The 227,556-nt window shown below is 35.2% G+C and overlaps 1 protein-coding gene and 1 long non-coding RNA gene across 8 annotated transcripts; one reads left to right on the top strand and one right to left on the bottom strand.

The window, feature by feature from the left end:
* Positions 1-62,821: 62,821 nt before the first annotated feature.
* Positions 62,822-146,042, bottom strand: TANK (TRAF family member associated NFKB activator). Of its 7 annotated transcripts, none has more exons than XM_081261720.1 (8): positions 145,908-146,042; positions 110,465-110,612; positions 91,967-92,075; positions 91,075-91,208; positions 73,673-73,749; positions 73,044-73,159; positions 67,354-67,934; positions 62,822-63,648 (listed from the first exon to the last, which is right to left on the bottom strand). In XM_081261720.1, the coding sequence occupies exons 2-8, from the start codon at positions 110,561-110,563 to the stop codon at positions 63,472-63,474; spliced, it is 1,293 nt and encodes a 430-aa protein (XP_081117846.1). In that variant the 5' UTR covers positions 110,564-110,612; positions 145,908-146,042; the 3' UTR covers positions 62,822-63,471. The 7 variants fall into 7 exon arrangements, with proteins under 7 accessions (XP_081117846.1, XP_081117845.1, XP_081117848.1 ...); XM_081261719.1 differs by lacking the exon at positions 145,908-146,042 and adding an exon at positions 133,339-133,496; XM_081261722.1 differs by lacking the exon at positions 145,908-146,042 and adding an exon at positions 133,339-133,496 and having other exon boundaries at positions 91,075-91,193.
* Positions 144,698-183,530, top strand: LOC308630912. Its single transcript, XR_014018071.1, has 7 exons — positions 144,698-145,061; positions 145,919-146,281; positions 147,779-147,862; positions 175,661-175,822; positions 179,230-179,361; positions 180,225-180,313; positions 183,202-183,530. It is a non-coding gene; the product is annotated as an uncharacterized lncRNA (long non-coding RNA).
* The last annotated feature ends 44,026 nt before the right edge of the window (positions 183,531-227,556 follow it).

The following is a 227,556-nucleotide window of genomic DNA, read 5'->3' as shown; positions in this document are numbered from 1 at the left end:
CCCTGGGTTCAATCTTCAGCACCACAGAAAAATTAAAGATATTGTGTCCAACTACAACTAAATATATAAATATATATATATACACACATTAAAGAATATTACCCATAAAGAAGAATGAAATTATGGCATTTGCAGGTAAATGGATGGAACTGGAGACTCATGCTAAGTGAAATAAGTCAATACCAAAAATCAAAAGCCAAATGTTTTATCTGATATGTGGATGCTAACACATAATGGGGGAGGAGGAACAATAGAAGTTCACTGGGTTAGACAAAAGAGAATGAAGGGAAGGGCAAGGGGATGGGAATAGGAAAGAGTAGAATGAACTTACCTATGTTCATATATGCATACACAACCAGTGTAACTCCACATCATGTACAACCATAGAGTGGGAAATTATACTCCACATATGTATAATGTGTTAAAATACTTCCTTGTGTATCTAAAAAGAACAAACTAAAAAACACACTGTACTGTGTGTCATGAGAACTATAATACCAAAAAATAATGATAACGACAGCTCATGTATAAAGGCAAAAAAAAGCTCATGTATAAAAACAAATTTTAAAAATTTAAAAGAATATAGGGCTGGGAATGTGGCTCAAGCGGTAGCGCGCTCGCCTGGCATGCGTGCGTCCTGGGGTTCGATCCTCAGCACCACATACAAACAAAGATGTTGTGTCCGCCGATAACTAAAAAATAAATACTAAAATTCTCTCTCTCTCTCACACACTCTCTTAAAAAAAGAATCAATAAATGGAATGGATTCAAATTAAAAAGCTTCTTCTCAGCAAAAGAAACAATAATGTGAAGAGAGAGCCTACAGATTGAGAGAAAATCTTTTTGCCACATGCACCTCCGATAAAGCATCAATCTCTGGGATATATAAATTCAAAAAAACTCCCAAATAATCCAATCAATAAAAGGGTCAACAAACTGAACAGACACTTCTCAGAAGATGGAATACAATCAGTCAACAAATATATGAAAAAATGTTTAACATCTCTAGCAATTAGAGAAATGCAAATTAAAACTATTCTAAGAGTTCATCTCACTCCAGTCAGAATGGCAGCTATTAAGAATACAAACAACAATAAGTGTTAGTGAGGATGTGGAGAAAAAGGCACACTCATACATTGCTGGTGAGAATGCAAATTGGTGCAACCAATCTGGAAAGCAGTATGGAGATTTCTTAGAAAACTGGGAATGGAACCACCATTTGACCCAGCTATTCCACTTGTTGGTTTATACCCAAAGGACTTAAAAACAGCATACTACAGTGAAGCAGCCACATCAATGTTTACAGAAGCTCAATTCACAATAGATAAATTGTGGCACCAAACTAGATGCCCTTCAGTAGATGAATGGATAAAGAAGCTGTGGTATATATACCCAATGGAATATTACTCAGCATTAAAAGAGAATAAAACTATGACATTTGCAGGTAAATGGATGAAGTTGGAGAATATCATGCTAAGTGAAACAAGCCAATCCCACAAAACCAAAGGCCGAATGTTTTCTCTAACATGTGGATGCTAATTTACAATAAGATGGGGGCACTAGGGAAGAACAGTATTACCTTAGATTAGATAGAGAGAAGTGATGGGAGGGCAGGGGAAGGGATGTGGGGATAGGAAAGATAGTAGAATGAAACAGACATCATTACTTTATGTATACATGTGACTATATAGCCAATATGATTCTGCAACATGTACACTCAAAAAATGAAATTATATCCCATCTATGTATGTTATATCAATGTGCATAAATGCATTCTACTGTCATGTATAACTAAAACAAATTTAAAAAAAATTTTTTTATAAATTTTTTTTAAAGAGAGAGTGAGAGAGGGAGAGAAAGAGAGAGAGAGAATTTTAATATTTATTTTTTAGTTATTGGCGGACACAACATCTTTGTTTGTATGTGGTGCTGAGAATCGAACCTGGGCCGCACGCATGCCAGGCCAGCGCGCTACCGCTCGAGCCACATCCCCAGCCCCTAAAAAAATTTTTTTAAAGACAAAGGAATTTAAATGATCCACTAGAAAATATGTACTTAAAACAAAAGTCAGCACTACTGAAGAAATGGAGGGAGGGGGTTATATATGTATGACATAAAGAAAACAAAGGCCAGGCGCAGTGGCACATGCCTGGAATCCCAGCGGCTTGGCAGGCTGAGACAGGAGGATCGTGGGTTCAAAGCCACGTTCAGCAAAAGCAGGTGCTAAGCATCTCAGTGAGAACCTGTCTACATAAAGTACAAAATAGGGCTGGGGATATGGCTCAGTGATTGAGTGCCCCTGAGTTCAATCCCCAGTACCCCAAAAAAGAAAAGAAAACAAAGACTTGCCCTTGGGGTGAAGTCTAACTTTTTTTTACCTTCTTTCCACAGCTGCCATGCCCTTTGGGATCTGCTCCTCCCTGCTATGTCTTTCCCTCATTTCTGTCCACCATTTTTCCTTGCTCTCTCTACTTCCATGATATTCAACTAAGTATATTTCTTTCCCTCTGCTTAGGGCACTCTGATACTCACTTTCCTTTTTCCTACTAATCTTTCACTTAGCTAAGTCCTTTTTTCTTCAAGTCTCCAAAAAGTTGCCAGGCTTGCTTTTCATACCCTCTCCAAGCTCCCTGTGGTATTTTCTTTTGTAAAATTCCTCATATTTGTACTGGGATGCCCCATGAAAACAAGTTCATTTCTGTCTAGTTCACTGCCGTCTCATTAGCAGTACCTGACTCAAGTGTGTGTGTTGGAGGGCAGGGTGGGGTCTCAGTATATATTTGTTCATTAAACTTGTTGGATAAATTATAAGAGATGTTAAAGGACTTTCTATTTAAAATCTGCTGCCTTTCGGGTCATAAATGTGTATTAAAAACAAAGACTTACTGGAATTTGGAAAGAAGGAAAGAAAAAAATAGCAAATTGGCAAATAAAAATGTTCTACCTTATCTGTAACTACATTAACTGTAAATGGAGGCCTGGGGTTGTAGCTCAGTGGTAGAGTACTTGCCTAGCACATCCTTAGCACCACATACGAATAAGTAAAAGAAAAGTCCATTGACAACTTAAAAAATATTTTTTTTAAAAAAAGAAATGTAAATGAAATAAACATTCCAATTATAAGGCAGAGATTAGCAGAGTGGAAATTAAAATGGCATATAAAAATATGTATTTAATGTAACAAAAAACAGGCTGAGGTTGTGGCTCAGTGGTAGAATATCCACCTGGCATGCACAAGGCCTTGAGTTCAATCCCCAGAACCACGTATGCACCAAAAAATATCAAAATAATAATAATGTTAATGGAACAAACCCCAATAGGAATGAAAGAATAGATGAACATAAGACTGTAGCATAAAGAAGACAACAGCTAAATGGCGAATGTAACCACATTAAATATAAATGAGATAAATACTCCCATTATAAGGCAGAGATAGGCAGAATGGACTAGAAAAAAAAAGATCCAACTATATTCTGCCCACAAGAGACAAAAATGTAGACTCAAAGACACAAATAGTTTGAAATTAAACAGATAGAAAAATATACACATCAGGAAAACAACTACTTTAGAAATTGTTCTCGCATTTTTCCAAATAACCTTTAAAATATAGTTACTATTTGACCTGGCAATTATATTTTAAATATTTACCAAAAATTAAAATGTATGTCTATATCAATAATAGAAATTAGTAGTTTATAGTAACTTTATTGATAAAAGCCCCAGACTAAAAACAATCCAAATGGTTTTGAACTGTTGAATGGTTAAAATGTTGTATATCTTCAATATGCAATCTTACTCAACAATAAAAAGGAAACTTGCTATACATGCAACAACATTGATGAATTTCAAAAATATCATGCAGAGAAAACAAAGTGAGATACAAGAGTACATAGTATAAAATATCACTTTGATGAAACTCTAAACAAATCAAATATATATAGTGACAGTGCCTCAGATGATGTCTTGGTGGTTCATAGTAGAGTTATATGGGAGAATTGACAGCACAGGGGCATTGTTCTGGAGTCAAATGTATGTGCTGCCTGCTGCTAGGAGTGATCACAAATTTGGGACACACAGGTTGGTAAAAGGAATCAGTTTTATTCAAAGCTGACCGTGAGGAAGATGGGACTTTTTGCCTCACATCACTCTTAGGAGCTCAAGGTGAAAAGGACTTTTATTGGAGAAAAAGGATGTTCAGTAAGACAGGTGGCAGGAAATCTATACCCAGGGCCTTCCTCTCTAGAATAACTTGTCTCCTTTCCTTTCACTTGAAAACATCACAAAGGACTTTAGCTACCTGGGGCTAACACCTGCATTTTTTCTTTTCAGATGGTCACTTTACTTTCTGCAAATTAATTCATATACTTTGCATTAGTTGATGATATGACAGATGCTACTTACCATAGAGCTTTCAGGATGAGGAGGTACTTGCCTCTATTCTAGCCACTCAGAAGACGGAGGCAGGAGGATCTCCGGGAGATCAGCCTGGGCAATTTAGTGAGACCCTGTCTCATAATAAAATTTTAAAAGGGCTGAGGATACGAAGTACTTACCAACCATGCATGTGGTCTGCCAATGTCTTGGCTGGGCACAGAATCACGAGCCACCACACAGCTTTGTAGATTCAAACAGCAATCTTTATTCCCGAACTCACACCGGCCTCTACACACGTTCTGGGGAAATCCAAGTTCTGCTGCCACCCAATTCACCTACTCCACGAGGCTTTCTTCCCAAAATACTCTCTGAATCTCACGAGAACTCAAAGGGAGCTCAGGTAGCAGGAACGCCCCATTTCCAGCAGCAATAATCCTCAACATCGAACTTCCCTAAAACCCAAGGTCTTAAACTGGGAACGCCCTTAACCCAAGGAGCGGGATACTTACTCAAACTGCAGGATACACCCTAATCCTGGATCCACCCTGGTCATTGAGCAGGGTCACCTTTCTCAAACACACATGCAAGGTCACAGCAAATTTCCAAGGCAAGTCCATTTAACATGGGGTACGCTGGCAAGGAAATATCGATGCGTCATTCCTACTTGGCAATGGCCCTCAGCAGTGGTCTTGTGATCAATCCACAATACTGCAAAAAAGAAAAAGAGAACTAAGGAAAATGGGGGGGGGGGGCATTATGGAGGCCTCTCTGTAGAATTTAGAATATGGGGCAAAAGGGATGGGTCATTAAAAGATTAGAGATAGGAGGTAAAAGCAATTGTGCTAAGCTTCCAGGAGCTTTTCTCTGCAGCAGGCTAGAGATACCCATCCTCCCACTAGGAATCAAACTTGGAGCTCTTCTCATTCTAGGCAAGCACTCAACATATCACCAGACATTTTGAATTTTGAGACAGGGTCTTGCTAAAAATTGTTGAGGCTGGCCTCAAGTTTGTGAGAAACAAACTGGCATGAGAGAAATTTTTGAGTTGTTATAAATATCTTTGTATTTATTAATATCTTTATTGTTTTACAGTGTATTTATTGTGGTAATGGTTTGTCAAAATTCAACAAACTACATGCTAAAAATGGTTGCCTTTTATTGTAATTTATAGCTCTATAAAGTTGATTAGAAAGAAGAAAAACTCCTAGAATTTATTAATTCCCCCTTTCCTTCAGCCATACTTTAGCAGTTAAGTCATGTTTTTTGTGCCTTAATCTTCAAATCTCTCCCCTGTTCTTGCTCTCATCTCTAATACTCACACTGTACCTGTCATTTGGGGAGAAGAGGTCAGTCAATAACACTTGTTACCTTCTAGGGGTCTTGGGTTTGTTATCTCCATTCAGCAAGGAATTGAAGAATAAGGAGAGAGATAGTGGAGAAAAGAGATTTATTACAAGTGAAAGCAACAGACTTCTCCAAAGAGAAGGAGCACCAAAGCCTGGAGTCCATTAGACAAGTTTTGGGTTGTTCTTTTGATGGTGTCTGGAATTCCACCTTTTCTTATCTTCTCTCATTTTCACATTCTCCTCTTTATTGTTCATTGATATTCTCCATGTTCATGCATCTATTTTATTTTTTATATTGGACCCCTCACTTAGGTGCAAAAATATGGAAGTATCTATCATGTCTGAATCCCCCACTTATGTAAATGAGCACTTTCATAAACCAGGAAGTTGACCTCATTGGAGGACATTCAAGCTCCTTTGGTCTGGACCTGCCTCTGACTTCCTCACTTGCCATCTTGCCCTAGCTTCCTACACTCTACTATATCTCCCTCACACTCATGTAATTCTATTCTGTAATCCCATTCTATTATTCATGATTTACTTATCTGCTTTCTCATCTAAACTTTAAACTTCTTAAAAGCCAAGAGCATGGGTTGGTCATAATGGATGCTAAAAATTAATGTTGAATATTGGAGATACTTTTGTATTTTGCTTACAAAGAGTTCTTTAAAAGATGAAGAATATTTTACCACCAGATATGGCTCCTCTTGAAATAATCAGTTCTCTAAAAACAAACAACAAAATGTATGGAATTTTATATGGCTGTGTATTTGACGTGAATATTACTGATAATGCTTAAAGCATTAATTGTTTTATTAGTTACAAAGTATTTTTAAGAGAACTATAATATAGAGAATTGTGAAATCTTTAATATATTTCCTAAAATCACAAATTGTCAAAAGGTCACATTATTAAATGTGTGATGTACACTGTGCTTGAGAAAAACTTGCCTGCTCATTTGTTGTTTTCTGAACCTGGCAGGTTTATTAAAGGAATGAATGAATCTGGCTAGTAACATTAAAACCACATACATGTTCAAAACCTTAAAATGCATCAATTTTATTACCAAAATGTCTTCCTATTATAAGAAGTTTTAAGGATAACTCCTTTAACATACAAAGTATGACTATATATCTAATAAATTATAAGGTAAATTTTTAGTTATCCAGCTTTATAATTGTGAATATCAAAAAAGGACAATTGCCATTTGAATTTTTAAGAAATGTTTGTAAAGAATTTCAGAAATACATTGTTTTCTGTTCAAAATTCAAAATTGGTTATAATTGTTAAACCTAATTATAGTTTTTGATTTATGCAGTTTTTGAGTATTATAAATATAGATCCAGCATAAGAGAAAGAAAAAAATAGGAAAATATTTACATTTTAAAGTACAGTGAATTAATTTAATGTATAAAGCCAATAGAATAATGGTTACTTCTGCCAGATGGTATTTTACATTTTGATAAAAAGATATATTCTTAATCATATATGTCAAGGAAAAGCGACCATATGTTGTTAAACACTTCCAATTTGTCATTTAATTTAAAAGGCACTACTGATTTTGCCACATTTTTTTTTTGGTGATGTGATATAAGTATCCTTGATGTTAGTAAAATTTCAAGTATTTTCCTTAGTTCTTTTTATCTATTTGAGCAAATAATTTAGTGAAGAATTTCCTTAGCATCTGCAAAGAAATGACTCCATAAAGAGGAGTATACATTCAAGTATATATTCAAGTTATGACTGGGTAAGAAGCATAACCCTCTGTTTTCAAGGATACTGTAGAACTTAATCTATTGTATTCTAGTAAACAGAATATACAGAGTAACAATGATTACATTTTTATTTGCCTTAAATTCAGAAACCCATTATAGTTTTAAGATTGAGAGAGAGTGAGAGAAAGAGAGATAATTTATATTAAAAAATACTTTTCACTTTACAAAAAGTTTTTAGTAAAAGAAGACTCAGAAAACCTTGTTTAATCTATAACGAAAAAATGAAACTGATACTAAATAATTATTAAAACAAAGGTTATATGTGCCTTTGTTTCCTCTGCTTTTTTGAAAAGGTAATTTGCTAAGCATTCTTATTCTGCACTCCTCCACTTATTTCTCTTCTCACTCTACAGGGCTCCAGGGATGATTTCTTTCTGGCCCGATTAGAGTCTGAATTACCATCTACATGACGAAGCCTTGCACATTTCTATTTTCTGTGCATATCTCTTTTCCAGGCCTTTTCAGTTTTGTAGACCTATATCATTTTATAATCCATTCTCCAGTTGATGGACATTTGGGTTTGTTCCAAGTTTTCCTGTTACGAACAATACTTCTATGAATATTCTAGGTGTCCCCTGATGTATCTGACCAAGAGATTCTCAATCATATATGCCTAGAAGCAAAATTGCTGCATTTTAATACATGTAAATTTTACTATATAATAACAAATTGATTCCAATATAATATTCAAAATGTTTCCTTGCTATATATTCTAACAATCAAGTGCTGTTGGACTGCTAATTTTTGCCAATCTAATGGGAATAGAATGATACATTATGTTGCTTTGATTTACAAGTTCTTTATTACTAATGGGGTTGTGCACTTTTCATATGTTTGTTGGACATTCATATTTTTCTTTTTAATGTGCCAATTCATGACTCTTGCAGATTAGATGTGGTGTCCCGCTAAAGGTCACATGTAAGGCAATGCATGAAAGTTCAGAGGACAAATGATTGGGTTGTGAGAGTCTTAACCAATCAGTGAATTAATCACCTGATAGTAATTAACTGATTGGTAACTAAAATGGTAGGGTGTGGCTGGAGGAGGTGGGAATTGGGGCATGACTTTGGGAATATATTTGTTTCTGGCAAGTGGAGTCTCTCTCTGCTTCCTAATCAACATGTGAGTTGTTTCCCTTTGCCACACTCTTCCGCCATGATATTCAGCCCCAACTGGAGCCCCAAGAAATAATGCTGGACTTCTATGGACTGAGATCTCTGAAACTGTGACTCCTTAAATAAACCTTTCTTCCTCCATAGTTGTGCTGGTTGGGTCTTTTAGTCACAGAAGCAAAAAAGCTGACTAAAACAATGACTTTAGTATATTTTTTTCCTATGGAATTATTTGTCCTTTTTTGCATAGTTTCAAAGTCTTTATTTTTCACAACAAAGAAGATACATGACATGGGAAAAGTCATATAACTAAATAGTTTAATAGCAAAAATATAGTAGAGTCAAAATTAATAGTAACCAGTGATATTTGTGTGCGTGATAAAACAAACAATGTCATTAACTTCTGTATTATAATTTTATTTTTCTAAAGTGATAAAAAGTAAAAGGTCACATTTCAGTGACAATTAAGATTGTATTCTGGTTGGGCACATGGTGCACACCTGTAATCTCTACAACGTGATGGACTGAGACAAGGAGGATCACAAATTTGAGGCCAATCTGTACAATTTAGCCAGAATATTTTAGACAGCTGTTTTCTGTTGTGATCAAAAGACTTGACAAAAACAGAGGATGAAAAACTTATCTGGGGGCTCACAGTTTTTGAGGTCTCAGTCCATAGATGGCTACATTCATTGCTCTGTGCCTAAGGTGAGGCAGAACTTCATGGCAGAGGAAAGCAGCTCAGGACGTGACAATCAGGAAACAGAGTGTGTGTTCTGCTCATAGGGAACATATACACCCCAAAGGCAAACCCACAATGACCCGCCTCCTCTAGTCACACACTACCTATCTATAGTAACCGCCCAGTTAATCCCTAATAGATTGGAAAGTTAATGCACTGATAAGGATAAAGCTCTCAGGCTGGGGATGTGGCTCAAGCGGTAGTGTGCGTGCAGCCTGGGTTCGATCCTCAGCACCACATACAAACAAACATGTTGTGTCCGCCAAAAACTAAAAATAAATATTAAAAATTCTCTCTCTCTCTCTCTCTCTCTCTCTCTCTCTCTCTCTCTCTTTAAAAAAAAGGATAAAGCTCTCATAACTGGATCATTTCACATCTAAACTTTCTGCATTATCTCACACATGAGCTTTTTAGGAACACTTCATTTCTAAACCATAACATACTCAAAAATTTAAAAATAAGATAAAAAGGGCTAAGAATGTAATTCAGTGGTAGAAGAACTCTGGTTCAATCCCCAGTATTGCAAAATAGTAGTAGTAGTTGTACTAGTAGTGGTACCGGAATGTTATTTCAGGGAGGCTACACCTATGGTAAACTTGAGAAGTCACAGGTCCATATATTATATTTGCAAATAATAAAGAAAATCTATGAACAACAGTTCTGGAAACTTGAGTTTTTACAGTGAAGAAATGTGTAATGTAAAAAAGACATAGATGAATTTGATATTTCTACTCATTCTGATCTATCTACTACTCACTGTCTGAAGTAAGAGGCAAAAGTAAAATATGAAATTAATTGAAGGGAGTCTACATTAGAGTAGAGGAGAAGGATCAGGGAGAGGGAGGAAAGAAGGATTAGGGAGAGTACTGGGGAATGAAATTGAGCAAATTATGTTATATGCATGTATGAATATGTCACAATTAATCTCTCTTTTATGTGTAGTTATAATGCACCAATAGAAATATTTTTAAATAAAGCAAAATACAATGTATTTCTCATTGTTTGTTGTGAGTACCACAGATGGTACAAAAATAATTTTAGATGGTTCAAGGACACTTTTTTATATTAATAGAGATATATTTATCTTGATGTATAATAGAAAAATATATAAAGAACATATCCAATCTGTGATTTCACAGCCATTGTTGCTAGAGACAATGCTTAGTGACTTTTAAAAACTTCTATTTTAAAGTAGATAACACAAGTGTTATGTAGATAGGAAAAAATTATGATAATGATACATAAATGATGAAAATTTGGGAAACACTATACAATGGCTTTGATAGTAGATAGACCTGGGTTCATAAATTGACTCTATTACTTCCTATTTATGTGAATTTGGCTGAATTATTTACTTTCCTTGGCTGTACTCATTAGTATATCAGTTGTTTTTAGCAAAGACCAATGAATAGTGGCTACTAAACATGTTACAATATTTCTTTCTCCTGTGAAAGCTTAAACTTCAGTGGTGAGAATTAGGGTGGCACTGCTCCATGGGGTCATCAAGGAGTCTAGGGTCCTTCTACCTTCTACCACCATCATCTTCTCACACTATAGTATGTGGAAAGAGGAAATATTAAAAGCAAGAGCTAGAACTTGGACATATCACTTCTGTTTGCATTCTAATGGCTTACTGCAAAAGAGACTATCATCTGTAGTGGGCACTCAAGACACTGGACATAAAGCAACAAAGAACAAAGAGTCAGGAGAGATGGAAAACAAATGAAGACAGCTTGATAGTTCCTCTAGTTGTCCCAGTTTACTGTGTGGGGAAAGTTTCCTGGCCTCAGCACAGAAGAAGGGGAACTCACAAAGAGCCTAAACAGAGGTCTACCTGAGTTGAAGAGACAGAGGTTGGGCTGGGGAAGGCAAGGAGGCAGGGTAGAGTATGCAGGACAGTTTACAGAGAGGAGAAAGATGCACAGGGAGAACAGAGAGTGAATCAGAAGGGAGGTTCCCTTGAGGTTGGGGTTTTGGCTCAGTGGTAGAGCACTCACCTTGCATGTGTGAGGTACTGGGTTTGATCCTTAGTACCACAAAAGGTATCATGCCCATCTGTAACTAAAATAATAATAATAATAATAATAATAATAATAATAAGGAGGAGGAGGAGGAAGAGGAGGAGGAGGAAGAAGAAGAAGAAGAAGAGGAGGAGGAGGAGGAGAAGGAGGAGGAGGAAGAGGAGGAGGAGGAGGAGGAGGAGGAGGAGGAGGAGGAGGAGGAGGAGGAGGAGGAGGAGGAGGAGAGGCTCCCTAGTATATTTAGTTGAGTGGTACATGGACGTGGCTGGAGAAAGAATCATGTGAAAGGATTAGAGGGAACAGCAGCGGAGGAATAATGCCTGTTCCTGTAGCTACACTTCAGAAAAACTAGTAATGAATTAGTACTAATCAATCAGTTAGAGCTCCAACAAGGATGCTTCAGGAGTGGGGAATGATTAGCCCTAGACTAAACACAAGCTTCTTAAAAAGCTTAAAAGCAAGACCTTTTATGAATCAAACTATAAATCAATTTGATTTTATGAATTAAAATGAATCAAACTGTTTTCAAGTGACTGAACCAGATTCAATATTAAGATATCAATTCCTCCAAGCTGATTCATATGGAAATTTACATGGAAATGTAAAGGACTTAGAATAACCAAAATGTTCTAAAAATAACAAAATTGAAGGATTTATACTACCTGACTCCAAAACTCATAAAACAATGATCCAGACTATGGTATTTGACAGTTCTAGAACCAAATCCCAGTTTCATTTCTTACTTTTCTCAGGCAAATCATTTAATCTCTTTGTTCTTCAGTTTTATTATCTTTAAAATCAAAATAATAATGTTAACAATCTCACAAGGTCATGTGACTCAGTGAAATAACATGTATGAAACATTCAATACAGTACTATACCATGTGCCGACTTTTATTATGTACTAGAAACAGGCTCTGTAGAATATGGACTGTGTCTGTCTTCATTATCATCATATTCTTAGGACCTTAAAAGGAAATTTGGGTTCAACTATCTTAAGCAAAGAGCTAACAATAGAACAGTTACATATATAGTTAAGGAACTTAAGCTATTATCTAAAAATTCAACAGAACCATTTTTCATCTTTATTTTATTTATTTATTTATATGTGGTGCTGAGGATTGAACCTAGTGCCTTGCATGCCCTAGGCGAGTGCTCTACCACTGAGCCTCAGCCCCAGCCCAACAGAATCATTTTTCAAATAATGGAAACGAATTCGGAGAACTGCGGTCTGAATCCCAGGTCATTGTTTTCTAAGATAGCACATTTCTTCTTTTATTTTCATATACTTCTGCCTTGGCTTTGGAATACTTTACATGTTCATTTGTGGAGGATTTAAAAATCAGTTTATAAAAAGCACTTTGCATAGGATAGTATTGGAATTAAGCATATTCAGCTTGGAAACTGTCAGAAAAAAAGCATAATGTGACAAGCAGAACTTGTCTAACAATTTAAAATTTGCTCCTAATAACCCAAATTTCAAAGGATAGATGGTGTTAATTTTGAGGCAATGTTCAAGTTTCAGAATAGAAAAGTCATGGGATATACAGATATACCGATATAATGTGAGAAATGCTATTTTTAAAATATTTAACATAATATTGGGTCATTTTGAATAGAATTTTGTTCATAAGAATTTCAAATTAAATTGTCTGTTGATTACTATTTCACAATCTCTCTAGAATCAACTCCTTTCACTTTGTAGTGAGATTGGACCCTGCTTATCATATTTCAAAACCCAACACAAATACTCACAAACAAATCCTTAAAACCATTAAAAAATTATCTAGTCCCTTTTTACTGGTATTACAAAGTGTTGGGTCAATTTTAAAACCTTTCTACTGTCGGTAAGTTTTGTTTGTTTTTACTTGAAAATATTCATGTTCCAGTTTTGAGCTAATTTTGCCATATATATGTCCAATTTCAACTGTTTTTAACAATGGATTTAAAACTGGCATCTAATATAATTCTTCCAGTGTAGTCAGGAGGAAAATGATTGATGATCCATAGCAATAGATTGATTCTATGTACACAGGCGATAATAAGTAATAAATTTAATTTTAATATTTTTTTAAAAATCTAATTTTGCTAGGTAAGCCCCATGATATTGTCTCTGCTCCGTCCAAAGTTAGTCGTATCTGTATAATTTTCTACTTCTGGAATTTTTCATGGCCACATTCAATGTATGTAATGTATTTCTCTCCTATTACATCTACCTACAATTATGAAGCTCACTAGTATATCTATCCATGTTTTTTATTTGCATACTTACCAAAAACCACCATTCTTTTTCTAATAAGCATGTGCAGGGAGGGATATAATCTCTTCCTATTTTTGGCCTTTGACTAGGCCCCTTTTAGAATCTTTTATCTAACTTTTATCTTCATATTTTAAGAAAAAGCAACAATAATTGTTTTAATAATAGAACACATGAATAAAGATGAGAATGATTTTTTTTACTAACCTAGAAAATAAAACTAGAAAATAATTCAAGGCAATTCTAAGTTGTTCTCCCCAAGACCCTGAATATACTCTATCCCATAGAGGATGAAGAATGATAATTTTGAATAGTTTATTAATTATAAATACAGACTTATATTAACTGTAAAGGTAGAATAAAGTACTTCAGCTCTTAACTGTTTTGAAATAAGTAAGATGAATGGGTTGGGGATAGCTAATTTTTGGAGTGATAGTATCTTATCTCTCACTTATGAAGTAGGGAATTTGTAGGTGAAAAAAGCTAAAGTACTTTCCCTAAAATTGTTAGGATACAGAATAGCCAAAATAAAGAAGAGAGAAGATCTAACAGCCCAGTATCTCTGGACTATGACCTTTCTTGAATGTACATAAGTGATCATTTGAAGACACAATTTATGTGTAGTCCTGCTTAAAGCAATTGACTATATCAAATATCTATTGAAGGATCCAATGAATTGACTTTAATTCTTTAATTCCAGGATTCAAACAAGTATGATATCACTTTTTTTTCAATATGCAGAATACTGTTTACATAAAATTTTACTCTCTTAAGAGGTGGAGTATGAACTATTTTTCTTAATTTCACAAAATCTTCAAACTGACACTTTGTTCCTATTTTAAGAGTGAAAATATTAGTGACTCATTGGTTAGGACTTAAAGTTTCTAATCCTTTTATAAAAAAAACTTGATCCACTTAAAAGCATGTGGATTAAATCAAAATGTGTTAAGTATCAGAAAATGTTGCTCCAGTTAAACTTCAAAAGCTTTCTTAGCCTCTAATGAGGTAGTTTAAACAAAATCATCTTTGCTGGAAGATATTAATTAGATCTATAAAGAGTCCTATTATTAGAGTCTAACTGTTCTTATAATGAACTTATTTGATTTGAAGACTTGTTCACTATAAACCTAATCTTTATATTAGTTTTCTTAGTATTTTGTAATTTCTTTGTGCAATTATTGTGGACATAATAAATCAGGAAATAACCTTAGCACTTTAAAATGTTAGTATAATAGGTGAATTTCTTAACAATTTGGGTGAAATGAGCTTACTCCTAGAAAAGAGTTAATATGTGTTCACAAAACGACAAAAATTCTTTACAGATAGGTGGTCACTTTAAAAGATACCTTCATTGTTCAATGAAAAAGACTGAATGTCATAATTCTGAGAGTACATATCACTTGATTAAGAATTAAATAAAGGTAAATTACTTTTTCTTAGATAACTTTTTATTTTACATTTTCAGAAAAAATGGGTTATTAATGCTTAACAAGAGGAGTTAAGGTATTATTAGTTATTCTAACTAAAACATTTGAAAATAATGTTAACACAATACAACATCAAATCATATATATATATGATTTGAATATATACATATACATATATATTTATATATTTATTTTGGGGGGTGTGTGGTGGGTACCAGGGATTGAACTCAGGAGCACTCAGCCACTGAGCCACATCCCCAGCCCTATTTTGTATTTTATTTAGAGACAGGATCTCACTGAGTTGCTTAGTGCCTCGATTTTTGCTGAGGCTGGCTTTGAACTCACGATCCTCCTGTGTCAGCTTCCTGAGCCATGGAATGACAGGTGTGTGCCACTGTACCCAGCTATATATTATTTTATATATGTGAATTTTTTCATGAAATAACTTTATGAGACTAAAATACAAAAAGGCTTTCTGGAGTTGTAATACTAACCATGAGATCTATGCTATGGGATTTCTCCAAGGGAGACATTTAATAACATGCTTTAGAAATTAGGATGAAGCTAATGCATTATGATAAATTTCACCTACGTAAAATGTTTCTAATGAATTTGTAATTGTTTAGAGGCATTTAAAAATAACTTTCAAAGAAACATTGTATGTTTCTCTGAAATATCTTTTCAGTTTTTTAACCTGTACATATTTCAACTCTATAGAGCTATAATATGTAATTAAATAATCAATAATGAGACACATGCAAAATATTTAAAAATCAGTCAAAACTACTAAGATCCAAGGGCTGATGATGTGGCTTAGTGGTAGAGCTGTTGCCTAGTATATGTGGGGTGGTAAGGTTTTGGGGTTCCATCCCCAGTTCTGCAGGGGGAAAAATATGGTGAAAATCACTTAGAACTTAGAAAGTGGAAAAAAAATCAATAGGATATTCACTTAGTTACTACAAGAAAGAGTGGACTATGGCTAGTCTAGAGTTGCATTTAATCTTAACAAAGGGATGAAAAAAGAAAAAAATAGCACAAAAGGTCTGAATCTCCTCATGCTATTGAATATTTTACTTTAAGTTATTTAACTGCTCTGGGCTTTGGTGGGCAGGAATACAAAATGGTTTTCCACTTCTTCCTCTTCTCATCCTCTCCCTATTTTCATCTAACAATGAAACATTTTGTCAAAAGGAATCTTACGTAGGGCACCCATATATAAAGCAGATAGATATAGAGCTACTTTGCTGAAGTGGATAATTGGGAAAATCTGGAGCCCACTGCTAATATGTTTATGCTTTTTTTTCCCCTTTTTCTTTTTCTGTGTAAAAGTTTCAAAAAACACTTAATGGCTTTATGTTTGCTTCTGGGTCGTATATATTCAGAAGATAATTTTCCAGCATGCTATAATTTGAATATTGAATGCCCCCAAAGTCTGATGTGTTAGAAATAGATTTCATCCATAGGGACCAGAGCAGGGTTATTGGGAGGTGATGAAACCTATAAGAGAGGACCAACTGGGAGATATTAAGGTTAATTGTAGGTGTGCCCTTGAGGGGATTCTGGGACACCAGCCTCTTTCTCTCTCCTCCTTTACTTCCTGGCCATGAGGTAAGCAATTTTACTTTTCCATGATATACTAGCTTTCTACAAAATATGTAGAAAAACAACTTAAAGGAGAGAATTTTTATTTTAACTCACAGTTTCAGAGATTTTAGTCCCTGAGCACCTAGTCCCATCACTTTGGGCCTGAGGTGAGGCCAAACATCATGGTGGGGAGTGTGTGGTAGAACAAAACTGCACCTGGAAAACAGAAGGTGGGGTTGGGGAGGGAGAAGAGGCGAGGTACAAAATATATCCATCAAAGACACACTTCCAGTGACTTATTTCTTCCAACTAGGCCCTACTTCCTAATCTTTCCATTACCTCCAAATAGTGCATCAGCTGGGGATTAAGCCTTCAACACATGAGGGACATTCCAGATGCAAACTATAATACATGTACTCCTTATGATGTGCTGACTTGCTACAGGCCCAAAGCAATAGAGCCAAGTGGTCATGGGCTGGACCCTCCAAAACTGTAAGCCAAAATAAACCTTTTCTCTTTATAAGGTGATTATCTCAGGTATTTGTTACAGTAATGGAAAACTGACTCACAATATAAATTTTTTAAAAATATTCATCTTTTCCTTCTTCAAAGACTTTTATATCCAAACCCTTTATTTGAATTTTATTTTGGTGTAAGAAATTAAGTAAGGGATCCAAATGCATATTTGTAAAGATCATTACTTAGTTATCCCTGTATTTATTAGGTAATTTGTCTTTATTCTACTGATTTAAAATGTCACCTTCCCCGTGTAATAAATTTTCACATATCAAATCTATTCCTAGTTTCTGGTACTTGAGTTTTAGGATTGCATCTCTTTCTTCCCATTCTACTATTCAACAATGACCAAGAAGGACATAGTCCTGCTTCTTATTTTGTTTCATTTTTTTTAATTGTGAAGACTTTCAGTTCTGTACACTAATTGTTTGTTTTGTGTTTACCTTTGCATGCCACATTTACCAGTCTTTGTTGCAAACTGTAAACAAATATTGTCGTATATTGCATTTACAATAAAATAAAACACATATAAAATATTGATTAATGATTAAATCATAAATTCTGGACCCAGAATAAGGTTGTTTCTTTTCAGTAGTGTTATTTGAGGATTAAATGACTTAATATTTGTAAAGTACCTAGCACTGTGTCTTAGTTCATTTTCTGTTGCTATAGCAAAATACCTGAGACTGGGAATTTAAAAGAACAGAGGTTTGCCAGGTATGGTGGCACACACCTGTAATCCCAGGAGCTTAGGAGGCTGAGACAGGAGTATTGTGAGTTCAAAAGACACAGCAAAAGTGAGGCACTAAGAAACTCAGTGAAAAACTCAGTGCAACTGAGTGAGACCCTTTCTCTAAATAAAATACAAAATAGGGCTGGGGATGTGGCTCAGTGGGCAAGTGACCCTGAGTTCAATTCCTGGTAACCCCTCCCCAACAAAAGAGGTTTAGTTGGCTCCAGTCCTGGAGGCTGTAAAGTCCAGGAATATCTGGTGAGTGTTTTTTGTTGCATCATAACATGGCAGAGGGCATCATATGGTAAGACAGAAGTGCCAGATAGTGCCAAATTATAAAATAACACAGCTACAAACACAATAACCCATGAATCCATTAATCTATCAATGGATGAAGGGATTACCTCCCCAAAGTCCCACTTCTTAACTCTGCTGCACTGGTGAACAAGTTTCTAGCAAATGAAATTCGAGGGACACATTAAAACTTTGCAGCCTTTTAATCTCTTTTTATATTTTCCATGTTTTAATCCCTCTGTGATGGATTCTAGCTAATTTTATCATACCTATCTTTCAGTTCTCTTAATTCCTTCTTCAGATTCTAATCTTTCATATGTGTTAGTTTCCTTTCTTCATGGTGTCTGGCACCATTCCAGCTATGTAAATTCAGACTACATAACTATGCATGATTCACGAGGGGTAGCAATTCAGATTCCCAGCTTTAAGTCATGGTTTCAGTTTTTGTTCCTCTCTTTTAGAAGGGACCAGGTCCAAATCTCTGGTTTCCATTAGGGAGTTAGAGCTCTTTTTCTATCCTATATTACCCATATTTTTGTCTGATTATTCCCCTCAATCACATTGGCATCTATACTAGTTTCCTATTGCTGCTGTAATAGATTACCACAAATATAGTGGCTCAAAACAACACACATATATTCTCTTACTATTCTGGAGTTTTAAAGCCCAAAGTGAGTTCAACAGGATGAAATCAAGGTGTCTGGATGCTTCAGGAGAGAATCTGTTTCTTAACCCTTCTAGTTTCTAGAGGTGGCCAGCATTCACTGGGTCATAGTTACATAACTCCAGTCTGCTGCTTTCTCATATCACCTTCTCTTTCTGACCTCCTGCCTCTCTTATAAGTAGAATCCCTATGATTATACCAAATCCACCCAAATAATCTAGGATGTTATCCTCAGCTCAGGAACCTGAATTTAATCATGTCTAGAAAGTCCCTTTTGCCATGAAAAGTAATATAAACATATATTGTTGGAACTAGGACATGGATATCTTTAGGAGGCCATTATTTAACCTTATAGGCTTACTGTTTTGGCTGTGAATTCCCTATTTATTTCAAGGACCTCTGGATTTTTTTTTCCCCTGAAGCATAGTTTTGTGTTCAAAAATATTTTTCTTGCATTAGAAATTTCTATGGATTTATATAATAAAAGGGGGAAGGGTCAAAGCATAAAGAGATTTTTTATTAACTACAATATCAAGCTGTTGAAATAGGGATATTATAAGCAACTATAATAAATAGCTACAAGCCAGGTGTGGTGGCATGCAACTGTAGTCCTTGCTACTCATGAGGCTGAGACAGGGGGATCAACTGAATTCAGAAGTTCAAGGTCAGCCTGGGCAGCATAGATTGACCCCATCTTAAAAAAAAGTTATAATCTTATTATCATTTTTAAATACAAGGGTTTCAAATACTTCAGGCTTGTGAAAAGTAAAAAATAAACTTTTTTACATATATATAATTGATGTAAATATTATTTTGTAAATGTATAAAATGAAATGACCTTGTATGAGTTAAATAACTAAGATGCTGCACTTGTTTATTACCACAACATAAACTCAGCCTTTCATGTGTAGTCTTTCCTGCTTAAGATAGCTGCCTTTTCTATAATCTTCTTGCTAGAACTCTGTCTAGGAGTCTTATATCAGAGTTAGAATTGCAGCAGGAAACACACAGTATCATTAAAAAAAAAAGTTTACTGAGGACTTCATGAAGAGACATTATCAAGTTTAAGGCAGCTCAGCAAGGGATAGGGAAGCATTTAGTGCCAACAGGAAGCCATTATTACCCCTAGGTTTGAAGAAGCAAGAGGAAGTAGTTGCTACCAGAATCTGAGATGGGATGCCATCTAATAAGTGATATGGCCTAATTGGAATTAATTCAGACATTTAAAATCTGATATTGTTGTGGAGGGAGCCAAGGAAATGAATATTCTAATTTCTTTCCTTTTCCTCCAACTAGCCAAACCCAACTGGAAGCCAGAAGTCAAGGAAAACTAGTCACAGGAGCCCTTAGAGGCCAGCCTCCCAGGGCAGAAAGCAGAGTGGAGAGTGTGAGAAGTAGCTGTGGAGGGTAGGAAAAGATACAGATTATCAACATGTCTATGTTCTGCTGAAGACAAATGAGAATCTAATACTTTTTTACAGGACTTATTATAGTTTATGATTATTAGGAGTCAAGTTAGAAAATATTTATCTAGAGATAATATTTTTTTTATTTTAATTTTTTTTTAAAGAGAGAGTGAGAGAGGAGAGAGAGAGAGAGAGAGAGAGAGAGAATTTTTAATATTTATTTTTTAGTTCTCGGCGGACACAACATCTTTGTTGGTATGTGGTGCTGAGGATCGAACCTGGGGCGCACGCATGCCAGGCGAGCGCGCCACCGCTTGAGCCACATCCCCAGCCCTATTTTAATTTTTTGAAGGTACAGCCATATGCAGGTAGATGAAGAATTTTAGGGTGATATATACATATCATTTAATATAGAGATTTAAGTTTAGAAAGAAATGAATGGGGAGAAGAAAATGCTACAAATATATACCAAACACTGTGGGTGTCTAGGAAAAAAAAAAGTTATTTTAGGAAATCTTTGAGTTTCCTTAAAGTTTTCTGATCACATATGGACAGGAAGTACTTGACCCTCTAAGTTTTTTTTTCTTGTTTAGAATCATAAATCACTGTACATTGTAGATTGAGTCAGTTTAATGACAAAATAAGGTGGAAAACCAACTACTTTTCTTATGTACTTTTTTGTTTTTTGAGAAAACACTGTGGTTTTCTGTTGTCTATCATATAAAATAAATCTTTAAGTAATAAATCTTTATGTAAGAGATGATTTCTTACATAACCCTAATGCCATTCTCATGTTATTTTTTCTTTACTCTCCACCTTGGTTTCTGCATCAATATTGCATGTTAATTTCGATTTTATGCTCCTGGCTTATATGCCTTTTTGCTCTCTCTTTGTCATTTTATATCTGTCATTCTCTTTTAGATCTTGCTAAAAATATCTTAAATCCTTCTCTTGTCTGATCATATTGCATCTAAAATGTTTCCTTTCAGTACTTTGGTTTACTTTTTACTATTTACTAGCTTTGCTTATCTAGATTAATGAAAGGGCCAAAGAGTTAAAGGAACCAAAAATTATCGATTCCTACCACAGCCAGGCATTGCTATTTATGGTTTTGTTAGAAGACAAACAGATGAAGATGGTGGGAACACAAGGTTAAGAGAACAATTCTATAAAATGGCCCTTACAAGCTTTCTTTTCCAAAAAGCAATCTACCTGAAGCCCTGCCTGGCCTAATGGACAGGATATGTCACATTTCTCAGCCAACTATCTATTATCTGTGGAGAAATACAGGCCTGAGATAATGTTGATAGAAGGGAACCCAGATCCTGAAACTCAGGGAGATAAGGTTAATTCCTCATAGCAATAAAATCCGTAAGAATGTATGGTTAACAATCTAATTAGAGGGGCTGGGGTTGTGGCTCTGAGGTAGAGCACTTGCCTGGCATGTGGGAGGCATTGGGTTCGATCCTTGGCACCACATAAAAATAAATAAATAAAATAAAGGTACTGTGTCCATTTACAAATAAAAAAAAAATTACGGAAAAAAATTCAATTAGAACTCGTCAGCACGGACCAGGGTGACCTAAAGTTGCCATGGCAGTGGATACTTAAAAGTCTGATGTCATCTTGCTGTCAGTCAAAAAAGAAGTGGATCTTGGTGGGACTTTCTAGAAACTTCCTTGGGATTCCCAGTAAAACTGGAGTGCAGGAGTGGCATGTTGTCCCTTTCCTCTCTGATACGACCCACTTTCTCCCTTGAGAGTGTCCCCTTTCCCTTTTTCTATCCTTTCAATAAATTCCTGCCTATCGCTTTGAGAGACATGTCTGAAATCTTTCTGACTTGATAGCAAGAATTGGGATTTGAAGGATGGGTCTTCACACTGCCTCAGCTGCTCAGAAGGCCCCAGCTCTGTAACAGTTTCACCTAATTGACATTATTAATTCTTTTTAAAAAAATATTTTTTTAGTTGTAGTTGGACACAATACCTTTATTTTATTTATTTTTATGTGGTACTGAGGATAGAACCCAGTGCCTGGCATGTGGCTAGGTGAGTGCTCTATATTGCTGAGCCACAATCCTAGCCCCCTGTATCATCTCTATTTATGCTAACAGTACCTTCATCATCTTCAACTATTTTCTCACTTTGTGATCTTCATTGATCTCTACATTTTTAAATGTAAGCAAACAATTTTCAGTTTAATATGTGCAGTTTAAAATAGACATTTTTTTAACAAAGCTTTGAGCAAAATCTCTAGATTTAACCAGTTCCTTATTGTCTTAATGCAAATAACAAAACAATTACCCCCAACTATTACCTTTTGCCACTAGAGGGTGCCTATGTCTAAGTAACACAATCTATTCTTTAAGTTAAACCATTTGGGAAAACTGTTGTCTTCCTTTGAGGTAAATCCAAGGAACTTTTCATGATATGACACATATCTCTTAAGAATGAATTAACTATTAATTACTAAAGAATTTTTTTCATTATAAACAGTGTGTTAAAATCATACTATTACAGGCTATACATATCTCTTGCTTCTTAAACCAGGGAACATAAACCTGTTTCCTGAGCCCAATAAGGTGGTATGGGCCTACAGTCCCAGCTACTCAGGAGGCTGAGATAGGAGGATTGCTTGAGCCCATGAGTAAGAGACCAGTCTTGGTACCATAGACTGACCCTGTCTCAAAAGAAAAAAGAAAAATAATGTTTCCTGATGATTAATAATAATCAACATAAAAATGAATTACCTTACTACACAAGTACATATAGATTATTTTAATGTTTGATCCTACCTTAAATAGCTCCTATTCAGGTGTGGTGACCACTTCTGTAATCTCAGCTACTTGTGAGGCTGAGGCAGGAAGATCACAAGTTTGAGGCTGGCCTGTGCAACTTAGAAAGGTCCTGTCTCAAAATAAAAATTTAAAAGCACTGGGGATATAGTTCAGTATATCTGCAAGGCTCTGGGTTGGATTACCCAGTACCACCAAAAAAACAAAAACAAAAACAAAAAAACTCCAGATAGCTGTACTTTCTGAACCCCTTCTTTACAGTATTTTAGTAATATAGTATTTGGGTCTTGTTTTTTAATAAGCATTCATCTTTTTTCCAGACATTACTTCTTAAAAATAATTTCTACTAGCAAATGTTCCCCAATTACTGTTTTGAAATATTGCTTCTTTAATATTGTATGATCAAATAGTATAAATAAATAAATAATGTTATTAGGATTAGGCCTAATACAAGTCCTGTTGCTGAATTGTATAATCTTTTGTATTTTTTTAATGTTCAAAACATTTATTTATGAAACCAGGTAAGGTTGACTTATGTAATTTTAGCAAATAAAGTATTGCCATATATAGTGCACTTCTGTCTAGAAAAAAAGCTTATTTGCAACTTAAGTAACAAAGTTTTTTTTAATTAAATGTAGATTTTAGAAATACATTCATTATGTAATACTACCATAATAAAAATAGATTTTCCTAGAATTTCTTAAGTACCCAGTAAAATTAAGAGGTGAACTTTAATTTTTCAATCATATTCAGAAATTCTAATGTGTTTACTTGCTTGTTGAGTCTTTGCCAGCCTGATCTTTTCAGCTTTGATGATTAACTTCTCAGTGCCTCTTTTCTTTCCCCAAGGCTGATTAAGTTTGGCCTGTCTATCTACCAAAATCTTTTGCCAATACCTCTGTTCATGATCACCAGCAGTGCTTTTTTAAAAAAATTTCAATATATGCATTCATTACTGCTTAAGCATCCTCAGGAGTTTTAAATCTGACATAGAATTCTGTATCTCCTTCTAGTAAATCAACATAAACAACTTGTGAGATTACAGCCAAAGTGTCCCGAACTTGTTTCCTGCCAGGTAGAGGTTCTGTGCTAGTGATCTTCACAATCATTCCACTCATAAACTGTGGTCCTGGATCATTAACCTTCTCCTGAGGGTGATTCTCTTGACTGTGGGCTTTTTCGTTTCTCATTCCAGAGTTATTAGGAAATCCTCTGCCTGTCTGCATTCCTGATTCTGATTTTATTTGGGATATAGTGTATATAGTGTTTTGTTTTGTTTCAAAGAAGCCATGCTGGCTTTTTGTAGTGCTAAATATTTTTTTTTAAATCCATCCATTTGCTCTTTTTTTTTAATTGATTGTTCAAAACATTACAGAGCTCATGATATATCATCTTTCATACATTTGACTCAATTGGGTTTTGAACTCCCATTTTTACCCCAAATACAGATTGCAGAATCACATCTGTTACACACTCACATTTTTACATAATGGCATATTAGTGACTGTTGTATTCTGCTACCATTCCTATCCCCTACTATTCCCCCTCCCCTCCCCTCCCCTCCCATCTTCCCTTTCTACCTCCTCTGCTGTTGTTCAATTCTCTCCCCCCTTTTTTCCCTCCTCCTTGCCCCTCACAACCTCTTATAATTTTGTGTATCATTGAAGGTCTCCTACCATTTCCATATGCTTTCCCTTCTCTCTCCCTTTCTCTCCCCCCATTCGTCTTTGTTTACTGTTAGTCTTTTCCTCTTGCTATTCCTTCCTGTTCTGTTCTTAGTTGCTCTCTTTATATCAAAGAAGACATTTGGCATTTGTTTTTTAGGGCTTGGCTAGCTTCACTTAGCATAATCTGCTCTAATGCCATCCATTTCCCTGCAAATTCTATGATTTTGTTATTTCTTAGTGCTGCATAATACTCCATTGTGTATAGATGCCACATTTTTTTATCCAATCATCTATTGAAGGGCATCTAGGTTGGTTCCACAGTCTAGCTATTGTGAATTGTGCCGCTATAATCATTGATGTGGCCGTATCCCTATAGTGCGCTCTTTTAAGGTCCTCAGGGAATAGTCCGAGAAGGGTGATAGCTGGGTCAAATGGTAGATTCATTCCCAGCTTTCCCAGGAATCTCCATACTGCTTTCCAAATTGGCCGCACCAATTTGCAGTCCCACCAGCAGTGTACAAGTGTACCCTTTTCCCCACATCCTCACCAACACTTATTGTTGTTTGACTTCATAATGGCTGCCAATCTTACTGGAGTGAGATGGTATCTTAGGGTCATCCATTTGCTCTTGAATCAAGAGGAATTTCTGAGAAGAAAAAACACCCTCTCTTTTATATGTTTTAATGGCATGTTTCTAGTACCTTATGACATCTGTTTTGAGTACTGAAATGTTTTGATTATTGAAATTTTTTTAAAGTAATATATTTTAACATACTTATTTTACTTGTAATTCATAACTTATTTCTAGAGCATTCAAAAATTAAATGCTATGTACTGCATTAAATTTTAAAACATTCTTTTCCTTTTAATTTTATCAGTAATGATATTATTGATCCCATTAAGATGACTTTGGGAAGAGGACGCCTGAAGATTTCTGAGGGGAAAAAAAAAGATGACTCTGGGTCTGAGAACATAGTTTATATAAATAATTTATTTCAAAAAAATTTTAAACTTTTTATTGGTCCTGGGAATTTAACTCAGGGGCAATTACTGAGGCACATCCCCGGCCCTACTTTGTATTTTATTTAGAGACAGGGTCTCACTGAGTTGCTTAGCACCTTGTTTTTGCTGAGGCTGGTTTTGAGCGGGGATCCTTCTAAGCCACTGGGATTATAGATGTGTACTATCACGCCTGGCTAAACTTTGCAGAAGTAGTCCATATGACTCCTAAAGAATGATTTCGTTTCTAAAATGGAAATACTTGAAGAAATTTGTGACAAGCATTAATATTAAACAATAAAGTCATTCTCCACTTTAAGTATGCTTAAAAATCAAGAAGAGTTTTATTATACGTTTACAGACTCCAGGGTTCCACTTCTAGAGATAGCATTTCAATTAGTGTGTGTGTGTGTGTGTGTGTGTGTGTGAGTTTGTGTTTTTTTTTTCTTCAGTACTGGAGATTGAACCCAGGGTTTGCACATGCTGGGCAAGTGTTCTACCTCTGAGCTGTATCTCTAGCCTCTTTATTTTTTTATTTTTATTTTTTTTAGACAAGATTTTTTAAAGTTGTCCAGAGTTGTCTCAAATTTGCCATCCTCCTGCCTATGCCCCCTGGGTAGCTGGAATAATGAGGGGCACCAAGATGCATGGCTCAGAAGTCTGTATTTTAAATAAACATCCCCGTAGATTTTACCTCTGCTTCTTAGTGCTGAAACAAAAGAAGAAATTCTCCCTTAAATAAATATAAGTTTAGTGCTTTATTTTGAATTCTAAGTTAAGGAGTGTTATACAATAATTTATAAGAGAGAATATAGTTTTCACATGAAAGACTCTTCCAAAGTAAAAAATACTGGAAATTACACTGAATACTTATTTTCTCAATCACTCTTACATGGATATGTTTCTTCATAGTCCAAGTCACATCTGAAGACGGGAAACTAAAGTCAATTCATATTATTATTTATTAGTGACTTTCTAATATACATTTATTAAAATTAAGGTAGCTATCCCAGACTTTTTTTTTTTAAAGAGAGAGTGAGAGAGGAGAGAGAGGAAAGAGAGAATTTTTAATATTTATTTTTTAGTTCTCGGCGGATACAACATCCCTGTTGGTATGTGGTGCTGAGGCTCGAACCCGGGCCGCACGCATGCAAGGCGAGCGCGCTACCGCTTGAGCCACATCCCCAGCCCTCCCAGACTTTTTTTTAACACTGATCCTTACTTTTTAAAAATGCTAACTCTTTCTAAAAATCAACTTTTGCCCTACATACCTTGTAGTAACACTTTTCCATGCCTTTTAAGTGACCCTGTTTTGAGCAGTGTTAACACTTCAGAAAAATCTCCAGATATGTGTCACGTATCTTTTGGTCTACTTTAATAATGAAAAAGAGTCTCCTTGTTATCTTCACTTGCTCAACCAGTGTACATTTTTGCCCCTGTGTTTATACAGTGCCTTCATTACTGGTTTTTATTTGTCTAGTCTTTTGGGCCATAAAACTAGAGTTTATTATCCTCCAGGTGATGAATTTTCTTATTTACAAATTAATTGCAGATCATGTGTGGGCAGCATGATTGCTGATCCTGCCTAACGAATACATTTAGTGTTTAATTTTTTTTCTGTTGCTATTTTCTAATTTGAAGTGGGTAGACCAAAACCAATTAATTCTATTCCAGTTTTTCAGTACTTTGCTGCATGCTTCTTCTGTCACTACAGATGCTTATGACTCTTAATGTATGGCTTTAAATAACATCGATATTAGAGATTTGCTGATATTAAATTACATGCTCCTGATAACTGCATCTTTCAGGTAAACCAGAGCTGCTAATTACTTACTTTAAAAAATTTTAGGCCACATATTCAAAATTTGAATTAATTTATCTTCAACAAAACTGTTTATAATCAAATTTCTTTAATAACAATCATAGAAATGGAAATCTTTAAGAATATTTGAAAACATAGCTCAAAGACTATACCTAAGTGAATACAGTTTTACGAGAGAAAACATTTTGCTATGTTTTGGGTTTTGGTATAGACATGAAATTAGGAAATAGGTGTGGGATATTTTAGATGTAGAAGTTAGTAGTTTTTCCTACTTCTCAGTATCTAGTCAATCAAGAGGTATGAATGAACTAGAAAAGGAACTTGTATCTGTAAACACAAGTATTTATTCCAAAATTTCTAGTAATATTTATAGTTTCTGACTAAGCTTTATCATTAGAGCAAGTAAGGGTGAATAAATGAACAAGTAAATAGTTTTGCAAATTTACATCGACATATCCAAATCCCTAACACCACAAGAATCTAGCATACAATAGAAGCACCATCAGTTTTCTTTTATTTTAAAAAACTGTGAATTGGGTATATGTCATAAGGTTAGGCAACTGACACTACAGCAACCCAGACCTTAACATAATAATGATAACCAGGTACAAAAAAACTACATGACATGAAATAGCACTAGACACTTGAAACAAAAAGAAAAGTGAGATGATGGATATGGATTTAAATATAATAGTCTGTAAGTAGACATTGTATTTCTAGCACTATGCTACGTGTGCTTATATAGGTTATTTCCTTAAATCCTCAATAATGTGCATATTTTGAAAATGAATAAGTAATAATTTATTCCTGGCTTATTAGTTTTCCTCTTCCCAAACATATATGCTACAGCAGTAATGGGATTGTTATGACAAGGGTCATTAATGCTTAAGGCTATATAAGTACCTGAAGAAATTCAAACATTTGGTACTTGAACAAGTGAATTCAGAATTCATCTGACTCTGAGATTCTATAAATTGATGTAATGGTGCTCTGTCTTACATAATGAAGGGGTGTAAACATCATGCAACCAGGACACAAACCCAGTAGTACAGTATGAGTACAAGACAGAAACTACATCCTTGATGCTTATGATAGACTACATCCATGGTAACCTGCCCTGGGGAATTTGTAGTGAATTATGAACATAAAATTGTTTGTCCTTAATCCTCTGTAGCACCGTAAAATAATCACCTAATACCTAAAACATGAAAAAGAAGAGAACCACTCCCCCAATTTTTTAAATAGTCAATACTTTCACCTACAGAATGAGCAGAGGTTAGAACATTCTAATTCTGTTTCTCTGTAGGACACCAAAAATAGAAGCAGCTCGCATTGAAATAGTCCTGTGACTAAGCCTAGCCTCACTGTTCCATGTTTCTAACCGCATGCTCTTCAAGGTTGGAGTTTTTTTAGAAAGCTATTAAAAAGTGGGAAAGTAGGCCCAAAAGTATGACTTAGAGTTTACTTTTAAAAATTCAACTACTTAAAATTCATTAGTATTTAAGGCACTGTTATTTTCACTTCTTTTTACTTTATTCTTTTTCATTTTTATAGTCACACAGATAAGTTATATGTTCATGTTCATGGACTTTTGAAAAAATAACAACCTAGGGAAAAAAAAGTTGAAAGTTGGACTTTAAAAATCAGAAAAAAAATAGGAAGGTGGGAATAAAGCATATTTAACATATTTTATCTTCTGGTAATATTGTCTTTTGGCTACTTTACATGATAATTTGTGTTTGAATGGACTCTTGTGGCAAACATTCCTAAATATTTGCTTCCAGGAATTGGGAAGAATGCTTTATATTTTCAGATGTTTGCATTGGTATTATACTTGCCCCCCAATCCCAAGTTCTTAAAGTCAGTCCCTAATTTCTCATTCAAATTAATCTTAACACTTTTTAGTTTGATAAAATATTTATTTATTTATTTATTTATTTATTTATTTTAAAGAGAGATTGAGAGAGGAGAGAGAGAGAATTTTTTTTTTTAATATTTATTTTTTAGTTCTCGGCGGACACAACATCTTTGTTGGTATGTGGTGCTGAGGATCGAACCCGGGCCGCACGCATGCCAGGCGAGCGCGCTACCGCTTGAGCCACATCCCCAGCCCCTTGATAAAATATTTATAAGGTCAAACTGATCATTTAGCCATTCACATTGTTGTACAGTCATCACCACCCACACATCACTTAAACTTTTCATCTTTTTTTTTTTTTTTTTAACCTAAGGGTTAGAGATGTAGAGTTGGAGCATTGCTGCAGTTTTCATGACTTCCATTTTACTTTTCTTAGTGGATTTCTACAAGATAAACTTTCCAAAGAACTTCTAACCTAAAAGGCTATGCTTATCTTTATTTAGTACTAACAGATACTAATAGGATGAGGTAGCTAAAGAAAGCAGATGAACCAATGCAAATTACAAGGAGTTCTAAGGATATGTGCAGGGTCGTAGGGGTTTTGAATCATCTACAAAACTTCAATCATATCTGTGAAATGAAGAACTTTTAAAAAATCTCTAAAACTAAAAGATAAAACTTAAAACTGAATTCCTATAGCCTAGACATTTTTCTCCAACAGATGAAATATAGCTCATAAGATATGAATTTCTATTGGGGATAAACCTTGTGAAAATTTCAATTCTTTGTACATTAATTATTTGTATATCTGATATTGAATCTCCAAAAGAGCTTTACATGGTTGTTCTTAAAATATAAGCGTAAGATAAGGCCAAACTTACTCTTACAGGAGATCTATTCATTCCTTAATTTATTTTTCAATTGAGCCTGAACATGGCTTAGGTGAAAATAAGATGATCTGGATCTGTCATTATTGATATATATATATATATATATATATATATATATATATATATATATATATATATATATATGATTCCTTTATTATAATTTGTGAAATGTGTCCAGGCTGTCTTGGTGAGAGATCTCATATGGGGAGAGATATGATACAAGATGGCAAATGTCAGGGAAGTTGTACAGTTTCATGAAGTGGTCAAGTACAATATGTTTTAAACAAACAAGGCCTATTCAAAGGCAAGGTGCTAGAGTATAGCATTTTAGTGCAAATTATTTGATATCTTAAAAGCTATTTCCCGTTATTTCTTTTCAGTCTAAAGTGACTGACAACACTTTTTGAATCACTTGCTTCTATTTGAGTGGCATTTCATTAAAACATCCCAAGCTAAGATTTCTCTTATTCCTTTATTAAATCTGCAGTCTACATCAAAACTGTCTATGACCATGAGTTGTTTGTACTTATGTCTTTACATTAACTACTTTTCAACTGTATTGAGAAAATCACTTTTGTTTTTCAATTACTTATTTGATTCTAAAAGAAACAGTTGTCAGAAATAAGTTTACAGTAGTGAATGGTTGCTTCCATAGGTGCAAAATCAATTTGTAACTTTTATTTAAGAAAAGAGATCTGCCAAACTACTCACTGTTCCTTTAGCTACTGATTTTTAGTAGCAATGGTATACCTAATTCTAAAGGGAAATTTCTGTTTTAAGAAACAAGACAATGTGCAAGGTGCAGTGGGGCACCCTTTAATATAGCTACCCAGGAAGCTAAGGCAAAAAAGTTCAAGGCCAGCCTGGGCAACTTATCAAGACACTGTCTCAACATAAAAAATAAAAAATAAAAAATGGATAGGGAAGTGTTCAGTAATAGAGCACTTCTGAGTTCAATCCTCAGTATTGCAAGAAAAAAAAAAAAAAGACAATGTATTAACCTCCAAGCATTATCATGTTCTTCACCACTTCCTTCTTTATGTGTCTTAACTTTTCCCCTGAAATAATATGGTTTTATACACAACCTACAAATAAATTTATTTTGGAATCAAACTTCACAGTGGAGAGGCCAATGATTAAATTTACTTAATGTTAACATGGAGTAATGACAATCACTACAGAGGAAATGAATGGACCAACTATGCAACTAGATGCCATGCTAAAACAAAGCTTCTAATTTTAGATTTTTTACCCTTTACCCATTACAATCCTCTGGAGTTTAACTTTTGCACTTTAAAATCAATGACCGAAATAGCATAAGAGCCATAGGTAGATATGTTGTCTGATAGGGTTATGTTGGCACTAATCTTCATTTTGGGTAAAAGAATCATTGCTAATTGGCAAATAATCTTAAAAGACGATATAAGGTGTTTAGGTTCTTGCTTAAACACATCAAATATTGCAATGAATTTGCAACGTGGATGGTTTTGATACAAATAATAACTGGAGAAGTACAGTGCTTAAGGGTACTTAGGAAATCATTTAAAACTACCAAAGGCAGAGTACTAACGACCTGCATTTGAAAACAAAACTGTTGCGTTGAAGTGTAGCCAAACAAGCAAAAACACATGGTTCCGTGGGACCCCGTCAAATGCATAAGTTATTTTGGGTCTACCTGAGGAGGGACAAAGACGAGAGAAGCCATTTAAGAGCAGTTCTGCTTTCTGCCTCTTTTGTTCTTGCCAGGGTGCCCATTTTTAAAGTATTCAAACAAAGAACCACAAACCGCCAGTCACACCATAATACCAGCTTGTGTTTACATTTTCAGCTCTCCGGATCGTGATCCTATTCAGTGCACACAGAGCGAGTGCTCGTGTACACGCGCCCGTCCGCCATCAGGAGGACTGCAACTGTAAACACAAGCTGGTATTTTGGTGTGATCACGCTAATATGGCGGTTTGTGGGGTCAAGAGGTGGAAGGTGAAGTATGGATCCAGAATTTCCTTGCTTTTGTCAGTTTAAGTCAGGCTGCTTACTCAGTAGCTGCTTTTCAAACTTGAACACTAGCTATTTTAAAGAAAGGAAGACCTATCTTAAATAATTCGTGGGGCTACACTACAGAACTGTCTTCCCTGGAAGGTAGAGAAAGCTCCTGTCCTCAAAACCTAAAAAATTAGACCATGAAGGTCATGTAACAGCCAAGTTCAGAGCATAGCCATGAGTTGGCCACAGTCAAAAGTGTTGGGCAAAATAACCCAACTTCTTTATAGAACTTCTCAAAGGAAAACCACTTTGGTGGCTTGGCTGGTTACTAACAGTCCATTTAATCAAGAAAATTGAGAAAAGGGCTGGGGATGTGGCTCAAGCGGTAGCGCGCTCGCATGCGTGCGGCCCGGTTCGATCCTCAGCACCACATACCAACAAAGATGTTGTGTCCGCGGAAAACTAAAAAATAAATATTAAAAAAATTAAAAAAAGAAAATTGAGAAAAAAAAATCCTAAAAACTTAATTGTCCATCATACTCTGAAGAGAAATGACTAACATATAGATGGAACCGAATACTTTTCCCACTTGCTATTGAAAAAAAAAATCTTTGTTATTTAATTGTAGGTAGGTAATACATCCTAAAACAAAGTTGTGCTAGATAGCACCTTCAAGATTATTTGAACTTTGAAGTGCTATGGAAGTATCTTCAGTAGACACAGTATCAAAATGGTGTCCCAACTTACTTCACCAAAGACAGGAAGTGAATAATTTGGAGGAGATTTATTAGAGCTCAATTGCTATAAAAACAAAAGATAACAAATAAGCAAAATTAGTTTCAGTCTCTCATTTTCTCTTATGATACATACAGGTAAATATGACCCTTTTACTCTGTTAATTTTTTAAAAGTATAACATTTCCAAAGTCATCAAAGAAGGCTAAGTGTAGGCTTCAAGAAACCAGGTACATTTATCTTGCTCTTATGTCCTTTGAGTGAAGGTGACATGAGCATTGGTTATGCTTCTAGTAATTTAGAATTCCATTCCTGCTGACAGCACAGACATATCCTTCAGTGTGCATTGCTCATGTTTGTGTGAAAAATTGTCCTAAAGTATAAGCCAGTTATCAAACTGCATACAAAAGTGGAAAACAGACATTTTCTTTATATATGAACTTATTTCTATTCAGTTAGGATAAAAAAATGCTCAAAGAAAAATATTTCTCTTCAGGTGAACATGCTATAATAGAGAGTCTATTATATATATATATATATTACATACTATACATGTATTTATTTAGTTGTTTCTTAGAGACCGTACATTCTTATGACAACATTGCAGTTTCTGGAAATGAAAAGTTCAGGTAGTCCTTTGGTTCATTGCGATCTTAAAGGTTTCTACAAGCATGGCATTTTTAGCCAATTACATTTCCTTCAGAAGCCATCTCTAATTAATACAGAACAATTGATCACTTCCTCCCTTTCATGAAAATATGTTCATATGTAATATGTATAATAGATGCTCACAAATATCTATATTATTAGCAGACCTACAAGTAAATATCTAGAATAACTAAATAATCCATATTATTTTATTTTAAGTGAAGTCATTTTAAGATCATCTTACCTGTCCTATAAGACCATCAATTATTTAAAAATTTGAATTACATTTAAACTCACCTACAAGTATCACTTATTCTGTTGGTGCTCAGTAAAGGTGGTAGTACTGACTGGGTGGAGTGAGCAGTGCCTGTAATCCCAGTTGCTTGGGAGACGGGAGGCAGAATGATTACAAGTTCAAGGCCTCAGCATTTTAGCAAGACCCTATTTCAAAATAAAAATTTTAAAAGGATTGAGCAAATGGTCAATGCTAGAACACTGACGTAATATGCATGAAGCCCTGGGCTCAAATCCCAGTACCAGGAAGAAAAAAATAAAAATAAAATAAAATAAAAGGCTATACTGATTAAACACGGAGGTAAGAAAACAGAATGTAAGAGAGCCATGTCCTGAAAGACTTGTTAGGACCTAAGTAGGATTTTTCACATTTTGTATATCATTTGTATTTTTTATTCCTTGGTCTGCAACAATGTCACCATTTTCCGTTGACTTTAGAAATACAACTCTTAGAAGTAAAAGAGAGTTGCAGTTAAAGAATGAAGAAATAACTTGAATGATTAAAAACACAAAAAAGTTCACAATTCTCAGTGCATTTTTCCTGCTTTAAAGTTTTTGTCTGCCTGTTTTTTCCCTTGGAATGCTTTTATAGAAAAATATATGAAAGAAGCTTTATTTTCTGCTTCATTTAGTTAAAAAATTTCCTTGGTGGAAAAATAGGTGGCTATTTTTTGAGTTATTAGAGCAAAAGGGAGTGACTATTATAAGCTGGAACTATCAGTGATTCCATCTTATTAGCAAAATACCTTTTCATTCACAAAGTAGAAGTAAGTTTTAGAAAATGATTATTTGTTTATTATTTAGTTCTTCCACAGACCGTAGAGGCTGAATGGGCTAGGTGGTTCATGAATTTTCTTCTTAACAGTGTATGTTAGAAGTCAGCTTAAAATGAACTTAAATGGGGCCCTTCAATCATAATGAAAATAAATAAATAATGAAACAAACCTTTTCTCTTTTCAAGAAATAACTCTGTTAAGTGTAGCTTGGGCTTCAAAGAAAATAATGGCAGATTTGGCTGAGATATTCAGAATTTTTAAAAAGTAGAGATCAAAACCTGTACCTAAAAATATGTTGAGAATTTACTTGGTTACAAAGAACCAAGTAAATTCAAGCATTTGTAACTTTTAAAATACTTACTTTCTTTGGAGGGCAATTTCTCACTATGTATCAGCATTTCTCATTATTTGAAATATTTCTCACAATAAAATACATATGAGAAATAATTTTATAGCTAAGTTTTAGGTTATATACAAATATATAGAAAAGTAGAGGGTAAGAAATAAGAAATAAATTATGCCTTGTGTAGTTCTTATAATTTAAATGCAAATACATTGATAAGACTTAACTTCAGCAAAAAATAATATCTTGTATGAGGTCTGCAATTAACAAATTGAAAACAGGACTGAGAATATAGTATATATGAGGCCCCGGGTTCCATCCCCAGCACCATAAAGGAGAAAAAAGATAGAGCATATGTTTGTATTCATCAGTGTCTAGTGACATTCAAATAATGTAAGATATACTTTAAAAGTAATATTAATCCAGTCATATATTATTCAATATAAAAAATGCTAATATGGAATGTATTTACTAACTGAAACATTTGAATGCCATTCTATTTTTACCCTTTTGGCTGAAGTGGTCAACTATATCCACCTTTAACCTTAGTAAAAGGAACTGGCACTCCAGGTTCTTCTCAATAGTTTTTCTTTTTTCTTTATTTCTGTCTTTTTCCTCTCCCTCTTCTTTCTCCTTCCTTCCTATTTCCTCCTCCTGCCCCTCATTCCCCTTCTCCTTCTTCTTTTACAATAATATCCATTGGGATAAACAGAAAGTTGCTCTCTTGCTCCTGGACAGAGAGAAGGAAATAATCTGAATGATACATATCTCAGTATATCTTTCTTTACTTTATTTTTTCTGTTTTTAAGAGACTTTTGTTTGCTTTTCATTGCTTTATAGTGGAAATAATGTGTAAAGGGAGAAATAGGAATAGCACAATAAAATAGATATAGTGAATGATTGTAAATATCCTGTGTTTTGCTTTAAAAATTGTCAGGAAAATTTTTTCTCTGTGTAAGACAGTATTGTGGTAAAAATCAGATTTATTTAATTATTAAATATATAAATACATGCTTGTTGTTAAAAATTAAAACAATATCCCAAATTTTTTAGAGTAAAAAGTGAAAGCTCTTTCCCCATCTTAAAAAAAGACATTACTTTATCATCAACGTACCTGCTATGTCTCAGAGGTAAATAGGACTAAAAGTTTGTTGGTTTTTGATGATTGAATTCTAGTGTACCCCCCAAATTCATAATGTTTAAAAGGTGGATCCTTTTGGGAATTGAGTAAATCACAAGGGCTCTCTCCTCATGGATGGGGTTAGGACCCTGAAAATGTTATTGAAGAGAGCCCCTTGACTCCCTTGGCCTTGAGAGGACATAGCAAGAATGCATCACGATGGAAACTTACAGTGAGTTCTGACCAGACCCTGAGGCTTTGGCACCTTGATTTTGGACCTCTCAGTTTCCACAACTGTGAGAAATAAATTTCTACTGTTTTTAAGTTGCCGAGATTAAAGTGTTTTATTATAGCAGCCTAAGACAGTTAGAGACCAGACTGATATTGTTTATCATTTCAGAATTTATACTTAATGCATTTATAACACATAACTTGTTTTAAGGGTTTATCTTAAACTCTCAACAACACATCTTGAAGGTCTTTCCAGGTTTGTATATAAAGATCTAATTCTTGGGGCTGAGGCTGTAGCTCAGTGGTAAAGTGCTTGCCTTGCATGTGTGAGGCACTGGGTTCAATCCTCAGCACCACATAAAAATAAATAAAGATACTCTATGTTCATCTACAGCTAAATAAATATTTTTTTAAAAAGAGATCTAATTCTTTCTTTCAAAACTGCTGCATAGTGTTCCAAAGTACAGAAGTAGCTTAATTTATTTAACTACCTGCTCTGGTGGCTCTTTCAGTTTAGTTTAGTTTAGTTTTTTTGTACTGGAGATTGAACCCAGGGACATTTTACCACTGAGCTACATCCCCAGTCTTTTTTTTTTTTTTTTTTTTTTTTTTTTTTTGAGAAAGGGTCTTGGTAAATTGCCTAGGCTAGACTCAACTTGTAATCCTCCTGCCTCAGTCTCCCAAGTCACTGGGGTTATAGACATGCACCACATTACCTGGATGTCCACTATTTTCTATTGAAAAAAATAATGCAACAAGTAGCCCTATACACATATACCTTTGCACATGTGTTTGAATATTTTATAAGGTAGGTTCAAAAAAACTGGAATTACTGGGTCAAATGCATGTGTATTAAATTTTTTGAATACCACCAAATTGCTAAATACAGTGAATGAAAATGCCAGCTAAATACTTTCAAAGCTTTTAAAACAGCAATGATATGTAGAATTTCAAAGAAACAAAGGGCCAGGTTTGATACAGTTGTGTTACATTGTCAGTTCAAGTGTCTGACGAGTATTGAGTGTTGCCATGCCTCCAGTGCTATTTAGGTGGGACAGTAAATTACAGGAAGAGTAAACACTATTTTCATCCTTAAGATCTTTGTCACTTCTCACAGTGGAGTCTGATCATATCATTTTTTATTTGTTTTAGAAAAAAGAGTAAATGCTTGCATAAGTGATAAAATAATATAAAACTAAATTGGTTTTTGAAATAGAAGACATCCTACATTATTTCCACATTGTTCATCTGCATGACCAGTGGTTCTATGGCCTGGCCAAGAAAGCTAGTTGTCATTTTTGGTTACACTCTCCTCTAAATGAGTTGCTCTGACACTCACTGTGAAGGTGGGTTTGTCCCAAGGCTAGCCTCCTGAGGACATCAGAAATCTAGTGGGCAAAAAGGCTCTGGTCACTGTTGAATAAGATGACACTATGATGAAATTAGTAGAAATCATGGCCAAAAATTTCAAGTTGTCAAGTGTTATACTCTGAATTCTCAAATAAATAAATAAAAATCATGGATAAACAGGTTGATCTCTCTTGCTCCAATGGGAAGAACACTTCAATGGATATTCAAAATGAACACAGTAATTGACACAATTTGACAGCCTATTACTCTTGCCATGAAGTTTGTTTTATTTGTTTTGGTACTAGGGATTGAACCTAGGGGTGCTTAACCACTGAGCAATATCCCCAGTCTTTTTTATTTTTTATTTTGAGACAGGGTCTTACTAGGTTGCTAAGTTCCTGAGGTGGCCTTGAACTTGCTATCCTCCTGCCTCAGCCTCCTGAGTCACTGGGATTATAGGTGTGACAACCACACCTTACTGAAGTTATTAATGGTTGAAGTAACATAATAAAAAAGTATAGAAACTATTGGAAGGCTTTCAAACAGTGAAAAACACTTAATCAAGTAAAGATGAATAAAAAAAGAAGGAACAGGCCTTTACTTGGGTCAAAATAAAATCAGAATGAATAATATCAGTGCTTTAGAAAGGATATTTTTTATATTTGGGACAAGATTAATTGTCCATTATAATCCTCAAATGTACGCTTTCTTACACAAAACTTACACAGTGGTTTGTGGGTTGTGAATAAGCTAGTTTTGGTGAGCTTTTCATATATATACATGCATTTCACAAAATCATAGACAGATAATTAAACAAAAACAAGACCTCTTCATTCTTGCTTTCTACCCAAACACATTTCTTATTATTTTCCCAAAATTAATTGACAAGTTTATGTTATATTTTTTAAAAATTGACATTTATTTTCTCTTAATTCTTCTCCCCTGCCCCCAATACATACAGATACACAAGAAATAGTGCCTCAGATGACTGAAAGGAAAGGGTGCCTCAGTTCCTCCCAATTGTCCCTTTCTTTTTTCTTTTTTTAATTACGGACTCCTTTGTAAATTCACTGAAGATCTCCTTTTCAAAATCCAGTTTTTTAGAACTACTAATATTTAAAAGAGCATTTTAGTTTCAAGTTTTGAGTCTTTGGGGGACAATTTAAAATATATGATTATAAAATTAGGCCTCAAAATCATGCTTAAAAATAACCCCCAATTTTTGTTACAATAAAAAAAAAATGTTGGGCTGGGGATGTGGCTCAAGTGGTAGCGCGCTCGCCTGGCATGCGTGCGGCCCGGGTTCGATCCTCAGCACTACATACCAACAAAGATGTTGTGCCCGCCGAAAACTAAAAAAAATACAGATTAAAAAATTCATTCTCTCTCTCTCTCTCTCTCTCTCTCTCTCTCTCTCTTTAAAAAAAAATGTTGGCTGGGCATGGTGGTGCATGCCTATAACCCCAGCTACTGGGCAAGTTGAGGCAAGGGGATCACAATTTGCCAGGCTCTGTCTCAAAATAAACATAAAAAGGACTTGGTATATAACTGAGTGATAGAATGCTGAATTCAAAAACCAGTACCACAAATACACACACACACACACACACACGCACACACAACACACAAACACACAAAAAATAATTTGAATAATTTGAGAAACATTTGTTGGATGCATTTGAATAATAGCCCCAAATGATCCATAGTCAATCACTGACCAAATGTGTTCCTAATATACCTTTTGTCATTTGTTAAAAAACAATTAGAGAACTGGGATTATGGCTAGTGGTATAGCACTTGCCTAGCATGTGTGAGGCATAGGTTCGATTCTCAGCACCATAAACAAAAATAAGTAAAATAAAGATATCATGTCTATCTACAACTAAAAGTATTTTTTAAAAAAGAAATTAGAGGGGCTAGGGTTGTAGCTCAGTTGGCAGAGTGTTTGCCTAGCATGTGTGAGGCACTGGGTTCGATCCTTAGCACCACATAAAAATAAATGAAATAAAGGTATTATGTCTGTCTACAACTAAAAAAACATTAAAAAAAGAAATTAGAGTTAAACAACTGTGTAATTTTATTTCATATGCAAAAACATATTCACATGTCATCATGTATTGCTATGATGATACATAATAAATACATCAGTTAAATTGTTAATGAATATTGCAGATTAAAATATTAGGGAACATATCTTGAGGTAAAAATCATAGGTTCACGGTATTAGTTTGTCTGGCTGTCTCTGACCTTCAAATGACAGTTTTAACCAGACCAATAATTATCTATTCTCTTATTTATAAAAGAGAATATTTTTCTTTTCAAAAATAGAAGTTTTAAAATCTTTCTTGAAATTTATCTGTAGCATTTCCTTGGCCCTACCAACAATCAATGTTTCTGTAGAGTATCGTAATTGTCTGTATTAATAATAAGTTTTTCTTCTTGCTTAGAATAGAAAACCACATTTCAGCATCTTTTCTCTGGAAAAAAAAAAGATTCATCACCATACCTTATCTTTTGTTGTTGTTGTTGTTGTGCTGATGGTAAACCCAGAGCCTAGCGCATGGTAAGCACATGCTCTACCACCATGCTACACCCCACAGCCTAGCACTTCAGCTTTTTAAAGTGGAATAATGCCAATTCCCTTAGCTTGCTTCAAAGACCTAAATTAGATCTTTTTATCTACGTTTCTATTCTTTGAATGCTCATCAGTTTCTCTACATTCTTAAAAAATGTGGTCCATAGCAGGAAATATTTTTCAAGTGGAAACATAAATAATACATGATACAAAGGAGAAATTGTTCCTTGCCTAGTTAACATTATTTGTTTTCACCAACATTGTTGCCAAAAATGAACTTGATATACCTAATCTTCCAGACATTATAGCTTTGTGCTATAGTACATTGTAGAGTGTCAGTTGTTTCCCTTCATGATCACATGACCAATTGGGAGCTTCCTCTCACTGCTGCTGTCTAGCATTTGTGGGAGACCATCACACCACTAGCCTGGGAAAAGATCAAAATTCAAAATTGAAGGAGCTGAATATGTAAAGTTAAAAAAATCATAAGTCAAACCATTGTAAGTCAAGGGCCAGCTATATTTCATTGAGTATTTATGAATGTTGATTGCATTTACTTCTTATGAGCATATATATAAACTATATACATATATGTATATATATACTATATATATAATATATATGACCATTGTTTTCATTTAAATTTTAGTTTATTTTCTTCAGAATATTAACTACCCCAATTAATTTCATATAATTTGCAAATTGAGACAGTATAGATTTGGCTTTTTTGAATACACAGAAAATATGTTGATTTTATGGGTTCCAAGAGTCATCTTTCCACCTTTTGTGGAAAGGCTTTGGAACAATTTGCATAGCAGTCTAAAAAGTATGACCAAGAAGATCTTTTCCTCAGATTATTAAAGAGAAAAACAAATGTATTTATTTTGTATCAAATGTCACCTAGAGAAAAAAAATGGTAGAGAATAGTCAGAAAAGTTCTTTATTATTATTTTATGGTGCCATCCTAGAAATCAAACCTAGGACCCCATGCATGTGAGGCAAATGCTGTACCACTGAACATTTTCCCACCCCTTTTAAAATTTATTTTAGGACAGGGTTTTACTAAGTTGCCCAGGTTGACCTGAAACTTGTGTTCCTTTTGCCTCATCTTCACTAGTAAGTGGGATTACAAGCATGAGCCACTATGGCTGCTTTAGGAAAGTCTGTTAAAAGAAAGAGTGATAGGTATAGGAGTTAATCTGCCTTTAAGACATATTAATATGTCTTGCAAAGATAATTTAAGTGGTATACTGTTAGGAAGCAGATAAGCAGTTATTGAATTACTAAATGCTGGGTGCAATGTTTTTGACACTTGCCATCTATATTACTGAATCTTCAGAATTATCCCATTTTTACACTGAGAAAGCTGAGATTTAGAAATCTAGTTCAGTATGGTAGGTAGTATTATTTGTTTATAGTTCTTCAGTCTAAGTTGGTACAATACCTTCCCTGTGGAGGCAACAGACTTTCCAGCCTCATTCACATAGGGTTGTCCTTGTGATCTTTCTCACTCCAATGCAATGTGGATGGCAAAGAGAATGTGCTGAGTTGAGGTCTAAGAACTGTGCAGAGTCTCAGTCAGCCCTCATGTACTTCTGCCATCCATCAGGAAAAGACCATGTTCTAGGGAGCGGTCAGCTTTAAAAAAGGGACACATGGAACAATCATAAACCTGACTTGAGCTCATTGTGTTCAGGAGAACGCTCCAGTGTAACCACTACCAGATCAGAATAAATAATTGTTGTAAACCATTTGAGATTTGGGAGTGGTTGTTTTGCAGCGCTATTGCAGCAAAACCTGAACAATATCACAGAATTAGATGGTTAATAAAAGTCAAGGAAGAGGATATAAAATTTGGAACAATATTATATCTAGGAATTTGGTAGAGAAAATAAGGATTGCTCAAAAATGGTGTGGGGACCATTTATGTATGATGTGTCAAAAATGCATTCAACAAATTTTAAAAAAATTTGTTTTTAAAAATGGTGGGGGATATTAAATAACTACTGGGGAAAATATAATTAAGTTTTTATACCTTAAAAAATAACTTTAGAGGCTCGGGCTGTAGCTCAGTGGAAGAGTGTTTACCTAGCATGTGTGAGTTTCAATCTGTAGCACTGCATAAAAATAAACAAAATAAAATCATGCTGTCTATCTACAACTACGAAAAAATGGTTAAGCTCCCCTGGGTCAATCCCCAGTATGAAAAAATAAATAAAAATAAAAATACCACCAATGATTACAATTCTGGCAAAAGGGAAGGTATAAAATTGTATAGTTTCCTTTTTATAAATGTATGATATAAATATTAATAAAATTAATTCTTAAATAATAAACTGAACTCCATTTATGGTCATTTTTTTTACTTTAAAATAATAAGTAAAATTTATGTTTTTGATCTTCATATAAGAAAATACCTTTCAAAAATAATATTAATTTTTTTACAATGAGAATATATTTACAGTCAGAAATAATAACAATAAAACATTTTCTTATTTGAAAAGATACATGCAAGCAATATCTTCTGCAAATATGAGAAAAACTCTATAGGACTCAAAATAGGTCATATCTATTGTTTCTTCCTTGTCTAGGTTCTCATAAATTATTCATAGATTCTATCTATACTAATAATTATTTTTGTTCATTATTCCTTTGCATTCCTTTTCAGAAAATGACAGGAATTATATTCTGCAGTCATTTGTATTATAGAATATTCCTCATAAAAACTATTTTTTAGGCCATGTTTACATGATTCAAAAAAGTTCACATAGATAAAAACAGTTACATTGACTAACCTTAACAGTAGTTCTACATAAACCAGAAATTTTAATGTGAACTTGAAATGCCAATTACTTTAGGATTTTTTGTAAGGTTAAAGTCCAGAAAATTGCCTGGGTTTGTGGCTCAGTGGTAGAGCGATTGCCTAGCATGCATGAGGCACTGGGTTTGATCCCTGGCACCGCATAAAAATAAAAACAAATAAAATAAAGGTATTGTGTCCTTCTACAACTAAAAAATATATATTTTATATACAAATACACAAACATATATATTATATATATATATATATTTATATTTATATATATTTTTAAAGTACAGAAAATTGCCAGGTGTGATGTTGTACACCTGTAATTCCAGTTACTCTATAGACTGAGTCAGGAGAAGTTTGAGGTCAGCCTAGACTACTTAGTGAGACACTGTCTCAAAATAAATAATAAAAATAGTTGAGAGTATAGTTCAGTGGTAGAGGACATGCCCAGCATGTGTGAAGCTGTGGGTTCAATTCCGAGTCTTTCCACGCCCCCCCTCAAAAAAAAAGGAAAACAAGAAAATTAATGCCCGGAAAGTTGCTTTCAACTTCTTAGGAAAAAAAAAAATAGAAAATAGTCTTCAATGAGACTAGTTAACTTTACAAAAAAAGCAATTATGTAATATGTATATATATATATATATATGCTTATATTTCAGTGTATTAAATTATATAGATACAGGTATATAAAATTTGATATAAAGCAAGGGACTATAGAACTTGTATAGAGACTCATAGGAAGACAATTCCAAAACTTTACTGAGGTACACAAAAAGTTTTGAGACATATTCCTGTAGGGGTAAATGATAATATTAAAAGGATGTCCCAATTCATTTGTAAATATAAGGAATAGCTGCTTTGAATTTCCATTGATTTTTGTGTGTGGTGCTTGGGATGCCCAGAGTGTGGCACTTATTTACATATATTAGGAGATCTGAGCAACATCCTTAGCCTCTTTCCAATTAATTTCTAAATTAGTGATGACATTAAATTTTTTAAATTGTGAAAATAAATCAGGCTCCTTATGAAAAATTCAGGCCATGAAGTTTACCTCTCTAGAGGTAAATCAAGTCAGCTTAAAGCTATGGTAAAATACACATAAAATGAAATTTACCATTTTAAACCATTTCTAAGTGTACAGTACAGTGTATTAAGTACCTTTGCATTGTTGTACAACTGTCACCACCATTCATCTCCAAAACATTTTCCATTTTGCAAAACTTTAAACTCAGCACTCTTTTACCCCAGCTCTGGCAACCACCATTTCACTTTCTGGCTCAATGAATTTGACTACTCCAAGTACCTCAAATGAGTGGAATCATATAGTATTTGACCTTTTGTGTGTTATTTGTTTTTAAAATATATTTTTGGAAAGATTTTTTTTAAAGAATTTTCCTTTCTAAAATTGTAATAATAATGCTTGTTCCTGGTAGAAAACCCAAAGAGCATAAAAAGACCCTTTAAAAGTTGCTCTTGCTGGGCTGGGGTTGTGGCTCAGTTGACAGCGCTTGCCTCGAATATGTGAGGCACTGAGTTGGATCCTCAGCACCACATAAAAATAAATAAACAAAATAAAGATATTGTGCCCAAGTATAACTAAAAATTTTTTTATAAAAAAGTTGCTCTTGCTTATAATCTCCATGCCTTCATACCAAAAGTAATCATTGTTAATACATTTTTGGCCTTTTTCCCCCCAGAAATTTTGCATGTATCTCTGAGGCACATACATGCACATGGGTATGCACACACTCTGCTTTTTGTGACTTTTTTAATCTGTAAGAGAAATAATATTATACATACTGTTCTTCACTTAATATATCTTGGGCATTTTTCCATAGTAAAACATATGTTCTCAAGTTAATCTTTTTAATTTAATGAAGTAATTCTGAACTGTATGAAAGAACAGTCAAGAATAACAAAGAAATTTTTGAAAAAAACTGCTGAAGGTATAAGAGTATATAATTACAATATTGTGCTAAAGGTGGAAGAATAGAGAAATCAGTGAAGCAGAAATTAATCTCAAGAGTGGATCCTAGAACATGAAAGTTTTCATCTGGATTCAGGAGTCTTTAAATCAGTAAGAAAAAATATGTAATTCAATGAAGATGCATGGATAATTGCTTAATGATGGAAAAAAATCATAGATCCAAATAAATGGCAGATTTATTAAAACATTAAATGTATAAAACAAAAACAAAAAAGCAGTCATCAAATATGTAGGAGAAAATATATCAGTGAATATTTATATGAATTTTTGAGAGGAAAGTCCTTTAAGTGTACAAGCAAAGGTAGAAATTTTAATGAAAACACTTGAGAAACTGATGATTTAAAAAAATGCTCTCTCTAATAAGCAGATGCTAACACACAATAAGGGGGATGGAGGGAAGATTAGAAGTTCATTGGATTTAGATGAATGAGGGGAAGGGAAGATGGATGGGAATAGGAAGGACAGTAGAATGAATCAAACACAATTTTTCCTATGGTTATATATGAATATACAACCAGTGTTAACTTGGTTACCACATCTTGTATAACTATCTAAGAATGGGAAATTATACTCCATGTATATATAATATATCAAAATACACTCTACTGTCATGTATATCTAAAAGAACAAATAAAAAATGATAATAAGAAAAAGATAGTAAATTATAATAAAGATTACACTGGAAAAATATTTGTATAGTACAGTGTTACTATCCTTATTATATGAAAAACTTTTACAAGTTAATTAAAAAATACAAACAACCCAATAGAAAAAAGTGGATGATATATAGGAATAAGCAAGCTAAAAAGCAATAGCACAAATGGGAAATAAACATTAAATATTTAAAGTTTTCGAATAAGAAAAAGTAACAAAAAGTAAAAGAATAACTTTTAATACATCAAATTGGAGAAGATTAAAAGCCTGGTAACACTGAGTGTTGGTGAAGATAAATGGACTTTCTCATTCATTTCCATTTTTAGAAGATACATTGGTTTTTGTACCAAAACTTGTGAGAAGTTTTTGACCTTGAAGTTCTCCTTTTAGAAATTTATCTAGAAGAGATAATTATAGATGTATGCAAATATGTGTCTGCAGAAATGCTCATCATAACATTCTAATGCAGAAAAATTAGAAAACACCAAAAAATAGGATCAGAGAATTCATTAAATAGGTAAACTATGGAGCATCTATATTATAAAATAATATACAGTTGTTCAAAATAACTTTGTTCTAAAATATTTAATGACATGGGAAAATATGTTATACTTTAAGTGACGATGAGTAATGTTGCAATTCTAATTATTTTATGATGTACTAATATATAGAAAAGTGTAGTAATGGACTGGGGGATGTAGGTCAGTGAAGAAAAAAAGAAAATGTGTTATCAGAGTATATGCTCTAAAAGATTAACAGTGGTAGTTGTGCATGGTCCCACGTGCCTGTAATCCAAGCTACTTGGAAGGCTGAGATAGGAGGATTACTTTTTTGAGGCTTGACTGTCTCTCAAAATAGAAAACAAAATGGAGGATGTAGCTTAGTAGTAAAGGAATACTAGGATCTAGCTCTAGTATTAGGTGGTGGTGGGGGGGTTTGATTGACGTAGCTATTATAGGATTATGGGTGACTTTTGTTTTATTATAACTGTTTTTATTATTTTTTAAATTTTAACTAGTACATAAAAATTATACATATTTATGGGGTGCCATGTGATGTTTTGATATATTTTATTAGTTATTTCCATAATTTCCACAAGAACATGTATTACTTTTGTAATTAGAAATAATATTATAAAATTAAAATATTTTAAAATGTTTATGATACAGACATTGATATTTATATTTTTACTCAAGTGATTGGTTGCTTTCCATTATTTGGCAAAGTCCCAGGAAAACTTCTAAACATTTTATTTAAAAAATTAATCAAAATAATCATTAGACTAAAATTATATGTTGATTTCGCAAAAATAGCAATTTCTATTAGATAAAGTCACAAAGCTAAACTGTGTGATATTTTCATTTTAAAAATGAGACAAATTTTTTTCATTAAAAATTTAATTATCGGGCTGGGGTTATGGCTCAGTGGTAGAGCACTTGCCTAGCATGTGTGAGGCATTGGGTTCAATTGTCAGCACCACATAAAAATAAATAAATAATAAATAAATGTCCATCAACGACTAGATTTTTTTTTTAAAGTTTAATTATCATTATATGTCTTTAAGTAAGGATTAAGTGAACTCCTTCCACTAAATTATAGTAGGTTATCTAACTTCATTTCCTAAGTAATAGGAACACAAAGAAGTATAATTTTGCAATTTAATATTCAGCAACATATCTTTTTTTAAGATAAAAATCTAAATCTTTGTGGGCTGGGTTTGTAGCTCAGTTTTGTTTGAGGCACTGGGTTTGATCCTCAGCAACACATAAAAATAAAGGTATTTAATAAAATCTAAATCTTTGTCCACATTATTACCCTAAAGATAGGGAATAAGCCATATCATAAAATATGGCAAATAATTTTCTAGGAAAAGTCTTCATTTTGTATTTCTAGAAATGCTGTCTTGATTTGGTGTTAAGACATATGCATATCATATGTAAAAAAAATTCTGAAGATAAAAATAAAATTAATGTAAACTTAATGAAATATTGAAATTGTTAAGTGCAAAACAACTCGTTAAAACTACCCCCTTTTATTTATATATCTCATTCATTTCCAATTTATAATAGCAAAATGATTTTTGTACAATTTTCAAATGATTAATAGAAAGTTTTATTTGTAAACTCTTAAATAACAAGTATTGTACATAATCTTCTCTTTGGAATCTGATTTTAGGCACAACTAACAATCTCTATGACATGTAAATAGAGATAAATTCCAAACAGCTGAAATGAGAAGTGTAACTCATTTCTTTAACCAAGGCACATAACACACCAATGCAGTCTCCATCTCACACCAGGTGCTGTTCCCAAAGGAGAAAACACTGCCCTCCAGTGGTCTTTGATGAGGAAATGAAAATAGTTTCAGGTACCATGATTGTGGCATTTATATGAAACATGGTGTATTTATCTAGTCTTGTTTCTGGCTATATTCTCAAGCTGAAACGTATGTCTACAACTGAGCATACGGACAAAATTTCCAAAACTAATTCTAATATGTATGTAGTTACTTCAGTTAGACAGAAATCTTAACTAGGAGAATTGATTCTGACTTTTTGACCCTAAAAACTGACCACTTATTTGGACTATCACAATTGGATTATGCTAGCCCACTATAGTTTCGCACTTCCCAGATAAGGAAGAAGAGATTTCATCTCTATGTTTCCCTTGTTGGCCAATTTTTTAGCTAAAAGACATTTAAAATTGTACAGCAGGCAGAACCCCAGGGGACTGAACAGTGTTCCAACATCCTTAAAGACTTCCCATCACTTGAAAAACCAAATTCTTCCTCCTGTTTCTTAAACTAACCAAAGTAGGCAAAAGCAATTTAAAAAAGTCTTTGTGTCTAGCATTGGAACTTTCTCATATTTCACACCATTATATAAATGTCACTCTAACCTATATGTATCACAAATGCTACGCTAAATTAGGGCCAAATTTGCAACCTAGTTTAACTGGGTTTCCTCTTTTTGCAAATGCAGTTTTTGTGTCTGCATTTAGCAATGCATACAAAACTGTCCGTGTAGCTAACTGCTTCGAATTGCTAAATTTGAGGATGGATGTGTAGATCGCCGTCTTTATGCATGTGCCAAAGCAATGCTGTTACTAGTCATATAAAAACTTCCTAATCAAATGGACCTTGACTATGTTGCTAAATTCTTGGACCATTTCATTGGCTCTTTTAGATTTAGTAAAGGAAAAGTGGAATTTTAAGAGGGGAAAGAGATAGTGTTCAAAACTCCTCTATTCCTTTATTTTTCAGTCTCCAGAGTAGAACTGCATTGCATAAGACCATGGACTTTGGAGTTCCACTGCTCTAGAGGCTCATCCATTTCTAACTGTATGGCTTAAACTTAGCACCATTTTCTTGAACACAAAGTTGAAAATAGTAATGTTGGTCTCATAGGTGGTTATCACAATCAAACAAGGGAATGTTTGTGAAGGGTCTAACACAGAGAAAAGACTTAACCAAAAAATTATTTTTATTCTCTCACTCTCATTTCTTAAACTTTTAATCCAATGGCCATAAAATTTCCTGTAGGCATGATTTCCTAAAATTAACCTTCATTTATCATATTGAATAATGGCTCCTCATGTACTTTGTGCTAAAAGAAAATATTTTAACATCTTATCACTCATATATAGCACCTTTAAGTAAGAATCAAGTTTTTCTTTTTTCCACTCACATAGAAGATAGAATCTTTTATATATTCACCTGTATTCACAAGGCACTTCTAAATTTTTAAATGACAAACATAAAAATTGTTATCATTACAAAGGTAGTGTAGGAACTAGACATATTTGGATATACATGGTGAATTATAAAGTTTCTGGACTTGAGAGTACACAGTATACAGTTTCACTCACATCTGTTCTGGTTAACACAACTTAGCAAATGTATATTGCAGAAAGAAACATTGCTTTCTTTAATTCACTATTCTTTGATTTGGCTTTCTCTTTTTTTTTTTTTTTGGAATGTGTGTGATGGGGGGATGTGGGTGTGTGGTGTTGGGGATCAAACCCAGGGCCTCACAAGTTAAATAAGTACTTTCCCACTGAGCTACATCACCAACCCCTCACTATCCTTCCAGAGACCTTCAATCATGGAAATATGACTCACAAACACATTTTTAAAAGACACATCCTCTTCTCACTAGCTGTGGTAATGAGTTTTTACTAAGCCATGATCCCATTTCTTCATCTCCTCCCTGTGTATATCCATGGCATTATAAAGCATGTTTTTTTTTTTTCCCTAGATCAGTTCATTGAGTATTGTCTTCACTGACCATGACTTCTCAACAATAATATGATTACAATATTTTATGCCAGACAACACAGAATCTTTGATTACTCAAAATAATCCTTACAATGCTGAGTCAAACTGTTCACGATTTAAAACAGTAACATAGATTGATGAGAATGCAACAATGATTTGATGGATAAATTTTTATCAAACTTAGAAAATTTTACATGAAAAATTTAAAGTAACATTTAAAGATAAAAAAGTACATCCAATTAGACACTGCAATAGTGAACACATGCTACATTGAAGCCTGTGTAAAGGCATTATCTATGTATCAATAAATGCAAAGAAGGCTGTGGGTATAGCTCAGTGGCAGAGCCCATGCTTAGCATGTGTGAAGCTCTGGGTTCAATCCCAGCCTCCCTCCCTCTGCTATAGCTAATCTAAATTAATGTCAAAATTTGACAATTAAACATATGAATTTATGATAAACATTCTGAATTTTAAAAATGCATCATATTTGTAACAGGACCAAAATAATCTAAAGTCAGAACACTTTTTTCTGGGTATAATTATATTATTATAATTCTCTACCTTGACAGATGACAATTTTAGAATACTTTAAATACAATTTCTACTATATGCACTAAAATAAAATGTAACAGATAGACAACTCACCATAGTATAAGTAACACATTCAAATTTAGTAATTTATTTTCCAGGTGGAAACCAGGCTTCTTGGAAGACTTCAGACTATGCCAAATGGTCTGATTTCACCATAGAGGTAGGCACTAGATGACTAAATTTACTTCTGTGTAATTTTTGTTAACTACATTTTACATGCAAATGTCTATACAACCATGTTAATGAAGTTATAGAGAAAGAAAGTTGGCATTCCCATTTTTCTGTTTTATTCAAAAGCAACTTTTCAATTGACTTGCTCTATCTTTTAAAACCATTCTTCGTTTAATCATAAGAAAATGGAAAAAGTCTAACAATGCATTCAAGTTGTATTACAAATCAAGAAAAATAATTCTTTTGAATAAAATTTAGACTTGACATTTTTCTTTCCATACTTTTATAGTATTGAGGACACAGAATGCTTCTATTGGAATTAGACCAAAAAAGATTTTTTTTGTTAATCATAAATATTTTGAAAATTGCAAACTACTGATCCAGAGTTGTTTATTTAGAGAAATTTGTTTCCATCTTATGAAGGGTCTCAAAATTTTCTGCACTCAAATTTAATTGGCTGCTTAATTGACCAGTTATCCAAAAATATTTTTTTTCCAAGGAATATAAACAAATATATTTGAATTCTATATGGGTGTATTTCCTATAAAACTGTCGATATCTAAGATTCAAAGTCAATATTGGCAATAAGATGTACAGCATCCTTTTAATTGGAACATTAATGGTCAAAAACTTAGCTTATAAGACAGGTGTCCCTAAGGTATAAGAAAAAGAATGTTTTTTTTTTTTTTTTTTTTTTAATAGCAGGTGTGGATACAATCTCACCCTGTAACACCCAGAAGAATAAGGAAAAATAAAACCTCCTCCACCCTCACATATTAGAGAGAAGATCCTGACCCAATTCCAAACTCCTACAACTTGGAGATGTCTGTAAAATCCTCAATACCAAGGTTTCAGAAACCTGCCACATCATAGGAACAGGGAGACCTTCAATCATGGAAATATGACTATTAAGATTTCACAGATAATCTGAAACATTTACTAGTCACCCCACCCCTATGTTAGAAGAAGGAAAAGGGAGTGAGAGAGGAAGACTCAAATCACTGGGGAAAGCCTCCTGTGAGCACTCCAGGTCCTTCTTGGTACTTAGGTGGTTGACGTATTCCTAGTCACAAGTACTGTTATGTCAGAGAAAACAATGTAGTGTGTGTGTGTGTGTGTGTGTGTGTGTGTGTGTGTGTATGTGTGTGTGAGAAGGGGGGGTTGGGGTGGAGTAGGGGACCAAGATGTTAAGAAATTTAACAAATTCATATGATTTTTTTTTTAAAAAAATTTGAGAGTGTTATGTTTATACATGCTGGGCAACACAAACCATAAACCTTGCTGCATTTCTGCAAACTGCTTCGTGAAACATACAAATGGCATTCCTGTCAATGGGAGGAAAAGACAGACAGAAATCAAGACAGAGACAAGCAGCATCCCAGGATGTAGAGTTTGTTCCCATTGCAAGCTGTAGTGGAAGGAGATGATGACACCCAGAACAAAATGTCTTTTTCACGAGGACGCGGAAGCTTTTGCTTTGTGGTCTCTGTGTACAGAAAGAATGATGGATGAAAATGACTTAATTTCCTCCTTTTCTCTAATCAAAATATAAGGTCTTTTTGGTGATTTTAAAATTACTTCTTATAGAGCCCATTGTTGTGTTCCATGAAACAGACAAAACTCAGCAAGACAACAAAGACCTGATCTACACAAGAGAAGGTAATAAAGAGCAAGTCCTCTCCAGAGGGTAATTAATCCTTAGTCATTCATCTTAAAAGTCCCAGTTACAGTGAAGGTTAATGTTCAGGTAGCTTCTTTCTATTTTCTTTAAAAATTTTTTAAACATTTTTTTCAGAATGTTATACTATTAATTGCCAATTTGCATATGTGTGCAGCTGCTGTTTTGGCTCTGAACTCAATCCGATAAGCTTGCTGGAGGTATCGCAGAGCACTTGGCAGCTTTCCTATTTGAAAAGAAAGCCTCTCCCCACCACAGAACAGCTGATCGTCTATCAGCGATAGACCCTGATGGCGTGAATTACAATTACACTACTTTTCACACTAAATCTGGGTGATAGCTACTTGGAAAGAAGTTTCATCATTTTTTACCACAAACTGGAAAAAGAATTACATGGTCATGCTGTGCTTTTAAAGGCAGTTTGGTTCACTTTTGTCTATTTAACACCTAATTCCAAGAAGTCCATAGGCATCCAGAGATCTGAATGGCGCGTAATGAATTCACTGTTTAGATTGAAGATTTTTAAAATCTACCTCAAATTACATTTATTAACAAGGCGACCAGGAAGTGTTAAAGTTGTTAGACGCTTCATTTATTAAATAATTTGTGGGTATTTTCAGTTGTCATATCTAGAGTCATGGGGTTTACTTATTTTTTTTAATTAGCAATCCAAAACAATGCTACTGCAATTTAACAATTCATCACATAATCTTGGGCTCTTCAGTTCAGCTGTTAATGTTAGATAATTCAGATTGTTATTTTGATCTGTTTATAAATGATTTAGGTTGCATTGTGCTGTGAAGAGCACAGCAGCAGCCCAAGCAGATCTTCCTCATCTTTCTTGCATTGCCAAGGACAGCTGAGGGGCCTTCCAGAGAATGTATTTGGGAAGTTAAGTTTAGCAAGTGATAGTAGCAGGGGACACTCATGATAACTGGATTTATTTTCATCTATTAGCTTACTTCGTTATTAATTTCCATTTCCTGTCAGTTTGGAAAATTGAGTGAGGGCCTCTTTACCAAAGTCTATTTTATTAGAATGTGATACCTCTTTAATTTTCTGGGATTTTAGAAATTACTGTCTTTCCTCTTCAAGAATCAGCCAACATCAGAAAATGTAAGACTCCTAAACATTCTCTTTCTTCTCAATCTTCCCTCATCTCTTCTCCCTCCCATCTGGACATTCAAATCCATTTGGTAAAAAAAAATAATAATAATGATAGAATAAGTTAAACCCACCTCAAGCAGCAGAAGTGGAACACACTAATCCTGACGTAGTTAACCTAAGAGAAAAATAGATTTTGTTTTCCTTTTTTTAGTCACTAGCTTTATTAGATTTCTCACTCTCACAGATTATCCGAAGACTACCCATTGATTGATCGCCCGTAGAGCTGCATTTGGTGTAAAGAAAAAACTCACAGCTTTATTGGCTCCCAGGAGACAAAACAAACAGAACAAGATATTCATATTAATGCAAACAATGCAACAAATGAGGGGAAGAATCGCCGGGCTCAAGTGAGGCCCAGGCGGCCACAGCAGGGCCGGGAAAGGCCTGGGCGCCTCCAGCCCCTGAGCTGAGGTTTCCTGCCTCCTCCGACCCTGGAGCCAGGAACCATAGGTGCTCTGGGTCTTTGGCTGGCCATGCAGGCCCCAAAGGCCCAGACGCACCTCCTCTGCCTCGCAGGCCTTGCAGGGCAGCAGGGCAGACAGAAGAGAGGGGAGGAAGCCTTCAGTCCTGGACCTCAGGGAAAGGCCTGCAGTGGCCCTCCACTGTGCACTGCAGAACAGAACGGAAAGGAACTTAAGTGTCCTTCTTGCCTTCTCCATTCCCTTTCCATAGGCCTCTAGGGGCCCCATTCCCCAATCTCAGTTCCACTGACCACTGGATCAGAGGAGAGAGGCAAGAATTCTAAGGTGTACCTGCAAACCTACCTGAGGCAGCATGGAAGCAGAGGCCAGAAAGATGCCAGGAAATCTGGAAGCGTTGTGATACTCATTCTCTCTTATTTAAAAGCTCCATCATGCAGGAGACGATGTAAAAACACAATTACACACAACATCAAACTTTACATGAACAAAAGTGTGAGGAGTGGTATGGACAGCAAATGCTGAGAGATACTTAAGAGGTCCTGAGACATTGCCTGTGGAATGAGAAAGGAAGAACAGTTTTCAGCCAGAAAAAAAAAAAAAAAAAAGATATTAGTTCCACACCTAACTATTTCCCAACCCCCAAACTAGGGAAGAATCTGTTAAGAACTCGATTTCATATCTTTACAGTCAATGTGATGTTAAAAATAGGGCTGCCAAATATTGCATGGGGCATATTTGTACTAAAAAAATTATTTGTTGTTTATCTGAATTTCAAATTAACCCGGCATCCTGTGTTTTTATTAGCTAAATCTCTGATTCTAACTTAAGAATACTTTTTTTGAAGAAATTATGTAAGAAAAAAGACTCATTCAGTACATTTTTATGCCTTAAAAAAGAAAACGAGTTTCCTCCATAGCATATTTCCCCAAGCACATTATGCGGTGGAAGAGGAAGAAATGAGTGACGCTACTTGGAAATGTCCTCATCTTTAGCAGGAAGTACAGCGTCATTGGTGCCTCTTCTTAAAGAAATGAACCAGGATTCATTCCCTAAGTTTAGCTCACTAGGTCTCACCTATGGAAGGGTTCCCTTTTCTCCCCTTCCTGGCCAGTAGAGGGTATCATACTTAGCATGTCTGCAAGCAGTTATCATGGTACCCATGTATCATTGCTAAATCTTTAGAGCCACTTTACTGGTTAGTCTTTAGTTTATTCTGAAAGAAAGTCAGAACTTAAAAACATTAAAGATGGAAGGGTCAAGAAAAATCTGCTTTGAAAGTCATCAAAGTTTTTAAGCCAGAAACAAATCTCATTCAAAGTCTCCAAGATTCTAAAAGAAAAGGTTGACAAGATGCCAATGGTAAAACCTCAAGAAAAAAGCAGTACAAAATTGAGGACATTTCAAGTGTGTGTGTCTCTTTGTGTATTGAAGTTTGTGTGTGTGTAGGGGAAAAGGGGAACTCACAAAGTTGCTTTTTATGCAAGAAGCCTGCTGATTGTATTTCATCCCCAATCCCAGTTAGAGAGATTTTTCAAGCAAGCTTTATCACTCTTCTGGATACTGTGAATTTCTAGTAAGATAGTCTGCCTTTATATATATATATATATATATATATATATATATATATATATATATATATATATATAGCTGTTGATGGACCTTTATATTTTAATCATTTATGTATATGCAATGCTGAGAATCCAACCCAGTGCCTCACACATGCAAGGCAAGCACTCTACCACTGAGCCATAACCCCAGCCCCAAGATAGTCTGCCTTTTATACACACACACACACACACACACACATACACACACATATACTTTTTTATACTTAAAAATATTTTTTTTCAATTGTAGTTGGACATAATATCTATCTAGCTTTTTATTTATTTATTTTTATGTGGTGCTGAGGATCAAATCCAGGGCCTCGCATGTGCTAGGCAAGTGCTCTACCACTGAGCCACAACCCCAGCCCAACAGGCTGCCTTTTAAGCCAATTGCCTGAAGAGTACAAATGCACCCATACAGGATGCCCCTTTATCACTGACACTTAGTGTTGTTTAATAACTGCAAATGGAGAAATTATTTGTCTTAATGAGAGCAGTTTCAGAGTTGAATCACCAACATGGAAGGAAGATAATCTAAGGCTAATACCTCTTCCTGAGCTGCAAGGCCACCTCAGATAGGGGAAGGCCAATTCTGGAACCAAATGCAATGTTTAGTTTGGTTTAGAGAATTTTTTTTTTTTAAATCAAGATCAATAGTTTTAGAAAATACATATGTTTACTTTCAGTCTATACTGGTTTGAGTTTTTTCTTTAACAAATGCTAACCTTCAGTTTAAAATCTGAACTATCAAAAAGTTAGCATTATGGTTTGGAGGATTAGGGTGCTGTGTAACTACTTTAGAGGTACAAATTCTTTTTATCTTCTCTTTTATCTTATTTTGTGTCTCCATCTACAAATATATATACCAATACTTGCTATCCCTTTATCTGAGCAGGCCTGAGAAAAGGTCAACACTCAATGATTAAGGTGGTTCTTCCTCCCAAAAGATATGCCCCAGGACCCTTGTAAGGGTGGTGATAAACTGGCAATTGCTGAATAGTAAATCCCACTGAATTGTCAAGTAAGGTCAGACTCCCTATTTACTCTGTGATTTAGTATAATGTTTTCTTTGTGTTAATAGACTTTGGATTTGATTTAAGTTTCTGACAAAGTCAGGGGGAAAGTTGACAGTTTTGGAGTTGAGGGATCATAGAAGAAACAGTAGATTGAAGGTCATGGGAGTCTGAGTTGAATTCCAACCATTTGAGTAGGTTTGAGAGACTCATTCCTTCTCTTTTTCTTTAGTTTTTATTTTGTCCTCACAAAAATAAAATTGTATTAAGGCATCTTGGAGACTTTGGGTTTTTTTTGTTTGTTTGTTTTATAAAAAAAACAACAACTATTTTTTGATTTAATTAATAAGTGGTAACCCATCTTTTATACTCTTGTTCCAAAGAATATCAGCAAGACAGTTTTTGAATGTATTCATGATAAAGTCCTAAATAGCAAAGGGCACATGGGCACATTTCAAGTTATCCAGGCATCCTATAATTCAAGGGAACCTTCAAACCTTGGTTAAAAATGGAGGGATTTTTTGATCAGATGCAGATTCTCTGGAGAGATGTGATGAATAGCCCTGTACAAAGGACAGGTGGTAACATGTTTAAGAATTTACTTCAGTCCTATTTGAGGATTTTTGGCCTCAGAGAGAAGATTGCAATAAAATGAAAGCTAAAGTACAAAGCATCATTATTTAAAATATTCTAGCACTTGCACACTAAGTGTAGTAATTCATCCATGAGGAGCTCTGATGCTGGAGGAAGTTGGCAATACAGTTGTAGCTGATTCTAGAAATGATCTCAGAAACTTGCTTCTTTATACTTGATCAGCGATATGAGGTGATGTTCCTTTTGATTTGAGGCTCTTCTTGAACTGTAAGCTCCAACAATCTTTCGCTAAACAGACTTCATTCACATTCTGAATCTGGTTTTTGTCTCACACATATTAAATTTTACAAAACAGAAAGAAACAATAGAGCTTATTAGGAAAAACTTGTTTTGAATAGCAAATTAAGCATAATGGAATAGGAACATGTTTTAGCACAGTAGCCCCCTCCCCTTTCTTTTTTACCAATTGAACATTTACATCTTTTTCAGTACTGTGATTTTCCCCTTAAGTCTTAAGCTGGCACCACACACTTTCAACAAATAAGACTTACATCATTTGTATCTACTGAGAGAAATCATTGTAATTCTGTGGATTCCAAATGCACAGCCTTCTGAAAGAGTTTTAGGCAGTCACCCCTAAAGTGCATTAATCAAATCATTGTGGTGTACTAAGAATCCAAAGAACTACCTAATTTCAATGATTGTATATCAACTGTCAGTTCTGAGTGGTTTCAAATTAAGCTCTATTCTCTGAGATTAGAAACCTGTAAATTCAGAGGTACACCTGACTTACATGGTTTGTTATTAAGAGATATGCCCCAGGTGGAGGCATCTTCCAAGCCAATATATTTTCTTTATAACTGGTGTCAAATTGATGTATATATTAAAAAATCTTGGAAAATGATCTCAAAAAGGAAGTAACAGCCCAATGAGCCATATGTTCAGGGAACCTAACAGGTTTCCATTGGGACCAAATTTCACTTCACCTTTTTGTCCTTATGTGCAAATAAAAACTTATCTGTAAATATACCATTAAAACAGCCAGGCAAATTTGCGAGGTCTACAGACAGAGAAGAAATTACATTGAGCCCATAAAAACCAAGTTGTGGGAAGCTGAAGTATTTTATTAGGTATTATAAATATACAACACAAGATTGAGTTGAAGTAAATTTATTTGAGCTCCTTAGGTTCACAGTTTCAGATACATTGCTTCAGTAGAACTGGTTGATGAAGAAAAGATTGATGAATAGTTAATAAATTGCTTAATTTTGATGTTCATGGGGCACCTGAATCTCAAATTTATATTAATACACATAAAGTTAATTTTTCCTGCTGTTAGGTTGCTATTTTAACAGATTCAGACACTAGGGAATTTTCCAAGTGCCAGCTAATACTCAAGCACAGGATTCCCTCTGTGCACTTGTGTAGTTTTTCATATGAATAGGACCAGTGATGTCAATATAAAAATGCCAAAATGCACTCATCATTTTTATTTTATATTTGTATACTTTTATTTTGAAATATTACCAGTAGAGGGGCAGAGAGAATACTATAAATGAAACCTTTGTGTATGTATGACTGAGCTTTATCAAACCTTCACATTTGATTTTAAAAAAATGAGCAATTATGTGTGTAAAATTATGCAAAGGTAAAAGTCAGCAGAAAATAAAATTATACTACATAGATTATCTTTCAGCCACTTTCAATTTCCATCTATGGTTAGAGGGAAGGAGGTTTTATGATGTAAATTTCTGCACCTGGTTTGCTAAATAGCACTGAGCACATTAGAAGAAACTATACTCTCATTTGGTCCAAATCGAAACCCTTCTGTAATCCACTCAAGTCCTAAGAACATCAATGTTTTTAAATATCTAAATTTGTAATAGTAAAAATATTGTAATGGTAGAAATAAAAATGTATTTTAAATTCAACTATCAGCCTTTACGCTAAAAAATGTAGAGGAAGTTGTATGAAAACCGAGGTCCTGGGCTGGCCTGCCTCAACAGGTTTGTAAAATCTTTTTCAGCGTGGACTCAGATTTTGGAGGATTCTTTGTCAAGGGACAGCCATGGTGCTTCCGTTGTGACCATTTTTCTGCCGGACAGGGAATGGTGCTGTCTGAAATGTCTCGTCCCAATCGCCCCACGGTGTATGCGGCAAGGGGTAGGTTGGCCCGCTTCTCTAAAGGCTTTTCTCTCAACAGCGACAATCATAGATGTATCTCTGAAGGTTCAGAGGGCCCCTTAATCTAGTCTTGGGGTCAAGAGGTCAGGCCTTTGGAAGCACAACAAATGCTAAGACCCTTTCTGTGCTTATTGAACGGGATGCTTCTGGTTCTGGTGGGGAAGACAGGGTAGCAACAGGGAGATTTTGCTGGTGGATGATCACGCAGACTCGCAGGAGGCCAGAGGGGCCTGGCAACTCCAGGCGGGCAAGGAGCTGCAAGAAGCCTTTTGGGTGGCGGCCCCATTAGGGCAGGGCCAGGTTGTGTAGTCGGTCCAGGGGTCTTTCTGGCTCCGACTTCTTCTCACCACTGGCTGTCCTGCGGCCTTCCTGAATTTGCTTGGGTGCCCACTCACTGCCCAATGCGTTCGATCCCCTGAGCAGAAAATGAGTAGGCGCAAGAACGCAGGATCCTTGGCCATTTCTCTAAGGCGTGGAACCCAGGACGCGAGCCCCGGTCAACAGGCCCGAGAAGCTCTCGGGGAGTGGGCGCTAGGCGCAGTCCGGGCCCTAGGGTGCACTGCCTGGCTGCACTCAGCAGGGCCAGCAGAGTGCCGCAGGGGGCCGTTCCGGGGCTCCCGGCCCGCGAGGCACGCGGTGGTGATGGCCAAGTTCCACTCGCCAGCGGCGGGAAGGACGCGCGGGAAAGCGAGGGAGCAGGAAGCGGGTGGCGGCGGCGGCGGGCCCGCTGGAAAGGAGGGAGCGCCGCAGGCGGGAGGAGGGGGCGCGGAGGAGGGAGGCCGGGAGGAAGGAGGGAGTGCGGCAGGCAGGCGGAGGGAGGGCTGATTAGCATGCAGCAGCGCTCGCGCGCCCGGCTCCATTGTTTTAACACCTCCCCTCTCCTCCGCGCCAATCTGTCACCGTTCAGCAGGCGAACGCTGCTGCCTCAAATGCTGCTCTTCTCAAATGAGACGGATAATTAGTTGCCCCGCACGAATGCCGCACTCTTCTCACCCCTGATTGCTATCACCTTCTTGCTCCTGGCAGTTTTGACACCTCGTAATCAGCCTGCTGCTTTTCTCTTTTCTTCCCGACTTCTGCTTCCCTACCCCCCTTTCCTTCGTAGTTGATTTATTTATTTATTACTATTATTTTAAATGCAATCCCGGTGCCTATTTGGACGAGTCCTCTGCGGACTTAACCTTCCGCGTGTACGCGTGTGCCTATATATGTATATGTAAACTAGGGTGTACGTGCGTGAGTCGGACGCGGGCTGGCAGTTTTGCGGGAAATACTGCTTCCACGCGGAGAGAATTTTGTCCTAAAGATATTTTTGGGAAGGGAGGAGCTGGGGAGAGGGACGGGAGGGAAGAGTTGGGGAGACCTCAATTAATGCTTTAAAGATCTCTTAGAAATTAACAAACTGGGGAGTCTCGGAATCTGCTGTCAGAAGCGTGTTTCCCCCTCTCTCCTCTAACAAGCACTGACAGTCTAATTACTGTAGCTACAAGCAGCTGTCGAGGCAGCAGCCCGGGAGAGAAGGCGCCACAGGCTGAGCGCACCCGACCGGCCCCGAACCCAGCCGAACCAGCCGAACCCGGCCCGACTCCGAGAGGGTGGAGAAAAGGGCAAGGCCTGGCACCCGACAGCCCCGGAGAGCCCAAGGCGGGCCTGAGAGCCAGCGGACTCGCTTATTGTTTCATATTTATGAAGTCTTTACCTTGAAGGTTAAAAGATGTGAAGAAGAAAGGAGGGGACTTGGGGGGAGTGGGAAGAAAATCTTCTAAGCTTCCAGCCACCCCTTTTCTACCTCCTTGAGTTCCCCCCACCTCCCGTGTTGGTAAAATAACCACGCAACCCGGGGCTGAGGGGGCGGGGTGAGCCAGGCTGGAGTGTAAGAAAGCAGATGTCCCCGCTGGCAGAAGCCTCAGCCTCCGGGGAAAGCTGCACCAGGGGGGCCCTCCCGAGGACATTCACCTCCCACTTCTCAGGCATCCCGCTCACAACTGCCTCGCCTCGGCGGGGGTGGTTTTTTCAGACTCAGCGTTTTGCGTGTGCAGCTTTTTTACCTGGGAGCTGTTCTTACCCGGCCACGCTTAGCAGATGCCAAGAGGCAGCCCCTGCACGACTCAGTAATAAGAGACAGAGGGAGAAACCTGGTCGGTACCCACTCCACCTCTTGAGCTGAGACCAGTACCACCTCTGCAGAGCTGGACAGGAGACTCCTCTTCTTTGGCCCAAAAGGGCCTCTGCCTCATAAGTTGGAGCTTAGGGTACTGCTGGAACCCCAAAGAAAACACAGTCCCCGGCTCTTACTAAAAGTAGTGGATGTGGGGGAAAGGATGGACAGGAGAAGAGGGGTCAGTGACTTTGAGTCTCAGTTCTGGGCCAGTTTTTATTTTATTTTAATTTTTGGTTATCGGTAAGCTAGTAGATTTCAACTATGTGAGGGGAAATCATCCTTTCTAGAAAGGAGGTAAAAAGGATCCCCTTTTCCTGAGATAGGTTCAGTGGTATATTCTGGCTGGTACACACTGGGAAGTTTTTAGTTTTAATTTTTTTTTGTGTGTGGGAGGAGTGAGAGGGGAGGCTGGGTGGGCGGGAGGAAGGGGGAAGGGAAGAGGCTTGGATAATTGTCTAGGCATTTCCATTCAGTCCCAGTGGCAAGGAAAGAGATGTACATGCCTCAGAACCCTTCACAGTGAATACCTAATAATCGCCATGTCACCTTGGTGAGGAAGATGTCAATGTGATGTGCTTGACACCCCGAGAAGTCGAGGCACCACTCTCATTCTTCCACAAGTTAAGGCTCTTCACAGTAGCACAGGGGCCTGCTCAAATCCCCCCATTCCAAACCCTCCAGTTTAAAACATTTGCTTCAGGAAGGCTTAAATTTCTATTTGAGAGCTGCAAATCAATGTTTGCTTCATAAAATGGAAGCTATGCCTCATATATTTTTAAAAACCAGGGGAAAAGATAAATCCCCAATGCAAGAATCATAGGGAAGAAAAAGGAAAGGAAGCCTTATTTTAAACAATTTTGCAGAATTCTGAATTTGGTATCCGTTCTTTCAAATGTCTTCCAGTGGCCATCAATCAGGCTGCTAACAATGAATAACAATTTTCTCAACAAGAATGTTAACGTTTCTAATCTAAATTAATCTAAGTTAATAAATATGGATAGTCCTCACAGGCTTTTATATTTGCTCCTATTAAAAGCAAATGTTACTTTAGAAAGTTCAGTTTGAAAAATGATTTTAAAATTCAAAGTGATGTACCATTGTAATACATGCCATTGTATCCGGCCATCGCCCTTCTATCAGGCTAATAAAGAGAAAACAGGATTTTTATAAACTTCCCACAAATATGACTTATTTATTTATTTACCTCAGGAACAAAGAACACTTTAATGATCATAACATAAGTAACTCTTTTAATATTTAATTCATTTTATCATACACATCATACACAGCAAAAATTAAAAACCACATATGTTATTAGAAATAATCTAAAGTGTTTAAATAATTATCACTGGGCATCGAATTTCTTGGATTTAGTATTAGATTTTTATTTTGTCTGCTATCCTCTTACAGATTTACTTAAAAGAAATTACTTGTAGTATAAATAATGTAATATTTTAAATGAAAACAAAACAAAATCCCCTAAGATTTACAACATTTTCAAACTCAATAGCTCTCACTAGAAATCCAAGCAATAAGCTTAGATATTTGATACAACATAAATTATGATTTTACAACTCTGTTAGCCACATCACTTTGAACTGTGGTAATAATACTGTAAACATGAATACAATGAATTGGTTTTTTTACAAGATGATCTTTTAAAAGATAATAAAAGTTACAAAATAAGTTTAGAAAAAAATTCAAATACCTGTGATATTAGATTTTTCTATAAATGATTCTGAATTTAATTTACAATCAAGTATTTGTAGTATTAATAACCCCAAATCATCACACAACTTGACATATCTGTTTTTAAGTGTGCCTTAAGTCTCCCCATTAAAGTGTGAATTAAGATGCCGGAGGAAATCCCCCCTGGATGTAATGGATGGTGGGAAAACTGCTTGACAGAATTCACATACTCGGGGTATATGCAGTTCTGAGTCTGAGCCACTTAGTACCACTAAGTCAATGTCTTGATTAGGAAAGGGCTTCCAAAGGGGCTGCAGGAAACAAACAAAAACATCTTCTGTTACTTGTACTCAAAATCAACTTACATTGAATTTCAAATTTAAGTATTTGAATGATTATGTATGAGATTATAAACAAAATTCCCTAATATGAAAGCATATTACCTTTCCATGGAGTTAGCACGAGGACATGACTCAATTCTTTTTCATAAAGGACATAACCAAACTCTGATTAAAAATCACTTGGGCTGGGGGTGTAGCTCTATGATAGAGTGGGCTCCATCCCCAGTACCACGAAAAACAAAACAAACAAACAAACAAACAAACAAAAAGAACTGGGAACACACTTCCAAATTTTATCTTATTTAAAAACACTGCAACTGTAGCACGAGCAATTTTTAATACTCAATTACGTCAACAGCAGTAGTTTAGGAATAAGTCAATATTTAATAGGACATTTTAATTAAATTCTATTGTATTTTATAACAGAAATCTTGAGTAATAGGGCTTTTATTAACACATGGCACACTGCACATGTGATTACACTGCTTAATCCAAAGCAATGTAAATTTCCCTACTTTGATAAGCAAATACTTAATATATACATACATACATATATATACATACATATATATATGAGAAACAGCATTTTGATTTTTAAAAAGAAAATTTTTCTTTTTAACTACTAAGCAGATTCTATGGGTTCAGTATTTTGGGAAAAACTTAAATATTTGAATTAATATTCAACAAAATCTACCATCAGATACATTCTTTCTTCTTATTTTGCTTCTGTTAGTTAATAGTTTGGTTTTATTCTTTCTGAATAAAGTGAAACTTGTCAACATTTGTCCAGTTAAAGAATTATGGAAAAAATATAATTTAATAGAACAACCTCTATTACAACTACCAGCAAATAAATGCCTTTCAAAAACTACATTTATCTTAAAAAAAAAATTCTAGAAAGAGGAGATATAGCATTTAGCTTAATAGTAGGTGCCTTCAGGTGTTGACGGAAAAATTTCTTACTATCCTTAACTGTATAGATTATTTTAAAAAAATCTTTCTTACCTTGACATACATAAATTACCTGGACATAGCTAAATTCTGGTATTTTGAGGAGAATCATCCCATGAAGCCAATTTAAAAAGAATCCTTTATGCTCCTATTACTAATATGTTTGTAAAGGAACACAGCATAGTCTAGCATCTGACAGTTTTCATTCCCTTAACTTCCTTCATTTCAGTTAAACAATCATTTATTACATAAATAGTATATTACTAATTGAAAAAAAGCATGGCCTGTTTTCTTATAAACATCTTACTGGACAGGTATACACTCTGTGTAAATACATAAAATATGTCTATGCAGCAAGATTCAGTATAAACGGCTTATAATAACATGGACTTAATTCTTTTCATAAGAAATATAGTAATATTTAAAATGGAGATTATGTAAAATTTGGGGCAAAATAATTTTTTTTAGAAAAATATTTTCTATGAAAAAAATTGTCATGAGTATATAAACAAAAATTTAGTTGAGCTAATTACGAAACAAATTTTCCTATCTGCATTTTAAACAAAAAAGGTTTAATGAAAAATTGATATGGCTACAGATAGAAGATTTAAAAAATTTAACCTAGAAGTAATTTAGTTTCCAAATTTGATAAGCCAATCTTCCACTGCCAATTTATCTTCAAAAATCCTTCTCCAGTAGGATCTATAGTAGGAACTATCTAATAGTTCAGATTTAGTCTCTTCATAGAGTTTAGTTAGGAGCCCAATCACTGACTCAACAAAAGTTAGAAATATCACATGGAACAAAAATAAGCTGATTGTTTTTAAATCTTTGCTATGATAACTGCATGTATAAAATAGGTGTTTAGTAGTACTGATTGATATAAAGTAAAAACTTGTAATATGTAACCAAAATCACTTCTATTACTATGAACAACTCAAGAATTTTTAAAAAATATTTTTATTAGTTGTTGATGAAATTTTTAAATTATTTATTTGTATGTGGTGCTGAGAATTGAACACAGTGCCTAACACATGCTAAGCAAGTGCTCTACCACTGAGCCACAATTCCAGCCCCACAACCCAAGAATTTTGTATTCATCATATGAACTTTATTTTTAAAAAAATTTTGATGGACCTTTATTTTTATTTATTTATATGCGGTGCTGAGAATCAAACCTAGTGCCTCTCACACACACACACACACACGAGGCAAGTGCTCTACCACTGAGCTACAACTCCAGCCCTGAACTTTATTAATACTAATAAAATACTAAAATGTTTTTAAAACCCATTTTAAGAACTATTCTTTCAATCTGAAACTGTAACATGGCCTTCAAATCATACTATTTTTTTTTGCTTTTTCTGCTAAAATATCAATTGTCTAACCTTATGCCCCATGTCTTGTGATAGCTCAACACCAATTCTCCTGCATTTTTTAAGTTGAATACTTTTCCATCAAGTTGTAATCACATACCAGCTGTTTCCCTTGCTGCAGTATAGACAGCAAATGTACAATACAGGGTGCCATCTACTGAAACATGCATGCACAGACTAACTAGTCAAAGAACAGGCAAGAGAGATAAAGGAGAAAAAAGTAACAAGCATTAGAACTGATATAGTTCACAGCTCTGCAGGAATTCTACTTGCAATAAATGAAATTGTTTAATTTGTTTCATTTAGTAACAACTATAACTGAGACTGATGTGAAATAAGGTACAATGTAGAACATAGGTGAGTTTAAAATTAAGGCTTGTCAGCAATGCCTAGTTTTTCCGTTACTAAAATACACTACTGCTTAACTACTGCCTTCTTTGCATGTTGATGAAAAAGTCTATAACCTATAGGAGTACTTAAAGCCAAAGGATATTTAATCAAGTGTTTAAAAGAATTAAATATCTCAAAGCAGAGACCATCAAACAAATGTTTGCAAGTTATATAGATATTTATGTCAATCTGTATTTTTATAAGCTTCTGTTTACTGTAACAATTATGTATTTTTAATTTGCCCTCAGGCATTATAACTTTTTTTTTTTAAACAAATAGAATCATTCTGTGGTAGAATCTGAACCTACAAGGGAGAGTAAAAGTGGACTGGTAGGCTATAAGTAGTCTTCAAGCTTGTTGGAAACATTAAATATTTGACTAAAACATATGCAGACACTATTTAAAAAATGTATTAGGTGGCGATATTAGTGTCAGATTAGCAACCAAAACAAGCATTAAACCTTACAGATCTATGTACTGTAAAACTGAGAATAGGAAGTATTAAATGACAATTTATTTTGATAAATAGGAATATATTATGCAATAATTTACTTATAGATAACTGTATTCCTATGAAGATTCAGTATGATATATACAAACTTTTTAATAGATAAACACCATTTATTTCACATTATGAAATTTAATGATGAATTCTGTTAGTACAAGTAAACAAGCTTTGAATAAGAGACTAAGAAACTGGTACCATACTAGATATGGATAAGGCTTACATGCATTTTAAAATCTGTCATAAATTTTATGATAGAGCTTTAGCATATTCATCTTTTAAAATTTCGTGTCCTTTACCACAGGACTTGCATGTTTTACTGAAAGCTTTTTAACTTTGGCTAATTATTAATTTCAAAAGGATGTCCGATAATCTAAAAGAGAGGCATATCTGTGCACGTGTGGCAAAATGTGTGTTCACACATAATAAAATATGTTAATGCAAAACAGTTACCTGCTGTGGTCCTCGGATAGCTTTTCCTGGGGAATCCAGTGAGGAAAAAGGTGCATCTGTTGGGTCCTGAAGTGGGAATGTTTTTACATATAACGCATTTTGGTCTCCAGGAGGAAAGCATGGAGCTCTATCCAGAGTTGTCCTGATACAAGTGTTCACAAGATTTGAGGGTTTTGTTATGTCAGTTGTTTTAAGGTTTTGTATAGCTGAAGCTATGGGGTCAATTCCCTGAATTTCAAACAGAGTTTCTTCTGTCTTAAGAAAGTTTCCTGTGTTGTTTCTGAGCTCCATATTAAATTTGTCCTGGCACACTGCCTCGGATGTGCTAGGACCAAAGATGTTGGGTCTCTCTGGAGTGCTATGCAAAAAAGTAGAGTCACTGTCCGTAGGTGGAAACTTGACATTGAATTTAGAAAGTGATTCAAAAGAGGTGTCTTCCTCATCCTGGCCCAGTCCTCTTGGTGTGACAGATGTGATGCATGGTGCACCTCTATTTATATCATCTTTAGCCTGAGGCTTAAACAGCGCTTCTTGTTTATCTGTTTTATCCGTACACTGTATAGGCACAGAGCACTGTGTTTCTGGGGGGGGGGGGGAGAACACAAAAAGGAAACATTTACATTCAAATCATTCTTAAAAATTTGTTCAATCAGCTTTGAACTTATAAGTATTATTTTTTCTTTTGGTTATTATGGCAACTGAAAACAACTGGGGTTTTTACATTGCTACCATCTTGCATAGGAATATTATTGGCCTGCAGCAGGTGAAGTAGAACAAGCTTATTAGTAACAGTTTAACTACTTTGTCTTTTCCTAGGTCTTTTGCTGTGAGCTTTGCATTTTTGTTCACAGTTGCACTGCTCCACACTTAAAAAAACATTTGCTTATAGCGCATACATTTAAACATTTTGTCAATATCGGAAACCGCAACTGTGAGCTTGCTTAGACAACTAAGTTGTTAAAAGGGAAAATACTTACTAGGTATATATATGTAAATTAAGTCATTTATTATTTACTACATGAATTAGATGATTTATTCCCCCCAATATCACTGTGTAACTAAGTATCTCATTAATCAGTTTAGCCTTTGTCTACTCTGAATAATCCTGCTCTCAATAATATGAGGGAGCAGTGATGGAGGCTGGGAAGAAGGAAGAGGATGGAGGCAAAAGATGCAATTTGGGGATGCATGTAAAGAAAACCGCATGTGAATGTATGACTTTCTCATACAAAAAAGGGGAAAGGGGTTGTGGATATCACGTAGGCACCAGGGCTGACGTAGTTCTAAATAAAACCCTAGTTATTCAACAAATTCAGCTATATAGGACATAGTCAAAAACTAGAAAGAAAGAACTTCTGAGGAGTCAGAGCTTCAAGTCCATAGATAAATGAATTAAGTTCTATTCTCACTTTAGATTTATTCAAATGAGCTTGATGTTTCTTTAGCTCATAGCTGGTTTGAAACAGCAAATTAAAAGGGGGTATGAGTTGTTAAAGCAGGGAAGAAATCAATAAGAGCTGGAAGCATGGGAGGCAAGAAAAACAAAAATGCAGATGTAAGATCTCAGAAACCACTACTAATAACATAAGATCAAAAAGAGTTATATTTTGCAATACAAAAAGAAAAAAAAGATCAAAGCATTTCCCATGTTAATGATACTCAGATACTAGAAAAAGTTAACTTATGCTCCACAATATCATTTTAAGAGGGCAGTGAGTTTGGTAATGTAAGTATTCTTATTCAGTGGATAAATAGTAAAAATTAAAAAAAATTAGCATCATAAAAAGATTGTTACCAGTGAAGTTGTACATCACTGAGTACAGTCACAGTGATGTGGGTTTAAGTGAATAGGGTGCACTGAGCACCTTGCATGGTTTCTATCCATGTTTGTAGCCATCTAACAAATGTCAGTTCCTTTGTATTCCTCTGACTTTTGTAGTTTCATGACACCTCTCTATCCTTTGCTAAAGCACATTCTGACACAGGATATCTTGTCTTTGGATATGATATGCAACCAACTTCTTTAGTCATCCAGTCATATACCTACTACTTCTCTTTCGTCCACACCATCGCCTCTTACTAGATTATTACAACCTTTGAGATGCTTCCATGCTTCTAAAGTCGTCTCATATTCAATTTTTTCTCTATATTGCAACTTTCCCTTCTATCCTCTTTCTAAAAATAATTTTTCTAAAGTTCAAATCTGGTCATTTTATCTTTCTAATAAAACTCCCCAAACCCTTAGTCCTTAGAAAAGCATTTATAATTGTTCAAAACTGGCCCCTTGGTCACCTTTTCCATCCTTACTTTTCACCATACACATTTTACTTCATACTCCACATGTAATGAACTTTGTGCAGTTTTCCAAAATAATCATACTCTTGTCTCTGGACCTCACATGCTGTGCAAATTGCCTGATTTGTCCTGTCTTTTCCCATTCTCTTTTCCCAACTCTTAATTTGCTCTTCATATCTTAGCCTAGACATTAGTTTCTCTGGATGGTTCTCCCATGACTCTTAGGTGCCCTGAGGACTGAACACTGTGTGTTATATTTCTATGGATGCCTCTCTTTCTCCCATTACAGTAGATTTTCTGAGGTCCTAAATTATGTTCTGTTTCTCACTTTCCTGTCCAGTATCCTGCCCTGTGCCTGGCACACAGTATGCCCTCAATAAATGAATTCTGAATGAATCTGTATTCTTTTCTTCACAGAGTCTAGAATAATAACCTACTTTACTACATACTCTGTGACTAAGAGTACTATAATTGAAAACAAGCTCAATTGCTTAGTTGGATTTCTCTGACTCCAAGGTTCTTGAACAGTCCATTAACTCTCAAGTAGTCATTTTTCCTGACAGTAGACTTGAGGGTGGCAAGAAATTCTAGGAAACAATAATCAAATTCTGTAACACCTGAGAAGGAGGAAAGACTTATTAAATGATCTTCACAAGATCAGGGTGAATGCTTTAGAATCTGCTGTTGCTGCTAATGGCAACAACTATTAACGTTAATCGCCCTTTCATGTGCCGTGCACTGTTGTAATTGTTATATGTGTCTTAATTCATTTAGTACTCAGAATAATCTCAAGGTAGGCACTATTATTATCCCCAATTCATGTGTGAACAAACTGGGAGATGGAAAGGTTAATTCCAAGGCTACACAGCTAGTGAGTGGTATATCTGGCACTGGAACCCAAGCAGTCTTAAACTCGAGTCTGTACTCACTCGGAACCATTATGCTAAATTGAACATGTTGGTTTCTATATATAGAGAGGAGTCCTCAAATTGACAGAAAAGTGCTTGGAATTACTTTCCTTGCAGTTGACCTATCCCCCTTGCAAAGAAAACATGGAGAAATCAAACAGCTGTAATAAAGCTGATATTTTCTTTTAGCACAGCTAGCTGCTATACAACTTCAGCCACATTAAAATAATTTGAGTTAATCTGCTCATGTGATGAGAGTAAATATCTATTGAAAGGAGATTTAAACCCAGGATTCCTAAGGCTACTAGAAATCTGAGCTTAGAAAACTTAAAAGTCAAATAAGCTGCATGAAAATACTTGTCATCCTGACACCATACAGAGAACCATGTTGAGGTGAGCAAATAGTTTTTCTATTTTGTCTGTTTCAGGGAAGGAAAAGCAAGCAAGATGCAAAAAATTTCCAAATTCTGAGTACAGCTACTCATTAGATTACTTCTCAGTCTAATTACCATTAATACTGACAAAAAAAATTTACCCGATTGTAATCCCTAATCCTATATATTCTTCTTTCCTAATTGCCAATGAAATAGGATCCTCCCTTTGGATCAAACACAATTTTTCCTTAAGACATATTTGCTAAACATACATTTCTATCTTTATCCTTTCTCAAGACTATTGCCATATGTGGGTGAATAGAAAAAAATAAAGTAATAAACAGGAGATGTACAATTCTATTAACTCATCATTTTAAAACAAATAAATATTCAGTTCTTTTAAAGTAAAAATCAAATTTTAACAAAAAATAACATAGGGACAATATTGTTAAATATACTGTTTTCCAGATTTATTATACAAATCATTTTTGAAATACTTCCTCTATATTTTCATTCAAAGTAGAATACATATTTGAAAACTCTAAATAGGTATCTTTAATTCCTATTTCTTTCTTCCCATTTGATCTACTACTGTTAGGGCAAAATATTTGATGTTTTGGTTTCTATTTGGACCAAACAAAATGTCAGTGAATTTTCTAGCATAAAATATCTAAAATATTTCAAGAATAATGTTGTATTTATTATTTGTGACACAGTTATATAAAGCATAAGAATAATGCTAGGAAGCAGTTTTAGTAGGAAAGAAATTGAAGTTAAACACCCAGTGTTCTAGTTGACAGATACATACTCAGATTTAGACCTGTGCAATTTAAAAATGGTCAAAGTATTAAGCCATTGATAATGGGGTATGTTCTCTGTGTAGCAAAGAATATATCACCATTGCAATGTTTTGATAAGATGTTGATGTTCACAAAGCATATTTATGAATTCTAGGTACTACATCTCCATGTAGCTAGCATATTTTAAATAAAAATATTTACTTCAGACACAATATCTTTAGTCTGTCCAAAGATCAATTTCTCATGAAAATGTCAAAAATTAAGATGAAGAAATTGAGCTCTTTTGGGGGATGTAGGGGTAAGAAAGGGGAAGAAACAAATTATGCCTATTTATAGAGACTGTTTTGTTTCTTCCTCACTACGCTGTATAGCTTTTCTGAAAACAAAATGTAGTAGTTGCAGAAAGCAAAATTTGACTGTAATATGATTTTTAAACAGCTTAGATGTTAGAGCTATAAATGTGATCTTTAATTAAAGGGGTGCTAGTCAGTATTGCTGCAGTATCATTCAGAGTGAAAACTGTAAATCACATCACTTGGGAATTATCTGCAGAATAACTCACAAGGGTAAAAGAGAATTTATCATTACAAATGATCAGTTTACTTTCCTTTTGTTTACAGAAGTGCTTGTTATCAGACTCAATCTCTGGTATTTTGCTGTTAATACTTAACTAAACCAGTCTGGGACTTTAGGGAAGGGCAGAACTTTTAAATAACACACAGCAACACATATGTAAAATAGATATTCCTTTTAAGTTGTATTTAATACTAAGTTTATTTTTTGTGCCTCCAATAGAAATGGCCCTTAGGAAATGTGCATACTACATTTTCATTCTTGAACCAAATTATCAGAAACTATCCATAGAGTTCAATGTAATTTTAGGTAGAAGTTAAAAACAAACCTGATGCTATCATTTTACTTAGCTCATATGTGGTAGTGTTTCTTCAAGGCTGCTTACTAACATATGAGTTAAACTGCAATATGACCTCTAAATAGCAACCAAAAACTTTGAGAGGCATATTTTATACTTATTTTGTATTTTTTTAAGATGGGATTTCTAATCAAGCCGACTAGTAATTGGGTCATTCAATTCAGTCTATATATATCATGTATAATGAAGATAGAGAGGAAAAAAAGCCAATAATTACAGCACATAATACATTACAGAACTTAATACAGCACAAAATTCAAGTATAAGTGGGTGTGGGGTAAGATGGAGATCCTAGCACTTAAGAAGCCATTCACAAATATTTCACATTCAAATGAATTCAACCAACATAATCAAAATGACTGAAAGTTAAATCAAACCTTACCAGTTGCAATGTCTGGTATGTTAAGTTTGCTTAAGTGGTCTTTTTGTGCTTTTGCTAGAATGCAAATTCTATGGAATTCTTCTTTGAGATCCCAGAAAGTCTTCTCTATATTACCCCTAAAAACAAATCAATATTTTAAAATGTAAACTAACTCCAAATATTTTTAATCATAATAAAATTTACATACCACTATTTTATGTACCACTAAATTAAAGAAATGTTTGGCTTATTCACACATTAACTTCAATGTACAGACTTTTTTTCTCTGTAAACATCATAAATAGAATTATGAAATATTCCTCACTTTGATAAGGTTCACAATAGGATTCATCCATATAAAATAATGTGACCACAATACATGGTTTATTGATATAGTAGAACTTTAGAAAATTCAACTTTTACTTCTAGCTCTGCTATTAACTGTATGACTTATTTAGGTCATTTTAACGTGTAGGAGCCTTGGTTGGTTTCTTCCAGTTCTAAAAGAGAGTTGTTTTCTTACAACTGCTAAAATTAATTATATATATATATATATATATATATATATATATATATATATATATATATAAGTACTGCATATTTCAAAATTTGTAATTTTTAAGAGCTGGCAAAAAAGGATGAAGAACTACCTTTCATGGAATGAAGGAATGCCAAGACTCCTTGGTGAAGTTTCTTTTCTAGGAGAAGAAACCTCTTGTCTTCTCACCTTAAAGATACAAAAAATGATCATACTTTAAATTGCTTCCAAACTCAAACGAGATTTGGTTAACAGAAAACACAAAGGAACATTTATTTATCTTCTCCATTGAAAAACAAATTGAGGGAGTGTACATATATACACAAAATATATAATAGCTTATGATGTCCAACAGAATTTTTTCTTTAAATGAGATAAAGGAGAAAGGAAAATAAAAATAAAAAGTTTAAAGCATGAAGCATTTTGGTAATTTAATAGTAATTCTTCAATTATTATCTTCAGTACTGGCAATTCAAGGAATTTCACAAATTCAATTATTGATAAAATTGCTACTGTGATACCAAGCACCTCATATGACTAGAAATTGAGTGAAAACTTTGTGTTAACTCCTTTTGATAATACTAATAATGGCCTATATGTATTAATGTCTTTGTTTTTGTAGGTTCTTTGCTAAGGAATGCAGCTGTAATAAGAGGAAGAAAAAATAAAACCAAGCTACAGCTACTTATTATTTAACAAGCATTTTTAAGGTTTATAAAGATCATGTAATTATACATTTAAGCTGCTTCAATACAAGTTCTTGCCTTTCACTCCCACCCTGTGGCTTACACTGGTATTACAATTGTTTTGATCTTGGAAAAAGTCAACACTAAAGAACATGTTGTAATACTTTATATTCTATGGTTCCGATTTTTAAAAAGTCTTTAAATATATGTAGAAATCTTTGTGTACTTTCTGAAGCTACAAACTAACAAATTCTGAGATTTGAAGAATGGCTATTATATAATCATAATTCAGCCCAAACTATATAATTCAAATTCAAATCCAAACCAGAGGACATATGTTTGGTGACTTTTGATCTTCTTCAATTAAGGTCACTGTCACTATTAGTAAAATGACAATTTTTACTTAATTGTTTTATCACCTGAGTATCTCCCCTTTTAATTTTGCTTTTCAAAAGATTGCTTTGAATATCTTAGGAGTCTTACTTGTCCTCTAAGATGACAAAGACTTGATTTCAGTTTGTTTTTCTTAAAATTAACATGTTCTCCAGTATATATATTGCTCTCGTTTCCTAGCTTTTTCCTAAATGAATACCCTACACCATAGTATTATTTTGCAGTAGCGTAGAATTAGTAAAATAAAATGTTGGCAATCTAAACAATTTGATTTTATATATTATATCATACTCTGAGTATGCTGCATACTCTGTCTAGCAAACATTTAGGCCACGCCTTCTGAACTAAAACTGTTTTACTGAGCTTTTTAAAAAGTAGTCAGAAGACATTTTCACAATCACAGTTTGTTTTTAAAAGTGGCAGACAAGGTTATTCTTTGGCATTAAGTACAATTACAACACTTAACAGATTTTAGTATGAACAGGAAGAGAGGTAACATTTTAAAGCTAGCCAATCACTTAGGACACTACGACAAAACAACTTTTAGATAGATTATATTATTAAAACCACATCAAAAAGTCAGAGCAGATATAAAGAGAATAAAATTATTTGGCAATTAATATGTTAAATAATAATGAAGTGTTTATATTAAATGAAATGGCTTCCTTTGAAAAATTACTATTAAAAATTCTTAATATGTTATTTTATTAGGACCTAGAAAGAACCAAAAAGAATTACTTTGTAATTTTAGCCTAAAACTGAAGATGTATTACAGAAATTGGTAAAGTTGATATCTTAGTTTCCAATTCTGATTTTGACAGAAACTAGGAATGACTGCTTCTGAATGGTTAAAGAATCATTAAAATCTAGTGGAGATGAAGATAGATGAAAGAAAAGGCTGGAAAAGAATAATAAACTTTTGTTTGGCTTAGTAAATTAACTGGTGCCAATTTACTTCTGTGATGTTTGGATTTGATAACTAGTGTGTGTGAATTTGTTGTAAAAAGATGCCCTGGGTGTTCAGGCAGAGGGTAAAGGGAAGACTCACTTAGGGATTTCTATGAAGTATCTAAATTTAGTTTCTTTCTTTCTTTCTTTTTGGTACTGAGGAGTGAATCCTGGGGTACTTAGCCACTGAGTTACATCTCCAACCTGTTTTTGTATTTTATTTAGAGACAGGGTCTCACTGAGTTACTTAAGGAAAGGCTCTGAGTCTGGCTTTGAACTTTCAATCCTCCTGCCTTGGCCTCCTGAGCCACGAAGGTAAAGAACATAGCTCTTGAACAACAGCAGGGGAGGTAGAGAGGGAAGATGGGAGGGGAAGGGAGGGGAGGGGGGATAGTAGGGGATAGGAAAGGTAGCAGAATACAACAGTCACTAATATGGCATTATGTAAAAATGTGAATATGTAACAGATGTGATTCTGCAATCTGTATTTGGGGTGAAAATGGGAGTTCAAAACACAATTTGAGTCAAATGTATGAAAGATGATATATCATGAGCTATGTAATGCTTTAAATAATCAATAAAAAAAAGAACATAGCTCTACTTACTATTATTTTTATTCTGTTACTTAAGAAAAGCATTACTGGTTATACTAAGCAATATCTACACCTTCTATCATTCATACTAAATTAATCTGCTCATGTATGTCAAATGAAAAATCAGAGTGGCATCCAATAAAAACATTTCAAAAAGGGACTTCTTAACATGCTAATTGGGAAAAAAACAAAACCAAAACCAAACCAAAAAAAAAAAAAAAAAAAAAAAAAAAAAAAGGCGAGCAGTTTCCTGACAGATGTTTTGAAGTAGGGTTTATTTAGCATGGGTATAGCATATTGATGTTATTTTCCACTGCAGCAGTCTTACACAACTTTCTGAAGACAATAATTTATTTTTCAGGGCTGGGGCTGTAGCTCAGTGGCAGAGTTCTTGTCTTACACATATGAGGCACTGGGTTCAATCGTCAGCACCACATAAAAATAAACAAATAAAATAAAGGCATGCTGTCCATCTATCACTACAAAAAATTATTTTTCAAAGGATTTAGGACTGATAAAAGTCAATGGCAACTTGAATACTTTTCTTAGAAATTCAGACTTTCTTTTTGATGCTATTACCTTACTTAATGAAGATTCCTCTGTTTGGTGAGCATCTCAGAGTAAGTAAACAATAGAAAAAGATATTTAAATTTTTTTTCTATTCTCAAATATTATCTGAGTGGATCCTGTACTTCAGGAAGATGAGGTTATTTTAACTTCAAATAAGAATGCAAGAGAATTTTTGAATATTATTTTAGATTTTAAGCACTACATCATTCAACAAATGAATTTATTTTAAGATACTAAAACTTAAAATACTTAACATCATAAGCTGTTCCAACTACCAGTTTGGAAATGTGAATCTTGTAGAATGAATGCTGAAATGAGTTTTACATGTCAAATACACATCCAGTATGGCACTGGAAAAGTCATTCAACTAAATCCATTAAGATAAACCCATCTGAAACAGTTGGAGGATGTTGTGAAATGTTTCCTTAAATTTCCTCTTATGTGAATTGAGAGAATTTTGACTTAGTGTAAATCAATTTAAACTTCAACTTTAGGTATTATAAAAATATATATTGTTTAATATGAAATAATATTTAAAAAGGAGAAAAATGAGTAGCTAATATTTTGCTAGTCTAAAACCAGATTTACTTACTTATTATTTTGCTGTGCTGGGCATCGAATCCAAGGCCTCATGCATACTACACAAACTCTCTACTACTGAGTTATGTTTTTAAAAAATATCCTTATTTATTTACTTTTATGTGGTACTGAGGATTGAATCTAGGACCTTATACATGCTAGGCAAGTGCTCTACTGCTGAGCCACAACCCAGGCCCTGAGTTATTGTTTTTATTTTGAGACAGGATCTCACTAAGTTGCCCAGGCTGGCCTTAAACTTTTGATCCTGTTGCCTCAGCCTTCTGAGTATCTCTGATTATAGTTGTGTGTAACCATACAGGCTCAAGTTTGTTTATTTATTTACTTGGTACTGGGGATTGAATCCAGGGGTGCTTTACCACTAAGCTATATCCTCAGTTCCCCTGCCCTCCCCCCTTTTTTAAATTTTATTTTGAGACAGGATCTCACTAAGTTGCCCAGCCTTGCCTCAAAAACTTGCAATCTCCCTGCATCAGCCTTCCAAGTTGTTAGGATTATAGGTGTGTGCCACTGCATACAACTACAGGTTTATTCTTAATGAAAAGACAATGGAAAATGAGCTAGGGATGTGGCTCAGAGGAAGACCACTTGCTAGCATGTGCAAAGCCCTGGGTTTGATCCCCGACACTACAAGGAAAAAAATGTTTTGGGTTACCTTCCAGGATTTGGTATACAGCAACTTCTCAAAAAAAGAAATGTATATTTTCCCTTACAGTTATCTTTGTTATAGCTGCTACTAAAAATGAAAGTAAAATTATATAGACTTATGGAACTTTTAAAAAACTATTTGACTAAACTCTTTAACATAATGCACATTTTCTCATATATAAAGAACTTTACCTTGAAGAGACTATAGTTATTTATTTTTACATTGCTGGGGATTGAATCCAAGGCTTTGTGCCTGGTAGGCAAGCACTATGTCACTGAGCTACTTTCCCTTCCCTAAAAGGCTAATTTTAAATAAAGAAGTGAAGTTCTTGATGGCATATATTTGATCTATAGCAATGCCTATCACTTTATTCCAGAGCTCATATCAAAGACTCCCTCTTAACTTTAGTTGGGAGCCTTAAATGCAAAGAAATATTTACTTTTTGGTGGTTCAGGCAACTAAGCATAGTCAATTTTTGTTTAGTTTCTGGATGATGCTCAACAGAATTATGCTCTTAAAACAGAAAAGTGAATTATGCTCTTACTTTGAATAATGTAAACCAAGAAATACACCAAGGTAATAAAAGGATGGATTGATAAAGGAAATATAAACTGTGAACACCTATGATATAAATAACTAGTTTGATAGAATTTACTACAGAAAAGTTAAAATAAATAGTGAAAAAATAAACTGGAAGTAAGGACTCACTTATCATCTAGATTTTTGAAACTTAAGAATGAAATGTTAAAGGACAGACTGAGGTTGAAAATTTCCTTACCAGTTATATATACATATACACTGAGGTAAAAATGGATGATGAAGTCAAACATTGGATTTGGCTAAATTAAGGAGAAGGAGAAAAGGAAAAGATTCAGGTGTAAAACAGAACTAGAAAAACATTTTGAAAGGAAATTTAATAAGAATAAGTATAAAAGCATAGTAAAATAAGTTTGAAGACAAAAGATAAAAAATACAAAGAAACTGTATTTAATCTATAGGAATTCATGGACATACAAAATCTTTGGTTCTCACACCCTCCTTAACATTCCTGAAAACCTAGCAAAGCAAGAGGAACAAAATCCTCTTCTGCATGGAACAAAATCTGTTCTGCATGACACAGTGTGCTAGGCAAACCCACTGCCAGTGTGGGAACAACTCCAGGGCAAAATGGGATTCATCCCAGAGTTCTGAAGGAAGTGGCAAAAAAATAAACAATATAAAAATAAAATTAAACACCCTAATTACTTCCAAGTTTTTTTTACAGAGTTCTGATTTAATATAACCCCCCCATCTCTACCAATTCTATGATACAACATGCTTTTTAAGAAAGGTAAAATCTTTTACCAGTGCTATCTCAATTATTATAATTTCAATTCTGACATTAATTTGAAATAAGATTAATACTTTTGAAATTATGTTTTTTAAGTCTTTTACTTTATATTAAGTACCATCTATATATTTCTTTTTGAATTTATTTTTGTAAGAGGTAGATATTAATTGTGGGGATGCCTTTCAATAGAAATTGCGTAAGTTAAGACCAACTTAAGTAAGGCTTTTCATACTCCTTTCTTTGTTTCCCTAAACACTATGCTTAAACAGAGCTGAGTTGGGAAAATCTTTTTCTTTAACCAAAAAGATTTTTTTAAAAAATTAGAGCATTACAGTTATGCATAATGTTTGGGTTTGTTCTGACAAAATCATACACTCAAGGAATTTAATTTCAACCTCCATTACCCCTAGTTTTCCACCCCTCCACCCTGCCCTTATTCTTTCCTCTATTCTACTAATCTTCCTTTCACTCATTTATTTTTTTCTGACTGGTACTTCCTACATATGCATAATGGTGAAATCCCCTTTGTCAAATTTATACATGTATATAACATGATTTTGTTACAATCATTTCATATTTTCCCTCTTTCCTATTCTTCTACCTTCCCTCCCATTCTTTATCTTCTACTCATCTTCCCTATAAATTTATGAAAGTGCATCCCAACACCTGCTTTCCCTTATTTTGCTTTAGCTTCCACATGAGAGAAAACATCAACCCTTGATTTTCTGAATCTGGCTTATTTCACTTAGTATGATATTCCATCCATTAACTCGCAAATGCCATTATTTCATTCTTGTTTATGAATAAGTAAAACTCCATTGTGTATATACACTACAAATGCCATTATTTCATTCTTGTTTATGAATAAGTAAAACTCCATTGTGTTTAAACACTACATTTTCTTAATCTATTCATCTATTGCTGGGTATCTGGGCTGACTTCATAATTTGGCTCTTGTGAACTGTGCTTCTATGAACACTGAAGCAACTAATATCACTACAGTATGATGATTTTAGTTCTTTTGGATAAATAGCAAGGAATGGGACACCTGGGTCATATGATGGTTCCATTCTTAGTTTTTTGAGGAATCTCCATACTGCTTTCCAGAGTTAAGTACAAATTTAAAGTTGTTACCATTACCATGATGAACAGAAGATATCTTCTTGAAAATAGCTATTAATTAATCTGCATGCATTTTTTAACTTAGTCCACATAACCTCACATATTAAATACTTAATGATGATTTTAAAGTTTGCTTACAAACTTAGCTTGCTTTGGAGAGATCAAATAATTTGTCTGAATTCTAGCACATAGAGTAGTTGTGACTGGAAGTTGTGCCTTTTTGCCTGTGTTTAATTACTCAGCCATAATCCTTGGCCTTGGCTGCTAGAGAAACTAAATGTTACAGTTAGTTATCCAGCATAAAAAGGGAAACAAAGAATGGTAACATTTACATATCGTACCAAGTCAAACTAGCTCTAGGATTCTAAGACTGGCCTGTCACACACAAAAAAGCACAAGAACGGGGTATCTTACTGTTAATTCTACTCTTAATTCAACTATTTGCTAATAAAGAACTGAACTTAAAAGTAGTAGCTGATAAAGTTCTTTCCTGATACTTTGAATTTCAGAATCATCTCAGGATTGGTATTTGTTCTCTTGTAAATGGGTCACATTTTCTGGGCTCTTCATATATTGAGTAATTTTGGACCATATCTTAAACATAGTAATTATTATGTTACATGGTACTGAAAGTGTTGGCATGTTTGTTTTTACAATAAAAAAAATTGGTTAGCTGACTCCAAACTCACTTCCATGGAGAGCAGCAGCTCAGATCAGACGGTTAACCTTAACTACAAACTGCTTTCAGTTAGTCCTGTTAGCTTTGGGAGAGCCAGAGATTTGGAATGAGTTTAAACAGAATTTAGGGTTCTCTTTCTCTAGGGTTCCTTCACTTTCTAGCAACCATGGTTATTCTGGTTTTATTCTCCTTCCTGGTTCTTCTAGCAAGAAATACAGTGGGCTTTCTGCTGAAATTTAAGCTACTGCCATGCCTCCACTGCAACTATGACCACTATCAGGACAAAATTCTGGAAAACTGGAAATTCATTTTTAGCCAATTACTTGATTCACATTTTTTATTCTCCTCCAAAATATGTCAAGTTTGGTTTCCAAAGTCTTCAGGTGGTTGATTTCTTGCAAGTTGTTTGATTTATAAATGTTATAATGGAAGTTTAACTATTAAATTGTTTTTTATTCGTCCATTCTTCTGAGATTTCACCATAAAAATCTAATATTTTTTTTAAAGCTCTCATTCTGCATAATTTGGAATTTAATTTGTAAGCATTTTATATGTCCAACCAGCTTCTCCTTGAAGCTATTTTTGGTTCCCAGAATTATATGATATTTCTTACGTTTTGGTATTTTCATTGGTCCCTCTTGTTCCTAAGGTTATAAGGAATAAGTCTCGAAAAGTCTCTGAAAAGTCTCTAAGGTTCAGAACTGGGTACACTGCTCTTTCCCTCTTCTACCTTTCTTTAGTTATATGATCTATTCTCATATCAACTCTACTAAACAGGCCCAATCTCTCTCTTATTAGCCATTCTAAAGTTTCAATCTGTCCAATACATCATGTTCACTTCTTCTGGTGTCTGTTGTAGAAGTGTGTGTGTGTGTGTGTGTGTGTGTGTGTGTGAGAGAGAGAGAGAGAGAGAGAGAGAGAGAGAGAGAGAGAGAGAGAATAAGGACTGAACCAGGGCCTTGTACATCCTAGGCATGTGTTTTACCACTAAGCTATATCCCTGGCTGAGGAACACCAAGTTTTAAGACACATATAACCACATTACCACCTGTTCCTCAAATCTGGTTTACACTTCCAGTTTCTACTTTTAATGTCAGGCCATTTTTCCTTGCATTAAAACGAAAACAGAAACAAAACGAAACAACAAAAATAATAATGCAGGGCAGGAGAAATCCCAAAAAACAGATTAGGTTCTTGGAAAAGTAAAATTCAAAACAAAACTGAGGGTCTCACCAACTTTATCTTCATTTCAAAAGGAATGGACATTTATTAAAAAGTAGAAAGGAGTTTTAGATTCATTTTTATATAAAAGATGTCATTTTATCCTTATAGCAATATAAGAAACAAGAGCCAGGGGCAGGAATGAGGATTCTCAGGCTGTAGCACAGAAAAAGAGGATGGAGGAGAAAATATTCAATTAGCAGCAATAAGAAGGAAAACAAGGAGATCTCCTATGGCCTCTTGTCCATTCAGCGCAGTAATATTGTCCAGATGCTCTTAATAAGAGATACAGACAAGTCAGTGGCCCCTCTGGTATTATTAAGATGAAATGTAGAGGGAAATGTGTTGTCCTTAATGCTAAATAGTGAAGAGCAATTAGGGGGAGAAGGAACAGTGGACAAATATATCAGATATGGAATTACTTAGATGAAACTGAGTTGGAAGGCAAAAATCTTAGTGCTATCGATAAACACAGCAGAAGAAAGAAAACAGATACCCATCTCAGATTTATGGTGTTTCCAAAGGGACTGATCAGGGAAGAAGAAAAAAAAAATCACAGGTTAATGACAGGGAATAGGTGGAAACTACTTTACAACAGTTTTATTATGACTCTAGAATACAGAAGGATGACTGTCAAAGGAAAAATCTTCCAGGGAAAAAGTCAACTTTCATAATGTAACAATTAGGGTTTTTTTTTTTTTTTTTTTTTTTTTTTTTTTGTGGTGCTGGGGATTGAACCCAGGGCTTTATGCATGCAAAGCGAGCACTCTATCAACTGAACTATATTGCCAGCCCAACAATTAGGTTTAAGCAAGGAAGAAAGTTCAGAAAGTGAAACACATTAGGTACAACTGAAAAATTAGATGAGTCTTCTTTTCTCCTACTCTCAAATTCTAGTAACGTCTTTGTAGGGATTACAAATCCAGTAAGAGGACATTAAAATACAACACTGGGAAAAGTGTTAGCTAGAGATCCTGTGATTAAATAAAGACAAGTGGCTCTCTTACTGCTGATTTCAGATTCTACATATAATTCTTTTGCTTTAAAAAATTACCAGAGAGCATAGAATGCAGCATTTCACAGGTCTATAGTTTTGTAAAACATATTAGGCAATGTACCAGGTGGATACCTATTTCCTCTTGTTTTTTTTTTTTTTTTTGGTAGGTGATTCTGAGAGTCAAACCCAGGGCTTTATGCATACTAAGTAGGTGCTCTACCACTAAGCTCTATCTCCAGCCTCCACATTGTCTTTTAACAGATTAGAGTCAAAATTCAGTTTGTTCTGGATTTAATATAATAGATACAAATAAGTTACTAAGTTAAAGTATCATAATTTAAAGTATAAATGTATAAAACAACAAATTATCCAATAAATGTGAAATGGACTGATAAGTAAGCGTTACAATCTTCTGCATACATAAAGGTCCTGAGAAGATGCTAGGGTATTTTTAGCACATTGTTTTTTTCAGTAGGATGTAAGTAATATCTTACTGAGAAAAAGGCAACATGATTTTTCTAAGAGGAAATTATAGTTATACCAGTGGTTCTCAAAATATAGTCCATGATCCCTGGGAGTCTCAAGATTATTTCAAGGGATCCATGATGGGAAAAGGATATCTGAGATGGGTTTAGTGTCTCTGCACATTTTTGCTTCACATATTAATAATATAAGGTTATGACTAATCTTTACCTGTACATTTCTCAGGGTTGTGCTTGCAGAGAGCAAACTTGAAAGATGAGATAATATCACCCTTGGACAAAGAATAAGCTTGTTTAGTGCTAGCTATAACATAAAGGGTTCCTCTATTACATTGTAACCTACTGCATCTGCAGCATCTCTCTGGGTCCATATGTGTTATCCCAAGGTGTGAGCAATGCAAATATGATGTTCTTCTGCTTGTTGTGCTGTAACTAATAAAGTCTTTTTTCTCTGATCCAATCTGTTTTCATTCAGGATCCATAAAAGAATAACCGATAACTTACTAGTTTTTAAGTAGGGTGAAATGAGGTTAACTACTTTCTTAATACTATTAAAATGCAATTTGCATTTGTTTTTACTAAACTGGTGTTTACAATTCATTTACATGGCAAAAACAATGGTGTATAAAACTGATGATGCCAGAGTGCTACCAAGGCCATGATACCCAACTGTATTCACTGTGTTCTTTAATGCCACAAACTCAGTAAAAAAGAATAAACAATCAGAAAAGGCTGGTATCACCTAAGACTGTTCTTAATAATGCAGTAAAAATTACTTCTATTGAATTTTTGATCTCAAGTTAGCAAAACTTTTAAATATTTGGTGTGAGGAAACAGGAAGGATGCACAAAAAAAAATGCTGCTGCATACTGAAGTACAATGGTTGTCTTGGGGAAGAGAACTTGTGCAACTCTTTGAGTTGCAAGCTGAACTAGTCACTTTTTTAATAGAATGCCATTTTCACTTGAAAGAATGACTGACATGCAGACTATGGTTATTCAGACATTTTCCGAAAAGAAAATGAAGTTAGCCTGTCACTTTAAGGAAAACAAGTGACAAGATTTGCTGCCAATGATAAAATTTGAGCTTTCAAGTGAAAATTAAAATTTTGGAAAACTTGTACCTGTCACAGTAAGCTTGACAGCTGCCCAATACTTGAAGACTTTTCGGATGAGATCATTGATGATGTTACATGTGATTTTTAAATATTATACAACGAACTAAGTCAACATTTGGGAGATCTGTAATCTGTACAACTCACTAAACCAGTATGTCCCAAATGACCAGTTTATAATGTTGTAAAAGAAATTCAAAGTATAAGGAAGATCAATGGTTTTTAATGTAGCGGAGACGTTCATTGACATGGTTTTAGATACCAGGCTGCAGTTAACATTTAAGAAACTACTACTGTGGCTGAGGCTGTAGCTCAGTGGCAGAGTACTTGCCTGCCACGTGTGAGGCAGTGGGTTTAATCCTTAGCACCACATAAAAATGAAACAAATAAAATAAAGGCATTCTGTCCATCAACAACTATAAAAAATAAAAAATAAAAAAAAGAAACTACTTCTTATCAAGTTTTGGTGTAGTACCAAAGGAAAATATCCATAATTGCTAAAAAAGCTTCCCCTTTCCAAAAACATCATTTATGTGAGGCTGCATTTTTGTCATGTAATTCAATATCAACAAAAAATCACAACAGACTACATGCAGAAGCATTTTACAGCACTGGAAAAATAAATATATTCAAATCCAATTTTGAGAACTTTTAGGATGACAGATTACGACACAACAAGAGAAAACAGGTTGGGGAAGCTTTCCTTACCTACTGAGTTTGAGAGAACAGCTTTTCATCCCTTGGTGGAGAGAAATCAGAGCTGGATAGAATATACCAACTTTTTTTTGTGGACTTTGAAAAAGTTAAAAAAAAAAAAAAAGAAGAAGAAGAAAAAAGAAGGGAATTGTGAGAAAGGGTTTAACAGGAGGAAATAAGGGGAAAATAACCAGTCACATCAGACACATTTAAATTTGCTTATAAGTCAGGGAAAAGAATTAAAAAAGTGACTTGATACTTCTCATTTTCTTCTCTTCCCCAGAATTACTTCCAGTATTATAATAAAGCAAAAACCCTAAAATTATGTACTGTATTAAAAAACAGAGACCTATAGAAGGAAAGGGTTAAAGTCAATGAATAATACAATATAAAAACAAAATTTCTCCAAGAGAAATTGCAATGTAAATATTAAAATGCTTTGGTATCAATATTTTTTTTTCATCTTTAGTATGTCACTTTAGCAAAAACTTTAGAGACTTTACCCAAGTCAGTGGTAAAACACTTGCCTAGCTAGGCAAAATCTTGGGTTCAATCTCCAGCACTGCCAAAAAAGAAAAGAAAAAAAAAAAGCAAAACAACCTAACTTCTGATCTTTAGTAAGTGAGCAACTGGATGAAGATAATTTTTCTCTTCTAATTATATTCTACCAGAGAGTCTAAAAAAAAAAAAACTAGTCTCCAAAGAGATGAATAATATACACATATAAGTGTTATATGTAAAAAGGGTAAATTTGATCCAGTTTCTAGAAACAAAACTAGGGAAAATGGGACATTTGCTTTGACTGAGATGCCAAGGATCCTGAGGTACAACTTACAAAAACACATTTTTCTCTAGTTCTCTATAAACCTCAGTTTAGGATAGGTTTTTCTGTCTAATACATAATGAAAAGAAAAAAATTGAACATTAAAGAAATGTAGGGACTAAAAAAAAAAAGTTGAGTAATGAACCTAAGCTGTCAAATTATTTCAAGTTCCTCCTTTAGAAAAGGTACATACAATACTATGTGTTAAGATGATATAAATCAGATTTAACTTTCTTATGGAAATCACTTGGTTGTTAGATATCCTGTATAAGGCCTAATTTTAAACTTTTGTTCAAATGTCGAAAAACATATTTATCATATACTTGTATACTATATTCTATTTTAAAGCTTTTACAATGTATATAAAACCTGGTATCTGGACAATATGCACCAACTTAAACAAATAGTTTGTCTTGCAACAGAAAAAAATGTCTAGTGTTGAGTTGTGCTGAGAGAAACAATGGGGGCCCAAAACTCAGATGGATATCCCTAAGTGGGAGTTGTCCCAGGAGTCCAGAGGATATGAAATATGAGCAATACAAGGATGAGGATACCATCTGAGACTCAAATCTGTGAAACTAGAATTTTATAAAACACAAAAGGCTAGGAAGCAGAAAAGTATTCAAGGTCACATTGCTTAATAAAACAGCATATGTAACTGGAGGAACATACTAGGTAAATGCCTAGGAAACCATGATTATGTTGTTTAAAAATGGTTATGTATGTGTAAATGAAACATTAAAAACCTTCAGTTTTATCTTTTTTTTAAGGTTATTAGTTGTTGATGGACATCTACTTATTTATTTATTTATATGTGGTGCTGAGTGCCTCACATATGCTAGGGAAGCATTCTACCACTGAGCTTGGTTTATACAATGTTATCCAAAGTGATGTGGAATAATTCTGGTTCTTATCTAGAGATTATCCTTTTTCCATAAAAATCTTATAGAAAATTTGAGCTTATGTATATATCCTTATACACTAACCAAGATAGTTAAAGGAGAACTTTTCTTCTTTTCCCTAAACTAAGATTCAAATCTCTGCTGAAGCCTACTGTCAATTCATTGGGATAAGAGTTATTTTCCCTACATGAACTCAATTTTTAGCCACTAGGAATTTTAATTTTTAAATTAATGTCCTCCATATGTTTTATCAGTGCCATAAAATTAAAATTTTATTTTCATTAGCTTTAATTACATGATATAATTAAGTTATAGCATTAAATTATATAAGGCTAAATTTCCTATCATATTGTTTTATAATGCTTCCTAATTACTTTGGGTCTCTAAATCTTCAATTTGCATGTTGTTACTCTTTTTTTTTTTTTCTTTTAACATTGCTGCCAATGACTAGCAAGGCTGGGACAATGTAAGTTCAATAAATACTTCTTCTCCAAGTGACTGACAAGTGAATTTTTAGACATGAGCTTTCTCAAACATGTCAGAGTGTCTATATTTACTTGCAATTGCCAGGTACAGCACATCATATTTCCTTAATGTAAATACTGAACAGCTCCCTAACGACCTCATTTTTTTTTTAACTAAACCTACAAAATTCTGTTTCTCAAAGCTACCTAATTCACTGATCTAATCACAATGTAGCTATATCAGAATTTGCAAACCATTTATTTAACTGGCATCTTTTAGTAAAAACTGTACTCATCCTATTTTCTTAACATATTTTTTAGTTGTTGATGGACCTTTATTTTCTTTATTTTATATGCAGTGCTGAGAATTGAACCCAGTGCTTCACACATGCTAGGCTAGTGCTCTACCACTGAGCCACAACCCTAGCCCATGTATTCATTCTATTTTTAAGCTTTTGAGAAACTCAGATGAAAAACCAAATACAAATATAAAGAATAAATTAGAAATATATATATACACACACACACACACACACACACACACACACACACACACACTTCTTATACACACACACATATATGCATTTATAATCAGAAATAAAGCACAAAATCAGCTATTTGGAACTAGAACACATAATCTCTTTAAATAGTTAAATATTTGAATAATACTATGTTTACTTCATGTTTTGGATTTTAGAATCTGGAATACTTTTATAACATTCAGTAATGTCAGTTTTGCTTATGAAATGAAGACTTTGGGGCTGGGACTGTGGCTCAGTGGTAGAGTTCTCGCCTAGCATGTGTGAGTCACTGGGTTCGAGCCTCAGCACCACATAAAGATAAACAAATAAAGGTATTGTCTATCTACAACTAAAAAATAAAGATAATAGTAAAAAAAAAAAAAGACTTTATGGAAGAGATGGGGACAGCATTTCTTTGTTCTCCAGTGGTTGGTAGTGTCAGATATATAACCAGAATTCAGAATTTCTGAATGAAGAAAAACAGTTTACCAATATCACCAAATTCTTTTGTGTTCTTATTATTGCTCCCTAAATATTTTCTTACATCTAAATACTGTAGAATTCTGTATAATTTCCTATAAAAAGTCAGAAAGATGAGTACAAAAGATTTCTGTCAAACCCTTGGACACCTAAGACAGTATTTAGTTCATCAACTGAAATACCTACAAGGAGCAAACATAAAAATCTCATTTCTGAGATCATAAAAATGATGTAGTATATTAAAAAATAAACTAAAAATAATAATCTATATTTAAAGAACAAATTTATTAAAATAATTAACTGCTATCATGTAAACAGGTTACTATTTTTGACAATAGTGTCCTGCAAACAAAACATAAATAATGCTTGTCAAGAAGAAGTGTGAGCTGGGTGCAGAGAATTACATGCCTGTAATCCGAGCAACTCGAGAGGCTGAGGCAGATTTCGAGTTCAAAGCCAGCCTTAGCAAAAGCCATTCAGTGACACTCTGTCTCAGAATAAAATACAAAATAGGGCTGGGGATGTGGCTCAGTGGTCGAATGCCCCTGAGTTCAATCCCTGCTATCTGCTCCCCCAAAGAAGAATAAGTGTATGCATTTTATTTCTTATCTGCAAATATTTTCAATTTTTGTTTGTTTTGTTTTTTGCTTTGATTGAACCCAGGGATACTTTACCACTGAGTTACATTCCCACCCCTTTTTAGAATCTGTAACAACATGAAACAGTTTCTTGGTTCTTTTAGCACTGCTCAGCTATTCTTCTTTGGAAAGTTTATATTCATAATGGAATTTTAAAAATTGTTCTTAAGATGATAGGCTATGATACTTGTTTCCTTTCAAATGAATGATAGAATTTTTTTAAAATATTTTTTTAGCTGTAGACAGATACAATATCTTTTATTTATTTTTTTATATGGTGCTAAGGATCAAACCCAGGGCCCCATGCATGCAAGGCAAGCGCTCTACCACTGAGCTACAACCCCTGTTCCAAATGATAGAATTTTATTTATTTTTATTTTTTGGTAATATTGGGGACTGAACTCAGGGTCTCACACATGATAGGCAGGTGCTCTGCTAGTGAGCTACGTCTCCAGCCTTCATGACAGAATTCAGAAAGCTGAATTCACTTTATGTGTATTTTTTTCTTGCTGGGGATGAATCCATGGTCTAGCACGCACTTTACCACTTAAATCCCAGTTCCTAAATTTACTACAAAATTCTGCCAAATGCCTTTACCTCTCATTAACATTTATCAGATGGTGAGTTAAACAGCAGCCCTCTCCTCTACCTTACCACTTAATCTTTGGCACCCTCTTCTATGTAACTGACAATCTATAATGCCTATAATGCTTTTAAAATATATTTATAAAACATTAATACTCTTCTCACCCTGGCGCATTTAGTAACTCACGTCTAATAAACAGAATAAAGAAGTGAAAGATACTATAGAGAATTTCTCATTCTAAAATTTTTATTTATTGAAAATGATGTCAAAATTGGATTTCTCAGATTTGATGTTAAATAATAACTAAGATAGTCTTAGTTGTGGAATCAGTAACTGAAAAGCCCTGACAAATAAATAAAATCTCTTGCTTTATTTAGAAGGAAAGATATAAACATCAGTTTATTTTAATTTTCTAAACTGCTTCTAAAGATACACTTTTCTGCTCTTAATGGATGTTTAGCTTGTTTCTAACCAATTATATGTAGCAAGATAATCTTTGCATATATGTCCATGCAGATATAAGTATTTCTGTATTGCTTCAATGACAAAAACTTATGCTTATACTTGTTAGGTGAAGTGTTTTGTATTGTTTCTTAAACTGAGCACTGAAATTAAAGAAAAAGTAGAAAGTAATTTTCAAACTTAGTATCATCTGTATTTTACTATCTACCTTATTTTAAACTTTTAGAACTTTGTTAAATGCCTGTGAAAAGAAAAATAAAATATTAGAAAATATGAAATGTAAGCCTTTAATCTACTTGAAAATAGCTCTTCTATTTAGGAATATATCTGTCATATGTTTGTATATATTGAACTTCTGTTGAAATTCCAATGGTGGATCACCTCAGGAAAATAAAATGAGGAAGATATATTGTATATCAGCATTTAAAGGCTGCTTTTTTACAGAAGCAATGTTAGGGTTGAAAAGAATCTTGTCTACTTTTTACCTACATCCTGCCCACCCTAACCCTAATAATATACTGACTAAATAATTTGGGAAGTCTGTGGAACCTAATTTCTCACCTTTGACTGCTTTTCTCTTGGTATTCCAGATTTCACTTTATCAAGTGGCTGATCAAAGGTCAAATTATTCTTTCTTGTTTCACCATCTTCAAGCAGGGGAACATAGTCATAACTGTTATCTGCAAGATAAAAACCTTTTGAACATCAGTAGAAAACTCTTATTTTTGATATCACTTGAAAAAGTAAAAATAATACCCCCCCAAATTTTTAAAATAGATTTTAAGCTTTAAGTTTTGAAAATTATTTAGATAACAGTTACCTTGAAAAGTTGCCCATTTAGTTTTTTTCTTTCCTACTAAATACAAAAAACCCTTACTCTTTCAAGGTCAGCAGTAAAACATGTTAAAATTCAGAAAGCTAGAAATATGCTTTCTATATTATTCTCTTACTAACAAAGATCATATTTTCTTGTTTAAGAAAATTTATCATATTTTTTATAATTTGTCATATTGTTGTAATTTATCATATTTTCTTGTTTAAGACAATTATTTATATAACTACTCCACGCTTATTGCAGGCAAATTAGAAAATGTGGGCATGTCATAAAGAATAAAAAATAAAAGTTACCCACAAGTTTTATCACCTGTGGATTATTTTCTTATGAGATATCCTTAGGATCTTTGAACTCAGTTTTAGTTCAAAAGGCATAGATATTTAAAAACACTTCTGCTATTACTGGCAGAATATCTTCATGGAAGTTTTATCAACCTAGTCTTATCATACAGTATAATGTGAGAATCCATTTCCTCAAATTCTGCAAGTGTTCATTTAAATAATCATAATGTATAGCTGTGCTACACTTATTATATCACAACTATTGAGAGACAATGGAAAAGTAAAATTCAACTTTCACCTTTCTTTTCTCTAAGAGGTTCAAAAACTACAAACATACCTCGACTGGAATTCACAAGAAGTAACTGTGATTTTAGCTTGTCAATAATAGTTTGTTGAAGTGACAGCTGTTCCTGTTGCTCACGTATTCTCTGCTCATAGTTCTCAGTCTGCTGACATGAAAACCAGTTAGCCTGATACTTACTGACAGACATGAACATACATTTACTGTCTACTAGGAGTTGCCCATATTGCATTTCTCAGGTACTAAGAAAATTTAATTACAATTGGCTCCAGGAATGTATTTGTAATTGTTACAAACATCAATGATTTAAGATACTTAAAACACATAAAATTTTAAAAAATCATCTTATTTGAAGAGATTTCAGTCAAGATTTGATGTTACAGTCTTTTGGTATTTCAGTTACAATAAAAACTCTAATAGTAATTTGAATTTAATCCTTTAAAAAGCATGGATGATAAGACAGATGTTATATTAAAGTGAGTCTTTAAAAATACACAATAACTTACAAAGATTAAAATGTCAGGTCTTTCAAATAAATACTTCTGAATTTGTTTTTAGAATATAAAAACACAAAAGAAGTGCTATATAAGTATACTGGTCAGAAACTTCTAAGTTGTAGTAATTCAACAACATGGCTAATGATCACTGTATATTTTAAGTACCATAATTTCCCTTATCTTTTTTTTAACATTTCTTTGGTTGTTGATACAAACAATACCTTTGTTTTATTTTTATTTATTTTTATGTGGTGCTAAGGATCAAACTCAGTGCCTTATACGTGCCAGGCAAGCACTCAACCACTAAGCCACAACCCCAGCCCCTCCCTTATCTTTTAATCTATCCATTTCACTATTTTATTGCAATAGCTATGAAAATTAAGCAATGAAAAAAGACACAAGTGTATATTAAGAAAACACATGTTGTAAACCTTCAAGAGAATTTGAAAATGTTGCATTACAATTACCAAATTAGTAGTTATAAAAACACATTAGCAAAACATGATAGAGGATCCTTACCAATTTCTATTATTGGAGAAACAAATAAATGATTAAATTGCAAATTCCTTGAAATATGAAAGGGGTCCTAATAAACTTAAAGAGTCCTTCTTTAAGTTTATTAAGTTTATATACTAAATATTTTTTTTTAATTTTTAACTTATTTTAATTAGTTATACATGACAGTAGAATGCATTTATGCACTTTGATATACATAGATGGAATATAATTCCTCATTTTTCTGAGTGTACATGTTGCAGAATCATATTGGTCATGTAGTCACATATATTCATAAAGTAATAATGTCTGTTCATTTTACTATCCTTCCTATCCCCACATCTCCTCCTATACTAAATACTTGATTTTAAAATGACTCAATCAAAATTCACAACTAGTGAAGCTCTATTATTTTCTTTTTTAATATTTATTTTTTAGTTTTAGGTGGACACAATATCTTTATTTTACATTTATGTGGTGCTGAGGATCGAGCCCAGTTACTTGTGCATGCTAGGTAAACACTCTACCACTGAGCCACAAACCCAGCCCCAAGAAATTCTATTATTTTCAGAGACCAATAAATCTGAAGTATAAATTATATAGCTGTTCCTAGATTCTCAAATACAGATTAATTCAAGAAATTAAAACAAAATAACCACATTTACCAAAATAGAAGGTGAACTTTTATAAGGATTATACTTCAAAAATGAATAACTGACAGAGTAATCTGAGTGAAGTCTTATGTTGACATTCCCCATAGAACTCTGCAAAGCACGTAAAACACATGCTTACTGGGGGAAAATGAGATAAAGAATTCAAATATATTTTATCATCATGAACAAAAGAATGAGTCTTCTAAGTATACATGGACCACATGTTCAATGACTGAGAGTCTCAGAATAGATCCTTAGGTGCTCAAGTCTAATCTAGGGCCAATCTACTCAGGATAAAGCATCTTATTCTTAAATAAATTCATATTCAGGCTGCTAGAAACACAGCTAGGGTAGATTGGCTGAAAGGATTCAAACATCTACATCAAATTCTTAATACCTTAAAACTATCTAGACTACAACAGAGTAATCAGCATACATGTTAATCTTTTGTGCCTCCATGCATTTTGAACTTTCTCCAAAGAACTCAAAAAAGTTCTTCATAAACATCCATTACCTGTTTTTAACTATATTTGAATAAGCCTTCTATTGTGCAGAGATTAAGTTACCTACACAAAAAACAGCCCATAACAAATGTCTAAGTTATTTAAGTCTCAGTCATTCTTACCTACTATGGGTTTTTCTCCACTTTAATGAAGAACCCAAATGATCATATAGTTTCTCTTGTAATCTACTCAGAAAGCTTCTGCCAGTCAATTTTCATCATCTACTCTGACTTAAAAACATACTTTATGACATCTGCATGTAAAATTACAATAGGTGAATAATCCTGAAAATGTATTTAGTATATCCTGGAAAAAATAATAGATCAACAGTAATTTCAAGTTGAAGACTTGAACTATTTCTTAAGTCCCTTGATTACGTATTATAAAGCTCAAATAAATTCTGTAATAATTAAAAAAATCTATCTGGAAGTTGCTAGCAGGGGAAAGAGAATAGCAATGATCTATATTCTCCACTGTACTTTTCATATACTTCCTTATAGAAGTTATAGTCTGTGTCTGATTTCCCTCTAGATTCTATAAATTCTTCATGGGCACAGTCTATTTCTTCCTGATGTCTCCAGAAGATCACAGAATGCCTGGCATATATTGAGATGCTTACCAAAATATTAATTGAATACACTTAATTAAATTGTTAATAAAATAGAAGAGAAAAAGATATGCCTTCAGATATGAACTGAAGGAATGGAGGGAGAAATGGCTTTGCCTATGTTTCAAGGAGGAAAAAGGAAAAACAGAAACAAGGTCAGTAGGTGAATAAGACAAAGAGAATTTTAAGTTTGAAGAGTGTGGATGTAAAAGACAATGTTTGAAGGCTTTTATGGGGGTGCAGGAGAAGAAAGCTTATATTGTTAGGAAGTAATTTGAGGAGAGAAAATATATATTCAGAAAAGCATATAAAGATTTTGACCACAGACAGGCTATGAAGAGTCTGGAAATAACTATTATATTAAATTGGGGAGGGGGAACCAATAGAATTCAGTTTATTTGCTAGGTTTAGAAACTAAATGAAACGAGTTTTATCTTATTTTTATTAAATTATTTTGTTTACTGAACAAATCTGATTAAACATATAACCTAAAAAATCCTTAAAAGTCAAATAATTGTTGCGTGGTCACAGTATTTTTAAAAAACAATACAATTACAAAGCAAGCGCATTCCAGTACTATCAAAGACCCCACAAAACAGAAAAATCACTAACAACCACATTGAAAATGTACAACAGCAATGTCTTGTCAACACTTCTGTACAGAGCACAGACATGACAGCTAAAACAGACAGAAGAGAAGATGCTTTTGACAGCCAGTGTGTGTGAATGATTCTTTGAGTCAGATGGCAGCAACAAGTTACCAACTAGGAGATCTGCATGACAACTAACCATCCATCTGTATCAAACACCATCTGGCCAAGATGACTCTGGCTTCTGTGTACTTGACACTCCTTCTAATTCCAAAGACTAGCAAAACAAGTGGTCTACCAGCATCTACAGAGCTAAACAGGTACTCAGGTACTTGTGTCATAAGATACATTGTATTCTTTTTTAGTTTTTTTGAAAGCAAAATTTAAAAGAATTGTGATCAAATGAGGTATACACCTTAAATTTATTAAAAATGGTTGTCCATTTACACTCTAGACTATCACAAATAAAGCAAAAAGTTTATCTTAAGAATTGCCTTTTTACCAAGACAAAATTTTAATCCTTCCTCTTCAAAACTAAGGCAACATATTTCCTGTAATTTTGGACATACAGCTGTTCAAGTTTTCATGAGTTTCATAAATATTAAAATAGAGTTCTATAAATTGAATTTTTTCCTGATCCTGACATTGAATGTTCTCATTTTTCATATATTATAAAGTGCTCATTTCCTAAATAGGGAAAAAAGTTCAAGTGTCCTTCAGTCATCTGTAATACCCTAAATAGATCAAATATTATTTATTTTTATTCTTAAGAACTAATTCCAATAGTCTGAAAAATACCATGGATTTCTTCTAATGATTTACTAAAGAATTTAATAAATGATGAATGGATTAAAAAATAGTCTCAATTTAAAAACCTTTTGAACTCGGGGCTGGGGATGTGGCTCAAGCGGTAGTGTGCTCACCTGGCATGCGTGAGGCCCGGGTTCGATCCTCAGCACCACATACAAAGATGTTGTATCCGCCGATAACTAAAAAATAAATATTAAAATTCTCTCTCTCTCTCTCTCTCTCTCTCTCTCTCTCTCTCACTCTCTCTTAAAAAAAAATAAAAATAAAGTTAAGTTTAAAAAAAAAAAAAAAAACCTTTCGAACTGCTCCAAGATTAACAAAGAGAATGAAAGGTTCCTTGAAGGATCTGCTTGGCTACAAATGCTCTCAATAGGGAGCTCCACAATTCATAAGGAAGATAATAAATTATTCCCAATAAAGAAACTAATAATCTTACTTTAGATAAAACTAATAATTTAGATGCATTCTAGTCAAACATTGGTAAGCTAATCATCAACTTCAATTTTAAGTTTTAAAAAAAGTATGAGATCAGATAGCCTGTCTTACATATCTCCTTCTTCAACCATTCTCTGCCTAATAGGTTATAAGTCCTGCACACCCCTGCCCTTCAGATCAAGACTATTATATAGAGATCTGTAATTTGACAGATATCAGATTTGATTATTTACTATTATGTGATAATGCCACCATCAATTTCTCAGCATGCCAAGTAATAAACAATGTCCAACTATTTTCATTCTATGATTCTGTTTTGGTCTTGATTTATTTGCCTCTTTGAACCTTTGACTTTTTTATCTTTGAAACGAAAATAATATTTATCTGAAGGATTAAAGGAGATGACATATAAAATATCTGTTACACATTTAGCTTTTTGCAAATGTTTGTTCCTTTCCTTTAATAATGAGTCAAGTACATAGTGTTACTACTGGGTCAATGTTTAAAAGAGCTGTGAGGTTTGGGCCACTTCTGAGAGCTCCTGAAAGGACAATGTCTACTGGAGTTATGGGGGCAGAGTCTAAACTGTTAAAGCTACAAGTGTGCAACTCCACCCTGGGAGAACCAAAGGTATGAGACTCCAAACTGAGAGAGCTGTATCCAGCAAAGCCTGTGTGTGGCCCAGAGCCTTGAGGGCCGCCCAGACCCACTTCAGTGTGTACAGAAGACAGGACACGGATTTGAGATTATTCTCAAGCCTCGAGATTCAATATTAGCCCTTCTGGGTTTTAGATTTGGTCAGAACCTGTTGTCCCTTTCTGCTTTCCTGCTATTTCCTTTTAGAATGGGAATGTCTGTGCTATGCCTGTTCTACACTGTATTTTGGAAGTACATCCCTTGTTTAATTTCACAAGCTTATAGCTAGAAAGGAATACGCTGCAGGAGAAATTGTACCTTGTTGCACCAATAACTGATTTAGATGCTATTTAGATGAGACTTTAGACCTAGATTTTAAAATTTATACTGGAATGAGTTAAGACTTTTGGGACAGAATGAATATACACCATATATAAATATACCATGTATTTTTTTTTTTGAGAAAGACATGAATTTTGGGGGCCAGGGGCAGAATGCCATGGTTTGAATTTGTGTACCCTGCAAAATTCATGTTGAAACCTAATTCCCATTGTGATGATATTAAGAGGTGGGGCCTTTTAAGAGGTGATAAGGTCTTGAAGGCTCCTCCCTGATGAATGGGATTAGGATTTTAAGGAGAACTATTTGCATGAGGTTCAGTCCTTTTTACCCTTCTATCAGGACACAGTGTTCAAACCCTTTAAATATAGTAGGTGCTCAATACATTTTTGAATAAATGTCATAATGTAAATATTTTTTAATAACAAATACTCTTGGATATATATATTATACTGACAACCCAAATTTCTGGAAATAAAAATATGGAAAAACATACAATTATTTAAATTCTGATGGATAAAAAGTGAATTCAGCTAAGTAGGGTAAAAGAAAAAAGACTTTAATCAGAAAGCACCTTTAACTACTACCAGTACCTTCAATAGAGAATAGAAAAGAATAAAAAAAAAAAGGGGGGGAGATCTTGTAAAAACAAGATCAGTAAAGTAGAAGCAGGGGACCAAGGGAGAAAGGAGAATTGGAGAATGAAGTTAACCAAATTATGCTATGTGCATATATGAACATTGCATAATTTATTCCTATTTTACATATAAATATAATGCATCAATTAAAAATATAGAGAAGAAAGATCAAAAGAGTAGAGGAAATGATTCAGGGGGACAGAAGAAGGGAGGGAAAGATGAAGTTCTGGGAACTGATAAGAAGAAAACTATGTTATATACATTTATAAAATATGTAAAAATGAACCCGACTAATATGTATAACCATAATGCACTGATAAATAAATTTAAAAACAATAAAATGCTTTATCACCACCAACACTTTACACAGCACATATTTTGTTGGAACAAATAAAGAAAAAAATGAAGGATGATAGACAATAATGAGAAAGTGAAAAAAAATTTTTTTAAATGTGGTACCCACAATAGGTATTTTGTGCCTTTATGCAATCCTTTACAACATGTTTTAAAGCTTTTAGGGTTAACATAACCCTTCAGGGTAAGAATTTATACTTCTGGTGGCTCAATAAAAGTTGTTGAATAAAGCAGTCTGACAACAAAGCAGTCCTTATTGCTTTATATTTACTGTCAGAATAACAATAAATATTAGAGAAGGTTAATGATAAAAAGAGCATAGCCAAATTTAGTCTTATTTAAAACCTTCACCTCAGCCTCACTGGTTGGTCAATAAGGCTGCTTGTTCAGCAAATTGAATGGTTTTAAGTATTATGCCTTTATTACAGGTACAAATAAAAAGCAACTTATAGCACAGGACCTGAACTACTCTAGAATTAAGAAGATTATTTCTTTTCTACATAAAAATGCCATTTTTTCTCCTTTAATCAAGACTGGATAAGAACTGACAAATTTCACATTTCTTTTCAACAAAGAGAATTATACTTTCTGATTACATAATGCAAAGGATCTTGGGACAGCAGGAGAGGTCAGCAGCAGGAGGTTTTCTATAACCTAATCATTCATGACTTATAAATGGCCATCTGTCTTTTAGTTTTTATTTTTGCACTAGGGATTGAACCCAGAGGTGCTTAACTACCAAGTACAACCCCAGCATTTTTAATTTTCATTTTGAGACATGGTCTTCCTAAGTTGCTTAGGGTCTTGTTGAGTTGTTGAAGCTGGCTTTGAACTTGTGATCCTCCTGCCTCAGCCCTACCCCAAGCTGCTGGGATTACAGGTGAGCACTACTGTGCCTGGCTAATTAATGGCCATTAGTTTAAAAAATTTAATTAGTTTAATAAAATAATATTTGTATTATTTTATTAATGATTCTTCTGGAAAAACAGTCAAAAAAGCAACAGAAGTTATTGTTTTTGTTAAATATATTTGATTTCTCTCACAGAACAGTGAATGAGTGGTATGAGTAATAAAAATGATTCTATATCATTATGGATTCTTGAGATGTTTGAAACTCCCAGGAAACTTAGCCTAGTTAGCCAAAAGATGTGGCAAGGATTGCTGATTATTTCTCATATTCACTTTCTTTCAGCAATACAGAGTTTTAGCTGGGTACCTGTACAGTCAGGTAGAGGATAGATTCACCAGCCTTCCTCATTACTAGGTGTGATCATGTGACTAAATTCTGACTAATAGGATGTGAATGGATGTGATCTGTACAAAAACTGGACATCAGAAAGCTGCTTTTAGCTTTTTCTCTCACCTTTCTCACTGGAAGGGAAGTGGTAACAATAGAGCAGCTACTATAATTTCAGAGAGGAAAACCATATTTTAAAGATAGTAGAGTTGTTTTATTAGCCCTGTTCTACTCATTTTGAACTGTTACATGAGAGAGAAGTTAATTTTTCTATTATTTCAGCATTGTATTTATTGGACCCTTTGAAACAGCAACTTATTCTGTACGAAAGTTAATTCCAAGGTCAAGCCAACTCTACCATCCTATACTCCATACCCTATATAATAATCTTTTATTCTGTAAACATATTAAAAGCTGTCTAAGTCAGGGCCTACTTAGATTGCAATATTACTTTACTTTGGGATAGACAGAAGACCTCTTAGTGTAGGTAAAAATGAATGCTTACACACTGCAAGAAATAGAATAAGCAACTGGATGTGTTGATGTATGCCCATAATCCCAACTACTCAGGAGGTTGAGGCGGGCCAATCGCTTGAGCCCAGGAGTTTGAGACTAGCTTAGGCAACATAGAAACAATAATAAACAAAAACAAAAACTAACAGAATAAACAGTATTAGACTATGAGTTTTTTATTCCCTACCCCCCAGTGCTGGGAATCAAAGCCAGTTCCTCACGTATGCTAGACAAATGTTCTACTATTGAATTACACTCCCAGCCCTTGATCTATTTTTGAAAAATTATGACTCAAAAAGATATATACCAAATTGCTAAGAATGATTAATCTTGGGGAGTGAGAGAGCAATATTACTTCATATTCTGTACATCTTAAATTATCTACTTTTTGGAATAAGTATCATTAAAGCCAACATGAAATTAAAGCAAACAATATCATAACAATCTCTTATCGGCCTTATTTATTTTTACCTCTCATATCATTTTGAGTGCTTCTGCTTGACAGAATGCTCTTGAATGGATATATTGTACTAACTCAAAGAGGAGACTTAAAAGTTGGTGAGTTTGTAATAGATAGATGACAGATGAAAAGCAATAAAACACAGCTAGTAATAGGAACCAGACCAATGATTTAGTCTATTTTTATAATAGTTTTTTAAAAAACTGTGACATAACATAAAATTTAGCATTTTTACCATTTTTAATTATACACTTCTATGACAGTGAATACAGCTGTATTGTTGTGAGACCATCATCACCATCTATCTCCAGAACTTTTTTTTTTAATCTTTCCTAATTGAAATTCTGTGCCAATTAAACATCAATTCTTCATTCCTCTTTCCCCCTCAGCCCCGGCAACCACCCTTTTACTCTATCTTTATGAATCAGACTACTCCAGATACCTCACATAAGTGGAATAATGGAATATTTGTCCTTTTGTTATTGGCTTATTTCACTTGGCATAGTATCTTTAAGGTTTCATATTGTAGCATATGTAAGTATTTCCTTCCATTTTAAAACAGAATACTATTCTGTTGATGTACATACCATGTTTTGTTTATCCATCCACTCACTGATGAACAGCTAAATAGCTTCTACTTTTTGCCTATTGCGTTGCAATGAACATGGGTGTATAAATATTTGTGTAAGTCCATAATTTCACTTCCCCGCCCATTACTGGTGATGGAACCCAGGGTCTTGTGCCTACTGAGGTATATACCAAGTCTTCTGTTTACACTTTTTTTTGGGGTCATCTACTCAAGAATGAAACTGGGGGACTGTATTTTCTAAAGAATTGCCTCTCCATTTTCCACAGTGGCTATACCATTTTACATTCCCACTAGCAATGCACAGGGATTCCTATTGTTCTACCTCCTTGCCAACACCTTTGTTCTGTTTCTGCATAACAGTCATACCAATAGGTAAGGTGGTATCTCATTAATCTACTTTATTCTTTAGTTGTCTCTGCTTTTGGTACCATATCAAAAAAATCAATGCCAATCCAGTATCATGAGAGTTTCTCCCTATGATTTATTCTAAGAATTTTATTGTTACAGCTCTTACATTTAGTTCTTTTAACTGTTTTGAGTAAATTTTTGTAAAATGAAGAAAGGCAGTAATTACTCCAACAACATGGGATTTCTTTTTATAGATTGGCATCTCCTTTAATTTTTTTTTAAACAATGTTATATAGTTTTCAGTATACAAGTCTGCCACCTATTTGGTTAAGGTTATTCTTAAGCTTTTATTTTTTATGCTATTATAAATGTAATTTTTTCTTTTCTGATTGTTTATTGCTAATGTACTAAATTTTTCCATATTGATTTTGTATCCTGCAACTTTTCTGAATTTATTACAATATTTAATGTGTGTGTATATCTCTGTGTGTGTGCATGTGTGTGTGTGTGTGCATGTGTGTGTATGTTGACTCTTTAAGATTTTCAACAGGTAATTATGTAAACAAATTTATTTATGCTCTGGCTAGGAATTCCAGTACTAGGCTGAATAAGAAGTAATGCAAATACATATCCTTATCTCATTCCCAATCTTAGATGAAAGCTTTTTAGTCCTTCATACTGAAATATGACGTTAGAGTTTTTCTTATATAGCTTTTATTATGTGGAAGTCATTTTCTTCTATTCCTACTTTATGTTTTTAATCATTAAAGAGTGTTAAATTTTATCAAATGCTCTCTTAATCAATTGAGATGACAATGTCATTTTTTTTCTTTAATGCTGTTAATGTGGCATAGTGCACCGACTAATTTTGGATGTCCAATCATCTTAGCATTGTAGGAATCAATCCTACATGGTCTTGGTGGCTAATCTTTTCAACATGCCATGAATTTGGCATTCTAGTAATTTGTTGAGGATTTTTGCATCAATATTATTTTAATAAGCTTTTTGACTGCTGTGACCAAGAAGCCTGAAAAGAACATCATGGAGGAAAAGTTTATTTGGGGTTCATGGTTTCAGAAGTTCAATCTATATATGGATAACTCCATTGCTGTGGGCCCAAGGTGAGGCAGAACATTAAGGCGGAAGGATCTGGTAGAGGAGAAAAGCAGCTCAGGGCCAGGCAACAAGGAAGCAGAAAGGAAAAAAAAAAGAGTTCTGTTCACCAGGGATAAAAAATATACCTCAAAAGCACACTCCCTACTTCCTCCATACATACCCTACCTGCCTACAGTTACTGCTGAGTTACCTTTATCCATGGATCAAAGCACTAATTAGATTTAGGCTCTCATAAACCAATCATTTCACCTCTGCACTTTCCTGCACTGTCTCACAGATGAGCTTTTGGGAGATACCACATATTTAAACCATAACAAATATTATCTCAGTTTGCTTTGTAAATTATCTGGTCTTAAATATTCTATTACATAACAGTTACATTATAAAATAAATTTTAACAATGAGTTTTAGAATGGACAAATATTCAAATCATGGCAAATATTAACAGGGGATATTAGTCTGAGGTGTTTTATTCTTGTAGTGTCTTTGGGCTTTGTCAGGACTTTTATAACCACATTATTGCTCAATTTAGGAGATTTTCAGTCATTATTTCTTCAAATAACTTCTGTGATTCTATCTCTCCTTTTTCTCCTTCCAAGACTCCTAAAATGTGTATATTGGTACACTTGATGGTGCCTCAAAAGTTCCATAGACTTTTCTTTATTCTTTTTCTTCTCAGATTCCATAATTTCAAATAATTTGCTTTCAATTTCATTGCTTCTTTATTTTACCTGTTTGAATCTGCTACTGAACCCATTTAGTGAAACTTTCAATTCAGTTACTGTAATTTTCAGCTCCAGAATTTTAGTTTTTTTAAAATTAGTTTTTATCTCATTGTTGATGTTCTCATTTTTTATCATTGCTTTCCTTTAGTTCTTTGTTTATGCATTCCTTTAAATTTTTAAGTATATTTCATACAGTTGTTTTGAGGCCTTTGTTCAGTAAGTCTAATATGTTTTTCTTGAGGTACTCTGGAAATTTACTCTGAATCTGTGAATGGCTGTTTTCCTGTTTTGTTGTATTTCTTGTTATCTTTCTATGGAAAACTGAGCATTTAGAAAAAGAGCTAACTCTTCTAGCATAGTCTTTGCAATCTGATGTGAAAGGCCTTCATTAACTAGCAGGCCCCTGTCCCTTGAGGTCAGCTCAGAATGAAGGTTTAAGGTCTTCTCAGGCCCTTTCTAGCATGGTCCTATCTGGACCTAAGGTCCTATATCTGGACCTTCTTTTTAACTTCTGATTGTCTGTGGCTTCTTATAAATGCATTAAATTTCCCCCAAATCCTACCCCAGCTTTGTCTTGAGATCTTATATATTCCATGGTAATCCTTTATTCTCCTGTAATTGTTTACCCCCATGTGTTTGCAGGCCTGAATTACTTCTTCAGTTTTCTTGAAAACTGATGTCCAGCCTGAGATCCAAACTATGACACCATTCATGGCTCTTGAGTTCAAGCAAGGCAGAAAATAGTCCTTTAGGCAGCCCACAGACAAACTAGAACATGCAAAAAGTTCTGTTATGCTTCTTCTTTTCTCAGGAAGAGAACTAGGAACTGAACCATTTTCTCCCAACTACACCTTGCTATGCTGAGATGTTGGGGCAAGGACAAGAAAAAATGCCATTTTGATGGTAGATGACCTCATCTTATACTTCATAGAAAATCCCTCTAATTTTCTGCCACTACCTCTACAAACTTATATTCATTTGTGATTATTTTTTAATCTTGTTCCTTCCAGTCCTGAGAAAAAAAGGTGTTTGCTTTCTGCTTATGGTCAATTTCTTGATGGTGCCTCAAAAGTTCCACAGGCTTTTATTTTTTACTTTCCTTTATTCTTTTTCTTCTCAGATTCCATAATTTCAAATGATTTGCTTTCAATTTCATTGCTTCTTCTCTTTTCTGAATTTCTAGAGGTCAACTGACTACCTCCTTTTCTTCCTCTTACTGATCCTCTCTTCTGTCCTACCAATATTTGAGCACCTACATGCTAGGTACTGGGGACATAACAGTGAATGAGACATGGACTCAGGCCTTATAGGAGTTTACTTTCTTATTCAGAAGACAAACAGATTTAAATAGATATAATGTCAAAGTAATATATGCTCTGAAGGAAAATAAGCAAGCAGGGTTAGAAGACAGAGAGTAACAGAGGCTGCTCTTGCATTTAAAAAAATGATTAGGAAAAGCTTCTTTGAAGAGGTAGTATCTGAGGAGCAACATGAAAGCAATAATGGGGAAACCAAGGAAATATCCAAAGGATATCCAAACCACTCCAGAAAAATGGTTTGGCAATCACAAAGGCCCTGAAGCAGGAATGTATCTGAATAATAGCAAGAAATTAATGTGTGGAAAACTGTGAAAAGCATAGAGAAAAAGACAAAGTGTTGGTCAAGGGTCAAATTATACTCTTCCCTGGTTACCCATAGAAGGGATTTTGAATTTTATTTCATGGAAAAAATGCAAAAGTTCGAGTAGGAGACTGATAACATTCAAACAATCTTTTCTAAGAATCACTCTGGCCGTGTGTGGTGACTTGCATCTGTAATTCCAGCTACTTGAGAGGCCTAGGTAGGAAGATCTCAAGTTTGAGCCCAGCCTGGGCAACTTAGAGAGACACTTGTCTCAAAATAAAATACAAAAAGGGATGGTGATATAGCTCAGTGATACAGCACCCCTGGGTTCAATTGCCAGTAGTGAAGGAAAAAAAAAAAATCACTCTGGCTGTTGTGTAGGGAATTGACTATAGAAAGGCATCAATTATTTTTTCTCCTCTTCTACTTTCAAACTTTCTCTTCTGTCTACTGTATTGTTCTCCAACATCATTTCACTCAACTCAAAAGAAAGAAAAAAACCAAAAATCCTATTTGTCAACTTATTTCTCTTCTTCACAGTCAAGCCTTTTGACTATATAGTTTATAGTGCATTTAGTCCTTCATTTCCTAATTCTTCTCAGCCCTACTGCAATGTGCCTTCCATGCTCCACTTAACTGTTTTCATAAATGTCAATAATCTCAATTCAGCCAAATGAAACATATGCTTATCAGGCATCATCTAACTAGATCTCTTAGCTATCTGTTACTGTGAACTACCGCATTCTTCTTGAAATTCTTTTCTAATGGCTTCTATGGTATCACTCTTTGTTAATTTGTTTCCTTCCTTTTAGTGTTTTTTGTTAATCTCCTTAATGGTTCCCCCTTCTAAATGTCTATTTCTAAAAATATTGATGTTCTCTAGGCTTTCTTCCTATGTCTCTCAACTGCTTAATGTTCTGAATCTCTAGATTCAGAAAGCCAACTGGTTTGCCTTCTTTCCTTCCTTTTATCCTCCTCCATTTCTGTCCTTCAAATATACCTTCAACCTATATACTCTAAATGGGAAATGTTATTCACATTTAAAGCTACAAAAACCCTCATTTATTTATTACTGCAACTATTATCTCCAACTCAAAACTCTTTCTAGGCTTCCAGATCCATGTTTAAACAATCTATTTTCATCTGTATGACCCACAGGTAATGAAATTTATTAACTAAAATCTAATTATACACAGTCTTATTTCCCCATCCCTAAATCTACACCTCCTTCTATACTCTTGATTTCCGTCATCAGCACCACTTTTAATCTGGTTATTGATTTTAGATTCCTAGGTATCATTCCAGAGTCTATGCCTTCACCCTCAGAAATGGCCTACATTCAGGTGCCACCTACTTTCCAATGTATCGCCTAAAGAAATTTTAGATCTCTTCCCCAATTCATCCCTAAAATGCTTAATTAGTTTAGGTCCTTATTTTGATGGACTGAAATGATTGTCTTTCATTTTTTTTTCAAACCAAAGTATAATATGTAATACATATACTTAATAGTAGTAATTGTATATTAAGATTTAATTTTGTATAAATACAATTATTAGAGTGCTTAAAGTGCAACTGATGGTTGCCACATAGTTTTATATTCCTTACTCCTGGAACAATGCTTAGAATAAAATATGTTAATGTTGAGCTGAATTCAACATTGTTCTGTATCCTACCTATCTCTATCTCACTAATAAAGACTTTTCTAAGGAACATATTAATCTTTAAGTAATGTTTCATTGAATAGGATACAGTATAAACTAGTTAGCTATGCTCCTTATGATCAGGCCATAATCTATCCTTGTAGCTTTTTTGCTTGCAATGACCATCATTCATTTTGAAGCGAGAGTACCACCTGTGGTACATGCAAGGCACCACACAAATTGCTCATCCAACTTGTAGGACCCTTCTATCTTAGTTTACTAAACTTAATCTTAGTCCAAATATTAACTCACATGGAGCTTATGACCTGATTTACAAAGATGAATTAGGTGCTTCTTCTCTATGCTCATATATTATCCTGCACTGATCTTTACTGTTATACTTTCACTTCAGTAATTACTACTGATCATCTTTTTATCCTTTATTATATAATAAAATATCTATTTTATTCATCCCTTATTTGAACTTTTAAAAGTTCCTTAAGGGCATCAATGTTTGTTTTAGTATTTTCTTTCTTTCTTTCTTTCTTTTTTTTTAAGAGAGAGAGAGAGAGAGAATTTTTAATATTTATTCATTTTTTTTAGTTTTCGGCAGACACAACATCTTTGTTTGTATGTGGTGCTGAGGATCGAACCCAGGCCGGACGCATGCCAGGCGAGCACGCTACCGCTTGAGCCACATCCCCAACCCTGTTTTAGTATTTTCAAAACTCCATCAAAGTCCCACTACATAGTAGGCACTCAATAATTGTTCCCTCCATTGTTCCCTCCCTCCTTCCTTTCTCTTTTTTTTGGGGACTATACCTAAGACCACTACCTTGACTTTACTATAAAAGAACAGACAGCATACTTTTTTCCTTCATTCACTATTGAGTACATGACAAACATCAATTTAAAATTTTTACCCTTTTTCTTTATTTGGGATATATGCTTAATGTGTAAACCTTCTTTCATGGTATGATAAGGGATTAAATTACTAGCTGCTTACCACACTGGCCAGTACAAGAAAAGTAGGAGTTAACCTACCAATATCTCAATGTTCTACTTTCCTAATCCTACATTTCTAAAACTTTTCTAGGACACATGTAGAATTGCTTCTTAACCCAAATGTAAAACAGAACAATAAAGGCTGTTTTTTGTTGTTGTTGTTATTGCTGTTGTTTTTTGCTTATTTTTTTTTACAAGTGAATATTCCTTATACTTGTGGAAAGAATCAGAAATCCAAATTCTAAACTTAATTGCAATAATTTTCAGAAGACTCATCATATCATCCCCCTCTTTCTACTATCCACCTCTAATGAAGACCGATAGTGGGCTGGGGTTATGACTCAGTGGTAGAATGAGTGCTTGCCTATCATGTGTTAGGCAATGGGTCTGATTCTTAGCATCACATATGAATAAATGAATAAAATAAAGTCCATCAACAACTAAAAATTACCTATATATAAAAAAGAACTGATAGTCCATAAGTCCACTTATTAATATAATGTGTATTCTTTAGTAAACCAAGAGGAGGATCACAAAGAAAAATGATGGTTTATGAGGAATGCAAGGACATATAATATAAGCATTTACCAGTATATTATCAACTAGAAAGGAGAAAGGGAACTGTGTAGTTCTATGCTGTATTTATGAGACAAGTAAGAATTAGTGTATTTCTTAGACTTCAAAATGTTATAGGCTAGTAAAAATCATTCTTTCTTCTTATTCTATATTTATTCATTTTTTAAAAAATATTTTTTTAGATGTTGAGGAACCTTTATTTTATTCATTTTTTAATATGTGGTGCTGAGAATTGAACCCAGTGCCTCACACATGCTAGGCAAGCGCTCTACCACTAAGCCACAACCCCTGCCCCATCTTCTTCTTTTTTTAAATGAGTGAACCAATTTAAGAGTCCCTACTTTCAACAGCCAGTGCATGCACAGTTTAACATGGTAGGCCTGAGGTTGTCCTCTACCCTCTTTTTGCAGAACTGGGGATTTTTGCAGAGCACAGGACTTTGCAAGTGCTCTTCCACTAAGCTACTTCTTGCACCCTTTTTATTTTGAGAGAGGGTCTTGCTAAATTGCCTAGATTGGCCTGAAACTTGTAATCTTCCTGTCTCAGCTTCCTGAGTGGCTGGGATTACTATCATGCTCAGCTTCAGGATGTTATCTTCAAAAAGGTGTATTTTGTAAGGTTGACCCTTGAATGGCATTGAGAACTTGAATTTTGAAAACATTTCCTAAGCGATAAGACTGACTATCGTGCCAGCGTAGTTCAATGTACGATGAAATTTGTGGTGAACACATACTTTTCTTTTGAATTTTGGATTTTTGCTGATACAGGGTATCTATGTGACTAGCCCTCAATTAAAAAACAAAACCTCTGAACTCTGAATCTCAAATGGAGTTTCTTATGCTTTACAAACATAAAACAATCTGTAAAGCTGGAGGGAAAGTACATAGAAAGACTGACATGACTTCCTTTAGACTCCTCCTGATGTCTTTTTCCATGAATGATCTGGAGATGTATCTTTACCATGTCACTGTAGTAGATCTTAAGCTATGAGTATGACTGGACGCTGTGTACTGTGAGTTCTTCTAGTGAATTACAAAATGTGTGAATGGAACTGGGGACTTCTGAAATACAACTAAGTAATGATACTAAACAAGGAAACAATCCTCCCATTATCATTTCATAAGTGTATGTTAATAAAATTCTGATCTTTAATAAAACAGAAACATGGAACATAACGTCAGATTAGAGAACAGAATTTTAAGTGGAATACATTTAGCATTACAAAAAGTTCATTACATTATTCTTATTTTTCTCATTTTGCTACTGATTGGTGAAAACCTCATGATAGATCAGTGACATACATGTGCTTAGGATCTACTAGCTTAAATAATTTTTGTCTTCCAAATTTCTTTATTTTGATGCTGAAAGTACTAAACAGAAATGCTATGTGTACAGCAATAATTTAAAGCTTGAAACTTTTAATAAAACAGGAAAGATTTCACTGAAATAGTCTATTTGAACTGTCATAAAGAATGGAAGATTTTTTTTATAAATGACTAACAAATTAAGTTCCAGTATATTTTAAGATTTTCAATCTTCCTGTCATCCAAATAACAAGGTAAAAGAAAAAATCAAAAAACAAAACTAGCTGAGAGACGGTGATACTTTTAACTTCCAATCTGTCATAAAATTGTTTTTACATTTATTTACTCTTATACAAAAATAAGCACTGATATTTAAAAATTATATATGGAAACCATTTTTTTCTCTTTCCTAAACACAATCATCTTAATACAAACCCATCAAATCAACTCATATCACAGCTCACAATAACTTTTTTTGATGTTTATTTTTTAAAGTTTTTTTTAAATATTTATTTTTTAGTTGTAGTTAGACACAATAACTTTATTTTATTTATTTTTATGTGGTGCTGAGGATTGAACCCAGGGTCTCACATGTGATAGGCAAGTGCTCTACTGCTGAGCCACAACCCCAGCCACCACAATAATTTTTTAAAAAGGTAACAAAAAAATCTCAAATTAATGTCATCAATTAATATATCCCTATGTTTCAGTAATTATAGTTTTCCAGTTTCTAACAATATAATATTTTTTCAGGTGCAAAAGACTCTCAAATTTCATTTACTGGGATTAACAACTTTCTCAAAACCAGAACCAAACAACTTTCAAAATCAGAACCACACACCTTTTGCTGCAGTTCCTTTAATGCAGAATCTCTATCCATGCATGCCTGTCGGAAGGCTTCATATGCTTTATTGAGCTGTTCGCCAATGTTTTTATCCATTCCCTCTTGTCCTGTAGCATCACTATAAAGGATGGAATAAATGGCAAGTCTGGAAAATAATTGGGATAATTTAGATAGTTATTAAGTTACACAAATATCATTATAGAAATGTATCTTAAAAGACAAGTCTTTCTTAGTTTAACATAAACCAAATGCTATAAAGGTTTATAAAAAATGAAAGTTTCATCTAAAATCCTGACCAGAAATATAAAATCTTTTTAAGTTTTAAATATTATTTATTAATGTTGCAGTTTATAAAGTGAGGTTCTAGTTCATAAAAATGCTACTTTGAGAATTATAATCTACAAATGTAATATGTAAATATGTAGAGATATAAGGGACATTTTTAAAATTAATATTTTACTATAGAAATGTACAACAGGATAAGCAGTGCAGGAAGGGATTTCTTTTCACTAAATGGACAGTTACTCCCACTTACAAGGTGAATTCTTGCTACACTGAAATTAGAGCAAAATTAAATAGATAATAAATGTTTGTGGATGGAGTTCACACTGTTGTTATCACAGAGCAATTAAAATGTGTGAAAATGCTCTTATTTTAGCACAAAATCTAGGAGAGCTGCTGTTGAATTGTACATTAAAAAATAAAAATCACATCTCTTTTGTCCTACCCCCATTACCTATTAGTTTTCCAACTTCCCTGCTGTTTCTGAACACAGGTAATTTGCTCAAAGGAGGTAATTTGGTTTTATCATTTCAGTTTGCATAATATCTCTAACCACATTCCTTGGCTCTGCGTAGAGAGTTATCTACTGACTGATTCTTCCTGTCCAGCCATAAAAACCACAACACAGGACTTTTGTCTTAACCATCTAAAAGCCACAGAATAGACAAAAGTACTCTACTGGTTATGGAGGGTAGCAAATTATTTTGCCCTTTGGGAAATATTTTATACTCAAGTCTCTAATCTGTCACAACATTTTTCATTTCATATGTGGGCACACATATTTTAAAAAATTTTAGTATTTTCATTTGAGATATAATTCAGATAAAATAAAACCCACTATTTTCAAGCAAGCACTTCAGTACTTTTTAATATATTTACTATGTTGTACAATTATCACCATTATCTAATTTCAGAATTTTCATCACCTCCAGAAGAAACTCTGAACCTATTAAAATTTGTACCAATTCTCCTCCTCTCCTCCCATCTCCTAGCAACTACTAATCTGTTTTTGTCTCTATGGATTTGCCTGTTTTTGACATTTCATATAAATGGAATCATATACTACATGGCCTTTATATATGGCTTCTTTCACATAAGATATTATTTCTGAGGTTCATTCATATCGTAGCATTAACAGTATTCATTCCTTTATGTGGCTGAATAATATTCCATTGTATGGATATACAACATTTTGTTTATCCATTCCTCAGTTGATGGACATTTGAGTTGCTTTTTCTTTTTGGCTATTATAAAGTTACTATGAACATTTGTGTACACATTTTTGTGTGAACATATGTTTTCAATTCTCTCAGATATATGCCTAGGAGTAGAACTACTGGGTCAGATGGTAATTCTATGTTTAACTTTTTGAGGGACTGCCAAACTGTTTCCATAGTAGCTATACCATTTTACATATCCATTAGTGATGCACAACAGTTCCAATTTCTCCACATCCTCGCCAACATTTCTTATAGTCCATTTTAAAAATCATAGCTGTCCTAGTGGGTGTGAGTGAAATGGTACCAAATTGTGGTTTTGATTTACATTTCCCTAATGACTAATGATGTCAGCATCTTTCTATGTGCTAGTTGGTCATTTATGTATCTTTGAGAAATGTCTATTCAAATCTTGTACCCATTTTTTAAACCAAGTTGTCTTTTTATTGTTAAGGAGTAAGAGTTCTTTATATCTTCTAGAAACTAGGTTCTTATTTGATATAACTTACAAGTATTTTCTCCCATTTTATAGATGTATTATTTTCACTTTTTTTTCTATCCTTTTCTTTCTTTTTCTTTTTCTTTCTTTCCTTTTTTTTTTTTTTTTTTTTTTTTTTTTTTTGTGGTGCTGGGGATCAAATAATTCAAATTCAGGGCCTCACAGGTTAGGCAAGTGATCCTCCTGACCTATACCTCCAGTCCTCTTTCATTTCTTTTAAATATTCAAATGTGTTCATGGGATGGTTTCCCATTTGATTCAGGGTGCTTTTAGAGCTGCATCCTGCTGAAGAAACATCCTTCTGCAAGCCCCGTTTCTCCTCTGTAGGTTGGCAGAAGAGAGTGGAACAACCAACACACAAAACTACCATTTGTGCTTGGCTAAAGACTGATGATTTTATAGCATCCTGGGCATTTCAGACCTGAGGCAGGAATTGGGGCTTGGCAACAGGTATTTCCTCTCGTCTTCTTCTAGAGCAGAAAAAAAGGAGTTCGTTTGTAAAGAGAGGCATGTTCTCATGGGGAGTTCTTCACTGTTGGACAAAGCTCTTTTAACGTTTTTGATACTATTCTTTAACATACATTTTAAATTTTGAGGAAGTCCAATTTACCTATATTTTTCTTTGGTTGCTTATACTCTTTTGCTGCCATTTCTAAGGAACTGTTGCTTAACCCAAGGTCATGCAGACTTTCACATAAGTTTCCTTTAAGAGTTTTATAATCTTAGTATTTATATTAGGTCTTAGTTCCACATTGAATTAATTTTTCATATGAATGAAGTAGGGTCCAGATTCATTCCTTTGAATGAGACTATCCAGGTGATCTGGCACCCTTTGTTGAAAGGGTTATTTTTTTCTCCTCTGAAAGGTCTTGGCACTCTTGTCAAAACCTGACTGACCATAAATCAAAAACTTTTTTCTCTTTGTTTTTTATGCTAGAAGTTGAACCTAGGCCCCTGCATATGCAAAGTACATGGTCTACCATTGAACTACAAACTCAGCTCCTACAATGCTGTTTTAAAGACTGGCTACAAGTAACATTTCAATCATAGCAAAGTCTTTCATTTTAAGATACTAAATGTGCATCTAACTTGTCTACCAGGCTTAATGAAAAAAAAATAATTTCAAGTAATAGGTATCACTGTGTCATGACTTTCTGAAGAAGTGAAGGAATAATAATTCTTTAGTCGTTCCACTGGGAAGATGGTTCCCACAGCTACCTCTGATAAATGAAAAAGACAAAATCCTGTTAAGATAATTAACATGGCTAGAAATTCTGCTTAGCCAAAGAGTCGATGGAAACATAAGCAATTACCAGTAATACAAAGTGTCACTTTGAGTACTTTATTTACTTTCTCATTTTTTAAAAAAAGGTATTTAAGGTAATTTACACAAAATATAAGAGGTTAAAAATAAGTACGCAAGGCGGGAAAGAAAACTGAACTACAGGTAGTAACAGGGACTGAAATATACCAAAATACGCTAATATAAAAATTAGAGGTTTGAAGTGGCTAGATTATCTATCATCTTAAAAAGCTATATATGTCATGGCAAAAGATCTATAAACCATACCTGGGTTTTAAAATCTGTGATGAATTAAAGATTGGGACTCCATCTAATTTCATACTTTATTCTATTACTAACTGACCCTTAGTTAAGGTTCACTAAATCTTCTGTGACCCAAGTTTCTTTCTCTCCAGTACAAAAAAAAGATGTTTGGACTTGATTTTTAAGGAATTTCCTTGTTATACAGTTCTTCAGTCTGTGAGTTAAAAATGCATGTCTGTTCCATCAAGAAGGTGCATTCTTTTTAAAAATGTAAATGCTGCATTAAATATAGCCGCATCATATGCAAGCAAATCATGTGGAATCTTCACTTCAGGTCCTTGAATTAGATCACACAAATGTCACTAAGAGGAGCTGCTGAGTAAATTCCACATGGATGCATACTATTTCCTGAAATAAGAATGTATACTGAGGAAATAAAGTTTCAGTTGATACAAATAAATACATGATAAATTTAATTTCTATTTCACAATTGAAAAAAAAAAGGTGTTAGATCAATGATACTGACCAGAAAAAAAGGAGACTCTGGGACCTAGCTAATTAAATTGGCCAAATTTCAAATATTAACACCCTGATCTTTAAAGCCACTTGTTCATTTATTTTTTAAAAACATTTGTTAGTGTAGAATTAATTTCAAAATCAAAGCAATTACATTTCAATTACATTTTGGTATTTTTCTGCAAAATCTGCCTGGCTCCAGGGCAAAATTTTTATTGATAATATAAATGCTCAAATCCAAATCTCATGGCTAGTCTCTTTCCCCAACCCCAGGAAGCTGAAGCTAGAGAAATCTCTTGGAAATACTCTACTTAGTGTTTTACTTCATTTCTTGGTTTGGTTTGGTTTCCTTTTTTACTACATGGGAAAAGATTAAGACACTCTTGACATTCCAGAAGGTAGCTGGGTTAGCTGAATGTACCTCCCACTCCAGCCCCCAGGCCCACCCTCTGCAATTCTCCTGAAGCTTGGATACTCATTCACCCACTCATCTTTTCCCCTCTAGCAAGTTACTTCTTTTCCCACCCAAAGACCAGGTGGTTTGAGCAAGAAAGCAGAACAGAGGGCATCAGATTCCCATTCCAGCTTCCCAGCTAAAGTGAGTGCCTGCTCAGGGACAAGAACCAAGAAAACCCCTAGCAACAAGCCACTTCCTTTAAGAATGGGAACAAAAAGCAGAGTAGAAAGAGTTGAAAAACTTGCAGTTTGGCCTGAAAAGGAGTACATTAGAAACTGAGGCCAGAAAAGTGCAGCTGTTGAAGAGATCAGTGCCATTAAAGAAAAACCACATACTTGCACAGAAGCAATGAAAAAGATGACTTGAAGGCACCTCAGGAATCACCAAGACCTCACTCACTGAAGGTTCAGGGGTATAAAAAAGTATAAACTCGTTTGAAAGACTCTGAAGATAGCACAGGGTACCCTACTCCCACAGGGCTATGTAAGAAATTGTTTCCCTAGGATTTAGTGCTCAGCTTCTAAGGCACTCAAAGGTCACTGCAGCTGTGGTCCAAATGGTCCTGGTTACTGCTCCTATTGGTAGCAGATCTTGGTGTTATCCACATTGTGCTGGTTGAGCAGGAATGAAAAAATGCTGGGGTTAGGGAGTCATGGAGGTTTCTACTGAGATTTCAAAGGAAGGCCTGTAAGGACAGACAATGTATATAGCAGGGCCAGAATCCATGTGGGCAGCCTTTGGGAGGGTGACATGTGAAGCTGTGAAAGTGAAACTGAAGCTGCAATGGAGATCCCAAGAAGTTGGAGATGCCAGGAACAATTGCCAAGGAAAGTGGCAGGCAGCAAACAGATCTAGCCCAAGAAAGAGGCCACGTGGCTGGCAACCAAGAAGGCTGTAGGGCCCTCTGGGTCCCACATCTCATTACCACATGCTCCAGATGTCAAATGTAGATGCACAGAACATAACGTTTGCCTTGCTAGGTTTCTATCTTATTTTGGTCCCATTCCTTCTATGACTATTCTTTCCTTTTAGAAAGGGACTATTTACTCTGTGCCATTTTATATTGGGTGTATATAACTGCTTTTGATTTTTACAGGGGCTCATAGCTAAGTGCTTTCCTGCAGTCTTGCAGAAGACTTTGGACTTGGACTTTTGAGCAAAGCTGGACTGTTAAGAACTGTGAGTTCCTGGATATGGACTGAAAGCATTCTGCATTGTGAGATGGGTATAAGCCCACAAAAGGAGCTAAACTTTTGGTAGGTAGAATGAAAAAAGTAAAGGCTTTAAATTCAGATCCTAGATCTGTAATTTTCTAGCCACTTATTTAACTTCACTGAGCATTAGTTTTCATATCAGTCATCTCATAGTCTGCAGAGTTTAAATGAACCAGGTATGAAGAATATGGTATTTGTTCCACAATATTCATTTTCCTTGTTTTTTTCTTTTTTAATTATTATTATTATTTTTTAATTTGGCAGTGCTAGAGATTGAACCCAGGGTCTTGCTCATGTGGTCAGTGCTCTACCGCTGAGCTACATCCCCAGTCCTCCCTTCTGCTCTTTATGTACAAGTACTGATTATTTTTAGCTGGTATAGTCATGTGGCTATATTCTGAAACTGGCAAATGAATGTAACTTCCAAAACAAGCTTTCCCTTTCACCTTTTTAATCTCTCAGCTGGATGGAATTTTGTAGTGGTAAGTCACCCGTATTACCCTGGTGAGGGCAACATTTCAGGGATGATGAAACTGGGTTCTTGAATTTTATGGAGCTGCCTGATCAACTCTGGACATCTTATAGTTTGAATTGATATATAAAACAAAACAAAACTAAACCCCAACAAGGTCTTTCTTTTAGAAACCCATGAAAAGTGGTGTTCTAAAAGAGGAGAAGGTCTGTATTCTGGCTGATTCACTGCTGAACACATAGTAGCACTGCTTTTCTCCCGGGGTGTTATGCTTTGAATGTGAGGTGTCCCCGCAATGCTCATGTGTGAGACAACGCAAGAAGGGTTGGAGGAGAAATGATTGGATTATAGCCTTAACGAAATCAGTTAATTAATCCCCCGATGGGATTAACTGAATGGTAGCTGGAGGCAAGTGAGGTGTAGCTGAAGGAAGTGGTTCATTGGAGACATGGCTATGGGATATATATTTTGTATCTGCAAAGGGGAGATCTCTCTCTCTCTCTCTCTCTGCTTTCTGATCATCATATGAGCCGGTTCCCTCCGCCACACTCTTCTGCCATAATGTTTTGCCTCACCTTGAGCCCTGAGGAATGGAGCCTGCTGTCTATAGATTGAGACTCTTGAAACCATAAGCGCCTAGATACTTTTCCTATAAGCCCCTAGATACTTTTCCTCTATAGTTGTGCTGGTCAGGTCATCTTGTCACAGCAGCGAAAAAGCTGACTAAAACACTGTGAAAGAGACAAATAGTCACGGTCTTTTCCCTAATTAATCAAATAGGTGGGAATGTTATCTAATGCTCTGGTCTGTTAACCTTTATACACTGCTAAATAAGGAAATAAGGAAAAATAAGTCTTGTCAGGGTGTTTGTGGGATTTCTCTTCTACACTACCAACCTTATGACAAAAAAGTCATGTTAACTAGTGAGTTCTCAAGAGTAGAAGTGTCTGTATTTATCTTCTAGTCTTGACCAGAAAAGTATAAAAAAAAAAATTCAGTAATCTTAGAAAAGTCCCCCAAAACACACACACACAAAATAAGAGCTGTCACAGGCTGCAAGAGATTAATAAAAGGCAAGGCTGTTTTTGAAACAGTAGTTAAAGTCTTATAAGTTAGCAGATTAGCTGCCTCTCCAGTGTTCCTGAGTCATTTACTGTATCAAAAACAATATCATGAAGGAACAGAATCTGAGAGAGTTCGTCTATAAAAAGAAAGTGACATATCAGTAGACAGAGGTTCTTTTTGCAAAAAGGCCTATTTTCTCTTGAAAGCACAATTTTAAATTACTGGGCAGTCAAGAATATTACCACTGATAAAGAGGAACAAGCAAAAGCCTCATAATTATAAAGCTGGGTGTACTCCTTGCTCTTGACCACTGGCACAGCTCTTCATATCTCTGCTTTTAATTTCCCTGAGGACTCCTAGAGGCTGTTGGACAAATGTTTGCAAGTCACAACTTGTTTTATTAGAAGTAATTGTGAAAACTCCAATGGACAATAAATAAGGCTGCAGAGATTTCAAGATCTCTACTTCTAGTCATTCCCAAGATGTTTAGGATGTGACTTTAAAGGCATAATGTTATTTTAAAACTAGATCTAATATTTTAATACTGTGCAATCTACTCTCTCACTGTCTTAAATATTCCTGAAATAAGGAACCCAGAATCCCTGGTAGCCTAACAAGCAACCTTTTAAATATTCACCTGTGCCAGAAATACCCAACTTTCCACTCTTTGTAGGGCCATGCCAGTTTTTCTTAAACTTGAAGACTCAAATCTAGTAAATCCAAACATTTGCTATGTCATCCTGTGGGGACACAAGAGTTGATAAAAACATTTGATATGCTGATTTATTCCCTTTGTCTCTGGAAAAAAAATCTACAATCGTGTTATAAAATAAATACTCAAAACTTAATTTTTAGCTAGACTACATTTTGTGCATTGATTTCTCTGAAACAACTTACAAATTAGAGTCTAATTTAAAAAGCCTAGCCAACCAAAAGTAAAATCAGGTGCATGCAGAATACATGTCCAGTTTAGACAAGCTATGGGTGAAAATGAACAAGTCATTTACTCTTTCTGTGGACTCTAGTTCATCAACTCCAGTTTAGAATTTGGGGGGTAGAATCGTGCTACAGGATATTGGTTCCCAACTGGTCAATACATTGGAATCACCTGGGTTGCACAACTATATTTAAAAAATAGATCAGCAAACCCTGTCTCAGACTTCTTGGATAAAAATTTTGAGTGTGGAGACATCCAAGACATTTAAAATCACTGCCAAAGGTTGGGGAGGGTGCAGTCATAGTTGGGAAAGTTCTGTAATACTATACAAACATGTACCAATAAAGAAAAATAGAGTTTCATAAAATGGCTTTTTTTATAGTGGTTTGTTTTTTTAATTGTTCCAGAAGACCAGGATAGAATATGGAAATAAAAACAGCAGTTGCTAAGGTAGACCTTCTCTCTTTTCGGTACTTTGGCAGGGGGCCCAGGACAACAGCACTTTATTAATTTTGTTTCCATTAAATTCCCATAGTCATCAGTGTATATATATATTTTTTTTTACTAATAATGATAGTCTAGTGGAAGAATTTGAGTGTGACCATAGCCCTTCTCCTACCAAGCAGCAATGATGTTTTCCTTATCAATAATTAATCATCCCAATTTCATTTAAATTCTCAAACTAATACAGAACTGAGAGAAGATATAGATCCCAATGGCATGCCCTCAATCCAAAGAGGCACAAAGCCACTGACCAGAACAATTTAAATCTTCTGTTTCAATAGCAAGTATCCTAAAAATGAAGAGAATGGTTCCCTATTTCCTCATGAGGAACAGGAGAGGAATGGTAGAAAGTGATGCCTAATTGCCAGGTGTTTTACATAAGCCCCCTCATATTTAATCTTCCCTCTACAGGAGCATAAGTGGTCTTTCTTTTACAGATGAGGAAACAGCACTTCAAAGGGTAAATAAGTTGACTAAGGTCCCCGAATTAGAAAATGCAAGAACCAGATAAATCCAGATCCCTCTGATGTGAAATCACAATCTTGATTAGATCTTGCCCCTAGTTTTTTTTATAATTTGTTCTAAGTAGTTATACATGACAGTAGAATGCACTCTGACACATCTTACACAAACAGAATAAAACTTCTCATTCTTCTGATTGTACATAATGTAGAATTACACCGATCCTATAACCATATATGCTCATAGGACCTAATTTAGTTTTTATTTTTATCAAACCTATAAGTAGCTGTTTATATATATTTAGTACTGGGGATTGGACCCAGGGCTCTCAACCACTGAGCCACATCCCCAGCCCTACTTTGTATTTTATTTAGAGACAGGGTCTCACTGAGTTGCTCAGGGCCTAGCCCTTGCTAAGGCTGCCTCAGCAACTCTCGATCCTTCTGCCTCAGCCTTCAGAGGTGCTGGGATTATAGGCGTGCACTGCACTTGGCTAAATAGCTGTATCTTAATGAGACAAATAGCTCTATAAGACTTAAGAAAAACAATAGTCCTGTTTTTCCTTCCCCATTTCCTGCTGCACCTTAGCAAAAACTTCTTTTGGCTGATTCTTTTTGGAATTTATCTGTGTATCTCTAAATAATACGTAGCATTTCCACTACTGATTTTTCAGTTTTACTTGTCTTTTTACCATGCAAAATAAGAATTCAGTTGTCTCTAAACACCCGCTCCTTCCACTCTCCTTATTCTCCTAATAGCTATTTATCCTATTTTAATTAGATTAACATCCAGCTTTTACTGTACTTGCTTATTACTATGCATTGCTTAAGTCTATGGCTGCTTTTCCTTTCCTGAAAACTGGCCCCTACCAAATTTTTTATTTGCTTTACTTCCAATTATCAGTAATATAACTTCTCAGTATATTAAGACATTTCTGATATTCTATCAGTTTCGTCTTCTTTGATGAATCTCTCCTTGAATTTTCTGTTAAATCTAGATTGGTTGCTCTCTAAGTCTGATGGAAAGCCCTCTAATCTTGGGACTTACTTTCATTTTGTATTTGGGAATTTCCTTTGCCCATCTCTCCCTCTAATCAAATCCCTCATTTTTAGTATCCTAATTCTTCTCGTATTACATTTTCATTTGATGGCCCAAATCTTCAGCAGCTTCCTAAGACAGAGTGTTAGGGAAGTAAAAAATTTTGAAACTTTGCATTAACTGAAAATATCTTTACCTTCAGACCTGACAATGTGACCAGAGAAAGAGTTCTAGGTTGGAAGTAATTTTTCCTCAGAATTTTGAAGGCTTTGCTATGCTGTCTTCTAGCTTCCATTTGTTTGTTTTTGGTGAAGCCCAGACCCATTTTGATTCCTGATATTGCACTTCACCTATCTTTCCCCCTTTAGAAACTAGTGGGCTCCTATCCACTTCCTGTCTTTGTCCAGTATATTCTGAAATTTACATCCACTGCAATGGGTGTTTGATGGGCCCTTTTCAATATGAAAACTCATCCTTCATATCTTGGAAATTTTCTTGAAAAACACACACACACACAAAGTACTTCCTTATTTTTGCATCTCTTTTCAGTACTCCTATTATGTGGATACTAAATCATCTGATCTGGTACTCTTAACTCTCCCAATCTTTCCTACTTTTTAAAAAGAACTTCTCTCCTTATTTCATAAACACAGTGTCTTAAGTTCTGTTCCTTCTGAGTCAGTATTATTCTGCCAAATGACAGTCAACCAATCCTAGATAAGGAAAGTAATAATCAAGGATAAACACTGCTTTAGGAGCTCTACCAAATCTGGGGGTATAGGAGCCAAACAATGTTCCACCTCTAATAGTGCATTTCAACCAGAACAGCTGAACTTTGATCAGTTACATGTATTGGGAGCCCAAGTTTGAAGAAAATCACAGGCTTTAAAGAAAGGTTTCTACCATCTCTACCCCAGTATGATTTGTAATTCTTTAAGAAAGTCTATTTTTTTTCTGTGGGCTGAGAGATCCTGTGGGTGATTTGGAAGGTGGGAAAGGCCCCTCTCCTGGGTTTTCCCCACTGCTAAGCCTATTCTACTTCTGGGTCAATGTGTTCTGCTAGGGTTCACACTTGTGGTGAGAGGTCAACACAAATCTAAAGTAGTTTCAGGATGGGGAAAGGAAATCAACTTGAATAACTGCTACCCTCTCCACTCTGTCTCAGAAAAGGCATCAGCCTTTCCCAACCTCTTGGGGTATGAATAATAAGAAAAAGTCACATTCTGTACCAGAAAAATTGGCACGTTAGCAAAGGAAGAGATGAATAAAGGAGAAACATTTTTTCTTAACTATATGTCTGCCTTCTCACTTGCCAAAATCATCAGGAGCAAAAAGCAGAGAATCAGTCAATAACATATACAATATATACATATACAATACATCCTCTACATTGGATGGTAAGACAGACCTTTAAAGACCCTTGAAAATATAAGTGTGTTTTCCTTACTTGAAGAAAGAAAATGGAAGAGAACTGTCACCTCTAACATGTATTTATTATCATTTCCCACTTTAAGAGAGTTATATACCATGATTCCTCAAACAACACTTTACCTTTCTATTTCTACTTTCCAGGCTATACACTTTGGTTATGAATAGACCCATAGCCCACTGTACTAAACAATATTCCAATTAGGCAGCTGCTATAATAAAATACTTAATTATCATAAATCTGGCAGTGTCACAATTTTGTGTGTGTGTGTGTGGGGGGGTGATACCAAGGATTGAACCCAAGGGTCAAACATAACCCCTGAGTCATATCCCTGACCCTTTTTATTTCTTATTTTGAGACAGGGCCTCACTAAGTTACTGAGGCTGGCCTTGAACTTGTGATCCTCCTACCTCAGCCTCCTAAACTGCTAGGATTACAGGCATGAGCCACTATGTCCAGCCTGTGTTTTATATTTTTTCATAAGCTGGTTGGCTAAATTTATCAGGATAAACAAGATAAGACAATTCCACTGATCAAATGCAACACTACTGAACTGTATACTATATACCCAGTCAAGGTTTTCTATTTTTCTGAATGTTAGAACTTGGTGAAACTTTTTATTCTATCTCCCAAGAGATAAATGATTTCAGCATCAAAGACCTCACCCATGAGTCTTAACTTTGCTGTTTCCATTGTATAGGCATGGGTTGCCAAACCATGGGGATGGCATTCTGAGAAATGTGTCATGAGGTGATTTTGTCATTGTATAAATATTATAGATTGCACTTCCACAAACCTAGGTGGCATACCATCTAGGTTGGATGGTATAACCAAAGTAGCACAAGTGGTCCATCACTAACCAAAATTTCATATGGGCATGACTATACTTCTTTCTCTTAAGATGTTTATCAAATGTTACTGGTAGAAGTGCACAACTAAATAGTAAAACACCAGAAGGAAACTGGGCATGTGATGTTCTGTCCTTCTTACGTTAACATAAATGTGGCACTGCTCAATTAGTTGTGCTCAGGCACATGAGTGATTTTTCTTTTCTTGTGTGTGTGTGTGTGTGTGTGTGTGTGTAGTCAGGATTGAACCCACGAGTTTTTACCAATGAGCTACATCCCCAGTCCTTTTTAAAAAAATTTCAATTTTAAAAAATTCTTACTACGTGGCCAGCCACATGAGTGATCTTTAAGGGGAATCTTCCCCTATGAATAGGGGCCGTAAGATGGAAAAGAAAGGACATGCAACTTAAAATGGTGAATATTAATCTGTTTGCATAAATCATATAAATCAGAGCTCTGTAGAATATTGGTGAATGAGAAAACTAGAGAAAATTTGTATTCGGATAGAATGGAGGAACAGAACTATGTGGGAAAAAGAAGCAGACTCTTCTGACTCATTATTTCTTCAGGAAGAAATAATGATTTTTAAAAGTTGAGAAACATCAATATCAAAGGAAAGGCATTTCTAATTTAGGGATACCAAACATATGTGCTCATGAAATTATATTACAGTAAATGCTATGGAATAAATTTTTATGGACACTAAAATCATTTTAAATATCCCACAATAACAGTTGATTGCTGTCTGGTTCCAATAAATTTTCTTCACATAATTTAAAAATATATCCTTTTGCTTGAAAGGATCTAAGTAACATTCCACAATACAATTACCTAATTATGTTTGTTCTGCTTCTCAATAGAAAAATTTTCCTATCATCCCACTGGAAATATTTTAAGAACTCATATCTTCAACTTACTAAGTAACCATTAAAAATGGAACTCACGTTAGTTTTCTTAGTCCATTGAACTTAAAGTAATTCCTTAATGACTAAAAAGTCAGACTTTGTTTTCACTGTTAACAATTTTCAGTAGACTGTTCTCACTTATAAAGAAGAAAATATTGGTGGTTAAGTAAAAGCTATTGCAGATTAGTCATAATCAAACTGTTTACTTTAATTACTTATTGCTGATAAGTACCATTATGTAGAGTTTATATCTGAAGGTAAAAGGAAGAAAAGTCAAGTTACTGTCCAGGATATTTTCCCATGAAACAATTACCATTATTTATCACCCTCAATTCTTTTCCTTTAAAAACAATCCTTTAAAAATAATTTTTCTTGTTTGCAAAACAATGTGACAGTCAACACTACTTAACTATATACTTAAAAATGGTTATGGTTGGTAAATTCTATGTGTATCCTACCACAAGTAAAAGAATTTATAGATTAGGGATTCAACTTATTTTCAGTTGCATGGATTGCATAAATTGCCTGTGAACAGCTGTCAAATACAGCATCTGGTTCAAAAAACTTTGCATGCTAACTGACCACCTACCTTCTTAAAGATAATTCATGATCTTGGGTGAAAAGAGATTTTCATTACCTATTCTAAGTAATAGTCTCCTCTCTACATTTACTCATGATTCAAAATCATGGCATCAAGCAGAAGAGACAGCAGGGGAGAAATGGCAGCCACAGCATAAACCCTATAAGAAATAGAAACTAAAACTTGACTTAGCATAATTGAACACAAATGGGTTAAATTACATAATAACATATGTTTATAAAGTGTAGGAAAACAAAAAAGGCAAAATGGCCAATAAGATCATGTACTGTATAAGAATAAAGAAGTTTTGTATCGAAGGCTATCATCTACCTTTGGATAACGGATATGATTTTAAAAACACACAATCTTTCTTTGTTACAGGACAAGCCCCCCCCCCCCACCCATCATGTCAGCTTGGCTATTACTTGTTACATTAATAGACCATAAAGTAAAATAAATATATAAGCATTCACATACTGCCTGCATCCTACTGAAAATAACCTGAGTGTTGTAAAGTAGCTTTCATATTTCAGATACATATTGCCAAATTATACTATCTGCCTAAGTTCATATTCTTGAAAGTGACCAAAAAGTATTTGGAATCATCATTTTAAAAAAGTTAATAATTCTACCAAATATTACTTAACAATATTAATTATGTATTAAAAACGAGCTACTCATTGAGCAAAGAGGTGGGCTTTTATTAGATGGTTGGCTTGTATTCTTTAGAAGTCTCCTAAACTATCCCAATGGTTTTCACTTCATATCAAAGAAATAAAGCAGGTTAAGCTTATGTATTTTTTTTTCTGCTTATTTTGAAATTCTCTGTGGGATTTGGCTAGAGTAGAATGTAAGCATGGCTATTACTTTTTTTTTTTTTTTTTAAGTTGTAGATGGACGCAAGAGCTTTATTTATTTATGTGGTGCTGAGGACCAAACCCAGTGCCTCACATTTGTGAGGCAAGTGCTCCACCATTGAGCTACAGCCCCAGCCCCACGGCTATTACTTTTAAAGCAAGAAATTTCCTGGCAAAATCAGGAAGCTAGTGAGAACAAAGTGAAACTAATTGTATCCCAATTGTTTCACTCCTGATTTCTTTCATGGTATGGAAGAACTTGCCCATGTAGAAGCAGTACTCTTTCTTTTATAGTGTAACTTCTGAGGAGAAAAAGAATAGTAATGCATCTTACTTATCAGTCTCAGTCTACCTATAGCATTTTTTCTTGACAATTAAAAAAAAAAAGTTGTGTGTGTGGTTTTGACCAGGATCAGTAAAACAGCTCTTTTCTCTTGACAGTATTGGTGTCTGACCTTTTCATTTATTTGGATTTACTCTAAGGAGTTTTTTGTTTAAGTTCTGGACCACTTCGCTGAATGTTGTTGATACCTTAAGAACAACATATTCCCAGATGCTGGTGGTTTCATGAATGAATACTTTTAAATTTTAAAAGAGGAGAGTTCTTATGCTACTTAAAACTCCTTTAGAGCACAGTAAGGAAATCTTCCAAGTTCTTTTTAGGAAGCCAGCATTGCCTTAATTATTAAAATATGGCACAGGTAACACAGAAAAAGAAACTTAATAACTGATTTTAAATTAAAAATTACCAAAAGGATTCAGTATATGTTTAAATATTTTACTATGACCAGGTGTAAACTGGTTCAAAACTGAAAATATGCTAAATTATTCTAGCAAACTAAGAGGGCAAATAAGAAAAACACAGGTTATGATAGATGCCAAAAAGCCATTTTAAGAAATTCAACTTTCATTTGTGATAAAAATATTTATTTAAGGAGTAAAAAGATATTGTCTTAATGCAATAAAAAATTTATACACCAAATGAGCACCCAACAACTATTATTTAAAACTGTTCTCAGAGTGCTAGCCAATGCAGATTCCCATGCCTGCCAAAAAATGATTTTGGCCACAATCCAAAATCTGTTCTCTGTAAAAATTCTAATAAATCGAAAATATTAAAGGAAAATTCCTTGATAAATAGTTGTTAGAAATTATCATAATGGAATGAAACTGGAAATCAATGATAAAAGAAGGAAGGAAAAATCATGCATCACTTGGAGAATGAACAATAGGTTACTGAATGATCAATGGGTTATAGAAGACATCAAGGAGGAAATTAAAAAATTCTTAGAGATAAATGAAAACACAGACACAACATATCGGAATCTATGGGACACAATGAAAGCAGTTCTAAGAGGAAAATTCATTGCTTGGAGTTCATTCCTTAAAAAAAGAAAAAACCAACAAATAAATGATCTCACACTTCATCTCAAAATCCTAGAAAAACAAGAGCAAAACAACAGCAAAAGAAGTAGAAGGCAAAAAATAATTAAAATCAGAGCTGAAATTAATGAAATTGAAACAATTGAAAAAATTGACAAAACTAAAAGTTGGTTCTTTGAAAAAATAAATAAGATCGACAGACCCTTAGCCATGCTAACGAAGAGAAGAAGAGAGAGAACTCAAATTACTAGCATACGGGATGAAAAAGGCAATATCACAACAGACACTTCAGAAATACAGAAGATAATTAGAAATTATTTTGAATCCTTATACTCCAATAAAATAGAAGATAGTGAAGGCATCAATAAATTTCTTAAGTCATATGATCTGCCCAGATTGAGTCAGGAGGATATAGACAACCTAAACAGACCAATATCAATTGAGGAAATAGAAGAAGCCATCAAAAGACTACCAACTAAGAAAAGCCCAGGACCGGATGGGTATACAGCAGAGTTTTACAAAACCTTTAAAGAAGAACTAATACCAATACTTTTCAAGCTATTTCAGGAAATAGAAAAAGAGGGAGAACTTCCAAATTCATTCTACAAGGGCAACATCACCCTGATTCCTAAACCAGACAGACACTTCAAAGAAAGAAAACTACAGACCAATATCTCTAATGAACCTAGATGCAAAAATCCTCAATAAAATTCTGGCGAATCGAATACAAAAACATATCAAAAAAATTGTGCACCATGACCAAGTAGGATTCATCCCTGGGATGCAAGGCTGGTTCAATATACGGAAATCAATAAATGTTATTCACCACATCAACAGACTTAAAGATAAGAACCATATGATCATCTCGATAGATGCAGAAAAAGCATTCGACAAAGTACAGCATCCCTTTATGTTCAAAACTCTAGAAAAACTAGGGATAACAGGAACATACCTCAATATTGTAAAAGCTATCTATGCTAAGCCTCAGGCTAGCATCATTCTGAATGGAGAAAAATTGAAGGCATTCCCTCTAAAATCTGGAACAAGATAGGGATGACCTCTCTCACCACTTCTGTTCAACATAGTTCTCGAAACACTGGTCAGAGCAATTAGACAGATGAAAGAGATTAAAGGCATAAAAATAGGAAAAGAAGAACTTAAATTATCACTATTTGCAGATGACATGATTCTATACCTAGCAGACCCAAAAGGGTCTACAAAGAAACTATTAGAGCTAATAAATGAATTCAGCAAAGTAGCAGGATATAAAATCAACATGCATAAATCAAAGGCATTCCTGTATATCAGCGACAAATCTTCTGAAATGGAAATGAGGACAACCACTCCATTCACAAAATCCTCAAAAAAAAAAAAAAAACTTGGGAATCAACCTAACAAAAGAGGTAAAAGACTTATACAATGAAAACTACAGAACCCTAAAGAGAGAAATAGAAGAAGATCTTAGAAGATGGAAAAATATACCCTGTTCATGGATAGGCAGAACTAACATCATCAAAATGGTGATATTACCAAAAGTTCTCTATAGGTTTAATGCAATGCCAATCAAAATCCCAACGGCATTTCTTGTAGAAATAGATAAAGCAATCATGAAATTCATATGGAAAAATAAAAGACCCAGAATAGCAAAAACAACTCTAAGCAGGAAGTGTGAATCAGGCGGTATAGTGATACCAGACTTCAAACTATACTACAGAGCAATAGTAACAAAAACAGCATGGTACTGGTACCCAAACAGGCGGGTGGACCAATGGTACAGAATAGAGGACACAGAGACCAATCCACAAAATTACAACTATCTTATATTTGATAAAGGGGTTAAAAGCATGCAATGGAGGAAGGATAGCATCTTCAACAAATGGTGCTGGGAAAACTGGAAATCCATATGCAACAAAATGAAACTGAATCCCTTTCTCTCGCCATGCACAAAAGTTAACTCAAAATGGATCAAGGAGCTTGATATCAAATCAGAGACACGGCGTCTGATAGAAGAAAAAGTTGGCTACGATCTACATACTGTGGGGTCGGGCTCCAAATTTCTCAATAGGACACCCATAGCACAAGAGTTAATAACTAGAATCAACAAATGGGACTTACTCAAACTAAAAAGTTTTTTCTCAGCAAAAGAAACAATAAGAGAGGTAAATAGGGAGCCTACATCCTGGGAACAAATCTTTACTCCTCACACTTCAGATAGAGCCCTAATATCCAGAGTATACAAAGAACTCAAAAAATTAAACAATAAGAAAACAAATAACCCAATCAACAAATGGGCCAAGGACCTGAACAGACACTTCTCAAAGGAGGACATACAATCAATCAACAAGTACATGAAAAAATGCTCACCATCTCTAGCAGTCAGAGAAATGCAAATCAAAACTACCCTAAGATACCATCTCACTCCAGTAAGATTGGCAACCATTATGAAGTCAAACAACAACAAGTGCTGGCGAGGATGTGGGGAAAAGGGTACACTTGTACATTGCTGGTGGGACTGCAAATTGGTGCGGCCAATTTGGAAAGCAGTATGGAGATTTCTTGGAAAGCTGGGAATGGAACCACCATTTGACCCAGCTATTCCCCTTCTTGGTCTATTCCCTAAAGACCTAAAAAGAGCATACTACAGGGACATTGCTACATCGATGTTCATAGCAGCACAATTCACAATAGCAAGACTGTGGAACCAACCTAGATGCCCTTCAACAGACGAATGGATAAAAAAAAATGTGGCATTTATACACAATGGAGTATTACTCTGCATTAAAAAATGACAAAATCATGGAATTTGCAGGGAAATGGATGGCACTAGAGCAGATTATGCTAAGTGAAGCTAGCCAATCCCTAAAAAACAAATGCCAAATGTCTTCTTTGATATAAGGAGAGTAACTAAGAACAGAGTAGGGAGGAAGAGCATGAGAAGAAGATTAACATTAAACAGGGACAAGAGGTGGGAGGGAAAGGGAGAGAGAAGGGAAATTGCATGGAAATGGAAGGAGACCCTCATGGTTATACAAAATTACATACAAGAGGAAGTGAGGGGAAAGGGAAAAAAAAACAAGGGGGAGAAATGAATTACAGTAGATGGGGTAGAGAGAGATGATGGGAGGGGAGGAGAGGGGAAGGGGGATAGTAGAGGATAGGAAAGGCAGCAGAATACAACAGACACTAGTATTGCAATATGTAAATCAGTGGATGTTAACCGATGTGATTCTGCAATCTGTATACGAGGTAAAAATGGGAGTTCATAACCCACTTGAATCAAAGTGTGAAATATGATATGTCAAGAACTATGTAATGTTTTGAACAACCAACAATAAAAATTAAAAAAAAAATAAAATAAAGAGGTAGTCTGGAGGTAGACAGTGAGGGTCTTTGCACATAATGTTAAGGAGTTTAAGCTTTATTTATAGTTCAGTGGTTCTCATGGTGAGATCCTCAATCCAATAGCATGAGCTTTATCTCAGTCCCATCCAGCCTCCAGGTGATGTGATTGTGAAGCATGCTAAGGGCTAAGCCAGCCCTTTCAAATTCACCCATGTGCTGGGAAGGAGTGATTGGTGTTGTGGAGACACTCCTTTCCCAGTGCTCAGGGTGGCCAGCAGCACCCAGGGAAGCTAGGTCTCCAGTACGACTGTTGCTGGCATGAGCAGCCTCATGCTTTTACCCCAGGGACCAAGGCTCTTGACCTGAAGAAACAACTGTATGTGAAGCAGGCCCAAGGGCCAAATCTACCATGTGTCCTGGCTTTGTATGCCCTTCCCCACCAGACTAAAAATGAATTTGCCTTTCTAAAAGCTTGTGGAGGAAAAAGAAGGAAAGAAAAAAAAAAGGAGGAGGAGGAAGAGGAGGAAATGTTGAAAAGGAGGTGGAGGAAGAGAGACAGGATATTGGCATGTGGGCTTCAAGGCCTAAAGCATTTGCTCTCTGACTCTTTACAGAAAAACTTGCTGACCTCTGAGGTAGGCAAGAGGCACTGTTCTTAATAAGGAGAGGAACAGTAGGTCCAAAGAATTCATTAGAGTGATTTCACAGGACAATGTGCAGAGAAGAAACAACTGGAAGAGCTGGAAGCAGAGCAGTCAATAGCTAACCAAAGGCAGTAAAGACAAACAATGTAGCAATCTTCAAAAGGCAAGAAAAAAATGTGTACATGGTCCTGGTAAAAATGATATGATTTAACTTAAGTTAACCCAAGTGCTAGGCCAAGATAAGGTTCTCAACAAAGAAAGAAACCATAGACTAGATCTAGTTCAGCAATGTCTCAGGTTTTGGTTTTATTCAGGGTTTTGTTTCATTTTGGTGCTGGGGATGATACCCAGGCACTCACATGTGCTGAGCACATACTCTGCCGTTGAGCAGTGACCTAGCTCCGATATAGTTTTGAGAGAGCAGAATGGTATTGACGGCACAAATTCTGGAGCCAGAATCTCAAGTCTGTATCTTCCAGGATGGAAGGCCTTAAACTCATTGCTTTTACTTTTCCGTTTTTCCATTTGTTATGCTTTAATGTAAGGAAGGAACTGAAAACTTAGCAGATTTATGTATGTACTCGGTTTTAGTTATTGTATCCTCATATGTATTGATATCTCGTAGCCAGGAGCCAATGCTAATAAGTATGAATAAATCATGGAGAATAAAAAAAAAGAAATTAATGTTATATCTCATATTTAATGGTGACAGAATAAAATCACTAAACTAAGAAACAAGGTAAGGACAACCAGAATTTTTATTATTTATCACTGTTCTAGAGAGGGTAGCAATCTTTAAAGGAAAGAAATACAAAGGAAGAGATAAGATTACTATATTTAAATGATTGTTTTCTTAAAAATTTAAGAGCATGTTCAAAATTAACAAATTTAGAAAGTTGGCCAGATATATAAACATAATGGCTAAAATCCCCTAAAGATTATTTTAGTGGAATGTGAATGCAATAATATTCAAGACAATTTTGAAAAAGAAAAATGAATAGGGACTTGCCCTATGAATTACTAAAAAAATGTCATAATCAAAGTAGACAGGTATTTGTACAGGTAGTAACAAACAGATCAAGGCAACAGATGAATCTTTTTAAAAAAGACATTGACACATGGGAATTTACTACATTAAGGAGATATTCTAGTCAGTTGGTAAAGAACTGATTTTCAACAAATTATTTCAGGAAAAATGATTATCCATTCATGAAAACATAAGAAAAAATTAAATCCCTATATTATACAAGGTACAAAAATAATTTTTAGATTTCAAAAGAGTAAAGCTTGAAAAGGAATTAACACACAATTTAGAAGATTTGAGTGAGACTTTTCTTATAAGAGATTAAAAAAACTGGGAATTTTAAACTAAAAGACTGATAGGTCTTTAATTGTGAAAAATAGGCAAAATTCATGGATAGGGACTATTAAGTGATGGTTAACTACATTATGGTACATCTAGACAAAGGAATAGCAATGTGATATTACAACAAACAGAGCTACATACTGCAAGACTTCTGCTACACATTTTTTTCTCTGAAACAGCAGATTATATAATTATATGCATAGAAAATCTCATTTTCATAAGAAAGTGAAATAACAAATGCACAAATGAGATGTGGAAGGCTTTGGATTACACACGGTTGGGAAAAGCGCTTAAAAGGGTTTGACTTTCTGTACACGGCTGTATCATTTGAGGGTTCACCACTCCTTTCAAAGTGGGGAACAAAACAATTCTTCAACAGAATACAGCTCTTGCATCTCTGCTACCTTTCCTTTTAAAACGTGTATTCCAACCCCGGTAAGAAGGCAGATCACTTTCTTTTTCTTCTATTTCACATCACTTCACTTCCTTTACACCATTTCTCCCTTACACCTTGTCAAAAGCTTTCTCCCATGAGCTAAATGACAGAAAGGCTGCTTTACTTTTGCTTGATATAAGGTCTTGATATAACATCAAGAGCACAATTGAGTATCATCCCCCCTCCCCTACTTCTTGACGAGTGCAGCCTTTTGCTTTTGTAGCTCCTTACTAGTCAGATTTCACCCGTGCGAGGACTTCACCTAACGTCAGGGTCCCACTGAGGACGGGGATTGCTTCTGCTCTTTCCGCGTCAGCCAACCAATCTCTCTGTGACCCTCTGGCAAGTTACCCAACTTCTCATTGACAAGACTATGATGACACCCCACAGGAAGGTAGAGCGCAAAATTGTGCAACTACCTTGGGAAAAACAACAGAAGGAACCTATTAAGATGCTTTCAAAAGGGTGAGCACCCTCGTACTTGCTTCTGGGAGGCAGTCCCTCTCCCGATAGGTGGGGGAGACCCTCTGGATAGGGTCACTGCTCACCCCGAATGCATACCCGGCAGTCCCCACCTCCCGGTCCAAAGAGCGGGGCCAAGTTTCTCCCCAGCAGCCTTGGCCGCGGGGGCGTTGCTGCGCCGACGTCTTGGGCCCGGAAAGTCCCTCGGGTCGGCTCGGGAAAGCCAACTGGCGTGGTTTCTCTCGCACAAAATCCCTCCCCACTCTCGCGAATTGGTTGCCTCCGCAACTCCAGCTTTTCTCATAGCTGCGCCCAAACTGTCAGCGCCCCCCTCTAGCTCACACAAAGTTCTCCGTCAGCTTGTTCGACGGATCCGGACATACCAACTGGCTCACGAACTTTTCACTCACAGTTCAGCGTTTTCCGCCACGCTCTCTCACGCTACAGGTCGCCGGTACCTGATCTAGTGACTGCAACCGGAAGTTGTTTTCCGTTCCAGTTCAGAGGGCAGCGCCTGCGCGTGGAGCCTTTAACGCTGCACCCTCTACCCTTGCCCGGCCAGGCCAGCACCTCCCCCCCCCTCCGGCCCCTCCCCGCCACCCGGCCCCGCCCAGCCCCGCCCACCGCGGCTCCGCTGGGTCTCCCCTACAGGAAACGCAGCAGCCACCGCAGGGAGCCTAATGTCAAGCTTCAAGGTCTCCTTAGGGGCTTGCTAAAATTTTGGTTAAAATAAGTAACCAGGTCTAATACCCTGTATATGAGAATACACAAGAATCACCCGAGAAGCTTAATGTGTAGATCCAGCGATGAACCCCTAGAGATTGTGGTTCAGAGGAAGCATGGTGAAGCCAAGGAACTTGCATTTTCAATAGATTGTCAAGTGAATGTGATTCAGGGAGTTAGAGGCAGCAGTTTGAGAAACGCTGTCTATTTGTTTGAGAAACATGCATTCATGTGTTTTTTGCCCAATTAGTAATACTTTTCAATAAATGCACTTGCTAAGGTTGAATGGTTGGTGAATGGAAGTAAAACTTTAATAGAATATTTCTCATGAATTAAAATGTCCTCATTATTCCATTTCCTAGCTATGCTTAAAGATAGAAATTATAGGCAGATACCGGGAGATAAGTTTCCTAGTTGGAGGAAGAGGATCAGGTCATGGCTACCTCATTTACACTTGTTTTTTTAGGCCAATAAATTCAAGGATTTTAAAATCTGCCTAATTGCTGCATATTCTACCTGGTTAGCTTGACTAGTGGGCTTATTTTTGAAAGTGAAAGCCAAACCATAGTTAACAGCAGTTTTGTTTTTGTTTTTGTTTTGTTTTGTTTTTGTTTTGCTGGGCGTGGTGGTGGTGCACTCCTGTTAATCCCAGCGCCCCAGGATGCTGAGGTAGAAAGTGCCAGTTCAAAGCCAGACTTGGCAATTTATGGAGGCATTTAGTAACTCAGCCAGACTCTGTTTCTAAATAAACTATTTAAAAAGGGCTGGGGATATGGCTCAGTGGTTAAGCACCCCTGGATTCAATTCTCAGTACCAATAAACAAACATTTTGGGGGGTTGTTTTTTAACAAACAGAAATTTCTCATGTATATAGCATTTGGATCAGTTGAATAGTTTCTTGTAGTGTACAATTGAGTTAAACATGACAATACACCATTGCTTTAAATTAAAAATAAAAGAACAAACATGTGGCAGTTTTAGGTTCACACAAAAACTGAGAGGAAGGTGCAGAAATTTTCCATATGCTTTCTGACCTCACACATATAGGCCTACCCATAATCAACATCCTTCACCAGAGTGATGCTATAAAGCTGCTATAAACAATGATGCGCTGACTTTCCTAAGAAATACATTTTCAAATTCTTTATGTAAATGAAAAGGAGTATGATTGCTAGATGCTCTGGTAAAGATATGTTTAGTTTTGTAAGAATCTGCCAAACTATCTTCTAGGGTAGTTGCATCATTTTACATCCCCCATCAGCAAATGATGAGAGTCCTTGTTACTCCTAATCTTTACCTGCATTTGGTGTTGTCACTGTTCTATATTTTGGTCATTCTAACAAGTATTTGATGGTATCTAATTGTTTTTCTTATTTGCAAATTCCTGATGATATATGAGGTGGAGAGCATCATTTCATATGCTTATTTGTCATCTGTATATCTTCTTTGGGCAAGTATCTATAAAGTCTTTGGCTCATTTTTTAATTTGGTGGTTTCTTTCCCTTCCTCCCTCCCTCCCTCCCTTCCTTCCTCTGCTTCTCCTTCTCCTTCTTCTCCTTCTCCTTCCCCTTCTGTCCTCCTCCTCCTCCTCCTCCTCCCCCCTCCTCCTTCTTTATCAAGACCTTGGTTTTATTTGTCCTTGTTTCCTTAGCACCTAGTTGGTGTCTGACATATAGCTGGCATTTGACAATTGCTTACTGAATGAATTAAAGATAAACAGTATTAAATCATAGTTGTATCTAGAGCTTGCTGAATACTTTTTCTTATAATAAAATCATGATTCTTTTTTTATTTGTTCTTTTTAGTAACATATGACATTAGGGTCTATTTTGACATATTTATATGAACATGGAATATGCATTCTTAATGCTGAATTTTAGGTATTCTTTGTGTATTTCGGATAACACTCCTTTATCAGTTATGTGACTTATTTTTCCAGTCTCTAGACAATATGTTTTGCAGCAGAAAATTTTAATTTTGATGAAGTCTAGACTATTCAGTACTAAGTCTGAATAAATTTGAGGAAGGATTTTGAAGATTTCTGATTGAAATTATAGAATTTAATAATCCACTTGGAAGCTAAGGCTGAATGCATAGGCATTTTGAAATATAAGAGTGCTAAAGCTTTTAATAAGGAAAAAAATTCTGTACGCATTTCTTAAATATATGTTTTTGCTTTTTCTATCCCCATGATGTTGTCACAAAGAGAAGAGAGTGCATATATTAAATATGCATGAATGCTGATAAAATTATTTTAGATGGGTGAATTTGGGGTTGAAATGGTGTCATCTATTTTCCTTTTCTGAAAATGGTGTTATTTATTTATTTATTTATTTTTAGAGTTGACATACAATGTGTTTAATGAAGACTGGGGAGTTCAGACATTTATTCAAGGAATAATTCCTTAAAAGAGTGACGTAATTTTATTCCAGTTTTTCATCACTCATTAGTATATATAACTCTTGTTAGTAAGCAGAGATGTGGCATCAATGTTGGAGTGGTTGGGATGAAAATGGGAAACTGTAAGCTTATTAAAAATATTTTGGGGGGCTAGGGTTCTGGCTCCATTGTAGAGTGCTTGCTTCACATGTGTGAGGCACTGGGTTCGATTCTCAGCACTGCATATAAATAAATGATTAAAATAAAGGTCTATCAACAACAACAAAAATATTTTAAAAATATTTTGGAGCTGGATGCAGTGGTGCACACCTGTAATCACAGTAGCTTGGGAGGCTGAGACAGGAGGATTACAAGTTCAAAGCCAGGCTCAGCAACTTAGGGAGAGTTTAGGCAACTCAGGGAGACCCTGTCTCAGAATAAAATACACTAAAGGGCTGAAAGAATGAACAAGGCTCCTAGTCAGAGCAAATGCCTGTTTATTGAGGAACAGCTCTGCATATTTATAGAGCTGGGGGATGGTGTGACATTTGGCATGGGGTGCTTTTTTATTGGTGGGTAAGGATCAGGTGAGCAGCAGGGCTAATCTGATTGGTGAGTAAGGATCAGGTGAGCCAGCAGGGCTAGTCTGATTGGTGGATAAGGATCAGGTGAGCCAGCAGGGCTAGTCTGATTGGTGGGTAAGGATCATGTGTGCCAGCAGGGCTCACCATTGGATGGCTCTTCTTGGGGGATCAGGAAGTTAGTCTTTGGACCCAGGCGACTCCCAACAGCTGGGGATGTGGCTCAGTGGTTAAGTGCCACTGGGTTCAATTCTAGGTACTAAAAAACAAACGAACAAACAAAAAGATTATGCTGCATAAAGGAGAGTCCTCAAAATGCAAAGAAAGTGAACACTTTGGAAAATGATTTACTAGAAGCAGAGATAAATGAAAAGAAGCTGTTTTGTGTTTTCCATGAAAAAAGAGATGAAATATAAGATAAGGTATTAGACTAAAATAAGGTGAGAACTAGATGTTGGGAAAAATAAAAACAAAGTTGGATAAGTTAGGTTTTAAGGACACAGAACATGGAATAGCAAAATTTAAATATTACTTAGACATAAGGATGCAAATTAATACTGCATAATATTTAATCAAAGACTAGAGTAAAAGCTTGAAAAATTCTCCAACAAGGGAATGGAAAGGATACAGATGCTAACTATTAAATGAAATAATGGCAAGATCACATTCCAACTTATTTCTGAAGAAGATGTCAGGATAAGTGGAACAGAAGAAATAGCAACCAAAGATATGTCAGAAGAGATGTGAAATAATACTTTGATCCAATGTAATAATTTCATTAGAAAAGAAAATGACTCAATGAAAAGAGGCTAAACGTCTTGGTCTATCCTGATAAAAATTCAATATTAAATGTAATACCAGTTCATTTATTCAGCAAATATTTTGTGAATGCTTGCTATTTGCTAAGATTTAGGGATAGAAAGATGAACAAGACACAGCCCTACCTTAAAGGAACTTAAGTTTATTGTGAATTACATATATGTAAGAATCAGGCAGTTACTACACAGTGGCATTACAATATACAAGTATTAAGATATAAGATAAAATAATTATTTAATAAATAATTTGATAATAATAATATGGTATGAACTTTCCAATTATAACAAGAAAAGTCAAGTGGGTGAGAGGGAAGTATCAAAATGTAAAAGTATTCTACTATTAACTCTTTCATATTCTGTATATCTGGAGGTAAGGAAATGAAAGAATTTCATTCTAACTATGATAACTGAAGAAGTATTATTTTAGGATTTTTAAAATGTAAAGGTAAAAAACTACAAGTAGTATTAAAATTGTATGGTTTTTTACCATTAAAAGAAAGAAGAAAAGGAAAACATTGCCTATATAACAAAGAAATAAAATTCTAATTCTCAACATTTAATCAGTCACCCAATCAGGTAAATCATGTGAGAGTACTCCTCTGCAATATTTCTTGCATGCATACTTAGATCTCTGTTGTCACAATTTGTCTCTATTACTGCTCTGTCTCCATTGCCACCCCTTGTTCAAGTTTCCATCAATTCCTAATTTTTGAACTGGCCTCCTAACTGTTCTCACATTGTGTCTTATCTGTTTTTCTTTTGGCCAGGCTGGGGATGGAACCCAAGGTGTGGCACATGTTAGATTAATACTCCACCACTGAACAATACCCCCAGCATCCTTTTCTTGTATTTTTAATATTATTATGTCCCTGTGTCGTTTAAAAATTTTTCCCATTACCTTTGTATGATATCCAAATTCTGAGCCTGAAATGAGCCTTATTCCCACATCTCTAGATTCATATTTTGCCTCTTCCTCCTAGAGATTTTGAACCTCTTTTGAAACCTTGAATGTTACCTCTTTTGTCCTTTTCATATGTTTGTAAATGTGATTTCCTCAGTTTTTAAGATGTTTTCCTCACATTTTGCCTGGTTTGTTGAGACCTCTGCTGAAAAGTCTAGTTCTATGTAAGGTTTCTCTTGATTTCCCTTGTAGCTTAGGACAGTGGGTTCAGCAATGGGATCCTATTTCACTGTGTTGCATCTCCTTTATGATATGCATTACACTTAAAATTCCAAGATACACATTGGATGTTTCTGAAGTTAGGATGAATTTTACCACTGATTTTAAAAAAACTTACAGCCACTAAGCAGCGGCCTGAGTGGTCGTTGCCTTCACAAGAGGAAACTTAAGATGAGAGAGGCTAAAACATGCCTTATGAGTAAGGTTTCTGTAGAAATTGCCTCATTTGTATGTTGGATTGTCATTCACTAACCATATGACTTTACTAACCCTGTACCTCACTGCCGTCATCTGTCAAATATAGGGAATAATAATACTTTGCCTCAAAAGTTGTATTTGGACAATGAAATAATATATGAATAGGGTTTGACTTATAGGAGGAACTTAAACTATATTGGCTAATATCAGTAATTTCTATAACTTACAGGTTGTTTTGTATACAATTGATTTTTAAAATTTAATGGGTAATCATGATTAATCAATTAAAATGTCTTTCAAAGTTCACATGGAGAAAGCTCAGATAGTGAACTTACTAGAAAAAGACTTTCAATCAAACCCATGGACAAAGAACTAAAGGAAATCAGGAACATGATTTATGAATAAAATGAGAATATTAGAGGTAGGAATTATAAAAAAGAACAGAATAGAAATTCTGGACCTAGAGAGGAGAATAACAAACAAAAATTCATTAGAGAGGTCCAATAGCAGAATTTGATCAGGCAGTTAAAAAAAGCAGAGAATGTGAAGAAGTGACAAATGAAATTATCCCATTGGAGAAGTAGAAGAAAAGAGATAAGAAAAGTGAACATAACCCAGTAGACTTGTGGGATACCATCAACTTTTTCAACATAGGCATTATGGAATTTTTGAAGAAGTAAGAAGGAACAGGAAAAAATATTTAAAGAAATGGATAAAAAACTTCCAATTAGTTAAAAAACTGAATCTGCACATTTAAGGAGCTCAAAAAACTCCAAATAGGATCCACTCAAAGGGATCCACATTGAGAAATACTATGATCTGTCAAGAGCCAAAGACAAAGAATTGTGAAATTAGCAAGATAAAAGTGACACATTTTTGCACAGTGGGTCCTCAATAAGATTAACAGTCAAATTGTCTTTGAAAATATGGAAACTAGAAGAAAGTGGGATGACATATTTAAAGTGCTGGAGAAAAAAGTGTCAACCAAGAATTCTGGATCAATAAATATTATCCTTCAAAAAATGAAGGAGAAATTTAAAAATGTTGACATTGAACAAAAGCAGAGGGAGTTTGTTGTTAATAGACTTACTTAGAGAATGACAAAGAGGGTCCTTAAAGCTAAAAAAAAGGGGGGGGGGAGCACTAGGAAATAGTTTGAAACTGTATTAAGAAATAAAGAACTTTAATAAAGGTAACTACATAGGTAATATAAATGTCAGCATGATTGTATTTTTTTGCTATTCTTTTTATTTCCTACAAGACTTAAGAAAACAAATGTCTAAATAATAATTATAAATCTATAGGAATGGGCATATAATGCATAATTTGTGACTACACATAAGGGAGGAATTAAACTAGGATAGAGTTTTGAATGTTACTAAAACCAAGCTGGTATCAATTCAGTTTAGATTGTCGTAAATTTATTCCATTTATCTTAATCCCTGTGGTGACCAAGTACCAAAGCAAATATCTTTTGAAAATACCCAAGAAAAAAATGAAGAGGAAATAAAACTGTACACTCCAAGGAATTAAATGCAAAAGAAGGTGGTAATGGAGGAAGTGAGGAATAGAAAAATGGTATAAGAGCATGCAGAAGCTTTTGCTGGTTACGGAGATGGTGACTGGGTCACCAGATTTACAAGGATTATTCAGTTAGTATGAAGGAGCTTCTCATGGAGAAGGTGAACACCTATAAGTGTTCATGCTCACCAAGCAGTAGCAAGGACAGACATGCAGCTCAAAACATGGCACTATAGGAAGATTCTTACAGAATTGTGAGTTATGTTACTACTACCAATGTTGTTTTTATTTCTAGTAACTCAAAAGGAGATACTTATTTTATTTGTTGTACCAAATTGTTAAATAAAATTAGACAAATATTATCATGTCTGGTCAGCTGCAACCTCTTGCTTAGTCCTGCAATGCTAGATATTTTTTTTTTTGTTCTTGTGACTCTTGATTAAGTGACCTTGATTCATTTTGTAATTTTGCTAATCATGAACAAATTCACTTGCATGAGGATGTTATTGTCAAATGCAAAGGCAGTCGGATTACTGTGAATGATTATAAGCCATAACCTTATGGTTATGACATGTTTTGTAAAAAGTTTAATGTTTGTAGATAGTTATATTCATTGGATTTGTTTCGTTAAATGTCATTACTATTAGTCTATCATGAAGCCTCAATAACTTTACTTTGTATGAAATAAAAAAGGAAGAAAGAAAAGTGGTACTGAAATCAAACATCAAAATGGCAAAAGTAAGTCCTTCCTTATCAGTAATTACTATAAGTATAGATTTACTTCTTCAATCAAAAGGTAGAGCTTGTCAAAATGAATAATAATACACCATAATTAAATGATCAAACTATATATGCTATTTAGAAGAGACTTACTTTAGAATCAAAGACACAAAGTGATGAAAGTAAAATATGAAAAAGAAGATTTTACATGCAAATATTTACCAAAAGAGAGATGGATGGCTATCCTAAAATTAGACTTTAAGTCAAACACTTTTTCAGGACACAAATAAGAAACACACACACACACACACACAAAGGGGTCATTTGTCAGGGAAATATAACAATTATACTACCCACCAAACTACAGTTCCTTAAAATATGTAATCAGACACTGACAGAATGGACAGTACTAGAATAATCATTGGAAATTTCATTATGCCACATTTAACAATGGATAGAAAAACAAAAACAAAAAAAAAAAAAAAGAAAGAAAAAGAAAAAGAAACAACTTGAGCAATACTGTAACCCAAGTAGACATGATAGACATAAACACAGCACTCCATCAAACTAAAGCAGAGTGTGAACCAATATTAAGTGGACATGAATCTTCTCCAGGAGAAAACAAAGTTTAAGTCACAATTTTTAATATATTTTAAAAGGTTGAAATCACACAAGTATTTTCCTCAATCAAAATGGAATGAAGCTTGAATCAATAACTCAAGGAAAATTGGAAAATTTATAAATTTGTGAAAATTAAGGAACCTATCCTTTTTTTTGTACCTGGGATTGAACCCAGGGGCACTCAACCACTGAGCAACATCCTCTGTCCTTTTTTGTATTTTATTAGAGACAGGGTCTCACTCAAGTTGCTTAGCACCTTGCTATGTTGCTGAGGCTGGCTTTGAACTCAAGATCCTCTTGCCTTACCCGTGTGTGCCATCCCCAGCAAACAGCACATTCTTTAAAAATGGATCAAAGAAGGAGTTACAGTGGAAATTACATTTGGTTAGGATGAATGAAAACAAAATTGCAACATACTAAAATTTATGGGATTTAGTGAAAGCAGTGCTCAGAGAGAAACTGATAATATTAAATGTTTACATTAAAAAGAAGAAAGATCTGACCTTAATAACCTAACTTTATACCTCAAGGAACAAGAAAAAGAAGAGCATACCAAATCAAGTTAGTAGGAAAAGGAACTGTTAAAGAATAGAGCAGAGATAAACAAAATAAAGAAAAACAAAAACAATCAACAAAACTAAAAGTTCCTTGGCTTATGCCACATTGTTTTCATTCTTTTCTGTTAGCTTGAGTTGTGAACTGAATTGTGAAGCCAAAACTAAAAGTTTTGGATTAATTATAACAAATATTCTATACTAGTGCAGATATTAATAATAAGGGATGCTATGAGTTATGGGAGAAATTATGGTGATATATGGAAACTCTCATGAGTATTAATTTTTCTCTAAATCTAAAGCTATTTGGAAAAGTAAAAGCTATTAATAAAAAACAAAAACAAAACCCAGCCTTCATTGTCCTAAATTCTTTCTTTTTTTTTTTTTTTTTGGTGGTACTAGGGATCAGACAGGCCCTCATTCATGCTATCAAGGGCATTACCACTGAGTTATATCCCAGCCCCCTAAATAACTTTTTGGTCAAAGAGAAAATAAAACTTCAATTAAAAAATATCAAATAGAGGTTGGGGTGTAGTTGAGTGGTACAATGCATGCTTAGCCTGTGCAAGGCCTTGGGCTCAAACCTGAGCACCTAAAATGAACAAACAAACAAAAACAAAGCAAACTAACAGTAACCTCCCAAGTCCCTTAAAACCAAAAATGAAAAATGATAATGTAAGAATGACATATCAAAAATTATAAGATTTAATTAAAATGGTCCTAAACATTTCCTAGCCTTAAATAAAAAGCATTAAAAGTAAATAAAATAAATATTCAACCCACCAACTGAGAAGTGTAAAAAGTAAATTAGTCTGAAAAGGTATTAAAAATATTAATAAAAAATTTAAAAAATGAATTCTTTAAACATCAGCCAACTTTAAGAGTGAAACACCCAAGAGATTTACTTTGTGACATGTCAAATTGTGGGGGGTGGGGTGGGAGGGGAATCACCATGAAAGAACAAAATGAGCAATAACAAAGGTTATCCATATAGTCATGGAGATGATAAAAAAAAGTACAAGATAATACCATGTATGCCAATACATTTCAAAAATTTGATAGAATAATTTCAAAGTAAAAATGAACAATTAAACTGTGTGAAAAGTAGCATAAAACTTGAACAGATCAATAAAAATAGAAGACACTGGAAATTCCCCTCCAAAATGGGGTCAAGGCTAAGCGGTGTTATGGATTTGTCCTTTAAACATTTCGAGAAACAGATAACTTTCATTAAACTTTTAAAAAACATTTTGGCAGTTTTATCATTTTAATTTATGAAGTTAGCCTAATATTAACACAGAAACCCACCAATGACAGGTTCCAGAAGTAAATATATAGATTAACTTAACATGAATATAAATGCAAAAATTCTCAGTGAAATATAAACATTTCTTTTTTAAGTACATGTTTTCTTAATATGATATAAGATTAATCAATTTGACATACATTTTGCATACCATTATTAGTGATAACTGAATTGTGGTCTGCAACGAACACTATAATAATAATAAGAAAACTGTTTTCACAAAGCAGAGGAACAGCTGTTTTTTTAATGTATCTGTTGCTCTGCTTGGATAGGGTTCCTTGGCTTATGCCACATTGTTTTCATTCTTTTCTGTTAGCTTGAGTTGTGAACTGAATTGTGAAGCCAAAATAATAGAGGAGAGGCGTCTAAGCATGTGGATTGAAGACAAAAAGAGGAAATATGTAGGTTTGGTTTTGGTTAATTTATTATTTTAATCAAAGCAATAATAAAATACAGCTTGTAGCTATAAATCTGCCTTTATTACATGAGCAATCTAATAATATGATTTTGGGTAACATAGAATTTTTAAAAATGCAATTACTGTTTTGTGTCACAGCAGAACACTATTTAGTTTGAAGTAGAAAAAATATACAGTTGTATAATGATTCCAGAAAGACATCAAATATACTTTAGCATAAAATATCATTTTCTTTTTAAAATACACCCTTAATAAACTAGGATATTTGATAGTAATTTGTTTTGTATGACAAATGTGTTTATTTCAAACCAACAGCCAACGTCATTCTTAATGTTAACCACGAAGGGAAATTCCCACTGAGATCAGAAACTAGACAAGGTTGACAGCTCTCTTCTCTGTTATTAAGCACCCTTCCAGAAATTCTGGCCAATATGGTGAGGAGAAAAAGGGGAGGAGATGTATTTATGTATTTCTAATCTATTTTAACATCGCATGTGAATGACTTAATTTAGAAAAAATAAGAGAGCAATAACATGGTGGATGAAAGATTAAATTGTGAAATCAAGATGTTAGCAGTAATTAGTTAGGCAATAGAGTGGAAAGAATATCCTTTTCAAGATAACACTCCTACTACCCACACAAGAAGACGAAACAAAATATATTGGAATATGTTTTACAATAAACAAGGAACCCTAATGTTTGCTGAGGCCTTAACACATGGAAAGACAGAATATTCACAGACAGGAGGGTCCTCTACTATAAGAAAGATCATTTTCCTCAAGTTAGTGGACAAGTTTAATAAAATTCCAACCAAAACTTTGTTTCAGGGGAATTTAACAGATTCACTTTGAATCATTCAGTTTGCCATCTCTTTCATGAGCACAAGTATTTAAGAGAAATAACTGGACATTGCTCTAGGGCCCCAATTACTGTTAGGCAGGAATCTCAGACAGGTAGGGATGGGCATACAACTCCATGTCATCTCAGAGGTAGACAGTGTGTCCACCTGTGCACATATGGAAGTGCACCCTGGAGGGGTGAGGAGATGGGGTGGAAGTGAGAGGAGAGTAAAGGGAGACAGCTGCTAGCAATGATGTGACTATTCTGTGACCTGGTAAAGTAACTTTCCTTTTTCTCCATCATCTTATACTTGGGTAAGACGTCCCTTAAATAGTATTTTAATATTATAAGAAGGCAGGGCAGTTGTAATAGAAATTCATTGAAATAGAAGTGATATGAATATATATTTAAGTGCTCTCTGACTGTCACTTAAGAGCTATTATAAATTATGACTATTTTCTTCCAGCAGGCACTCAATAACACAATCTTTAAGATTCATTTTTATTAGGAAAATAAAAAGGCCAGAATAAGACTAGATTATTGTAATTCTAGTAAGTTTGAATATTCTAAAATAGGCATTGTAGGTTGTATATAAGGTTAATACTTTAGTATAATGAAATATTCATTATCTTGTGATTCTTACAAAATAGAAAAGTGCTAAATGAGTTGATATTTGAATAGATATGTTGGATCAGGCTGGAGTCAATTTTTAAAAATAATAACCCAAAGAAAGTATAAATCCATCCAATATTAATTTACTTTTCAAACAAGCAAGCTATATAAAGCCCAACAACTTTCAGTCTTCCATTATATTTTAAAAAATCACTCATTGAAGAAGGCTTTTATTCCAGATGTAAATTTTAAAAACTCATTTCAGTTAGAGGCATAATAAATTCCATCTTGAAGTTAGAAAACAAAAAGATGGCAGTATTTTAAGTTTTCCTTTGGTTTTGGCTTTTTAAAGGCTAAATTTCCAACTGTGACAATGAATACAAAGGCATTTTGAGTCATAATCATTTCTCAGCAAGTACAGGAGTGGAATAAATTTGCAATACATAAGAAGACATTCAGGCCACCTTGCAAGGTTGAGAATTGATAGAAACTAATAAAATTTGGTTACCTCTTCTCCAGGTTACAAATCTTCCATCACAGCGTATTTCTCTTTAAAGATGTAGGCAGTTACACATTCTGGAAGCTGTTTGCACAGGATTTACCAATGCAACTTAAACTGTCCTGAGCTCTCCCGTTGTTGAACTGGGAACTTCCACTGAGAAATCCCCTGACTTGAAGACTTCCTTATTTGTAACTATCAACAGCCAATCGTGGCAAGATATTGAAATGAAGCAAAACTACCAGAAAATATTCTGTAAGCCACTCGTGACTGTAACTCTGACTTCCTTTTGAAGCAAAGACCCTTTACCTGAATAGTTAAGATATTTTAACAAAAAGCTAGAAATTGTAAACAAAAATATTTTTGATAAAGCACATTTTCAGGTAAGAAATTGTAAGTTTATTTGATAATTGCCTTTTTTTTTAGCCATTAAGAAGTTACTTTTTGAACACTATGTTTATAAGCAAAAAGTAAAAACCAAATTTAAATATAGTTGTTTTTGTTTCTTATATTGAATAAGCTTAATAAAATAAGGCTTCTACTGGATTCCACAGCCTGAGATCAAGTACTCAGAAGAAGGGAGAAGCAAAGAAGGCTCTGCAGGCAGCTTTTCTGCTTTGAGAACTCAGGTTCACTCTTCACGTAAGAGAATGCATGTTCTAGCATACTAGGGAAATGCTTTACCAAAGTGTATATTTTCTCAGGCTACTTGAAGCAGAGCAACAGGTTTTACATGCAAATGGAAGGTGACATATGCCCCACAATCATTTTTCTGTTGTAAAATTTTAGAGCTGGAAATGTTTATAGACACATCTATTCCTTTTCCTTTTCATGACAGACAGGAAACAAAAGAAGGTAAATGCTCAGTGTCACAAAGGAAGTTAGAGGCAACACTCAGATTAAAATTGGAGTCTTTTGAATGGAATTATAATTTTGTTTTTTACTGTATGACATTCTCAGTTCATCAAGTTATTGAACTGGAAAAAGGCAAGCAATTGAGTAGTTTCCAGTTCAACTCCTGCCTGGCCCAGATAAGAAGTCTGAGGAGGCCTCATCCACAGTTCCAGTTAGTAAAAGGACTAGAATTTACAACTTCTGATTCTTATTCTAGTTTCTTTTCTATTTTAAAACACTGTCCTCTCTTTGACGACATGTTAACTAAATCTGAGATATTGTTAATTATGATGGAAGTATTTTGGAAGAATAATTTTGAAAGTATCTAAAATGCTGAGTAATGTTGTGATATAAAATGTTTCATTTACTCATTGAATATTTAATTAAGCATAATGTCCTTTAGCACTTCATGCTTTATAGCTATCTTACTGATGAAATACTAAATGTTAAATGTTCTCAGGTACAATAAAAAATAAAACCAGCTATTGCTGTAAATATTGCAAAACAAAACAAAAAAGTGAGATGGCCACTGATGAGAGGAAAATTTAAGTCTCAAGCGTTTACGTTTTTGAATGAGCAAGATTTTAAAAACACCATTTTTTTTAAAGCAGTATTCCTGTCTTAACTGGGAAATGCCCCTTTCTTTGATCTGTTCATCCTGAGCCCCCTCCCTGTGCTATTTGCGTTGGCAATTGGACTTGGCGGACACCCAGGCTCCCATAAGGCTAGCTGTTCCTGGGGATGTTGGCCTCAGCCTCCTGGGGCATTGCCTGAGAGAGCCTCCCGAAGCCATGACAAAGAAGCTAAAGTTAGAGATGCTTTTTGAAGGAATTCTGTCAGAGTGCATAAAATATAAAACCTATGTCACTGACCAGTTCCGCCTCTAAGCAAAGAATGTAAGGCAGTTGGAAATGTTTATCTTTGTTATTCCTATGGGTTCCCTTTCCGACTCCCTGCTCCCTACTCTACTTTTTGTTTCCTCACAGAGTCACAAACCATGTGGCCAGAGCTGACAGAAATGCAGAAATTCCTAGAGGAGAGGAAAGAACAATGGTGCCAAGCCAGGAATGGTAAAGTGACCAGGGCAAGAGGGGGATAAAGGGTGCCAAGCCCAAGCTGGAGGCTGGAAGGCAAAAAGTCAGGTTCCCATTCAGGCAGTGATGAATGGCCAAGGGGGTTGCTAATAAAAGAATGAGGTTAGCACCGCTAAGAGGCAAGAAGGTTCTCAGGTGGAAGGCCTCCTAAGAAGAATCCTCCATAGCAGACTGGAGGGGCAAGGAAGCCCTGTCTCTTAATTGCTGACATTGGTGCAATGATGTCTATGCCTCTGGCCATAGCTAGGCTATATGGGGTGTGTGTTTGAGAAACTTGGTTCAGATGAGCAAAATGCGCACCCACAGGATGCATCCATGATTCACGCATGATATAAGTGGAAGCTGCAAAATTTTCTGGGCTCTATTTACTGGTAGGCTGCTTTTTATTGGCCCAAGACCACAGTAGGGCTGACCCTAAGATGTAAGATCCATTCTAAATTGAGGGTTGGGATCAGCAGAAATGATGGATACTCTTTTTTCTACTACTTCCCAGCCTGTATAAACTGTGCCCTGGGAAGAGTAGCTGATATTACTAATTAGTGATTTAATGCAAATTTATGCCACAGTATTGCTTCCTTAGTGGGGATACTCGCATTTTGTCTCTTAGTTATAGAATTAAAGGTGTCCCCACTTAATGGAAGAAAAGAGGAAGGCAGAGTAGGGGAATCTCTATTCCTCATGTAGCCTAACATAATAATTGGCCTTATATTTGTAGGCAGATGCAGCTGGTATTCTTGTTCTATTATTTGTTTAATAAAACTTCATTACCTATTAAGTGTAGGGTGCAGGAGTTATTAAAATACTTTGCTTTCCTTGAAGAGCTCAAAATCTTAAGGAAAAGACACAGCCAAACAACATTTTACTCTGCTCATTCATGAACAGAGTAAAAGGTGCTGTGTGGGCGTAGAAACAGTACTCAGGGCTGGAACTACCCATGCAGAGATACCCAGGAACTGAATAAGCAAAAGGATCAAGAATTAAAAATTTATTTTACACCCTTTTCTATATTCTTAATGAATTAATTCTGATTTTTAAAGCCTGAATATATGGCTTTTTTCTTGTTTCCATAATTTTATAAGTAAATTTTTTTCTAAAAATCTCAATTTGCATTTTTTTAAAGAAACACACTTCTTCTTTTTTTTTAAAATTGTAGTTGAACACAATATCTTTATTTTATTTATTTATTTTTTTATGTGGTGCCGAAGATCAAACCCAGGGGCCTCACACATGTGAGGCGAGTGCCCTATTGCTGAGCCACAACTCCAGCCCCTCAACTTGCTTTTAAACATTGCAGATGATTATTTATATTCTTGATAATACACACCATTTTAAGGTCCTCAGCATCTATTCTTAAAAAATAAATCAAAATCTATGAGATACACAGATAGCCTGAACAATTAAGAAGTACCTTAAGTCTTTTACTTTTGAGAATAGAATCACAGTTCAATACTGGATTCCCCAGCACTCTGTCCTCCTCATTATATGACAACTATGTGTTTTTGGTAATCAAAAGGAAAAAGGACACTTTGTGATATACGGTGAAACAAAGGTTGGTGGAATAAAAATCCAAAAATATTTTTATTTATTTATTTATTTTCCAAAAATATTTTGACAAACTCAAATAATTGGCTGATGCCAACATGAAATTTAATGGAGATAATTATAAAGTTGTCTAGTTACTTCTTCTCCCCTCTCTACCACTATCCCACAAACAAACAAAAACCAGAAAATAATTTGAGAGCCCAGAATAGGTTGATGAGATTCAATTTAGTAGCAGTCATATAAAATTAACTTGCATTTTGCTTGAGGCAGTAATATGGGTATGCTAAAAAAAGAAATCTTCAAACCAACAGTACCTTAGAATTCCCTCTAGAATGAGGGAACCACTACTCTTGTTTTCTGATCCATCTTTTCTGGATACCATTATTTAAAACCATAGACAAAGGGCTGGGGTTGTGGCTCAGTGGTAGAACACTTGCCTAGCATGTGTGAGGCGCTGGGTTGGATTCTCAGAACCACATATAAATAAAATAAAGGTTATTGACAACTAAAAAAGCATTAAAAAGAAACTATAGACAAGTCAGTTATTAGTAAATACTCATCCATGTTGTATGTATGTCTCTCCAGGAAAAGAGAATATTTAGCTTAGACCAATTGGAATGAAATAACTGTATTCAGATATCAATTGCATTTTTTATAGCTTCAAGGTTAGCCTCAGACCAGCAAGCAGGAACAATAAGGAAGACAAATTTTGATTCATTATAGAATGCACCAAATTCTATCTCATCTAGAAGATGAGATATATCACCATGGGAAGTAATGAGTTTCCTCTTCCTGGAGTGTAGGACAAATATGATGAATGATCATTGTTTGGGAACTTTGAAAGACAAAGTCTCAGATGAGGTAGCAATGACTAATGCCTGTATAGCACAGGTACTATTATTTGTTTAATACAACTTTATTATCTATTATGTGTAAGGTACAGGAGTTATTAAAATACTTTGCTTTCCTTGAAGAGCTCACAATCTTAAGGAAAAGACACAGCCAAACAACATGTTATTCTGCTCATTGATTAACAGAGTAAACGGTGCTGTGTGGGCAGAGAAACAGTTGTCTCCTGGCACAATTCTAAGTATTTTACATGTATTACTTCATTTAATCTTTATAAATACCATATTAACGGTAGAGCTCTTTTATGGATATAAAAAGCCCTGGCATCTGTCTCCAAGATTCATGTTCTTTTTTTTTTTTCTGGTGAGGGTACTGGGGATTGAACTCTGGGACACTCGACCACTGAGCTACATCCCCAGCCCTATTTTGTATTTTATTTAGAGATGGGTCTCACTGAGTTGCTTAAAGCCTTGCTTTTGCTGAGGCTGGCTTTGAACTCGCGATCCTCCTGTCTCAGCCTCCAGAAAACTGGGATTATAGGCGTGGCTTCTGTGCCCAGCAAGATTCACGCTCTTTACAACTTTACTACAGTGCATTTGGGATGTTTACTATTATTGTGCATTTGAGTGCAGGGTCTCATTCACTGATAGCATAGAATTTTAGGGGAGTTGATAGGAAGTTCAAATATTTTCTTTACTATTTTTATTACTTCTTATGCACAGTTTTAGATGCTTCCAGTCTGACAAGAAATTAATTAACTGAGGATATACCACTATAGAACAACTGGAGACAGCAAGGGGATGATAAGGGAGAAGGAGTGGGATGCTGAAGAGGTGCTCATTGAAAACTGGAGGAGTAGATTGGACTTGCTGCCTCTGATCAAGTGTCAATTTTGGAAAATATGACAGCCTTGGAGCAGATTTCTTCCTGTTTGTTAAGGAAGATGACAGTGCACATTTTGTTTCTGCAGGTTTACTCATACTTCAATCTTTTCCTTTCTAGTCTATTATGTATAGCTCAGCAAGTCTTATAAAAAAATCCGTGATACTTTCTATAAAAAAAGTGAACTATCTAAATTTCCATAAAAATTCTCTAAGTTGGGGCTGGGGATGTGGCTCAAATGGTAGCATGCTTGCCTAACATGCATGAGCCACATAAAAATAAAATAAAGATATTATGTCCACCTAAAACTAAAAAAATAAATATTTAAAAATATTCTCTAAGTTGACAGAATTTCATCAGGGAATGAGACATCTCACGATAGAATGGTCTGTTTCAGGCATTACAAATTCTGCTTTTCTCTTTTAGTGGCCAAGATAGCAATACCTTCAGTTTATTGCCAAATAGCCCCTTTATTTTGATCTATGTACTGAGATTTCTCCTGTCTAATGTTAATGAGAACCACTAACCAAAATAATATGTCTCATAGGCATTTTCATTCTAAACTGAGAAACCTAGAAAAGTCGTTTAGATATAAGGGTGAAACAGAAATTACTGAACTCCCTTTACAGAGTTTCAGCACTTATGAAAGATAGAAAAAAACTCTGTGTTACCTGAAATATATTTCTTCTGGATTTATAAATTCATAAAATTGAAATTGCTGTGAGATTTCTAAGGTCATCAATAATTTTCTATGTGAGCACACATAGCATAGTGATTTAGTATGGATACAATTTCTAATATTAGCAGGATTAATAGTTCATACTTGTAATTCTCCATAAATGGGGAGATAAAAAAATACATTAGCCCTCCTGTAACCTCTAGGGCACAGTGATAGTGAGGCAGAAATTAGGAAAAGAGAAAAGTGGAAGAGACAGAAAGGATAATCCATGAACTCAGGGTTTTTCTGACTTTAATAAAATAAGTCAGACTCTCAATGAGATCTGACCTTTGAAAATTGTTTAGCTTAACTCCATGGGGATGTTGAGAGGATTAACTAGCTGAGGCTTGCAGAGTGATTTCAAGGTTCTTTGTGTGTTATTTATTTCTTGGTTCACCAGTTAAGTTCCCTTTTAATTTGATCATATTTAACAGGATGCCAGATCCACAATGGGAGATTCAATAAACATGGGTTCCAAGTAAAACCAGAAGCTATTGGTTAAGGGGGAAAAATTGAGATAATGTTAGATGTGTAGGAGCAATTTTGTATGGGGCATGCTATTCTGTAGATAACTGGGTTGAATTCTTTTACTTTGAAAAGAAGGAAATTGAGATTAATTGATTTCCTCAATATCAAACAGTTGACTATAGTGTTCACAGATTTCCAGTGGCATGAAAGACTCTAGTTCCAAAGTACTTGGTCATCTCTGGCTTTAAAATTGAAAGACATTGTTAAGGTTTAAATGCTGAGTGGGATGTGACTGGAGAATGTTTTCTAATTATTCTGTTGGTGAAAGTCCTGGGTGCTTTGTCACTCTTGTCATTGAATTTCAGATTTTAAAATATTGTTCAAATGGGAAAAAAAAACTTTCTAGGAACACCTCTTTTCAATGTCATTTATTTAATCATTAATCTTTTTAAAATATTTATTTTTAAATTTTTGGAGGCTACAATATCTTTATTTTATTTTTATGTCATGCTAAGGATCGAACCCAGTGCCTCATACATGCTAGGCAAGCACTCTACCACTGAGCCACAACCCCAGCTCTCATTAATACTTTTTTCATCAGTTGCTATATGTTAATCAGTGAGGGGAAATGAAGCCATAGATCTGAGTTCTGTGTCACTTTCTGTAGCATGTCAGAGGGATTAAAAATTACCTCTTTGTTGAGAGACAGTCTTGCAGAAATCTTAGGTACCATAGTGTGTAAAGTTCAAATCCTGAGTCTACCCTTGACTAAATTGCCTAAATCTTTGGTAGTTTTATGAACTGAATGAATTAATATGTGTAAAGAATTTAAAACCCTAAGCACATGGTGAAACCACATAAATGGATTGTTGTTGTTGTTGTTTATTCCTTGCTATATTTTTGTTCACTGACTTGAAATCATATGGTGAATTCCTGCAAGTTCTGCAGGAAAATGAAATGGAGGGAAATTAAGTTATTTAGATGATTTTTTTTTTTGTTTGTCTACATAATCTCCATACTGCCTCTATCTACTTTCGTTCATTGTCTATGTACAGTTTAGAAAGCTAGTTTCACCTACTATCTATGGGTGGGCAGGACAGGCTTTGTTCACTTGCATTTTCTATTATAGGCAGCTGCAATCTTCTTGTCATAATACTCAATATAATGAAAAAGAAGGCATGAATACAACAGGAACCCTAATGAACAGTGTTTATGGAGAAGTTGCTACATGGCAAGCACTGGTCCTAAGTATTGAAATTTACAACAATCATGTGAGACTGGCATTATGATTCTCATTCCTAACATTTTATGTGTGGGACTTTGCATACAACGTGCAAAGTATTGTGACTGAAGACATAAGACTTCCAACATCTTTTATGTGGCTTATTTTTGTGCTAATATTATTGCAGAAAGCAAATGCTCCTTTTTCCTTCTTTCCTCAGATATTTTTTTGTATGTATGTCTTTATACATGTGCTTGATGTCCATCTCATTCCACTATCTTTCCTACCCCCATGCCCACACCCTTTCCCTCCTTCCCCTTTGCTCTATCTAGAGTTTGTCTAGTCCTCTCATGCTCCTCCCAACAACCCCATTATGAATCAGCATCCTTATATCAGAGAAAAAATTTGGCATTTGTTTTTTGGGGATTAGCTAACTTCATTTAGCATTATATTCTCCAACTCCATTTATTTACCTGCAAATGCCATGATTTTATTCTCTTTTAATGCTGAATGGTATTCCATTGTGTACATATACCACATTTTCTTTATCTATTCATCAACTCATGAGCATCTAGATTGGTTCCACAGTTTAGCTATTGTGAATTGTGCTGCTAAAGATTGATGTGACATTCCTCATAGAAACAGAGAAAGAATTAATGAAATTCATCTGGAAAAATAAGAGACTCAGAATAGCTAAAGCAATCCTTAATAGGAAGAGTGAAGCAGGTGGTCTCACTGTACCAGACCTTAAACTATACTACAGAGCAATAGTAACAAAAACAGCATTGTATTGACACCAAAATAGACTTGTAGACCAATAGTACAGAATAGAGGACACAGAGAATAACCCACATAACTACAGTTATCTTATATTAGACAAAGGTGCCAAGAACATACATTGGAGAAAAGATAGCCTCTTCAACAACTGTTGCTGGGAAAACTAGAAATCCATATGCAATAAAATTAAATTAAACCTCTATTTCTTACCATGAACAAAACTCAACTCAAAGTGGATCAAGGACCTAGGAATTAGACCAGAGACCCTGTGTCTAGTAGAAGAAAAAGTAGGCCCAAATCTCCATCATGTCAGATTAGGTCCCAACTTCCTTAATAAGACTACTATTGTGCAAGAGTTAAAATCAAGAATCAATAAATGGATTGTACTAAAAATAAAAACTTCTTAGGAAAAAAACAAAAATAAAACCAAAGCAAACAAAACCAAAACAACAACAACAAAACAATCAGTGTAGTAATAGAGAGCCTACATCTTGGGAGCAAAGTTTTACCACTCACACATCAGATAGAGCACTAATCTCTATGGTATATAAAGAACTCAAAAAGCTAAGCACCAAAAAAACAAATAACCCAAACAACAAATGGGCCAAGGAACTGAACAGACACTTCTCAGAAGATGATATACAATCAATCAACAAACATATAAAAAATGTTCATCATCATTAGCAATTAGAGAAATGCAAATTGAAACTACTCCCCCCAGATATTTTTTTAAACTAAATGCAGAATGTATTCATTTGGGCACAGCAATATTTAAACTTGACAGTTGCTTAAGGCTTTTGTATACTTAGATTTGAATTTTTAGTTTGATTGAAGGTTTTATTTTGTTTTTGGTTAGATTTAATGTCAGCCTATTTTTCAGAATTTAAATGTTTACTGATTTTTTTTCATTTATTGTGATTAGATATTAGGCTCATTTAAGGAGGTAACTCTGTCAAACTATATTTCTAGTTCTTTGCACACTTTGGTTTTTTAAATAAATGAATTAAGAGTTTATTCTTGACACGATCAAAGCATGATATATACACACATGGAAATGTCACACTGAGATCCATACATTTTGACAATTAATAAACCTTTATAATTACCCACATCAGGTAAGTTCCAATAAAAAAACCATATTATTATTTGAATAGGAAAAGTTTAATGTAAATAATTATAAACTATATCAGATGGTGTTGTATAAAAAAGGTAAAGATAACTCAAAAGAATATTCTCAAACCCTGAGTAGATATCCAAGTAAGGAACAAATGCGAGAAAAGAGCCTTTCTTTTCAAGACTGTAATTTAAATCACTCTGGAAAAGATATGGTTGTGGACCATTAGATTGCAAAGTTTGTTTGGTTTCCCAGGACAGAACTGATCCACAGAGCCTGAGCAAGCAGGGGCTCAAGATGAGGCAGAACATCACGGCAGAGGTGTGTAGTGGAAGTAAGCAGCTCATATGATGATCAGAAGGCAGAGAAAACAACTCCCATGGCCAGATACAAAATATATATCCCACAGGCATGCCCCCAGTGACCCACCTTCTCCAGCCACACCCTACCCACCTACAGTTACCACCCAGTAATAATTAATTAATAAATAATTAATCCCCATTAGGGGATTAATTCAATGATTGGGTTAAGGGTCTCATAAAAATATAAATTTTCTTCCATTGTTTCACAATGAGCTTTTGGGGAGCACCTCACATCCAAAGCATAACAATATATGTTCAAATACGTGTACTGCATTCAAGGCTTTAGCTATATTTGTGTGGTCAGAAGAGAGTAGTCATCTGGAAGTTCATCAAAATAATTTGATACCATGTGTTCTAAGTTTCAAAAGGGAATGGTGATTAAGATGTCCATTAAAGACTTCTCAATCTCTGGGAAGTATTTGCTATCTTCAATCACCTTAAAGTTTAATGGTCAATAAGTATAATAGTTATCCTTCATGAAGCAGTTACATTTTAACTGGGGTCAAATTCTTCTCTCCCACCAATTAACCTGCTTGTTAGATGTTTTAGTTTGGTAGTGCTGATGTAACAAAATACCACAGGCAAGGTAGCTCAAACAACATGAATTTATTTCTCATAGTTCTAGAGCCTGGAAATCCAAAGTCTAGGTGCCAGAAGGTTGATTTCCACAGAAGGCTGTAAAGGAAGAACTTATCCAGGCTTCTTACCTTGGTTTGCAGATGAATGTTCATCTTTTTGCTGCCTCTGTGCAGGCACACCCTTACCTCTGCATGTGTCTAAATTTATTCTTCTTATGAAGACACCAGTCTGGTTGGATTATAGCCACCCAAATGAACTCATTTTAACTTGTTCACCTATTTAAAAGCCCTTTCTTTACAGTCATAGTCTGAGGTAGTAGGGGTAAGGACTTCGACTCATGAATTTGGTTGGGACACAATTCAACCCATAAGATTAGATGAATTAAACTTGTCATACTATGAGCAGAAAACAGCTTAGTTTCTTTTCTCACCAATGCCTTTCATCTTTGCTCTTCGAATTTTTCCTTTATCCTGGATGATATCTAGATAAATAGTAACAATTCTGTCCCCTTGGCATTTATCCTAATTTGCCATATATAATAGCAGAATACAATTCAATTCATACTACACATTTAGAGCACAGCTTTTCATGTCTCTGGTTGTACACAAAGTAGAGTCACACCATTCGTGTCTTCATACATGTGCTTAGGGTAATGATGTCCATCTCATTCCACCATCTTTGCTACCCCCATGACCCCTTCCTTCCCCATTTTTAAAAAAAATACATATTGTTTAAGTTGTAGTTGGACACAATACTTTTATTTTTATTTGTTTATTTTTATGTGTTGCTGAGAATCAAACCCAGTGCTTCACACTTGTTGGCGAGCACTCTACCACTGAGCTACAACCTCAGCCCCTTCCCTTTCCCATTTTTAATCCACAGTCTCATTTCAGGTTTAAAAAAGCCTTGTCCAATCTAAATCAAGATTTTGTTCTCCCTGCCAGTGGAAAAGGAAAAGAAAGGAATATGGTGGACCAACTTCACTTTTTTCCTGACTTATTCTTTTACTTTTTAATCCCCTATTTCATATGTTAATGTCTGGAATTTCCAGGCCTGGGATGCAGTTCTGAAGGAGAAGAGGTTTGGGATGGAAAATGTAGTAACTGAGGGGCTGGAATGGTAATCTGACTTTGGAGACCTCCATGTAGGGCAGATATCCAGTTGTTTGTCAATGCTTGTCCTGTCCCTGGCATGAGAAATGGAATCTCTCTGGCTTCTTGCTATTGCTCTTCGGTCCCAGCTTCTGCAGCATACACCATCCAGACTCTTTGGTTTGGTACCTGAACTTAGACCTGTTGCTATGATCTCAATGTTTGTATCCTCTAAAAATTATCTGTTAAAATCTAACCTCCAGGGTGATGTTATTAAGAGGTGAGGCCCTAGGGACTGGGGGTGGGATTTAGTGGTAGAGCATTTCCTAGAACGCATGAAGCCCTGCTTTTGATATCCAGCGCTGGAGGGTTGGGGGTTGGGGAAAAAGGAGAGATCTTTGGGAAGCAAAGAGATCAAGAGATTCATGCCCTTGTTTTAGGAGCTGGTTTACCCCTTCTCCCCTTTCTGTCCTGCCATGTGAAGACTCAGTAAGAAAGTGCTATCTATGAAGGATAGGCCATCACCAGAGATGGAATTGTCTGGCATCCTGATCTTGGACTTCCCAGTGTCTGGAATTGTAAGCAATAAATTTGTATTATTTATAAATTACCCTACCAAAGGTATTTTATTATGTAAGCCCAAACAGAGTAACTGGACCTGGTTACTATCCATTTTTGGACTGCCAGAAAACCTGTGTTAATTTGCTCTGTTGCACTCAAAACTGTGGGTCACTTCTATGATAGCCTCCCTCCCCCTGTTTGCTCAGTTTTCAGCTCCAGGCCAGCTTCTTGCCTTTTAACTTTTCTAGGTAAGAGTCTCTATACCCCACTGACTTCAGTGGACAGCACATATTGATTAGGGGTTCTTGTAGCCCTCCATTTCATCTGGCTGATGGGTTTTGTGTGTGTTGAGTACTGTCCTGAAACCTAGACTGAGACAGATAGGGAAAATGCGCTGTGTTCTCTCTGAACAACCCCAACCCCCATGATAGTCCTGTTGGATTCATCACTTTGCCTCCTTTTATTTTTTGGGTTGAATTTCCGGGTGAGCTTTTGTGGGTGATCTCTTTGAAAATTCATAGACAATGTGGGTTCTTAATACAGTTCTCTGCTCTAGGCCTTCAGATGACAACCAGAAACAACAGGAAAATCCTGCTAATATTGTTATACACATCAATAATTTTATTATTGAGTCAATTTGAAAATGAAGTTTAGATTTTAGCTATGTGTACAAGTAGAACAAGATAGTTTGATATATGGACTTGTTTGCTCAAAGTATTGCTTTGATTAATATTGTTGGACCAGTTTGGTGAATATGGTGATTTTCATTATTTTTTAGGGTGCTTCTCACAGGCAGGCAAATGGATAGAATGGGGAAATGAGAGTTATTTTGCAGGTTAAGACAGAGAAGATTTCCAAATGATCTGTTTAAGGCCATTTAAGTATTCTTTCCAGAGAAATCCTAAATCAAAGGGCTCTGTTTAGCATCCATCTACCTCTAATCTTTTGTGTTCTTGGTGTTCAAATAATGGCCTCATTCTTATCTACTGTCTTCCTGATTTTGGTGTGGGTTGCAGACTCAAACAGCCTATGGTCTTGAGCTATTTCTGCTTTACTCCTGATTTCAATGATCATGTTTCTGATCATGGAGGTATCATCTGGGCTTGATTCTTGCTCCTCCCTTGCTTGAGTTGTGTAGTTTGTGGCCTTGCAATTGCTTGACTCTTTGATTCAACTCACCATCATGACTCAGCAGGAAGGACCCTGCCTCTGCTTTCACAGCTTGCCTAACAGTAAACAATTCAGAAGTTAATATATAAATTTAATTCCCAAAGACTCTTCTTTGGTTTCATTTCTAATGTTATTGAAGCAATTTTAAAGCATGAGGGGAAAAAAACAGTTTTGCCTTCTCTACAAAGTCAAGATAACATCTTAAAAGATGGCAGAATTAGATCTGATAGAGACTCAGAAATTTGCTCTTCTTCTAGGTGCTTCTACTGTGTGGGCTGCTTATAAATGCAGCCTACACTGCATAAAGCTGTCTGTAGCAACTTGATAGAGATCAGAGATTCATATTCTAGAAAAATGGAAAAAGTGAAAAACTCTTTTTGTGTAGTTTGGCATTTCCTCAACAGATAGGAGAGAGGACTGGCATAACTCGGACATAACAAAACCTATCAATGTTGACCAGAGGTAGGAGAAAGGAGATAGGATGGTGTAAAGACAGAAATTGGCCTTCCAGACACCTGTGTATCTACTGCACTGAGCTCAAAAAGGAAGGTATGCATACGATGGTTTAGATAGGTACCAATATTCGAACTTGGTACTATAGTTTGGATCTTGAGTATCCCCAAAGGCCCATGTATAAAAGCTTTGCCAGGGTGGCATTATTGGGAGGTAGTGGGACCTTTAGGAGATGGAACCTAACAGGAGGTTCTCAGGTCAATGAGGGCATGCCCTCAGAGAGGATGGTGGGACTCTGGTCGCTTTCTCTTCTTTGCTTCCTAGTCATGAGGTGAATGGCTTTGCCTCGCCACACACCTCTGCCATGATGTGCTGCTTCAAGCATCAGCATTTAAAAAGTTTCCTCTGTTCATTGTTATGTACAGTCAGCATTGCAAAATTCTGGCATTTTATTTCTTTTAAGATATGAAGGAAAAATTAGCATTTACAATATACAAAAAGCATTTCTATTATCACATAAGTATGATATGCTATATAAACGAATATGAAAAATACAGTAAACATTTAATTAGAAATATATATATTTTAGTGTTAGGAACTAGGATGCGGGGGAGCAAAAATATGAAGGTCATATATATATTTAAAACTACAAATGAGGTATTGTGTTGTCATGTTGTTGAAATTTCCTATAGCAAACAGATACTCAGAAGTATAAATTGGGATTAAGGCCTGGATCTGCTCTGCTCTGTGACCTCCTGCTAGTGATTAACTGTTGTTGAAACTGATGAATGCGTGGGTGAAGGTGAAGAATGGGTGTTAATTAGACTGCCTTGAAGTGGAACAGCTCCACAAAAGGCTAATCTTGGAAATGTGGAGATTCTTTTTATTACCTTAACACCTAGTTTGCAAAGCCCAATGAAGGAAAGAGCAAGAAGCTAACTTTTATTGGGTGTCTATTCTGGGCTAGGCTAGACTTTCTCATTTCTTTTTCACAACTATTCTGTGAATTAGGCACTTTTCAAAAGATAAAGTAGGCTCAGAAATTTGGACATAGATAATAAAGGGCAGATGCAGGGTTTGAAGTCAGGATCCAGGATCTATAATCTGCATATGTATCTCATGAGGGCTGGTGGGTCTGCTATAGCATGAGTCATATATGAAATATATTTTAGGAAGGTGTGCAAAGCTGTATCTTACATAATCTTTTTTGGCCATCTTTGTCTCCTCTCTCTCACTTTTTCTCATCTCTCTTCATTTGTTTTCTATTAATTCTTTGGCTATTCCCATTCTTCTTTCCCTGTGCAGCTGAGATGTCAAATGCTGGTCTGACTCCCAGATCCTTGTGGAATCTTTTTGGCTAAAGATCCTGGCCTTGTAATATCTGGAAGTTTAGGTGAAGGGTCAGATTGGTCCCAGGTCTGAAATGATGCTCAAGAGAGTTCAATAAGACTCATTGTTCTCTAACATATTTCAGCATGACTGTCCATAAAAAGACACAGACTTCCCCAGGTCTTTATTTAAGAAGGCTCCTGTGTTAATAAATCTTTTATTAAAGAAATTTGTATATTTTCCCCTTGTAAATCTGTCTCCTGTTATAGGGGAGTCAGCTATGAACCTTAATGATGATTGAGAAGAGGAATCTTCTCACCCCTTTGACTTAGAGGTTAGTTTAGGCTTAATCCTCAATAGTTACTGTCATGAATTCCTGAGACTCTATATTTCTGAATTATTGATGGGACTGAATAAAACAGACCATTCTCAATGGTTTATTCTAGGGCTTCCTCTTCCCTGTGATTTGGTGTATTCAAACTGCTTTAATCACTAAGGCCAGGCTCAAGGGAAAACTTTTTGACAGTGGTTCCATGAACTGGACACTAAGTATTGAATAATTAAAACAAAAGTTATAGTTTGGCTGGATGTGAACTAGAGAAAGTACTAAATATGAGAAATTCTATGAAATAGCAGTGATTAAAGATGTTGAAAGGATTCCCAAGGTGGATTCAGTAATGGAAGCAGTCTTGTGGGAATCTGGAACAGCTGTGTGGACATGTGATAATCACAAGCCATGGTTTCAATACTGAGCATGGTGTGAGCATTGGTTAATCTGGGTAAGGGTAAGAAAAGTGGAAAATACAGTTTTGTAACTAGTCTGAAGCTTAGTGCATTACTTGGGGCTCTCCCCACCTCCACCTCTTTTAATGTTTGACTTATTTCCTCTTTTTTTTTCTATATCAATTTTGTTTAATCTTTATGTCAACCTGAGAAATTTCGTGGTTGGTTTTCCATTTTGTAGATAACACTCAGAGAAATTTATCAAATTACCCAGAGTTGCACAGCTAATGTGTTAAGAAGCAGGATTAAACCCAAGTTTTCTTCGAAGTCTCTACTTTTTTCTCTGCTGCCTGTCAAACAGCCTGAAGAGTGCTCCAGTCTCCAGATCTCTGTGGTGCTTACAGTATCCCGTAGTACTGCAATTGATCATATATAACAAGTCCTTTTCTGTGTAAATAATATTCATATAAGTAAGAGAAGAATATGTTTTATTATTTCTTTTGGACTACCTGGAATTCCTTGGGTATCATCCATTGTCACTAAAAAACACTTGAGTATTATCCACTCTTAGAGGGATTCTTCCTATTCATTAAAATCATTTGCCTTCATCTATTTCTTTCATAACTCTCTGTGGCTATAGTGGTGGTCTCTATCTTCTCAGAGTTCTTGACACACACACAAATCAGGACCAATTCTCTATAGTCAGTGCTGAACAAAGTCCTTTCAATAGGGCAGAATCTCAAGAGGGGTTTGGTGACATTGATACCAGTCTTGAAAATCAGGAATCAGGATCGGGTCTTTGTTGCTCCCACCACCCTAGTAGATTAACTACCCAAGAAAAGCCAAGGCAAGAGTAGAAAGAAAATTTTATTTAAAAAACAGAAGAGATAGATAGATAGAGATAGAGATATGAGAGAGAGAGAGAGAGAGAGAGAGAGAGAGAGAGAGAGAGAGAGAGAGAGAGAGAGACTCTGAACTGCTGCCAGGGACCCAGAGTTGGTGTCCCTGGGGACTTGCATTTACTTTCTTCCCTGCAGAAACGCTCAAAAGGCAGGAAAGAATGGTGGTGGTGGGGAGTCACTTGTGTTGGAAATTGTGATCCTTCCCCTCCCGGAGAGAAGTGTTAGTAATCTTAGCAACCTGTTGATGGGGAAGTGCTATCTACCCATTTCCTTTTCTTGGATAATCTGCTTCCTGTCCTTTGCCCCAGTCTCAATATTATTACTGGTGATACTTCATCCAATTAGAGCCCAAAAGATAAAAATCTGATAAAAAGCAAGATCATCCATAACTTAGGAACTCAGAAAGATGAAAGTTGGCTAGAAATGGTTGGGAGTGATCAGGGCCCTGTTTTTGTTTTGTTTTGTTTTATTGATTTTATTTTTTTTTAAATACATGACAGCAGAATGCATTACAATTCTTATTACACATATAGAGCACAGTTTTTCCTATCTTTGTATATAAAGTATGTTCACACCAATTCATGCCTTTCTACATGTACTTTTTTGCATTACAATTCTTATTACACATATATACCACAATTTTCATATCTCTGTTTATATAAAAAGTATGTTGACACCCAATTTGAGTCTTCATACATGTACTTTGAATAATGATATCCATCACATTCCACTGCAAGGCCCTGTTGATGAGAAAATTTTTGTCTCTTGTTCCACAGTGGCAGAATATGTGTTTATTTTATAATTTGCTCCTTTAGTCCCATAATCATTTTCCTTTCAGATGTATTGAAATAAATGACTGCAAAATTGTGTCACCATAATTGTCGACTTCTTTTTTTCACCTATCCTTTTCTCTCATTGGTGCATTGTAATTATACATCATAGTGAGATTCATCGATTTGCTCTTTATTCAGAGTTTACCTGAAACCATAATTATGACAATAATAATGTTTGTGATTCATTAGATACACAAATGTTCTAGGTATTGTGTTAGGTTCTGGTATACATTAGCTCTGAAGTTTAAAGCTCATTAAAAAATGACTTTTTGTAGCTACATAGGGTCAACTTATATCTTTTACTTTACATCCTGAAGCAGATATGCCATTTCCAGAGACACTAATAACATTATTGCCAGGCTTCCCCAGAATTGTGCTTGGGTAGGACGGTTACTGAAGTTGAAGATGTGACCCTTGAGTGGGGAAATACAAGCCATACTCTGTTCAGGAGTCTATTTTCACTGAAAAAACTAAGCACTACTAGAAGTCTTGGCAGGGTCTGGCCCAGATGATTCACAGATCATCTGTTATATTGATGCATTTCTGAGCAGGCATTTTTGATGTGGGGAATATAATATAATCAAAAACTTTAAAAATAGACAAACTAATAGTAGACTTTTTTTTTCTCCCAATAAGGGAATCTATATCCCTTTCAGGTGTTACATCAACAAAGGAACAGATATAGTAAGCAAAGTTCCAGCTGAATGTTGGCCACAACTCAGTTTTTTGTGTAGCACACCTCATGAACAACGGTTCCTGGCACTCTGGACACAAGGCACTGTACTGCTTATAAAATAAAGGTGAAATAAGATGAAATACACTTTCATTTTAAGAGTCTCTCTATTGGATGTTGCAACTTATAAGTAGAAGTAAAAAGTTCTCTCTTTCTAATGTGAAACCATAAGTAGAGCAACAACTACAACAAATCTATGTCCAATTTTGATAGGTTAACCAGAGACTTTTGCACTGCAGAGCAAAATTTATTGTGAATTCTAAGGTTTGGCCAGATGACTTGTGGGTTTTCAAAGAGTGAAAGTGCAGCCCTGGGGAAAGTGAATGGCAGATGCATGTATTGGAGGACAGTAGGGGAGGGAAAAGGAAAGGTGGTGATCTCTGGTCTGAGAAGTGTGTTAAGAAATCTTGAAAAGTGACTGAATATGAGGTCATGAGAAATGAAAAGGTCTTAACATATCAATGTGAAATCTATACTCGATCAGAAAACAAAGTAAACAGAATTAGTTACTTTCACATATTCTCTTGTTTCATGATGCTTACAAAATAGTGTTGTTAATCTACTTAGTGGATTGTCAGGCAGAGGCTGCAGCTAGGACTCCCAAGCTCTGTGAAAGTCTATTTCTTTAGCTTAAAGTGTAGAGAAATACAAAATTAAATATGTTTTTTAAAAAAAGGTGAGGGATGAGGAGGGGATTTACCTATAATCTTATAACTCCAATATTTTCTTTATTAGCTTTCCCCCAATACAAAATATATTCAGTTGCAATTATGTACCTGCAATTTTGTGCTCTACGTTTTTGTTTTTCTCACGTGTCTTTTATATTTTCAATAGTTTCTGTAAATATTACTTATAACAACTGCAAACTATTCCTTTGAGTGACTATACTACATACTTTAGTTAACTATACTTTAGTTAACTATTTTCCTATTGTTGGATATTTATTCCTTTTTGATTCTTTACCATTTATTTATTTATTTATACATACCAGATTGAACCCAGCGGTGCTCAACCACTGAGCTACATCCCCAGGTTTTTAAAAAATTTTTATTTTGAGACAGGTTCTCGCTAAGTTGCTTAGGGCCTCACCAAGTTGCTGAGGCTGGCTTTGAACTTGTGATCCTCCTGTCTCACTCAGTCTCCTGAATCACTAGGAATACAAGCATGCACCACCATGCCCAGCTAGAGTTTTTATCTTTTAATAAAGGAAATAAGACTATCTATATATATCATTATCTACACTTGGTCTTTGGAAATCATTCTATTTTATTTAAAAAATACTTTTCCCCTGCCTTTCAATTAATGGCACATGCTTTTGTCTTGTATTCTACAATTTGTAAGATGAACATAATTACTAAAATTCTATTGGTGATTAAATTTTAAGGAAGAGGTTCTCAATACTTAGTGGCTATTGGAATCTCTTATGGTGCTTGTTAAAATGTATATTTCTAGTCTCTATTTTCAGATGTTCTGATTAACTTGACCTGGGGCATAGACCTAGGCATTCTCATGTAGGAGTTTATAGAGCACATGGAGATAAACACGTTTCAGAAAAATTTAGGGATATCTTTTAGCAAAATTGCTAATTTCTGTCTTCCATCTGAGAGCTATGAGCTCTCTTCATTCTTTCAGCCTTGACTTCCTCTCTGCTGCCTAGTGAGCTTGGACATAAAGCCAAACTAGACTTTAAGCTTTATAGAAACAAGACTCACACAACTGCACAAGTTGCCTCCAAAGGTTTACCTGAATGCAAATAAAGACAGAAAGGATGGGCGGGGGGGGGGGGGGGCTGCCATCTATGTGTGTGGGATGGCAAGGAGTGTGGGGAAGATGATATAAGCAGGACTCAGGGTCCACACCAGTATTATTTTCTAGCCATGAAGTTATATGATAAGAAAACAGCAAACCTATTTGATTTCTAAAGAAATCTAAAAAGTAGCTTCAATAAAAATAGAGTGTTTAAACATCTAGTCAGATTTATAATTTGATGAAACTAATGGTTTAAACTCTCATTCAGCATTTTAAAAAAATCAGTATTTCTACTTTATCAGAATAAAATATTTGTATGTTTATCACACTTCCCCCAAAGGCATCAGAGAATAAATGTGTGATTAGAACCCAGTATGTTTGTATATGGTGTTCTCCTATTTTAGAGTGTCCATCATGAAACTCAAAGCATTTGTCAAACTGTTCTTTTCCTTTGTTTCTCAAAATAAGCAATGAGTGGGCAGATATCATCCCATTTTATAATCACAGAAAGAGAAGCACTGAAAAGTGGAGTTCTTTGCTTATAGTCCCACTTTAGCTAATTGAACTCTTTTATGGAATTGTTGAGGGGTTGCTGTCAAGCTTTTTCAGCCTTTTAAGTATTACAGCAGACTTAGCACTGCTGAAAGATAATTTTTATGTCTCTATCATAATTCTGCATGTTTTGGGAGAGAAATTCAAACCTTCTTTTTTTTGATATTTTGCAAATATCAAAGAGGTATTCACAGAAAATGGGGCAGAAGAGATAGTGACTCTCTCTGGAACAAAGGACAACATACTTTCTGTCCAATATAAAATATTCCAGTTCCCTAAGTTCAGGGTCCCTTTCCTCCATTGCACATGCAGCATCTTTCTGGGCCCATCTGTATTGTCTCTGTGGGACTTGAGGACAAGGGAGAACTGACAAAAAGTATGCTATTCATGCTGTTTGCTGTGCCGTCAGTTATAAAGTCCCTTGTCTTTGACCCAAGAGTCTCATATCATCAGCCAGTGTTCATGAAAATGCACCATGCTAAATTGCTAGTTCATCAACAAGGTAAAATATCATAGTCTTTTTAGTTCTTGACAACCAATACTACTCAGTATACTCTGGGTCTTCTGACTGTAAATTTATGGTACTTGGCCTATAAAGTGCAGCCAAAGAAGAAATAAGAGAAGCCACATATTTTCTGGGAGAAAAAGACATCTTCTTGAGTTACCTGCTAATGAATATGGTTAATCTGCTTTGTATTTGAAACTATAAATTTGGAATCATAAACTTGTGTGAATAACAAATGTCTTATTACTTTATTTTCTGCAAGTCATTGAGGTGGTGATTCTCTGACTTTGTCTTCACTGTTTTCCTTACAGAGATTTCAATTTTCTCAGGAAGTGAGGGCAGAGCCAGTGTGGTCCATTATGGTCCTTTCTGGTGTGCCTTTGTCTAAGACAGTGTGGTCCCCTTGAAGGAGCCAACCCTGATGCTTCCATGATAATCTTGGTCATGGACTTTTTAACTGAGGAGCTACCTCAGGGAGATACCTACTGTTTTCAGATTAGGGGGAGCCCTCTTTCACTGCAAGGCTTATTTCTTCCTCATCATCCCTGTAGCACAATATTTTCAAGGGGCTCACAATTTTTTGGAAAAAAAAAAGTCAGGAAGGAATACCCTGGAGCAGAGGAGTTTAAAGCATTTGGATTTTTTTTTCTGGAAAGGAGCTGAAAAGGGAAAATAATTTGAGAGGAAAGCACAATTTAACATTTAAATAAATTATTCTATTATACTGATTTTTATATCTCATCCATCTTTATGTTCTCTTTGGATCCTGTTCCCTAATAGAAATGGGTGACCAATTTTAGAGTGCTACATGGACCATTTTAAGGATACCAGCTCCAAGAGAGTAGTTTAGTGTGGAGTTAAAGGAAAAAAGTAGCGCACAGAGAATGAGCAAAACAAATAGGAAATATTTAGGGCTCTGACCCTCTTTGTTCTATTCAGCTAGTAACGTATTCCCTATGTCAGACTCTCAAGGTAAAAGCAACCAACAAAATGCCTGCTTAACCAACACTTTTCCATTCAAAGACTATGTAAATGACAATAAAACTCTGGCAGTATGTGCAGATTCTCTTGCATACTAGATTCAGAAAAGAAAATATGGTCTGTCTTGACTCTCACTGCTGTCAAGTGTTTAAATTGTCCTTCCAGCATATATTTAAAACACATTGTCATTGCAATGTTACCAAACAGTGAGCAAGTCAATGTATTTGAGACCACACAATGATTGACATTTTATAAGTCAAACAGAGAGACATGGAACCTCATTCTGTGACTGCTGTTTCCAGCTCTGAGGACTGCCGATACAGTTTTTGACAGTGTAGAGAGATGTGTAATGTTGGTTCACAACCACAAGCTGTGGAGTCACAAGGTAGCCTCAGCTCCTTGGTTGCTTGGCACACATTTCCTTGAATGGGAGAGATCTGAGGCTAAGGACAAGTGAAATCATTAGCACATTTTCAAGTAGTTGTTCTATTTTGTGTGAATGTTGGTGTGTTTTCTGATTTTATTATTTTCTGCTCTTCACTTTATTTGGTGAGTGTATCCTGGAAACATGTTATTGCAAAGTTCCAAAGCAATCCAACGGGGAGACACAGACTTTTGGGGTCACTTGGTCATACACGAGTGACCAAGGTCTTTGCCCTCAATGCAAATCATCTACCAAGTTTTTTACATATCTTCAGAAGAATTTTAATAAGACTCAACATAGAAAATTAAACTTTTCCCCCAAATGAAAGGACAGACTAACCCTCCTCTGTTAGGATGAAGTTCTATCTGAGCAGCTGCCCTAACCACACCTCAACTGAGTTAGGGTGAAAAATTTATTTTCACCCCTAGATCATGAGCCATTGCAGAAGGCAGAACTTTTAACTTCTAAGAGTATATAGCTTAGTGCCTTGTACAAAGTACATGCTAGATAAATTTTTATTAAATGAGCAAATGAATGAATTCCAATAATTGAATAAAAGTGCATATATATGTGTATATATATATGCATATATATATGCATACATATATGCATATAAATATATTTTTTTCTTCAGATTTTCTGGGTCTTGTTTTCTGAGGTTAGTCTTTCTATTGACTTTTTTCCCCCAGCTCTTATGACTACATTTCATTTTATTACATATTTTATTTATTTATTTTTCTAATTAAGCTTTCCATGGTTCACAAATCCTCAGAAAACAGCAAGGTCATCTACTGAAGGGTGTTTCTTGACATCATTCTTTTAATAAGCATCTCTGGCAATGATTTTAACTTCCCCAAAGGGATGGTACATATCTCTTATATTGTTTATATGGAGAAAGAAGAGAACAACATGATCAATGAAATTAAAGCTTTTGCATAACTAGGGAAAAAATACCCTTTGCCTGGCACAACTTCAATCTTCTTTTTCACCAGCTGCTAAGTCATTTTCATATCCCTAGCTGCTTTCTCCAAGCACAAACACACCTGTTCTCCCAGCTCAGTACCCATTTTATGCTGGCTCCTTGTGAGCAGGAGATGTGAGTATGTTTTGACTTGCATCAGGGAGCTGAATAACCATCTCTTTATTCTGAGATGACAGTAGTCCTCTATGACAGATGTAGGCAGTTGAATACTGGTCAACCTCAGAGTTTTTCTCCTGAGACTTTGAGGAGTTCAGTTCACTTAGCAAACCATGTGTAGGATAATTACAAGTTTGAATTTCTTTCTCTGCTCAATTTGTTGCTGCATTTATCAGTGGAAGCTCCTCTGGCCTAGTTGTACTTTATGCAATGGCCAGACATTAGTGTCTTGTGTCCAGTCTATAAACAATTAATCTTGTGGTTCCAAGTTCACTGGAGATGCAGTCACCAACAGATTGGGTGTCTGGCAGCCAACATGGCGCTTCTTGCCCTGGCATTCAAAGAAGAAACTTGATATAATGCATAAAGGCTACACTGTTAATGTGTAAATGGGAACAAAGCAAAAGCCATTGTTGGATTTTAAGATTAAGGGAAGTCAACATTAAAGCACTTGGTGTGCTGATTGGCAGTATTTGGCAAATGTAGGGTCTACTCCCATCTTTGCTATACTTTTATACTTCCATCAGGTACAGATCAATTATATGGAGTTCAGTGGCTTTTGCATGCAACATCCTTAATACTTTTTATCACAGAATGCTCAGGAGCCACCAACTCATTTTTATGGAAATTGCTTATAGGTCCCCAACCCCAGCTGATTTATAATAGTTTCCAAAATAATGGTGTCATTCTGAAGATTTCTTTTCATTGTTCCACTCTATATTTCTCCCATCTGGTTAGTTCACCACTCATCTTAATTAGTAAAATGCCATCCTGTCTGGTTCTCCCTTGCCAGCAAGTCATTCAGTTCCCAAATTGCTTCTTCACCTCTATCATATAGTTTAGTATTTTACAACAGGAAAACTGTAACATAGCACATTCTTCCCTTAACAGGGAAAAGTGAAATCCTCTACAGCAATGCTAATTAAGCAGAGTTTAACATTAGCTTTAATTTAAATCACCTCTCCTGAGACTTCCTAGCATATACCCAGGGTGTCATAAAATATGAAGCCACACTCCCTCTCAATTAGCATCCATTTATTTGGGAGCAACACCAAGCAGCAATAAACAGGCACAACCTGTTCTTTTCCCTCATATTCTGCCCAGCAGCAGCCTCCTCATTGGATGCTTGCTTCAGAAGCAGCATCCTTTTCTACACGACTGGGTTAAACCAAATTGGAGCCAAGTAAAGTATCTTCCGAGGCATTTTCCTCTCCAATCTTACATGTATTCTTTATTGTTGAGCTGTATCATTGCAGTGGGTTAACTAGAAATAACCTGCACTAAAAGGAAGAGTAAATCACCCTCAGAATGGAATTGGTTTGGCTAGAGGTGATTGTAAGCAGAAAGTAAGCTGATGGTGAAGGATGCTGGGTATGAGATTGAGATTATATTAGGTCTGTGAATCAGATCTTTCTTTTTTTAAAAAAATTATCCCTGCAGTAATGTCTCCACCTGCCCTATCTAAAACCTCCAAACTCTTCTGTCTCCTGCTGGCCAGTGCACCCATTTTTGGCCTTCCTGATCTCCTTTTATCAATGGACTATAAATGACTGGTATATATCTGGTACTACTAGTTTTCTAGTTTTGTCTCTAGGGTTTGTGTTGGACATCCCAGATAAATATTTGTGTATGAGTAGCACTTACAATTTGTGTCCCATTTAAAAAAATTTTTAGTTGTAGATGGACACATTTATTTATTTATTTATTTATTTATTTATTGGTCCTGAGCATCAAACCCAGTGCCTCACACATTGTAGGCAAGCATCCCACCTCTGAGCCCCAATCCCAGCCCCAATTTTTGTCCCATTTTTATTGCACAAACATCAAACATCACAAAGAACATTTATTTATTTTAACTGACAGATAAAATTATATGTATTTATCATGTAAAACATGATATTTTGAAGAACATATACATTGTGGAATACTTAAGCCTAGTTCATTAACAAATGTTTACTTCACATGGTTATTTTTGCAGTGAGAACACTCTATTTTTCAAGAGCACAATGTATACATTATACTATATATTGTTGTTCTTGAACTTATTCCTTGTATCTAACTGTAATTATATAGCCTTTGATCAGTATTTACTCCTTCTCCTCTCCCAACTACACCAGCCTCTGGTAACCTCCATCTATTTTCTACTTCCATGGGATCAACTTTAGATTCAACATGAAATGAGATAATTGGGGTATTAGTCTTTCTATACCTATCTTATTTTATTCAACATAATGACCTCCAGATTCATCAATATCACAAATGACAAGATTTCATTCTTTTGTGACTGATGAATATTTCATTGTGAAATATGTCACATTTTCTTGATCTAAGCACAATTTGGTTGATTGCATATCTTGGCTATTGTGAATAATGCTTGTAATGAACACAGGAGTACTGAGGTCTCTTCAATATATTGACTTCATTTCCTTTGGGTATACACCCAGAGATGGGATTGTTGGATCATATGGTAGTTCTATTTTTAATATTTTGAAGAACCTGCATGCTTTTTCTGTAATGGCTGTACTAATTTACATTCCCATCAGCAGTATTTAGGGGTTCCCTTTTCTCCACACCCTTGCCAATTCTGAAACAGAATGTTTTTAAATTAAATTAACTTAAAATCTATCTCCTCACCTATATGAAATCCTAGCACACTTGTAACTGCTTAATTCAACTGTGTCAGTTATTCCAATAGTTAAGACCTTGTGCATTTACAAATGCATAGAGGGAAAAATTTATTTTAAACTGTTGGAATAAGGTAATCCTGGCAAATTCAGCCCAAACACAGAAGCCTTCTGTTTTTTGTTGTTATGTAGATCAGAGATAACATTTTAATAAATAATAAATAAGAGAGGTGGGAAGAAGAAAAAACCCAAAGGAGATATCAATAATATTAAACCTCTTCTAGGTACCATCTGTTGCATAATCCATTAGCTGAAAAATTGCAGAGAGCCCTAATAATAGCATTTGAGATTTAAATAGCACCTTTCAAACAAAGAGCTCTGCTGTCACTAATCTCATCTGTCTTTACAACATTCTTTTAGGGTAAGTGACTGGGATAACTATTATTATCTATACTTCACAAAGAGCAACACCTTGGCCCAGGGTTCAGTAATTTAAGCAAGGTCATACTCCTAGCCAGTATGGCTTAGGGACGTGCATTAAGTAATGTTAAGCATGGGACACTTTTGCAATAGCTATATTGTTCAGATCTAGGGGGAAATAGTCCTAGATATAATTTAAGGACTTAAAAAGCATTGTCCCTGATCTTATGAGCAAAGATCAGATCATCTTGCTCAAGGGAATGATGATCACATATGTAATCTAAGTTCTTTGTAAATGCATTAAATTATCCTTTGCTTTGGTGAAAATACTTAAAGGTCTATCTCTAGCACTTATATATCCTTTTGATGCAAATATTTGTTTATAATTGTCAGGGTCAATCACATATATGTGTGTGTATATGTAATGCATGTATGTATGTGTGCTCACGTGTGTGTATGTATACATTTAGGAGTGGAACTTTCTGATATTCTGGTTGAATCAGAGCTAAGCTACTATTATTGGAACAAATTTAGACAAAAAGCAGAAGTTAAGTGTGGTTGGAGGCAAACATCCAACCTATATTTTGTGAGATTTTTGATGCACTTCAGCGAGTTTCCCTCAAGTCTGGAGCTGGGCATCATCTTCCACTGATGGAAAATACTCTCAGTGCAGGTCGAGGTAGATTTGGCTGTGGGCAAGACCATGGTACTTCACAAGAAAAACCACAGTGAGAACTGAGGCTCCTTTAATATTTAAGAAATGTTTAGTAGGTCAGAAAAGAAGGTCAAATGCATTTTTTTTTTAAAAAAACAATTCTCTAGATTTCTCAGTTTTGCTCATTTTACAGCTCTGGAAGCAAGTATTTAATATACTTATTTAGTTCATTTAATCAACAGATATTAATTAAGCTTCTACTATATGTGAGGACTTTGTCTAAGTTCTAGGGACAGAGTACTTAACAAGACTTTCTGGTCCTTGGCAACAAAGGGGTAGCAAATACAGAAAATAAACATATAGAAACAAAAGAAATAAGACTCTGTGAGTGTGTGTGTGTGTGTGTGTGTGTGTGTGTGTGTGTGTTACTGGGGTTTGAACCCAGGGCCTCACATGTGCTAGGCAAGTGCTGCTCTACCACTAGTTACATATATCCCCAGCCCTAGAGCTTTTTTAAAAAGTGCCTGAAGGAAGTAAGAGGAAAAGGCATGGAAGGAGGGAGTGGTAAAGAAAGAGAAACAGAACCCCCCCTTTGGATGAAGTGATCAAGGAAGTTTAAAAAAATCATATATTTATTTATTTTTAGGTGTAGATGGACACAACACAATACCTTTATTTTTATGTGGTGCTGAGGATCGAACCCAGGCCCCGCCCATGCGAGGCTAGTGTTCTACCGCTGAGCCACAATCCCAGCCCTCAAGGAAGATTGTTGAGAGAATAATCTTGAAGCTGAGGTCTAAAACCACTATTAATATGATATCTGTGTTATTTATGTGCTCCTTAATCTCTTCTGGGTCCCATATGCTGTAAAAGGATAGTATTTTATTACCAATTCCTTTGGAATAAAGCTTGCTATACAACACACATTTAAGTTCTTGTAAGCATCAGTCTCAGACTTTGGTAGCAGGATATGTTCTTAACAATTGTTGAGGATCTCCCAAAATCTGTGATTATGTTGGTTCTATTAATATTTGCCATATTAGAAATTAGAGAAATATAAACATATTTAACTTATTAGATTAGCTTAGCAATATAATTATATATCTTATAGATTCATATATAAATATACTTTTAAACAAAATAATTAGTGAGGAGAGTGGCATTGTTTTACATTTATTTTGGAAAATCTCTTTAATGTCTGGCTTTAATAGAAGACAGCTGGATTCGCATGTCTGCTCCTGCATTCAATCTGTTGTGAAATGTTGTTTTGGTTGAAGTGTATATTTTTAAAAATCCAGCTTCACACAGCTATGTAGTTGGAAAAGAGAGGACCTCATGTCCTTTCTGAGAACCCACTACCATAGAGTAGCTTTCAGCTCAGTATACATATACAGTAATTCCAGGAAAAATGAAAAATATTCACAGGAAGCTGGATATCTGGTGATCTTAACCATCTTCACATATGTTACTTTCAAGTGGTTTTCCTCTCTCATTGTTATGGGCATGCATTGGGTTAAATTCATATAGCAACAGAACTCAAATATGACTCCCAGCAGTTTATTCCTTTTTGTGCAACTTGCAAAGTGACTCTTATATCCTGAATGTAGAAAATGTAGCAGGTGGTAGAAATTTATACACTAAGTCTCATATTTTCACTTTATTTTCTACAACTGATTCCAGTGTACTCTTGAGACCTCATTCTCACTGATGGCAGAATGCACTGGCTTTGCCAATACCACATAGCTTCATTTCTACTGTTCAAAACAGTCTTTTTTCAGTAATGATTCAATTTTTCAGGGTCTCTTTCTGTCAGTAGACTGACGAGAAGCTTCTGGACCCCTCTCTTGCCTAGGCCCCTTTTAAGGCTTGGAAGAATTCATAGCAATTTCTATGTTTATTTTGCATCCTTTTTCTTAAAGAGGACTGCTAAAACTGCAAGATTTAGGCATTACAAAACCTGGCTTTGACTCTCATTTCCCCTTCTCAATGTATTCCTTTCCCTCTCCTTCTCAAGATGGCATCTAGTTGAGAGGAGAGGTTAGGTATCCTTTTGGCAATTGTAGAGGGATGTCTGCTTTGTACTGAACTCTAGGTTCTTGCTGAATGAGCTACAGAAGTGTCCTTGGCCCTGTGAACTTTTGTGGATCACTGTTCTTTGCTGACTTGACCCTCAACTTGATAGTTGCAGTGAGACAAATCTGAGTTTGGACTGTGGTCCCTGGCTTAGGAATTTCTTTGTGGTCCTTTGCTGAGGAAATCACCATACCCACACTATTGATGAACCTTTCAGATCGAGAGAGCTAATACTCTGAACTATTTTCTGTGACCACTCTAGTCCCATGCTTCTTAGGGAACAGGATGCTTTCCTGGATCTATATGGTCATGATCCTCATTGGTTATTTCTTCTTTAACGCTCAGGTGCCATGTTGGATGATGCTCCATGACACTGTGGGGGTTCTGAGAGATTTGCAGACTGACTAGAAGACAACCTCCTGATTTGGGATCCTATTTTCCTCATTCAGTGTGGGTATTGCTACAACAAAGCACATTGAAATTTAATCCTAAGAGGGTAAGAGAGAAGTGAGTACATTTTTCTGATTTTTTGCCTTTCATTCTTTTTCTCTCTTTATTGTCTTGACTACTTTTTGCATATAGAGTTCAATAGTGTTAAGTATATTCACACTGTTGTGAAAGTGTTTCCAGAACTTTCTCATCTATAGTCTTCCATTTGGTTTTTTCATGTTTGGTGTTCATCCTTTCAACTATATTGTTCTCTATTGCTAGAATGCTATTTATAAAATATGATTTTCATAATTACTAATTGTTTAGAACTTTTCATTCTCCTTGCCTATAATATAAAGTCCAGATTCCTAGTGGAAGTATATAAGGTTGCTTATCACTCAAACTTTGACAACTGATTTGTGTCTCCACCATGCTCTCTCGATCTGAAAGGTTCATCAATAGTGTGGGTATGGTGATTTCCTCAGCAAAGGACCACAAAGAGTACCATTTTCCCCCTTATAACACTTAATTCCTTCTCCTCTCATAGTAAACCCCTTGAGAGAAGGGCCCTATGTTATAGGTTGAGCATCTGAAAATCTGAAATCTGAAATTTTCCAAAATCTGAAAATTTTTGAGTACCCATATAACTCTCAGAAAGTTTCAGATTTGGGGGAATTTTTGGACTTCAGATTTTCAGATTGGGGGGAAGCTCAGCCAGTAAAGTCTATGCAAATATTCCAAAATCTGAAAAACTCAGATCTGAAAAACTCAGATCTGAAAAACTCTGTCATAAGCATTTCTGATAATCAGTAACCAAACTGTACTCATCTTTGCATCTTTATATTTTATATAGTTTCTGTATAAGATAGGTACTTAATAAATATTTGCTAAGGTAAATAATCACTCCTAATTATTGATTTAATTATTTTGAATTTTATTGCATTATCTTTCCCTTAAACTGGAATACATATGTATATAACTAAGTTGGCTTTTCCTAAAGTGTGTGTGTACGTGTAGTGTGTGTTTGTGTGTGTGTGTGTGTGTGTGTGTGTGTGTGTGTATATATGTAGTATATAATTAAATATTTAGTATGTATCATATTAAAATATTAGTATAGAGATACATAACAGTTTGAGAAAGTTCTCCCATCCTTAAAATCAACTTTAAAAACTAGTAAAATCTATGACTAAAAAGAAATTATGTAGTTTGAACCCCAAAGAGATTTACAGTCTGCTAACAATTCCATAGCAGAGTTGTATGATCCAGGGGTTTAATCTTACAGGGATTTTTAATCTTCTTAGTATTTAAGGGACATTCTCCCTCAATTTACTATGACTGAACAAAATATGGCAGACTCAAACAACACATTGTGTACTACGTTTTTGAAGTGATTTCTTTGCTGAGTTAAGTATCTGTTTTGAACCTTAGTTCAATCCACTATTGTGACTGTCAGGAAGCATCACAATTGCTGAGGTACAGAAAACCCATGTGGCTACACTCCATGTGTTCTTTCCCACAGTGTTCCCAAGCCTCAGTGTTTCTCAAAGTATCTACCTAACAGAGAAATGTGTCTCATCTCTTCCCTGTGGCTGCAGCAAGTGCTGCACAATCTCATTCTTCTGTTCTCTGCCCTGAATTTGGGACCTTGACAGCTGGCTCCTGATGGGCCTAGGAATCATTTGTAGAGGTTTATATACCTTAAGACTCAATTTGAAGACTGACAGGCTTCTCTCTTTGTTAGCCAGGGCTAGATATTTCTCATATTTGCTTTCTTTCCTGCATTCTTCCTGTTCAGTCACATGCTTTTCAGAATCACCATTTATTTTGGTTAAGCCTCCCCCCCTCCCCCGCAGCTTCCTCTTGTAAATTAAGAATCTAAAGATTGAAGATCCTTAGAACTTGAGTCTTGGCCTTAGACTTGGAGAACCTGGGAATCTGTGCAGGCTCTGATTCTAATTGAGTAAATTTGCATAAGTCACATGACAGGAGTCTCTGTTTCTTCATCTATCATATGGGTTTATTATTACCTGATACATGAATTCATTAACATTTCAATGAGATTATTTGTGAGTGAATGCTTTGAAAGGTTTAAAGTGTCATACAATGTTGACTCGGTATAATAATGATGTATTTTAAAATCCATGTTGATTAAATTTCTATGGACGCTGTGTGGATGTATTTCTGCTTTGTTATAGTGACCAGTCATTTCAGCTAATTTGGTCAAACATCTAGTCAAATCCATTGTTTTCACTGAACTGATTAATAAGCCTGTAGAGAGAAAGTCCAAATTAGCCTGGAAATTTAACTTTGCTGTTTAATAAAGAAGCTTCCTGTTTGTCTTGTTAATGGCACCTGGATGACTCACTTCTGAGCCAGATGTTGTACTTCATCATTTCATAATGTGTCATTTCTGCACACTGGCTTTCTTTTCATAGTTTCAGAAGCAAAGTCTATTTCGTCCCATCACCAGGATATTGTTGATGACAGCTGCAACACCTGAATGGGTAGCTTTAGCTTTCACATGGGCATAGAGATAGAAAATTTTCTCAGCATCAAGCCAGCAGGGAATGAAGCATATGGCGGGAAGAGGAAGAAGTGAAGACTAGTTTCTATAACAAACCCTCTGAGTTTTGACAAGGCTCTTTGATATACTGTCAAACTACCCCAGGGCTGAGAGGCAGGTAACTCTTCTCTATCTCTAGTCTGAGCACTAAGATTTGCCTGAGGAAAGAACTTCCTTACGTTGTTAGGAAAAAAAAAAAAAAGAACCTGTTGTGAGTTCTTTCTTATTAGACATGATAAGGAATAATTTGTATTTCTCCATGCTCATCAGGTTTACCTGAAGAGATGTTTAGACCCCCACCCATTCCTAGGATATTTTAATTCAGTAGGTAAGGAATGAAACTCAGGCATCTATTTCTTAATATATTAAGAAATAGTTCTTTTGATATTTCTGATGTGCATAATGTGTTAGAGAATTGAATTATGTAATGAATGATTGTTCTAGAAGATGTACTTAAAGACTTCCCCTAATGCTGAGTTTATATGAGACAATATGAAGATAGGTCTTCACTGGCGGGGCCAGTATCTGAAATACACACAGGGGCTAATAGGCAAGGTAGAATGTGTGATGCGACTTGTGGAATATAGTAGGTAGTGGTGGGGATTGTGGCTCTTGAAAGGCACTTAATTTAACAGCAGTATCTGTGGACTAATCTGGCCTTTGGTCTCCGCTTTTACAGGAATATAAAAAGTCTTTCAGGGAGGTTGGTCAGGGCTAGAGGAAGGGGGGATTTTTCTTATGCTTAAGTTTTCTTCAGCTTCTCCAGTGTGAAATACACAGTGCTATTTTCTTTTTAAGGTTTATAAAACAATGTTAAAACATTAAATGTAAGAAATGTGTCTCATAAATTGCCTTTCACAAAGAGGGAGAAGAGGAATATGATGAAAAGGGATCCATTTCCTTCTCTGGTTTTATCCCTCAGCTTATTCCATCTGACTACACATCTGGAGCACGTGTGAGTAGATAAGGCTAAGCAGGGAACAAGTCAATTTGACATTCAGTGTATCTTGATTTCTTCTCTTCTTGAATCCACTTCTAATCCTGTGGGACAGTGGTAAGAAAATGTTAATAAGACAAGAGAAATATGAAAGGAAGATAAAGTACTTCAAGAAAATTTGAAGAACTATTTTAAAGTTAGAAGTATTTTAGGGGCATATGCTGAAAATGTTGCCTAACTGTGGTATTCCTTTTTTTTTTTTTTTTTTACTTTAGGGCAATGAAATTTTATGAGTCACTAAATACATATTTTGACATCTGGCTTCACTGTTTTTTTTTTTTCCTTTCTTGAATTCTGTAAATTCCCATCATGAGAGTTTCCTCCTTGTCAGTCTTTTGATACTACATTTTCAATCATTTTCTGTGTGATTTGCAGATGGTGATACCTAATTGCCTCAGGCCTTAGGCCTGAATTTTCTAGCTAGAGTAAGGCATGAGGACAAAAAATAGGAATGTTAAATTTTGTGTGAAGTCAGGGTAAGTTTTGGCCTTCCTTCACTGTGTAATTTTTATCCTTTTGCCCATTTTATTTGTTAATGTAAATTCTTATATTTAGCATTATTTAGACATGATTTCTCACAGATTCAAAGATTCTCTTGACAAAATTTCATTCTGACACCTCTAGTTTTGGAACTCTGATCAATGTGAGATTCTGAGATGTTTTAATTTTGAATTTTTTTGACTTTCTTTGTAGAGAAATTAATTTTACATTGACATAAGGTAATGACTGCTCTTTTATATGAGTAAATTTTTTTAAAAAAAATTTAAACTGGTATTTATAATCATCAGAGAGAGTTTTAATTTCTAAAACCAATGAAGTATGTTTATGCTATATGATAGGGAGGAACTATGGATTAGCAATAGGGACTAGTAATTTTCATGGCTATGAAATGAAAATTAAAATGTGATTTTCCATTTTAGGTTGTTGGCTGGAAGGCAAGGAAAGGAATAGATCATACTTCTCTGTTTCTGATCATTACCTTGTGAGGAGGTTACCTTGGGATTCTGAGGTGAGTCTGCTGTCATGTGGTAGGAAATTTAAGATAATGTGAAGTTCCTGCTCTTTGTTAGCTATCTTAGTGGTGCAGAGAAAATGTAATCAGATTCCTGCTTATGTACTTACACTTTTAATAAATTATCTCAGGATCCCTCATGTACACCTTAACATCTGAAAGGTCAACATTGAACCCTATCTGGACATGTCCATTCCTTAACTGATATTGTCTACTCTTAGGTATTGCTACCAGAGTACTGTTTTGCTTGAGTTACTCTGCATGTACCAGGAATACTTCTTGGAGTACTTCTGGAGGCACAGGGGCTAATTGCTGAAGAACATTTAGGACTGCAGCATTCTTAGGACTGTACTAAGAGGCTTGGAATGAGGATAACCCTGAGTTACTGACATTTCCCAGTTACTGTGAACAAGGAGCTATTTATTTTAGAATCTTTGGAGTGGCTTTCACTTATGGAGTTGGTGAGGAAGATTTTTTTAGCCATGAAGAGGATACTGAGGCTCTGGAATTCTAGTGAGTTGTTGTGAGGAAGATATTCAACCCATTTGCCTGAGTGTTAAAGAAGTTTTGTTTTCCTGACTTTCCTAAAGAGAACTGCTTCATTAGGTAGCCTATCTTTGGTCAGGTCTAGAAGTTAAGAAAACTGAGGCCCAAATTGGAGAGTAATGCTTAAGAAAATCAAAATAAGTTTTATTTTTGGTTTCATAGGCTGCTTCCATGGCACTCACTGATTTCCACTCTCACTAATATAACGTTTATCAGTCCTACAAAATTTGATTAAAATATTAGAGTCGTTTTTTACTTTATTGCTTCTTGCATCTGTGCATCTTACCATGACAGCCACATTACAATGAGCCCAGTATTTATTATTCATGAAGACAGCAGAGGCATTGCAATTATTAGTTCTTTTTTAAATCAAATAGACCTTATGATAACAGAAAGATTAATAGGAGCAGGGGCAGCAAGTGAAGAAATGGGAAGGCCAACTTGCAAATCTGATTTAAATGTCTGGTATATTGAAATTGAGGGGAAGATGTAAAATTAAGAAAGTTACAAGCAGGAAATGGCAAACACCAGCTGAGGCGATGGAGAGTGCCATATGTTATATGTTCTTCATGCTTTTTTTTCCTCCTGCTTTTTTCAAAAAAGACTATATATAAAATACACACATTATATATATACATGCATACATTACCCTGGCACATGTATCATTAAGGATCTCCTTGGAAAGACAAGTTGATATATTTATTTTTTGGAAACAAAAATTCAAAGTTATTTTCTGCAGCATCAGGTTTGCATTTATACCAGTAATCCCATGACTCTATTCATTGTTGAAGATTTAAAATTCTAGTCAGTTTCTTTTGGTTTTCCTGTTGGATTTTATCTGTCCAAGTTCTGAGCTCGGCTGTCTCTCTGTGTTTCTGTTGATGAGCATCCAAGGAATAGTTTTGAAGCCTGTTCCAAACTATTCTTCCCACAATATTTGTTTAACACGGGATAAACAATTGATCACAAAGAATAAACAATGATAAAATGTTCTTAATCTTATTATATTGGGGCTATGCAAATCTGGGCAGCATTTGTTACATGGATGCAAATGTGAATTTCATGTGATTTTTATACTGCGGAATTAATTTTGAATGTCAAAATGACTTATCTCATTTATTATTCTCTGTTTAGATTTATTTTTAAAATTTGACATTTCCCCTGCAATTCGCTGTTCAAAACCTGTCTGCACATTTATATCCTTTCATCATATGCTGCTATAAACAATAATCAATAAAGCATCCAATAAAAAGTCTAACATTGCTAGTTGTTAAGAAAGTCAGCAGCTTTTGAAAAAGGAGCAGCTATTCATCCTATCAACTCATCTACATTTCTCTAGGTCTTAGATGTCTTTGACCTCTTTAGTTTGCTTCCAGATGGCAGTAGCAACTGAATTTCCTCTACATGTTCTGTATTTATGATTCATAGGGAAAAAACCCCTCTTGATTAATAATTTATTATCATTTAGCATATTTGTAAAATTTATATCAAGAATTCTCTTCCTCCCAATTATAGCACAAATAGCAATGATGTCTTCTATTTTAGGCAGGAGCTTGCCTTGTTCCATACTTAATTCTCTGCTATTTTGTAGCCTGAGAAACTGAGGGGCTATTCTCCTTGGTAGACAGTGCAAGTGGGCTTTACTTATCATCAAATATGTTATTCTAGATGTGACATTCTCTTCTAGAAGACCCATTTGAAGAAGGAAAAGTTTCCAAGTTAGTAAAAAATTGGCAGTGACATGGTATGTCAACTTATGTTAGAAATGAGATTGACCAAATTATGTTATGTGCAGGTGTAAATATGGCATAATGAATCCAACTATTAAGTATAATTATGATGCACCAATAAGAATAGACTTTAAACATTTTCTAGATGATGATGACTTTAAGCATAGTTACTTAGTCCAACATTTTAAAGGGAGCTTAGTGGTATAGAGACAAGCATTACAATAATTACTACTTCAAAATGCCAAAAGGTCTAGGATCTAGGGATTTTATATGAGATTGAGGATTAGAAAAAAGCTATGTCTACAATGACAATGATAATTTTTGGATTATTTTATAAAACTCTGAGATACTGGATATTTTAGAAAAGTATCACCTCCTCCTGTTCCTCCTCATTCTGTTTTTTAAAATTAGTAAATGATGTGCCTATGTCTTGATGGTCTGTTGTGTTTTGTGATAGTGGTAGGTTAGAAAAATGGAAACTGGAAGAAGGGAAACAAAGTTTCCTCTTTTATATCATAAGTGAAACAGTAGTTATAAATATAAAATCCAATGGTAATTTGACTGAGAGATATATCAGACCTAGCCAATTCTTTGTTTCAATCTTCACAGTGAGAAATTCCGAACAGCTGCCAGGAAGCAACACACTCTCTGTTTTTCAGGGGAGGAAGAAGGAAAACTAAAGGAACAAAGGACCGTGCCTGGACAGATGATGAAGCAATTAGACTATCGTGAAATCTAAAAGAACCGCAGTATCAGAACAATTGAATGAGAAAGTAAATTACTGAATGTAAAGCACTATATATACTTTGGAAAGATTTGGAGCATATAAGAAAGAAAGAAGCCATTTTGGAATCTTAATGTAAGATAAGGAGTAAAATAAACCTGTACTTTTTTTTTTTTTTCAATCTCTTTCCTTATTTTCTTGTTTCCCATCATGTTAGAGGTCAGTGAGAAGAGTCAACATGGACCATTTTTCATGAAGATGACCACTAGTCACCCAGAATGTCACTATCTTTTATTCAGTACTTTGAAAAATGTACTTAAATAAATAAATGAACACCCCATTTCAATTGAGTCATTTAGTGGGAATTGCAAGGTGAGAGGCCACAGTATAGACTAAGCCACATCACTGGTCCCTTGAAAAAGTAAGAGTGAAATTTTTATGCTTATCAATACTAGTAAATAATAAATGTTTTTATTTCTCATCTTTTACAATATTTGCCTTCAGTGTGATGTTCAGGTACTGAGTATTCCAAGGTTAGAAAGATTGATAAATGGACAGACAGGAAGAGTGAAAGACAGGAAAAACATTTTACAGTTCTGTAACATTTCCAGGCTATTGGTGCCTACTAATTCCTTCCTGTTGTACATCTTCTAAACACAGCTTTCCTTATGAGTGATGTGTCATATTTAGGATAGGCTTTAAGTGTTACTGGGAGAGTCCTATTTCTTCCAAGATATTTTTGTTTCTTACTCTTTCAGTCCTTACGGTTTAACCATTAATAATTAATTTCTTGAGATCTTCTAAACTATCCCACTGAAATGTAAGTGTCCTTGGAAAGATAACACCTTGCATTTCCTTCAAAGATAACAACTTGCATTTCCTTGAAGCCTAGTTGGATAGGCGGGTAGACTAACTTTAGTGAGATAAACCCTGCTAGAACAAAACATAGGCTAAGTGTAAGGATGGAGGAAAGGACAGCCATGTTCCAAGAGGATAGCTGAGCAGGGAGGTGAGGAACTGTTACTTAGATGGGGAGTGTTATGAGTTACTCTCAAGAGAACTAGTTAGCAGTTGAATATAACTTCCATTCTAGAATTGAACAGATGAGTTACTTAAAATGGTTGCTTTGGGGGGCAGGTTGAAGAATTTTGTTGTTCATCATCTTCCTGAGAGTCACATATAAACAGGCTTACTTTCTATTTTAAAACAAAGAAAACAGAGGGCTATGACAGAAGTACCCTGTAATTGTGACCATGTGTGAATCCCAAATATAGGCCATAACAATATTTCTACCTGCCCCTGCAGGAACTAAGACATTTGGTGAACTACTTTCTAAAATTTCAAATAAATTATAAAAAAATTCAAAAAACATGGGAAAGTCAAAGAAAAAATGTTTTATCTTCCAAAGACAACTGCATATAAATTTCTAGTTTTCTTTCCATTAAATTAATATGTTTCCAACTATTGTACTGTAAAGGAATAGCCATTGCAAGAAAGTTTAAATTCAGAAGGTATAAAGAGAAGAAGTCCTCCAAAACCGTACTAACTTAAGAAATGGCCACTAAGAACATTTGTGTATTTTCTTTCTGTATTTAGAAAAATCTGTATATATGTGTTATTGCAAATGACTTGTCCCAAAAATTGATTCTGCTTTTCTTCCTGGGCACACAATGACTCAATTAAAAACTACATTTCCCAGATTCCATTGTGGCTAGGTGTGACCACATGACAAAATTTCACCAATGAGACATGAGCAGAAGTCACATGTACAATGGTCATATTCTGTAAAGTGATTGTCCTTGACCTATTCTTCCTTTTCTTTTCTACTCACAGGGACTGATTGTTAGGAGGGAATAGGAGTTCCAGGCTGATCAATAAATGGCACAAACACCTACCCTAATCTTTGTCCTGTTGTACTTTTTATCTTGGATTACCCATTTATGGGTAATATAATCAGCCAGGTTCAATTCTGAATGCCAGTCCTACTATTCTATACTAAAGTATCCAAACTTTAGCAGAAGGAATCCTACATTTGTAATTCAGAAGTCCAGAGCTAAAGATTCCTTGGATATAGTGCCTTCCTTACAAATAAGCTGATGGGACTTGGAGAAATTAGAATTTTATATTACCATTTTATAAATTTATAAATACTCTGTAAATATTTTAACAAATACTCTATATTCATTTTGGGACATATCCCTATATCATTACCTGTTCTTGGAATACATAATCTTTCAAGAGTTGTATAATTGTCACATGGATAAGTATTACTTATCAGAAATTTTTGCTGTTTTTAATTTTATTATAAATTTCTCTAGGAGGCTGAGGTTGTGGTTCAGTGGTAGAACACTCACCTAGCATGTGTGAAGCCCTAGGTTCGATCCTTAGCACCACATAAAAATAAATAAATAAATAAATAAAATAAAGGTATTGTGTCCAACTACAATTAAAAAAAATATTAAATTTCTGTTATAGAAATAGATATGAAATCATACATATGAAATATATACATATATTCAAATTTAAATACACAAATATTCAAATTTATTTTACTTGGAATTAGTATTTTGTACTTTGGATTAAATGCTGAAAGTGGAATTACTACATCATAGGGCATGTGTATTTTAAAGACTCTTGACATATTTTGGGGTTAATAAACTGTGACCACAACTGTGAAGTACTAGGAAAGGATCTGTGAGTCTCTTCCCAAAAGATTAATTATACATATGGCAGGAAGGGAAGGGATCATGGAATGCTTGCATAAGGATCATGAAAAGTTGCTCATTATCAAGAAATTATGCTTGTTTACTCTCTAATGATTCTGTGACAGAATAGAGAAGTACTTGATTTTCAGTGTATTAAATAAACTAAGAAATTTGAGATTAGATATCACCATGCATCTTAGCTTAAATAACTTCAGACCTTTGCAAGCTCCTGATTTCTGCTTTAGGTGACAAAAGGGAATGGAATATTTCTCCATTTGAAGCAATTACCTACGTGCCACCTTAAAGTTTGGCTATATAGCCTGAGAGCTAATTCTTCCTTGGTAACCATTCCTTAAATGAGAGGAAGTCTGGGAGAGGATTCTAGATGGTCTGATTCCATCTTCAACAGAGGCCTAGATGTTGTGAGGTGTTATTGGAATGCTATTTAGCATTGTCTTTATTAGGGAATAAAGGCATAATAGAATCATTTGGTTAGTACCTTCTGTTTCACTGTCATAAGAAAACCTAAGTAAAACTTAGCTCAGTGTAGGGAAAGGTGCCCTAGGTCTGGTAGCTTATAACAACACTAATTACTGAAGGTTTCACTTTTGCATGAAATCAGTATCCTGGGGAAGGCCTTCTGAACTCCATTACACAGATATGCCATTTTCCCCTACTCTGAAATTGTTTCTTCTATTTTAGATTAAAATTTGAAGGATTACCTTGACATGAATTTCATAAAAGGATTTTCTGACTATACAAAAAATCAAATTTTATATCTTTATTTTTAAAAAAAGTTTTGCCTAGTGAGACTGTCCTATTCCAATTACTGTAAATGCTATTCATAGAAAGAAAGGAAATAACTTTCTAGCATAGTTCCAAGTCCTAGGGAACGTACACCAGATCTACATTGTAGTATGCAAATCAACTTCTTCACATCCGTGGTTTTTACTATTCTGAATCCATAGGATAGCTCATCTACTTTATTCTTTGCTATAGGGAGCAAGGACATAATTTTGGTTTCTTTTCCTGGAAATAAGAACAGAAATATAGTTTCTCTTAATACTGTGTTTCTTCAGTGGCAAATGTAGTTTCCGTTGGCTGTTCCGTCTCATGTCCACATATGCTATCCACCAGCATCGCAGTGGCAGGAGTAATATATTCAGACTTTCCTCTGCGTGTAGTTCAGCCAAGACCTAACTTCATTATGGTTGCCTTGCTTACTAATAATTGAAGGAACAGTTATATCTATGCTGGAAGTAGTGAATGTATAATCAGCCAGGTTCAATTCTAAATGCCAGTCCTACTATTCTACAGAAACCATGATTGATGATGAATAGTATTACCTTATTGGCAGACATTAGTCTCTCATATTCTATACTGCTGCATTCCTGAGGTCAAACATCATACAAGATGATACACAGGGTAAGAGTGCAGAAAAATCTAATTGTGAAACAGAAGAGTAATAATGGAGAACAACCACATTAAAAATAAATTAAAAGGTTATTTTGATTAAGAATTTTTGAAACTAGACAGACCAATGAAATAGAAACAAGAGTCCAGAAGTAGACTAAGTGTATAAGAAATGTAATATTTAGCATTTCAAGTCAGAGGAGTAAATGCCTACTATTTAGCAAATATTTTGAGGTTCTGACTAGCCATTTAATAAATACAAAGTTGTATTAATAACTTCCTCTATAGATGAAATAAATTTGGATAAGTCAAAACTTGATTTAAAAATGAAATAGTAAAAATCACTCAACAAAAACATGGGCAATTTAAAAAAAATCTTAGAGGAGGGAAGGCTTTTCTAAGCATGACACAAAATCTAGAAATCATAAAAGAGTTATACATATGACTAGTAATGAAGTAAAACTTCTGTATAGAACAGAAGTTTAAAAAGTTAAGAAGCAAATGCTAGGAAAAAGTGACTTCAACAAATGTGACAAATAATTTCTTTATAAAAGGATATTTACAAATCAATAAGTAAAACATAAATAGGAAACTAGGCAATGTACAAGAACAGCAGAAGGCTAGTAAGAGTGGAAGAGGAGTGTGTGGAAAAGGAATTTGAAATAGGTTGGAGGAATCTTATGAAGAGTAGGAGAGTTGCCATTTTAACGTAGCACATATTGTCAGGTAGCATGGAGCCCCAGAAGCCCAGCCATTGCAGACCACTTCTTGTTGTATAGAGAATATTGCCCATTGCCTATATTGAGAAGCCATGTGGCTATTTCTGTACTCTCAGTATGGCGAGGATCTTAACATTGAATGTTGCCTGCACATGGCTTGTGGCTTGTTCAACAGAAGCCAACCCTTAGCTTTGACCTGATATTTTGTCCAGCCTCTTCTGTTTGCCCATGTGATTTTTTTCTCCTCCTAGAAATATAGTACAGAGTTGTTGCTGTCCAGAGGGATATTGGCAGTAAGGAAGGTAAAACCTAGCAGATGTATTTCAGCAGGTATGGCCAGTGATTCTGCACCCTTGGTTACGTATATTGCAAACACACTTTCTGGAAGGGTACTTGGAGAGTGAATTAAAGTAGAAGAATTCTAGATTTATTTAAAAGTAACAAAAATACATTATTTTATAGCAAAATAGTTAAAACAACAACCTCCCCCTTCCTCCAAGTCCACTTTAATAAATTTCTGGAACTGTCACAGCAATATGTATTATCTGTCATCAGATGATCTTAATTATTTAGGTGTTTTGAAGCCTTGGTGATGTTTCAAGGCCATGAGGATGAAGCTACCATACAGGTTACCTTTCATTGAAGCCATTTCATATTTTTTTTTTGCAAAGTTGAAACAGTCATACATTCTTCAAGATCAGCTGCCTAGTAAATAGAACCAGGGCTAGTGCCTCGCTGACAGCTCCACATCCTGCTAGTTGAATGATTCTGTGACCCAGCCTTTCTTCAGACTAGTTTTCCTCATCTGCGGGAGAATAATAATGACACTTATTTCTTGCGGTTGCTATGAGGGTTAAAGGAGATAATATAATATTATGTAAGTTGTAAATTTATACTTAACTACCAATCATTAATAGCAATAATGCCACAGGGATTACACAAGTGGAAGTTTTTCTTATTATTTAGATCAATAGTGCAGGAAGTTGTACTGTGGCTTCATTATATGACTAAGATGAATTATTCAAGAGAAAAAGAATGATCTCTCCACAGGTGCATGCCCGGTATGAGTCAAGTCCAAGGATAACAGTTGGAGTAAACATCAAGGGTAAAGTATCAAGTCCAGGGACTAGAGTTTGGGTCCAGGTTGAGGTTATGGAAGCAAGAATCTGGGAACCCAGGTGAAAAGATATCAAAAGTGATTATACACAATGTGGAGTTTCACTGGTTGTATATTCATATATGAACACAGGGAAGTCATGTCTGATTCATTCTACTATCTTTCCTCTTCTCATCCCCCCTCCCTTCCCTTCACTCCCTTTTGTCTAATCCAATGAACTTCTATTTTTCCCCTCCCTATCCTCCTTTGTTGTGGGTTAGCATCCACATTTCAGAGAGAAAATTCAGCCTTTGGTTTTTGGGGACTGGCCCACTTCACTTAGGTTGTTTCTGTAGCTTAGCTTTTGTGAAGTTCCTATTCAGTGACTTGAGCTGCTATAAACATTGATGTGACTGTGTCACTGTAGTATGCTGATTTTAAGTCCTTTGGGTATATACCGAGGAGTGGGATAACTGGGTCCAATGGTGGTTCCATTCCAAGTTTTCTAAGGAATCTCCATACTGTTTCCAGAGTGGTTGCAGCAATTTGCAGTCCCACCAGCAATGTATGAGTGAACATTTTCCTCCCACATCCTCTCCAACATTTATTGTTGTTTGTATTCTTGATAACTGCCATTCTGACTGGAGTGAGATGGAATCTCAGTGTAGTTTTAATTTGCATTTTCTCTAATTGCTAGAGATGTTGAATGTTTTTTCATGTATTTGTTAACTGACCATATTTCTTCTTCTGTGAAGTGCTTGTTCAGTTCCTTTGCTCAATTATTGATTGGGTTATTTATTTTTTTGGTGCTAAATTTTTTGAGTTCTTTGTATATCTTGGAGATCAATGCTCTATCTGAAGTGCAGATGGCAAAGATTTTCTCCTATTCTGTAGGCTCTCTTTTCAAGTTCTTGATAGTTTCTTTTGCTGTGAAGAAGCTTTTTAGTTTGAATTCATCCCGTTTATTGATTCTTAATTTTAATTCTTGCATTTTAGGAGTTTTGTTTGGTTCCTATGCCAACATGATGGAGATTTGGACCTATTTTTTTCTTCTTGTAGGCACAGGGTCTCTGGTCAAATGCCTAGGTCCTTGATCTACTTTGAGTCAAGTTTTGTTCAGGTTAAGATTTAGGGGTTAAATTTCATCCTACTACATATGGATTTCCAGTTTTCCCAGCATCATTTGTTGAAGAAGCTATCTTTTCTCCAATATATGTATATGGTGCCTTTGTCTACTATGAAATAACTATATTTATGTGAGTTTGTCTCTGTGTCTTCTATTTTTTTTCCATTGGTGTTCATGTCTCTTTTTGTGCCAATACCATGTTGTTTTTGTTACCATAGCTTTGTAGTATAATTTGAGTCTGGCATTGCGATGCCTCCTACTTCACTTTCCTTGCTAAGAATTGCTTTAGCTATTCTGGGCCTCTTGCTTTTCCAAATGCATTTCATGACTGCTTTTTCTATGTACAACCACAAGAATGGGATTCTATCTAGGATAAGTTATACACCATGTACATATAACATGTCAAAATACACTCTACTGTCATGTATATATAAAAAGAATGAATAATAAAAATCAATTTTTATAGATTTTATCATTGTTGGAATTTGAAGTTTTATTAATTCATACTTTACTATTTTGAAAAATGTTCAAAACTCTGTTTCTGGTAAAAGTCATACTTGATTCAGCCAATTCTTTTGCATTATAAACTTTTTATAAAGTTACTGAGCAAGGCTTTGACAATTATAAAACATTGTTTGTAATTTTTGATGATTTTTACAGGTCTTTATAATGTGATTTGGTTGACTTCACACATTGAAAAAACTTAGAAATAAGGAAAAGAAAAAAAAAAGAAAATATATTGAAGTGAAAGCAGACAAAGCAAAGTAGTGGGGGAAGTGGGGGGTGGGAAGGTGATTTCCTCCACTAGCAAGAAGTTTCCACTGCTAGAGGCAAAACACAAAAGCTGCTTGTGAAGGGACTGACTCACATAACTAGGAAATAGTGTCAGAGGCTTCTGTGCCTTTAAGTCTTTAGGTGTTGTTAGGAGCACTGTGGTCTCAGACTGGGCACTCATCCTGGATGGGTGGTTTGGAGAATTCATGAAGACTATCAAGTCCACTAGCAAAAGGATCCTAAGGAGGGCCCCCAGGACTCCAGGCAAGATGCAGCAGTTTCAGTGATGGTTCAGATGAGTAAACATTAGAGTATGAGCAAGTGCAAGCTCTCAGGGCTTCTGTATTTTTTTCTTTTTAACTTACAAAAAATGGAAATAAAATATTAGGATTTTTCATTCTTTAAAAAAAATTAAGCCCTGGCTTATGAAGACTTTTTTTTGGCCAATTTTCATGGTCTAAACAATCCTGCAATTTCACATGACCAATGTGACGTCATGTGATGTCACTGATCATGGATTTGGAAAGAGGTATGCACAATGATGTATGTGAATGGTTGAAAATGAACGGTATAGTCCTTGGATAGATCTCAAGTCATTATGTTAAGCCAAAGAAGCCAGAGTGCATACTGCACTGTTTCAGAAGTACACTCCCTTGTATTGCTGAGTAATATTCTTTTGTATGAATATGCCACGTGATGTTTATCCCTTCATCTACAGATGCACATTTGGCTTATTTCTGTTTTCTAGTTATTTTATATAAAATTACTATGAACACTTCTGCACAAAAATGGTCATGAGCATTCACACATGTCTTTTTGTAGACCCCCATTTTATTTCTCGCAGGTAAATATCTAGAAATGGATTTTTTTTTTTTGGTCATAGGGTAGGTATATATACTTTAGAGGAAATTTTATATCATTTTGGATATTAAACTGAAAAAAAGATATTTGAACCTATAGATATTCAGCATTTTTTTCTTAGACTCTGATCTCGACGCTACTAATATTCACCCTACCGAAGATTAAAAGAGAAACCCATGCTATGATCTGAAGGTTTGTATTCTTACAAAATTCATATATTGCAACCTAACTCCACTGTGATAGTTTTAAGATGAGGGGTCCCTAGCAGATTATTAGGTCACAAGGGGTTTGCTCTCATAATGGGATTATTTCCCTTTATAAAGGGGCCCCAAAGAGCTCCCCTTATCTTTCTCCATGTGAGGACATAGCAAAAAGTCATTGTCTATGAGGAATGGGACCACACCAGATGTTGAATTTGTTGGTGCCTTGATCTTGGACTTCCTGGTTTATAGAACTGTGGGAAAAGAAATGTCTATTGCCGCCAAGCGCTGTGGCTCATTCATGTAATCCCAACAGTTTGGGAGGCTGAGGCAGGAGGATCATTAGTTCAAAGCCAGCCTCAACAAAAGTGAGGTGATAAGCAACTCAGTGAGACCCTGTCTCTAAATAAAATACAAAATAGAGCAAGGGATGTGGCTCAGTGGTTGGGTGCCCCTGAATTCAAATCCCCAGTACCAAAAAAAAAAAAAAAAAAAAAAAAAGAAAGAAAAAAGAAAAAAAAGAAATACCTATTGCTTATAAAGTCACTCTGTATATGGTATTTTGTTATAGAAGCCCAAATGGACTAAGACATAGAAACAGTTTTGTTCATCCAACCATTAATCAGTTTATTAAAAAATATTTATTGTACATTTGCTATGGGCCAAGTGCTGCAGTATGCACAGGGAATACAGTGGTAAAAAAAAAAGCACATATAAATACAATTTACATTGTAATGAGTATCGGACCTCCTCTGAACTTATTTCTATCACATTGTTTATCCATGAAAGAGTCAATTATAGGGACACACTATTAGCTACTGAGATAGAGAGATTCATGGAGAATAATTTTTGATTACAAAATCCATTCAGAATTGAGAATCATCAAGAGTGGTAAATCAGATGTGTTTAAGGTCACTTTTGCTTTATTATCTGATCAGCAAACAGATGTGTACCTAAATTTTGGTGATCTCATAATCCAGACAGAGTAAAGACCCTGTAAAATTAAAGTAGACAAGAACTGCAGGTTCTCTGTCCTAATTTAAGAAGACATTGATGGAGTGACCTTATGACAGCCCTTACATTTCTACTCTATTCCCACATAAAACCAAGTCTCCTTTTGACACAGTTATCTATTTCTGTGCTTTACTTCTTGCTGGGTCACTGAGCCTACAAAAAATTTCAGTGCAGGAGACATGGTGTTCATGTTGGATTTGCCAGCATGAGAACAATGTTTGTTCCTTTAAAAAACCCACTGTCTTTTGGAGAGAAAGAGTTTGATGAGTGCTATGTCCTCTTTCTGGATAGAGGAGAATAAATGGGGGAGAAAATGGCCCCCAAATAATCATGTTGCTGTTACAAAATGATCACCTCCATTTTGAAGATAGCCGAGGCTTAGCTGCATGAACAACTCATATGATTTAAACATGAGTCTAAGTGGTTCCAAAGTTTTGCATCCTCCTGACTCCTCTGTGGATAAAATAACGAGACCTAAGAAGGTGGGAAGAACTCTTTGTCTTCTGGAAATCCTTGTGGCTAACATTAAGTGTCTGCTTATAATATTAGGCAACAGGCACAAGAAAGCACAGAGAGTCCCTGGAAATGTTTCCTCACTAAGTGGTCATTTGCTAAAGGCTAGCCTTTTCTTTGAGTTCTGTCAGCAAAATGGAGACAAACCTGCTTGCCTATTGTGCTTGACAATGCTGTAGAGGGCTGGTCCTTGTTACAGACTGCCAGCAGCTTGTGGGACACCAAGGTATGGATGGGTTAATTCAACATATTGCTGGAGTTTTCATCTTGAGGAGGTTCCATGTTGTTGCCTGTGTGTGAAGGGAGGAGAGCTTTGGGTGGTGCATACAGCATGGAGAAAGGTGTCTTGATAGGAAAACTATGCTGTAAGGCATAGCTCATCGTGCCAGCATTTCCTGCCAATGTGTTGTTGGGTGAAAAAGCTGTATGATTTCTTCTGCTTTTTTTTCTTCTTTTCTTAAACAAAGCTTTATCTATAATCACAAACCAGCTGGAGGAAAGAAAAAGCCCTGAAGAATTGAGTTCAAACACTAGCAGTTATTTTGAAGACAAACGATTGACTGAACTTTTTCCTGCATCAACAAGTGCCAGTATGAAGATGAGACCTCAGAGAAGATCAGCACGTTCAAGCAGCATACAGGAGAAAAACCTACTTTGACTTGGACGATTGTAATTACTCAGTTAAGGTTGTTATTGGATGCAGCTTTAAACATTTAATATCTTGTTATATGATCTAAACAAGGACCCAAAATAAGGATTTGTATTTAAAATATGAAATACGTCAATCTACCTAATATATCACTACTAGAAAGTGCTTTTCTTGCTCTTCAGCTTTTTCTGTGAAGACTCAGCTGGACATAAACACACAAGGCATAGATTGACCACTTCTATTCCATTGAACAGGAAGTATCTTGCTTTTTTACTTAGTAGGTCTACAAAAAATTCCATGATTTTGTGTCTCATTTCTTCCTTGGTAATTAGCATATTTTTTCTTAGAGGAGCATATGGCAGCTTTACTTGTAAACAAACCCTGCAAACTTCTTTCCATGTTGAGATCTGAACTGAGCTGTAATTTTATCAAGTCATAATCATGGGAGCACAGGCGGTCCTAGAAATAATGACATTTAACACACAGGCACAATGGACACATTGTTAGAAACTGGACTAACTTGGTCTTCTATTTCTTGAAGATTCAGGGTATGTGCAGTGTCTAGAATTAAGGGATAAAGCAAGGAGACCCAAATTGCAGGAACTTCAGCTTGTTAACAGGATAAAAGAAAACCCAGACAGAAATAGAGAGCTGCTCAGTTTCAATTACATATCTGGGCTCAGTGACTGAGGAATCTAAAGTTGTTCTTAAAGCAAAACAGTTTTGTTAAGATTCCCATTGTCAGAGATACAGAGAGACAGGAGTGAAGCATGGTCACTCAGTGGGAACAAAGGTAGTCATATATGTTCACATTTGGGAGTCTGTGGTCTAAAATTGCATGTGGAAATTTTGTTTGACAATCATTGTATCAATATGCTCATCACAACTGCAGCACACAAGCAACATTTGTCTGCTTTCTATATGTGTAGGTGTAGCTGTAGTCATTCGAAGTCAGAAAATAACCCACAACATTTTTTTTTTCCTGGCTTTGAATTTGAGAGGCCAGTTGGGAAGAATAATGGTGAATACTTATAAATTGTTCATAAGGAAAATTCTAACAGGATAATTCAAGTATGCAATATGTTATACTGTGATACCTATGTGCATCCAAGGAGAAAGTGTAGGTGATGGAGGATTCCCGTGGGTGCTTGCCTTTTTGCCAAGGGACTCATTCTAGCACTTGGAAACTGTGTTTTAATGGCACTATATATATATTTTCTATGTGTTACATAGAGAAAGGTTAATTGTCCATATCAAAGAATGGGGGAGGGAAGGAGATGAAGATCGAAGAGGATCTGGAGGGTTTCCCTTGTTGACTCCTAACCCATGTCATTCCTTGATACTGCCATATCCTAGGAAGTAAAAGAACTCAGAAAATTCATGTCCATTTACATCTATCTACCTAAGCTGACTTTAGTGTCTCAGGGGAAGGTGATAGCTCAGGGCTCTCTCAGGAATTCTAAGTGTTTTGGCAGTAAGCTGAAATAAAGATAAAAGATGCCATGAGATGTTTCACAACCCCTGGGATAACCTCAGAACTCCCAAGCAGGGAACTGAGGATTCAGGTTGCAATGTGACAAACACTAGAACTGATAGCCCGTGAAGAAGGTAAGAGGCAAAAGAGATGGGTTTCCCCAGAGGGAGTAATGTTAATAATGATTTCCATAATTTCTGATTCTGTGTAGGTCAAATAAGCACATTAAACTGAAATGTATAATTACCTGAGTTAAATTTTATACTTACCTGGGTTAAATTTTATACTATGGGCCTCAGCCTTGGCTATATATTGTTATCTCCTGGGGAGTATTAAAAATAGCCAATGCTTGAGGAAAAGATTAACATTAAACAGGGATGAGAGGTGGGAGGGAAAGGGAGATAGAAGGGAAACTGCATGGAAATGGAAGGAGACCCTCATTGTTATACAAAATTACATATAAGAGGATGTGAGGGGAAAGGGGAAAAAAAGGGAGAGAATTGAATTACAGCAGATGGGGTAGAGAGAGAAGATGGGATGGGAGGAGGGGGGATAGTAGAGGATAGGAAAGGTAGAAGAATACAACAGTCACTAGTATGGCATTATGTAAAAATGTGGATGTGTAACCGATGTGATTCTGCAATCTGTATACGGGGTAAAAATGGGAGTTCATAACCCACTTGAATCAAATGTATGAAATATGATATGTCAAGAGCTTTGTAATGTTTTGAACAACCAATAAAAAAGAAATTAAAAAAAATAGCCAATGCTTGATTCCTACTCTTAGAAACACTGATTTAATTGTTTAGGAATTGTGTCAGTTAATTGTTTTGGAATTGACTCAGTCAGCTGTCATTGCTGTGGCAAAAACACATGACAAGATCAACTTTCAGGAGGAAAAATTTATTTTGGGCTCACAGTTTCAGAGGTTCAGTCCATGGTTGGTTAACTCCATTGCTCTGGGTCTGAGTGAGGCAGAACATCATGGTGGAAGGGCATGGTGAAGGAAAGCTGCTCAGCTCATGGCAGTCAGGAAGCAGAAAGAGAGCAAAGAGCTAGAGACAAAATATAATCCCCAAAGGCATACCCCCACCCCACCTACTTCCTCCAGCCATGACCCACCTGCCTACTGTTACCACCCAGTAGTCTATTTGAATGATTAATTCATCAAATGTATTAATACACACTAATTAGGTTATACCATTAATCATCTAATAATTTTACTGCTGAACATTGGTGCAGTTATCATATGAGTTTTTTGGAGGACACCTTATATGGAAAACGTATTGGGGATGCAGGGCCAGGTTTGGGATTTTTGAGAGTTTTCCAGGTGATTCCAGTAGATAGTCAAGGCTGAGCAACACCGCTAATGACCTTCCTTGAGTATTTAGGTAATAAATAACATTACAATTCACTTTCACTGTGAAAGTTGGGGAAAAAAAAGATTTTTAACCTAGTACTACTATTTCAGAATTAAACAACTACTAAGATTTGAGTTGAGCATAGACATCTGAGATGTAGTAGTATCCCAGGATCAGATTGTCTCAAGATCCAGTTTGGCGAGCCTCAACAGGATGATGTTTGCCTATCCTTCACCTCAAACTCTTTTTGTATTCTCTCATAGGAGTCATAAGAGACTTTGTGATGCCATATCTGTTTGCTTATCATGAGTTAATAAAGGTCAAGGCAGAACCAAAGATCTCTTGTGCCTTCCTATGTGTAGGATCATTTGAGATATCATTAGATCATTGGTATGTATTATTAATACTTGGCTCTTCTTCTTCCAGAAGAAAAATATGTATGAAATTTCTCAAATAAACATAATTGAGATATGTTGCTCAACAGATATTGCCTTTTAGATTTAAATGGGGGACAAGCTCAAGGCTTGAAAACTTGGCAAGATTAAAAATGTCTGAAAACCACTTTTGTTTACCTCTGGAAGATGAAGAAAAGGGAAAGAAGCGGAATCATGTAACTCTTCATCGTACTATGAGAGTACTGTGTACCTTGAATATTGATAGACCTTGTCTTGTGATGGTATCTAGGATAGTGTATATGAACTCAGGATTCCTACTCTCTGTAGAGGATTACTTGAAGGCCAAGGCTATGACTTTCCTCCTGGGATTACTAGCACTCAAGATGTAAGGAGTAAAGCTGTGACATTGGCATAAATTGAGGTAGGGTGGAGATTTGGGGTCTGTCCATAACTGATCATCTAGGTAGCTGATCACTCTATTGCTTCCAGGGTTGACTTAGTCTAAGCTTCAGAATTTGCTTGCAGAAGAAGAATGCTAGCTTGTTAACTTTGAAAAGACCATCAGATTCTACAACATTATTTACTGAGACTGTAAAATTTTGTTGTTCTTTTTCTTAGTAAAAGGGACTATAGAGATTATTAGAACAGCCTTATTATTTGGACAGAAAACACTGTGGGCCAGGGAAGTTAAGTTGCCAAATCAACTCTATGAGATTGTAAAAATGAAAGGACTAGCACCTGGTCCTTCAGTACCAAATCAATGGCTTTTTCCACCTCCAAGATGGTTGTAGTTTTAGAATATTGATACGAGACCTTACTAGTCAATGTTGCAGCTTAAGAAAGCTGATGAAGAACTATAAAATGGCAAAGAATACTTGCAATATTTATGAGAGGAAAACATCAGTCTTTTACTCTGAATGAATGGTATTATAAGCTATATAATTGTGGGAAGATAAATCAGTAAAAACTTCCTGGCAATATGCACTTGACACCATCCACTAAAAATATTCATAGTCTTTGACCCAATACTTTAACTTTGGGGAATTTTCCTAAGAAAATTATAAGAGAGGGCCATACACATTTTTGTTCAAGGTAGTTAAAAGAGCCTTTATTTAAATCATACAAAATTTGAAATCTCCTAAATGTTATGAAAAGGAATTGGTAAACACCATTTCTATTAAACAATATGATGGGTTACAATCCAGTCATTATAAAGTATGTTCTTCATCTCTGACATTTTGCTTTTGCAGTACACCATATTCAGCATTTTGAGAGTGCCCTACTGGTCAAATCTTCGTTATTTAATGAGATATTACATATACTTAGCAAAACAAAAATAAATAAAATGAGAAATGAGAGCAAAAATAAAAGTATGTTCTTAAGGCATATTTAAAGATACAGAAAGATGATCATTATAAAAGACAAACAAAAATCATGTTTACAAAATATTATTTAGGGCATAGTCTCAAATTTGTAAGAAAACCATGTATTTTATATACACAGAAAGAAGATTATAAAGATACCAAAATATTAATCATTGTTATCTGAGTGGTAGCATTATGATTCCACTTTAATTTTCTGTGTTTTCCAAATTTCTACATGGAATTTTATAGAATAAATATGCAAAGCAACCATATTACTGAAAATATATTTTGGGAGTGCTAGGGATGTGACTCAATGGTAAAACAATTGTCTAGTGTGCACAAAATTCTAGGTTCAATTTCAACACCAGAAAAAAATATGTTTTTTGAATGGGCCATCGAAATAATTTATATCCATATTCTTTAGACAGAAACCTTTGTTTTAAGTGGAGAATAAGAGCTAAACTCTGCTCTTTTGGAGGAGCTTGAACCCAGGGACAAAGGGCCTTGTTAAAAAGGATAAACCTGCCAGAAACAACATAAGCCCAATGAGAATGAGGCTTCTGGGGCTCAAAGAAGAAGTATAGATATCTTTAAACTGCTTAGGGGTGCAGATGTCTGAGACAAAGACAGAAAGCAAAGTTGGGAAAGGATTAAGTTTAGATGCTAAGCATTATTTCTAAATGACTAGTCTTGGTGTCTAAGGCTACACATTTCTGAAGTTTACAGAGAGCCTTTAAATGTCAGCATCATTTTTAGCCCAGAGCTTTTTTCTTACACAACATCTAAAAATATCTATTAGTTTAAATTGTCAGCATGTAAAACATTTGCTATGACTTTTTCTCATCGTATCACTCAAATCATGTCAGAGCTAGAAAAGAAAAAAAATGCTTGGATATTCTGGCAATCACTAATATTATTTGCTGAGATTTTCATGAAGATATTTAACACCAATTTAACAGTGTTGGTAATAATCATAAGTAGCCTAAAAAAAAAAAAAACAAAAAAAAGAGTTCTATTTATTGTGCCTATCTACTGAGATGGCCAATCAGAAAATTCAAATTCTCAGTGTCCCAAACTACACTCTGTGTATATTACCCATATCCATTCAGTTGCCCAAGCTATAAACTTGCTTGCTTGTTTTGCAATACACAGAGGACTAGAGCAGGAAAGATTGCCCACCTAACACTCCTACCACATGGACCTCCTTGGTCCCTCCAATGGACCCCCTTGTTCCCTCCATTGCTCCTTCCTTTTACGCATCTGATGCACATACCCATCCTCCAAGTGTTTCAGGGGAAGATGACCCCAAGCTGCTTTGTCCATGACTATTATGTAAATTCACTTTTGTTTGACAGCAATGGTTTAAGAAGGACCACATGACCTAGTTCTGGCCAAAGAAATTTGAGAAGCCTGATGGGAGCTTCCTGGCTTCTAAGAAGGAATCACAGGGAGAGATGATCTATTTTAGTCCTCTTGACATTCTTATAACTAAAACCTTCTTGTTCCAAGAAAGGGAACCAAACTGGGAATAAAACTGACATATTAACAATGCCTGAGTGGAGAGGTGAAAGGACTTAGGCCCCTTTTGGCATAATCGAGCCACTGAGCATACCACTTGGAGTCCATCCAAAGCTCCAGGCTTCTTATGTGCAATAACAAATTTCATCATTGCTCAATAAATTTGAGTCGGGGAATCTCTGTTGTTTGCAAGCCAGATACCTATGAAATTATGCAAAGATGTGCTATAAATAGGCCTTGTTTTATTGAAAATTATTATCCTGGCAGAAAACATTAGGCTTTTTTCCTGCTTAGAAGTATAACACTAGGCTTAATATAATTGTTCAATAATCAGAACTGGAGTGGCAAATTACTTTACACTCTTGTTGGGTTGTTTGTGACATGCAGTATTTAAAGACAATTATGAAATGAGATTTTTTTTTGAATTTGAAGTAGCAGAGAAATCTGACTTTGCATTTGAAGTGGCTGAAATCACTATCAACAGAATTGGTTAACTATAAATTAGCTATAAAAATGAAATAAAGTAAACCTGTTTTAAATTTATTCTTTTCTTTTGTTGAGGTAAAGGTCACACAAAGTCTCTTAGATGCCAATAATTACAGAAAAATTGGAAAATATAAACTAACATAAAAAGTAAAGTAACACAATTAAAGTAAAGTAACACAATTCGGGACTGAGGTTGTGTCTCAGTGGTAGAGTGCTTGCCTAGCATGTATGAGGCACTGGGTTTGATTCTCAGCACCGCATGTAAATGAATAAAATAAAGGTCCATTGACAATTAAAAAATATATTTAACACAATTATATGTAGACAGCTAATCTAATATTTTAATTTTAATACTTTGTTTTTCTTTTAAATATTTTAAAAATACATAAACTATAGAGATATAAAAATATATAAGTACTTAATCTTTAATCATGTACTTTTCACTTAATATTTTTTCATAAACATTTTCCCATACAATTTTTTTTTCAATACTATGCTCTTAAATATTTATAAATTGCTTCATTACTTGCCTAACTGGATCATCATTGTTTAACCACTGTCTTTGGTTGGCTATTTCAGAGGTTTATTAAGATATTTACTACAATGAAATAACAAATATTCCTAGGTGCAAAATGTGGATTATGTTCTTAGGATGAATTTTGTTTTGTACTGGTCTGTCATTGGGCCATCTACTTTATTTCATTGACCTAGTCAGCATTACTTTTTGAAAATTAATATAGTTTTATAATATGTGTCAGTTTCTAATAGGGAAAATTGCTCCAAACAAATGATCTGTAGAATAACTTTCTTATCTTTATGTTTATTCACCTTGATAATATATTTCAAAATTGTTCAGCAACTCCAAATAATCTAACAGAACTTTTGATTATATTGTATTCATCACAAATACATTGACTTGATAATAATGAACATCATCCTACTGAATCTTACGTTGTTTCCTCATATATATCTCCATTTATTAAGACGTCCTTTTTGTTTCTCAGAAAAAAATTGTAGTTTCCTCTGCTGTTTCTTTTAAAGCATTTTCCTCTCTGCTTTTCTTTAATTGTTGTTGTTATTGCAATGTGGGGGCAAAATTCTTAAAAGTTGTGCCTTTTAGCAGTGGGCTATTTTTTTTTTTAAGATGTTCACTTTGGCATTTTCTGGTAACAGATCGTAACTTCCGGGAGGTATGAGGCAGGAATGACAGCACTCTCCAATTCCCAGCTCTGTGATAAAAGCTAATAATTTAGAAAATGGCAATTTCTTTCTAACACATTTTTTAAATCTAAGAATAAATATTTTAGATATGCTTTAAGCATATGCCATTAAAAAATTTCGATCATTTTCTTTTAGAAAATTAAACCTATAAGGGAGGTAAATTTTAAGACAATATTTTTTTTCCCGTTTCTTTTTTATATGTAAAACAATATAAGACCAGTTGCATTTGGATTTAGAGACTTGATGTCTCACATAATTATGCAGAACTAATTAATTCAAAATCTGTTTATCAACAGTAGTCTGTAGCTACAGCATTTTCTCCCAGAGGCATTAACAAAGGCTTATCACCTGCTTTCTTGTTGCAGTTTGTCTCAAAGGCAAATGAATATGAAAAATATAAAAATGCTATTCCCAGAACTAACACTTTCAACAACTTACAAGAACTTTTAGTATCTGATACCAATTAGTTTTCTTAGCTTAAATTAAAAACAGTTTTATTTAGCAATGAAATGTGTCAAAATACTAAGGGTTCAAAAAGCATAATAAAAATTTCCTCAATTTTTTAAAATTTAGGTTATATACATTTATTTATGCATAAAATTTTAATTATTATACTTTTTCAGAAAAATAACTATAACAGATGGTAGAGAACAAGAGGCCATAAAAGAAAGTGCTACATACTTCGTAGATTCAACAATATAATATACATTACATATACCCAAATATAGTACATGTGTACAAAAATTAAGTATCCCCATCATGGGTAATAACTTCCTTTGTAAAATATCAGTGAAATAGCAGAAATGAATTATTGGTGAATGTATGTGTCCGATTTTTGATAGATTTTGTTGATCAGTTAGATTCCCTCAAATTTATTCCATTACTACATTTCTGGAAGTTCATTTGGTAGAAAATTAAATAAAATGAAACTGTTTTCAGTTAGGCAATAAATATATATATTTTTAAATCTTTGTGGAAAAGAAAATGAATTTTAGAAATTGCAACAGAGTGAATTAAGAGTTGGTGAAGTCTTTTGTGTCTCCTGAGTTGTATTATTTAAGATGAGCCCAATGGGAGTAGAGTAGTCGTTACAAAGGCAAATTACCATAGAAAGAAATTCTCCTCTGTATTCTACCTTAATCCTTCTACCCTCAATCTCCAAAGCCCAAAGTATCAACAAAGAGGAAAAACCTACTTAATGGGTATAGATAGATCCTTGTTATAACTCAACATTAATGTCCCTTCTGGAATCAGCTCAGCAACTTCGAATACCAAATTGTCATTGACTCTAGTGGGATTTTCTGAAATGATAGAAAGTGTTATAAAGAAAGAGGTATAGAAAACAGAAAGCGGTGCTGAGTGTGGTGGCACATGTCTGTAATCCCAACTACTCAGGAGACTGAGGCAGGAGGATCACAAGTTTGAGGCCAGATTAAGGAACTTGACAAGACCCTTTCTCAAAATAAAAAGGGCTGTGGTAGAGTGCTTGCCTCGAATTCATGGGGCTCTGGCTCCAATCCCAGTCCTGCAAAACAAAATATAGAACAACACATACTGCACCAGCGGAAAAAGAAGTTGAAGTCCATGATTAATGGCATACAATTAATTAGCAGTCCCCGATATAGCTTCTCCCAGTCTCCCAATTAACATGTCTATGAAATATTGATAAACGTCTCATACGAAAAACTAAAACCAATGCGTAACCTAATGCAGCAACTTCTGAGAAACTTACCCATTTTCTCAAGCTAAATAAAATTAGATTGAGAAAAAAAAAATTGAAGCCTAACTGTGTCTCCTGTAATGGAATAGGCCAGCTATCCTGAAACCAGCCAAAAAAGCCCTGGATGCTTCTGCTGACCCCTGCTGAATTGGCCCAGGGTTTAGAACAATTGGGAAAAAACAAACAACAACAACAACAACAACAATAAAACCAATAACAGCATGAAAAGTGTTCTGTCCTGCTTTACTCCTACTCTCTACATCAGTTCATAAATTCCCTGGCAGGAGATGGCACTGGTGGTAGGTCATTGTATCTAGGGAGATTCTGCCCCTCAAAATAAAACACTATAGTTGAGTACAAGATCTAAGAATCAGGTTGGCTTGCTACTTACAGCTGAATGCCTGTGAGTAGGTTATCCAACCTTTATTCATTTCCTCATCTGGCATTGCTATTAGTATTAAATGAGAGAGTGAATATAGACTACAAAGTACAGTACTTTACAGAACCCTGCTTTCTTTAATAAATGATAGATACAAAGAAGTGCAGAAAATGGGAAAGTTCTAACAGTTCTAGCAGTGGGTGTGTAGACTTTGTTTTATGCCCTCTCTATGTTCAGTGTGTCAGAGAAGCCATCTGTGGAGTGGGAGTGGCCTCTCCCTGTCTTTTACTGTCAGGTAAGATGGAGGTCTGTCAGAGCCCGGGGCATGGTCAGGAACTCTCCCCATGAGCCAGGTATCCAGCTGCACAGTCAATGAGAAATCATACCAACACCAAAACAACAGAGTTACGCCAGCCACAAATCCTGTCATTCGGGGACAAAAGCTAATACTATAACAGAAAAATAATATAGAACTTTCCATGGTTCTATGGAAAAAAATGTGGCAAGAAGAAAATGGTTTGGAATCCTAAATAATATGCAAGGAGACGTGGCCTCTGAGAAACAGCAGAAAGCTGGTTAGACCTTAGTCACTGAAGAGTTTGGTACTGCATTCATCTTCCTAGTCTCTACTCCGTGTTCTATCATTGTTCTGGGTCCCCTCCATCTTGTTGTGGAGGACCCATCTCTTCTGGGTTGAATTGTGTACAGAAAAACTCATGTTGAAGTCCTAAACTCTGGTGACTCAGAATGTGACTGTATTTTTAGATAGACTCTTTAGAGAGGTTATTGAATTTAAATGCGGTCATTGGGCTTTAGCCCTAATTGAATATGACTTTTGAATATAACCTCCTTATGTGAGGAGGTTAGTTTACAGACACATTATGTGATAGAAAGACCATATGAAGACACAAGGAAAACATGATTCCTTACAAGCCAAGGAGAAAGCCAACCTTATTGATACCTTGAAGAGGAAATACATTTCTGTAGTTTAAGCCTCCCTGTGTGTGGTATTTTATTATGGAAGCTGTCATGGTTTGGATATGAGGTGTCCCCCCAAAGCTTCTCTTCATGCAGGGATATTCATAGGTGAAATAATTAGATTATGAAAAATGTAACCTAATCAGTCTACCCTGGTTTGAATGGACTGACTGGTGGTAACTGGAGGCAGTGGGGTTGCTGGAAGAGGGGGGTCACCAGGAGCTTGTCCTGGAAATGTACATCTTCCCTGTGACTTGACTTTCCTTAGTCACTTTGCTTCTTGGCCACCACGAGAAGAGCAGTGCTCCTCTGCTGGGCCCTTCCCCCATGACATGCTGCCTCAATTGGGCTCAGAGAAATGGAGTCAGCAAACCAGACTAACACCTCTAAAATCACAAGCCCCAAATAAACATTTCCTTCTTTTTTTTAAAGATTATTTTTTATGTGTTCTTTTTAGATATATGACAGTAGAGTGTATTTTGACATATTATACACACACGGAGTATAGCTTATTCTAATTAGGATACCATTCTTTGTGGTTGTACATGCTGTGGAGTTACACTGGTCACATATTCATATACAAATGTAGGCAAGTTATGTCCAATTCATTCTACTGTCTTTCGTATTCCCATTTTCCCTCCCTTCCCTTCATTCCCTTTTGTCCAATTTGATAAACTTCTATTCTTCCCTCCTGGCAACTTATTGTGTGTTAGCATCCACACATCAGAGAGAACATTCAGTCTTTGTTTTTTGGGGATTGACTTATTTTACTTAGCATGATAGTCTCCATTTCTGATCATTTACCAGCAAATGCCATAATTTCATTCTTCTTTATGGCTGAGTAATATTCTGTTATGTATATTACCACATTTTCTTTATCCATTCATCTGTTGAAGGGCACCTAGTTTGGTTCCATAGCTTAGCTATTGGGAATTGAGCTGCTATAAACATTGGTGTGGCTGTGTCATTATAGTATGCAGATTTTACGTCCTTTTGTTATATACCCAGAAGTGGAATAACTGAGCCTAATGATGATTCCATTCCAAGTTTTCTGAGAAATCTCCACAGTGCTTTCCATAGTGGTTGCACCAATTTGCAGTCCCACCGACAAAAACATTTCCTTTAAGTTGTTCTCATCAGGTGTTTTGGGTACAGAGATAAAAAAGCTGACTAAAACAGAAGCTCTCTCAAACTAATGCAATATCTAGTTGCCTGATGTCTCATTTCTCTAATTCTTCTTCTCCAGGGAACTTCACTTTTTCTTCTTCTGCTTGTCGCCCAGAGTAGACTCTGATGTTGTCATAATGACCTGCTACCTTCTAAAATATCATATTCCAACCTGCACTGTGTACCAATCTCTTGCCATAGTTGCCCTGTTTTGCCATGACAGGACACATTAGGCAACTCTCATCTTCTCTCTCCCAGATCTCCAGATTTCTCCTACTTCCTCCCTTCCAATTCCGCATGTTCAATTCCTTCTCATCTGAGTCCAGATGTTATGGTTTATCACTTCAACCTCTGACTCGTTAAGATCTTAAAACTTCTATTTCCTTCCATTTAACAGCCTCCCAAGCCCCAACCCCCTGTCTCTTCCCTGCACTCACAGAGCATTTCTGAGCACAGCTGAAGGAAACCACACAGGCACGTCACATGCAGGGCACCAGAGTCAACTCAGGCTCTCGGTGCTGTCCCAGCCTCTCCACTACAGCTACTATTTCAAACTTCCTCTATTCTCTTCTTCAAAGCCCAGATCTCATCACGTCCACTCTCACTACCAGCAAATGACTTCACTTCCTATTTGTAAGGAAAATTGAAATCATTAGTGAGAAATTTCCAGAAAGTCTGTCAGCAAACATGTAAATTTAGCTATATTTTCACCCCATCATTCTCACCATTTCTTTGTTACCCTGTGTTACAAATGGTGATGTGCTCTTGTTTCTTTTTAAGGTTAATTCCTTAATTCCTTGGAATTCTGTTTCTTATACTTCCTCCAACTCCTCAAATTCCCCCCTCCTACATTTTTGGTTCTCTCTCAATTTTAACTTTGTCTCTTCTTTGTCTCCTCACGTTTGTTCCTTCTTCTTATCATTTACAGCCTCAAAATGTCCCAGTAGTATGCCCTGCTACTTCTGGAAGCATGCCTCATGCCCTTGTGTGCGGGAGAAAAAGCAAAATTGGGATGAGCCCTGCCAATATGTAAAGTTTTGAGGAACAAAAGGCAGTGACCCATCTGTCCAATTCTCATTCATGAATGAAAGAAATGAAAATATGACTTTTTCACATATTAGGAAGCTCAGAAAACACACTACTACTACTTACTATTATTACTGCTAAAAATAATGATGGTGATGATGATGACATTAGCTAACACATCATTTTCTCTGTGCCAGGTGTAGTTCTGTCTTCCATATTTCAGTTCATCTACTCCTCAACAAAGCTCTGAGGAAGATAATTTACTTACTGAGCAGTTTAAAAGATCAGCCATAATTAACAAGAAAAGCAAACATTTATATGACGCCTAGTGTTATGAGCGTGTTACAATATTAACTCATTTATTCTGCACATCAACCCTACGATGTCCATAGTGGGACTTTCTGCTTTGTAGGGTCTGAATTCCAAGGTGACCATTTGGGAAATGGTGGAGCTGGAGTTGGAAGCCAAGGAGTTTAAACACATTGCTCCTTTATGTATAAGTTTTGAAAAATCTTTAAGTGATCTCAGTCATTTGTGAAATATAAAAAAATTGATCTCATAGAAGTTGGGAGTAGAATGATGGTTACCAGTGGCTGAGTGAGGCACGTAGGGAAGAGGGAGAGGTGGGGAGAGGTTGATGATGGGTACTAAGCTACACTTAAATAAGAGCAATAAGTGTGCTGTTGGAGAGTAGGATGGTTATAGATAGCAATTATGTACTGTATATTTCAAAAAGCTAAAAGAAAGGATTTTGAATGGTTTTCATCATAAAGAAATAATAAATGCTTGTGTATATAGCATTGAAACATCACATTGTACCCCAGAAATATGTACAAATTTTGTTTTATGTTATTAGTTCAAAATAAATTTAAATTAAAAATGTTTTTAAAAAGCAAGTCAAAATTAATACATGAAGGGGGAAATCATGGGATGAAAAGATCATGACTAATTTATATCCTATTTTCGAGAAGATTCTAGGGGCCACCAGCTCCCTGCTTCCCAAATCTGTGGCCCAAGGCAAGTTACCTAATCTTGGTGAGCCTCTATTTACTCACTTATGAAAGGAAAAAGAATAAGATTATCTATCTCAAAGGTTGTTTGCAGGATAAAATATGATAATGCATTTAAAATACTTGTATCAAAGCTTGAGAATAAAATATGTGCTAAATTATAAATACTATTACTATTTTGGCTTTCTTATATTTCCCTAACCATGAAAAATTGATGATGAACAGGTAAAGTAATATGAGTGATTTTTGGCATATCCTTCAGAATTGTTTCAGTAGGTATAGCTCTTACTCTATGCAAGATGGATTTCTGCCTAGGACCCATACTTTATAGAGCCCATTATCTCACACATAAAATAAATTCTTTAAAAAGCACATGAGTATCACTGTCACATGATAAACTTTAACAGTGAGATCAAGAGTAACATCATTCAGGCCTCAAAGAAATATTTCTTCAAGTCTGCCTGATTATCTCAAAGCAAAAGTCAACTGTTCAGTTGGCATGGAGGTGTATGGGTTGAGTCACCATTGATATTGGAGAAGCACACTGCTTAGAATCCAGGTGATGATTTAAGCAGAATAAACACTGATATAAGTGAAAATATAAATGTATTAACTTGTCAAATTCTTTCTTTTAATTAGCATGAATGAAATAGACTCTTGTTATGATGAAGTATCCCAGTGGTATTGAATGTCTATTTTCTTGCTTCACTTCATGTTCTAATTTGTGTTTCCAGAGGTACTCGTAAATTAGTGCAACATTTGAAATAGTCACATGAAGCTGTAGAAAGTCTGGGCTTTAAATAATTCATATTACTCAAATTTGTACAGGCTGAGCATACTTAATCTGACAACTCAAAATCTAAAATGCTTTAAAATTCAAAACCATTTTTAGAGCTAGCATGCTGCCTCAAATGGAAATTTCCACATATTGACTCACATGATTGGTCACAGCCAAAAGGTAGGTGCGCTAAAAATATTGTATAAAATTACTTTCAAGTATGTGTATGAGGTGTATATGAAACAATACATTTCATGTCTTGATCTGAGTTCTAACTCCATGACATCTCGTGTATATGCAAATATTCCAAAATCTGAAAAAAAAAATCAAAATCCAAAATACTTCAGGTCCCAAGCATTTTTGGACAAGGAATATTCAGTCTGTATGTATACAGGTCTAAGCTTAAAATTCATGAAGCATATAAAGAGTATTGATTCTTTACATTATTAAATGGATCTACATATTGCCTCAAGAGATAATAAAGTGGTAATATAAGTGATAGCTATTCATATGGTGAAATAAAAAAATGTTTATTGTATTTTTTTGTAATGATAGTAATTTATCATATATAACTATTATAATACTTGAACAAGGAATGTATATCTTATTTATTTCTAACTCTAATTATTGCTTTAGTAATTTGACAATTTATGTCTCTATAACCTCAGAAGAGCAGTTTCTTCAAACTAGAATTAATAAAAATCTACTTAAAAACAACAATGAATCAAAGAAGATTTGCCTAATTTAGCATTACAGTCAATAAAACGTAAGTAATGTGAAAAATCTCATAACATTTTTAGTAATTCTACTAAAATTAAAGCAAGAAAGAAAAGATTTTAAAGAAACCTGCTAATTTATGAATTATGTCCTTATTTTATTTCTTATCTCAGTGTCACAGACCTCCAAATAGATATGTGTGATAAAGATTCAATTCATTCATTTTTAGTATTTAGCTAAATTTCCATGATAAAATAATTCATAACTTCACATACTTCAATATTTTAAAAATCATTATGAAGATATATTTGTTAAGGTAGGGAAATAGAACAATTTTTTCTCTAACTGCTTGTTAGCTTGCTTTCTACTTTTAAAATAATTGGTCATATGGTATGTGGGCTCCATTTGTATTATTGTCCTTAGTTCTGGAATTATATGGTCAAGGTCTGGGACTCCGAGTTCAGGAAGCAAATGTGCATTCTCTTGTGAATGAAAGTTCAATGTATATCTAAAAATAACGTCTTTACTTATCAATACATTTACCCACTCACTCAAAAAGCATAAAGCACCATCCTAAAGACCTAAAGATAATTGCTCACTAATGGAGAAACAGAAAACTGAAACACATTGACAAACAGGTACACAGGTTACTTTCCCTGACTGTAGATTTATCCTCTAGGTCTTTTATTTTCATTGTCTTTATTTACACAGAGCCAGAATGGAACAGTAAGTGAATTTCCTGGACTTAGCCAGAAAAATCTGATTTTGAATCTTGATTCTGTCACTTACTGCTGATGAGATCTTGGATGTTACTCACTTAGATTCACTGAGTTCTGGTTTCCATGCCAATAATATGGAGAATTTGTCCTAGAAAATGTACAGTGTTGTTGCATGGACATATACATAGAAACAGGAACTGCATGCATGATAAAGAGCCTGGGAAAGGTCATGTTTAAAAATGGACTCTTCAAGTTGGAAATGTGAGGATGCAAATGTGGGACGGTGACACTCTTAGAATCAAGCCCTTCCCACCCTCCAGATCTTAATTAACTTTATTTGGGATTCCACAATTGGGCAACAGTCTGGGCCAACAATGGTTCAAAATGCTCTGTACCCTATCACATGGATCAAGTAACATACAGAAAATGGAAGTGAAATATAGAAATAGCCCGCTTTGTTACAGATCACCTGCTTTCCTATTTAAACACAGTTTGAATAGTTAGTTGCTTGTGATTCGCTAAGATTCAGAGACTTGTTACAGAGTAAGTTATGGTCTGTTTATACATCAAGTTAGGTTACAGTTCACTATGTACTGAAAGACAATTAAGGAAGACCTAACAGAGGAACTGTAATGTACAGATGGAGCCTTAGCAAGGACTGCAGAGCAACAGGGTCCAGTCATATAATTCTAACAATATGCAAGGGCCTCCATTCTTTGTCTGTAAAATGGAAGTAAAAGTGACTAACCAATTTTTTTCTCCCAGAATTCTCAGGAAAATTGAATGAGATAATGCATGCAAACATCATGGAAAATCTTCTCTTCCCAGGTCCTAACTCAAGCTATATATTTTTTTTTCTAGATTTTCTCTGACTATAACACTTTACCCCAGAGTTGGGCAACCTCCTTCCAAGTAAATATGGCAAATGGAGGAAATACATGGCTGTGGAATTATATAACCTTCCCATGTGAACAGAAAATTTTCTGCATAACATTTTTAAAACTTTTTTTTGTAGTTGTAGATGGACATTATGCCTTAATTTTATTTATTTTTATGTGGTGCTGAGGATCGAACCCAGTGCCTCACATGTGCTAGGCAAGTGCTCTGTCACTGAGCTACAGCCCCAGGCCCTACATAACATTTTAATAAGAGATATTACTGTGCTAAATTATTTGGATATCTACTTTTTAAAAATATTTTTGTTGGGGCTGGGGATGTGGCTCAAGCGGTAGCGCGCTCGCCTGGCATGCGTGCGGCCCGGGTTCGATCCTCAGCACCACATACCAACAAGGATGTTGTGTCCGCCGAGAACTAAAAAATAAATATTAAAAATTCTCTCTCTCTCTCTCTCTCTCTCTCTCTCTCTCTCTCTCTCTCTTTAAAAAATATTTTTGTTTTAGTTGTTGATGAACCTTATTTTATTTATTTATTTATATGTGGGGCTGAGAATTGAGCCCAGCGCCTCAAATATGTGAGGTAAGCACGCTCTAACACTGAGCCACAACCCCAGTCCCTGGATGTCTCCTTTTTTAAAAATGAGAATTCCTCATTAAAAATGAGGAGAGAAAGAGAAAAAGATAAATATAGAGGTAGACATAGAAAAAGAGAGAAAGAAATTGACTCATTTCCTTAGTTTCTAAATTGTGCAATTCTGCCACCCTATAAGGAAGTAGTCAAAATTAATATCTGAAAAGATTTTAATAAGCAACTGCAAAATATTATATACAATTAGCGTGTGTGTGTGTGTGTATGTCACACCTGTAGTTCTAAAAAGTGAGCAGTCGTTAATTACTACCTTTGTAAAACCCAAAGGCTATTTTTGAGTCGTTTTTGTAGGTTTACTCTGTCTCTCACAACTATCTGTCTGGATAAACTGGGTAAAGAGAGGGTGAAGTATATGGTAGTAACAAATACTATCCAAATGTTAGTGGCTTAAAGCCACAAAGGTGTTTTTTTTTTTTTTTTTTTTTGCTGACATGAATTTATTTTCTCCTTCAGGACCCAGTTGACAGAGTATCTGCTACTGGAAGATTGCTGGTTTCTTTGGCAGAGGGAAAGAGATGTCTGCAGGATCTCACAACAGCTTAGAGCAAGTGAATGCTTCTGGCCCAGCAGTGTCATCCATAACCTCTTCTCCGACTTACTGGGATAGTCACATGACCCATCTTGCAAGGGAGCCATAATTAGAATCCTGTTGTGGTCCAAAAAGAGAGAACTGGAAATATTAGTATATCATTGTATTTATATGAGGTAGTGATGTTAGTCTTTAAAGTCAATCTAGTTTAGTTGGTCTCAGTCTCGCTCTCCCCAACCTATCTTATTAAAGCCTGTATTCTTCAACAGAATTTATTCTTCATGCTAATGCTAGTCATAATCTCGTGTTCACCTTTAAAATGCAAATACACATTAAATCTATTCTAATTTTAGTGTGTTGGTCCAGTGGTTTTTGGGGAGTTGTTGGGTAACCATGCTTGAGGATGGAAAGATTGTTTCTGAAAGACTAGAACCTCCTCTCATGAAGGGCAGAAAGGAGGTCTGAATGTAAGTTATCTGCTTTAATCCACTTCCCACTGTAGGTCCTGACCACCACAAGAGGGACTTGTAGGGCTGTGCACCATGTATGGCTCCACCATGCAAACTCTGGAGAAATCACATGGTCCATTGCCATTCTTTTTAGGAAATAGGCCTTTGGAGTCCAAGGTATGGGATGCTTCCAACACAAAATGACAAAATGCACACTGAACCATAGAAATTTTCTTCCAACAGATGTGTAGGAAGGAATTAAAACATTTCTCTTAAACATTTAAAAATATGTCCCATTATCTTTAAAAACATCTGAGAAAAATATATCCTAGGTTTTTTTCTAATTATGCAGTAAAATCACTCTTAGTTCTGGTATGTTGGTTAAAAGTCAAAACAGCTTGTATTTGAATACAGCTATACACATTCAACATGCAAAAGCTGTTTTCATCATGATAATTAGACATTAAGTAGTGATTTATATTGTTAAATACTGATTTAGGGTTAACTCTGTAACAGTCTGGAAATTTAGAAGTACTTTAGAATATTATGTTTAAGTATGCTTATAATGTGTCACATATTCTTTTTCTTCCCAAATTTAGTACACTATTTTAATTTGCAGAATTTGACTAGGTACTGTGTTTATGAAATAAATTGCTAACATTTTAAAAAAGTTTTTTTTAGTGAAAAATAAGTATCCTTCCTAACCCTGTCCCCTACTCCTTGAATTTCCCCTACCACTGAGATAATACTATTATCAGTTTATTGATATCCTTCAAAAATAACCTATATTGCTATGAATTTTCGTGTGTGTGTATGTGCATTTGTTTATCTGTTCCTACATTTTGTATTTTTCATTTAACAGCTTATCTTGGAGATAGTTTTATATTATCATATACAGAACTGCTTTATTCACAGTCTATTGTATTGATCTATCATAATTTATTTACTTGATTATATATCAAAGGGTGTTTATGTTGTTTCAATTTTTTTGCTGTCTAAACAATCCTGGAAATTATATTTCAGCCTTTATGTAGATATATAACTTTGCTGTTGGGCACAATTCTGGAAGTAGAATGGCCACCCCAAAGGTAGATTTTCTTCATGGAAATGTCACAAACATGAGCTAAATTTCAAAAACTGTATGGCGGCATAAAATTGAAGAATTTTTTTAACCTAACTGATATATTTGTTCGTTCAATTTTTTCTAACTCTAGGTTAACATAGTCAAATAAGACATAATTTCAGACCTCAGGGGACTTAAATATTATAGATAAAATAGCAGCTGTTTAGGAGGAATATGTCTTGAAAAAACACTTTAATATCATCTTCATAAGATTTGTTCATTCACTCTAAAATTGAATCTAAAAGAGACATTCAAATGTTCCTGTGTACATATGTCTGGATTATGAAAATTTCTTAACTATAGAAAATTATTCTAATATTTTTCTTTCAAAATTAAACACATTTTAAAGCAAAGTTTTGGTAGAAATATCAGTAGGCATAATTATATCAAACCTGTCTTAGGATTTCATAAATAGTTGACAAAGTCAAAACAGCAATATGCTTTTTTAAAGGGCTCACTGAAAAACTAATTTGTAAACTGGCCCTCACTTAAATGCTTATTTCTCAGTAAGCTCACTGAGAACTTCTTTAGAAAATTCCTGTTCCTCACTTCCAAAAAGATAACCTGTACCCTTTAGCAAACCTTGCTATGGTTAGGGATAATTAAAGAAACCCTAAGTAGTTTCATGGGACAATATTGAAAACCATTTCCTTCTAGAGAAGAAAGGGTGTGGTTTCCGGAGCAGCACAGGAAGGGTTAAACTATCACTCCTTCCTGATAATTTCATATCACTTGTATAAGATTGCTAAATGTCAAAAAGTGTTTATTTTTTTTTGCTAACAGTATAAAACTGAACATACTGTGAGACATAAGGTAGCAGGTGTCTTGGCTCTAAACTATCAAGTCTGTGGGCATTCTGTTGTAACAGGTGCTCCAAAAAATTTGAACAGATTTTTAACCAGAGCTGTATAGGCTTTTAATTAGCCTGGTTATTCAGCATGTGTAAAAAGCATTAGGTATATGCTTAAAACATCATAGGGTCTAAAAAACAAATGCTTCACATAGTCACTCTCTCTTTCTGGCTTTTCTTTGCTTTCTGCTATTACATTTGACGTATGTGTTTCTTTGATCACAGATTTCCCCAGTCGAGGCAGAAACATGACAAAGAATGACCATTGTTAATAGAATAGGGGATCCAGACTGTTCTGCAGCTACACACACATTCCACACACTTTAACAGAGCTCAGGCTGGATGTGTATCAGGAAGCAGCCTAACCCTCCCTGAAGAGCCTCTTTTTTAAAAATTCATGCCTCATAAATTGACCATCACCAGAAATCTCTACAATATGAGAAGATGAACTTTTATTTGGAACTGTCGTTTATTATTTTAGGAATAAATAATGATAAAATACAATTCTATTTGAGTTATAATTACTCTTCTAGATTATTATGTTAACAAAGATATTAATTTAAGACTATTTTTTCCTCTTGTTTTTATGCAGTAATGTTACATATTATATTTGGGATCTAACTTTGCAGATTAATTCATTGATTAAAAAATATTTACTGAAGATCTATTGAGTGTGTGTTCGTGTGTAAGAGAGAGAGAGAGAGAGAGAGAGAGAGAGAGAGGAGGGTTTAGAGAAATAAAACAGTTCTTATCCTTAAGGTACTTAAAATCTATGTAAATCATAAAGCAGAATATGTTTGACACTCTAATTGTATTGTAAGCAGAGCACACATGAGAGTTGAAATGGTGGAGATATTTAAATTTGGTGAAACTGAGGCAAGTTTCATTGAACCAAGGGACATTTGATCATCATCTTGAAAGTGGCACAACAATTTTAAAGTGAAGATAGGGGTTGGCATTTAGGGCTATATTACAGGCACAAATGAAGGTACTAGAGGTTATTGAATCTGATTATTATGTATGTTATTGAGAGCAGTATTTTATATTTTAGATATACAGATGTAAGGTATAGACTTGTTTTTTTCTCCCCACCTTTTAGAAAAAATTTTATTGGTGCACTGTAGTTGTATATACTGATGGGATTTTTGTTACATACTTGCACATGCAGACTAAATTTGCTTTAATTGAGTAAATAAAAAGATGCCAATTGCTGGTGGTTTGCGGTGTACTATGTCCAGTGCCAGGACTTTGCCCACTTTACCTCAGATCAAGTATATGACAACCCTGTGAGAGTTATCATTACATTGGTTCTGTACATGAGGATACTCAGGAACAGAGAAGTTAAATAGCTAATTTAAGGTCATGTGATAAGCAAGCAGTTCACAGGTGTTTCATTTAGACTTTCCTGGAACCTACATATGGGTGTGTTCCTATGACACTGCAACATCCCGTTGTTTTTTAAGCTTGAAGGAATTTTGTGTATTGGTCTTGTGGATAGAATTCACTAAGTCTCTTTGAGGTTCATTGAAGATAGAATTCACTAGTCTCATTGGTTTGGGGGCGGGGCAAAAACATACTCTTTAATGCATTAGTGCAAACATACATGCAATACATAGCTAGATATGTAGTATCAACATTTTAGGGTGGGAGGTGATTGGGGAAACCATCTAAAAGAACTGCTTAGTAAGATGATAATGAGGAAAAATTGAGATACACTGATCTAATTCAACTCCTCAATTTTTAGGGAAAGTCAGAAGATAGACATGACTGTTCATGTGCACATGTGTACTTAAAAAAAAATCCACTATATTTAGAGACAAAAGGGCACCAGAACTATTTATCACTTTTCCCAGCTCAACCATCTCAGGATGTGTTCCTTTTATCTGATTTCTTTCTGGATCTGTAGGTGGATTTATTTATGCACTCCTATCACCCTTAAGCCATAGATAATTAACTTTCAACTTCTTAGAAATCAACATCAGGGAGTGAGCCTTTGGGTTAGGTTTTGACCCTGGACTTCATTATTTAAGCTGCTGTGTTCTGGGGTGCTCCTGATCTGCCCATCTGGGTATACCTAGAACAGCACCTAGGAAGAATTAGGTGCTCATACTTATGAATTAATGCATCAATATCAGCAGTAACAGGAAGAATGGGGCTCAGAAGGATTGAGAATTAACTGTTTGTCTTAATTTAAGTACTAGTTAAACTCATCCCACCTGGAATCAAGCAACCATGACTCATTGGACATCCTTTCTCAGGCTAAAAGTGGCCTGGGATCTGGAAGTCAAGTCAAGCACTTATCAGAGCTTTGGGGTCAAGTCCTCTACTGGGTCTCAAGTGCCTTGGCTTAGTGTGGTAAATGGTGCCCTTAGTTTGTTTGGGGCTGGACAACAAGTTCACCATTAAGGAATGAGTATTATAAAGCCCTTAACCAGTTTTACCTACCCTTTTCCTACACATCAATATGTAACTCATTAAATTTGTTGAAGTTAAAAGAGGGGCATTTTAAAAACATACTGAAGTATATTATTCTATTACATTTAATTGATTAATTAGTGGTGTTGGGGTTTAAACCCAGGACCCTGCACATGCTAGGCAAGTGCTCTCCAATGAGACTAGCCACTTAATTTTTATATATGTGATACTCTCACACCTCCCTCAAATAAGAATACAGAGAAATATTTTCTTTCCATTGTTTGATCTCACCTATTTCCACTGACCAATGTTATTGTTTTCTTGGATTTTCTTCTAAAGTTTCTTTAAGATAATAAGACAAAAATTAAGACATATTCTTTCTCCTACTGTTAGTGGAAAGCAACATATTATGCACAATATTCCACACCCTTCCCCCCCCCTAAATAATTGGTCTTGGAGATGTTTTCTACTGGTACATGGAGAGCTTCCTGTGTGTTGTTTTTCTTAACAACTGGATTATATTCCATTATATGAATTTACCTTCTTTAATTATAATCTTATTGACTGACTTTTAGGTTATTGGGATTTTTTTGCTATTATAAATAATTCTTTGATTAATATCATCTGTGTTGTTAATATGTGTGTGAGCATATCTATAGGATATATAACCAGACATGAAATTTGTTGGGCCTACAGGAATGTACTTGTGATATAGACAGTTTTATTAAACTGTCCTATCTAGGAAGCATGCACATTTATATTTACTACAGAAATTTATGAGTTCTTGTTCTACATATTTTCATAATTTATCAAGAGTGTGTTAATAGATTTTTCCAGTTAGAGAGATGGAAATTTTTAGAGCTCTAATTCTGAGTGCAAACTTCTTTTCATGTATTTAAAACTATTGTTTTAAATGTGTGAATTGTTTGATGGTATCCTTTGCAATACTGAGTTGATTTTCTTTTCTGATTGATTTCTAGGAGCTATTTATTTGCTATAGGATCTCTAATATGAGGTTACAGGTGTTCATTCCCATTTGACTTTAAATAGTGAATAATTAAACATACGATTTTTATTTTTACAATTTGACAGCACTATGAACTAATACTGCTGAAAAACTTAACACAATTCATCACACATTATTTATCTTCTCATATTACACACAAATAAATAGGGCTCTTACAAAAATAATTACATCCATGAGAAGAATGACAGCATCTCTTTTAGCATTGATCTGTTTTGTGTCAGATAAATAAGCCTGTTGGGCACCAGCTGCTTGTGATGGGGTCAGGGCAGTTTTGTCACCGATTTTCCTCCTTAACAAGTAAATGGCAAATCTAGGGAAGTCAATTTTCTAAGCTCGCTCTTTATAAATAATTGCCAATTGATCAAGAAACCTGAGGACATTATTATTATTTTAAGAGCTTGGTGAAGTATGTAGCATTTAGGTCTTGAAAAACGTTTATTTATTTATTGTGTTTAAAACTTCTTACTGAAGTTACTAGAAGAGCAAGTATTTCCATTTTTGGCTGGCATTCATAGGGTGTGGTTATGAAGTTTTTCCAGCCTTATGTTACTTTGAATTGTATGAAATTGTCATTTTATAAGTAAGAAATGGTTAACTATGAGCATTTTCATGTTTCAGCCTATATCTGAAAGCTGGGGGGCAGTTAAAAAGAACTCTGCTCCCGGAACAAGGCCTTCAACATGGGGTCAACTGGAATTCTTAGTATCCATACAGGGTCTACCGATCCAAGTTAATGGGAGTCTTGGAGCTCTCCTGATAGAAACTAGGACTGCAGTATGCAGCAGTTACCACAAGAGGGGGCATTTCTCTTGGAAATGTGAAGATTCTGGTTTTCAGAATAAGAACTGGTACAGGCAGTTTAGGGGAGTGCCACTAGGTCAGCAATAAACATTGTCTGTGGGAAGAGGCAGAGGGACAGTGATTGCATGTCCTGCATTGTCTGTCTCAGAGGAAACCCCAGCAGTTTTCTAGCTGGCAACCTACAGTTAGTAATGCTGAGAACAGGCAAGCCAAAATAAAGGGGACCAATAACAAGTCCATTTTTGGTGGCCTAATGTGGATTTGATAGCCAGAATCAAAACATTAAAAAGGAAAAGCAGAAAGGTTTGAAGGTGGATCTCTTACACACTTGAAAATATCAGCTGCTTGGAAAATAACAGGATGACATGCTGCATAATGAATATACTGTTGAACTGCATATTCCTGCTGAAATTCTGGCTGTTAAAAATTCAGTGTACACTAACAATAGACCCCTTTTCCAGGATGTTACCCAGGCCCTTACCTTAGGCAGATAATGAAAGCAAATTTGCTTTTGTATTGGCACAGCTGTGAGTACCTTTAGTTAAAAAATTGTGCAGTTCTAAATGAATAGGAGTCTTGTCTTTTGTTCAGCTCCTGAAGTTTGCTCTAAATAAGAGACTAGACTAACATTTGACAAACGGGCACAGGACAGGAAGAATCCAGACCTCTGAGGCTGGCTTTTACAATCAATCTCCAAATGACAAGGAAATATTGCAACCATCAGGCTACTAAATGAGACCCTAAAGAAGTTGCCAACTGGAGTTATTATCAGAAAATTAGGAAACAGAAAAAAGAGAGAATTGATATGGAAATTGTGATTTAAGTCTTTAGATACTTAGCCAACCTGGATGTCTTTCAGCGTCGAAGCTCAGAGGTCAATTAGAATTCAAGGGTTTTTGGATTTAATCAGTGAATTTTTATAATTTGATAGATAATAAAGAGGTAATCATTTCTCTACTGCAAACAGAATATTCATACTAACCTGGGTGCCTTTCTATGGTGGTTTGTTGGGATTCTCTCTCTTCCACCTCCAAAATAAGCCATCATTTGTTATCTTAAGAAATAAACATCACATTTTGTTAAAAAAGTTTCAGCTTATTATTGTGGATAAGCATGAAAATAGCTGCTTTATCCATCGCAGCAAGTGCAAGCTGCCCTATCTCTTGTTAAAAGGAAGCAATTTACCATAACACTGGTACCAGATTAAAATTCTCACACTATGAGCTATTTGCCCTGTCTATAATTTTCAAGAAGAAAATGCCAAAGTGAGTGAATGAATGAATGAGTGAATAAATAAAAGAGCAAAGCCAAGAAATGTATGAAGGGGGACTTGGGCCAAGTTTTAGTAAATAACACATGATTCGATTTCAGAGATAAATGACTGTCTAGATTGCATGTTTCATTTCTAAAACAAAAAGATTTTTCAGGTGAGATGTGAACAATAAATTGTCATTTGCCCTTGGAGCTGTTTTGAGTTCTTATAGCCCAGAGATGAGTAATATTCAGACAGAAGGTCTGGCATATTTTGTGTGTATGCTATAAAATTACACGTGGAGAAAACCTTTTATAATATTGATTTGTCATAAATAAGTATTCAATAAATGTGTCATTTTTAGAGCAATGAATTAAAGCTGCTCTTTCTTAGGGACTTCTACATGTAATGTGTGACGTGCACCACCTATGCTTAATACAATTTAGAATGCAAATGAGAAAAGATGGTCTCTGTAGGGGGAAGAGTGGGTGAGAAGCAGCTGATATTTTTCCAGCTCCAGGTTCTTGAAATATAAGCCCTGGCTTCTTCCTACCCACAAGTCCACTTTTGTGCCTGGAACAAACCAGGGAAAAGAGAGAACATTACAAGAAGTGGAAAGGAGAATTTATAGGCTGCAGAGATGGTGGGGTGATAGAGACCCCTTGGAATAGTCCCGAGGATTTAATTTTTATCTTGGAGATGATTCTGAGCACATCTGCTTATGCTATCCTAATAGCAAAGGGTAAGAGCCAGTGCTTCCTCATAAAGGCCCATCTGGGGACAGAGTTAAGAGTACAGGGGGCTTCATTCCACAGGTGTTTTCTGTTATTGTAATTCAGCCTTCACCTGCAGTCAGCACTAGTGAGCAGCTGTAAGTATTTACAACTGAAATGGAAATAGAACATCTGGGCTGCTGTTTTCCCCTCTTCCCCTTATCTTGCTCTAACATTTCAAAGTAGAGATCTTTTGTTTCAGTTCCCTTGAAATGGAAAGAGGATATGGGTTCCGGGCATTTCTTCTTAGCTTTTTGTATTTCACAGGAATGCTAGCCTTCATACAAAGAGCTCAAGAGTTTTAAAAGTTCTCAGGTCTTGGTGGTGGTGTTGGTATGTACATTTTCCAATAGGACTTTAAGGAAAGGAAAGGGGAGATGGGAGTCTTTTGCCTGATCATATAACTCATTGTTGGATCATCATAAGATCCAAATTCTTATTAATTGTCCAGACGGAAGATGGGAAATGGGAAAAAGCTTAAATTGTTTAGTATCTCTTTCATTCATCTTGTGGGGAAGATGATGGTCTTTTTGGATGCTTATGAAGAATACTGAAGCACTGGATAGAAGTGGAATACATCACTCTCAGACAATTATATCCGCTCTTACAGCTGTCTTTATATCTCTTAGTGAATTCCAAGACTTGAAACTGAGTTATGTACTAGAAAAGAATCCTCCTTAATGGAACTCTCATGGAAACACTAGGTTTTATCCTCATAGATCAGGACCAGAGGAAATTTTTCCCCTGGATCTATACCACTGATAATGTGTTTGTCTGTTAAGGCCAGATCCTAAAACCAGAACAAGTCCGTGTGTTATGCCATCTTAACCACAGATATATATTGATGGCTGAGTTAAAGAAGCCTCTTTTAGCTATTGTGAATTGTGCAGCACAATTCATAGTAGCTAAACTGTGGAGTCAACCTAGATGCCCTTCAGTGGATGAATGGATAAAAAACACATGTGGCATATATACACAATGGAATTTTACTCAGCAATAAAAGAGAATAAAATCATGGCATTTGCAGGTAAATGGATAGCACTGGAGAAGATAATGCTAAGTGAAGTTAGCCAATCCCCCCAAAACAAATGCCAAATGTTTTCTCTGATATAAGGAGGCTGACTCATAGTAGGGTAGGGAGGGGGAGCATGGGAGGAATAGATGAATTCTAGATAGGGAAGAGGGGTGGGAGGGAAGGGGGGGAGGCAGGGGATTAGCAAGGATGGTGGAATGTGATGGATATCATTATCTAAAGTACTTGTATTAAGACACAAATTGGCTGTCTACCTACTTTATATACAAACTGAGATATGAAAAATTGTGGTATATATGTGTAAAAAGAATCGTAATGCAAAAAAAAAAAAAACCCAAAGTACATGTATAAAGACATGAATTGGTGTGAACATACTTTATATACAAAGATATGAAAAATTGTGCTCTATATGTGTAATAAGAATTGTAATGCATTCCACTGTCGTGTATTTTAAAAAATTAAACCAATTTGCTTTAACAACAACAACAAAAAAAATCAAAAAAGAAGCCTCTTTTATGTTCAAGGGGGCTCTGCTTTCTGTATCTTTCCCAAACATTCCCCACATTTATCCCAGCAATTGCTTTACATCAGCAAGCCAGTTTTTAGCATCTTTTAACCATTTATTTTCTAAATGTTTTGGAATTCTAGCCCAAAGCCTGCTCAGGTAGAGGAGAACCTAGGAAAAAATGTGAAAACTCATAAAATTTCTGAGGATGTGAGGATGTGTTTTCATGAAGATAGAGTTCTCTTTGAATGGCTTCAGTAAGGCTAGAGAGTTGTTCCTTCTGAGGGAAACCAGGGACTCACAGGGACATAGGGATGCCTTCCAGCTTCACAGACACTAGACCTGGAATACAAAGACCATAGTCATTGTTCCTCTAAGATTTAGAGAGTGACAACAGGAATCTGAACTAATGCAAGAATGTCCAGTCTGGGGTTAGAAGCTCTAGAGGGACAAGCTTCCAGGTCAACTTCCGTAACAAAACCTAGGATGGCTCCTCTGCCTGTAGATTTCCTTGGTTGGTGGTTGCTCTCTGGTCTCTGCCTGCTCTTGTGTCAGGTCCTAACCTACTTGGCTTCACTCACTCAGGGCAACTCCTTGTTCCAAGCTGTGTCTAGTCTTCTTTGACTTATGCCAAACCTAGTGCCACCTACTGCCATCCCAGAATAGGACTATCTTCATTGCCTGCCTCAGGCAAGACTAGCTGTTTGCCTCCCTAAAACATGCTCCTATTTCTCTTTCCATAGTATAAAACATACATTATTCAATGAAAATGGAAAGATGATATTTGAAAATCAAAACCCAAACTTGGATGAACTAGGTATTTCTCTTGTTCTAGATGATGAACCATAAGCCTAGGTGACCGGTTTAGAATGCAAGGTGAGTGGCACTAATCTGGGAGATGGGATGGGAGATGGAGTCAAGTAGGTCCAGGGTCTATGCCAGTCATTGCCGGCTTGAGTCAGGCTTACAACCTCAGGGAGCATTCTTTGAAGTTAGGGTTTTATCCTTTATTGTATTCACCTTGACTTTCTCTGATTTATCCCAGACACATAAAAGAGCCATTTGGATAAGTGTGGGTCCTTAGGAGCAAGAATCCTAGAGCCAAGGATTCTTGGTTTCTGTGTCTGAACTAGAGTCAATTCTGCCTTTGACTGCATGGAGATTCTGTGGAGTCTGAATCCTCTTAAGAGAATGCACACACCAGTCCCTTCCTGAAGGAACAGCTAGCATTTATGAAGGAAGCCCTGACTATTTTCAATCAGCTGATTGAAACATGATGTTCAATCCTATGGCAGTCTGTGAGTAGGCACTATTGCTACCATTTTACTATTAAGGAAACTGGAGCTTGGTGAGGTAAACTAACCCATCCAATCTATATAATGAAAAAAAGAAGAGTTTGATTTGAACTCAGCTCTTCTGAACTTCAAAGCCTTCAACTACTCTATAGACCAGGAGGAGAAATACCTTCAGGTATGGTTATTTATATCATAAAGGTTTATTTTCATGTACACATGCATTAAACACACACAGTTCCCTACACAGTGAAATCTATTAGTGAACTTCAAGCGTTTTATTTTGGGAAGATCAAAGCATGCTACCTTACAGTTGAGCACTTTACTGCATAAAGCAAACTACAGCTTGCAAACTTTGCATGTGTTTTTTGGGGAAATGTTCAAGAGTGATTTTTTTTTCTTCATTTAATTACTTCTCATTCTTTTATTTAGTTTGTTTTACCCTTATTTTCTCATACTAGCATCTTTAAGCTTTCCAAATATGATAAAACTTTTTTTTTGTAAATTCTTAGCGATATGTTTTCATCACTATTTTGTTGTAGAAACAGAGTGATAATAAAACTAATCTAAGATTCAAGAAGAGGCTTTGAAATGCTGAAAAGCAGCAACTTCAAATAACATCACCACAAGCTCCTGCCTTCCCCTCAGTCCATAGCAGCCTCCTTTACTGGCCTTGCTGGCAGGAGCTGGTGCTAGCCCCCTTCCACCGTGGACCTTAATTGCATTAAGTCCATTAATGATCCATTTGTTTCTACTCCTCCTGCTTCCACAAAAGGAAATGCATTATTCATAGGTAACCTTTCTCCCCTCTCCCTTTGTGTTTTATCAATCTGTAGATTATGTGAATTTCATGTTGTTGCAGACTATGGTCTTGGCTGTTTGGGTGGCTCTGGATGTGAAATTACTCCATTGTCATCCAACATTAACAGAGCTCAAGAATACATCTCTATTGCAGCTCTGGGTTTTGCTTAAAATTCCATCCATTCTTTTTAATGGCTCTCAACTGACCCAGTTTAGCAGAACTGGCTGGACCTTTGTTTTGTTTTCTTGGGGAAAACCACTTGCGTATTATCTAACAAACATCCTTTTGGATACTGAAACCTCCTCTGGAGGAACAGGGATTGTATGCACATCTTTTCTTCATTCTATCTGTGATTATCAGTGCCAACAAAATAAAGCTCTGTCCTAGGAGCAATAGCCATGCCTTTAATTGGTTTGGGCTATTCTACAGTTCTTCAAGACCAAGATCCTTGGAGGATGGAACTCAGTGTCTATTTTTGTACCAATAAAAATCCTGTTTAAAATGGTTGCTCCATCATTGTGGAAGTAACATGTGGCTTTTTAAATTTAAATGAATATAATCTAAAATTTCTGTTACATTAGCCACAGTTCCAGTGCTCAGTAGCCAGATGTGGCTAGTAATTGGTATGTTAAACAACAGAATTTTCACCATCAGAAAAATCCAGTGTCTAGCACTGGTTTAGTTATAAGATTTTTTGAGTACCTGTGATATGGCAGGCACTGTTCTCAACACTTGAACTGTATGAATTCCCTTACTCCTTATGATAAGTCTGTGAGTTATATACTCAACCCTCCCTACTCATACTGAGCTTATGTAATGAAATGCAACGTTACTGTGTAGGCTAACTAAAAGCCTAACATAGGAGGATATTTTTGTAACAAATAACTGAGTCTCAGCCAATCACAGCAGCTGAGTCTTAGTCAGTTATAGGCGGCCAATCAGACTATGTTCAAAAGAGGCAAATGCAGCTTCCATTAAAGTTTCTTTACCTTACTTCTGTTTCCTGTCATTCATTGTGGAGCCGCGTTCTTACAACCTCTTTGGGCTCTGAGGAATGTCTGATTGGTGGATTGTTCTTGGCTCAATTAAACTCTGCTACATTTGATTTGTCTAAAGGTTTTATTCTGACAGTACTGTTATTTGTCTAAGCAATAGCTGAGCTGATATAGGCACAGAGAACCTATTTACAGCACAGAGTTACTTGCACATCATCCTTAATATGTGGAACAGACAAGACAAACACAAGCAGACTCTCTCCCGAGTCTGAACCCTGCACCTCTTGCTTCTTACGATAGATGTGTTAGGAAGAGATGAGCCCCAAACTACCTTTAATTTAAGTAAATGTTTTCATTTAGAAAGAATGAAAGACTATTAATCTAGTAATCACCACAACTCTGCCTCTCCCAGCCCTAACTATGCTCTAGGCAGATGGTGGTCCGTCCATTTGTTACGAAAGGACCACAACAGAACACAGGGTTCCTTCAGCCTCTTCCTTTCCTAACTGTATATTGCCCTGTTTCTTCATCGGTTTTCATCTCTTTCCCTTTTGTATCTCCCTGGGAAAGGCTAATTCCTTTACAGGTCTATGGGTCTCATCCTCCCCCAACTCACATGGGACTAAGCTGCCATTATTTACACTTTTTATTATTAATTTCAGTTTTTTCCTCCTGTAAGAATCTTTGTCTTTTCAGTAAACAATGTAATGCTTTCCTCCTCGACTCCTTGTTTAACTATGCAGCCTAGCTTCTAGTGTTCCTTTAAGACCTAAAGGATATCATTCTAGCAGGTCCTGAAGAACCCTCATGTCCCTTTACCCCAGATGATGCTAGTTCCTTGGTCTTGGTCTTCTTTGCCCAGATGATGCTAGTGTTTTTGCATTCTCCAGAGGACTTCTGCTCACCTCCACACCGTACTTACTGCATTATGCTGACCAATGTATTTATATTTCTATTTTCTCTATTAAATTGTCTTTTCACTGCTTGAGATTAAGGATCACGTTCTAATTATTTCGGATCTCACCAACTAGGACAGTGGTACTATAAAGACGCTAAATCGATGCCAATTGGAAAAAAGAAAATAAAACATTTACTCTAAAGAGCAAATAGCAACAAAAACCTAGATATGTGCACTTTCTTTTGACCTAATTTCCTCTTCTGATATTTCATCATTAAACTTTTTAAAAAATATATCTACAATCCTTATTAATTACAAATTAGTCTTTATCTCCATTTAATTTGACCTCTATACCCACTGGAAAAAAAACAACCTCCTAAATGCAAATGCAGTGTCAGTGCCTTAATAACACATTTTTGAAATGTGGAGTATTTAATATTGGTGATCCTTCCTTGAAATTCTCCTGTCCCTTAAATCTGTTCACTTCAGCATTTGGACTCTCATTACTTCTTTGATCAGATTGATTCTTGGTCTTGGTCTTCTTGGCCAGCTTTTGCCCTTTACCATT

Source organism: Spermophilus citellus (assembly GCF_964194105.1).
Source record: "Spermophilus citellus genome assembly, chromosome: 11".
Classification (NCBI taxonomy): domain Eukaryota; kingdom Metazoa; phylum Chordata; class Mammalia; order Rodentia; family Sciuridae; genus Spermophilus; species Spermophilus citellus.
Note: the sequence above shows the minus strand (reverse complement) of the source record. Positions and strands in the feature narration are given on the sequence as shown.

Coding starts and splice junctions, on each gene's coding strand:
- TANK (XM_081261720.1), bottom strand. CDS start 110,563: ATGGATAAAAACATTGGCGAACAGCTCAATAAAGCATATGAAGCCTTC. Junction 91,209..91,966: donor TCTTGTGAATTCCAGTCGAG/GTATGTTTGTAG, acceptor GATGTTCAAAAG/GTTTTTATCTTGCAGATAAC. Junction 73,160..73,672: donor ATTCCTTCATTCCATGAAAG/GTAGTTCTTCAT, acceptor ATTTGTTTTTAG/GGGTAATATAGAGAAGACTT.